The sequence below is a fragment of the Anguilla rostrata genome, chromosome 9, assembly GCF_018555375.3.
Source record: "Anguilla rostrata isolate EN2019 chromosome 9, ASM1855537v3, whole genome shotgun sequence".
NCBI lineage: Eukaryota > Metazoa > Chordata > Actinopteri > Anguilliformes > Anguillidae > Anguilla > Anguilla rostrata.
In genome coordinates this window covers 35,807,223-36,095,580 of record NC_057941.1, presented here as the reverse complement: position 1 = coordinate 36,095,580, position 288,358 = coordinate 35,807,223, and the positions used below count along the sequence as shown (strand labels likewise).

The 288,358-nt window shown below is 40.0% G+C and overlaps 7 protein-coding genes, 2 long non-coding RNA genes and 1 pseudogene across 12 annotated transcripts; 4 read left to right on the top strand and 6 right to left on the bottom strand.

The window, feature by feature from the left end:
* The first annotated feature begins 92,437 nt into the window (after positions 1 to 92,437).
* On the top strand, positions 92,438 to 97,726 carry LOC135262571 (uncharacterized; annotated as a pseudogene).
* A 45,975-nt stretch (positions 97,727 to 143,701) lies between these two features.
* Positions 143,702 to 161,636, top strand: lig3 (ligase III, DNA, ATP-dependent). Its single transcript, XM_064352008.1, has 21 exons — positions 143,702 to 143,897; positions 144,962 to 145,531; positions 145,843 to 145,971; positions 146,552 to 146,761; positions 147,375 to 147,526; positions 147,935 to 148,101; positions 148,762 to 148,839; positions 148,987 to 149,155; positions 149,393 to 149,548; positions 149,883 to 150,014; positions 150,895 to 150,974; positions 151,597 to 151,684; positions 152,007 to 152,084; positions 155,979 to 156,102; positions 156,540 to 156,682; positions 156,782 to 156,856; positions 157,012 to 157,158; positions 158,147 to 158,294; positions 158,694 to 158,794; positions 159,196 to 159,276; positions 159,855 to 161,636. Exons 2-21 carry the CDS (start codon positions 144,982 to 144,984, stop codon positions 160,086 to 160,088), a joined length of 3,042 nt encoding a protein of 1,013 aa, XP_064208078.1. The 5' UTR covers positions 143,702 to 143,897; positions 144,962 to 144,981; the 3' UTR covers positions 160,089 to 161,636.
* Positions 161,637 to 162,134: 498 nt separating this feature from the next.
* rad51d (RAD51 paralog D) lies at positions 162,135 to 180,322 on the bottom strand. 2 transcript variants are annotated; one of them, XM_064352010.1, is made up of 10 exons: positions 179,527 to 180,310; positions 179,057 to 179,118; positions 177,131 to 177,249; positions 168,501 to 168,582; positions 168,093 to 168,227; positions 167,837 to 167,932; positions 165,838 to 165,928; positions 163,088 to 163,158; positions 162,778 to 162,942; positions 162,135 to 162,423 (listed from the first exon to the last, which is right to left on the bottom strand). In XM_064352010.1, exons 1-10 carry the CDS (start codon positions 179,606 to 179,608, stop codon positions 162,310 to 162,312), a joined length of 1,017 nt encoding a protein of 338 aa, XP_064208080.1. In that variant the 5' UTR covers positions 179,609 to 180,310; the 3' UTR covers positions 162,135 to 162,309. The 2 variants fall into 2 exon arrangements, with proteins under 2 accessions (XP_064208080.1, XP_064208081.1); XM_064352011.1 differs by lacking the exon at positions 168,093 to 168,227 and having other exon boundaries at positions 179,527 to 180,322.
* Positions 180,323 to 182,393: 2,071 nt separating this feature from the next.
* On the top strand, positions 182,394 to 190,434 carry LOC135263695 (uncharacterized). Its single transcript, XR_010332510.1, has 2 exons — positions 182,394 to 183,618; positions 190,253 to 190,434. It is a non-coding gene; the product is annotated as an uncharacterized LOC135263695 (long non-coding RNA).
* Positions 190,435 to 192,382: 1,948 nt separating this feature from the next.
* On the bottom strand, positions 192,383 to 214,185 carry LOC135263692 (uncharacterized). 2 transcript variants are annotated; one of them, XR_010332509.1, is made up of 4 exons: positions 213,963 to 214,185; positions 213,552 to 213,614; positions 213,059 to 213,216; positions 192,383 to 192,499 (listed from the first exon to the last, which is right to left on the bottom strand). It is a non-coding gene; the product is annotated as an uncharacterized LOC135263692 (long non-coding RNA). The 2 variants fall into 2 exon arrangements; XR_010332508.1 differs by lacking the exon at positions 192,383 to 192,499 and adding an exon at positions 201,729 to 206,027 and having other exon boundaries at positions 213,963 to 214,178.
* Positions 214,186 to 214,320: 135 nt separating this feature from the next.
* Positions 214,321 to 222,912, top strand: LOC135263690 (stanniocalcin-2-like). 2 transcript variants are annotated; one of them, XM_064352006.1, is made up of 5 exons: positions 214,321 to 214,593; positions 217,085 to 217,227; positions 218,971 to 219,182; positions 219,788 to 220,111; positions 221,908 to 222,912. In XM_064352006.1, exons 1-5 carry the CDS (start codon positions 214,452 to 214,454, stop codon positions 221,927 to 221,929), a joined length of 843 nt encoding a protein of 280 aa, XP_064208076.1. In that variant the 5' UTR covers positions 214,321 to 214,451; the 3' UTR covers positions 221,930 to 222,912. The 2 variants fall into 2 exon arrangements, with proteins under 2 accessions (XP_064208076.1, XP_064208075.1); XM_064352005.1 differs by lacking the exons at positions 214,321 to 214,593; positions 217,085 to 217,227 and having other exon boundaries at positions 218,333 to 219,182.
* A 4,291-nt stretch (positions 222,913 to 227,203) lies between these two features.
* Positions 227,204 to 240,164, bottom strand: bnip1b (BCL2 interacting protein 1b). The gene is made up of 6 exons (XM_064352007.1): positions 240,020 to 240,164; positions 235,373 to 235,465; positions 234,150 to 234,241; positions 233,511 to 233,615; positions 230,724 to 230,842; positions 227,204 to 230,160 (listed from the first exon to the last, which is right to left on the bottom strand). The coding sequence occupies exons 1-6, from the start codon at positions 240,101 to 240,103 to the stop codon at positions 229,964 to 229,966; spliced, it is 690 nt and encodes a 229-aa protein (XP_064208077.1). The 5' UTR covers positions 240,104 to 240,164; the 3' UTR covers positions 227,204 to 229,963.
* Positions 240,165 to 246,464: 6,300 nt separating this feature from the next.
* LOC135262570 (CREB3 regulatory factor-like) lies at positions 246,465 to 273,720 on the bottom strand. The gene is made up of 9 exons (XM_064349580.1): positions 273,572 to 273,720; positions 265,515 to 265,706; positions 262,390 to 262,515; positions 256,253 to 257,450; positions 254,236 to 254,430; positions 253,264 to 253,453; positions 252,556 to 252,655; positions 249,889 to 250,024; positions 246,465 to 249,392 (listed from the first exon to the last, which is right to left on the bottom strand). Exons 2-9 carry the CDS (start codon positions 265,521 to 265,523, stop codon positions 249,274 to 249,276), a joined length of 2,073 nt encoding a protein of 690 aa, XP_064205650.1. The 5' UTR covers positions 265,524 to 265,706; positions 273,572 to 273,720; the 3' UTR covers positions 246,465 to 249,273.
* Positions 273,721 to 275,629: 1,909 nt separating this feature from the next.
* LOC135263689 (V-type proton ATPase subunit e 1-like) lies at positions 275,630 to 280,984 on the bottom strand. Its single transcript, XM_064352004.1, has 4 exons — positions 280,708 to 280,984; positions 279,810 to 279,857; positions 277,441 to 277,558; positions 275,630 to 276,399 (listed from the first exon to the last, which is right to left on the bottom strand). Exons 1-3 carry the CDS (start codon positions 280,809 to 280,811, stop codon positions 277,465 to 277,467), a joined length of 246 nt encoding a protein of 81 aa, XP_064208074.1. The 5' UTR covers positions 280,812 to 280,984; the 3' UTR covers positions 275,630 to 276,399; positions 277,441 to 277,464.
* A 1,345-nt stretch (positions 280,985 to 282,329) lies between these two features.
* On the bottom strand, positions 282,330 to 288,006 carry LOC135263688 (prenylcysteine oxidase-like). The gene is made up of 6 exons (XM_064352003.1): positions 287,557 to 288,006; positions 286,826 to 287,032; positions 286,529 to 286,703; positions 285,861 to 286,072; positions 284,777 to 284,917; positions 282,330 to 284,519 (listed from the first exon to the last, which is right to left on the bottom strand). Exons 1-6 carry the CDS (start codon positions 287,666 to 287,668, stop codon positions 283,858 to 283,860), a joined length of 1,509 nt encoding a protein of 502 aa, XP_064208073.1. The 5' UTR covers positions 287,669 to 288,006; the 3' UTR covers positions 282,330 to 283,857.
* Positions 288,007 to 288,358: the final 352 nt, after the last annotated feature.

Sequence of the window (288,358 nt, the reverse complement as noted above, 5' to 3'; positions counted from 1 at the left end):
GTATTGTCCATTATGTCAAGGGTGGGGGGGTGTTCTGTAGATGAGACTGCAGGGAGGGGGTGTGTGTTAAATGAACGACCAGAGCGACAAAATTGGCATAGTTGTCGTTTATCGTCTACTAATGAAACTAAAACAACGCGTTTCTGCTTTTAACTCATACTTTGGTTGCAGTAGCACCGAATGTCTGAGTTTAGTAATCTCGGCACACCGGCGTGCCCACCACTAGGGGCTTTGCGCTAAGAGGTTAAAGACAACAAAGTGAAAGTATTGGAGTGGCCACCACAAATTCCTGACCTCAATCCTATAGAAAATTTGTGGACTGAACTGAAAAAGCATGTCAGAGCAAGGAGGTCCACAAACCAGAGTTACACCAGTTCTGTCAGGAGGAATGGGCAAAAAAGTATTGTAAGAAGCTTGTGGAAGGCTACCCCAAGCATTTGATTCAAGTTAAGCAATTAAAAGGCAATGCCACCAAATACTAACAAAGTGTATGTAAACTTTTTACCCACTAGAAATCTGATATAGTACATAAAAGCTGAAATAAATTAGCTATTATTTTGAAATTAACTCTTATGGAAATAAAGGTAGCCTAATTGACACAGGAAATAACATGAAATGTGTGGAGTTGTGAAAAATTGAGTTTGAATGTCTTTAGCCTAGGCATATGGAAACGTTTGGCCTCAACTGTACTTGTCTTTTCTTCTCCATTCAAATACTTTTTCATATCTTTGTCTCATGGTTAAGATCCTTCCAACACCCAGTAAATATATTCACAACTTTAATGATTATTCAGAAAAAAATGTTTCATGGGGACCTTCTATGTGCTGAATCAGAGGCAAACCATTAAACCCCAGTGAGATGCTCTATGATCTTTATGTCTAATGCATATAGTGGGGAATATGAGGGAATATTCCCCTCTATGTAACAGGGCCTAAATGGTGGCTGGTTCAACACACTGTTGCTTCCAATAAGTACCGCAACATGCTGAGGTCTGGCACTTACTGTCAGGGTTCTGTGTCTTCCCCCTGTGTTGTTTCTCTGTTGGGCCGCCAGATGGCGGCACCTCGGTTTTGTGTTCAGTTAATTGTTTTATTGTTTGATTATCCAATTATTAGTTGCGTTTTGTCTCATGTTCCCCTCCCTCTCTGTGGCTTGATTGTTCATCGTGCCCTCCTGTGTCTCGTCTGCGTCTCTCTATTTAAATCGCCCTCTCCCCAGACTCAGGCGCTGGAACCTTTGGTTTGGTTTGTTTGCCTTGCTACCTGGTTTGTACCTGTTCCTGCCTGATTCCTGTTTACCTGTTGTTTGCCTGCCTGTGCCCTGATTCCTGTTTACCTGTTTGCCTGCCTGTGCCCTACCTGCCCAGTTTTTCCTCGTTTTTGGGTTTCTGTATTTTTGTCTTGTTTTTTTGAGGATTCTGTTTGTAACTTTCGCCCTGTGAGACTCTTTGTTCCCTGTCTTAGTTATTAAAGTCCTTTGTTTTCCCCATTTTTGGATTTTCAATTTTTACTCTGCGTTTGGGTCCATTCCCGCACCCCCGCCTGACACTTACACTACTAACACATGGATCAATTGATACTCAGTTAAAATGTTCAATTAATCTGGATTTTAAAGGAAAGTAAGAAGAGGTGCTTAAGAAGGAAAAACTGTACCCTGGGAACTGTACCTTGCTTATGTGATACCCCAAATCTGCCTTCAAAGCTCTGTAGAGCAATTGATTTTACAAGCTTATGTTTCATGGATGATTATGTATTTGATGAACTATAAAAACACTTATTCACACTCCAAAAAAGGGAAAACCTCCCTTGTTAGTTTTCATTGAACTCATGGTCTCCTGTGCCAAAACTATGAAGAGTTTTTAATGACCAGCAGTATCTAAGCTTCACAAATGCAAATCTTAAATACCTATATCATGCTTCAATTATCTTTCTAAAAATATAGGTCTGCTAGACTATTTCACATTCCTCCACTTAAATTAAAAATATAACAATGTAATATTGAACTATTCGTTATTGAATCATTTAAATGGCACATGGCATTTTTGAGTCATGAGTCATGCATATATAAATGGTTCATTTTTAAGTTAACATTTTTTTTTCCATAAAAATAAATGTAAGGTGTTTTCAAATAAACCCCCACTGAGTTGACAAAATATTCATTTATGATCCTTTTCTTTTTTCTTCTTGTGAAAGCCTATACTCTCTGAGCAGGAGCTAAATCCCCTGTCTCTTTATTTAGGACACGGCAGATGATAATTGAAGCATAGCCAAGTATCTTTCAGGGCAATTAATCGATGGAGGCTGATGGGAGAAGAAAGCTATTGATTTCCTAAGTCTCTCTTGTGATACACAATGAGTCAGAAGGGGTAAGCGGTAGATGTGCCAATGGTTGACCTGAAGCCATTTCAGCCATTGTCCCTCCATTAGTTTAACCAGAGTTATAAGGGGAGTGACATAGACAGACGGGAATGATTTTATGTAATGAAGTGGTTCCTATGCACCTGAACCAAAAATTCAAGCAATGAAACAGGAAGCATCATCTCAACACTTCCTTTCAAACCCAATGTATGGTCCCTAAAAAATCTTTGCTGAAAGACCAAGGAGACCATAAGAATTATATGTTTGAAAACATCACATTTGATAGCCAGCCCTAAAACCATTTGAAATTGGACAATGTTGTCCATTTATTTCAGTGGAAAGACAATGCTACAACAGCAAAATGACACATTTTATTTGACTTATAGAACATAATAGCACAGTGCCCCCTCAGATAATCCTCCATTTTATTATATCTCATTTCACTACAAATTGCCACTAACTGAGGTATCGTAACCCAGTGCAGCGAAGATTGAACCATTGCCCTCAGCAAGAAGGAAGCAAATCCACTTTGGTCAAAACAAAATAAATAGCTACAGTAACATGCCAATTAATTTGTGAATAAAAAACTATATATTTTTAAACTTTTGTTATCATTCTCATTTTATAGCATAACAATGTTCAGATTAGTTCACTTGCTACTCTGAAATTAACAGACCATTCTCAATTTTTAAATGAACACTTCTGAGTATCAGCAATGTCCCTAATAAAATAATTTTATAAATAATTTGCCTATGTGTATGTTTTGAAAATTGCCTTGTGTATTCTGAAATCAAAAAGTCGTGGATCATGCATGATGGGTCCCATGAGTGAGATATTAGCTGCTGCAAATCTCTAGAATATGGGAAAACTATTTTAGAAGCTTCAAATAGCTTCAGGCAAGGCAAGTCAATCTTGCAATAACAGCTTCCAGTAACTAAAAAAAAAAAAGGCAATTGTCAACATAATGCTGCTTCAGCTGATTCTAGAAAGATGTTTCCTGCAAAAGTGCAATGAAGGGTTTATAGAAACCATGTCAAGCAAACACATTCCTCTTAGCTTTCCTGTAATTTATATGTGCATAATGCAAGTATTTGTTGCGGTAGAAAATGCACAACCTACTGCGCTGCACCAAGAGCATGCATGCTTCAACTCTACAATAAGCTGCTATACCTCTCAGTGCACTTTGGAAGTAACTTCAGTCACATTGTGACACATTTTTTCAGATTGGCCTCATTTCAAAATGGTAATTTTCAGATTCTGAGTCCTGATCATGATCTGCAGGAAAAAATCACGGCCTCATTGTAAAAAAGTAGGGTCATTGAACTGGCTGTCTGGGGACCAAATGCTCCTTTTCATGGACTTACTCTGGGCCACTTGGTAATTATAAAACATTCATGAAAATAGCACATTATCTATGTAACAAAAATTATGTCCAAGCCTAAATTTGTGCAGTGTTACATACCTCCCTCCAGCAACAGAATAAGACAATAGCTGAGCATATTTTAAGAATATTGATTAAATGCATGCTCATACCATTCATTGATGTACTCTTTTATAAACAGCTTGGAAAATGTTTGGCCTGTATTCACCATTTTGAAAAGTGGCTGCAGAACCCTGGTGTAGAGACAGAGTAACAGATGTAATTCAAATCTAATCAAGAAGATTTGAGGTAAGAAGCCAGGATAGGTAATGTGTTAAAAGGTCATGCACAGCCATGGATCAGGACATGATTACAGCATTACCCAGTAGGCACCACAGTCACTCAACAGGAACATGGAATGACAAATAAGGGTAAAGAACCCTCCCATCTCCTTGTGTTTCCCAAAGGTAGCTGTCAGTCCAGGCCTGGGGAAACACAACAGAGGTTTATGAATGAACTCCATACAGCATACTGTCCATCACAGAGGCACAGGGGAATGTGTATGGCAACTCAGACCCAACCTGTGAGCTGAAAAACTTTTCAAACATCATGTAAACCCACTGAATGGCTCAGTTCTTTGCCCGTTACAATCAATAATGGAGGAGCAAGTGGAATTGTTGAACCAAAAAGGAATTAAATAAATAAATTGTGTTTGTTTCTTTTATCAAACCTCGAACCGCAGACTCTGCATATCTCGGTGATAAACTTTGATGGTGTGGTCGGTTCTCTGACGTTAACGTTAGCCATTTTCCCCAAATAGTGGCTAACTGATGTGGGTCTGTGGAAAAGTTTGCCTCCAGTAATGTTTTTCCAGTGCACGTTTCAGACTTCTCCTGGCCAAAATCGTCACCACATTTGGAGCGCCGCCCCTCTGCACTGATTGGTTTGGAAAATACATCTATCCTGGGAAGGTTGCCTCCTTTGTTTATGCCTAGAACGTCAAGGCATCGGCCAGGCTCTGTTGAATGAAGTGAAAAAAGAGACTGGCTCGCGAGGCTAGTCCGGCTAAAACTGGACTTTGTAAACATTGTAAACATTGTGGTCTGACTGAAATCGTACTAATTCGAATTTTTCAAAGTCAGACTAACATACCTAGATAATGTGTTTGGGGTTTGATTTACTACGGCATGTATACGCTTCAATAGGCCAAAAATTGGCCTAGGTGTTCTGCGCATGTTCTGTAATTTACATTGCAACTACTGTGGCCAAATGGAATTGACAACGTTTCAGAAAATACTTCTAATCGAGGGTGTGACAGAAAATTTTAGTGCCACTGACTATAATTGAATGTTTTTCACATTTACCGTTCGATTGAGCAAGTACCATTCAAAGTACATTTTTATGGGTTAGTGCTGTCCAATTGTGCTAGCTACTTCACATTAACCTTGCACGGCAATCAATAAAGGCTAACAGCACAGTACCACTTAATTATTGTCACTTCTATCACCACTGTAATGAACTAAAAAAGGAGATGCTATCGCAACTAAAGGAGTTAAATATCCTAAAATACATGGATGGAAGAAAAACGCAGAATGGCGAACTATTCAAAAATGTTGCAACAAAATTGGAGAAAGCAGGATTTATAAGAAGCCTTCGTCAGACACACCTTGGTCAATAAATCGATTCTTTCCGAGTCATGTATATTGGGACAACAACAATAATCCAATTAAATCTCATCTTTGGCCAAATCAAGCTATTAATATAGATCGATTTCAACTGTGCATGTAAACGCACTGACTGAGACAACTCAGAATAGACCACAAATTACCTGGGACCAGATCTCTGTGGTAACACCCTTTAGAAGATGGTAACTTCAGTATGTGTGACTATGTATGTACAAATAATCCAGTATTTAAAAATGTAGTAAAAGGACCCAAATGTAATATATGTGATAAAAAAAGTTGAGAACACTGTACACCTATGGACCTCAACATTATTCAGTAACTATATCTCCATAAATGCCCTCAAATAAAAAATCTGATTTTATTTTTTAATGGAAGCTGAACCTGGAAAACATTTATTTGTGGAATGCAGAGCCATTCATTTGTAATATACATATTCCTTACCTCTCTGTAAAGATGAAAACTGAAGCTACAGCTCCAGATAGCAAGTAGTCATTGAAAAATAAATTACCCATGATCACCCAAAATGGCTGCATTTTACTGAGGCATCACTTTCAGATGTCTGTATCTCTGGAAAAAATAGGGATAAGAATCTCATTCTTTTTGTAAGATTACACAGGCAACCAAAATAAGTTATTCATATTTTAAAAAGAAGTCATCTATGCAAAATAATGGCTATAAATGTACACTGGTGATACATATTCAACAGAAGGAAATCACATGGTCATATATTTTCAGCCTCATTTTTTCCTAATTTCATAGAGATATGTACACAGCTAATTTGTGGAAATAGGTATCACCCTTACATAAATCCTTCATGTTAAAATGATAACATGAAGGATTTTTTTTTTTTTTTTTTAAATCAAAGTATATAAAAATATAATTGTTTTGGGGATATGCAATATTCAATTTCCTGTGGCTTCTACTTGCCTGTGATGACACAGTGTACTCCATAAAGAATAAATAGATTTTAACCATGAAGAAATTCTGTAAGGATAATGACTTGAGGCACATATCAACATTATATCCGTGTGCATTATTTGTGAATGTGTCATGAGTGTACAATTATGCCCACATATATATCCGTGTGCATTATTTGTGAATGTGTCATGAGTGTGCAATTATGCCCACATATGACTTTTATGGGGGGTAAATAAAATGTGTCCGTTTTAACAATCCTCACATGTAGGTACCAAGGAATTCAGGGGATATAAATATATTATCTCATGTGGTAATCAAATGGTACAAAAGTATAATCAGTCTTATAATTAACCAGTATCATAAAATTGTCAAATCAGGATTAAGAATTTCAAAATGTTAAATATTACAACAAAAGTTCTTTGCAGTGCAAGGCTCAAAAATGTATCCAAATAATAATCAAACCAACGACCACTGAGTGAATGTGCCAGTGTTGGAAAACATGGGAGCCACAGTTTACCCCTCTGAGGTGTCTCACATTGTAGTGGGCCAGTTGCAGATAACATTGATTGTTTACCACCACACCCAGTTAAATTGACCCTTTACCCCCTTGCCCAGTCAAATTGTCTCCCTTTGATATGCAGTACCATTGTGTGATATCCTCTACCCCCTACTTCAGTCCAACTCCCCCACACCTTGTTTCTCCCCCCCCCCCCCCCCCCAATGTCTGATTACCTTCCCCCCCTTCCCTGTGATGTGTAAAGCCGCGTTTCCACCGCAGGAACTTTACCCCGGAACTAGGAACCTTTTGAGGAACTCAGTGCGTTTCCACCGCAGGAACTAGGGTCTAAATTTAGTTCTGGGGGCTTTATTTTACCCCCAAAAAAGTTCCTGCTCGGGGGGGTAATACTTTCCAAAAGTACCGGAACCTTTGGGGTGGGGCGCAAGCGCTGAAAATTTCTGATTGGTCGACTACTTGCAGTGTTTTATTTCAACTGCCATGTTTAAAAATATGCAGCCGCAAACTGATTTATTTTCATAATAACTTCAAATCAAACTTGTATGTTATGTGGCGCAGTAGCCTAGTTTTGGTTATAGCCTGCCAACGTCTTGGAATTATAATGTGTGCTCTTCTGTTCTTTTCTTGCTTTAGTATTTGTTTTATAAAATGCTAAGCATTCGTGCTGGGACAGCATATTACGTACCAAAACATTCAAACGGATTAATTCGGTTGCTGAATATTTTCTTCCGGATTTTCTTTGTTAGCCCGTTGTAATTGACTCAAAACGTTTGATACAGTTATGTGAGGTATGCGGTAGTTCTGCGTAATTCACATTGGTGATACAGTAAAATCAAACTGGAAATCACCTTCCGCACTTTTTGTCAGGGTAAAATAACAGGTTAATTCTACTAATCGTCCCTTTAGCTTTTTCAGATTGTCGTTATTTTACTCTGCCATTCTTCAATTCCACAAAAAGACCAGGAAGACTATGGACTAATTTATGGTGCATGGTTCGCATCTGGAGGGCACACTTCGCTGCTCGGCTAGCAGTAACTTCGAAGGAAAGCAAACGGTGGCTGTACCACTGCTAATTTAAATTTTCACGCAAGTCCGAGTTTTCGTTCTATTCTTGTCATTTTGCGATTAGCCTATATGGAATTGACGATGAGAAAGTAATCAAACAGCAAATTGTTTACAACGTGTGCATGTTTTCTGCTGTTGTTGCCAGTTATATTGGAAATGTGAATGCATTCTGTCGCTTCGGATATCAAGACATGAAAGTGAATGTTCGCATAAAACATAGCCTAATGAATGTGTTTGAGAGGATATATTACAGTAGCAATCTGACTATTGGCCTGTTATATCCTATTTGTTGCATAACAACGGTCCAAGTTCAACTACCAATGACAGTTTTGCTTGACAACGGTAAAATATGCCCAAACGGCTGCAGAAGAATATTTCAATTCCAGGTGATTAAATCGATAAAAATCAATAAATACAAAAGTAACCATATATAGTCATTGTTGGTAACCCGTTGTATATAAGTGGAATAAACCCCTCCGGGCTGTCCCGGTTATTAGAAAATAATGTAGGCTACTTCAGTGGTAGTATGGGGTTACAGAAGAAATCATAGGACAGATGGACCGACGACAACGTCGCTTTTTCATACGTCAGTGGGCTAATTTGCCTAATCTTCGCGGGACTTCCGCGGTGGAAACGCAGACAACAATGGGCTGAAGGAACCTTTTAGTTCCTTGAAAAGTAGTTCCTGGGACTAAAAGGAGTACTTTTGATAACCATTTGGCCCTTTGTTTCCTTGAAGGAACAGGGTATAAGTATTCACTGTCTCTGTCATTTGTTGATTCTTTGTTTATCTGTACTTGGGTAACAGACCCACTAGTTCCTTTGCTACATTAAACTACCTATTTTGAAACGAAGACGTGCCTGCATTTATTTTTCTACTTACAAAAGTACGGCGGAATAAATTGAACTCTTAAAAATTCCACAGCCAGTATCCACAAGACAGCAGGGGTTTACCCAAGTCACCCTCCCACTGGATCCTCCCATTGTGATTTGACAGTTAATTCAACTGGGGGGGGGGGGGGGTCAGGCGGGGACAGAACATTTATAGACAGAGCATTTTCCCACAGAATATTAAATAGCCAAAGAACCAAACACTTTCTTTCCCTATTTTAAATAAAATGTTTTCATTTCGATTTTATTCTAAACAATTTAGTTTGAAAGATTGTGTTTGATATGGCCATTTTATTTTATTTTCCCAAAATGGGTTGTTTTAGCCCTACATGCTGATTTCTTTACCGTGACTTGTTCTGACGGCTGCTTGAAAGAGAAAGTGCTGATATACGTTGGCTAAGTAGATAGATCTTTTTCTCATAAAATGTAGTCGATACAATAGTAGCCTTGGCTAGTCTACTTTGAGGCATGTTTTTAAAAAAGCATTATTTATAAAAGTGTTATTTCATTGCAAATAAACAGCACACTTGACAGTGATGTTCGATTATTATCCATTTATTATCCATTATTCCATACCGTACCCTCTGTCCTCCCCAGAGACGCCTCGCTCCTTGCAGTCGCTACAGCAAGAGGAATGAGCTAGTGTTGTGTCGAACGATTTGGGCGTACGTCAGTTCAGTGTACTGACACATCCCTAGTACGTTCAGTGAACGAATCACTGAACTGATAGTCTGCGAACGATAGTCAGTGAACGATAAGTTCACGTTCGCTATATTGAGTGGCTAACGAGTAATTAGCTTGATGTTCCAATTTGTGTACATATATGGGCTCCGTCAGACATGGCATTTTAAATCTGTCTTCCTTATTTCTTTGTTGCTTTCCTGCCCGCGGTGCGACCTATGCTGAAAGGTATGTGTTCCCTATTTGGCTCAATCACTTAACAGCCATGTTCTAATCTAGGTCTGCGCTGTGTGACGCCAAGCTGAGTAGGCATGTCACCGCTCGCGTTATTTGGAATGCACATAGAGGTAAAACGACACTACGGTTGCCGCCTCCTTTATGTGTGCGTATACATGTATACAAAGCGATTTAGAGCAGTATTTGTGTGTTTCATCACTGTTTGCATTACTGTTAAAGGTGTATGTGTAACCACAAGTAATATTGGGCCTTATTCACCAACCGTTCTTAAGAAGAATTTTCTTCTTAAAACCCACTTACGTAGCTTTCACGAAGATTCTGACATTCACCGATGTTTTCTTATTTGGGATTTGTTCTTAGGTAAGTAAGAACAGATATGTTTGTGCAAAATAATTGGTTATTGCGTTTTCTTCAATTCTACAGTTGTATAATATTATAGGATTTAAATTACAATAATACTTTTATCATTTATAATATTTTTTAAATAATTATTTTCATTATTTTACAAAGCATTAAGGTGCCAGGTTCCGCCTCAGAGGGTGGTTGCCTCAGCGGGAGTAAATGATAAAAATCAAACCATTGTAGTGACCTTTTATTTTTGGGGGTTTCAATTATGCAATGTTTAATCTATACTGCAAAAGCAAATGTTTAAATTTTGAATACAAACTAAGCACTTAAGTAACACTTTTTAAACACATGGACATGTTGAAGAAGAGAACGTCACTAGGGGGTGACACCAAAATGACTGGCAATAAATTTTTTATGCAGTGTTCTGTGCAGCAGGTTTACTCCGATGCAGTTTACTGCCGGTTGATTTAATTAGCGGTATTAATGTGACGAGAAGCGCTTTGTCGTTTGAATGCATAACACGCAACTCCTTGCGCCCACTCCCACCAGTATTTTTTTATTTTATTTTTTTGCCTCAGATTTGACATCAAACCATTTTTTTACTTCATCAGTTGTGCGCCCTTCTCCAGATACAACGCTCACTGAACGAGTAATATCATCCAATGCATCTTTTTTTGTGTTATTTTATGTCCACTACTGACACTACTAAATATGACAGGTTGTTTGCTGTTCACTTCCCGCAGCAAAACTAGAACTACTGAAGTTTTTCTTACGTTTGGAGTCTGGTGCTCCACCGTCTTTACATTTTCTTTTGGGCATTATTGACTTTGTTCGCTCTCAACTTTTCTTTTCGATTTCTGTTTGTGCATGCGGCTCTGCAGTCTCATGCCCTTTTATGGAGATTGGTGGGGCGTTTACCTATGCTAATTAGGAACAACTGGCACGCGCTTTACACTTACGAAGACAATGGGATTCATCATTTTAAGAACACATGTGCAACAATTCTGCAGTTTAAGAACATGTCGTGAATCTGACATATACTTTTCTTAGGAATTTTCTCAAGAACAAATTTAAGAAAAAACTGGTGAATGAGGCCCATTGTGTTTTTACTCCTTAGGAAGATTTGTCATTGCTGCTTTGCCTAGTATAAGCTTTGCGTTATTGATGTACCTACTAGGGGTGTGCAGAGATGTCATTATCTGTATCTGTATTCGGATAGAAGACAGGAAGTGGGCGTGGTTTATACCGGAAGTCAAGTTAAACCCCCCCCCCAACTGGGGGGACATTGAACAATCGGAAGCTGAAAAATATATAAATGCAAAGATTCTGTTTGGCATTGGAAACAGTTGAAGGGAATAATCTTAAATTCCAATGATGCTGGGTTCGCGTTTCTTAATGTGTTAACAGTTCGCTAGGGAAATGTGAATGACCACTTTACAACAGTAATTACATAACAGTAATACATTAACTTTTTTTTGCCTGTTTTATTTAATTTTTTCCCCTACTGAACTAAGTTTGGATAGACTGTAAACCATCTTATGTCCTCATATTTTCCCTTGGTGGCAACTGTTAGCCTACCATGAAAATCTGGACTGGATTTCGTGTTCATTTGATAGCCAAGACCTATGGCTGATACATACAGCATGTTACACCTTAAACAGATGAATATTGACTGAAATACAAGGTAAAACGTTTTGTAGAATATTTCGGCTGTATTTTTTTAACTGGAGGAAATTAACAAATACAGCTGAAACTACAGGTTCTAAGCTTCATTTTGATGTATAGGTTGCAGGGGTTTGAAAGAAATACAGCTGCCACACCAGGCTTTTGTCTCGCTAGTTCCCTCACCTGACGTCTTCTCCTCCTCGATGTGAGAGTTTCCCTGAATGATAGCCGGGAATGGTCAGCTCTCAGCCCGCTGCCTGCTGTGCGCTGCCTCGGTGGGGGCAACTACAGAATACAGTGATCACTTTTCAATAATGTGTAGTAAATGAAACGACTAGTTAGTTAAATCAAAGTCCTATGTTGCAAACAGAATGGGCATTTTTATCTTTATCTATACACAATGATATGAATCGATTTGAAGAAACATAATGGCTGACGCACAGAACTTATTTATTAAACGTTTTGCAGCGCAGTGGCTCAAAGTTTGTTGGTGTGTGTGCCGGAGATCCAGATACAGCTAGCTGTGCGTAACCCCCCCCCCCCCTCTCTGTCCCTGTAACATTAGATAGAGGCTATGAGAACTCGATTGAGTGAAACTCTGTTCTGTTACCAACAGCTCTCATCAGTCCAGGTAGTGAATCAAGGGGGGGCTCCTTCACGGCGCTGTATGGTGAAGTGTTAGGCCTCAGGGTTTATTTGGCCCAGTGGCCTTTTTCTTTTGCTTTTATTATTGGATGGGCAATTGGTGTGGTACTGGCTGCCCCAGTATTTCCCCCCTTCGTTGTTTATTCAGTTACTGTGTTCTAATTATTTCTTCCTCTCCCCCCTCCTCCATAGACTCCACAGTATTGCAGCTGGTCAAAAGGGGTTGGTTGCCGGACTCGGGTCCCCTTCCCTCACTTCATGCGGTGGTACTTTTGTAGTGGTAAAGTGCACTTCATAATTTACTGTGGTCACCTTTTGCAGTAAGTGTGTGTGTGTAAGCAGGCACCTGGATCACGAGCACGCATGGTGAATCTCCCCTCCAGTGAAGGTAACCTCCCCGGCAGTCAGCCTGCTTCTCCCCCCCCCCCCCCCCACTATTGTCTGGTGGCAGTCAGTAGCCCATCTCGTGCTGCGGCCCGTGATGTTGTTAATACTTTCAACTTTTGTATGAGTAAACCATTTTTATACATTTACTCCTTTGTTTGCAATCCTATATATATATACATAAATAATAAAATTTCCCATCCAAACTGAAATACTACGTCTCTGTCCTTATTTACAAGCATGGGAACTTATTTATTGTGTGGGAACCCTCTTGTCTCAGCACAAGATTGGGGTCTATTTAAAATGATTTCTTGGGGTGGAATTCCCCAGGTGGTGTAATCGAGCACCCTAGAGTTCAAGACCTTTACTACTTGGAAACCTGGTCACAACTTTAATTTATCCAAGTGTAAATCAAACTTAAAGGTAAAGTGTGGCTACAACAATGGGGGGTGGGGGGATATTAACAAACCAAAAACAACAAAACGTTGACCTTACATTCTGTAGTTTTTATTTCATAAGAATTTCATGGCATACAGTAGCTAACATGTTTTGATTTATAAAAACATTTGCCTCTGTTTGAAACTTGATTTGACTGTTTGTTTACCTAAGTGTCATAACAGCCTGTGTGGAGGGGTGGTGTGGTTACGGTGCAGGCAGAGAGGGAGTGGTTTAGCTGGCCTACAACCACAGCTGTTTGTGATTACGATTAATTGCTAATTGTTTATGCTCTGCCTGCATTGAGACCGGGGCGCTGAAATGAGAGACGCACGCGGGAGCGACGTGCCATTTAATCCCCTTCCTTACCATGTGTTTGTTTTGTGTGCATATCTGTGTTGTTAACGAGCGCACAATAAAGTCTGTGTGTGTCCAATAAATACGGATTGTGTGATTTGTGGGGAGAAGGACTGCAGAACTAGTTACAGCCTGTTATGGCTATATAAGCACATTTTAAAGCAAAGCAAACGTTAAACTGCATTATAATTGATGTCGTGGTAAAATAATGACTTTAATGCTTTAATATCTCAACAATAGCAGTGCCAGTGATTATAATGGTAAAAATCAGGAATTTTTGGCATTTTATACAGCTTTGGGTTAAAAACCACACACTTCCAGTTTAGTCATGCCCATTTCCGGTTTTATCTGAATACAAATAAAAATACAATTAATTTTTTGGTTGAACAAATGCAGATACAAATACAAATAGTGCCATCTCCCTCCACCCCTAACACCCACAGAGGAAGCAGAGCAGAGGTTCTCCGGGCAAAATGGGTGTGGCATCAGGCAGACCTTGCATGAGAGGAGTCAATATGTCATAACCACCCTTACTCAAAATATGAATAATCTGCAAATCTTTCTACTACAGAACTGCACATTGTTTGAATTGTTATGCACAGCTATAGATTAAACAGCAGGTAAGTCTTTTCCCAACTCTATAGAGATTACAAGATGAAATAATTTCACATCTCCCTATTTGTTCAAACTTTTTATCATTATATTTTCGGTTCTGTATTGAATCAATCCTCACTTAAATGTTAAGCTTTCAAAAATGTATTTTAAAAATAAACACCATGCATTTGGTGTTTTCTCAGCCTTTGTTGAAAGAAAACTTTTGACTGAAACTTTGCTTTAAAATTGCGCAAGAACAATCTGAATCAATGCCTTTATTTTCTTTGTCAGTTAATGTTAATTCAACATGGATAGATCTCATATGTAATCTTCCTTACCCTGGTCTAATGTTGATTATAATTAATTAATATGAATTAATATTATTTATATAAGATACACAGGACTATACCAACTTAATTAGAATATAATTAATGTTATTGTCAAAACTCTCCAAAATAATTAATGAAAGCTCCATGGATTATTATGATATTTATGGATACATTGTGCCTGCTTTTTACTGATATAACAACATGTCAATTTAAGTTTAGCCAAAAGCTACAGTGATATATTTTGATAAAGCACTTGTTTTTAGTACAGTGATGCACCCTATGGTCTGGATTGAACCCTGGAGCCCTGGGAGACCAACATGCCAGTATCTGCACTTAGCCATTGCATTGCCCAGTGATGGAGGGTTTCAGCTGCTTCACAGCAACTCCTCTGGTTCCTCTGGTGTTTCAGCTTTCCAGAGCCAGCAGCACCAGCTCTGATAACTGTGCATTCCAGCTGGTGAATTTGCAGATCAGATATTGGCTGTATGCATTTCAGATGTGTTCTTCTGTGTGCCCAATCACATTCCTAAAATGGGGAAATGGGGAAATGGTCGTCTTCTTCACCATATAGTCGCTGTCACCTCTCTCTCTAGTGGCAGAGTAATGATAATGAAGCTGTGAACACTACAGAAGATTAGGAAGACAAAGCAAACATTAAACCAGATGTAATTAAATGATAAAGTGAAGAGGTGCCTAAAGCCTTAAATTGCAGTTCCCCATGCTCATGTCTTTAATAGATTTTAATCATAGTTCCACACAGAGGCCCATTCCTTCTGAAATGCTTATTAATACTGAAATATTTATCCCACAATGCCATTCCAAATCAGCTGGTGCTTTCTACAGGAGATGATGGGACTAAAGTGTGAGAGTAATGAAAACAAGATATACATAAAAAAGGGGAAATTTTAAAGTTATAGTATGAAAGTAACTCATACTTTACCAATGTTCGGTTGTTAAGATTTGGTAGTGCTGATGTGGGTGAATGGAGCAAGATGTCCGGAAAATTACCTAGCGCTCGACAATCCATTTTCGGTGTCACTAAACTATTTAAATGGTTAGATGATCGCACTTTTAAAAGTTGCTCAAAGATATGATTTCACTGTACAATCACTGTTTGGTGAGTTTAATGATGTTGGTTAACTGATTTCCGGCTACTCTCCCTTTTTAAATAATAATAATAATAATAATAAACTTTATTTATATAGCGCATCACGAACACAATGTGCCAATCAATGTGCTTTACAGAAAGATGAATGATTCGATGAAATTGACAGTAAAACACACAAAAGGACAATAAAATACACAAATATGTAAAATAGCAATAAAATTATAATAACATAAAATATAAATATCAATAAATATCATAACAATAAATATATAAATAAATAACAAGAGAATTTCAAAATTACATTTTTCTCAGTTCCTAAGAGAATGCCCTTTTGTAGAGGTAAGTCTTCAGGTTTTTCTTAAAAATATCCACAGAATCAAATTTCCTAATAGTCAAAGGAAGCTTATTCCACAGTCTGGGGGCATATGAACTAAATGCAGCCTCTCCATAGGTTTTAGTTTTAGACCGTGGAATGGACAATTGGAGTGAATCTGAGGACCTAAGGGTTCTGACAGGGATATATTTTACTAATAGGTCATTTATGTAGTCGGGGGCGAGTCCATGCATAGCTTTAAAAACCAATAAGAGCACATTAAAATCGATTCTAAAATCAACCGGCAGCCAGTGTAATGATTTTAAAAACGGGTAATATGTTCAAATTTTTTAGTGTTCGTAAGTACCCTGGCTGTGGCATTTTGAACCAGTCTCAGTTTATTAATAACTTTTCTGGGAAGGCCAGTGAGTAAGGCATTACAATAATCAAGACGACTAGTTATAAATGCGTGTGTTAACTTTTCTGCATCTTCTTGGGAAAGGAAGGGCTTAACTTTGGCAATGTTCTTCAGGCTGTTCTGGTCACATTTCTAATGGTCCAAATTGCTGTCAAATAGGATACCCAAGTTTGTAGCCTGAGAGGTGACATTGAGACCTCTCCTTTCAAGATGAGTGACAACCAATTCCCTCTTATCCTTATCACCAATGACCATGACTTCTGTTTTATCTTAGTTCAGTTGCAGAAAGTTTTGAGTCATCCACAAGTTTATATCAAAGAGACACTTCAAGAGATTATCAATTGGTTTGAGGTTGTTAGGAATGACTGATATATATATATTTGGGTGTCATCTGCATAACAGTGAAAATTGATGTTGTGTTTGCGGATAATAGTTCCTAATTGGAGCATGTATAAACTAAAAAGGATGGGTCCTAAGATTGAACCCTGGGGCACCCCACAAGTAGTGCTGACTCCCACTGAGGAGAATTCATCAACCGAGACGTAATATTCATGACCGAGCAGGTAGGTTCTAAACCAATTGAGAGCTGTGCCTGAGAGACCAACCCATTTTTCCAGCCTAGAAATAAGTATCTCATGATCCACCATGTCAGCGGTAAGGTCCAGAAGCATCAGGACAGAAAGATTACCCTTATCCATGTTTACTCTGATGTCATTAACAACTTTAACCAGAGCTGTCTCAGTGCTATGCTTCGCACTGAAACCTGATTGGAATTTTTCAAAAATGGAATTTGTATTTAAGTATTCTGATACTTGCCAGAAAACAAGTTTTTCAAGGATTTTGCTCAGAAACATGAGATTTGAAATAGGCCTGAAATTATTTAGCATGGATGAGTCAAGAGTGCTCCTTTTAAGAAGAGGCTTAACTATGGTGATCTTAGAAGTAGATGGAAAAATGCCAGTTTGCAGGGAGTGGTTGATAATGTTTAATAATTCACCGGAAAAGCAAGTATAGACTTTTTTGAAGAGACTTGTGGGGATTGGATCAAGGGCACAGGTAGATGGTTTGAGACTGTTTATTACTTTGTTTAAAAGATTTTCATTAGTGTGGTTAACTCTCTGGGGTCGAGAGCTCCGCCGGCGGAGCTCGACAAGATTTCGTTGCTATTTGGATGAATAACTTCGCGAGCTTTTATCATACGGACACAACAAAGACATTGACATAAACCTTAGAATCGTGGCATTCCAATGTACCCATTGACAAAATATATGAATTGTTTTAAGCTATTTAAAATGAGATCAAACTGACCATTGCCATGTGCTAAGTCTTTCTCATTAATATGTGATGTTCGCTCGGCAGTAAGTACGCCCAGACCACATTCACAAGATAATGACATGCTAATTGCTATCGATGGCAGGGGAGGGGCGATGCGTTTGATGTGCGAGAGCGCCTACTGTAAACAAGGATAAAATGTCAATAAATATTCATTACAGAAAGGCCATTAGCCCTCCCATTTTCAAAAATAATAGTCACAACACTTACTTTTAGCAATTTATTTTATATTTCTCATTGGATTTGCAAAAATATTTTGTCATCTTTTGATACCCAAGACCTTGATGAACACATTTCAGTGACCAAAATTCTTATTCACAATTGTTTAGTGTGTTTTATTACAACATTCCTGTGCATGTTCAAAACTACTGTTTACAATTTGTGTGATTTTAGAGCAGTTTACAATCCACACATGATTATGACCTACTTACTACTGCCATATTCTTGTAGCTGAGTTTGTGCTGAAAATAAAGATATGAAAAACTTTGGAATCACTGTATATGAAGTTGATGAAATTTACACAAATGCCAGAGCATCGCAGAATCACCAGTTTGCCTCATTTTACCCTTAGACCCCTGAGAGTTAAAGGAACCAAGAGAGCTCTTTGGAGGTGAGACAGGGTCAATTTCTGCAAGATCGCTAGTTTGTTTTGTGGATATATCCATCCTTATATTAGCCATCTTGTCTTTTTTGCAAAATTTTTGCAAAAATGACGTGTGCATTTCATTGACAGACTTTTTTTTAAATGTCAGTTGACATTAGGAATGACTACTCATGACTATTGTCACAGAAGGTGTTATTGTTTATCACAGTAAATACTGAAAAAATGAATAGTTCTAAGAAAATAAAAATAAAAGTAACTATAAATAAATAAAAAGCAATACAAATTTTATACCTCAAAAAAAAACTCATGCCTAATTCGCAGACAGCTTGAGTAGTTTAACAAATGTAGCTCAAACCAAGAAACCACAATAGTCCTAAAACATAGTGGCTTTAAAAAACCATACTCATTTATTTACATGTTTTCTAATCTGTTGTCCTTACCATCATCTTTGACTCAAAATCAAGTGTTAATTTGGATGGCACCAAAATACGTATACTTTTTTGTTTTTTTTTCTGTCACAAATGTACACACTGTAGCTCCTGCTTTTGTCATTGTTTTTAGATTTCATGACTGCATGTATGGTATGGATATGTGCAGACCAATACATTTTTAATGGAAGTGGGTTTTACTTTTATGCAATGTGCAATACAATTAAACATTTCCATTATACAGTATATTGTAATGGAATCCTCACATTTCATTTAAATTAAATGAACAGTTATGTCCAATCTGTGGTTTGTTGATAAAAGTCAACATTATTCAGAACACTATATTTTGGATGTCATCCATAAATTATATGTTGTGCTTCACTTGAAATTATCATAGGATTTCTTTCAAAGAAAGAATATGAAGCAACTCAGACCAGATATCTTTGAGAGAGCTCACAGGTCATTTGTTTTCTCTAAATCTAATCTTGCTGAAGTAGATCGCCCCAGCCCAGCACATCTACAGCATCTATTAAAAAGACAAAGACAATTAAATGAAGAGATTGCCAGTCAAATTAAAGGTTTCCTACAGCAGAGAAGTTCTCTTATCTTTTGTGTGATTGAATCCTCCCCCTCCCAGCCCCTCCTTCTCATTTCTCAGAGGTTTGACTAGTGACTCTCCCTTAAATCTTATCTGTTTTTCTTCCCTCTCCGCTTCACATTTTCATTTTTTACACATTATTTTTTAAGTGTCATCCATGGAGTGTACCCAGCACTCATCACCCTACCAGTTGGTACAGCAGTTTTCTTTACCACTCTTAACTTCCTACTCCTTAAAGGTCATTCAATGAAAAATCTGAGAAACGCAAAAACGGACGTATGGCAAGCATACTGTAGTCCTTTCCAAGGGCTCGTGATAATTAGATTCTTTGGTGAGCTGGAGGTTTTTGGGAACAGAGAAAATGGTCGACTCTATGGACCTTAATCACCACATTAAAAATTCAGAAATATTTTATGAATCCTTTTCATAATCAGTAAAACAATGTCAGCTTTAACGTCTGTATGTCTATGTTTATATTTTTCTTATTTAAAAAATAACTGCATTGCTCAAATCAGTGAAAGCCATTTAAAGGGAAGACTCCCACTAATATCTCAGTTTTTAATTTGATATCTTACTGGTCCCTACCGAGGTGTTCATTTTCCAAAACATCATGCAGACCAGTCTACATTGATTGCAGGGACATTGAGATGCATTAGCACCCTTCATGAATATTCAGTGTAATAAAAAACTGTAATTCCTAACCCATTTTCTAAAAATAAGAAAGATTACCTTATAGATTTATATATAGCTGCTGCAGTTGAATACTCACGTTTCACTGGCTAGCTCAATGGCTTCCCAAGGCTCCCGGCATATGCTGTTGCCCAGTTATCTAGGATTTCAGTCTATCTCGCTTTTTATTAAATATGTAATGCCATAACACAATCTGCCATATCTGAAGTTTGTGAAGTTCAGTGGGTTTGCACATGTGTATTTACACATGAGCATGTGTATATTTATATGTGAGGGCTGAATTGATGAAAGGGGCACAGGTTCACATTAAAGGGAGGTAATCTGTGTACATCCACATGCACGTGTGTGTGTTGGAGGAGGGGGTGGAATCTGTTTGATAAGTAAAAGGGCTAGCAATCCAATTGCATGGGTAGGGGTGGTTTTAAGTATATGCTGTTGTGGCACTGGGTATTAGCCCCCCCCCCCCCCCCCTAATTTTTGAATTCAGTGAAAGCTAACATCTCAAAAACATAATATAATTACTTTGTCACTTACCTGTATTATTCTGTTATTAGGTCTTTTACTGGGATGTGTGGTTATTTTATTCCTGCTAAGCACAGCATTGTCAGCAGATGGCGCTCTATGCATTATACTAGGGCATCAGTAGCTAATGCCAGTAGAGTAGAAGTCGTCAGTACATGATGAGTGAGTTCAAGTATGCACGCGACAAAGAGCGCTTCCGACCGAAACTGTATTTTTCATATTTCCAACAGAAATTATATGTGTTGCACCAGAGTGAGCTATGCGTCATTCTTGCGAGGGCGACATAGCTCAGGAGGTAAGATCGGTTGTCTGGCAGTCGGAGGGTTGCCGGTTCAATCCCCCACCCTGGGTGTGTCGAAGTGTACCTGAGCAAGACACCTTACCACGAATTGCTCCCAACGAGCTGATTGCTACCTTGCATGGCAGCCTTTCACCGTTGGTGTGTGAGTGTGTGTGTAAATGGGTGAATGAGAGGCATAAATTGTAAAGCGCTTTGGATAAAAGCGCTATATGAATGCAGTCCATTTACCATTACCATTTGTAACACTGTATTATATACAGTGAGCTCCATAATGTTTGGGACAAAGGCATTTTTTTTTTTTTTGGCTCTACTCCACATTTTTAGTTTTGTAATCAAGCAATTCACATGTGGTTAAAATGCACATTCACAGCTTTTATTCAGCTCTTAAAGTCCCTAGTGGTCGGCATGCCGGCTGAACTCAGACATTCAGTGCTATTGCAACCGAAGTATGAGGAAAAAACAGAAATGCATGACAGGGAGGCGAGAGCAACAGTAATGGCCACAGATCAAGCAAGCCAGAGAAGCAGGTCAGCAAGCGTATTTCAAAGGGCCGACTGGCTACATAAATGGAAAAAGAATTGTGGTCCCCTAATTTCCTGTTCATCTAAGTTCAACTCAAGTCACTTTATTGACCTAATACTTTGAACTTTTTTTAATTTCTAAGAAGTACATTTCAGTTGATTGCCTACAAAGGGACATTGCCTTATATTCATATTCTAAAGCAGTCTTTTTCCTACAAACAAACCTCGAGTTATTATTTTTAAGGTGTAAGTTGTTCTTTAATGTTCTCTATTAAATCATATTTCTGTTTTATTTCACTTAATGCAAGGGGCCTTAGAGACAGTATTAAACGAAAGGCAATTTATATTTTCTACAAAAGCAAGAAACCGCATTGTGTTTTGCTACAAGAGACTCATTCTAATGAAACTTATGAAAAGTTCTGGACCAACCAATGGGGTGATAAGATTTTATTTTGTCATGGAACCAATCGCTCTGCAGGTACTGCAATTCTATTGAACACCTTCCCTGGGAAAGTAATTACTTCCAAAAAAAGTAAGGACGGACACTGGATCCTATGTGTTTTGTCAACTGAGCACTCTTTTGTTATTCTGGGGAATATTTATGGATACAGTAATATAAACCAGAATAAGAGCTTACTTTTCGAAATCAATAATATTATTAAGGATTTGGAATTTAGATACCCAACTGACAATATTGTGTTAGGAGGTGACTTCAATATGGTATATAATGAGTGGTTGCACCGCTCTCCCACCAAGTTTCATAACCATCAATATAATCCTCATCTAGTCGATTTTTGTAGTAGTCACAATCTGATTGACCCATGGCGCATTGTACATCCTAATTTTTAAAAAATTTCTTGGTCTAAGCCAGATGGTTCTAGTAGGTCTAGGATTGATTTTTGGTTAATTTCTGACTGTGTAAAAGAATTTCTTGCTGACTGTTCTATATCTACCGCTCCCTTATGAGACCACTGTTTTATTAGTTTAACTTTGAAACCTACTAATGCTTACAAGTAAAATAAGGGTTATTGGAAGTTTAATGCCAGCCTGTTACATTCTGAGGTCTACTGTCAGGGGGTAAAGATATTATTACTGAAGTTTCTGAAGATGCCAGCCTTTCTTCTTATATCTCCAAATGGGAATTTTTGAAATTTAGAATAAAATTTTTCCATATCCTTCAGTAAAGAACTGAAACAATCCACCCAGCTACAAGAGGCCAAATTGACTAGAGAAACAAGTCTGTGCTGCAATAAACCCATAATTATTGACGCTGACAAAAGGAATTTAATCACACTACAAACCAAATTGGATGATATTTACACAAAGAAAGCAAAGGGAGCTTTCATTAGATCTAAAGCAAAATGGATCAAGGAAGGAGAGAGAAATTCTTCTTATTTTTGTTGATCATCAATGACAATGAATGCTCTGACCCAAAGAGAATAGCCAATGAAACCTATTACTTTTATAGTAATTTATATTCTTCCAATTTCTCACCCGATACAGCAGAAATCTTCTCTGACAAAATCAAAGACTTAATTCCTCAAATAACTGAGGATTTCAGAAATGACTGTGAGGCAGAGATCTCATATGAGGATCTAGAGAAAGCAGCGCATTGCTTGACTCCTGATTGCGCTCCTGGCCCAGATGGTTGTAAACACCTCACAACTAGACCAATGAGGGTTTGTAGCTGGAGGGGAAGGCACCGCGTGTTTTTCCCTTGACTGGTGTGAGTTAAAATCATAGATGTTATTCATTTTCCTCTGTTCGTAAGAACAGGGCACAATTATACTTAAGAATGCACTGGTTCCGTCGCCGCGGGTCAGATATGAACGCGCTGCTTCATACCCCGCTTAAAACTGGCCTGAAACGGACCAGTAACATTCTTGTTAATCTCCGTTCGTAAACGGGGCTATGTTGTCATCAGAGATATATCTGACTTGTCGCCGGACTGTCAATATTCCAATGGGAGCATCAGAATACTCACAAATGCGTGGAATAACACATCAAATATATCCATGACCACAGCAAGTAAGCGTAACAGTTACTATGGTTTACTTTCGTAATAATCTGACTACAAATGAAATTATAATTAAAAATTTGGTTTTAACTATATGTGGATCTTGGAGTGGTTACACTCGACTCTATCTTGTGCCATCATTCCTCAATATATGCTCCCGGGTTTAGCACTATTGTTAAATCTCAGTTCGGTGAAGCCTCCAGAGGGTAAGAGGCTGACCACCATAATACATGCCCTCCTTTGTGAATAGATAGTTATGAGCCCAGGACAGTGTGTATCTATCGGGCTCCTTAAGGCGAATTTGACAAGAACCGGGGTATAACGCCCATGGGTCCTCTTAAGCCAAAACACCAGAACCAATACAACACCAATCCCGTTAGCGGGCAGATCGTGGTTGCCTATCTAACTTTGTACTAACGCTGTACTAGACCCCTGATCAGTAGGTCCTAGTCATAATTGTCCCCCTGAGTATTTAATCGGAATTTCGGCTGAAAAGAAGATAAAATGGATTAGAGTCATGAAGACCACGCAAGTTAAAAATAAGAAGAATTTATTTAACAGGCAGGTAGGTTATTAGCTTCAAATTCACAATCAATTTAAAATATGGAAGGTTTTAAAACATAAATATAGAGTAAAAAGTTCTTACCCAGCCTGTTTAGCTACACACGAAATCACAGAGCCTGCGCAGTGTGGGAAGTCGATTGCGATCTTCCTTGTTCAGCTACGCACAGAACACAGTATGTGCAATGTGGGAAGTCGATTACGATCTTCCCAGATTGCTTTGTCTCCCTTCCTTTTAAGCCAAATCCCGCGTTTGGTCTAGGCGGCATTGCCATAAATTAACCTGGACTAATGATAAAATCTGGAATTTCGGCCCCCACCATTTGGAGGCTGCTGTTAAAACAATTAGTGGGGAAATTGGGAAAATGAGATGATTACCAGAGAGGACATTCCATTGTGATAGTTTTTCCCTGAGTTTCTGAAACTATGTTTTATTAAATGTTATTTGGTATGAAACATATTTCATTCAATTTCTTTAATTTCCCTGAATACGCCCATACCAAACATGTCCAGGGGATGTAATATTATGGTGCAGTTGTCATGAAAATACCCTTTTGTTGAACCATTTTACATGCAATCCATGTTATTACTACATAAGACATAATACAGTAATATAATGAAAACATGTGCATGGTTTGTAAGGTTTTACGGGGTTTTTGAATATGATAAACAGATGGTTTAGAGTCCAGATCCAGAAAAGAAATAAAAAGTGTAATGGCAGTGGGGCCCACATAAGGGCACTGTGGTACTGTCCCGCGCAGTTGCCCCACCATTTGGCCAGAGACCTGATGATCTTTTCACCCTTAATGGTCCCAACACACACACACCCACAACCCTAGACAAAGAGACTAGTTCCCCTTATCTTAGTTGTGTCCAGATGGCAACATTCCAGAGAGCCAACGGCTTGCTCACACAACCATAAACAACCAGTCCAGTTCCCCCCATCTCAGTCTTGTCCAGAGGGTAACAGCCCAGAGAGCCAAATGGCCTGCTCATCCAGAGGAAGTCCGAGTAACTTATTGTTTTACCACATGGCTCTCGGGTTCTTTGAAGTATAGGATGAGTCCCAGCCTGCAGGCTCGTTCAAATGCCAGCCTTTTCTGGGTCCCAGTTTGACTCCCCTCTTACATGGCCTTACAGAAAAATTTTATAAATATTTTTGGGAACATATCAAAGTACTTTTATTTGAAACACTAAAAGAAACTATAGAAAATGTATCACTTCCACAGACTATGAGGCAAGGTTTAATATTCTTATTCCAAAACCAGGTAAAGATCCCAAAATATTGGATTATTGGCGACCAATAACGCTGCTCAACAATGATTACAAACTGCTAACACACATATTTTTAAATCGTCTCGAAGGGCTTTCTCAAATAATAAGTGACAGTCGGGATTTATGAGAGGGAGATCAATACATAACAATGTGTGCCTAGTCCTAGACTTGCTTGAGTATAGTGATTCTATAAATGATGATGGCTTTATTATTTTTCTTGATTTTTATAACGCTTTCGTCATGGTAGAACATACTTTTATTTTCAAGGCATTGGAACTCTGTGGTTTTGGAGAGAATTTCAGGAATGTAATCAAATGCTTTTATCATGACACTAACAGCTTAATATCTTTATCAGGTGGTACTTCCCTTCGTTTTACAATTAACAGAGGTATAAAGCAGGGCTGCCCAATTTCACCATCACTCTTCTTAGTTGCAGCTGAAATGCTCTCAATTCTTATCAAAAATTCAGATATTGAGCAATTTAGTGTCTTTGAGAACCAAACAGTCATAAGCCAACTGGCAGACAACACAACTTTGTTTTTGAAAAATGTTGAGCAGGTTCCAAAGGCTATTCAGATTATAGATTTATTTTCCAAAGCATCTGGTTTACAACTGAACCTGGGAAAGTATGAATTATTAGCTATACACGACAGCCATCTTGTGGCAGCATATGGTATCCCCATTAAAACTACGGGTGTGCATATTACAAAGGAGACTAAATTAAGTGAAACTTTGAATATATGGAACAAAATGGATGAATGCAAATTAAGATTAGACAGATCTTTCTCTTTTTGGTCGCATTTATATAACAAAGATGGAAAGTCTATCAAGGTGCATTTATACAGCTTATTCTCTTTCCATATCTAACAAAGCGGTAAAGACCATCAACAAGTTAAACTTTGACTACATTTGGAAAAGAAAGTTTCATTATTTAAAGAAAGCAACCATGGTAAAAGACTATGAAGATGGTGGTCTACAGGCCATTGACTTTGACTGTATAAATGGAACTTTAAAGATCAAATGGTTAAGATCCTTTCTAGTAAATAACAACAGCTTTTGGTATTGTGTTCCCAGGGAAATTTTTAAAAAGATTGGTGGTATTGATTTTCTTTTATGTTATGACTTTTTTGTTCAAAAATTACCTGTAAAATTAGGGTTAGGGTTAGGGTAATGTTATATTGGAAACTATTGTACAAACACAATTTCACACCGCACGATGTTCCCATCTGGAATTGCAGATTCATTATTTTTAGAAATAGGTCTTAATTTTTCAGTGACTGGATGGAGAAAAAGATTTGGTCTGTCACCCATTTACTAAATTACATATTAACTTCTTAAGCTTACCTTTACCTCAAAAAGCAAAAGAGCTTCACTTCAAAGTATTTAATGATATATATCCTTCAGGAGAACTCCTTAGACAAAAGTTCAACTTTGATCACAATAGCTGTATATTCTGTGATGCAGAAATAGAAACTACGGATCACTTATTTTTCTTCTGTCTTTATGGCAATACTTTCTGGTGTGATATGTATGATTGGCTAGAATCAAAATCTTTTCTTTCTCCCATTTTATCAGAAATTATATTACGTTTGGAATCATAATGGAGGATAATAAAACTGAACTTCTGTTGAATACTTTATTTTAGGTATATTTTTTATTCAGAAATGTAAATGCATTAAGACCCAACCCTTATTGGTGGTTTTTATGAGAGAACTAGCACTGTACTGCAAATCACTGAAGTATATGAAAAAGAAAACTGCAAAAAACTACTGAACATTATTGATGCCTTAGAATTATTAGAAGAGACCCCTTAGCTATTTTATTTTAGTCTTTTATTAGATTATAATTATGTTTACATTGTGTGCTCCATTTTCTAAAGAGCCTACTACTGATGATGTATCACTTGCCATATATTATTGTACAATTTTTACTTCAGTTAATAAAAATAAATAAATTTGGGGGGAAAAAAACAGAAAGATGTAGACGATACAGGACAACTATGCCAAATACGGAGTTTCGCAGCGCCACCATTATCACTCTGGTCGTTCATTTAACAAGCACCCCCTCCCTGCAGTCTCATCTGCAACTACAACCCCCACCCATGACATAATGGACAATATTGTCTATCTGGGCATTCATAAAAATATTCTTTCACCACTCAAAAATCGTATTCCGTCATAGCAATGAGATAAACCTGACAATAGCAATAAGATAAGCCAATACAGCAGTGAAAACGCTGCTCACTGAATAACGAAATAAACAAGACAAAGTTTTCAAAAATTATACCATGTCATTCTACAGTCAAAATCTAGGACTAAATATTGAATAAATATACAACCTTACCATTGGTTTATGCATAGGCTGTATATCCCTTTTGAGACTGAGTGGTCATATATTGCCTTGGACAATCCGTTTGCGAAATATATGCGCATTTGCCTAATACCACACGTGTTGTTTACGGCATTGTCGCCCTTTTTATACGGTCTGGCGTATAAAAAAAAAATAGCGTTTTATATCTCAGCGTAACCGGAAGTTTTCTCATCATCGCATTCACTCTGTGGTAGCAGTAAAAGTCACTGCACCTGACGAAACATTGTTTAGTAGAGTATAAGCTGCACCTAACGAAATGTGGTCAAAATTTCTTGGAAATACTATTATTATTGAGGACTTCTGAGCATAGCTAAGCCAAATGTTTGCTGATAGACCTAGCTGACATCGTTTTCTGGAGTAAAACAGAAGCGGATAAAACAGTATCATTGATTTACTGTCTCTGTATCCATCTACTGAACACAGATAAGATTTCATCATTGCTATGTAAGTAGTACTGCTCAAAATATTTCGGTTATATACGTTATTTTTGAAATTGAGTGTCTTTAAATAGGTTAGTGGTATTATATAATGTGGACATTTCACATTGTAATTAAGTGTTAGTTAGTAGTGTAATAGTTTTTGTGATGCATGCAACAGTGATGACGTGAGAGTTGGAACATTGCCAAAACGTGGTGGACGGTTGAAAATTGAATACAGAGTAGGGAAATACATACAAGAGTTAATTATTACATATTTAGGTAGTGTACTGTATTGTGAGACAATATTTTTGCTTTATTTTTTAATCCGACAGCAATGTTTCATCTTAAACCTTCATAAGGGGCTCATTTATATGCTTTATAATGGACAAAAAGCATTTTATTCATTTTTGGAGAGATTTTGGATATGTTTCTGGACCCCTAGATATTTTAGACCACTATGCTGATGGAAGGCTTGTAATTCCCACTTGAAAATGATGTTAAAGTGAGTTTCTTTATTCAAAACAGTTGATTTGTAGATAAATACATGATTGTGTTGTGTTTAACAGCAATGCATAATTTAGACATTTTGGATAGATTTGGAGACGCCGGATACACTGGTTAGTTTTTGCTTCATAAATCTATAGCAGTTCTACGTATCCACCCTTATATTTTATGAACTTGTGGTCAAGACATTTTTGATCCAGGACATAGTCTAACCTGCTGTATATATGCAATCTCTCAGTATTTCATTGCAAACTAAAAAAGTACAAATTCATTTTTCATTTTTTGTCTACACAATTGCATTTGTGGCACTTTATTTCTTTCAATATGTTGTGAATAATTATGAATATAAACTAATCTAAGTTAGTACTATAAATGGTACAAATGTATTGCTTCATTTAAGCCATTTTTCAAGTCTCTGTGGTGTTCACATCTATAAAGCTTTAAATAGGGTACCCCCTAAATGGGCAAGAATTGGCCAGATTTGGCATGTGCGCTAAGGGGTTAACATTAGTTGCATATCCATATTTGTATAATAGTGTATTTTATTTGACTACAGTTCGTTTAAAGTTAGAAATAAAGAACATTTTGATTTTTGATTTAGATTTTGGATAGAGGTCAGATTCATCTTATTAATTGCTGTATGAGGATATTCTTAAGTAGGTAATTGGGGTGATACATACACCATTTGAGTTGAAAATGATACATACATTACATCACCAAGGAGGTATTACATATAAATGTATAGCAGCTAGGTTCAAGATATCAAATTCAAATTTATGACCTATTTTTTAAAGCCAAAAGTCGAAACCTAAGACAAGTCATCCACTAATGAGTCATGTTTAAATTTTGAACATCAGTATAATTGTTAATGATCTTTTTCCTTGAATTTAGCTGATTTTACAGGGAGCAATCCTATGTATATTATATAGACAAATGATTCTATGAAAATAAATCATTTTTGTGTGATAATCCAAACACTGATGACTGAGTGTACATAAGAAAGTGGCACAGAAAATCATAACAATAACAATACCCATTTACATATATTAATCTGTTCAATATTCAGCTCATATATTATTTATGTATACATTTGTGTGTGTGTGTGTGTGTGTGAGTGTGTGCGTACAGGGGCCAGAATAAGAATTATTACTTAACTGTCATTTAGTTCCTGTACATATTACATTGAAGCTACTGAGGCATAGCCCGAATAAAGCAGCAAGAGACCTCCCTCCTCTTAATGGCCACCGCCTCTGTTCCTTCAACAAGCCGGAGTGAGAAGTACACTCCTGGCATCCACAGCATACGGCAAGGAAACACAGCAAATCAAGGGCACTCAGATGCAGACGCCATCACATTCCACAACTGTCACAAGGCTTCGACTCCTTGCTTCCAGCACAGTAGATATTGCACTGCTTCCATTCCATTTGCATGAATCTTTAATGGGAACAGTCTCCTAGCTCCTAGCTCCTCTCATGCATTCTGCTCTGTTTTTCCTGGAGAAAGAGTGTTCCCATGGAGAGTGCGTGGCAATTTTCACATTCATTTTTAGATGAATGTGAAAATTTGCAGAATATTCAGCCTCTCTTTCTTTAGCTTCGCATATGTTTTGACATTTTCAACTGTGCCTTATTAGTCAAGAAAAATGCAAAAAACCAGTAATTTGGGAGGAGGGAGATGGGGGTTGCTGGGTGGGTTGAGCAGTTGTTTGTAAATGTATGGATCAGAAGTGTTTTAATTAAAATTCACAGGGAATTAATTTCAGGCTGAATTTACTTCAGGCCCAAAGCTTATTGCATTGAAACTTATAGGACAGCAGAATGGCAAACTGTGGTATGGTTGCCTGCATGTCTCTTCCTTCCATCTTTTAGATGGCATTCCTTTAGGGTCGTGGTCAGGAGCCATACTTGGATCTTCATATGGCACTTAGTAAATTACATTACATTACCACAAGAAGTGTTTCACAAAACAAACACAGCCTAATATTCATTAGACAGACAAAAAAGTGAGAAAAGCTAAAATTAATTTGTTGACCTGCATCGTTTCCTGCTTAACCGTAACATTAACTTGGCTAGCTTTCACGCAAGCTAGCAAAGTGGCAAAAAGAAAGAAACAAGCATTGTATGTTTCAATCTGATTGGACTGATCAGTACACATTTATAGAAAATTCAGGGGAACCTGTTGCATCTTATTTGCAGTAAAAGCATTACTTGATTCAAAAAGTCAAATGTGAAGAGTAGGGATGAGCAAAACTAAAAAAAACTGCTAAGCAGTTGAACGTAGCAAAAAATGTATTTACATGCTTAAATGACAAAGTTAGTGGGGGGGGGGGGGTGTTCTTTTTATATTTAAACCTTTGCACTACCAAAACTATAGGTGCAAATGGGTTTGAAGTGGGCTTCAGGAGCAAATACTGTGCCCTGAATTCAAATCACAGGAAAGTGTCATATGATGGGGTAGTAGAGAGCGGACAACTTCAAATGCGCTGAGAGGATAACACACCTGCTACACTGCTCATCAGTCAATCGCCGTTGAGTGTTCATATCACATGATTTTGCATAATTTCAATGCTGCTCAAGCATGTTAGCCCAGTGTCGCCAAGTTCTGAAATCTGCTCAAAGTGAGACCAAATGCCACTTTTTTCTCTTCTGTTCTTTGTGAAGCATCTTGAGGAATGTCAATTAGATTTTTGCACACATGCAAGCAGATGCTCTCATTATCACTTGAGAACATATTTCTAGGGAATCGCGGAATCCAGTCATAAAAATGGAATTAACGGTAAAACGCGAAATCTCATGGAATTTAGGTTTCTGATTAAATTCATCAAGAACCATTATAAATTATTGTAAACCTTATAACAGCACTCCCTCTCGTGTGATATTGCTTAAATAAAATGATGAAGAGAAACATTTCCTCGTTTTGGGGAGTTGTGTGTGTGGCGGGGTTTTGTATGTGTGCGCGACTGCGTTCAACACATCAATGAACCTAGAACAAGACCAGGTCAAAACCTAGTATATGGCTGGACCAGCCAACCAATGGTGTAACTTCATAACTCGGCCAACCGATGGTGTAACTTCATCACTCAGTCACAGACATTCGCATTTATAAGGCTGGCCCCACTGTTGCGGTCCAGACAAAAATAAACAGGAGAAAATGTCGAAGAGACCATCCGAGACAGCCAAAAAGTTGAGAAATCTGATACTAAGTGCTAAATTCAGAGCCGAACAGTACCCCAATGATTTTTATGAGTCGGGAGAAACTGTTCTGTAAGTTCTGTCAACACACTGTTACAATCCAAAACACACCTTCAGAAAAAGCAGTCGCTAATTAATTATGTCTTTCTAAAAATCCATATGCTAAAATGGCATCAGAATGCCTAATTCATGAGTGTCTCAGGGGCCCCCCCTCAGCCCCCACTACATTGGACTATTCCATGAGCTTACTGCGCATCTGCGGAAATGATTCAGGAAGACAGTAGCCAACTCGTGTAAACGGCTCGGAGTGGTGTACAGACAGTTGAAAAATTGAAGCGAAGCTACCCCAGCGGTGCTGAAAAAAAGGAGGATGATGGCACCACAGTGACTGCCTCTCACCTCTGCCAAGAGCTCGGAGGTGGTCCTGGATGACCAACTGGACCTCAAGGAGCACATCAAGGCAACATCACGGTCCTGCAGATTCCTTCTGTACAACATCAGAAGGATTCGACCATACCTGACGACGCACTCCACCCAGCTGCTCGTCCAGGCTACGGTGACCTCTCGCCTCGATTACTGCAACTCTCTCCTTGCAAGCCTGCCAGCTTGTGCCATTCAGCCACTACAGATGATTCAGAATGCCGCTGCCCGACTCATCTACAACCTTCCTAATTCTCCCACGTCACTCCTCTGCTGCGATCGCTCCACTGGCTACCGGTCGCTGCCAGGATCCGGTTCAAAGCCCTGACCCTTGCCTACACTGCTGCCAACAGGACAGCCCCCATCTACTTGCAGGACATGGCTCGATTCTATGTCTATGTCGATTCTATGCCTGCACGACCACTCCGCTCTGCGTCAGCAGGGCGCCTTGTAACCCCTCCCACCCGCCCAAAGGGATCACAGAGCTTCTCCACCCTAGCTCCCCAGTGGTGGAACGAACTCCCCGTCCCTCTCCGAACCTCCCCCTCACTACCCATCTTCCGCCGTGGCCTGAAGACTCATCTCTTCAGACTATACCTAGACTAACCACCACCACGCTGTATATTTCACTCTAAATATCCCCTCCCCCCCTTTTTTCATGACACTTGTTACATGTTGCCCCATCCCAGCACTTTTTGGTAATTTGTATTTGTCCTAATACTGTAGCTTATTCTTCTGCCTAGTTGGCTTTGCAGAGGTTAGGTCTGAATAGTGTTCACTGTGTGAACTAAACTGTGTTCTTGGCTAGAAATAGCTGTACAAAATAAGTATTGTACCTTACTGAACCTGTGTTTAGCAGTTGTCTATGACCATGAAATGCACTTTTGTACGTCGCTTTGGATAAAAGCGTCTGCCAAATAAATGTAATGTAATGTAATGAATACAATTCAATAGTTAGCTAGCTAGCTAGCTGGGATAACAAGCATGCCGTGAGACCATTCTGACCTAAAACCCTGAATTTTAATATTGGCTAGGTGACAAGTGACGGTGAACCTATCATAAAGCTAGCTGACATTCAAATCCGGTTTCAAAGGGTCTTAGAAAGACACTACATCTACACTCCGTGACCACACCATTTTAAAAAGCAAGACAGTGCTATGGAGATTAATTTGACTGAGTTATGGTTTCATGCAGTTTTCTTAATTAACGAAATGACAAAAATTGGTGCTGATTTTATGGTCTAAAACGAGAAGGTACTATTTTTTTCTTGGTATAATCATTGTTTTCATAGAATTAACGGCCAGAGGTTAACAACGGTGCAAATAGAACTGCCAGCCAGAGTTTTTGAATAACAACGGTCGAAATAGAACTAACAACCAGAGTTTTGCTTGACAACGGTAAAATAATATGCCCAAATGGCCGTGGAAGAATAGTAGTATTTATCCTATACTTTCTGTCAAAATTATTGATTTATGACCCCCCAGTCAGTTTGATTGACAGGTCAGTTTTTGACCGCCATATGTTTGATTGACATGTCAGTTTGAGTGACAGGACAGTTTGAGTGACAGGTCAGTTTGATTGAAAAGTCAGTTTGAGTGGCAGGTCTGTTTGTCAGTGAGAGATTTATGACACCTCCCCCCAGTCATTGTTTCAAGGGGAGATAGGAGTATTTCATGAGCCAAGGGCTGGCTAACTGGTAGAGCGTGGCCCCAGATTCGAACTAGGAATGCCCAGGTCTGTGATACTAAAATTGCAACATTAGAGGCAACAAAGAGTGTGAAGAGGGTACCTCTTACACCCATTTCCAATACTATTGTGGATGCGCCAAAAAAGAGAAAATCTGAGAGTTTGATCCGATTTTATGTAAATCCAATGATCTAATGTTAAGGATGCTGAGGAATACGAATGGATGTTGTCTGATGGACGTGTTGCTGGATATGTTTTTGACAAAGTTACACGATCTGTGAAACTATACGCCTTTGAATCTGGCTGGGAAACATTTGAAGATGACGTTTCACATTTCATGCCCTGCTAAAGAGTGGAGTTTGTTTAGAAACAGATTTAGATTACATTTATATGTGCAGCGGTGAATACACATTCATAAGGGGGCATAAAGAAAATGATGTCGAGAAGATCATACACGACCTGAAAGTTATGTTTCTTTGGAAAAACATGCCTGTTCTACATGATGTTTTCAAGAAGATAGACAGGTTGTTCAAATGGTGCAATGTTTTGGATAGATACCAAGACATCAAAGTAAAACTTTTTCAGACGTGTCAGTCTGACCTCAAGTGTGACTGTGAGGTGGCCCATTTGCAATCACCACCCATTCTCTACGAGTATTAAAAAGGCCGACACCTCCAAGACAGTTCATGTCAAAGACTTGTTGACACACTGACTAACCATGGCGTTGGTAAATGAAGCTGCAATGCCTGAAGACTACGGATGGCTTGACGATTGGTGCGAAAATCTGGGGAAAATTAATTTGACATACACACAGAGGTCTGAGTCTACTGAATCGCTAACAACATTGCCGTAGGTTACGATAGTGACGCCTCTACAACCCCTGGAGAAGACGTGGTTGGATGTATAGCACCGCTGGGCTTCAGACTCATAAGGCAGCTGTTGGTGTCACATAAGAACACATCATTGGTGTAAAGTTGCGGGAATGTTGTTTCGGCTGTGAAGTGGATCACCCAAGCCAGTTACAGCATGTCTCTTTGAACCTAACGCATACTTTTTTCAAACGAACGTTGAGGAAATAAAACAGAGACTTTTCAATCCAGAATTACTACAGGCCTTGACACAACTTCTGGGCACATACGGACTACATCCACACCCGCAAAAAATCTGCGGTTCTGTGGAAGCTATTGTCTACGAGCTGGAAGAAGAACAATTTGTGAGAAACTGAAGAAAATAAGGGAAAAACTTGTTGATCCACAGGATGCACAAGCTGTTTTTGACGCACGGGACTGTTGGCGGGGAAAAAGCGATTAAGTTGTGTCAATATGGGGAATGTCTGCGGCTGTACCAGTTTGTCAAAAGATCTTGTTAAACAACGTGCAAAATTTGAATGAACAGCATTGTTATATAGAATTATAGCTGATGAGGTTGACAATTTTAACACTAAGAATGCGGTGGATGTTCAGCGATTGAACAATCTTAATAAACAATTGATGTTAGCCAGGAAAATGTCTAAAGAATGGGGTGATCTTTTGCGCATGTGTGCAAATGCTGTCAAACCATGTCATGTGACTGTGAGTGATCTTTTAGACTCCATGGAGTCGTGTCGAAGGGGTTTTGGCATAGAACACATCACTAGTCTTTGTACATACATAACGGATGTCTGTGCAACGAAGCTGTCTAAAAAAGTCAATGTGTGTAAAGTAGTAGAAATACTTGTCGATTTCCAGCTTGAGAGAAATGTTGACGTGTGTTAAATGTTTAGACTACCTTGACACAATGTGAGTTTATAATCTTTTTGAAAATAAAAGATGTGAATCAAGCAAATAATGTCATCATTTGTTCAGGTATTTGGTGAGCTGGTATCATGACAGATCTTCAGAGAAACAGAGTGATCGTGCACGGTATCGACATTCAATTTCAAGCTGACCTGGTTGATATGACTATGTACACAAAGGAAAATGACAACTTCAAATGTATGTTCACTTGTATATATGTATTTAGCAAATATGCATGGACACGTGTTTTAAAAAACAAAACAGGAGCGGAAGGAAGGAAGGAAGAATACCTCAAAAACTGCAGACTGACTGTGGAAAGGAGTTTTTTAACAAATATTTTCAGAATGTAACTGTCAAATACAATATTCACCATTTTGCCACAGGCAGCAAGCTAAAAGCTAGCGTTGTTGAACGCTTCAATAGGACTATTAAGGGTAGAATGTGGCGGTATCTAACAGCAGTGAATTCCAAACGATATATTGATGTCTTGCAAGATTTAATTACCTCCTACAACAAGAGTTGTCATCGGAGTATCAAAATGAGACCCACGGACGTATCCCGAGAAAACAAAAATAATGTATTTAAAACCTTGTACGGGCTGAAGGATGGAAAAGATAAGAATGTTGTGTTTAAATATAATACAGGCGATGTTGTGCGAATTTCCAAAGTAAGGGGTCCCTTTACAAAGGGATACGAGCAAAATTATACGCACAAGTTTTTCACCATATCAGAACGCATTCCACGGGCACAGCCAGTTTACAAGTTGAAAGATTATGACGGGGAAATAATAGACGGATGTTTTTATGAGGAGGAGTTGCAAAAAATCAAAGTAGGTAGGGATAAAAGTTTCAAAGTTGAGAAGATTTTACACCGATATAATTGAGCCTCAAATTGTGGGCAACCACTTTGTACCGTTGTTGAGATGCGTACATATATCAGGGGAAGACAAAGAGATTGTCACTACTAGATATGACAAGGTTCACTACATACCCATGTCTAAAACACACATCAGTGACATTGCTATAGAGGTAAAAACAGATCAAAACTTCAACATGCCATTCAAGTACGGCAAAGTGATTGCAAAGCTTCATTTTAGGCCTGCGAGACAAAAGCTCCGATTTTAAAAACGATGAAACCATTTAACCCATACGCTCGGGATCTGCAACGTTATGTGACTTATTATCAAACCCAGGCCAGTGGGTTGTTGCCCGGATATGCGGGCAGCACTGTAATGTATGGGTCAGGGCTCGGTGGAATTTTTCACGGACTTTCTCGAATGGCCGTGCCGCTATTGAAAAAAGGGTTCAACATTGCAAAACCCCATCTCAAGACCGCTGCTAAAAACATTGTTAGCGAAGTGGTCAGTAACGTCATGACAACCTCAACCGGTAACAAGAACCAAGGAGGTTCAGGCCTGCTTGTGATGTCACGCAGATCTGTGAAAAGACCCCCGGGGGCGAGGCGCGAACCATGTGAAAAGAAAAGCAAAGCGGTTCGTAAGAATGTGCCAGTGTCAAAAAAGAAACTGAGAGGTAAACAACATAGTCGTGCATCGGGTGGAAAAGGTTTTAAAACCATATTCTAACCATGTCACTGATACATGATATGTCAGAGGAGTGTGTTAAGTCAGAGTTGGACTTGTTCACAGTTCCATTGACACAAACAACGATAGAAAAAAACACATATGTAGAAGTACCACCTATATCAGCAATATCTGACAGCGCCGTTGGAGTTTTTCATCGCAGGGAACGGTGAAGACTATATTGATCTAAACAATACGCTGTTGTACATACGACTCAAAATCACAACACCTGATTGGACAGCCATCGTCGAAGGTGCGCCTGTCGGGTTGATAAACTATCCTGGGGCTACTATTTTTTCCCAGGTTGATGTTTCGTTGGGCGACAGACTGGTCTCACAGAGCTCGAACACTTACCCATACCATAGTATCATTGAATGTTTAATGAACGATGATAGACACACCCTGGAATCACTTTTCTCTGCGGGGCTTTTTTACAGGGATACAGCCAGACATATGGATGCAGCAGACCCCACTGGCGATAATAATGGTCTGACAAAGAGAGCAACTTTTACAAATGCCAGTAGGGTGGTGGAATTGTTGACACCAATCCACAGCGATATTTTTTTTCAAGACAAATTGATGTTAAATGGCGTTGATATAACAATACGAATGATCCGATCAAAGAAGGAATTTTGTCTAATGCGCAGAAACGCCAAGGCATACAAAATAAGCATTCTTACAGTCCTTATTTGTTAAAAAAGTTTCTGTATCCCTGCTGTAAGACTAGGTCACACTCAGTCATTACTCTCAGCTACTGCAAAATATCCAATTGAAAGAGTGTATCTAAAAAAAAATTTCCATCCCTGCTGGGGCGCGTGTCTCCAATCAGGAGAATTTGTTTTTAGGAACACTACCCAAATCTATTGTGATAGGTATGGTCGACAATGATGCATTTACGGGAGCTTACGATAAGGACCCTTTTGCATTCAAACACTATGATCTAGAATTCCTAGCAGTCTACGTGGATGGACAACAATATCCAGCTAAACCTCTGCAGCCCCAATATCTGACGGGGTCAGCTGTACATGAGTTTTACCAGTTAGCACTCGCCTCAGGAAGACATCTTAAAAATAGAGCCCTAGCTATTGACCGAGAAGACTTTTTGAACGGCTACACACTCTATGCATTTAACCTCACACCCGACGAAGAATGTGGTCAACATTTATCTCTAATTAAGGCTGGAAATCTACGGTTGGAAACTCGCTTCAGACAGCCACTGCCACATACTATCAATCTGATAGTTTACGCTGTATTTGATAGCATAATTGAAGTATCAAACCGTAGACAGGTCCTGGTGGATTACTACTGAGACAATGAATACTGTTCAACTAACAGCCATTATGGACAAAATTTCTGCAAATACGCATTTTCTAGGTGTGTTAGCGAGTGACCAGTTGCCTGAAAGACCTGTGCAGAATCTACCTTCATCAGTAATAATTAATACTCACAGCTCGGATCTCCCCGGGGAACACTGTCTAGCCATCTATATAACCAAGGATCGTATCGGGTATTTTTTTGACAGTTTTGGAAACAAGCCAAACCACAAACTGTTTCCACCATCCATCTATACGTATTTAAGAACTTCGTGTTCAAGACTACAATTTTCAAACAAACAGGTTTATGTCGATCACTTGTGGTGAACACTGCGTTTTTTTCCTCCATCACATGTCATGAGGATTAAACTATGAAGATGTAATGTCTAAATATTCTGATAATTTGGTTAAAAATGATAACATAGGCTTGCAATTTGTGAAAACATTACAACCCTGTGTGTGTAATTCTAATATGTTTAACTGTGTTCAACATGTACAGATGGGGAAAATGTTCATAAACTTTAATGTACTGTGAGGATGATGGAGAATAAACAAGACAAACAAAATTATACAAGTCAAAGTTTCATTTATTAACAATGTTGAAATATACAAAACACATTTCATAGTGAGAATAAAGACACATTTCATAGAAAGAATAAAAACACATTTCATAGAAAGAAAATGAAAACACATTTCACAGTAAAAAATAAATAAAATAATAAATAAATAAATAAATAATAAAAACAAAAGACAGAAAATGCTACACATTTCGTAACAGTACATTTCAAAAGGTGAGCCAGGAGGCTGTGTCCAAAATCGGAGACCTAAACATAGGAGTTTCTGGGGTTCTTGCGGGTGTCGCGTAACCAGATTCGCTAGTGTTTTTAAATGAATTGATTGCATATTTAACACAGCGGTTTGGAACTGTAGAAAGTGGTATGTTTAGCGTCGCAACAGCTCTTAGGAATTCGCGCCAACCCAATGGCCCCGTTCTAACATTCGCCATTTGTGGCGCTGTAACACTTTTCACTAAATCAAATATGTGGGAACCGGGAATAACGGTGCCATTTAAAATAAATTTGCCTGATTCATTCCACGAAGCCACGTCTTTCGATTGAAACATCTTATCTAAAATGTATTGAGCTTTCTATCTGTTTCTCAATGGCATGTTTTTCAAAACTTCTTTAAACACATTATCCCCCTCCACATCGACAGTGACGGCTCGTGTTCCTGGTAGTCTGCTCTGCATCATTCTTTAAAGAATGTGTCGGTACAGCCAGAGTTAAAGTATTAGTTTTAAGTTCCCCCTACTTAACCAAGGACAAGTATCTATGCAATAATGATGTGTATTGTTTGGCTTTCTCCAAATCATCTCTACTCAAAACATTCTTTATAGAGGCATCCAAGCCGTTTTCCGCAGTCCGTCTTAGAGGTATGGGGGCATTGTTATCCCTTAATCTATCCAACTGTCGTTGGGGGACTAACTACATATTCTCAGCATACTCCATCAGATTAACTCTGTCGTGATGCAATTAGACTACTGATAAACGGAACCGCCACACTTAAGAGTGGGAGAAGGAAACCCCCACTTTGATTAATAGCTTGTTTTTTCCTACGTACACCAATCTTTTTATCCGCAATAAACTTTATCACTGTTTTCTTCTTTTCCAAATTTTTATATTGTGAATTTGTAAGTTTGTATGGTACCCCTGAGAACATTAACCTCTTAGCGCAAAGCCCCTAGTGGTCGGCACGCCGGAGTGCCGAGATTACTGAACTCAGACATTCGGTGCTACTGCAACCAAAGTATGAGTGAAAAACAGAAACGCGTTGTTTTAGTTTCATTAGTAGACGATATACGACAACTATGCCGAAAACGGAGTTTCGCAGCCCCACCAGTGTCGCTCTGGTCGTTCATTTAACACGAACCCCCTCCCTGCTTTCATAAAAATATTCTTTCACCACTAAAAAATCACATTCCGTCACAGCAACAAGATAAACCCGACAATAGCCCTAAAATATGCCTATACAGCAGTGAAAACGCTGCTCACTGAATAACGAAATAAACAAGAAAAAGTTTTTAAAAATGATAACATGTCATTCTACAGTCAATATCTGGGACTAAATATTGAATAAATATACAACCTTACTGTTGGTTTTACGTGTAGGGATGTCCTTTTTGAGACTGCGTGGTCATATATTGTCTTGGACAATCCGTTCGGGAAATATACGCGCATTTGTGACGCCTGGGTATCTTCAAAAATAGCTGTGCGTAATACCACACCTGTTGTTTACGGCGTCGTCGCCCTTTTTACTACAGTCTGGCTTGATTGACAATTCATTTATTCAGTAGGTGAGAGTATAAGCTTTCTAACGATGTATAACATGTCTAATTCTGCTTTTGGAATAGCGTTATAGGTCAGCGTAACCGAAAATGTTCTTATCATCGCATTCAATTACGCATTCTCTGTGGTAGCAGTAAAACAAAGACGCTGCTAACAAAGCGTTGTCAACGATTTTTCGTAAATTCTTGGAAAATATTATTATTATTGAGAACTTCTGAGCATAGCTAAGCCATATGTTTGCTGATAGACCTAGCTGACATCGTTTTCTGGAGCAAAACAGAAGCGAATAGAACAGGATCATGTATTTACTGTCTCTGTCTCCATCTACTGAACATAGATAAGATTTCATTCATTGCTATGTAAGTATTACTTCTCAAAATACTTCGGTTATATACGTTATTTGTGAAATTGAGAGTCTTTAAATAGGTTTGTGGTATTATATAATGTGGATATTTCACACTGTAATGTAAGCGTCAGTTAGGACTGTAGTGTTTGTGAAGCATGCAACAGTGATGACGTAAGAGTTGGGACAGTTCCAAAATGTGGTGGACGGTTGAAAATGTTCATGTCCCATCCCTATACAAGAAAACATACGAGAGCACAGAGTATAGAAATACATGCTAGAGTTAATTATTGCACATTTAGGTACTGTACCGCATTGTGTGACAATATTTTTGCATTATTTTCTAATCTGATAGCAATGTTTCATCTTAAACCTTCATAATGGGCTCATTTATATGCTTTTATTCCATTTTGGAGAGATTGTGGATATGTTTCTGGACCCCTAGATATTTTAGACCACTGTACTGACAGAAAGCTTGTAATTCCCACTTGAAAATTATGCAACAGTGATTTTCTTGAGTCAAAACAGTTGATTTGTAGTGAAATACGTGAATATGTTGTGATTTACAGCAATGCATAATTTAGACATTTTGGATAGATTTGGAGACGCTGGGTACACTGCTTAGTTTTTGCTTCATACATCTATAGTTCTACATATCCACCCTTAGATTTTATGAACTTGTGGTCAAGAAGTTTTTGATCTAGCACATGTATAGTTAAACCTGCTGTATATATGCAATCTCTCAGTATTTCATTGCAAACTTAAAAAGTGCAAATTCATTTTTGATTTTTTGTCACAACAATTGCATTTGTGGCACTTTATTTCTTCCAAAATTATGAATATAAACTAATCTGTGTTAGTATTGTAAATTGTACAAATGTCTTGCTTCATTTAAGCCATTTTTCAAGTCTCTGTGGTGTCCACATCTGGAGTTATAAAGATTTAAATAGGGTACCCCCTAAATTGGCAAGATTTGGCTTGTGCGCTAAGGGTTTAAAAGCCACTTCGCACAGGGTCAGTATTAACTCATTTGATGCCGACTGCAAAATGAGTCGTCTCTGTGCAGGTTTAGCATTAAGTTTCAAAAGCGGTAAGTTCCTATGAATCCTAGCCGACATATCGGTGTCTCAACTCTTTTTTCTGGACATAAACAGCCGGATACGCTGAAAGCAAATCTGTTCTGAGACGATATGCGTCCGGTGTTTTAGTTTTATAATCAATCAGGAGATATCCGTAAGGCTTTTCTGTGGCGTTTTTAATACATACCATAAAATACTTTGTATTTCCAGGGTACATTTGCCTGGCCAGTACATTTATTTGATTATTGTCTCTGGGGTTCTTAAACAAAATCAGGTAATTAGTATTCAAACTGATTGTTCTGCTAGTTTTACCCTGAAAAAACAAATTCTGTACCAGGTAGATGGCACTGAGGTTGCAGTGATGTACATATTGCATAAACACCTTTTCAACAAGATGGTTATTACTTGCGTCTTTCATCACATCGTCAAAAAATTATAAATTATTCTTAGCCACAGGTAGGAGGTCGTCGTCATCTAGAGTGCCGGGTATCCCTTCAACGAACTTGATGTCTCTTATCTTCATTAACTTGTCGTAAAGCGGTTGCCAACAGTCATAAATGTACACAATGTTTTAAATTTTATCAGAAATTACATTGTTAGCATTGGCAATCAACATCTTTACAAAAAACGTCAAGGGTGTTGAAGTCTAAAGTCAAAATTTGTGACGTCTCTCAACCTCTGAATAGACCTATCCATACCGCTATCAGTACCCATAAGGCAATGTCGAGAAATCAGATAGTAGGACGCGTTTGTTGTACACAACTTTAAAACGCTTAACGACTGATTTGTTTTTCAGTGTGAGTTGCTTTTTGTCCCTCACAATGTTGTCAGTGTTGATTGTATGTGTTGATTGCTGTCTCTATTCACAACATAGTGGTCAACAAGACCAATCAGCGTGTCTAATTTGATCGCCTTTGAATTTTCGGCATTCAGTGTAATCCCCTTTGCTTTCATACACGTTTTCCCACGTGCCGTCCGATACCCGTATGTCTTTGGACTGCCCGAGCAAAATTCTGTGATGGAATCCCCACAGCCTATTTCATCCGTCAGATCTCCTAGATACGGTCCTAGGGGTGGTTCCCAGTCACCATCCTTAGAAACAAAGACAACGCTGTCTGTGTCGCTGTACAACAATCTATCACCCAGTTTATCCATAAGATTGTACAATTCCAATCGTGCAAGCGCCGTTGTGAAAGCACCGAGAAACACGTTTATGTCGCGAGTTTGCCCCCACCATATCCATCAGCATGACGCCACTGAATCAACGCCACATCTTCCGGGACAAACGAAAAGTGAGTGACATCATACTCACTGCCAAAAATGTATTGCACAAACTGTGAGTCTTTCAACATTCTGCAACGGGTAAATTTTCCCTCATTGAGAAGCGACCCCAGAGGCTGTTGAGGAGAAGTTTGTTGATGGATCTATGAGCTTGATTCACGCATATTTTATCAGGATTCAACCTAATATTCTCCTTTTCAAAATAGTCATCAATATAGGCTCTCTTGTCGACCTCTGACACTGCATGCTCTGGGTAACTGTTAGCTTCTTGCTTGTACTGGAGAAAAGTTTTGTGTCTGAGCTTTGGGGGAAATGTCAAACCTTGTCTATAGTGACTACAGCGTAACCCTTCTCAACAGCTTTCATCAGCTCGATGCTAACCCAGCATCCTGAAATCGACCTTTCTTCCCCGTTGTGGTGCCAGGGTGTAATCTTGTTTTCCTGTTCGGCGCATGTTTGACAGAGAGGGAACATTAATTTCCCATTACAACGATAGGGTAGGACGGGGTGGAGTAGCCCTCGCGGCGGTTGCACCGTTGCTTTGACCAAGCCGTAATAGTTTTCCAGGTTCAAAGTCCTTGAAAATTATCTGAGGTTGTCCTATGGGGTAGCTTTTCCTAGCCTAACAGTATGGGAATAAACCTGTGAAATCCAAATACCTGATTTTCTCCCCCTCTTTAGCTTTGTAGTACAGCTTGTAAGCATTTGTCCTACCGCCAAAGAGGCTCTGTCTAGGTTTCAATCGTGCCGGGTGTGTGTATGTAGCCATAAATTCGACAACGCTCAGATTGTTTTGTTTAGCACGCTTCCACGCACATTCCCACATAACTTCAACCTTCAACCCATACCTCTTTGTAAGAGTTTCCAGTTTGACATTAAAACGCTTTCTTAAAACCCCATATGGTATCTTGGACAACGGATGAGTGTGGTTTGGGTTATAACAGCACGCGTGACCATGATGCATACAACCATTAAATTCAAGTGCTATTCTCTCCCCGTCTTTTTTGTAATAGCCGTCAACATAATTTTTATTTTATAATTTAGCCACCATCATCTCACCATGGGTCAGAGCGTGGTGCATATCTACATTTCTGGTTTCCTTGACAAATTCAATGGAACCATTCAATGGAAATGTTAGAATATGCTTTGTGTTGGTTAACGTCTTTGGGGAGAAAACGTGTCTTGTAGACAGCCATACAGCAGGACGCTATGATTCTAAAACTGATGTCCTCGCACAATCGATATTAGCATACTGTAAGTAAATTCGGGAAATAGTAATATAATAACCACTTAGCTAAACAGACCTAGCCTACTTCAGATTGAGGCATTGTTATTGATGAGTTGCGTGTAGTTGAGCTGGAATAGCAATGTTTATTTAGTTTAGCTAATGTTGTTTGGTTGATAGCTTGCATTATTTGTAAATGTGTGCTGTATTGCATTCTCTGTGTGTATGTAGGAATATTCACTAATATGCGCGCTTGTAAATTCCCACACTACGAACGATTCTAACCATTGCTTCTCAAAATTATAGGCTACCTCTCTGCGTCTGGTTGTGTTTGTTTGGTTCTTTGTTTGTATATGATGTAACATTTCCTAAGTTTTGTTTTCATTAGTTAGTGGTTTGCCCCTTTTTTGTAAAGCACATTTAATTTTCACCTGTTGAAGGAAATGTGCTATATAAATAAAGTTTGATTTGATGTCACATTTCCTAACAATTTTGTTTTTATCATATTTACAGAGATGCTGATCAGGAAACACGGCCTAGTTCACCACTAGCTAAGAGGCCACGCAAGCGTTGCAAGAGTACACCAGTCTCATCTCATCTTCCATGCGTATAGTTTGCTTCAATAAATGTTCTGAAAATCAAAAGATGTCTTTGTTTCTGTCTTCTAAATGGCTCACTGAGTCTTTGTCTTAGTGGTGGGGGGGCATGCGGCCAGGTGTGAATAGCCTACTTAGCTGGCAGGTCGTCCTACCCAATGCATATTCATTACAGAAAGGCCATTTGCCCTCCCATTCTCACCTGGTGTTGAAAAATAGTAGTCACAACACTAACTTTTAGCAATCTATTTTATATTTCTCATTGGATTTGCTAAAATATTTTGTCATCTTTTGATACCCAAGACCTTGATGAACACATTTCAGTGACCAAAAGTCTTAGTCACAATTGTTCAGTGTGCTTTATTACAACATTCATGTGCATGTTCAAAACTACTGTTTACAGTTTGTGTGTTTTTAGAGCAGTTTACAATCCACACATAATTATGACCTACTTACTGCTGCCATAGTATTGTAGCTGAGTCTGTGCTGAAAACAAAGATATGAAACACTTTGGAATCACTGTATATAAAGTTGATGAAATTTACACAAATGTAAGAGCATCGCACAATCACCAGTTTGCCTCATTTTACCCTTAGACCCCAGAGGGTTAATAGCAGTAGGTTGTATGTAATAATTATGTTCTGCATCTGGTGACAAATATTCCCAGCAATGAATACAACACCCCATAACACATTTGTGCGCTTTTGGGTTTTTCACACTGACATGGTAGTGTCTGTTACATTTCTTACAATACTTTGTAACATCGCATGGTGCCACTAACACTCCTGACTCACCTGAGGAAACAGACCGTTTGTCTTTATCAATACAAAAGCCTGATTTGCAATACCTTGAACAATCATTGCAATATTTTGGCTTTCTAGGTTTCTTGTAACTTTCGGAGTCATCGCACACATCACAACTGAACTTACAGCTGTGGTCTCGACGATTACTAAATCCTGCATAGCAAAACTGACAAACATATGACTCGCCTAGGAATGCCTTAAGATTCCGTATCATATAATAATGACCGTCGTGAAGATACAAGAACACCGTCCCACTGTGTGGTGTGTCGCTTGTATGATATTTCTGCAATATGTTTGAACCCGATCTGTAGAATACAACCATTTTAATCCCTAGTGCACCCTCAAACCTTGAAACATCTTTAAACCCTATGTTCTGTTGTATTGTATAACCGATGCGTGTGTGCATGTCTGCTGCAACCTTCTCTAGTGTGTTGGCAGGTGCTTGAGGGTCCAGATAATTTGCGAGACAGATTGTGAAACACAGGTTGTTTGAAATGTTAGAAGGACAAAATAAATTCATCCTGTTTTTGCTAATCACTTCATTGTGCGCAAGGTTGCGTAGCTTTCTATACACACCACCGTTCTTAATCCGTGTAATAGAAACTGTTAGCTCCAACTTGTCATCAACCATGATTTGCGTGTTGCTCTGCATAACTCTTTCAATGGCATCCAAGAAATGCTCAACTCCGTAACCATTTTCTGGAGACAACATCGCGTTCACATCTGTAGCTAGGTCAAGGTAATGTTAAAAATGCCGTTTTCCCCAGCCAAGGTTTGAGAAAACTTGACTATATCACTCAGAGTGTTATGCGTATGCAGCCATATCAGTGTCAGAGACCCCCCTGAAATTAAGCGGCCTGTGTAAAACCAGACTATTAAATCGAGGTCTTGCGACAATAGTATAATCGCCGATCACACCACCCTCTCTTGCCAACCGTTCTACATCTACACTGTCTAAACCACGATTAGATTACACGTCGGTGCGACCGCCCACATTTTGCAGAGTGTGTAGTGCGTTGTTGAAACTGCCGATATCATCAGACGTACGGTACATAGAAACATCATTCATGAGACCGTCTGTTAATATGTCATTGTCTTGGGCACTATCCTCAACATCTAACAATGCGTTAATGGTATGCAGAGTGTCATTGAACTCCGCAGTAGACACAGCGTGTTCGCATTCACCATCTGGGGTATCAAGCCTCCTACGTTTGGTTGGCTGTGACATTGTGGTATCTATTTTGACTGTTGTTCTGACTCGCAACAAAATTTTTACCTTTTAGTTTTTAATGAAATTAAATGTGTTTTGACAAAAGTGGTTGCGTAAAAGAAAACAAAAGTGTAAAAACCTATAACATTCACAGCCGCATGCACACAAGTTGGTCTAGTTAAAAGAGACCGGCGTGGAACATCAACTAGGCCTACAGGAAATGTACGAAAGTCAGCTTAAAACCTCTGATGAAGCACCCCAATCCACTTCACACAACGAGAAAACTTCACAGATAATCTTTGTCTGATTATTCAACGTCGTAGTCAACTCCTGCTATCTACGCTCCCATCTCAGATTGTCATCAACCAACCTATGTGCAACGTTCTTTATCTCAACAATATTCTCAGCCAACTTTTCAACAGTCTTGCACTGCCTCTTAAAAACAGACACGTTTCTGTCAAACCGATCTGGATAATGGTGGAGTTTGCCTGTGTCGCAATCATTGACTATATCAAAACATAAACAGTCATACCCTTGACGAGAATCTTCAGTAGGTTCTTGGTTGCTGCATAATCCAACAGCTTCAGAATCGCCCACAAAATCTTCAATAATTCCATGCAGTTGCCATACACCGATTCCTCACCACAGTAGGTACCGGTAGGACTATATCTTTGTTCTTATTCGAGTCCGTTGGCAGATCCTTAAAGTCAGCTTCGTCCCAGAATTTGATTTGCGTGTCCGATCAGGCTTCGACGCAGTCCAAATCGACGGCCGCAGTTTGGGGTGTCTGTTCACACTCTTCAAATAGACCGGGGTCTCCTAGCACGGTATCCTCTGTGTAAAAATCTGCAATTCGGTATATTACTAAATGTTGTGGTTAGTTCAGTACTATCGATCTAGATTTCTCTGATTAACTCAATAAAAATCAATAAATATGAAAGTGACCATTTGTAGTCATTGTTGGTAACCCGTTGTATAAGTGGGATAAACCCCTCCGGGCTGTCTCGTTACTGGAAAATAATGTACTTCGGGGATGGTTAAGCAACCTCGGATTTGCCTCGGCCGCATCACCACCCCCGTCATATATTATTTTCCAATAAAGGGACAGCCCGTCATGATTTATTCCTTACATGTTTATACATTTTATCAGCTACGGATAAATACATTTCTACCTATTCATTCTGAATTATTATTACAGTACCTGGCAAACAGATAGTGAAAACACTACTCAATGGATGACTTGCATTTTAAGAAAGAAATTATAATAATATTTTTAATTATCATGAAACTCTTTAATAGGAAATTATTGAAATTGAAAAATTATTTAGAACTGATTTAGAACAGACACATGCAATAAAATACATTTGCATACAAAAGTCATACAATGTATAAAGTGATAGTTTACTGTGGAAATGCTAAATGACTGTTTAAAATATGTGGTAATAATATAAAAATAGTACAAAGATGTAATTAAAATGAATTATATAATGAAAACACTATTCTAAAGGTTTTGGATAATATAAACAATTTGGTATGTTATGGTAATGAAATGTAATGCATGATGTGTAGCTGCTTGCCATTTAAAAGTTAATAAAGACTCTTGGTTATCCGTTGCTTAGTTTATAAAATGGTTCCATCTTAAGACTGGGCCTAAAAAAATAAGATGTGTCCTCATTCCCCATGTTCACTGACAATAAGGGTGGTCCCATGAGGAAGAAAGCAGGGAATTTCTGTGAATATGTGGAGGCATAGAGTAAAATAAATTCAACAAGAGCCTGGTAATAGTTGTGCATGTACATACTGTGCCTAAGTAGGCTATAGGTACAGACATGGCAGAGGGTAAGTCAGGCTCATCAATCTCTGATGCAGAGTCAGAAACTAAGTTTGAGGGAATTAAGATTCAGCTAGACTCAGCTAGATTTATGGCATTTTAAATTACCACAAGATACAAGGTCAAAGTACAGCAAAATCTTGAAGGATGGTTGGGTTGGATGTTGATGGATGTTAATAAAATGGTTCCATCTCAATTGGATGGGACCTGTAAACAAGAAGCTAACCCAGCATTGCTTCAACTGTCAGTGAACATTCTCCCCACACACCGTAAATGAACCAGACCTTGTAATGTGAAGAGGGGGTTACATATGAAAGAACAAAAATGCTGTAGAGTTGTCTAATAAATGATAGATCTCTGTCTGGACTCCCCACATGGCAGACCACCCCACTGCCCATTAAATAACAATACTGCCCAAAAGCCCTGCCATTACTGTCTGTTTTACAGACACCAGACTGTATAGACTGCTAATATCATTTATGTGGGCACACATGCTCATTATTCACTAGTTTAATGTCTGGCCATGAATGTTACATTGGTTTTCTATATTAAATCCATAAACATATAATATCATCTGCTTGCAGGGCCGGCCCGTAAATATAAGTAAATATACAAGTAAAAGTACACCCACCCCCCCGCCCATATGGCAAAATCAAGCAACATCCACCCCCCCCCCCCCCATTCGACAGAATCCAGCAAACCCCCCCCCCCCCCCCGCCCCCCCCCGCTCGACGGACTTGTAAATCCTAGGGCTAGCCCTGTCTGCTTGTGCTCTTTTTAAATATGTTCAATTAATTTATTTTTTTAATTCTTAGCTGTGGATAGTATATTTCACTTTTTACATAGAAAGTAGATATCATGCCATTGTATTTGTGGAATGAAGAGTTCATCAAAAGGGTTTAGCTTGCTTGCTGAATTTACAATGTACGTTAATGTTGCAATTTATTTATCTACCTATAGTTAATTTGCAGTCTGATAATGATTGTGATATTATTTTGTTCCTTTATTTCACCAAAATAGTAAGTTGCAGTGTCAATCACAAAACATAGAATGTCAGCTTTACAATACAATTTCAACATTCTTTTCAGAATGATCACATTTCCTGAGAAAGGAGAATGTCTGCAAGATCTGATCAATACAGATCACAAAGGCAGCACAGAAAGGCGCAATCCCATCTGGCCTACCTCTGTAATGGTATTGACATTAGTGTCTGTCTGGCTTTCAATGCTACATGCAGATTGGGGTGACAAGCCCAGGGATAAATAATTCATCTAAACCTATTAGTCGCCTTATTAGATGTCACTGGAGAACAGCTGATTTTCCACTTACTCTTTTAGCTGATGCTACAATAAATTTTTATCTGATGTAAGGGCCATTTCTTTAGCGAGGTCCTGGATTTCCAATGCCGTGTGAAATTATAGGCCTAGATAGGCTTCATGGCCAATTTTACTTGTTAACCTACTCCAAGTCATTGACAGTTCTACGGTAAACCACTGACCATTATTAAAACAGCCAAAATCATTCTTTAAAGAAAGCTGGAACTACTTTCCATTTTAAATGAATGAGCATTTAGTTTTCAATAATGAGTACAACACAAATTTAATATGAGCTTTTTAACATGCTATCGCATTTGTGGAAGGAAAGAAATTAATAAACAGCTAAAACCAAGACTCACATCAGTTATAAGTATTGATAGAGGAATCATTATAAGCTAATTGTTTAGCATACTTATTCAATCTGATGCATGTCAAACCATGAAACAAGGACTTCAAAGGCACATCACTTTCAAAGTTTTCATTTATAAGTCATTAAAAAAATTGCTGCCAACTATTTCAGCAGTGAAAATATTATTTACTTGTGTGTTTATGCTCAGCAGTACAAATAATGTCCTGGACAATCAAAAATATTATGTTTTCTTACTTCACTATATCACTATAAACTATATCATTAGATAACTTGTACATATGAAGTACTTATGATACATTATACATAAAGCTACTTGCTCCTGAGTGAAATCTGTACTTAGATGAGCATTAAATTTAAAAATACATATCTTGGAAAGCAAAGCCAAACACCCTGATTTTACATGAAACACAGTATCACCCTTCCTTGAAATTGGATTTCTGCTATTGGTAGTCAGAGAACAATTAGCCTTTGTTGAGATTAATGAGTTTCAATGATAGTGGGATGCAAGGTGTATGCACAAAATTCATCAATCTCTTTATTTGTGACTTTGAACTTGTGAGTGCTTTGATCTTTTAATAATTTGCCCTGACTACTGAATAAGTATTTGCTTTTAAAAAGGTACGATCATTGAGATTTATGACTGAAGCCAAGAATGACTGCATTTAATTTTCTTGAATTGAATCATATTTTCTCCTTCCAAATGTGTCCTGTTCTAAATGTGACTTTGCTTAATTAAAATTCTAAGTCATGACTTCAGTTTGAAATTAAATATTTTTTGGCTGAACAGTGGTGATTGGGAAGAATATCAAGACAAACAAGAGCAAGAACAAACAGAGCAAAGGGACTTTGTCTACTTTGGTAGACCTATTTATCAGTGCATTTCAATGGTAATGAGAAAGCATTACCATTACTTTAACCAAGCTGTTTACCCGGCCAATAAACGGATGAACAATGTTCACACAGTAAAATGTCTAGTGTTCATTTAATGCTGTATTACTTTGGACATTTTGTCTAATATACTGAAATATGCTTGCTTGGGACCGTACATTCAATGTAATATATATAAGGCTCATTGTTTTTGGTTTTTACTGATTTTCACTGAAAAATACCAGGATTTTAAAAAAAGGAACAGATTGGTTTAAACCAATATATCAAAAAGATTTTTCGCTTTCACTTTGGGAAGCAAGTTTCCATCAAAAATCCAGTGAGAGGACCCGTAAGTTATATTAACTTGTATTTATAGCTACGGACTATCAGATTGAACACAGACTGTTCCTTGTTATTCATGTGACTCCTGGGTACATTGTATTGCACTGCATTTAATTTATTTCATAGTAATCTTGAAAAAACTGCTTTATTTTCTGGACAAAGTAGCCTAATGGAGCCTACAATTACCATATTCGGCCAATGCTTACTGTACTGTGTTCGACCAGTTGACTCTGTATGCACGTAAGTAACTAAATGCTTCGTGGTAATTTAATAAAATAAGTTGTCATGTCATCTTTATTTCTGTCTCTTTGTTCCTGTAATTAGCGAATATATGTATGTATGTTGGTGGTGAAAGACCGTTGAAGACCATTTCTTATTTATTTTTGCTGGCTGAAATTGCACAAGCATAAACCATTTTCTTTCCTGTCAACTTGTTTTTGCTTTGATACTTCTCCCATGCAGTAATTTTCTTCTCTCCACATGTACTGTTAATATGGGAATTTGTGTTTCTTCTTTCATTGAGTGAAGTGGTCTCAGCCTACATGCATAAATAGTTCCTACGAAATGATTTTTTTACAACAGTAATTCATAAATACAGGTAAACTTCTGGAGGTATAACATCAGCGTCCTAGCTCCTTTGGAGTGGGTTGAAGCGTATTTTTACATTTATTTTCACATGGACCCGAGAATGCCCCTACCAGTTATTGTATAGTCAACAGGATGTCAGCAACTGTAAACTGAAAATATCTAAAATTCCAGTTTTAACCAGGAAACAATCATTTAAGACCTACAGTCACTATAGCTGACATAAATTGGTGAACAAGAATAAACCATATATTGCTCACCCTAGTTTCCCCTGATCTAAGCACATAGGAGCACTGCGGCCAACTACAGAAAATATACCTGTACATTTAATCTAGGGAACACCTTCATCTGTGTGTTAATGGACAAGCCCCTCCTCCAGATTCCATGGCCATCACTCCAAAGAAAATAATATTCTGTGTATGAAAATTGAAATGGTTTGGACCAACAAAAAAAAGAGGGACTTATAATAATCATTTAGATTTTATTTTTAAATGAGGTGAAAGATTTCAGCAGACATGAGAGCTTGAACTTCAATAGTGGATGGCTGACAAGACCATTTGCCACTTAATGAAGCTCAGAATGTAGAATGAAAATGGAGGGTGCAGGACTATTTCTTAAATCTTGGACATCATTTTTTACCCAGGCTGAATTAGTCAGTTCCAATAGAAGAAATATATGATCACTGTTGATTTTTCTCAACTGAACGTTATTTGGTATAATCATCATGGCTCTTTGAAAAAAGACAATAATTACAATGGTTGAAAAGCAAACATATGATAAATGTTTTTCTGAAGTGTCAAAAGCAATCCTGTGTAAACATTTGCATCTTTCTTATTTTATTTCTTAAAAATGTATCATGTTGTACACTGTATAATACATTTGCAGCAACTATACGACAATGATAGAATATATACATATATATTAATGAGAGATGACCAATATTATCATGGGAATGTCTGACTCAAAGGAAGTGATACCAGCTTAAAGGATGTTTTACATGACTTTAGTACTTGGGGAGATATTGTTAGTATGTGGATTGGGACTATTTCGAAAACATAATTACTTGGGAAATCACATCAAACTTTATTTATATAGCACAATTCATGCATAAAATGCAATGTAAACTGCTTAACAAAAGATTAAGATAAAATGAAGGACATGAAACAAGTATTCATGTGTGTACATTAATCATCTGCATGCTAGCAGTTTATTTCTGTAAGACAAAATAAACACAATACAACAGAAATATATACATAAATAAAATTATTATAATAAGTCCATTAATAAGACTAATTGAGTAAAAGTAATCTAACTAAAAGCCAAAGGTATGTTTTTTTTTTTGTTTGTTTGTTTGTTTTTTTGTTTGTTTTTTTTTTTTTTTGTATTTGGACACTTTTTTTTGTTTTGGATCTGTACTGGATTTAAAATAAAACAATTACGTTAAATAAAGCAATGAGGTCAAAGTGCAGACTGTCAGCTTTGATGGTATTTACATCCACAGCCCCTTTTGCTATTATGTATGTAATTCTGCTGTGTACATACATTAATCTGGTGTTACTCATTTGCTTCCGCAGGAATGCATGCTTTTCACTGGGCTATCGTGCATCCGTCTGCACTGTGGCATGGATGTGGCATGTGTCCCTTTTTTCCAGCTGGGTCCCTGAAGGCCAGTCCCTTTCCTGAGGCTAGTGAAGTGCAACTGAATAATAATTAGATGCCCTAAATTAGCAATACACTCTCAGGACAATTGGGAAAATGCAAGGTTCCTGCTCATCCAAAGTATCGAGTTGAAAGAGGCCTTTGTGCTGTCATATCATCATCATCATTATGTATTTATTTTATAAGTGGTAGTAGTCTGTCAAGTCTGAATTATACTAAAAAGATATTATATTAAGGTATTATGCCTAGATAGTCGTATTAAATGTAGTTTGGCATCCATTAAATGTATCACTGTGTTTAATGTACAGTATATAATATGTGCATTATAACATCAATAATGACTTTTAGTGTGTATGTTCTTTGTAGAGTTTTTCTGTGCGTTTAACCACAAGGAAGATTTTCTTACAAGAAATATGAAACCATTTTGATTTTCATTGTTAAATTGTATTATCCTGAATGCCAATTTGTTTAATTCAATTAGGGCTAAAGACAAAATAAAAATATTTACTGGGAGCAAAAAATAGGGTAAATTAGCACTTGTTTAATGTTCAGGGGATGTTTACTATGAAAAAACTCAGTCTTAGTACTCTTGAACTGTTCTGCCTTAATAACCGAAGAACAAAGACATCAATGGGATAGCTTGCCAAAGGATAAAAAGAAGCATTATTCATTCTATATGTGTAATGCTATTATTCTGTCTACAGTGCAAAACATTTGTGTTTTAAACAGCTTAATGTCTAAACCATTTTCACTGCATAAGTGAATTATCCCATGAGAGATAAAATGGTTGTAACCATCAAGTATTTTTCAAAATGAACCTGTGCAGTTTATGGCTCTAGAGAAATCTTACAAGGACTCCGTTTTGATTTATATAATGTATTATACATAGCCTCTTGAGAATTGTGACACATATAATATCAACTGAAAGTTCCTTTTACATATTAAATTGATTTGTGAATTCAAAATACATGGAATGCATCCCTGTCATATAACAAATGATTTTTTTATTTATCACCATAACTTCTTTAACTCCAGAGGTGAGGCGAAATGATTGATATGGAGAGATGCAATGAGAAATGGCGTACTTCTCAAATTTGTTGTATGAAAAATGACGTGAGTGGCGTGAGAGATTTGGACAAGTGACAGGTGCAAGCATGCTTGAGTGTTGGGTTGTCAGATAGGTGGAAGCCAGAGCCTTACTAAACGAGGATGGCATCACTGAGAAGTGGTGGAGGAGTGGCCCAGACAAAAATGCTTCTTCAAATCAGAGGTAGCCAGGTGCAGACAGTGAAAGCTAACCAAACACACAAATAGGGGTGGAATAAAAGTAGAAAAACACAAGTCACGTCCACCATGTGATCAAATGATTGTGTGCCGAAAACCAATTTAATGGGTGGGTGCTTCACAACTGAAATCTTTTTTTCTTTTTCTTCAGGGAAGAACATGAAAATGGCTTCTCTCTTGGAGGAAACTTTCTCCAGCTGACTCACTGAAAACCAGAGAGAAGGCAGCAATCTGTCAGCTTTGTGTTTATGCTATTAATTTGTTTGGGAACCTGTTTACAGCAAGCCTCTTGCCTTCCGGAAAGAGAGGTGTTGGATGTATCATGAGGGACTCTTAACCACCCATGGCTAGTGAGGGGGAAACCAGCTGTAGATACAGATCATTGGTCCAGCAGTTACTCAATCACTCAAAGGTCTTGTTTCACTTTGAAATAAGTGTAAGAAACAATATTCCTGCACTGTGCCCCCATCTCAGTAAAAAATATTTTTCAACACGATATAGTGTTTATGGTTTTATGGAGTGGATCTACCACAGAGGTAAACGTGGAAATGGAAAAGCTAGTGTAATCACTGGCATGGAGTTTGTGGACATTTGTATGAGATTGTTGACCTCATACCCCCATATCAGCATCAATGGCATCCAAATGTGAACATCTGCTCTTACTGCTGAAAACAAGAGTACATTACCAGCTAAAACAATTGCTTTAATGTAAGTTGTGCTGAAGGACACAGCCAGTGCATGCTAAGTGTGCATCTGTGTCCAGTGAGTGTTTGGTGCACTCTTGTGGTTGAAAGAGACACTGTGAAAGACCTTCTTTGCAGAATGAGCAGAACATTTTATGCATTAAGGTCCATTCTTATTTCATGTGACAGTGTGAAACATGGGAGAACATTTGTAACTCATGAGAGATTTGCATTAGATAATCTTGATGAAGCTGTGATCTGATTGAATAGCAGAACAAATAATGTTCATCTCAATGGCACTGAACACAGAAGCACAACACAGATGCAAAAACATTATTTATCTTTCAGCTTTTTCAACTGTTTGGCTGTGTATTATTTCATCCTGTAACATGAGATCTGCTTCTCTTTTTCCAGTTGACTTTTCTACGCAGTTGGCACTATTATAATCTAAACAATCTAAACAGTTTTTTTCTGCTGCATTGGTCTCCTTTTAGCCTGTTTTTCCCTCTTTTCTCCTTTCCCCCTGTCTCCCCGTGCACACACCAAGCAATCTCTCCTCACATCTGTTCCATTCTCATTACCTGCTTCTGTTTCTTACTGGCTCTTCTGTGGTAATCTCACCCTGCCTATCTGTGTATCACATGTCTTATCTATCACAATTTCTCTTGCCTGGTGTCCATTTGCTCTTTAACATTCAATGCTGCCCTTTCTCAGTTTCACTATCTAAGCTCTCTCTAACCCTCCTTTCACCCTGCATTATCAACAAACCTTGTCTGCTACATTTTTTTGCTCCCTCGCATCCATCTCACTCCTGTTTTTATGTCCCCTCACACACACACATACTGAACTTGCATATGGCTGCAATCTGTGTCTGTAATGTTCTGCACATGGAAACAGTTGAGTGCTGTAAGCTTGAGCCCATGTTACATTTGCCAGTATGAAAATTAAACTCTGCTATTGTCAAGATGAAGATTGCATAATTTTCATTATCTTGTTTTAGGTTTAGGAACTACCCCTGTTACAGTTGACTTAACACTGACCATATTGTAGTGGTAATTGACACTTTCTGATACTCAATACAAATTTCAGAAAAATACTCTGACCACCACAATGCATGAAACACTCAAAACTGGCATCTTTAATACAATATGCAGTGTATATCATCTGACGTTGGGGGGGAAAGCCCATCTAATCTTGCACACCTCATCACTTTGGCTGTGTAAGCTGCCCTATGTAGCAACAATGATCAAAAGATTCAACGCATGACTTCCTAAACCTCTAAAATGTATCAAGCAAAGATATGTACTACATGGCATTCACGCTCTGCACATTAATTTAGAATGCATAAAGTGACTAATTTATTATGTGTATAACTACAAGAAAAATAATTAAATTTGTCATCCTCCCCCATGTAAACTTGTTTATATTTATTCAGAGCTTATAACTCAGCTAGTCTGTTTGATAGAATCCAGGAGTACTTGTTATTTGTTCAGGAAAGTTGACAGATAGGACCAGTTTATGGAAACTTGTGCTAACCTTCATTTGGGATACTTCCATTAGCAATAGCTAGCGTTTAGCCAAGTAGCCTACTACACTAATTGTATGCAGTGCTGTCATTCTGCCAGAACAGGAGTGAATCTGATGGGGGAATACGTGTTCCAGTTACATTTTTTCCTTCAATATCTACAAAAATGCATACAGAGTAGCACCACAAGCCATGCCATGGAGCAGATGAGCCACAAGCCATGGTCATAAGCATAAACTCCTGTGGGTATGAATGCACCAACCCACTCAACCAATTAAATTACAGCCACCCTGCCCCACCACCAAATGGCTGTTCTCAAATATAGAACAAAGCTAGCTGCAGATTTCCTATATATATATATATATATATGGGTTGCCTCCGGCTACTCTGGAGTCCAAACAGGTAGGCTTATTGGAGAGTCTAAATTACTCATAGGTATGAGTGTGTGAGTGGATGCTGTGTGTGCCCTGTGATGTATGGGCAATCTTCCCAGTGTGTATTCCTGCCTCTCACCCAGTGCATGCTGGGATAGGCACCAGCTCCCAGCTGTTGATGGCCAAAGAATTATCTGAATTATCTTTGACCATCAATGGGGCGGAAGAAAAGAGGTGGCAGTGTAACACACACAAATTTTTTTGTTTTGTTTTTATTTTGCATTTTACTTTCAGATACATCAGATAATATAAAAGCAGGGGTATGGGAGAGTGTAGCTTTTGACCACCTTAGTGATTTCTAAGGAGAGTTTAACAATTTACTTCCCCCATTAGTGACCTCTCTGGCGAGGCAAGCATTTCCACTATATACCAATCTGCTTAATTTAGCATTCTCAGGAAACTATATTGCTCAGTTACTTCCTGAATGGCAGTTGAAGAGTTCTTAATTCACTTAGGGCTTTTAATAAGTACTAAGGTGCAATTATTGGTCTCTTTTGGAAAGGTAGAGCAGTTCCTGTTTGGGCAAAGCTGAATTCATGTCTACTGAACTGCTTAACTATAAGCTTAATACAATTGGAGTGCTTAAAAATTCTGAAATACAGGAATGTGTTTTCTGATGTGAGATTATTAGGACAGGTTATTCTCATAACTGGATTCTATGAGATATAGGAAAGCTTATAGAACTGGAGGTCTGGAAATGCAGAGTGCTCAGATATAACAGAAAAAAAGGTTAAACATGGCAACTTCAAAATTCAGACGCAAATCTTTTCTCCACCTTAGTGTTATCAGTTGCCTTTTTAGAGAATTTTGTTATTTTGTCACTTAATATTGAATTAAAATGCACTATAAATTGAAAGCCATTGTAAATGTAATCCTATATTTTGACTTTAGTTCATGATGATCAAAGACTGCATTTGCTTACTCTGTAAGATTTGACAACACAAGGTCATACAGTATGCAGAAGCAGCCAGAAGCTGAGCATGAGTAGCTTACTGAGAGCATAATTAAAGTTGAATTTAAACTAGGACTGATATATTATGCAGCTCAGTGTTACAAATACACTGAATGTGCTTATACACTTTTCCAGTTCAGATGAAATCAATGTCGATTGTGGTGCCGAACTGCAGACAAATCAAGACCCTGGTGAGGACGTTGAGCACGCAGATGAGTTTCCTTGAAGCGATTTCTGACCGTTTGTGCAGAATTTCTACGGTTGTGTAAACCAACTGTTTCAACAGCTGTCCGTGTGGCTGGCCTCAGACAAACCCGCAAGTGAAGAAGTCCAATGTGGCGGTCCTGGGCTGGCGTGGTTACACTTGGTCTGCGGTTGTGAGGCCTGCTGGACAAACTTCCAAAATCTCTGAAACGATGCTGGAGGCGGCTTATGGTGGAGAAATGAACACCCATTACTCTGGCAACAGCTCTACAGGACATTCCTGCAGTCAGCATGCCAATTGCATGATCTCTTAACTCTTGAGGCATCTGTGACATGGTGTTGAACAATAAAAACCTCAACATTTTAGGGTGGCCTTTTATTGACCCCATCATAAGGAACACCTGTGTAGTGATCATGGCTTTTAATCAGCATCTTGATATGCCACACCTGTGCAGGAGATGGATTATCTTGCCAAAGGAGAAATGCTAGCTAACAGTGATATGAACAAATTTGTGTGCAAAATTTGAGAGAAATAAGATCTTTGTGCACATAGAACAAATCATTGAGGTATTATTTAAATGCATTAACAATGGCTGCAAAATAAAAGTGTTGCGTTTAGATTTTTGTTAAAGTTACAATCTCGATTTCCATTTCATTCTCTATGGCAGTACCAATGGCGAGAAGCCGTAATTGCAGGTGTGTTTTTGGACCTCACTTCCCATAGATCCAACTGGATCCAACCAGTGTCGCCTGTGTGACGTCAGTCAGTTGGAAACTGGGCCATGCCAACTATAACACTTACTAATTTACTGAATAAAAAATGATTGTTATAAAAGTAACGTTATGTACATACTCATTCATTTTCTAACATTAGGCTAACTTAAGTTGCCTTTACACTGCCGAGCCAGGTTAAAATGCTGTAGCAGACCTGGGGTAGAATTAGTGATGATCAACTTCCACAAACATTCTTTAACCACCTTTTGCCCGTTATGAACATCTTTACAATGCAGACAAGAATTCGCGTGATTCGCTGTGGCCCGTGCAATTATGTATCTCGTGCACAATAAACAGTCTTTTTCGTTAATGATTGTTGTGTGATATTTTTGAAACAACTGTCTTGCAAAATGTTACCCCTGGTGTTTCTGGTTTTGCTAGCTAAACTGTTCGAGAATAAAGCTGAGCTGGGTGTTAAATTAGCAATCAGAACAAGAAGAACAAAACAAAAACAAAGGAGATTTCATCAAAAAAGGGCATCAAGGCTGAAGGAACATATGAGGAAGTGTAATAAAATAATAACAATGCTAATCCATACTGCTGTATTCTTTTATTTAGTTTTCTCCGGCTTGACATCTTTACACAGAAATCAGACCCGGCTCTGCTCCACCTATACCCCAGCTTTATTCCGATAATTATAATATTGATGAATTTGATGGCAATGTAAATAACAGTAACGTTAAGGCCAGTTCAGGTCAATGATTCGCAACGAGACAAAACGGTTTTAGAATGTTGCAGAGAAAATTGCAGCGGTGTGAACTGGTTAGTTGCAGAGCGTCTGAAGTCGTTGCCTGGTGTCTCAAAAGACCCACCTTGTCAAATGCAAGTCAAGTGCAATTTTAGAACATTTACAATCAGACGTCTTGGAATTTTACAAGTTGCATCCAGTCTCGTTGTGAATCATTGATCTGAACTGGCCTTTAGTTAGCTACATTGGAACGTTGCAACAAGGTAGAATTGCATTCGAGAGACGGTTTGCGAGGTCGGTACCGGTCGGTAGCATTAGCTAGCGTTTTTTCTAAATGTTAGCCGACATTAGATTGTGTTAATTACATTAGCTAGCTAGCTAGCTAACGCAACATTACCTGATATGAGAGATGGATATTGTGCGCAACGTTGTCTAAACTAATGTTGCCTTTCTTGACATGGTCCGGTAGCCAGCGTTAGCTGTGCAAATAGCTATGTAATTTAGTAACGTTACATTGTCATTAAATGTAATACGAAATCTACATCAACAAATAATATGACCTCTCATGTTACACAAAAATGTTTTGGGTTCCATAGCCATAACCACCACCACCCACCCCCCCCACCCCCCCTTCTCTGTTATTGTAACGCTAGCAGACGCCGGAAAAAACAGTACGCCGCTCACACACAAGTGAGTTGAAGAGTGAGCCTGTTGCGTTAGCTCCGCCTACCCTCTCTGGCAGACCAACCACTGATGGGTGATGGAAAACGCGTCACTAACTATGCGCCGCTTGTGATTTTTTATTTTTTCCAGGGAATGTCACCACAGACACCCAGTTCTTTAATCATAAATTATAATAGTAATAATAATAATATAAATTAATATAATAATAGGCTCAAACACCATTGTGTTACCTAATTCGGCAATAGATAGTGACTTAACAGACATTTGTTTTTAATAAAAATCTTTGAGATTATTACTTTAAGTGCACTTTTGGCAGACTATGGAATGCACCACAAAGGTCACATGCATTTTGTTAAACAGAGGCACTTCATCTTTCCTCTGATCCTTCCAAAACACAAAAATAATTACATACTGCAGTGGACTACACTTCAACTTGAAAAGTGAGCTGACTGTGCTATATTTTCAAAGAGCCCTGGGGTAAAATGCTTTTGAAATAAATGCAAGCTTTGGATACTTTTTACATAATATATACCATTTACATCTATTTCCTCAATCCACGGTAGGCTGTAAGCACCAAAGAGCATACTGCATGAGATCTGAAATTCTCCTGAATGATTTTTGTGACTTATCTTCCATTTGTCTGCTTTTCACAGTCCCTGGAGAAGTGCTTGCTCATTGACATGTGGCATGTAAGATTTCATTAAAACTGTTATAGGAAACACTGCAAAATTGTGTATCCAATGGCTAATTTCCCAGTTCTATTAACACAGTCTCCTTAAAATGAAAGGGAGTACAGTGAAGAGTGCTGCATTGAAATAAATCTTCTGTCTTCTGTTAGTTACAATATAATACCTTCCATCCATGTCCTTTCTTTTAGTCACCTTCATTTTAATTTAATGACACTGCAGTCTGCTTAGAGCTTTAGTCATTTGGTGCCAAAGGATTCAGCACATCTTAATGGCCCTCTGATTAAAACACATCAGTTAGGTGAACATGAGACTGGACTTTCATTAGTCATAGTAGGTGTGGTGCCAACCACCCCCTGGAATATATAATTTATGTAGGCATACTTGGCAGACAATTTGATCATGTGCAATGTGGCCAAGAGAACTCAGCTGGGGCCTTGCTGTCAGAAATAGAGTTCCAAGGGGCGACATGGCTGGCAAACTTCAACTTCAATGTTCTTTAATGTGAGAATGGCCAGATTTAAGAGCCATTAGGTCAGACAAGACATTCAGAGGCACTCTAACAGGGTCCAGACCCCTGTGTTTGAAAACTGTTACTGCCATTTTACTTTTTTCCTTCCAAATTGTGAAATGTCCTCCATAAATTTGAGAGGATTCTCACAAGTATGCAAATCCTTTAAAAAAAAGTACAGTCAGCTGTTGATTCTTTTCACTATGTCACTGTCTCAGATTACTCTGCAAATGGTCTTGCTGCCGCTACTTATCAGAGGACTCACAACAAATAAGGAGACTTTCTGAAAACTAGAACCAGAAGCAGTGGGGATGCAATGGGTGTGTCATGCCCATATGAACATCCATGGAGGGCCCCCTGAGTAACCAAACAAAGACACTAACTTAGGTCTAATTCATAAACATTAAAAAAACATTGTAAAATGACTGTTGACAAGTTGACTTTGTGTTTTGTTTGCGTTAAAAAAGGAAATAATATATTTTGAGTCATTCCACTGGAAATGAACCATGCTGTCAGGCTAAAAATGAATTTAAATGGATACATTTTCAATCTCATCAATCTACACACAATACCCCATAATGACAAAGCAAAAACAGGTTTTTAGAAATTTTTGTAAATTTATAAAAAATAAAAAACAGAAATATCACATTTACATAAGTATTCAGACCCTTTGCTATGACACTGAAAATTGAGCTGAGGTGCATCCTGTTTCCAATGATCATACTTGAGATCTTTCTACAACTGGACTGGATGGACATGATTTGGAAAGGCACACACCTCCATATAAGGTCCCACAGTTAACAGTGCATGTCGGAGCAAAAACCAAGCCATGAAGTTCAAGGAATTGCCCGTAGACCTCTGAGACAGGATTGTATCAAGGTACAGATCTGGGGAAGGATACAAAAACATTTCTGCAGCATTTAAGGTCCCGAAGAATACATCATTCTTAAATGGAAGAAGTTTGGAACCACCAGGACTCTTCCTAGAGCTGGCCGCTCGGCCAAACTGAGCAATTGTGACAGGAGCCAGAAAACCAGGCTTATGTTCAGGAAAGCTGATTTTGAGTTTTTTTATAGCATACGCAAGCCGAGAAACAGAGCTTCAAATAGATGTATCATACATGGAGATTGGACAATTATAGGCAGTTGTGTGGTTTTGAAGTTAGAAATTTATGCTGAATGGGCTGCCAGAAAACCAGAGATTTTCACTGCCAAAGATTGACAAGGGATTCCCACACTTTTGTGACATATTTCCTTAGCAACCATGTGTTTAAATAGATATCGGTTACACCAAACTACTCATAATGCATTGTGGTGGTATATTCTACCTATTTGATGTTGAATGCACGGAATACAAATATTTAAACTGCTTAGAAATCAACTTTAATGTAGGCTGAAAGCAGAAGTTTGGATCCTCACTGCCTCTTGTTCACTCCCACTAAGACTTTGAATTAATTTATGCAGCCTTATTCATACCTCTCCCTTGAATAACAATGATGCCTTTGACAAGCTGTCAATAGCTGCTCTCCTACTACTCACCAGTGAAAAGAATAGTACTTTACATCATTCTGAAAGTAATTAAGCTACAACAAGCTACTGGGAAATGTAGCTACTAGAGCTTAAATAGATACCAAATTACACATAATGCATTGTGGTGGCATATTCTACCTATTTGATGTTGAATGCATGGAATAGGGGAGAGCTGGGACGAAAGTAACACTTTTTTTGTTTGATCCCATTTGCTCCGAAATTAATAGAAATAGAGATCCCATATTTTATGACACACAACTTGCACACGTCCTTCACTATTATCAACTGTAATTTTTGTTCTAGAATCTACGAGTTTAACATAAACAAGGCCGCGAACGGACCGAGTGCAATGTTACTTTTGTCCCTGCCGAGCGGGACGAACGTAACACAGGAGTGGGTTGGAAGTAACAGTAAACTAAGGGTGCTCGTATCTCTGTTTTTCGGGTTTGTAATTCTCTTTACTTTCAACACATACTATTACACACAATTTCATGTTTGCATAGATTTAATAAATGCTATAGGTTCGAAATTCATGAAAATTAACCGTGTGTAAACTTCGCAATGTTGCGCAACCAATACAATGTTTTGTGATACAAGATTAATCAGACTGAAATTCATTATTTGGGCTTAATAGCTACACTACCCATCATTTCCTCATCTCATTTCCCCTGAAATGTAGGCCTACTATGCCACAGTAGCTGTAATATGAGTCTTTCTTCACCCGTGACTTCACTTAGCCTACCAAAGTGTGGTCCATTACGCGTGCTCCTGATTGAATGGTCTGGAATCTTTTATTTTCACCAACGGCTTTTTTCACAAACGGCATTTTCTCCTCACAAGCTGCTCCTCCACATAAAACTAGTTAAGGTAAGTGATCCTCAAATAGCCTATAATTTATTTATTAAACCTGTCAATAAATCACAGTTTGTGATGTTTGTAGACTAATTTGTCAGTTGATTTTGGCAACAGAGAATGAACTAGAGGAGACAACAAACTTTTTTTGTTTGTTTATTTTTTACTGTAAGTAGCCTCCCCTCTCTACTGTCACTTCTCCCTGGCTAGCATCCAAGACTTGCTAGCATGAAACTTGAAACCTATGCTATCATTTAGTCACTAGATGTGTAAAGAAAATGCGCGTTTTCGAGAAAATGCGCGTTACTTTCACCCTCCGTTACTTTCATCCCGCCGCTCCCCACGACCACGACGGGCTGTCTCGTTATTGGAAAATAATGTACGACAGGGGTGGACGTTAACCACCACCGAAGTACATTATTTTCTAATAACGGGACAGCCCGGAGTGGTTTATTCCACTTATACAATGGGTTACCAACAATGACTATAAATGGTTACTTTAATATTTATTGATTTTTTATAGACTTAATCACCTGAAATTGAAATATTCTTCCGCAGCCGTTTGGGCATATTGTTTTACCGTTGTCAAGAAAAACTCTCATTGGTAGTTGTATTTGGACCGTGGTTATGCAAAAACTCTGGTTGGTAGTTCTATTTGCACCGTTGTTAAGCAAAAACCTCATTAATTCTATGAAAACAATGATTCTATCTAGAAAAAACAGACTTTTGGTCATTTTTGTAATTACATTATTTAAGAAAACTGCACGAAACCAGAACTCAATCGAATTCATCTCCCTAGCTCTGTCTTGCTTTTTAAAATGGTGCGGTCATGCATTGTAGACAGCATTTTTCCAAGACCCTCTGAAACCAGGTTTGAATGCCAGCTAGCTTTATGATAAGTTTGCCATCACTTGTTACCTAACCAATATGAAAATTCACCTGGGTTTTAGCTCAAAATGGTCTCACGGCATGCTTTTTATCCCGGTTAGCTAGCTAGCTAACAAATGAATTATATTAACAACAGCGGTTACTATAAACGCAGTCATTAACAAAGATACAGAAGAAAATGCGTCCCGTAGCCATGAGTTAAATACAGAATGCATATTCTACTGTACAAATAAGGGACAATTCAGTATTTTGTGGGATGGTTGGCAACCCTAAATGAAGCCAGTAACTAGAACCGTGATTCAACGTTTCCATCAACTGCGAAATTGGACACTGAAAAGGGGAGGGGACGTAACAACAATTGAAAATCCAAAGAATAATGTTGCTGTTCTAACTGCTTTAGAATGCTGGATCTTGTAGCTCATTGATTTTAGAACTGTTAAAAGGCCGAGATATCCTTTTACTTGATTTACTTTTACCATGTCAATCCATTTGTTCTTGTCGCTGGCACTATCTAAATTCAGCTCGGTAATTTGGTGGAGAACTTTAGCCACATTACCAGCGTTGTCACACATGATAGAATCTCCTGAGACACTCGTAATCACTCGTAAAAAAAGTAGACTAGATTGTAAACAACACAAGGTATTTCCTGACTACTTATGCAGGAATGTCATGTGGAATGGTCATTAATATGGATGTCCATTGTCCTGCCCCCCTCACAACCAGCAGACAGAGAGAGAGATAAAGAGAAAGAGAGTTTAATTATATAACTTTTTCTAATGTTTACCGATCAAATACAAGTTTGATATTAAGGTATTAGAAAGTATACATGTTTAAGAAGTAATTTCTGCAAAAAACTGAATTTTGGTGAAAAAAAGTGTTTTCAATTAAAACGTGATTTTCTGGAGAATCACCTCATACAACTTACGCCTGGGTTCAGTGGCTCCTGTCACAATTGGACGAGAAGGGCCTTGGCCAGGGAGATGACCAAGAACCTGATAGTCACTCTGACAAAGCTCCAGAGTTCCTCTGTGGAGATGTGAGAACCTTCCAGAAGGACAACCATCTCTGCAGCACTACACCAATCAGCCCTTTATGGTAGAGATGGAAGGCCAGACAGAAGCCACTCCTCATTAAAAGGCACATGACAGTCTGCTTGGAGTTTATCAAAAAGCACCTAAAGGACTCTCAGACCATGAGAAACAAGATTCTCTGGTCTGATGAAACCAAGATTGAACTCTTTGGCCATATTTCCAAGCGTCACGTCTGGATGAAACCAGGTACCGCTCATCACCTGGCAAATACCATTCTTACACTGAAGCATGGTGGTGGCAGCGTCATGCTGTGGGGATGTTTTTCAGTGGCAGGAACTGGGAGACTAGTCTGGATCGAGGGAAAGATGAACGGAGCAAAGTACAGAGAGATCCTTGATGAAAGGCTGAGCCAGAGCGCTCAGGACCTCAGACTGCGGCGAAGGTTCACCTTCAGGACAACAGGGCAACAACCCTAAGCACACAGCCAAGACAACACAGGAGTGGCTTCAGGACAAGTCTGTGAATGTCCTTGAGTAGCCCAGCCAGAGCCCAGACTTGAACCCGATTGAACATCTCTGGAGAGACCTGAAAATAGCTGTACAGCAACGCTTCCCATCTTACCTGACTGAGCTTGAGAGGATCTGCAGAGAAGAATAGGCAAAATACCCCAAATACAGGTGTGCCAAGCTTGTAGTGCCATACCCAAGAAGACTTGAGGTTGTAATCGCTGCCAAAGGAGCCTCAACAAAGTACTGAATAGAGGGTCTGAATACTTATGTAAATGTGATAGTTCAGTTTTTTATTTTTAATAAATTAGCAAAAGTTTCAAAAAATCTGTTTTCGCTTTGTCGTTATGGAGTATTGTGCGTAGATTTATGAGAACAAAAATTAATTTGATCCATTTTATAATAAGGCTGTAACATAACAAAATGTGGGAAAAGTGTAGGGATCTGAATACTTTCCGAAGGCACTGCACGTATTCCTTACCTATGTATAAAGACTAATACTGAAGTGAGAGCTCCAGATATCAAATACCTATTGAGAAATAAATGCTAAATGATCATCCAAAACAACTGCCTTTTACTGTCTCTATCTCTGGGAAAAATAGGGATAAGGATCTGATTCTTTTTGTAACATTACAAGGGCAAACAAAATACGTTATTCGTACCTTAAAAGCAAGTCATCTATAGAAAATAATGGTTATTAATGTATGCTGGTGATACATCTTCGTCAGAAGCAAATTACATGTGCAATATATATACACAGCTAATTTGTCGAAATTGATATCACCTTAACAAATTAAAATGAAGTTTTATGCTGTTATAAAGTCTACTTGAATGTTATATAGTCCTTAGCCATTAGAGCACACTGTTCAGGTTCAGTGTTCCAACAGAAAAATGACACTGTTGCAAACTACTGTCTTGTTTTTTTCTTTTTAAACAAAGCTTTTGAAAATATTATTCTTTTGGGGATGTGTAAGATTATATTCCCTATGATTTATAGTTGTGAAAAGTCACCCCCCTTTCCTGTGTACATTAGTTTATTAAGGATAAATTGATTTCACTCATGAAGGAATTCCTTAAGGATGTTGCACATACCAACATTATATCACTATGTTTATTTGTGAATAGATTTCATACTACATTCATATTTTGGACAAAATTGTACCCATTTTGTGTTGTTTGCATTCTGTATATTTACTATGAATGAACTCAGATTTTTGATTTCATTCGTATCCTTCATAAAGATATAAAAGAACTGAAGACAGCTTCTATTTACCGGTTCCGTGGCTTCCTATGGGAGCTGCTAAATGGCGCATGAAGCCAATTCATGGACGCAGCCATGTTTGATGGGCTTTTGGCACCAAAGTGTGCACACTGGGATCACGGTAAACGCAGCGTAATGACGTTAACCTGCGGGGGTGCGCTCTGAAAAAAGCTTTCAAATAGTCTGACTGTTGCTTTGCTGGCTAGCTGCAGGATTTTGTGGAAGAAAACAAGTAACTCATTGTGACAATGCCATTTCTTATGTGGTTTCTAACATTTCTGCGATTTACAGTAATAAGTATAGCAGTCAATATTTTTACAGAAGCAATCGGCAAGACTGTACATTACATTAGCTAGCTAGCTAGATACGTAAGGTACTTATGAACAAGCTATGTTCAACTTTTAGATACTAGAAAATTGGCAGGTCCTGATAACCTGGAGCCTTACTTTTTAAAGCTAGCGGCTGATTTTATTGCACCACCTTTGACCCATCTTTTTAATCTTTGCCTGGACTCTAATGAAATTCCTCTTATATGGAAATCTGCCTTTGTTCTTCCCCTGTTAAAAGGGGGTGACCCTACAGTCTTAAACAATTAGAGGCCTATCTCCAAATTGTCTGTTCTGGTTAAGGTTCTGGAATCCCTTGTGAGTGAACAATTGAAGGAGTTTTTATTTTCAAACATTTTATCTGATTTTCAATCAGGTTTTAGGGAAAAACACAGCACAACTACAGTGGCCTTAAAAGTAGTTAATGATATAATTGAATCTTTAGAAAACAAGCATCACTGTGCTGCCCTTTTCATTGACTTATCTAAGGTTTTTTGATACTGTGGATCATGCAATACTGAAGCAAAGACTTATCAGTGTAGGACTGTCAGAGCAAACTGTCTGTTGGTTTGAAAATTATCTATCAGGCAGATCTCAGTGTGTGCAGGATGAAGGTATCACTTCTAGCTCCCTTAGTGTATCCAAGGGTGTGTCCCAGGGATTGGTCCTGGGACCACTCCTATTCACTATATGCATCAACAGGCTTGATCATTTCAAATGCAAATTTCCACTTTTATGCCGATGATACTGTGATATACTGCTCTGCTTCTACACCAATCCAGGCTCTGTGTCAGCTACAACTTGCATTTAATACTGTATAACTCACCCTTTGTGATTCAAAACTTGTTTTGAATGCTGAAAAAACAAAACTCATGATGTTTTCTGATGCAAAGAAAAAGCCACTGAACCTTCCATCTATCACCACTTTTCAGGGCAATGAGATTGAGTCTGTGTCTCTGTACAAATATCTAGGAATCGTAATTGATGATCTCTCTCTTTTAAGCCTCACATTCAGCAACTGGTGAAAAAACTGAAGTTGTTTTTATTTTAGAAACAAGTCTTGCTTTTCCTTCGAGGCTAAAAGGAGCCTTGTTGCTGCCACTTTTGCGTCTGTACTGGAATATGGTGATGTTTTATACATGCATGCATATTCGCAATGCCTACATGCATTGGATACTGTCTACCACGGAGCACTGCGGTTTATTACAAATTGTAAAGCCCTTACTCACCATTGTTCCTTGTATGCTCGGGTTGGATGGTCTGCTTTGTCCACCCGTAGACTCAGCCATTGGCATATTTTTATTTATAAGGCTATTCTTGGTTTGCTTCCATCTTATCTACGGATTTACATCCTTTATAAAAGTGTTGGAAGTTACTGTCTTCGCTCTCAGGACCTATTCCTGCTATCTGTCCTTAAAGCCCATACTGAATCGGGGAAAAGGGGCATTTAAGTATGCTGCTCCCTTTTCTTGGAATCAGTTCCAAAATGACCTGAATCTTCGGGAGCTAGTCTCATTGGATGCTTTTAAGTAATTCTTAATGATTTGGAGGCAGGCACATCAGGCTGCAGATGTTTTGAATGAATTATATTGCCCCTGTGTGATCCCTGATGTTGATGATTTATGATGAATATTGATAATTATTTAAATATTTCTAAATATTTTTTAATATTTCTAAATATTTTTATACTGTATTTTGTGATTCTGTTATTTTTATTTATTGTAAATTGTTATATGTTGTTATGTCTGTGTAAGGAGGTGAACTAATTAGAGATTATATTTTCGCTGTCTCTGTTGTTGTGCAGCCTTTGTGTTTGTACTTTTTGGTTAGTTGCGGCCATTTTAGGTCACAACTCTGTTCTCATTCTGCAAGGTAGGAAGTGAAATCCACCCTCTCTTATTAATCCCTCTAAAAATAACTCATTTCATTTGCCATCAATGTAATTTATTAGACAAATATGAATGCTGAGATGTTTATTAGTGTGTCACTGCAGTTATTTGTAAGAAGATGCTTTTATTTTTGGAGTTTATTGCCAATGTTGTGCCGATGTGGTGACTAGCTGGCTAAAATGGTTGAAATGAGTGAAGCAAGTTAGCTATTCCACTATCTATCCTCTTTATGTTGCAAATACGTTTGAATGTATTCTTATTTTATTTGCAAATTACTATTTACTTACCTGGAGTAGTCCCATAAAATAACCGCTGATTAGGTTAAAGACTGTTGGCCCTGTGAATTCCTCTAACAGTGTAGTACAGTATAATTATTTCAAATTGTAAAACGTCACAACTCTGTTCTCATTCTGCAAGGTAACAAGAGCTGCAATAAAGAGAGACGCTGCACTGCTCTACCGCAATAAAACGTCTCCTATGCCGGTTCTTTACTCCATCTCCAATCCACAAAAAATAACACAACGCAGAGACTGGTTAAGGAGTCTGAGAGAGGGACTTTTAGTAGGAGCAAGGCTAAGGAGACACAATCCAGAGTTATATCTGCAACCCTGTTAATTGTGCTGCTGCCTGTCATGGCCAGGACGTTCTTGTAAAATAGATTTTTAATCTCAATGAAACTTTTCCTGGTTAAATAAAGGTTAATAAATAAAATAAATAAATAAATATACCTTTTAGTACGCTGCTCACTAAATCACCCCTCCTACAATGGCACAGCCCAATAACACCCCCAGAAAATCCTCTACAAAAATACCACTTGGTACAGCAGCGCCTGTTTTGCGGGAGAAACAACACGGAAGAACGCTGAATGAATGTAAATTGAATATAGATTGTGATTTTTTTGTTTTGGCAGAATACTAAAAATAAACCCTAACAAATGTATTTGTACTGCGTGTTTTTCTTCCGATGTTATTTAAGAATACCGGTAGGCCTTTCCCGGCACTCTAAATGTATATGGACATGCTGTTAATAGTGGGTACGGACAAACCGGAACATATGACCACGTAACTGCTACCGTTCAGTGTAAACTAAAAGACGTTAAAATTGCCGGCATTTACTTTGTAAGAAGTAGAACTTTTTGAGCAAAAAGACGCAATGAGAACAACTGAAGAACAAAAAGACACAGTGTTGTGCGTTATCACGGTGCATTGTGTGACGGCCTCCACGGAGAACTTTTCGAAAATGTCCCAGGTCGGGCGGTTGGACGGCCAGCGGGTTTTTCCTTCACCCTCTTTTCTTCACAGGATTTGCGTTGTACATTCACATCCGATTTTTGCACACGCGCCATACACATTCAATATAAATACCCTACATTTCACTCATACATGTATCATTGTTTTCTTCTTAATAAATAATTCCTTTGTTTAAAAGTATACCTTGTTGTGTATAAGTCGTAACAGTATAAACAATAACTATCTTACAACAGATTTTTTTACAAGGTTTTTGTGTTTTTTTTGGGTGTTTTTCTTTTTTGTCTTCTTTTTTTTAGAGTTATGTGATTCAAAATCTTTTCATATTACACACAATATGGCTTAGGCTATCTAAAGCATCAATAACCTATTACAGCATCAGTCTTCTGTTTCTGTGCGCAAAAACCCTAAGGGTTTCAGACAAGGGTCTGAAAATTCGCTAAATCTAAGATGAAAGACGTCAAGTTAGCAACACTGGAGGTGAAATGATAGCGAAGTAACTGCTCTCCCCACTATGTATCCATTTTTTATACGGCCAGACCAACCAATCAGATATAAGTATTTTGATGTTGCATGTTTATGATCGGCCAAATCGACAAGGACAAAATAAAACAGTTTTCAGTTATTTCTGAATTTTGGGATGAAGCGGGGTCGGTTTGGTGTAGGGCAGTCGGAGCATTTGGTGGGGCATTGCCCCCACATGCCCATTCCTAGAACTGGGCCCGCTAGCCAGTGAACCTGATCTCAAGAAAAATGCATCATTGTGAAAAGCGATTGCAGAAAGGAAAAGCTAGCTAATATAATTCACTTTTTTTTCTTGGATGTCTGTGTGGTGCATGAGGAAAGCGAAATATTAAGTTTTATTTGTTATTGAAATGGAAACATGCAATGTGCTGTATATGTTTGACTATTATGTAAACAATTATTATAAAGTAATAACATAAGAGCTTGCCACCTACTGCAATATTGGCTTGTCTTCATGACAAATGGCAAAGACAACCTTTCGATATGATTTGCAGTACTGTAATATTGTTAGTCCTACTATGCTGAACTCTGGTAGTGACATAATCTAAGCAGTACAAGGTGGATATTATTCAATATGTCATTGCCTAGTGCTGATAAATGTACCCCTTCACTTAAAAATGGTCCCTGTCAATTGTGATTTATGTCTGTGTGTCTTTTCATCATGAAATACATGCTGAGAGATGACAAATCCACTGAAAAATGAACATTCGTATCCTTAGAAAAGCAGTGAGTAGTACTCTACAATTAAAAGGGAATCGCTAAGTGACTTTAAAAACAGTGATATTCTACAAACCGTAGAATCATTTGCACCATAGCATCATTTGAAACATAATTTAAGAGCTAATTAAATACATCTGTTTTCATTTTTTAAATTTATGTTTAAATTCAACCCTTTTCTGCATTGATGAGTCATTAACAGCCTCAAACTCATTCATTTGCGGGTGCGTCCGTTTAAGCAGTTGCGCACACTATGACGTAAAACCATGCGGACCAAATTGGAATTAAATGAATCTTAAATCTTCTTATGTGGGACTCAGAGAACAAATAGCTGCCTAGAGAGTTATTAGTTCAGTGTTATGAAATTTTTGAGCAAAAAAATTTAATTTGGCAGGGGTAAATTCGTAGTTTTGAATGTACTTCAATGGGGAAATTTGCTTTTTGGCACCAGAGGCTTACAGAACTGCAATACCTCGAGTTACCACTGGAGTTCATGAGCTTCACCGAGAATGGCAATCCCTGGTCCCCTGATATCCTTATGTATAATCAGATAAATGTGTCAACCTCCCAAACTGGCAGTCATTTTGAAACATTGTTAGACCCTGCCCTGTACCTGTTAAACTATGCATGATACCATGTCTAAAATTCTGTTAGATTGGGATGGCAGGTATGCCATCCAGCTAAGTTACGCCTTGGTGGGGCATGCCCCATACCTATACAGCACAGAGAGTTTGGCACTTTTCAGGGTTCCCCACAGAAATAACCGCAATGTGTACTCTTAGCCCTTAAAACATTCATTTCTGTACCTTCTGACCACATTTCGATAGACAGAATTTACAAACAACTTCACGCCTCCACACAATAAAGCCCCAAACTTAGGGGATTTTGTGGTTTTTCCTTTTTATTTTTCCTGCCTGAAATGCTCCGAACCCACAAAGAATGTCTCTCAATTGGTCTTTTTTTACATACATCAACCAATAAAAACATATATACACACATACAAGTTCACACGTTTTAAAACAGTGAAACTTTGCACTTCTGCTGTCTACTTCCCTCATAGTTCACTGGGTAGTGTCTTTGCCTTTTTGCAAGACAGACAGACTTGGGTTCAAATCCCCCGTCCGAGTGAAGCAGATATCTAACTCATTACACTGGCTTGCTGGCTAACTAAAAATACATTTAAACTATTGCTTTTGTATCTGTAAAATCTTTGCGGGAAACTCCTTTATATTTCTGAAATCCAAATAAAATACAAGCACACCATTATTAACAGAGATTTGGTGTCTATATCAGAAATATTGTCCGGAGTATGGTTTAACAAGTAAAAAGAAGTATGCAGTGTAAACTTTACAAGTAACCTCCTGGATCACAGAAGGAACCTCTTTCCAAAATGCCTGGATGGATCACATGACCAAAACAGATGGATAAACGTACCATTGTATGTTTTACATTTATAGCCAAGGTTTGAACTATTGGGGAACATTTTCTTGAGGTGAATAGGTGTAAAATAAGTCCAATGGAAAATGTAAAATTTTGATAATGTATAGAAATTGAAGTGCGTTTCGGAAAGATCCCATTACAAATCTCGGTCCAATCTGCAGGACTAAATGTTTCCTCCAGATCACGCTCCCACAACGGCTTCAGGGAATCATAAGCTGAAGAATCAGAGTACAGTAATAGAGCATATATCTCTGAAATCATTCCTTTGGAAGATTTAGCCAAGACCATAGTATTTTCCTGTTCTGAATGTTAAAATCAATCCTCATTTGCTCAAACGACTTTAAAGAGTCAGAGACCAACAGGCCTGTAAGATCTGATAGGCCTTTGGAAGTCCACTCCAACAGACCAATACTCCTAATCTGTGCCGGAAGGTCAGGATTCAATGCCAGGGGAGACCAAACAGAAATAACAGATTGAATATTCAAATATTTCTTCACATCCCTCCAGACCAGTAGTGTGTTACAAACAATTATATTATTGTTAAGAGAATTTATCTGATCTATATTGTTGATAAAGGGGAGTGATCTAAGCTTTCTGGGGTAACATGCTACAGATTCAAGACCAACCTATAAAGAATCTTTCCTATTCATAAACCAATTTGTCATCGTTTTAAGTTGCGCTGACCAATAGTAGAGTTGAAGATTGGGCAGGGATAAGCCTCCCAATTCCTTTGGCTTAGTAAGTTTAGAAAACCTAACTCTCTAATGTTTATTATTCCAAATATAATGAGAGATATGAGATTTCAGTGACTTAAAAAATGCTGGGGTCAAATAACATGGAAGATTTTGAAATAAATCATTTAATCGGGGAAGGATGTTCATTTTTATTGCGTTGATTCTCCCAAAGAAGGAAGTCGGTAGGGAGGTCCACTTCTTCAAATTGTTTTAATTTTTTGAATTAGAGGGGAGTAACTAGTCTCAAATAAATTATTTAAGTCAGGAGTGACAAAAATACCTAAATATCTGAAACCCCTTTCTGACTCCTGAAAAGGGGATTGTATGGACATATTCTGGGGGATATTGAAGGGAAAAGCGACAGTTTTCCTAGATTCATTTTATAACCCAACAGAGCACTAAATGAGGCTATAGAGTTCAGAACTGCTGGAATTGATTTTTCAGGATGCAGAAGAACATCATCTGTGAATAAGGAAATAACATGGTTTTCTTCACCCATTGTGATCCCGTTTATGTCGGGATTAGTTCTGATGACCTCGGCCAAAGGCTCAGTGAATAATGTGAACAATAAAGACAGAAGGCACCCTTGCCTGCAACCTCTGTGCACTGGAAAGCCCTCGGACATCAGGCCGTTTGTACTGACAGTGGCTATTGGATCAGAGTAAAGAATTTTAATCATATTAATAAATTTAGAGCCTAAACCAAATTTTTCTAATACGAGGAACAAAAAAGACCATTCCACTCGGTCAAAAGCCTTTTCGGCATCCAAAGAAACTATCAACGCTGGGTTTTTATGAATGTTAAGATAGTGTACAACATTAAGTGCACAACGTACATTATTTGTGCCATACCTTGATTTCACAAATCCTACCTGGTCTGGGTTTATAATTTTAGGAAGCACGTTTTCAAGTCTACGAGCCAGTACTTTTGCAAGTATTTTGTAGTCCACATTAAGCAGGTTGATAGGCCTATATGATGAACAGTTCAAGGAATTTTGATCTTTTTTTAAGAGTAGGCTAATGGAGGCATATCTCCAAGAGAGTGGAATATCACCTTTCAAAATATTGTTAACAGCAGGCATACAAATTGGGTGGATCTCTGGCCAAAACTTCTTTAAAAATTCTAACGGAAACCCATCAGGGCCCGGACATTTCCCATTCTGCATGGCCTGGATCGCAGCCCAGACTTCCTCTGGTGTGAATGCAGCATGCAGCAACTGGAGCAGTCCTCCTCCACGGTAGTAGGTAAGGAGATATTATTTAGGTAAGGGGCAATGTTGGCGTCAGTGTTTTCTGAGCTGTAAAGAGATTTATAAAAATCTCTAAACGTACTATTGATAGTCAATGTATCACATGAGACATTGCCATACGGTGTTCTTATCATGTTAATTGAGCGATCATTGTTCTGATTTTTAAGTTGATGGGCAAGCAAGCGACTGGACCTATTACCAAATTCATAGTACTTCTGTTTAGTGAAAAGTAGTAGCTTCTGAATGTGATGAGTGTGATCCATATTGAGTTTAGTCTGAGCAGTCGCTAATTTTCAATTTGCAACTGTGGGTATTTGTTTATGTATTTGTTCTAACCTAGTAACTTCTTTTTCAAGATTTTTCCTGTTGTCCTCTAGGACTTTTTTCTGATGAGAAGTATAGGAGATATGGCGTTCACGTAAAGTGGCTTTAGCCGCATCCCAGATCACTGGAGAATTTTTGTTATCAAGCCAAAATTGTGATAGATTGTTCTGGACAAAGGTGCAAAAGGGGTCACTATTCAAAAGCGATGTGTTGAATCTCCAGGTTGGAGTTCTAGGAATGTTGAATGCTGGGCTGATGTGAAAATTCACTGAGGCGATAGGATGATAGGATCTATACAGCAGGTCTGAACTGTATTGTTTGGGAATAAAAAAATAGTTGAGTCTAGAGTATGAGTTGTGAGGATGTGAATAGAATGTGTAGTCTCTCACTTTCGGGTTTATCTGTCACCATATATCTATCAATCCAGTGTCTGTACATAGGTTATTAAGGACAGTAGATGACCTTGGATTCGATATGTTTGCAGAGGAGGCTTTATCCAAATAAGCATGCATTATACAATTAAAATCACCAGCTAAGAAGCCCAAGCCTTTGCAGTAATGATTAAACATTAAAATAATTTGTGACATGAAGTGGGGTGAGTCATGGTTTGGGGCATAAACATTAAGAATAGTTATGTGTTGTTTAAGGATCAAGCCTGTAATCAGAATGAATCTCCCCTCTGAATCCTTTTCTTTGTGTTCCAAAATGAAAGGGAGGTTATTATTTATGAGAGTGGCTGTACCTTTTTTATTCTGTGAATTGGAAGAGAAGTAGACCCTGCCTACCCAGTCTGTCCTAAGCTTCAAATGTTCTGTGTCAGATAGTTTAGTTTCTTGAAGCAGTGCTATGTCGGATTTTTGTTTTTTCAAATGCGTTAAAATCTTTTTCCTTTTAATTACGTGGCCAATCCCTTGGACATTCCAAGTAGTAAGTTTAAGTGACCCAGACATAGGAGTTGTAAAGTTGGAAAGCGAGTGAGTAACGAGGGTTGAATGGAGAGAAACTGATTAAAATGTAAAGAATGGTATAAAAGGAAAGCCTAAGTTCCAGTCGTTCAACATAATAAAAAAAGTAAAATACAAAAAATCTAAATTGCAGCGCATACCCTCCCCTACCCTGTCCCCAAACGACAGGGTAAAAGTACCCCAAAATGAAGTCACTAAACATACTAAGCATTAACAGATCCTAACCTAGCAATTAGACCACAGTAACAGCTTAGACACCTGAGACAATATCCAAACTCCAGGCTAAGTAATGGACACCACTGTGAGTCACCCCAAAATGTGAGTTCTTGAGTTGTACTTGAACCTAAACACAAACTTTGTGGTAATCGCTTCTTAAATAGTGTTGGAGCCAAATCTCTTATGAGTTATTGTAAGTATGTAAATGATGCCCCCTAGTGGCTACCTGAATAATGATGTTGGGCTGTGATGCCAATAATTAAAGCAGGTGTGCATTTGAGCTGAGAAGACGCTGCCCGACATACAGTTTTCTACCGCTATACAACGCTTCGCATTTCTCAACACACTGCCTTTGAATTGAATATGTTGAAAGAAATACTAGCCTAAATTATTTGATTGTGTTTTACTTTTGATTTAGGCTATTTTTGATTTGAGGAACAACTTTATTTGCCTTTGATACGTTTCTTTATTTTGATGCATGCATCGTAGCCTTCTGTTTGAGTGTTTATTGAAGGCCATTGCACTACGCACCACATGCACACTCATACATACAAACAAACAACTTGCTTCGTGGAACTTCCGAAATCAACTATCTAATCAACTAATCAACTATCAAGACCATCGCAAACCTGACTACAAGGCAAAAAAGGTGTTTTTGTGAAGTGAACCGTGTAGAACTGTCCCGAAGGGGTCTTACATGGCTTAAATTTAATTTGCAAACAGAAAGCAATTACAAACAGGAAATGCATACAATAAGTTGGGAAAAAAGGGTAAGCTATTAAAACAAAATGAAAGATGCTATAATCGTAACAAAGGATTATAGGAATAGAAAGGCACTGTGGTGAAGTGTGAAATCAAATTAAGTACAATACAATATATACCATTTTTGTAAATTATAATAGGCATAGTAAAGCAAGTAGTGATAAAATAACTAAAAACACCTAGTTTTCAAGGGAAAGAACTACGGGTAAACTCAGCTCAGTTGTTTATTCTTTCAACAATGACCTTATAGTAACTAAAATCAGCAAATAATGTTCGGTGGGGGCTCAGTGTGGATCAAGTCCATCTTCCTCCATTATAACTGGTAAAGAATAGGAGGTTACCTAATTTAAGAGTTTCCAAAAATGCAGCCACAGACTCAGGAGTGTCAAAGAAGCAAATTTGTCCATCATGAAGACACCGGAGACGGGCTGGATAAGCAAATCCGCTTTGCATGTTGCGACGGGCCGTCGCTTGTCCCATGGTGTCGAACTCTCACCATCTTTGCAGGACCTCCGCGGACAAATCAGGGTAGAACCGTAGTTGACAACCTCCATGGAGGATGTCGCGCTTCTTCAGAGCTGCTCTGAGTACAGCCTCTCTTTGGGAGTGTCGTAGAAACCGCACCAGGATGCTTCTCAGGGGTTTATTCGGGGCCGGAGTGGGAGCCAGGGCTCGGTGGGCGCGTTCGATCTCCAGCAGGGGGAAGTCAGCAGGTAGGTCGACTAGAGTTGGTAGTGTCGTCTGGAGAAAGTCTGCGAGAGGAATGCCGCTCTCCTATTTCTCTGGAAGATTAATAATCTTCAAATTTTCACGCCGGCTGCAGTTTTCTAGGTCGTCAACTTTCTGCTGCAACAGCCCCATTGTTTTCTCCATGGCGATTAGTTGGGTGATGTAGACACTGTGGCCGTCCTCTGTAGCGGAGACCCTGCCCTCAGCCTCCTCCATACGTTTCTCCAGGGCGGCCATTCGATTAGAGAGAGTAGAGGGAGAGCTCTCGACCGAGGTGACAGACGTTTTTATTTCAGGGCTCCGTCAATGACATCCAGGCGAGCATCAACTTACTTATCCATGCCACTCACACGGGAGGCTACATACTTTATTTCAGCTAAAATCTGCTCCATAGTTACTAGATCGGTTAGAACTGGGGTCCTCGCTTCGTCGTGCTGGTCCTCGTTACAAGTACATGTGGCCACTTGTTGAGCCGTCTTCTTACCCGTTTGGGGGCCAGTCGATGAGAAAATAGGAAAATCTTTGTCGCGCTGCTGTTTACACATCTCTGCAATAAAATTTAACTGGCAGTTTTGAGTTTGTTTGGAGAAAGTTACAAATTTATTTAGAGCCTGGAGCGGAGCAAAATCTCAAGTGGCCATCTTGTTCCGGGTCACGTGACCACCCCCGAAACACATTATATTTAATACTTACATCAAACCATAGGATAGGGTAAACTTGTAATACCTGATTAGGTAATTTCACTTATTTGTTGTTGTGTTTGTTTTGCTATGGCTATGTTGGCTTGGAATAGCAAATTCCCCAACTTTGTTGTTTTACATCGTTAAAGCTTCATTTTATGAGACTAATTAAACAAACTAACCAGGTAATATAGAGTAGCGTGTCACTAACCCATTACACAGATTAACCTTTGTTAAGTACTGTTAGTACTGTTAACCTCGACATTACAGCCTTATTATAAAATTGACTAAATTCATTTTTATTCTCATCAATCTACACACAATACTCCCTAATGACAAAGCGAAAACAGGTTTGTAGAAATCATAGCGAAGGGTCTGAATACTTATGTAAAGGTGATATTTCAGTTTTTAATTTTTTATAAATTTGATAAGATTTCTACAAACCTGTTTTCGCTTTGTTATTATGGGGTATTGTGTGTACATTGATGAGAATAAAAATGAATTCAATCAATTTTAGAATAAGGCTGTAATGTAACAAAATGTGGAGGGGTCTGAATATATTCCGAAGGCACTGTATTTAATATTTTCCAATAAAGTAATAAATGTCTATGGATTATTGTCTAATGATGATATAGACATGCTATCATGCACTAGCTAGTGTTGAATAAAGGAAAAGGGGGTATTCAGAGTGGTGACATTTGGGGTTATGATACTCAATGTGCTTTCATAGAGGTATTATCATTTATTTGTAATTTAATTATGATGTAGTATGCATACAAAGAAGAGTTTTCAGAGAATTTGTTGTCTGTGTGAGCCTGAAACATATGGTAAGCATCAATGGCATAAAAATTGAGTCTATTTTCTGACAAATAGCAGGCTCCAAAAATTGCATGCCAAAATATTGGATGATGCCTTAAAAGTAGCAAAGAAAAGGTGCTATTTGCTAAAATAATATCAGAGAGAGGGGGAGAGAAAGAGTGGAGTTTGTCCAAAAAACGTTGGAGAGCAGAGTATGCCAGGAAGGCTAAATTGGAAATCAAAACAACACAAGCTCACAGAGCACTGAGTCACGGTGAAGGGGTTCAAGAAAAAAGCTCACAAAATACTGAACTCTCAAGGCCAATATCGATCGACGTTTGGGAGAAAAATGAGAAAGGGAGAGATGGAACGAGGGAGGGAGGGAGTGTACAGAATAATAAATGAAAGATTAAATGCCTTGACATTGGGGTGAGCAGCCGTCAATGAAAATAATAATGTTACCGTGCACATTTTCATCAGTATGGAGAGGAAAAATGGAAGAAAGCAGACTACATTCAGGGCACTCACAAATGAATTGGCAAAGTAAACATGTCTGTTTCTGTGAGAGTAAGATATTCTGGCTTATTCGCTTTAGATATGTTATTTGTTAATGTACCTCTGAGGAGTTTTTTGTCAAATAAACGTTTTGGCTTTGATAAGTACTCATCAAAGCAAAACACATGGGTATGTAATGTGCCAATACACAGAAATACAAAGAACGAAAGAGCAATTAACAGATCAATAGAATAATAGCTATTATGTTTTACAATCATGGTGAATGTCACCTCAAGATGAAAATCATCAATATTCAAGGCAGGGTTGCCTAAGGCAAAGTAGATCACACAAAATATACATGACACACTGCTGTAGCGGGATAACATAATTTTGTATATAGAGCAGGCCTTGACAGGTCTCTATAATTATACATATAAAAATTAACACTTTAAATTTGTTATTGCCTAGGGTAAGGATATTGTCCCACTTGATATTCTGTGGTACTGTGGTACTGTGGTATTATGAATACTGGCATGGCATCTTGTGTGATTAGGAACAAGGCACTGGCAAGTTGATTTTTCATCACTACAATCCACCAATATCTTACCAGTTGTCATTAATAATTTAAGTCCTAACTCCATGCAGCTTTCCTGTCCATAAACACAAACTCATATAAATGCCTTGAAAGCGTGTATTGTATTTATTAAGCACTGTATATTGCAGCAATAGGCAAATATTGAACTTCAACCCCTTCTGATGAGTGTATCAAGAGGAAAATCATCAGGACTGAAAATGAGAGTGTGGTTTCATTTCTGTTTTAGTTTGTAATGAAAATGTGTTTGAGAAAGTTTTTTGAAGCAAACTATGAATATTTGACAGCAGTCTAAATCTATTACTCATACTTTTTAACCACAGTCTTTGGGCAGGAGATTTCATCTACATCAGTTTGACTTAATTGTTTTATATACTTTTATTTAATTTCTGAGGAGTGGCCCCTGAATGCTGAGTCATTTAATTAGTCGAACCTCCCATCCTGAGGGACTCACAGTCTAATTGAGTTTGGACATGTAGTGGAGCAATTTCACTTCTTTCTAGATGTGGATGTGTAAGCAAGATGTGGCAATTTACAGAATGAAAATCAATAGATGTTCCTCATGAAACTTTCCTCCCACTGACATTTTCTCTCTTTTGTGTTTTTTTTTTGTTTGTTTTTTTGTGTTATGTGACATCTCACTGCAATGAACTGTTTGTTTTGATTCATGATGCATACACAAATACAATAATATTTCTGGATAGGAAAATATTAACTCACAGCTTCTCAAAAACGGTGAGTTAATATTGTGCATGGATGGGTTAATCAGAAAAAAAATCTTTTTAGTCCCGTCTTGGGCAATGTGCAATGTTCATTGAGCTACAAGAGTTTCAGTGAAGTTCAAATCTTTTGTAATACATATTAATTCACACTTGGGCACAATGCAATTACAAGATTTCTGCCTACTTTGCAACATTGTTAATGACTTACAGTAAATTAAAGATTTGCCTTCGGTTGCTGACCCTGGTGTTAAATGTATCATTAACACACTCTGTGCTTTCATGATTAATTGGGTCATTCCACATGTAATCAATCACACCATTACTACTGAACACAGAGAAACAGACATAAATGGAGTGCAAATTTGGGCAATGGAAAAATGATTTTGAAATAACACTGCTAACAATAAGGCATTCAATGAATTTATAAAAAATCTGAATTTTAGAATAGTAACTTTTCAACTCACCTCAGCTCACAAAGATTAAGCTTGGATTCTTCCTGTCTACAGACAGTGTGAAGAACTAATGTCTTTAAAACAGTGGTCACAGATTTTGTTTTGGCAGTTTTTTTGGGTTTTGTTGTATGAGAATTTACAAGGCCTTGATCCAATCGAAACTGCAAAGTAATCTCAAGGGCAGGTACACTATGGACTCACTCATCCCATTTTCTCATGAAGCAGTTACGAGGGACAGGTTGGAGGATTAAAAACAAACTTAGCTACTGCCAGACATCCCACAATGCCCTCTGAAGTTCATATGGTTAAAGAAACACACTGCTATGATGGCGAACAGGTATAGATGTTCTCGTGCCTGGTGTATATCCATTCACAATACAACTCAGAACACAGGATCACTCTTCAAATAGGCTCCAGCACCCACCTTGACCCTGCCCAGGATAAGCCAGTATAGATAATGGATGGATGGATATAGCTGCAAGCTGCGCTGTGGAGGCCTAAGCACCAAGGGTGAGCATTGAGCATAATTTGTATCTTTCTGAAAATTTCAGTCCTTTCATTTTCTTCTTCCCAGCCTGGCTCATGCACACATATGGTCTTTGTGTTGGTGGAGCACCAAGTCATTTGCCCTTCTGGAGAAAAAATACCCCATTGAGTTGTTGATTTACCCCATTGTCTGCTGCACATCCTTACCTTTCTGCCTGTCCTGCTCTCACCCACAAGTGCTCATTTAATGTAAAATGTAAGTAATCCACACTACCCCAAAATTAGACATACAGGCTGTGGATTATAACTGATATGTTCCCTGGGTTCAAACAAAGTTGGTTACACAACACGCACCATTTAATTTGTGCACAGTGACAGTCAGTAGTGCATGAGTCCTGCATGCACGTAATTACAGTCTTTGTGCATGAATTTTAGCTCTAGCCTGCATTTACTCCAACTTATGGCAATTGCAATTATTGAAAATACTTCCCCAGGTTGGTTTAAGATGGAGAAGTGAAGCTGCGATAGTGCTGCTACAAATTATGTAATCAATAAAGCTTTAAAACATTTATAATTAGGACCGTAGTATGAAACACTGCCCATCAATGCTTTCCTGATGGGAGAAATGATCATATAAACCTTTTGGATGGTATATCTGTTTGTGCAAATGGAAGATGAAGGCAAATCATTTTTGCAGTAATTTGTGCAGTTACAGCATATGACGCATGCTTTTCATGGAAATTAATTTGTTTCCGAATTAACCAGGTTACAGTTAGCTGCGGGGAAATCACATAATTTCTTTTAAAATGGTGAGCCTCTGTAGTTAGTTAGTTAGTTATGTTTATTGACTTCCAAATGCCCTCTTTGGGACCCCCTCGAAAACGAGATGTTACATCTCAAGGGGTTTATCCTGATAAATAAATTTGAACCAAAAAAAGATTGGGTCCAAACAATAATCTATATACAAATAAATATTACTCATTTACGTGTTTATGTTCCAGGATTTCCAAACATTTACGCAACATACACAAAACGTTCTTGTCCATGGCTATAAATAGTGAACTAAGGTCATTAGAAGTATACTCAAATTTTTCATGAATTTCTTGAGTTTGGGGGCATAGGAGTACATGATGTTCATTTTGTATATGAGTGCCACAGGAGCACAAACGTTGTTCAGGCGACTCCACCTCCCTAGTTCAATACGCAGCCTGTGTGATGATAGGCGAAACATGAAATTGTTTTAGCAAGTGTTGTAGCCTAATGAATATGGAAATTACATTACATTACATTACAGGCATTTGGCAGACGCTCTTATCCAGAGCGACGTACAACAAAGTGTATAACCATAACCAGGAACAAGTATGACGAAAACCGTAGAGAGAAGTACCGGTCCAAGTGCAGGGAACAACCGCATAGTTCAACTTGGACCCTGAAGGTTAAACTGATTAACACTAACACAAACGAGAACAGCAACAACGCAGTCTATGGAAAAATACAAGCAGTAGTTACGACAGGTGCATTAACTAAGTCACCTACGAAACAGCTGCCTAGTTACAACCCTAAGCTTACAGTCATTTAAGAGATTACAGGGAGGTAGGGAGGGATGGGGAGAGGTGCAGCCTGAAGAGGTGAGTCTTCAGCTGTCGCTTGAAATGGGTCAGTGTCTCAGCTGTTCTGACCTCCACGGGGAGGTCATTCCACCATCGTGGGGCCAGAACAGACAGGAGACGTGTTCTGGAAGCGCAGGTGCGAAGAGGGGGAGGTGCCAGGCGTCCTGAGGTAGCAGAACAGAGGGATCTGGCTGGCATGTAGGGTTTGAATATCTTGTGGAGGTATGCTGGGGCTGATCCCTTGACTGCCTGGTATGCTAGGACCAATGTTTTAAATTTGATGCGAACTATAACAGGCAGCCAGTGGAGGGTAGTGAGCAGGGGAGTGACGTGGGAGTGTCTGGGGAGATTGAAGATCAGACGAGCTGCAGCATTCTGAATGAGTTGCAGGGGTCTGATGGCAGATGCCGGTAGTCCAGCCAGCAGAGAGTTGCAGTAGTCCAGGCGGGATAGAACCATTGCTTGGACCAGGAGCTGGGTTGAGTAGGTGGTGTGAGAGGGGCGGATTCTCCGGATGTTATACAGGAAAAATCTGCATGCCCGGCTTACTGCTGCGATGTTCTTGGAGAGGGACAGCCTGTTGTCCATCACCACTCCGAGATTCTTGGCACAGGGTGATAATGTCACTAAGGTGTCCCCTAGGGAAATGGAAAAATCAAGGAGGGGAGAGGATAGAGCAGGAATAAAGATTAGTTCCGTCTTTCCCGGGTTGAGCTTCAGGTGGTGATTGTCCATCCAGCTCTGGATGTCCCTCAGGCAAGCGGAGATGCGGGCAGGGACCTGTGTGTCCGATGGGGAGAAGGAGAGAAAGAGTTGCGTGTCGTCGGCATAGGAGTGATAGGACAAGCCATGGGCAGAGATTACCGGGCCAAGGGATCTGGTGTATAAGGAGAAGAGAAGGGGACCAAGGACTTTCCCCTGGGGAACTCCGGTGGCGAGGGGACGGGGTGGTGATACCTTACCCGCCCAGGCAACCTGGAAGGAGCGGTCAGAGAGGTAAGACTCAATCCAGTCAAGGACTGTGCTGCAGATCCCTGTTGCTGCCAGGGAGGACAGGAGGATAGAGTGCTCCACAGTGTCAAATGCGGTGGAGAGGTAGAGAAGAATCAGGACAGAGGAGAGGGAGGCTGCTCGTGCGGCATGGAGTGACTCACTGACCGAGAGGAGTGCAGTCTCGGTCGAGTGGCCAAGCCTGAAGCCAGACTGGTGGGGGTCAAGCAGGTTGTTCTGAGAGTAGTGTCAGTATTGTTCTTTCGATGTATTCCAGGAGTCAGGGATGTTTTTCTATATATAAAAAAAGTTCAATGTAGTTCTTTAAATGAAAAATGAAACCATTTGCAAGGCCATCACACCTGCAGAAAACAGAACAGAGCTATATGTTAAGGCTCAGGAACTGCATAGTGCAGTTGTGTGTGGGGAGGAGGGGAGTGAAGCTCTGAGTCACAGTGACTGCAATCTCTCTCTGTGAACTCAGTTCTGTCAGAAAAGTCATTGTTGTTCAGCCAAAATGTGTTGTAGCAATGTATACTTTGTCATGGACTACAAACCTTATCCAAAGATCATGCTTACCAAATTTGGTGTTTATTGCATGTAAAGGTATATCTACAATAATTATTTGAGTATAGCTATATATTATAAGTGGTGCTGTAGTGCCACCTTGGCTGGTAGGAAAACAAAATCAGATACACATGATCTACATGGGTCCCTTTTCAATTTGTATATTTCGAAAATGTGAACAGTGGCTGGATTTAAAGGAGGTGTGGTCAAATATCTTTTGTACAAGTTTTGCTAATTCATATTTGAATTTCATATTTGATTTCATATAGAATTTTTAATTGAGGGGAACATCCTTCTCAGGACTGTTGGAGGGAAGCTTTCTGAGAGTTCCTGTCAGCTTTCGTACAATTTGACTTTATGAAACCTATCCAAATGAGTATTTTGCTAAAAGGGCTTCCTACCGACCATGTTGCACTGCGAGGCTGTGTTGTGCTCATCCACAATTGCTGTCTATCATCTTCTGAAGTATCGTTTAAATCGGCAAAAGTTTGTGGCCATACTTGTATTTTGGGCATGGTCAGCCATTTTTGTTTTGTGGACATCTTTTGAGATAACAGAATTTCTTTCACAATTTATGCCAAATGTGGAAGCTTGGAAGATAGCTACATTATGTATAAACTGCATTCATACTTACTGCCCAATTAACTCATATATTACAATAGACACCTGCCATGGAATGTAAAATGCACACTTTCTCACTCAGTTATAATGATGCACCCTGTTGCACTGCTATGCAATGTTTCTGGTATGAGAATTTTAAAAATGCATTCCAAACGAAATGGGAAACATTTCTGATTAGTTTTCTTTTTGCTCATGAGCGTAGCTTTTCTGCATGCTTTATTTGACTAGCATTTACTTTTCAGCACATCTGTCAGATACATGGATGATGCCCACTTTTGAGGGCAGGACCTTAGTCGCTCCCAGAGTGCAGTCTCCATAAAGATAAATTGTGAGATGCACTACATTTCCAAAGGTATGTGGACACCTGAACATCACATCCATATGTACTTGTTGAATATGTCATTCCAAAACCATGGGCATTAATATGGAGTTGGATCCCCCTTTGCTGCTGTAACAGCCCCCACTCTTCTTGAAAGGCTTTCTAGTAGATTTTGGAACATGGCTGCGGTCATTCGATTCCATTCAGCCACAAGAGCATTAGTGAGGTTGGGCACTGATGTTGGGTGTAAGGCCTGGCTTGCACTCGGCATTCCAATTCATCCCAAAGGTGTTTGATGGGATATAGGTCAGGGCAGTGAAGTTCTTCCACACCAAACTCAAGCAAAGCATTTCTTTATGGACCTTGCTTTGTGCACAGGGGCTTTGTCATGCTGAAACTGGAAAGGGCTTACCCCAAACTGTTGCCACAAAGTTAGAAGCACACAATTCTCTAGAATGTCTTTGTATGCTGTAGCATTAAGATTTCCCTTCATTGGAACTAAGGGGCCTAGCCCAAACTATGAAAAACAGCACCATACCATTATTCCTCAACCACCAAACTTTAAAGTTGCCACTATTCGACCCAGTACAGTTGGCACTATGCATTCCGCCAAACCCAGATTCATCCATGTAACGTGTTCTGTAGTCCTTCTCCCCACAGACCACGCAATCCGCAGTTCTGCAGTGCACTCAGGTTTTTATTATGTGCAGGTTACACAAACAAACAAAACAAAACACACATGGTAGGAAAGGGGATTTAACACCACGTCGCTCTCACATGCGTCTCCCATTCCAGGGCCCCAGTCTCACTGCAGGCAGAGCATATAAACAATTACCAATCATCGTAATTGCCAACAGCTGTGGAAGCAGGCCAGCTAAACTGCTCCCTCTCCGCCAGCAGATGGCACCCTAACCATACCACCCCTCCACAGTCCATCAGACTTCCAGATAGTGAAGCATGACTCATCACTGCAGATAACACATTTCCACTGCTCCAGAATCCAATGGTGGTGCACTTTATACCACTCTAGCCGAAGCTTGGCATTACACAGGGTTATCTTAGGCTTGTGTACGGCTGCCCGGCAATGGAAACCCATTTCATGAAGCTCTCGACGAACAGTTTTTGTGCGGATATTGTTTCCAGCAGTAGTTTGGGACTCTGTAGTGAGTGTTGCAACCAATGACAGATGATTTTTATGTGCTATGCACTTCAGCACTCGGCAGTCCCAAGCTTGTGTGGCCTACTGCTTCATAGCTGAGTTGTTGTTGCTCCTGTACATTGCCACTTTACAGTAACTGCACATACAGTTGACTGTGTCAGTTCTAGCAGGAAAGGTGGCATCCTATGACAGTGCCACCTTGAAAGTCATTGAGCTCTTCAGTACAACCCATTCTACTGTCAATGTTTGTCAATGGAGAATACATGGTTGTATGCTTGATTTTATGCACCTGTTAGCAATGGGTGTGGCTGAAATACCTGAAACCACTAATTAGGAGTGGCCACACGCTTTTGGAAATGTAGTGCATTTTGATTGTGTCTGTATGTTCAATAATATTATCAGACATAGGATTGAACCAGGATGTTTACTTTTTTATTTAATCATTGTTTTGTTCTAAACATTGCCAGGGGTTATATACATTTACATTTATTTATTTAGCAGACACATTTATCCAAAGCGACGTACGAAAGTGCATATCATGGTCATTGGAACAACTACAAAACACAGGTTCGATCCAGTACAATACTCATTTCGTACAGCTATTTATAGCCAGGAACACAGTTCAGTTCACACAGTGAACATTATTCTGACCTAACTTATGCCAAGTCAAACTAGGGGGAAGAACAGGCTACAATATTAGGACGAAAATACAAATGACAAAAAGTGCTGGAATGGGGGTACATGTAACATGGGTGCCATGAAAGGGGGGGTTTTAAGTGAAATGATTCCCAGAGTGGTGGCAGTTATTCCAGGTATAGTCTGAAGAGATGCGTCTTCAGACCGCGGCGGAAGATGTGTAGTGAGGGAGAGGTTCGAAGAGGAACAGAGAGTTTGTTCCACCACTGGGGAGCTAGGATGGAGAAGCTCCGTGATCCCTTTACTCGTATGGGAGGGGGTGCAAGGCGCCCTGCTGCTGCAGAGCGGAGTGGTCGAGCAGGCGTATAGACTTGAATCATGTCCTGTAAGTGCACAGAGGCTGTCCTGTTGGCTGCAGTGTAAGCAAGTAGACCTGAAGTTCCTAAACTTTCAGTTCAAGAACCATATAATGTGTGAATGCATTTCCCCAAAAATTATCAAAATGTTTTCTAACATCTGAATGTGTACATGGACTAGTGCAGTGCAACAAGTATAATATTTAACTAGACTGCCATTCATTTTTTTCCACTTCCTTTGATCCACCTCAGTCCCCTTAATGACCCACCAGCCGGTCCTAACACACAGTTTATGAACCACAGATATAGACAGATGTCATTGCATCATATACTATTTTAATCTCATTCTGTACATATGAAAAGGAAATTGACCAATCATAAACTAATCGGTTTGATCAACAATCCAAGCACTCACCATCATGACTCTAGAGACCTTTACACCAGTAGAGGTTGTATGCAGGGAAAATTTGTAATGATGAAATCTCGCCCTCTGGCAGACGAGGCTCTTTGCCATCTGTTGAGCCTGCTAAAATGTTTATCCATTTGGCTGCATGAGACATTATCTCCCTGATGGCCGGCGTTAAATTACTGTAGAGAGGTGCACTGGGGAGGAACGAGGCACTTTGTGGTTTGTGAGTGCTTTAAAGTGCACTACGTCACGCACAAAATGTTGTTTTCGTTCTTTTAACTATGGATGGTGAAATCCGTTATCATCAATGTCAACAATTAATGTCAATGTTTTTTAAAGGTTTTGCTTAAAAAATAATCATTAAAAATGTTTTATTGTTAACAAATTGATTGTTTTCATTCTTCAGTTATTTTGACGTATGAGTATGGCTAATAATTATGTTATCTGCCATAAGTTTCTTGTGCCCACTGTTCATGATGATGACTTGTGACAAATAAATAAATGATTAGTAATAAAGCTGGAATATGTGGCTCATAAATTAAGATTCTATTATGCTAATTACACCATATTATTTTGACCACATTCTCATTCTGATATTGCTACTAATAGCCTAATATCATTAAAAATGTTATTAGTTGTGGTATTTCTGTCTTTGCATGCTGATGGTGCTGATGGCTAATCACATATGAAAAATAAATAGACCAACATAAATTTGAAAAACGAGAACAGATATATTTAATTTGCTTAAATTATGTTTCAAATGATGCTATGGTGCTTGATGATTAAGGTGAAGTGGTGATGAAGATGATAAATGTAATTTACAAAGATAAGGATTGTATGAATATAAAATAATACATATGCCTAATTTATCAAGACTTTATGTCATTTTTGCATTTTGAGATTTATTTATTATTTCTTGGCTAACTCGTAGTTCAGTGCGCTCAGTAAGCATGAAAATTTGTCTTCGTGCTGTGATAGACCGACTATCACATCAGTGGCTACCGCTTCGCAGTTCCCTTTTAATTGTAGGCTACTACTCGCTGCTTTTCTAAGGATACAAACTTTTGTTTTTCAGTGGATTTGTCATTTATTAGTGTGTATTTCATGATTTAAAAAAACACACAGACAAAAGCACAATTTAAGTGATGGGGTACATTTATCAGCACTAGACAATGGTATCTTGAATAATTTCCACCTTGTACTACTTAGATTATGTACCTAGTACCCAAGTTCAGGATAGCAGGACTTACAACAATACAGTACAGCAAATCATATTGAAAGGTTGTCGTTGCCCGTAGTATATGTTTCCCGGTAAATAATGAAAATGAGCCAATATTGCAGTAGGTGACAAGCTCTTATTTTATTACTGCACATTGTTTACATACATAAACAAAAATATAAAGCACATTGCATGTTTCCATTTGAATAAAAAATAAAACGTAATATTGATTAAATAAATCTTTTGCTTTCTCTCATGCACCTAACAGGCAACGGCTTGCAGAACGCCTAAGATCGCTGCTGTCACCGACTTATCTAAACACACAGATAAAGTCGCTGTACGCAGCAACCAGGCTCTGCCGATTTAGCTTGCCTGCGGCGACTAAGCCTGATCCATCCCGCGTGGAAACCAGCGCATGCCCGAGACAAGCCTGCCGACTAACCATGACGAGCTCCAGGAAGAAGATCCTTTCCTTTCCGACGACCGACCAGGGGGATAACAACATTGCCTGCTACGGAACAAGCCATGCACGCCTCACATCTGGAAACCTCCACAATTTCACAACGCCTAGACTGTTCTCTCCAAGACCCCACAGCGACCACCGGAGGCCGCTATCTGAGCAAATGGACGGACAGTAAGACTGAGCAAACTTTCCAGGCGATAGCAGTTTAGCTTAATCTGTACTGGGTTTAATGTTATATTGTGTGTTTCCATTTCGTCTTTTAAAATCATTTGCTCTGGCGATATAACTGATGGAACACAACCACACGTGGTCTTTCGCTCTCTCTTTCTCCATGACCAACTTCCCAACTTTAACAACACCTCACTCATATAGCCAAATAACTAGCTTGGTTGCACATATTGCAACCTTAGGATCTGAAAGTTACGCTTCACTTTCAGGCACTAGCTGGAGCCAGGGACGTGCACAGACATTTTGAGGGGCTGTTGCTCTAACCTGAAAAAAAGGGCAGCGGAGCGGAGAAGCCCCTCAAACAGCTCCTCGGTTTCACCCAGGGAGACACACAATAAACTTAACCAATGACAGTAAAACACAATTCAGACAACACAAACACATTTTTACACAACAATAATTACACTATTTACAACATTTACACATTAACAGTCCCACACGAACTAGATAAAGTGTCCAGTGCACAGTGCATGCTGGGAGCTGCCGGCCAATCCTGCGGGAACAGCCCCCGGACGCTACAATATCATTAAAATATCCAATGTTATTATCTATGAAATAAAACGGGGACAATTCCGGTTTCATGTATTTTGACCATGGTAACTGTGTACTGTAATAAACTATGGTGCAGGCCGACTGATAAAATTGGGTACTAACTGAGTATCTTTGTAAACCGTGTCAGAAAATCATAGTTTACAGTACCATGGTGAGTGAAGCTATGGTAAACCATAGAACACACAATAAAGAAAATGGTCAAACTACAATGGTTCAATACAGTGTATTTAATTATCTATATGTACAAGACAGAGAAGACGTTTGTGGTGATGTTGTGGATTCACTTGACACTTGCTAGCTTCTGGCCAAGTTTTCCACAGCAGTTTTCTCTAAAACTACCGTGAGCAAGTAGTTAGTAGAAGAAGAGTCATATGAAGCTGCTATAGCGAGCAACCGGTAGGCCCGGTCTTTCTTGCCACATAAAATATTATTTCACTTTGCAGTCTGTTTCTAACCCACAGTTAAAAATGGGGACATTTCCGGGGACAGCTACAGCTGGGGACAGGCCACCAAAAACAGGGGCTGTCCCTGGAAAACTGGGACGTCTGGTCACCCTACTATATGTTAGCCAGCCAGCTAGCTAGCTAGCTAAGATTGGTTCATGTGATAGCATAATATAAGGTAATATTGCGCGACGTGATGCAAACGTGACAAGCTGCGCATTGTTCGGAAGAATATGTGGATTTTTATTCACAGGGAATCCCATTGGTTACACCATTCATGGTTAATCATTTCCTATACTTCAAAAGACTCACCCGAAGCCCTCACACAATGTCAACAATACCAAGTTTGGATGCTACAGTGTCACATGAGGGCATAGGGCATCGCTTTGCGTCAGGTTTTTTTTTTTATCAATAAGTAATAAAAGTTTGGATGATATGGCGATTTAATTTGGTCTGACTTTAGCAATTATGGGCTACTGGTATTTATGCAGCCACAACAGCAAAAATAAAACAATTTTTATTTTTTTTTCCTCCAGAGGGGCAGCTCAGCCAAAGAGGGCAAATGGGCTGTTGCTTGTGCAACTTTAGCCCGGCCTTGTGCACGTCCTTGCCCGGAGCAATACTCCTTCGTAGCTGAGCTAAGTTATTTAGTCACGCCGGTTACACTGTACACATATAGACGTACCTCACACAAACGCGACCAACCCGCCGTTTGCCCTTCCCCCTATGGAAAGCCAAGCAGTTCAAAAATACAGGATTTTTCACGCGTTGACAACACGTTAACAATGTACCAACAACGTGTGATCTCAGACATCAACTTCACATAATCCTGAGCCATTTGGCCCGTCCAGTCATAAGTTCCCATTGGCTGCTGAGCACTAGGGTTAAACCATTTCTGTAAGCCTAGGGGTTGCCTACCATTATTTAACATGCTAAGGATCCTCTTATTTCTTTGTCATTTTCTTCCTTTTTTGTGTAGCCTATAAAAATAAAGTATTTGGATTGCAGTTTTATGACTTTAATTATTTTCATCAAGATAAAATAGCCTCCTTTTGCTCCACTACTGCCTTTTTTGGTAAACAAACACAATAGTGGACATTCTAGCTTTAACACCATTCATCAAACTTTAGTTTTCTATCATTAAAAACATTAACAATTGTGTGGGGAAAAAGTTACAGCAGTGGTACTCGCTCAGTACTGGTTTAGGATACAGACCATTGTAATGAATATCTGTCTTTGGAAAACAACATGAACTTTTTTTGTTGAGCATTTTTATTTAATTTAGGGCTATGACCAGCAGGGCGCATACTAGACTATATTCTTAATCCTGATGAAATGGCAAAATAATGACAGACAGGTTGACAAGAATGCCAAGATTTTAACTAGGTGCTTGGGGCGGGAAATCCTGTTAACATAATTTAAGATGAAATCCCATAGTCTAACAAATAATTTCAATATGTTGAATGACACAAAACATTCAACATTCAAACACAATTCTAAATTTGTTTTAATTAAAGCCCCAGCATTTTCTTTACATCGCACATGAGAAAGGTTTTTTTTTATTTCATAACCATTAGTAAATAGTAAAAATGTTAAAAAATGACCCATCACTCAATCTACCCATGACCTAATTTTTTTCCCCAAATGTGATATAAATATCTTACCAGGTTTCAAATATAAATAAATAAATACTGTATTTGAGTTCCATTTGTAAGCCTTTACTAAATAAATTTCACCTCAACTTTAGCACCAAATAAAATCAGTCAATAATGGCATTAAAATAAATCCATTAACATAAAAATATAGTTTTATTTCCAAAGTGCCCATTTTGACGTTTGGGGTAGATTATGTCCATCTTTGCTGTCTGAACAACGCATCAACTTGTATTCTTCTGACTAACTGAATGCAAACCAAAGGCATAGTGCAGGTTAAATGAAAAACAAAGTGCAATCTCTTACACCTATAGGGGTGTTTACAACTCATGTACGAAACTACAGTTCAGTGTCGCCATGGGCCTTGATGCAGCCACTTCGGTCACAGTGATTTGCCTATGTTGATTATTCACTGCAGACAGTTTCTTATGCTTTGCGGTAGAAAAGTGACTGTCCAGTGAAGATTTCCACTTGTGGTCGACCACAATGTTACAAAAGTACAAAACAGGTTCTCTCCACTGTCGTGCAAAACATTTGGGAATTGTTTTGCATTGTCTATGGCACCTACGCACCTGAATGCGCTGCAATGACATAAGTTATCACAACATGAAATGCGACAATTGGTCCAAATTACAATGGAATCAATGGACAGGAAATTACTGTTCCAAAATGTCAATTACACTTTGGAGTGTATCTATGGCCAGACTACCAATAGGTCCTGCCAGAGTGTCCACAACCTGGAGTTGTTGCATCTGTGCATGGCTTGGACTGAATTGGTTAGCAGGAACCGTTACTACTTCTTGCCAATTCAGAGCAGAATTGCAGCAGCTGCACCTTGTTGAGCAGTGTTGGGTCCAAGAATCTCTGCCATGGCAGTGAGTGGTTGTGTTTGCCTCTGAAGACATCATTGAACAAATATCTGACATGGTGTGTGGTGGCCAACAGTGCGCAAGCCATGGTTGTTCGATTGTTCCCTGAAAACATCCAGGTCCCGGTTTATCTGTGGTAGGTAAACATAATGCCCACATGTGTAGCTCATTGGTACAGGCAATGATTCCATCATTTTCAAGGAAGGAGAAAAGCAGTTGGTACACATTAGTCATACCCCGCCAAAGATCTCACCAAAGCCTCTCTATCCGCTGGTTATGGACACTTCTGCCCCGGATGGCACTTTGTCTTTCTGATCCATGGTAAATGTTCATGAACAAGTAAACACTATTGTTTTCTCCTCCATGCTCACACCTTACTTATGTGGTCCCATACCTAGCAGTGGCTTGAACAAACTGGTCAAACACTGTGCTACTTCTATTGTTGTCTGAAGCCTGCAAAAACACAACCACTCTGCTGAAGCCACAGATTCCACCATTGATCACTATTCTCCACCTAAAAATGAAACAAAAAGCTGTTATTTCGCCCTCAACATCCTAATCCTACTTTATCTAAGTGCAGCCTTTGATACAGTGAACCATAACATCTTACTGGAAAGGTTGCTGCACCTGGGTGTTGAGGGTACTGCACTGGACTGGTTCAAATCATATCTCTCTCACCGGAAACACTTCATCACCCTCTCAGGCCATAACTCTGACATAGCCACCACCACACAGGGTTCCTCAAGGTTCCGTCCTTGGCCCTCTCCTCTTCATCATCTACATTCGACCACTTGGAGAAATCATCCGCCTCTTCAACCTGGACTTTCAGTGCTACGCCGACGATACCCAAATCTACAACAGCACCAAATTCCTCTGCAACCCACCATTTTCCCACATTGATGCCTGCCACTCTGCAATCAAAACCTGGATGAAACACAACTTCCTCAAACTAAACAGCGACAATAAAGAAGTCAGTATAGTAAAGACATAATTTTTCCATCTACGTAATATTGCCAAGCTCCGTCCCTGCCTCCCACGCCCAATTGCTGAAACACTCATCCATTCATTCATTCACAGTCGGCTTGATTACTGTAACGCTCTTCAGTCTGGCATCAGCTCCAAATCCCTCCATAAACTGCAAATGGTCCAAAACTCTGCTGCACATCTCCTCACCAATATCAAGTCCTGGAATCACATCACCCCCATTCTCCGTGACCTTCACTGGCTCCCAATAAAACAACGGATCGACTACAAAATCCTCCTGTTAACGTTCAAAGCACTACACAATCTTGCCCCACGCTACCTCTCTGAACTCCTCCATCCCTACCAGCCTCCCCATTCCCTCAGGTCCTCCACTGCAAACGTCCTTCCATCATCCAACCTTCGCAGTTTTGGTGACAGGGCCTTTTCCCATATTGCACCCAGGCTATAGAACTCACTTCCCCCATCCATCAGAGACTCAGACTCACTCCCCCTTTTCACTTCCCATCTCAAAACTCATCTATTCATTATTGCTTATCATTAATCCCCCTCATATCTCCTAGGCTACCCGCCCCCCCCCCCACACACACACTTCCACGCACCCTCACCCAGTTTCTCTTCCCGCCATTTTGCTTCCCTCATTGTATTTTACTGTTGTATTGTCTTATTGTTGTTTATGTATTTTCAGTTTTTTGTGTGTGTTTAAAATGTGTGTATATGTATATATATACACACACACGCATGTATATATATATGATTAAATATATTCAGGATTAAATTCAGGGTTCTATGCTTACACCTGCCAAAAATGTAGGGGCGCAGTCAAAGTGCAATTTTCTATGTACCGTAATGTCAATGCATCACTATTATAATACGAAACAGACACACAGAAACATCCCCCGAACTATGACTTTTTTCAGTCAGTAATGCAGGGTAAAAGAGGGGGTGGAATAGCTGCTATTTTCTTTAATCAGTTTAGCTGCACTGAGATTGATTTGGGTACATTTTCATCTTTTGAATATCTTGCCATTGTGCTTAAAGCTGACCCAGTCGTGCTTATTTTAACATTATACAGGCCGCCTAAACAATCCTCAGTATTTCTTCCTGAGTTTTCTGAGCTTATGTCCATTGTGCTCACTAGTTATGACAGAATCATTTTAAATGGAGACATGAATATTCATATTAATAATAGTGCTGACTCCAAGGCTATGGTATTTATGAATCTATTATACAGCTTAGAATTAATTCAACATGTCAGTGAAGCCACCCATCAGCATGGTAATATACTTGACTTGGTAGTATTGCGAGGGATAAGCAGCGACAGTGTTTCAGTGTCTGACATTACTGTTTCTGATAATTACTGTGTGTACTTTGATATTCTGTTAAACATTTCCAGTAACAAAAAAGAAATCACAATTCAAAAGCGATATTTAGATGGTACATTAGAACGTAAGTTTTCTGAGCTTGCAAAATCCTTGGATGTCTGTACTGATAACTGCTCAATAAATTAGATGGTTGATGCCTTTAATAGCAAGTTAGGTAACACGTTGAATGAAGTCGGTCCAGTTAAGGTTAAAAAGAAGCTTTGTAATAAATCGGCACCTGTCATGGTTCTGTGTTTCTGTCTCTTCTTTCCTTGTTGGCCCGCCAGATGGCGGCACTTCTGTTTTGTGTTTCAGTTTGTTCTCCCTCCCTGTGTTAATTGTATTATTGGTTTTAATTATTCTATCATTGTTCTCACCGGTCTCGTTATTTAATCATCGTCCCCCCCCTGCCTCTCGTTATCCCTTCCCTCTCGCTTGATTATGTATTGAGTTTACCTGTGTCTTGTCTATTTAAGTTCTTTGTCCCCTTGACTCGGGTGCTGGTTTCTTGTGTTTGTTTCTGACATATATGTATCTGCTTGTCTGTGTTTGTGTGTTTCTGAATGCATTTCATGTGTGTTTCTGCCTGCCTGTGTTGTGACCTGCTTGTGTGTTTCTGACTGTTTCTGTCCTGTCCGTGTTCTGCTCTGTGTGTGTTTTGAATTTTGAGTTTTCCGTTTTGTGTTTTTTGGAAGTGCCCTGCGTGGCCTTTTGGTTTCCTGTTTTTTGTCCCCTGTCGTGTAAGTAAAGTCTTTGTTAATTTTCCCTTTGAGTGTTTTTTTTTTTTTTCTTTTTTTCTCCCCTCTGCGTTTGGGTCCTCCCTACCCGTTACATGCCAGCACCATGGATAAATGGCACGATCCGTGAGCTTAAGCGATTATGTAGAAGAGCCGAAAGAAAATGGAGAACAACCAGACTGGAGGTTCATCGGAGCATTCTTAATGAATGCATTACTACCTTTAATGGCATACGCACTGAAAGAAGAGCCCACTTTTCCAGGGTCATTGCAGAGAATGGCAGCTACTCTAGGGTACTGTTTTCAACTATTGATCGATTACTAAAGCCCATGCCAGCCTCTGATCTTCTTAACCAAGCTTCTGCCTCAAAGTGTGAGGAATTGGCACATTTTTAAAATAATAAAATAACCATTAGCGCTGGTATTGTTAGAAACACTAGTAACTTAAATGATCTGCCCTGTAACAAGCCAGCCATGATGAGAAGCTTTTCTGAGCCAGAGCTCTGTAGGATAGTAGCACAGAGTAAACCTTCAACATGTCATCTTGACCCTGTTCCCACTGCATTCTTTAAAAATGTTTTTAAGAGTGTCTCCACACCTGCTCTAAAGATAATTAACACATCTCTGGAGACTGGAATCTTTCCCAAAGCTTTCAAAACTGCCGGCTGTGAAACCCCTATTGAAATCAAATTTAGATCCAAGTGTCTTAAGTAACTACAGACCTATATCCAACCTATCATTCATGAGCAAGCTATTTGAAAAGGTAGTCTTTAATCAACTTAACATCTTTCTAAATGAGAACAGTACTCTAGAGAAGTTCCAGTCAGGTTTTAAATCGAATCACAGTACAGAGACCGTTCTAACTAAAATAGTGAATGATCTTAGACTTAGTGCTGATGCTAACAAGGTTTCAGTTCTTATTTTTATATTTGAGTGCAGCTTTTGACACGATTGACCACAATATCCTAATCAATCGTCTTGAAAACTGGGTTGGTCTCTCCAAATGCGCTCTTAACTGGTTCCGAACATATATTACAGGGAGACAATTTTATATTAATCTTGGAGATCACGTGTCAGAAAAATGTGACATATCTTTTGGTGTTGCACAAGGGAGCTGCCTTGGTCTCCTTCTTTTTTCATTATATATGCTTCCCTTAGGTCATGTCATCAGACAGCACAATGTTATTTTCCACAGCTATGCTGATGACACACAATTACACATTGCAGTTGAGCCAAATGATCCAAATGCAGTATTCTCCCTGACTACCTGTCTGTCTGCAGTGAATCAATGGATGAGCAATAATTTCTTAAAATTAAACGAAGACAAAACAGAAACACTTTTAGTTGGCCCCAAAGCCAAAAGGGATGCACTCTTTAATAGGTCAGGAAATTTGGCTCCCCAGGTTAAAACAGAAGTAACAAGCCTGGGTGTAATTCTAGACTCTGATCTAAGTTTTAAACCTTGCATCAACAAGGTGACAGACTGCTTTCTTCCATCTAAGAAACATTGCCAAGGTACGGCAATTTCTATCAAGACAGGATTCTGAGAAGTTAGTCCATGCATTTATTTCAAGTAGGTTGGACTATTGTAATGCTCTTTTCACTGGTCTTCCAAAAAAGTCAATTGAAAGATTACAACTAATTCAGAACTCTGTCGCTAGACTTTTAACAAAAACAAGGAAGAGAGAGCATATTACTCCTGTTTTAGCTACACTGCACTGGCTCCCTGTATCTTTTAGAATTGATTTTAAAATCCTTTTACTTGTATACAAAGCTCTTAATGGTTTAGCACACTCTTGCATTTCAGATTCCCTACTGTTTTATGTCCCTTCACGAGCCCTAAGGTCATCTGTAGCTGGTTTATTAATGGTTTCCAATAGTTCACTAAAGAAAATTGGGGATGCCACTTTTAACCATTATGCCCATAAACTATGGAACACCCTGCCAATTCATATCAGAAAGGCTAGCTCTGTGGACATTTTTAAGCGGCAACTGAAAACACCTTTTTAATCTAGCTTATATCTAGCAGCACTGTTTTTAGCACTGTTTTTATTATTTTTATTTTTTAAAATTATATGTTTTTATTTTTGTTTTTACTGATTTCTTTGTCTGCATTTTATTTTATTTTTTAAATTTTGTATTTTTATCTTTTCAATTCTTTGTAATTGCTTTGATGCTGAATGCAAAGCACTTTGAGCTACATTTTATGTATGAAAGGTGCTATATAAATAAAGCTTATTGATATTATTATTATTATTATTATCTACTCATAATTACAAGTGACATAACCAAGGACATTAGACACCTCAATTTATAAAACCTGTTTACAGTTCAATAGACTGGGAAACTAAACTAAAAACTGAATATTAATTGTGTCCTAACAACACGCACCTGTGCAGGATCTGTGCTTGTTTATTCTGATGTCATCATAGTTAATCGGATCCCTCGGTCACTCACACCGGTGTGCCAAAAAAAATTTTACATGCAGGATTTTTTACTCGCAAAAGTGAGTGAAATGCTTGCACTGTAGAGCCCTGTAAATTATCCAGTTAGCTGAGTGTTAAGTCTCACTGGAATTAATTTATCATCCTCATATACCTGATCAGCTTGTGGTTCCCATCTATGTGCCACAGCAAGTTGGGACCTGCAACACTGTAGGTTCTCCGATGCAGTCGGTGAAACAATGGTCTGTGTGCGGCTCCAGCTGGATTCACTCGAATCAAACTCTCTCTCACTAACCCTTCTCTGCACTCGAACACCCATAGCAGCTAGTCTGGCCCGAACAGTATTTGCATTCCACTGAACATGACCATGTCACAAAAACACAACTTCTGATACAGATAACAACAACCACAACAGCAATAATAATAATTGCAGCTTCAGTAATAACTACACCTTGAAAAAAAACAGTATGAATATTAAAATACTTGAACACTTTTTTCCTGTGGTGTGCGATTTCAAAGACCACACTGGAAATACATGTTTAATAGTTAAATGTGTTATCCTCAAGAAAGACACCATTTTAGTCTTGTGTTTCTTTCCTCAATAATAAACTAAGCCAAACTATTGATTTTGAATGTAAAGAATATGGCCATTGGTTTTCATGCTCAGAATGACCCAACTGTGTCACCTAAATGGAATATCTGACCTATATGCATTACATTACATTATGTAATTTAGCAAACACAATTGTTCAAAGTGATTTATAATAAGTCAAATTGACCATATATCACATATATAAGTTGTTCTCCATTTTCTCCTCTCTCCTCAGCACTCCTTCCCCACCTCAGTCCTCCCTCGCTGCAGATGACTTTGCAGTTTTCTTCGATGAGAAAATTGCAGACATCCGCAGCTCCTTCACGTCCACTCTGTGAAAAAGCCCACTCTGGATCCCTCTGTCATCCAGAACTATCGTCCTGTCTCCCTTCTCCCTTTCCTATCCAAAACAATTGAACGAGCTGCTTCTAATCAACTCTCCTCTTTTCTCTCCCTGAACAACCTCCTAGACCCCTACCAGTCTGGCTTCAGACCTGGCCACTCGACAGAGACTGCACTCCTCTCGGTCAATGAGTCGCTTCACGCCGCACAAGCAGCCTCCCATTCATCTGTCCTGATCCTCCTAGACCTTTCTGCTGCCGTTGACACCGTCAACCACCCCATCCTCCTGTCCTCCCTGGCAGCTATGGGGATCTGTGGCACAACACTAGACTGGATTGAGTCCTACCTCTCCGGTCGCTCCTTCCAAGTCGCCTGGGCTGGTGCAGTATCAGCACCTCGCCCCCTTGCCACAGGAGTTCCCCAGGGCTCTGTCCTTGGTCCCCTCCTATTCTCCCTGTACACCCAATCTCTTGGTCCTGTAATCTCTGCCCATGGGTTGTCCTATCATTGTTATGCCGATGACACCCAACTCTTTCTCTCCTTCCCGCCCTCTGACACTCAGGTCTCTGCTCGCATCTCTGCTTGCCTGAGGGACATCCAGAGCTGGATGGATAACCACCATCTTAAGCTGAACCCAGGTAAGACGGAGATGATCTTCATCCCTGCTCCATCCTCTAACCTTCTCGACTTTTCTATTTCCCTAGGGGACACTGTGGTGTCATCATCACCCACCGCAAAAAACCTTGGAGTGGTGATGGACAACAGACTGTCCCTCTCCCAGAACATCACGGCGGTGAGTCGAACGTGCAGGTTCTTCCTGTACAACATCCGGAGAATCCGCCCCTTCCTCACCACCTACGCAACCCAGCTCCTGGTTCAAGCGATGGTCCTGTCCCGCCTGGACTACTGCAACTCACTACTGGCTGGTCTGCCAGTATCCGCCATCAGACCCCTGCAGCTCATCCAGAATGCTGCAGCGCGTCTGGTCTACAACCTCCCCAGACATTCCCATGTCACCCCCCTGTTCACTGACCTCCACTGGCTGCCTGTTATGGCTCGCATCAAATTTAAGACCTTGGTGCTTGCATACCAGGCAGCTAAGGGGTCAGCACCAGGGTACATTCAGAGGATCATCAGACCCTACACACCAGCCAGACCTCTCCGTTCTGCCACCTCTGGACGCTTGGCACCTCCCCCTCTTCGCGTCTGTACTTCCCGCTCCCGTCTGCTGTCTGTCCTGGCCCCTCGCTGGTGGAATGACCTCCCCGTGACGGTCAGAACAGCAGAGAATCACACCACCTTCAAACGCAGACTGAAGACTCATCTCTTCAGGCTGCACCTCTCCCCACCCCTCCCTAGCCTATAGTTCAGCTCACTGTACCTAGTTAGGATAATATGATTATGTTAGTGTATCTGGCAGGATTGTTTTTGTCTGATTAGGTGTGATTAGATGTGATTCCAGTGCTAGTTTGTACTTGGTAGGATTCTTGCTTGCTGAACAAGCTTACTCTACTGGGTTGGAGTTCTGATCGCTGTGGTCACTTCTGGCACTACGATCCTTACTTCACTCTAGTGTTTCTTTTGCACCTCTACATCATGAACCTATGCACTTGTTGTACGTCGCTCTGGATAAGAGCGTCTGCTAAATGCCTATAATGTAATGTAATGTAATATATAACATGATAGTTAATTTAGCTTCTACTTTATTCAAAATGAGTTAATTGATTGCTGGCAAACCCACAGAATGTATAGGCTAAAAAAACCTAGCTGACTGCGGACACGTCAGTGAAACGAAGCAAGCACACTCGTTCGATTACACGAATACACATTGTGCATCATCTATAAGACAGACTACGTTGTAGCAAGTGACATGTCCTCTTTCTAGTCTCCTTGAAGAACAGACTTAGCAATAGATGAAAATTTGATGACAAACAGCCAAATAGGCTATGAGAAGTTCCAATGGAGGCACTGAATGAGTGTATAGGAGGGGGGCCTTCTGATAGAACTCTATCATGCTGCCTGCAGCAGTTTGCTCCACTTCATAATCAAATTTCAATTACATTTTGTAGAGAATTAAAGTTTGCATCAGTATAACTTTGTAGCGATTTACGGTTGTTATGGATGTTTTTTGATTAATCAGTGCATATGACAATGTGTGTACCTAGGTATCAGTTGTTTCACTCATTTAAGTGCAATGAATCAAAAGGTGAAGATAACCTTCTTGTAGCTTTCACAGCACTCAGAAATAGGATGGTGAAGTTGTTCCAGACAGGTCAATGTATTGGGTAAAATGGTCTTTGTGTTGTAGTCTGTATTGGTATCTGTTTGCTGTTAGTGTTTGTTTTGTGTTTCTGTGGGTTTATTGTTTTTCACATCCTCCGTCCCAGTGTTCTCGTTCTCCCGGTCACTTGTCTCCCCAGTGCCGTCTCTGTGTCTGTGTTCCCTGAGCTGCTTCACTCCCCTGTATTTGCGTGATTTCACTATTCGGGTGGTTCCGGGTTTTTGTGGTTTCCCCCCTTCTTTCCAGTCTCGTTTTTCTTACTTCCTGCTTATATCTAGTTTTACTAATTTCTACTAATCCTTACTAACTTATAGATTGTAAAGTACTAACCTCATTAATATACTAACATGTTAATATTACTAATGGATTAACAAACACTAGTTTTGGGTTTTTGATAAATCACTATACTAATACATTAACCATTCTCCCCTATTCCATGCTGCGCTGTAGCTCCGCCCCTTTTCTTTCTAGTCTGCCCTAACGCTGAGTTCTGCAATTGCCTGCACCTGTCTCTTGCTCTAACTGCACCTCTCTCTCTCTGCACGTGTTTTACCTGCTAAACCCAGGCCGTCTGTTATTGTTGTCTATGTGATTCCAGTCCGCGTTTTGTCAGTCCCCTGTCATTTAATTAGTTATCCTAATGTTCTTCACCTGGATGTTGTTTGTTACTCCGCCCTCACTCACGTAACCCCTCCTTGATTGTTACCTTCCCCAGTGTATAAATGTCAGTCTTTTCCACCAGCTCCCTGTCAGAACGTTGATCGTATTCACTGTGCCGATGTTTTGTAAACCTTTGTTTATCGAGATTCCTGAGATGCCTTTTCCGTACGACTTCGAGTTTGCCTGCCCCTTTTGTTTGATTGTTTTCTGGTTTGACCTTCGCTTTGTTTTGACTTCTCTTTTTCCTGTTCCTTTGTACCTTCGCCTATCTGATCTCCTGGTTTTTGATTTTTTGCCCATTTACCACTATTCTTTTGGAAACTCGATTTTGTACCGTCCTATCTCTGATAACCTGGCTTTGAACTTTGGACTGAATAAAGACAACGTTTTTTGGATTTCCCTCGTCTGCGTTTGGGTCCTTGCATAGAACATTACACTTTGAACACAAGTTTACTATTATTATTATTATTACTACTCTCTCTCTCTCAGACCCAAAAGACATGGATGAATTAATTAAAGTGCAATTTAAACTTATTTTGTATTTGTGTAGTTAATTATGATTGGTATAGCATATGGATTTGATGGCTATTGTCAAGGCTTTCAAGCTTGGAGACGCTTCACAATGGACTTATTTTCAACACTCTTAATCTACAGTATAGTTTCTGTCTTACGGGTTCTCACTAATATGAATGAGTGGAAGTGCATGCAACTGTACAGGTGCATATAAGCTATCGAAAAAATAAGACTTGATGCATGCATTTAAAGGCTAACATGGATTTCAAAACATTCAATAAAGCAACTTTAGTTCAAACCAAAAGAAATACCAAAGCGAAAAACAATATCTGCTTGGCGTCTCAACCAGTTAGACACACCTGTGTAAATTACTAGACAGCGGATGCAAAGTGGCTTACATGTCATCTCAACGCTCATAACTAGGCTTTATAGTTCTTTTATGAAACATATACAAAAAAGGTTCCTGCAGCTATTCTTGGCTTATTTTTATTTTAATCACAGATGTTCGTAATCTATAATGGCAGCGGCCATTTACAGCAAGTTAACAAACTTAAAGTTAATAAGTTAACTTGAAGTTAACGGATTGATAGCCAGACCCATGATTTTATTGTCAAATAATGATAAGTCTGCTGCTATTAACAAGGAGCCATCAGACCATTTGTATGATCTTGGACCAGGGCGTAATTAAAACTGTTGAACCACATTAATACATTTTAATACAACGTGCTGTAGCCTATATGTGCATAAAATACAAAATAGGCCTAATGAATGAAAATGTCTGTCCTGCATAAACTGCATAGCCTTTTTTAAGTCTATAATTATCCAGCACCAGCACCTCAACTAAGCCTTATACCAGATATATTATTATTATTGTAATATATAATAATATTCATTTATTCATTTATTCGTAATATTCATTCATTTATAATATTCAACTGCCTGTGATTTGTTTCCAGTCATGGAGCCTTGAGCAGTTTGCAGTCATATCAGTCCCATCTTCAGTCCTAGTCTTTTCATACTGTCAGTAAGCCATTTCAAGTCTGTCACATTGCTAAATCAGCATATAAACTGTCACAAAAGCAGTCATAAAGTTAATTCTGGCTGTTATGAAGTGTATAATAGGTTACAATCCAGGTCACTTGTTGGTGTGATCATTGTGGAGCATCTGTAATGCACAGTTGAAAGCGTTCATGTCCCTTATTTTCTGCATGACTATTTCCAGGTATTGCAGATATAAACTGTGTGTGGTTCCTGAAAGAAACACTTATAAGCTACTTTTCTTTGTATCTTAGTGTTTACTTAAAGTGTTTTAACTAATTGGCTAAACACTTACTTCTCAGGTAAATGACTTTAATAAGAATTTTCAAGGTGGCGTAGGGCTTTGGCACAGTAGCATACATCTGCTGTCAGGAAAGCCAAATCAAATTATTATCTGACCTAATTACAAGCTTTTATTCTAATCCTGAAAGTCTTTGGAAGGCTGTAAAATCCATCAAAATGAGTAATATCACCTGTTTACTTAATTATGTCTGATGAGTGCCTAATCTCTGAACAAAAAGAGGTCTGTTTAGGTTTTAACAAGCACCATTATTAGTGATAATATGCCCCCTGCTGGTCATAACCCTAAATTAAATAAAAATGCTCAACCAAAAAAGTTAATGTTGTTTTCCAAAAACAGATATTCATTACAATGGTCTGTATCCTAAACCAGCATTGAGCGAGTACCACTGCTGTAACTTTTTCCCCAAACAATTGTTAATGTTTTTAATGATAGAAAACTTTGATGAATGGTGTTAAAGCTAGAATGTCCACTAATGTGTTTGTTTACCAAAAAAGGCAGTAGTGGAGCAAAAGGAGGCTATTTTATCTTGATGAAAATATACGTATAATCCCAACATAAGTGGTGCCCCGTGTAAGGTCATATTGTCATTTCCCCCAACATTACATTACAGGCATTTAGCAGATGCTCTTATCCAGAGTGACTTACACAACATTTTTTACACAGCATTTTACATTGCATCCATTTATACAGCTGGGCATATACTAAAGCAATGCAGGTTAAGTATTTTGCTCAAGGGTACAACAGCAGCTATTTTAAGCTATCACGTTTTTTTTCCATCTCTGTTAACATACATATTGCTGCAGGCAGAGTGAAGTTTGTTAAACCCAAATTCATTAAATTACCATGTATTGTCCATTATTATAATTCTATTTTAGCAGGGCATTGCATTGAGATTTAAAACCTCTTTTGTAAGTGAGACCAAGTCAAGACTTAGTATGCACTAAGCACTCAGATGTAATTCAATTTTATGGCATTAACTCAATGATTAAAACTAATCTGTTTTTTGCAATGGAGAGCAAAGTACATCCATCCATCTCTATGAATTGTTGCTTGACATTGCAGATTAGCTATATCCATTATGGGGTTCATGAAGCCTCACATTCACTACATCATGACATTTAAAATAAAGACATCAACTTATCTCCTCTCTTATCACGTTGATGTCCATTCAGCAGCCTTATCCTCATCCTCAGTTCAGACATTTCCTCATACTCCAAACTGAAGATGACACTAACTTTTCTTGTACCAGGCAACTCGTTATTTATAAAGCAATTTTAATTGTACACAAGCTCTATCAAAAACAATTTTTTAACAAGACAATGCTTATTGCACTAAAGTGTAACTGTCAAATTAACAAGGGTGTCATTCTAGCATATCTGAATTTGATTAACTTGATTAAATTGTGCCACATATCTAAGAGGTGAATATAATATTTGAGACTTTGGTGATATTTCACAAGGCTAAACAGCATATTTGAACTGTACATCTTAATTTATCTTTTCTCAAAGTTTAAAGAACCTGTCAACTCCTACCCCTTAACTTCCTGTGGAGTAATGACCTTGTAGAAAGAGCATATTAGTATTTAGCAAAGTATTTCACTACATTTTCTAAAAAGTAAGTCTCCAACAGAATTGTCCTGTAGTTAATGGATTTGGTAGTTGATGTTGATTGCTGGCTTTTGTATTGCCCTTAGGATTCAAAACATTAAAATGATTTAAGAAAGCAATGAATGCAAAGCTTACCTGAATAAGCCCTACTAGAACTCACTATTTTTAACCAATTTATGTGCAGTTTTGTTTTTCAATTCAAGCACAGACAGCATGCATCCTCCTCCAAATCACAGTCTGCTTGCTTCTTTTCACTCTGCAATCTGATACTTTTCACTCTGCTTCTTTTGTTCTTAAATTTGTTTCTGAAATTTGTTTTTTTCCATTTTGACCACAGTCCAATTTGCCACTCCTTTCATTCTTTTCACTCTGCAGTATGTTGGCTGAGATGTGCAGTATTTTCATCCAATGAGTACACTTCATGCACAGCTAGTGCAAAGAGTCATTGCATGATGGGATGGATGCATGCCTGCAGACTGAAATCACAGCTGAAAATTCACTGGCAATATAGGCATTTCCACTAGTTATAGTAGAATGTGGGCATTAGTACAAAGAGAATTAAGTTTACATTGGAAGAGCAACCTAACATCCCTGGATCTCAGTATCTCAATAAAAATGTAATTCTGTGGAACATAAATCCAATCAAAGGACGGAGAAAGTTCTCATGGTTCTTGTTAACAAAAATAAAATAATTATAAGTAAATGACTTAGTAGTGGGAATAATAATAGTTTTCTATCCATCTGCAATTGTGGACGGTACAAATGTTTCATTTAAATCTTGTTTTTATTCTTGTACTTACTGTCATTATACAGAATTATTTCCAATTAGCACATATTTATTAGGAATAATACATTAGATTTTCCTGCTGATGGGTGACTATCCTGACAAATGCAACATCAGCTTATACTTTTGTATCTCTGCCAGTCTTTCTTTGTTCAAACAAACCTGCTAAAAATGACAACCCCCTCAGTAAAGCAGCAGTAAAGTCATTGAACCGGCAATGTTGTGTAAACTGGAGTTCGACATCCATACCAAACATTTTTATGAAAGGTTTACTAATGTTGTCCAACAATGTGACTTACGGGGAGGAAATGGGTTTTTGTCTCATGCCTTCCCTTGCTCAAGATGAAATATTTGTGAATATTGGTGAGAACTTATGATAGTTTCCAAGTAAGTAGATTTTAACTAAGAATAAAAGTAAGGGAAGAAAAAGAAAAATGAAAAAGAAGAGGAAAATAGCGCTGCTGCCAACTTTTGTTCAGATAGGATAGTGAAAATCGTAGCTTCAGTAATTTCACACCATCAATTTCGAAAACATTTTTGTTTATTAAATGCACCCTTATCATTCAGGTACAACACAGGAATTTACTGGAATTGCATTTTAAAGACCAACTCCACTCAAAAACATGTTTTTCTTATGGTTAACGCCTCTTAAAAGCATGACTTTCACTATACAGATAGATTTTTGTCCCCAGAGCACCTTGTTCACATTCTTCCACTATAGACAGACTCCATACTTCATACTTCCTTGAAATCTGAGTTGGAAACGTCCAAGTACAAGCAAAAATTGTGATGTGTGTCACAAGTATGCCAAACCTATCATGGTCCAGTATACAAAGATATACAAATGACAGGAGAGCAATGTGGTAAACTGAGACCTTAGTGCACAGAAAGCTTACTAGTTAGTGACACTGGCCCAGTTCCAAACAGATCCTCATGGATTATGGACTCAGACTTTAATGGCGTATTTCCAGGGACAGGTCAAACGTGGACAAGGGCTTGAGGGGTTTACAAAGAGCGGATAAGGACTCTGGCATCACCCAATAAGTGACACATTACTGAGAGCTGACAAGCATTTCTTTTGCTATTTTTAAAAAATAAGTTAATTCTAATGCCCTTTTCAATGAAAAAGACATGAGGGGGCCAGTGAGAAGAAAGGAAATATGTTGGGTTCATGCAGGGCATATTTGCCAGGGAAAATATTGGGTAAAAAGGCAAAAATCATAGATTTTTTAAATGAAAAAACATTTATTTATTAAATTAATCAATATCTCGTGTAGCAGTGGGAAATAATTGAAATAACATGATAAACTCAGAAATAACAACAGCATGAATATAATGAAGCAGCTCAGCTGAAAACATTTGCGCCAGGAAAGTACTTGTAGCCTATTACGCCCTTCCTCTACATCCAAATTGCTTTATGAGTTGACGAGGACCAGCTAAATGCACCATTAAGCATAATGTTAGCGAGGCCTATAGATCATATACTGACATACAAACATCATCGACTGACTTTCAGTTAGTACGTCTGTCGTGTACACAATAAACCATTAAAAACAATTACTGTAATCCATTTAAAATATGACACTTTAATTTATTAGCAGTTCACAGTAATGGAAAAATAACTGAATCCATGCCTATTTTTATGCATGTTCCTTTTTAGATTTACTAGAGTGTAGTACAATGGGTAAGGAAGTGGTCTTTGATTCCTGGGCTGTTGTACCCTTGCGTAAGGTAGTTAACCTGCATTGCTTCAGTATACTGTATATCTAGCTGTATAAAGGTATGCAATGTAAATGCTATGTAAAAGTTGTGTAAGTTGCTCTGAGTAAGAGCATCTGCTTAATGTTTTTTCATCTTACCTTCAGAACAAAATATGGTCATTAAAACTTATTGGCAGTTTGATATGGTAGGCCTAGATTTAGCATCTTTCCATTTTTCTACATGAATGTTCTACAAAAATGTTTTTTGTTGAAATATCATTTCATTTTGTACTGTGTTATGAGGAACTGGTAATAATGCATATATATTTATGAAGCATAACATTTGTAAATTACATTACATTACAGGCATTTTCTTTTAACCTATTTTTTACTTTTAATTATTGTTACACCTCTGTCTCATTTCACATTTGATGTTCGTACATTTTGTTAGGTGTAAGTCTTGTTGGGTAACTTTGTGTTTCATGTCAGGTCCCCCTTGCAAAAGAGATTTCAATCTCAACAGGGTTTTCCTGGTCAAATAATGGTTAAATTAAAAAAATTAAATAAAAATAACACCCAACCACCAGAGACAACTGCGATGGATTTCTGTCAGCGTACAGAAAATCGCATTTTCTGCATGTGCACAAAACAGGAAGCTCCATCAAAGATACCAAGAGAGAAGATGTGCCACCAAAGATACTTCTTCTTAATATCTTTGGTAAATGGTAAATGGACTGCATTTCTATAGCGCCTCTCATTCACCCATTCACACACACTCCAACGGTGAAAGGCTGCCATGCAAGGTACCAATCAGCTCATTGGGAGCAATTAGGGGTTAGGTGTCTTGCTCAGGGACACGTTGACACACCCAGGGCGGGCGATCGAACCGGCAACACTCCTACTGCCAGACAACCGCTCTTATCTGAGCTATGTCACCCCTATTTTTGGTGGAACGCTGTATGTTTGGCCATCTGAGTGGCATATCTTCTTGTATCTTTGACTTCAACAAAAGGAAGTGTGGCAAGGATATGAAGTACCACACATGGGAGAAGGGACTGGCTGCAGCAGAATGGGGAACCTCCACCAGGAGGACCTCCAAGCAGGGGACTGGAAGCACGTGACCTCCATGTGAAGGACCCAATGAACAAATGGAAGGATCGGAAATCACGTAACCTCTACACTACAAACAGAAGTCACGTGACCTAAACAAACTTGAGTTTGATGACGGGAAAAGAACGGAACAAACGAGAGAACCATTTAAAGCGAAAGGTGAAAGAAGGCAGGTTTCTTGAACATAGGAAGCTAAAGTCGAGATATATCAATGTTTTATTGCTTTCAATAATTCTAATATAAGATATTCGCATGGAAGCTATTGTGTAATTGTGTATTGAGTGTATATTGTCTGGAGATGCTGGCTGAACTTACGCAAATGTTCGCTATGTTTGTTAGCCTTGGTCATTGCTACTCGGTGTTGCTTGAGCAAATGAGTGCTGGTGAATATACAACATGTTGAAGACGATCATAAGGTTAACTAGATGTTCTGTATATTTGAATTATACAGCCTTTCCCTCAAACCTTTAATGGTCTCCTAATAAGTGGTCATCCATTTATGATCCCGAAATCATGATTACTTAAACTGTTTTCTTTGTTTACATTGGCTATTTGTTTGTTGTGCCACAGTGACATTGTTTGGCAGTACATTAGTTTGACGCATTGGAAGGAATATCCTGACATTTATTCAGCAATAGTTTCCCAATATCTTTGATTATCATATGTAGTCGTTGGGGGTGCATACACCCCTGGTTGAAATCATTGGTTTTAATCCAAACTTAAAAGCTAGCAAGTATATTTTTACTATCTAAACAAATTATTAGCCCCTTGCTATGAAGTGATATAATGGCCACTGTCCTTGTAATTACAATTTGGAACACATGTTACTGTAAATAATATTTAAATCTGTTTTAGATGCATATATCCATATGGAATGCTGGCTCTCCATCAACAATTAAAGAATGCAACATGTGCTGCAGTCACTTATTCCACTGCCTACTATGCCCAACCTTCAAATCAAAAAAGAAGGCAAATATTCAGTTTTGTCAGGCTGCTGTATGCTGACGTGCAGACCATTGAATGGGTGCAATGCTACAACTGTGAAGGCTGGCTCCACACAGACTGTGCTGGTCCATCCCATCCACATTTGAGGGATGGGACATTCTGTTGTGAATCAAGCAACACCCTGCAATAGGTGAACATGTATACATTCATATATGCCATTCAGAGCTTGCACAGGGATTGTGTGTGTTTGTGCGTGTGAGAGAATTGGGAAGGCCTGTGGCTTGTCTAGGTGGTTTTATATTGTGTAAGGATGTCTTATATTGGAAAAACAAAGGTCAATGTTTTCTTGTTTTAGAACAATTGAATTGCTTACTGATTTGGTTACATGATAAACAATAGCAGTGATGTGTAAAGGGGACTAGTGACTTGTGTTTTCTGTTTTAAAGGTCGTCATCAGGATCTTGGAAAACAATGAGGGCTTCAACTGCTATCGGGCAGAATTTGATTTCACAATTAATGGCTGAAAAACTTTTTGATTGTCTTGATTGTATTTATTTTGAATGTTTGATTAAAGGAAAATCTATTGGAATAAGTGGTTTTTGTCTCATTTTATTAAGCCTATTCAAATTTCGACATGTCTCATTGCTGCATAATTTCCTGAGGAATTATTCTTTGGATCTTTCTTTCTTTGGTGTACAACTACATCTGGGATTTAATTGTCCACAGTTATGACTCAACGTTTGAATGTGGTCAATCGTTATCTGCTTTTTGATGACACGAACACGTATTAATTAGCATTGGTGCATCTAATCCAGGAGTGAGATTTATACTCGGTAAGATTAAAATAAGTTTAATTAAAAATATTCTTATTAGACATGAAGACTTAAATTGTCATAAACTGTTGAATCATTAGAAGTTATCAGTTGTATTCCATGAGAAACACCAGACTGATATATCGTAAATTCAGACAAGCAGGTGTATCTCCAGAGATGACAACTCCCTTTTAAGGTAAACAAATGGTATCATAGATGGGAGGGCAGGCAGGGATGTCTCAGGGTCGCAGCATACCGAGACACTTCTAAAACGAATTATAGACTAGGCCTACTGTAAGGCTACAGTGAATAATGTATATTTAACTAAACAGTTATTAAAATATGCATTTATATAATTTATATTAAAATTTTATTAAAACCCATGAAGCCAGCATTATGCCCGGCTTATTGTTAGCCTAGTATGGAACACTAAGGGTGTTATCTTAACGTAGATAAGTGCTACGTTGTAACCAGAGAATTATCAACCTTTAATTCAAACTGGTATGCAATCATAAACGACTCGGTGACAACATCTTACAAATCAGTGGTAATTGCATCAGTCCTTCGTTTACACACACCAGCTAGCCAGTGGCTAACCGCTAACATCTTCACTTCCAAACAAATTCTTTTCCTAAACAAACAAGGTCAGGTGACTTCCACTCATGGTGTGGAGGTTCTGTGATTTCCAGTCCTTCCACTACTTCATTGGGTCCTTCACATGAAGGTCACATGCTTCCGGTCCCATGCGTGGAGGTCCTCCTGGTGGAGGTTGCCCAGCTTGCTGTAGGCAGGTTCTCTTGACACATGGGGTGCATTCCAACCACTTATTTTTTCTCCTTTCTTAGTATGGAAGGCCAAACAGGTCAAAAATATGTGAAATTGGTGTATAAAATCACACGTTGTCAGCATCAGCTCATTCAATGGGCTTATTTTATTTCCTTTCTTCCTTTTCTTGCTCCACCCAGCAGAAGATGTAAGGAAAAGAAGCAAGGAAAGAACATGGGGACTGAGGAAGAGGAAACGCATATAAGGCTACTGGAACGACCTTGCTCTTTCAAGTGTCAGTTTGAAGCCACAGTAATTACAGACGTACCAGATGGGGAGAGATGGATCACAGGTCAATCATTATACGTCATGCATTCCAAAAAAATATTTCCACAAAGGATGCACTCGTGTTAAAGAATTCTTCGGGAGCCTCCTATAAATCCTATTTTAGAGATCAAAAGTCCTGTTCAAAATAATAAAATTTGGCCAGAATATATTCATAGTTTTCAATGGACTCCAATGGGGAGATTTGCTTTTTGCCACCAGAGGCTTACTAAACTTCAATACCTCGAGTAACCACTGGCTTCACAGAGAATGGCAATCCTTGGGCGCCTAAGGTCTATGGCCAAATGGATGGAATTCGGTGAGTAGAGCATTCCCTTGAACAAGAGAAAAATAATTTCTTCTCTCTATATTAATGATTCTCTCAATAAGGATGAAAAGATTAAATAAGTGTCCTGGGCCTCATGAACTACCTTTTGAATTTGTATCAACATTTTGGGACGATATAAAAGATTCAATTTTGGATGTTTTTGGTGAATGTATACGAAATGAGGAAATAAATAAATGGTAAATGGACTGCATTTATATAGCGCTTTTATCCAAAGCGCTTTACAATTGATGCCTCTCATTCGCCAGAGCAGTTAGGGGTTAAGGGTTAAGTGTCTTGCTCAAGGACACTTCGACACGCCCAGGGTGGGGTTTGAACCGGCAACCCTCCGACTGCCAGACAATCAGTCTTACCTCCTGAGCTATGTCGCCCCATAAGTCAATCTGAAGCAAGGTCTTATTACTTTCATTCCAAAACCAAACAAAGATGTGTTATATCTAGAAAATTAGCATCCAACAACTTAATTCAGATTATAAATTACTTGCCTCTCTTTATGCTAAAAGACTAAAAACCAGCTTAAATGAAATCATTTCTACAGTCGGGATTCATGAGAGGTAGACATATTGCTGGTAACATAAGATATCTTGTGCTAGATATCTTATTATTCTGATCTCATTGATGAAGGAGCATTATTATTATTTTTAGACTTTTACAAAGCCTTTGACAGGGTTGAACATGTCTTCTTGCTTGAGGCACACATTATTTTGGCTTCGGTCCTAATTTTTTCAATGTGGTTCAGACTTTCTACAGAAACATTCATAGCTGCTTTCCTTGGCAAATGGCACCTCTCCTCATTTTGAAATCAATCATTTGCATACATACATAGAATACTTAATTATCCCCATGGGGACATTTCCTTACCAGCATTTAACATTCACATTTACAAATGGCAAATATAACTCAGTTTAAACCCTACGGATCCTGACCCAAGACATGTCATTCTATCAGTCATTTTTAGACATGCATGCTTTTTATATTTCCATGGCTGCAGGCTATTCAATTTGAATGAGACCTCATAATTCTAATTTGTCTTAACATGGGGAGACACATTGTCATGACCCGGTCTAGGGACAAATTGTAACAGGGTGAATGATAAAGGAAATGGGTAAGGGGAAATGTACTGCAAACGACTAGTAACTCCGGTCTCTAACTATAAACTGGCTAGTCTTCAAAGGGTACTGGGCATGGGGTGGCTTTGAACACTGATAAATAACTAAGCAAAACAACACATTTGTGTCCCGTTGGAAGGACTCGTAGTCCAGCCGGGAACACACTAACTAACCGGAGCACATACGGCAAGCAGAGAGAAAAATGAGAGTCGAGAACGAGCGAATGGTCAAACATAAAATCCAATCAGCAAACAAAGCAGAGGGGCTAGGTGAAAATCGGCATTGCTTTGGGCAACTAGCTGCCACACAAATGCATATAGTTGAACAAGTTATGGTTTAACTGCAGATAGTTAAACTAGCTACATTTATTTGTCTCACTAGTCAAGCTAGCTATGTTGTATTTGGCTCACTATTTAAGCTAGCTACAATTTTACCATGTAGCTAACTAAACATTTTTGTCCTTTTGACCAGTTAACTAAAATATTTGGTCCTCCCAACCAACTTGCTGAACTAATTGGCACATTTATGGCCAACTGTTTGGGACAGCAAAATAGCTTATGTGCCGCAGAAGTCTGGGTGAAATTATACATAAATTTCAAGCTGATCTATGAATTGGAAAAATACCTCATTACAAAAGTATGAAAAGAAAAAAAACTATTTAATTTCTATCCCATATACCGTGCATCACTTATAACTATTAAAAAAACATAAGCAATGTTTTTATTTAGAAATGACAAGAGTTTCACATCCCTTTTGTTCATAAAATCCGATAGACTGTATCCGCCCCCTAATACTATTGCATATTATCTGCAGCTAGTTCAACTAGTTTAACTAGCTGGTCATAAGGACCAGCTAGCTCAACTAGTTGGCAGTAAGGATGAGCTAGTTCAGCTAGTTGGCTGTAAGGAGAAACTAGTTCAGTTAGCTGCATTTTAGACCTAGTTATCTTAACTAGGTGCCATAGTGTCATGCAGCCAGGTTAACTAGGTGACCTTTGCCAGGCAGTTAGTTAAACTAGCTATATGTAATTTCATACTGTAGCTAGCTCAAATAGCTGGCCTTTTTGCACAACTAGTTAGCTATCTGGCCAACTAGCTTGTCACAAGACCCAACTAGTTGGCCTTTTTGCACAGCTACTTGGCTTTTTAGCTAACTTGATAGTTAACTAGCCAGCTATCTTGGAAGCTAACTTGCTTGTAATCAGATTACTTCCCAAAAGAGCAACGTAGCTAGCGTTAACTTGGGTTACATACAGCGAACAACTGAAATTATGATAATCTGGTTAAAACCAAAAAAAGTAGCTGGCTAGTTATTTAGTTAGCAGAACGTGAAACAAATATAGTTGTCCCTTAAATAGATAAACTGAACAGTTCTGGCTACTACATCAGAATCCGCGTTTATTTGCCTTGAGTCTGTCAGTTGGAGAGTTAACGCCGTCAGCTGTAACAGTAAACACTGATCTCATGTCTGTGACATCATTCTGCCTTCAAAGTGCGTCCCAAATTTGTTGCCTTTTGCGATTATTTTGCTTTTAGATTATGGTTTCTCAACGGGGGCGTTCTGAGATTGCAAGGGGGCGCTGGAAGCACTATGGATGAGGGGGGGCGTTGTGGCCATTACGGGGGGCGTTTGCCCAATATTATTGTTCAAAGAGCATATTGCAGGTTGGAGACCCCAGTGAGTCAATGTGTAGGAAAATGATGTAGGAACTAGATTTTCATTAAAAAATATACTTATAGACGCTTTCATCGGACGCACGTGCATTGCCAAGGTTATGCGCTTGGCCCTAAATTAACTTCCAGCTGTGTGTGTTTATTATTGGGTTTGTATTTACTGGCTAATATGACACCAATTACAAACGGAGTGAAAGTTAAACTGTTGAGCAGACTGGTGTTGGGCTCAGGTTGTTGTGCTGTGGGGTGCAACCTGACCTCAGGAACAAACTACATTTTGAAAATTTGTAAAAATACACAATTTAACTTTGCAACCCCACTAGGGAATTGTGAAACTAATTGCTTGAATCCCTGCGATTACTATAGCTGGTGCTTGCCCGTTGTTACTTCGTATTTTTGAGAAATAACTGGACATCGTTACCTATTAAAATGTAAGTCCTGTAACTGTATTTAAAAAAACAACTTCATACATACACATTTAGTAATACTAATTCAGCCTTATTTACTATATCAACTTAAGAAAAGCAACACACTCGTAATTATCTCATCGCGATCCATTAAAGCCAATGGCACAGACGATAGCTTCATAATTTCAAACTGCTTTCCTAACGGCTATTTTGCGTCCTGCGACTTGGGTTACAACAGTGAATATGTACAGATTCCTAGACGTGCTGATAGAGACCACCCTTGCTCATATTAACCTCAGATACGCACGACAGGATACTAGCAAATTTATGTCAAGTTCCATGCATTTATATGGGATGGTCGATACACGTCCCCTTAGCAACCAAAAAGCTAGCGCTGGACCACCTCTGAATTATTTGCCGGCACAGAAAAAAAAAAGTGAAAGTACTGAAAAAATAACCACAGGAGGATAACAAGGACATTTTTCCTACATAAATAGGTACAGGTTGTTACCGATATTTCGCCTATTTCATATATAGTTGCAAATCAGTTTACGCTTTCCTGTCTGTCGAACGAAAGTGGTCGAATAGGTGTTCTCACTCTAGCACTGACTTCGTTTCAGGTAACAAACTCATGATAAGCGACAGCTAATAGCTAGCTGACCAGTAACAAGCCTGCAATAGTTATGAATTAGCTAACTAAATCGCTTGTAGCTAGCTAGCTAGCTAAACGTAGCTAACATTGTATAAATTATGCACAGTAGCGTTAAACCCCCGCTAAGGCATACCTGCCATCCCAATCAATGCTAGTATTCGATACGCTTTAGCTACGTTTTGAACTAACGTTATGATACCTGTTTCCAGTGACTTGACAGCGTTACATTGCCTGATCATTTTTTGCTGTGGCAAGATACAGTAATTGCATTGGCTACACATGCTGCCCACTAGCCCCAGTTTGTGTCTCTAATCATCGTTTTTAAGCAATATCATAGAAAGAGTGCACTTTTTACACAGGAATGTGCATGTAACCCAGAACAGTTATGGATTATGTAAGGAATGTATGATGCTCAGCAAGGTGCAATACTGTCAACAGTTATCTCCCTTACAAAAAAATCCTGCAGGAATTTATGATTTTCTGAAGATTTCCTGTAGGAATCCTGTAGAAATCCATCAAATCCTGCAGGATTTTAATATTCCTGCAGGAAATCCTACAGAAATTAAATCCTGCATATTAGAATATTCCTGCAGGAAGTCCTGCAGAGAATCCTGCAGGATTGAATGTTCTCAGAATTAACCGGACCTGAAATCTCAAATCCTGCATACTTTAGAATATTCCTGCAGGATGAACCAATGCCTGCAGGATTAGGTGACCATTGTGCATTATGTGTGCTGTAGTGCATCATGGTCTTACAGTTTTTTGTGTTTGTTTTTAAGTCATTTTAGTACACACTGCTTGATAGCAGAACATACAGTAGCTGTCAGGGTGCAGTGGAGGGTTAGGACCCAAACGCAGAGGGGAAAAACTTGAAACTCCCAAATGGTAACTGAAACAAAGACTTTACTTAAAACCAGGACAAAAGGGAACAAAAGGCCTCGCAGGGCAACTCTCAACAAACAAAGGAAAACTGCAAAACACAGAACACAAAGAAACTCCAAGAATCAAAATACCTGTAACAATGGAACATGGGCAGAAACATGGCCAGAAGCACACACTAACAACAACCAACACAAACCAACAAGGATCCAGCCCCTGAGTCCAGGAGACGGGAACTGACAGACACTGACGAGACACAGGAGGGCACCATGAACAATCAGGCCACGGAAAGGGAAGGGAAAACGAGACAGCCAGAAAACAATGATTGGACAATTGAAAACAATCATACAATTAAACAGGGGGAGCAGGACACAAAACAGAAGTGCCGCCATCTGGCGGCCCAACAAGGAAAACACAGACAGGAACACAGAACCATGACAGTAGCATGGGTTTTGACATTCACTGATAGAATAAAAAATATTTTTTCAGCACACAAATCTTTTTATTGAAAAGCTATACAAATAAATAAAATAAGACAAAATACATATTGACAATTGACTGATCAATATAGAACTACACATTCAGTTTAAAGTATAAACATTTGTTTTGAATTTGTCTGATTACAGTGATATTAACTGCTAAAACACAAAAAATAGCACATTAGAATAAATAAAATAACAGGATGAAGTGCATTTCAGATAATGTATCCTGAATATACATTTTATGTACAGAATATAGAGACCGTATTCATGAAAATAGGACCCTAGGTGATTGCTTGGTGAAAATAGTGGTTGCAACCATGACATTTATACATGGGGTCTTTAGTCTACTTCCCATTTGTTTGGCTGTAAACAGACATAGTCCCCTTGTAAACCAGGGATGTCTTTGAGATAGACACAGGAAGAATGGATGTTTGTACAGTTTATTAGTTGAACTTCATTTGAAATCCCTAACACTTTGAGAATCCCGGAGGCACTGCAATCCATTTCTCTGTCTCTTACCGCCCATCTGGCTGTCAGTACTGGGTCTACAAAAGCATAGCCCACTTCACTACCAATATCAACAAAAGACCTGACTATCCCAACAGACCCATCAAGGGTAATCACAACATGGTTTACTCACTTAGATAAGGTGGTTCTGCTTTTTGAGTGAATGCGATTCCCATTAACGATTGCTCTGTGGTGAAAGTTACATGTTTCTTGATAAATAATGCCAGACTCCACAAGGAGGAAAGCCTCTCTTGGTGTTGGCTTCCATACAACTGGACGACCTTGAAGAACTACACATTGTTTTTTTTTACATTTGTTGGTGAGTCTGTAGCCCCTTAGTATGTCCTCTACAAATGTTTTACTTGCTTGGTTTGAGTCTGTGCTGTATGAAAGAGCTAGTAATCTTGGAATGTGTTGGTAGATTGTAAACATTTCCACTATTTGTCCTGGTACACCCTGGGTGCCATGGAAGAGTTTTTGAAGTCTCCCATTACTACTCTCAAACAGGAATGCAGTTTGAGCCCACAAAGGTCCCCAATTTTGAACTGATAAAGGAGCATGCAATATTATGTGGACATTATAGCTGACGTGACATTTCCCATAGAGCTGTTCAAACCTCAACACGAATTCATGATAAAATAGCTCAGACAAGGCAATATCATCAGAGGTAACAGAATCTTTCAGCAGACAGTAGGTACCCTGTGCAAGCAGTAAGAAATGTTCCAGGTATTGTCTAGGTAGAATACCATTCAGACAAGGAATACTGTAGAATAACAGGAAGTGTCGAAACTCTGAGGCTTTCCAATATTTGAGTGAACTGATTGACCGTGGAGGTCTTGTCACGTTCACTGGGGGTTTCATTGCAAGCAATCTTTTGTTTATGCAATCTATATCTCTTCCAATGTACCAGGGCTCAAGGTGGTATTTGGACTCAAACCACAATGTTGTCATTTGCCGACATACACCAAGTAAAACGCCATGCATGTAATCATAGGCAAATCCGGCAATCATATTAAAAAATGTGAGTAACATTAAGGGAGATGGGCCCTTCACACCATATATAATGTTTCTGGATTGTACTGCCTCTTCAACCTCTATGCAGTGGGTCTGCGTAGCTCTGGCTCATTCTGAAGGGGATACACTCTTGTGAACCCGTTGCCTTTTTCCACAACTTCACCCTTATGGTAGCACCAGTTGCACCCATGTTCTCCATTGAATTGCTTAGTATTCTGGACTTTGCAGCGAGCAACAGAGTAAATTGTAAACATGTATCTTTGTTGCTGTTCCATTCAGCTGGCATGTCAAGCCTTCATTTTCAAGCAGTAAACATTCATCCACAAAGGGTTGCAGGAAGGAATTCATTTCTGGGCATGTAGGCCCAAACCACAGTCCTCCAAGAATGATGTGCTTTGATCTTAATTTTGGAGGAAGCTTGTTTATGGTTACTTGTAAAGGCCAGATGTGAAAAGGGGATGACTTAAATATGGGAACACCATCCACTTTCAATGAAAGTGAGAGGTTAACTAAATCAGGATCATTAAGGGCATCTACTGACTTGTAGAATGCACCATCGTAAAAGTCATCTATACTGTTTGGGTCGATCTTGGACCTGGTATATTTACAGCCTAATGCTTCACAGAATTTGGGGTCTGTTAACTTTTCCTGTAGTTGTTTTGTCAGTGACAATTTCATGAACACTGATCCACTCTTTAGTAAGGATGATGCATCCCCTGGGCTATTTCCACATGACATGCAGCAATCTGGAACTTCACCACCAAATAAGTACTTGCATGTTGGACATGTATACTGCACTTGAAAAGTGTCATTCATATGAAAACATTTCATGAATCTGTACAGACTACTGGGGACGCCATTTGTTCCCTCTGGGCAATGAAGGTTGATAAGTTGTAAGTCATTGAGAGCCAACTTAGTGGTTGTCTTAGACCAAAGCATAATATGGAAAGTAGAGACTCATCCTCATTTATCTTGGCATCTGGATATATTTTTACAAGAGACGGAGGCTGGTGTCCAAAGGATCCGCCTTGCTCAACGTCACTATCGGAATCAGCTTCCTAGTGTGAGAGGAAAACAAGCATTTAAAAAGACTAAAATAGTTTAAAATGACTTTGGTGTACATCAACAGCTTACCTGCTGTGTTGGCTTACCTGAGGAGACGGAGGCTGGCGTCCAAAGGACCTGCTCTGCTCGACGTCACTGTCGGAAGCAGCTTCCTAGTGTGAGAGGAAAACTAGCATTGGAAAAGACTAAAATAGTTTAAAATGACTTTGGTGTACATCATCAGCTTACCTGAAAACATTGTAGCTTACAATGTGTTGTGTGGGCTTCAACAATACCTGCTGTGTTGGTTTACATGAGAAAGCATCTATTGTAAATGGCACAAATTTTGCTTCGGTTGGATACATATTTTCAGGATGTCATGGTTGTGTGGTTCCGCTGAGCCGCTGTGAAATACTTACTCTTAACCATAATTTATATTTCCTCTTCCTTTTCAAACCTAAAGAAAAACAGACATCGATGACAATTACTTAGATACATTTACACCAATGTGAATGAGTAGGCAGGGGCTGAAAATAAGTCAGGGATTATTTTCTTATGTTTAACTCCTTTATAGATTTCTTTTTGCACTAATTTATGATTAGGTTTCTTACTTGAACTGCTGCTGCTCACTCCCCTAACCCTCTTTCTTACTCTGTGTGTGTGTGTGTGTCTTTTTTATATTCATTTATTTTTATTCTTTGTTTCTATTCTTTTTCTCTTTCATTGTATAGCACATTGTGATGTTCATGTACATAAAAAGCTTGACTTGACTTAAATATACATTAGATATTTATCAACAGAAACATGGCATTGTAATATCAGCTACATGTGCGCTCAGTCTATTTTTCAATATCTGAGAAAATTCATATATTATAAGTGTATCAGAAAATCCTGAAATTGTGCCTTACCTTTATAAGTATTGCCAACCCAACTCGTTTTAGTTCTTCTGGGAATTAGTTTACATCCCTGTAGGTATACTTTTCTCTCTGCCACATCTGGTTGGGTTGTCGCTGTAGCTGGGTCAGGATCAGCATGAGTAGAAGGACCTTCAAGCAGACATATGAGATAATATATAATAACCATAAAACTGTTACCTTATGCTGACATACTGTATATCTGCAATGTCACTCATGACATAAAATAACACAGTTAGTATTAACTATGAAACATTAATTTTCCCTCACCAGCAGTAGGAGAAACTTGGGAAGGTGGTTGGGTTGTCGCAGCAGCTGGCCCACTCAGAAATTTCAACATAGCTCCTACAGGAATACAGCCGAAGCATACCATTACTTACCAAATAACCAAAATAACTGTACATACATGTAGGCTATATTGTGTCAATTTCACAGTGAGGACATGTCACACATAGACAACACAACTGTCTAAGCAGCAACGTTGTTGGCTAGCTAGCCCAGTCAGTCATTTCCGTTCATGTTTACTAAAATCCAATTAAGTCTTCCTCATCACTATCAGAAAGAAGAAATTAAATCCTTACATTATCTGACGTCTGTGCCACCTGCTTGCCCTAGAGCTGTGGTAGATTCTACTGCGAGTAACGTAATTCAAGAGACCTTGGCTCGTGCACGTCACACACAGACAGCACAACTGGCATGACAAAAGTAAATACGAACTAGCTAATGTTGCTTAAATTGCAGCATCGCCATCAATTCAACACATCATATTAAATAATGTAATTCAAGAACATACATACCTCTACTTTTGGCTTGTTTTTCTTCATCTTCTCCTCTTCTTTTTCTTTTTTCGGCTAATGATTTGATGCCATATATTGCTGCATCGTCGCCAGTCACATAAATGAATGAGTGAGTACAGTTGACGATCTAGTCCACCAGTCAGGTGACTGGTGAAATGAGGTGATTCGCCAGACACCACTCAATCATCCTGCCTGACAGCAGTCAAAAATTTTGGTTATGCTAACCTATAAAACACTATTCCAAAAGCAAAATTAGACATGTTATACATAATTCACCTACTGAATAAATTAATTGTCAATCAAGCCAGACCGTACTAAAAAGGGCGTCAACGTCGTAATCAACACGTGTGGTATTAGCAATGTTGGAAGGTACCCAGGCGTCAGAAATGCGTGTATATTTCACAAACGGATTGTCCAAGACAATCTCAAAAGGGACATCTCTACGCGTAAAACCAACGGTAAGGGTGTATATTTATTCAATATTTAGTCACAGATATTGACTGTCGAATGACATGGCATCATTCTGTAAAATGTTTTTAAATTGTTTATTTCATTATTCAGCGAGCAGCGTTTTCACTGCTGTATTGGCATATCTTAGGGCTATTGTCAGGTTTATCTTGTTGCTATGACGGAATACGATTTTTGAGTGGTGAAAGAATATTTTTATGAATGCACAGTTAGACAATATTGTCCATTATGTCATGGGTGGGGGTCTAAAATGAGTGCCACACATGACCGCGTTTTTGGTAACAGATACAGCAGTATGGAAAGCCGTTTTAGCTTTAATTCATTTCTAGAGGATATTGCAAATACAATTCTAACTAGTTAGAATGCAAATTCTTGATATCAGAAATTCAATTTTAACTAGTTAAAATTCATATCAGAAATACACATTATAACTAGTTACAATTGAATTTCTGATATCAACAATTTGCATTCTAACTAGTTAGAATTTGAATTTGCGTTATCCTCTAGAAATGAATTAAAGCTAAAACGGCTCGCCATAAGACTCCCTACCACCTACTACCTGGGCGATGTTGAGAAAAAAGGCGTTTTTAGGAGCTTTGCTCAAAACGGCCACTAGTGCCCTTATGTCTTGTAAAAATGATTATATCCTGCATTAACTTTTCAAATGGTAATTTTCAGACAAGGTTAAGTATACATTTCGTAAAATATTTTACCTGCAAGATGCGCTTCAAATATTTCAGCCGCCCTCTTACTGTTGCTCTTTCTGTTGTGAAACACATTTGACTGGTCTGTATCATTTTTTTGTGTCGTTGCCTGTAGCGGTAGGCGAATTCATAAGCCTGTTTATGATTAAATAATTGCTGGGCTATAGGGTGCCACTGTTGTGGCCAAAACATTTTTCCTGTACAATCACCTAGGCTTGTTTGATCCACAGCATATGCCCCAAAATAAAAAAAGCATGCCAAATTGTTATGAGATGTAGGCTACTGAGGTGAACAGAGAAACAAAAGGTAGGAACCAGGATAAACAAGGAAGAGTTATTTAATAAGCTATAATGAAATAAGCACGATTACAACGATCACAGTCAGCAAATGTAAGGCACTGAATACGAAAGATTATACAAGACTTAAGTCATTTGCCCTCTGGTGGCAGCCAAGGGTTATGACACATAGCTAAAATGAAGTTCTTGTCTGAAAATGAAACAGCATAGGTAGGCTTGTTTGATTAAAAGAAAAAATAACATAATATCACGAACATCAACAAATAATAACCTACATTTGGGGCTGATAATTCTATTTTTGTTTTGGGGGGGGGGGGGGGCGGTATGGGACTTTCAATAGGGTGACGTTGGTCTACAAGGTTGAGAACCCCTGGTTTAAATGCTACCTTCAGAGGGAGTTGCCTTTCGTTCGTATTGGGACACAGCCATTGTTACTTGTAACTTGTCCTAATTTTTATATCAATACTTTTTAAAGACAGACCTGTATATATTTTACAAGATTGAATTAATGACTTCTAGGCAGCTTTGTATATGTGAGTAACTTGGTATTTTTGTATGCTGAAAACATGTTTTTCTTCAAATATTTATTTTTGTACTGTGTTTGTTATAATTAAGTGATAATAGTAATGCATATAAATGTAGGCTATAGGAGACATGCATACACATAAATGCACGCAAACATAAATTCTAGGTGAAAGAAACACATAGGCCTGGATTCAGTCTTTTTTTCCTTTACTTTTAATGACAAATACATGAAAGTGTTTGTCATATTTTTAAATGGAAGTGTTTTTAATGGGGTATTGTATAGCATATACGACAGACCTACAAATTGTTTGTAGGCTATGTATAACATGAATTTATAAATGTGGCCTTGCAGGGTAGTTACAGTAGCCTAGTAGGTAACATGTAGAAACGGCACCGCGGAAAATTTGACCGTTCTCACTTGAAGAAAATCCACATAAGTAATTATCTATTGCCGGTTTCCATACGATCAGTAAAGTTACCTACTGGACTGAATTGCAATGCAGATTTCGTCGATTAATTTTGGAGCCGTCTGCATTAAAGTTATACACTCTGTCTGTCGACTTGTTAGCAAGGTAGCTTCAGAAATATTCAGGGGTTTACCACAAAGATTGTGCAGTTGAAAAAGGAATAGCAGGGGGATTTGAACCCATGCCTTTCAGTCATCCAAAGGTCCCATAAGCATTTCTATATATGTCCATTTTGCATGTGTATCCGAAGTTATTATTGGCTGATGTAGCTAAATGTCCAATGGGAAGATTATTCTTTGTGGTCCTGGAGCATTTGTGATGCTCTAATTGGCAGGAAAAAATGTAAAATCCCCTAAATTTGGTGCTTTATTGTGTGGATGTGTAAAGTTGTTTGTGAATTCGGTCTATTGACATGAGGTCAGAAGGTAGAAATTAATGTTTTTAAGGGCTGGGTGGTCATTGTGGTTATTTCTGTGAGAAACCTTGAAAAGTGCCAAACTCATCCCAATCTGTAGACCAGAGTATGGGGCATGTCGAAAGCAACGGCCGTGTTGAAAGCATGTTTTATTGGTTAATAATTTGGTCAGTTACACACATGCTATCCAGTCCAATGCACCCTCCAGAGAAGTGTATAAAAATCATTTTTTCTGTGCATATACGTCTCAGAACCCATGCAATCACATAGAACCACAACATTAATATCAAACAAATACTGCTTAGACATGCAAACCTTCAGCTACCAATAACTTAAGTTTGTTGAAGGGAGTGCTCAAAGTGAGAAAAATAAGTGTGGTACTCATTTGAGCAAAATGTAGAAGTCCTGGTATAGCGTACAGGTTCATTCCAGTTCGCTTCAAGCTTTGGTTGTTAAATTTATACAGTGGGCTCCAGAATTATTGGCACCCTTAATAAAAATGAAGAAAAAAGGCTGCATATAATAAATAACACCGATAATAATCTACATGTTATGTTCAAACATATGGGAAAACTACATACTTTTATTTCAATACATTTACTCTCATGCATCAATGTTTTTTCATTAAGTAATCTAATTTTTTCTAAAAACCATAGATGCCATAATTATTGGCACCCCTAACAATTATTGTAAGTACAATCAAACAAAATGAAATTGGCAATACAATTTTAATTTAATTTAGTTAATCTCAGTCTAAAATAACTATATTGTGTCATTCCATCACTTCCAGTTTCATTAGAGAATAAAAATGAGGTAACTAGCATATAAAATCCCTTTGTCATCCATCAGCATGGGAAAAGCCAAATAACTGTCAATTCAGAAGAGACCAATTGTAATTTACCATCACAAGTCTGGTAATGGGTACAAAAAAAGACATAAATGGTTAAACATACCACTTAGCACTGTAAGGGCAATAATAAAAAGGTGTAAAACATATGGAATTGTTGCAAATTTGCCAGGAAGAGGAAGCAAGTGCATGGTGTCCCCATGGACGGTGAAGAAGATGGTGATGGAGGCCATTAATAACCCAAGGATCACTGTTTAAGAATTGCAGAGATTGGTTTGTTTCTTGCGGTCAACAAGTCTAAAAAAAACATAAAATGGCACCTCCATACCAACTAACTCTTTTTAACGGTGGCACGAAGACAGCCCTTACTGAGCACAATAAACAAAACCAAGAATCTGGCCTCGTTGGAATTATGACTGGAAGAGAGTGCTATTGTCAGATGAGACCAAAATTGAACGTTTTGGCCATACACACCATCGACATGATTGGCGGCAAAAGAGGAATGCATACAGGAGATGCACCTCATACCTACTGTCAAATATGGAGGTGGGTCATTGATATTTTGGAGATGTTTTGCTGGCAGTGGTCCCGGGGCACTATTTTAGACCAATGGCACAATGAAGTCAACATCAACAAAGTACCAGGAAATTCTGGCAGAAACTTTGGTTGTCTCTGCTAAGAAGCTAGAACTTGGTCATAGGTAGATTGTCCAGCAGGACAATGAGTCCAAGCATACATCAAAATCTAAACAACGCTTGTTGATGCACAATACAATGGTAAGAGAAAATGTCATTTGCTGCCCATTTGATTTCAGTGCTTCTTTTAATAAAGCCACCGCCCCGTTTCTCTTACAAAGCATAGCTGGTGCACCGTCTTGTGATCGCTGTGATATTAGCAGGTTGAATAGGAAACTTTCTCAAAGTTTCCAATACAGTTATTTTGATCTCCTGGCCAGTTGTTCCATTTTGCAGGGGAACCATGTCAAGTAGTTCTTCTGTCACATCAAGTTCGCTATTGACCGCTCTGACAAAAATGATTAACTGCGGAATGTCGTTAATATCCAGGCTTTCATCCATCGCAAGGCTGACAAACTCAGCGGATGACAGTTTATCCTTAAAGGAGTAACATGGTGGTTTTCACACTTTCTCGGTTTTATGTGCTATTTGCACAAGAGGCACTGAAGAAACATGATGAGTAAAGTATTAAATATGTCCGTTCTTTATTTTTGGAGAAATATGCGTTTTAAATGTATCGCCCTATTTTCAGCGGTTGAGAATGTTATCAACTTAGTGCGTCACAAGTACAGTAACCACTCCCCTTTCCATGCCCCATAAAGAAATCTGACTGGACACACCATCCTGCTACAAGTGTGTTGTGAAGTTTAGGTAGCAAACAACAAGGCTGAATCATTCTGATGTAATTTACATAGAAACTATTCTCTCAGATCGCCTAGTTTCACTCACTGTGGCCAAGCAGAATCGATAATGTTTCAGAAAATATATAACTTTAAAAGGTTTAATCCAATCTTCTGCTGGTGCCGTTTATTGAGGGTGTGAAAGAAAATTTCGGTGCCGCTGACTATAATCAAATGTTTTTCAGATTTACTGTTCGATTGAGCAAGTATCATTCAAAGTAGGCTACATTTTTAGTGCTGTACGATTGTGCTAGCTACTTCACATTAACCTTGTACGGCGATCAGTAAAGGCTAACAGCACAGCACCACTTAATTATTGTCACTTCTATCACCACTGTAATGAACTAAAAAAAAAAGGCGACCTTTTCTGTGAGAAATGTATTGTCGAGCTCACGCGCATACACTACTGGCGACATTCTAAAACTACGTTTTGCCATCCCTACAGTCAGTCAGATTGCTGTGATAGCTCATTCTAAATGGATAACTCGTGACCCATAGTTTGTACCGCTGGCTTACAGGCAAGGCAATGCAAATATTTGACTAACGTTAGGTTCACTTATTAGAGTGCCTTTTAAGGACTCTGAGACTATCTCTGGTTGGTTATATTCATTTATAACTAGCTAGCTAATGTTAGCTAGCTATGTTGTTTGCTTTCATAATGTAATGTTATAGTTGTGGTTTTATCTTCACTTGGCTGGCTAGCTAGCTAGCTAGCAAAAATGATTATTGGATGTAAGTCAATGTCCTTAGCTGTTGACACTTGATATACTAAGTTAGCTAGCTTGTGAAAATTCAGTCTCCCAAGATGAGCACGTATCATGGAGGTAACTATGGTAACGGGGCACGGTCTGTCAATCATAGCTAACTGACAGTTCTCATTACCACGCCCATACAGTTCGGGTGAACTTTTATAGTGGGAAATGTAGGTTTAGAAAAATACGTTTTAAAATACATTTAAATGACTGAATAATAAAAAAAATGATGCACATTTGTTTTGTTGTTGCCTAAATACAACTGGCAAGTGCCACATTCAACCACCATGTTACTCCTATATATTTCCGATGTTTTCTGAAATTTCTGATGCCCTTCTAGACACAGTTGAATCAGACAGCTGGAGTTTTCTAACCTCTTTCTCAATTTCGTTTTTCTCAGGAAACAGCGTGGAGCAGGCTAAACTTTCACCATTTCTCCATCTGTGTTTGGTTTCATCCTTTTCATCAGTTCATGGGTGATTTTGAATGACGTTTTCTGTACAGATCGCTGTTGTTTGAGTCTATCCGGAGCCTCTCTCTGCATTTCTCTCCGAAACCTAAAAGCATGGATCTGATCAACTGGTCTCTCAACGCAATTGATAGTATTTTCTCGACGAGAAGAACGGGTCAGGGAGAGCCCTCTTGCCCTGACGGAACGTTTGCAGCCGGATACACGATGGACTCCTGGAACGAGTGGAGGGTCGTGTGCCTGTCGATCCTTTCCGTTGAGGATGTTGAAGACGTTTACTTGATTGGAATTATGATAACAGGCTTTCTGCTGTTTGGAGCTGGCAGCATCCTGATTTATCGCAAAATGCCGAAGGCGTTGGCAGCACTAATTGGGAAGCTGCCCGCCATTGAGGGAACAGGCAGGGCTGTCAACACTCAGACTCAAGCGATTTGTGAGCTCAATCGCAAACTGGATGCGATTGGATCGCAAATTCGCATGACGGATACCAACTTGGAGAAGTTGTCGGTTCGGCTCACTGAAATGGGCCACTAATTCGGATGATTGGAACAACGCTGAGAGAACCACAGGACTAAAGGTAGACGAAAAATGCAGAAGTCTGCCTGAACCCAAAACAATCCTTATCCTCATTGGCTCCCCCACATCGGCCTTGGAAGGCTGATATCTCTCCACTCTCCTGGATTGTTATGCAGCCAGATGCTCGGCCCTACCCCCACCTCCCTGCTCCTATGGAACTTTGTCTCTGGATCAGGACTCTTCGAGGTCATCTCCACGGCAACGGCCGTGTCCTCGTCATCAGTATCAGACGGCAGAGACAATGTTGAGACTGTGGTGGAGATGAAGTCCATGGACTTACACACACACGCACATGAAGATAACACACACACCACCTCCTACTCAACGCCTTCTTGGCTCCCACCCCCCCTCCCTCCCCCGTTACAGTGCAGTCTGCTGAGGGTTGATGCGCTGCGCCTGAGCGGCTGCGCGCTCCCCCCAGTGTCTGTGCTGCGACACTTCCCCTCCCCGACACCCTACCCCCTACCACATGTGCAAGTCTTCGAGTTTTTGTTGTAATGTTTGTAATGTTTTTATGATGTTGCTATGTGCTGAGGTTTTTCTTCGTTTCAATGAAACGAGTGCCCTCTCGTTTCATTGAAAGGACTGTTTTTCTTCCTCCTCCTTCCTCCTGTTCTCTCATTTCTCATCTAATAAGTTGGCGCCGCAGATGGCTGCCTCGGTGTGTTGACCAAAGCAAATTCCTCGTATGTGTAAATGTACTTGGCAATAAATTCAATTCTGATTCTGATTCTGATTCTGATTCTGATTCTTTTAAGTTTTTCGGTCATTAGCCTACTCCCCCTCCCATAGGAAAATCAGTACTGAACTTTGGGTGTTTAGTCTCGTGATGCCGCTGTAAATTGGACCTTTTGAACTGCGAAATTGTTTTATCACAAAGGAGACAAATGCACTTGCCCACACCACTGGACACAAAGAAAAAATCCGGTTCCCATTCCTCTTTGAATGTCCTGTAGCCTACTCCTCTTCGTATTTGCGTTTTTTTTTTTTGGTTACTTTCATTTTATATCGATGTTTCGCGCGTTTTAGCAAGTGCTATGATGTAAGCCCCGAGCTAAATTCTGATTGGAAATTCAGAAGGAGGGGGGGAGTGGGGGTCATAGTTTGTTCTTATTGGGAAATTGGATTATTACTGCTGCCAAGTGTCTGAGACAATATCTGGTCAAATATTTGGTTAAAAAAGCATTAGCAAACGCAAAATTGGAGACTTAAAAGTAGGGCTGCCCCGACCAAAGATTTTCCTAGTCGACTAGTCGTCGTTAGTTCAAGCCATTAGTCGACTGTCGTCGCATGTTTATGATATTAATTTAATTATTTAAATATATATTTTTTCGGACATCAGAATTCCAGGGCTGAGAAAGAATGTTATAAGTAACATTGTTAACACTGCTACATTACAGAGAAATACAAAGCCGTAATAATGAGCCTTTAAAATATTAATTTTACAAGCGACGCAGGAAGCGAGCCGCCTGTTAACAACAATGCTAACGGCAAAAGCGGTAATGATTCTGAATGTGTCGGAACAACCAGCAAGGAGACTGAACATTTTGTTAATTTATTTCACACAACTTATGAACTTGAAACACCAACACAATAACTTATGAAACAAATGATAAATAAATTTTAAAAAAAACAGCCTTTTGTTAAAAAACTAAATTGAAAAAATATTTTCGTTTCTTTTAAAAATGTAAATAAATATAAATTATATAAACAAACGAATAAATAAATATACAGCAAATTGAAACACTTAAAAGAGAAATATCCGAGGTCAGAATGCAAACAAAAATGTAACATTAACACATTTAACGGCAGCAATGAGTTGGCGGTGTATGATTCGTTTGATGTTTATGGCCCTGATTTTCAAATGGCTATCGAGTCAGATAAATAGAGTACATGGTCGTAGCCCTAACTTCCCTGTCATTTGTGGAATAGACAGCCGTGCAGAAGATTATAGCGTTTTCAATTCATTCTACTACCACGTTAAGCGCACGTATGCTTTGTAGGCTACATGGCGAGTGGACGTCCGCCAGCAAACCCTCCAGGGACCGAACTAAAGCTACGAGACAGAAAGTAAACAAATACCTACGTTGCAAACACATCTTAGCATGCAGAGTTTGCATGTCACCTTCTTGGGGTCGTCCTTTACACGCTCGAAATGATCCCACACCTTAGATGATTTCCTGCCCGACATAGTCTAATAACTTTTTAACGACAAGGCGCAGCTCCCGAATGGAGTTTGAGGTTTTTTTTTTTTTTCCTGCAACTAACCGACCAATGAAAACTTGGTCGACTAAGACTCTTCTCATCGACTAATGGTCTGGTCGACTATTAGGGGGCATCCCTACTTAAAAGAGCCGCAACATAGTCATCAAAGAGCCGTATGCGGCTCGCGAGCCACGGTTTGAGTACCATTGATCTAAACAGAAAAGCTTAAGTGAAATCAACATCCATGTTTTCCAATGGCCATCTCGGTCTCCAGACTTAAATTCCATCAAAAACCTGCGGTCTGAACGGAAGAGGGGGCTCCATAAGCACAAACCCAAAGATATCAATGATTCTGAAAAGTTCTACATGGAGCAATGGTCAAAAATCCCTCCAAATGTGTTCTCTAACCTTATCACAAATTATAGGAAAAGACTCATGGCTGTCATCTTTGCCAGGGGTGTTTTCACAAAGTATTAAACCAGGGGTGCCAATAATTGTGGAACCTGTTTGGGGAAATATTTTTTTGATTAAAAAAATGTAAGACTTTGGTTGATTCCGATGAATCATTAATCAAGCACACTAGTTTACACATGTTGGAAAATAAAGCTTATGTCAATAACTATTGTTTTTTTTTGTTTAGCTTTTTTTTTTTTTTAGAATTTTTTGTGCATATTTATCAAGGATGCCAATAATTCTGGAGCCCACCTTGTCAGGCAAGTGTTGTATGACACAATGTCTAATAAAATGCATTATTGTTGTATCCTAACTGAATCCTCCTATTTATGTTTTAATAAACAATAGTATTAATAACCATTCACTGAAACAATGTCAATTTGCAATTTAGGCTAAATTATTTACTTTACTGTGGTTGCAAAGCCACAAATTATGATGGTTCCAGTCACCCTAATTATCTTTTGCTGAGCAACTTTACACAGGATTTACATTTAATATTGCTTTTGATTTTTGACCCATTCATATCAAGACAGAGTTAAAGTCCATTAGGCCATATGACCAATGATATAATTTGACTTTTTGATAATCTCATTCATATTACCAGTATAGCACATTACTCCAGCAGAATATAAAAGTTAACACATTGCAAACATTTTGGTAGGTTCAGCATTATATTGCTAATGTGAAATTAATAGAGCCATGACTATACTTTCTGTATAATGTTGATGGACTTTCCTGTCAGGTTCAATATTTATGTTATTTGATGAGACTGATAAAAATTTATGTTTGAAACTTAAGGATTAATTATACAATGTGTACATAATTATTATGCAAATGTGTTTTTGGCAGATTTTTAAAAATATTTTAATAGACACATTTTACATAACATTATAAGTGATCCCAATTCATTCCTTGCAGGAAAAGTAAATGTTATATAAAGAAAAACACAGATTTTTATGTTACAAGGGGAAAATATAATGATTTTTCCAAAAAGTATGTGTGCACAATTATTATGCAACTGGGAAATACATTGTTTTTTCAATTTATTTCATAAACAAACAACAAAAAATCATTTTTACATGATTAAAAATAATAATTATGAAATAAAGCAACACATTCAGTAGTTTAACAGCTAACAAAAGCATTTTTACTCTTGGAAATACGTTTATTTGCCAGTATAGCCACCTTTCTTTTCTAACACGTGTGATAGTCATATCCACAGATTCTGTCAGTTTTTTAATGGGATCGCACCAAATTTTAGCTGAAGCAGCCAAGAAAGATGCCCACAGGCTGTTCAGAGATGTGTACTGCTTTCCTTGGCTGTAAATCTCTTTTTTCAGGAGGGCCCAATTGGGTCAATTGGGTTCGAATCAGGTGAGCAAGGGGGCCAAGTCATCATTTTACCACCTTTGAACCCTTTGCTGGCTAGCCAATCTCTGGTGTACTGGGATGCATGGGATGGAGCATTGTCTTGCATCAGTATCATGGACCTTTTGAATGATGCTGGCTTCTTCTGGTACCACTGCTTGAGGAAGGTGGCCTCCAGAAACTGGCAGTAGTTTTTGGAGTTCATTTTCAATCCATTCTTCCACTCAAAATGGTCCAACCAATTCACTGTCGATAATACCAGCCCGTATCATTATCCCTCCCCCACCTTGCTGGCATTTCAGTCGAACTGGTGTGCGGTCAGAAATCCAGCCACGGGCCCACCCATCAGGTCCATCCAGTGTTACTCTCATCTCATCCCTCCACAACACCTTTCAGAAATCTTTCTTCATGTATTTTGCCCATTCTCGATGCTTTTCCTTGTGTTTATTTATTTAAGGGAGGCTGGTTTTCTGCCTTTCTAACCTTGCCAATCATGCGAAGCACTTTGCACCTTGTGCTTCTGCAGAGTCCAGGAAGGTTGCAGTTCTGGAAGAGGATGGCACTTGAGGCCAAAGGTTTCCTGGATGCTTCCTGTTTAATTCTTCTCAAGTCTTCCGTGGTTATTTTGCGTATTTTCTTCTCTTCATTGTGCTGTGATCACTACTCAACATCTTTGCAATTATGATTGTTTTGTATCCCTCTGAAAACCAGTTAACTATTTTTTGCTTTTTTATCATCTGTTAGGTCTCTTTTTCACCCCATTTTCCCAGCGGCAAAAAGCTGCCTAATAATTATGCACACCCAAATTTAAGGCATTCCTCACTTTAAGCCACACCCTCTCTCAATAAAGCAATTAAGTCACCTGGAAATGTTTACAGAGTGAATAATGAGGTTAATATGGTTTTCAGTTTTAAAAAAATTCTTGGAGATGCTATTTCATTAGAATATGGACTTGCATAATAATTATGTACACAGTGTATAATGATTCATTGCTCAAAATAAAGTGTGCATTGTAGCTTGCTTCTATTGCCCATACCTGTATCTACTATGTGTAATCTACAAGTTGTATGAATTACTACAGGAGAACTAAAAAAAAAACTAGAAAAAAAAAAAAAAAATATATATATATATATATATATATATATATATATACAGTATACAACAGAAGTGAGTACACCCCTGTGCAATATCACTTAAATGTCAAATGATTCAAAATTGTATCACCTTACAGTAATTGCATTACTTCTAAGTTGAACAGTAGGGTATTTGCTCTTATGTAAAATTAAAAACTAACAGTTCAGATTTACTATATTAAAAATACAGGCCCCACAGTAGGAACACAATGCAACAAAAGTCAGTACACCTTTCATTACTGAGATTCAAATCTTATTTTTTCAATACTTCGTATGTATACCTTTATTTTTGATGACAGACTCAATCCTCCTCAGCATAGATGATACCAGTGTTGCACAAATTTCTGGAGAGATGTTCTGCCATTCTTCTGAGACAATATTTTTCAGCTGCTCTTTGCTGGATGGGGTTGTGTTGCTCTACCTTTCTCTTTAAAATACCCCAAAGGTGTTCTATTGGATTCAAGTCAGGCGACATACTTGGCCAGGTCATAGTTTTCACTTTTTTCTTCTTTAGAAACTCTTTCGTGATTTTGGCAGTGTGCTTTGGATCATTATCATGCTGGAATATTCCTCTTCTGCCAAGCTTCTGGAGACTGGGAGTCATCTTGTCAGCCAGTATTTTGGTATATCCACAGGCATTCATGGTACCATCTATAAATGTCATCTCCCCAACACTTTTTGCACTCATGCAGCCTCATATCATCACACTCCCACCTCCGTGCTTCACTGTCGGGACTATGCATTCACTGTGGTAGTCCTGGCCAGGTTCACACCAAACATGCTGGACCCCATCTGATCCAAACAAATTTATCTTGACCAAAGAATGTGCTCCCAATATTTATCAGGCTTCTTTTCATGTTCTTTAGCAAAGTTTAATCTTGCAGTTTTGTGCCGAAGAGCAAGCTATGGTTTTTTTCTTGGACGCCGTCCATAGAGGTTGACGTTATGCAATGTCCTTCGCACTGTCTGAGCTGTCACAGAAACTCCTATTTCCATTGATAACCCCTGTGCCAAGTCTGAAGCACTTGCCCGTCTGTTTTTCAGAGCTAGATTGTGCAAGCAGCGCACTGTCCGTGGCGTCATTTTAGGAGGACAGCCACTGCGGCTCTGATTAGTGGTACTATGGCTCATTCTATACCTCCTGATTACTGCTGCAACTGTGTTTCGACTAATTTTTAGTTGGTCACCGATCCTGTATCCTTTTCCTTCTTTGTGAAGTCTCACAATCAGATTTTTCAATTCCTCTGGCAATTCTTTTCCATGTGGAGCCATGATGCAGACATGCAGATAGACACAGCCCATAGGTCAAGATTGAGAAAGTTCTGCTGTTCACAGGTCATTTTATAACCATGTTCATGCAATTAGGCTAATTGGAAATCACAGGTGTACTCAATTTTCTTTCAATGATCACAGGTTTTCTAACTTGTGTGATAGTGATCACAGGTGTATTCACTTTTGTTGCATTGAGTTTCTACTTTGAGGCCTGTATTTTCAATGTAGTCTTTCTAAAGTATTTGTTTTTGGTTGTTCATAAGAGGAAATACTCTACTTGTCAACTTAGAAATAAAGCAATTATTGAGAGGTGATACAATTTTGAATTATTTGACATTTAAGTGATATTGCACAGGGGTGTACTCACTTCTGTTGTATACTGTATATATATAGGATGGGCCATTTATTCATGGCAGGACATAAGAAATTTGTTCAACATTATGAATACCCAGGTCCTAATGGCATAATTCTTTTAAATCAGTACTTCATTCATTTCAAAAGATTTAACAACCTTGATGTTTCATTCTCTATCTATGCATATTAATTATTTAATAACTTAATAGTTATTGGTGTGTACCATGCACTACTCCACAAACCTGATTATATTCATTTGTATTTAAATACATCAGCATCCTAGTGTAGCTACACAGTACTACATGTGTTGTCTGAGCCCACTAGTCATCATGTGATGACGCTGTTGAGGAACTAACAGGGCACTTTGTTCCAGGCTGTCTCGTGAAGAGAGGTGTACCTTACAGATCTTATCATTTTCACATGATCTGACCATGCTTAACCCCTGCTGTCTCTCTATCCACACCTTCTACCCTTTCCTAGCACTTCAGAATCACCCATTGTTGCAGTTGCCATGTTGAACAGATGGTTGAGTATGAATGTATGTTGTGTCAGAAAACAGCTTAACTGGTACAAATTAAACAGAGTAATCAGCTAATTGTGTCATGGTTCTGTGTTCCTGTCTGTGTTTTCCTTGTTGGGCCGCCAGATGGCGGCACTTCTGTTTTGTGTCCTGCTCCCCCTGTTTAATTGTATTATTGTTTTCAATTGTCCAATCATTGTTTTCTGGCTGTCTTGTTTTCCCTTCCCTTTCTGTGGCCTGATTGTTCATGGTGCCCTCCTGTGTCTCGTCAGTGTCTGTCTAAGTTCCCTTCTCCTGGACTCAGGTGCTGGATCTTTGTTGGTAGTGTTGGGTGTGTTTCTCTGATTGTGTTCCTGCCCTGTGTGTTCCTGCCATGTTCTGTTTCCCACGTGCTTTTGGACTTTTGGTTTTCCTGTGTGCCCTGTGTTTCTGAAGTTTTCCTTTGTTTTGAAGAGTTGCCCTGCGAGGCCCTTTGTTCCCTTTTTGTTTAGTAAAGTCTTTTGTTCTTACGTTTTTGGAGTTTGAGTTTTTCCCCCTCCGCATTTGGGTCCTAACCCTCCACTGCACCGTGACAAATTGCTGTTCTTTGCAATTGCTGAAAGATTCACTTTTGCATTTTAATGAAAATGAACATATGGATCCAGATGTTTTACACCTCTTCCCACACAGGGAGAGTAATACTACTTCTATGAGATTTGTATGAATAGAAACCCATAAATTACAGCCACTTTTATTAAAGCAGTCCATTGAACAGAAGCCTGGATAATCTATTGTTGAATAAAAGCAATAGAAACTTCTTTCCATTACCACAGAACCCTTTGGGAATGTCTATAGTTTGTGCCACATTCTAAACATTCTGAGACCTATTACTCGATGCGGTATTCATTTCTGAATTCTTCAGAATAAAAGTGCCATTTGACATGGTCTGTATCAGGCATCACATTTAAATTACAGGGAAATTACAGGAATTTAACTGTCAGACAATGTTTGAATTAATGGAATATATAAATAGTGCACATCATACAAGAATTTTAAGTGATTTACAAGGTAAATAAGTATATTTCCACATAAAGGATAGAAGCTACTGTCTAGCCAGGCAAGGTGAGCCTTTCTTCTAAACTGGTGTGCTGGCAATGTCCCAAAACTGTTTTCACACCAGAAACAGTGTCAGGAAAGTGCTGTCTCTGGCTACTTCCGACAGAATTTTCTGTGGCAGTTCTTTGGACCTCAGTTACAGTACCTACATAACCCATAGTTCCATTTCATATTGGTCAACGCCCCACCTTATGGGTCAGCAGTGAACCTGATAAGTCAGGAGGGGAATGTATTGGGGCAGTGGAACATCACATGACACAGGATGTCCAAAATTGGAGAGAGGGGGCTGATGATCCATGCAGTGTCCCTAGCACTGCCAGATCTAGGACCTGTAGTGTTCTCCTTTCAGGGGCCAAATATGGAGGCTATACAAATCTCTGGTTCAGATGCCAAAGTAGGCCTTGGCCCTGGGACAGCATATCTGCTTTAGTTGAGAGGCACCATGGGGTACCCACCACAGATTTTCTCAAGTTCACAATCCAGGTGTGATGGGACCACTCAGGGGCAACCAGCAGAACTTGTGCCCTCGAGACCCTGATCCTTGCCAGAACAATCAGCAGGAGAGAAAAAAGCCAATATGATTGTAACTCAATCATGAAGTCAAGCAGAAGTGGCCACCCCTCCGGCTTAGGCCACTGGGAGCCATGAACATAGAACTGAAGGAGCAGAAACCGAGGCTGGAGAGGGAAGGTGAACCCACTCAGCCGCCCTGAAAAGTCACAGCCCAGTCAAAGGAATCCTAGGCAGGGGCCCCAGATGAATGGGAGTACTCCTCCTAGTCGAACGCTGACCCCACCCCCGGGTTTACCTGTTGGGGGTCAGGAAGACATGTCTAGGCTGTCCAATGTTGTTTGGACAGCTTATTGGGTTGACGGTGGAGGTGTTTAACCGCTGGCTCCCAAAAATCACATAGCCTAGGGGGCCGCTGTTGCAATTCTGCTAACCCTTGCATCGTTTGCTGCATTGTCATCTGCTGCTGAAAGAGCTCAGGCTTTTGATGTGGACGCTTTCTAGCAGTGAAACTCTACGCCATTCGCCCGGATAATACTGCCAAGGGGTAGCACATTAGCATACCCCTGGGAGGGAGATGCGGCAGGTGCCGGGGAACACCATTCCCACACAAACATGAAAGAAAATAAACAAACACCTTCACCATTCCCCCTCACGGGTTCCGGGCCAATACAATGAACTAAAACAACAAAGTAAAATAACGCAGACAAAAGAAAGTAAAACAGCGTGACCACTTGCGTCGCCCATAGCTGACCCGCCTTCCTGGCCAGGTCCAGCTCCTCTGACATCCCAGTTGAGGATTACTTTCTTTTTCCTTAAACACAATTCCAAAATAAAACGAAACGAAAATCATAACCGCGCTCTCGATGTGAACTCCCGGTCTCGGATCTGAACTGTGGAGAACAGCACACCTTTAAGCACCTGAGCTGATTAGCTAACGTGACCCAGGTGCATGTCCTCTCTCCACCAGCCGGCGCAGCCGAGACCAATCCGTTCCTCCGGCGGACCGAATGTTACACATATATAATGAGAAAAGTACAGGTCCGAGCACTGATCCTTGTGGAATACCATATTTCATTGTTGAGTAGCTGGACTCTTTTAATCAAACTGTTTCCTGTAATGTATGTACGATCTGAACCATTCGAGTGCCTGTCCATGAAGTGCAACACAGGCCTGGAGTCTGTCAAAGAGAATTTCAAGATCTATTGTATCAAAAGCTGCACTCAAGTTAAGAAGTACAAAAACAGACACAGTTACGATCGGTTAACAATAGTAGATCATTAGTAACCTTCACAAGTGCCGTTTCAGTGCTGTGGCAGGGTCTAAACCCTGATTTGAATAGTTCATGGATACCATCTGAGCTAAGGTATGCACTAAGTTGCTTAGCTACAGGTTTCTCCAACAATTTTGATAAAAACGAACGGTTGGAAATAGATCTATAGTTTAGAACAAAATATCCCAGTTTCTTAGACCATGTACTGTATTTTAGCAACATGCTTGGAATGAAACATTTTAAATGGTTACACAGAGAGTATTTAGTGCACACACAACAGAGGCTCTTCAAGCAGATCCCTTTAGTCTCACATAACATCTGGATTTTCCACCACTTGAAGTAACTAAATTACCTACAATATTTTTTATCGGGATACCAAATGTGTGTAATATATGTAAAACAATATAATGCAACTCGTACTTTGAGTTCATTTTTACCATGTTGCAAAAATGCAACAGTGGGACTTAGTGGTAGCACAGCCATGTGTGCATTGGAAGACAGTAGGCACACAATAACAGTGTGCAATAACTGATGTTTGGTAATGTAAATTTGATGGTTATGCTTACGTCATTATTGTGTTAGGTAGTTGGAGGGTGACCAACACCCTCTCCCCCCTTGTTTCCCCCACCACCACCACCAGCAACACTCACCTTCAAAATACAGGAATGATAGTATCGGCTCTCTCCATTTTACATGAGTTGTAGTGTATTTTATGCTTGCGTCTATTGTGTTCAGTTGCTGGGTAACCAGGGCCATTTAAATGCCCCCCCAATCAAGAGTCATAACCCTATAGACCTACATTCCCTGTGTAATCAAAGGAATATCTTATGATTGTGTCACAATTCTGTTGAGAACAATAGCACCACACATGTAGACTCGTGCATGCACGCATGGCAGTGTATAAAATCCAGCAACCGGTCTACCCAGTGAAGTCAACATGAGGATATTGCAAACACTGCAGTGCTGGATATAGAAACAATAGCTACAAATATGACGTCTGCCTCTGCTATACAGATCTCAAGAACTGCTTCCTTCTTTATCACGCCAAACAAGGAGATATGGACACATATGAAGACAAACAATATGATTATTTGAAGAGTTATAGAATAAAATAAAAGTTCAACATGTGTTTGTTATTTTATAATCTCAACTGAACTATCAAGTATGGGTCTCAGAGTTCAAAGAATTTAGACAATCTACTAACACCAACAGTAGGTGGCAGTAATACACCGTTATTGATGTGAACCGCCATTAAAACCAAAGAAGAAGAACTCTCTCTTTCAACGGCTCTGGTTGCAGGCGGCTGCCTTCGTATTGGGACACAGCCGTGGACAACAAATAGCCACAGTAGTTGTAGCGTTTGTAATGAATACATAACTCACTGAAATAACTTCCCAGTTCGTGTAATGGTACCGGACAACGGAGTAATTCGTCGGCTTAAACTCATGAACGAGGTAAGGACAAACAAAGGAGTGCCTTCCACGAAACAAACTATTTAAATTAAGCTAGCAAGCAACATATTGTTACCTAGCTACATTAGCTTGCTAACATTCGCTGGGAAAGAAACCGACACTCTTAGGATACATTCTAATGGTATTTATTTTTGTTAGTGAATGTACAGTTGATACTAACTATATTTTTTTCGCTACGGTTTTTGTCACTGGCAATGCTCTCAATAAGGAAACGCAGAGCTTTAGTGTAGTTAGACCTACGTGCATTCACAGGTTTGTTTTTTTGTTTTAAACGAGGACGAAACGCCACATTAGCTAAATTAACGTTGCAGATTAAAATGTAGAGCGCAAGACAAAGCGTTTCAGTGACCGATGTCATTACCAGGACGGCGGCGCTTGCTAGCTGTGAAGGTAGCTAACTAGGCTCTGCAGCTAAGTAACTGCTAACTTGGCAGATGGTCTGAAGCCATCTACAAAGCCTTGTTAGCTACCTTCATAGCATGGAAGGCTACGTACGAGGCTACCAAGTTAAATATTCTAGTAAATTGTATGTACGCACGCGCAAAACAATCTGACGATGTCAGCAATCATGTGATAGCCTTGTATCCAATAAGGGGTCGACACCAGAGACTACACATTTACGCTCTTTGTCTTTTTGCGCTGGCTTGCCTGTCTAGTTAAATATGCATGCCTATGAACCACACAGGCAAGCCTGCCGTCAGCTAACTTAAACTTGTGAAGTCCCAGACATAAGCCTATACTGTGCATGCTGAGGGCAAAAAAAGTAAATGTTTCTTCCATACAGTTTTACGTTTTTGAAGATACACTATACTGTGGAGATACTGTGAAGATATACTATACCTATAATGTGCATGCTGAGAGCAAGAAACTATACTGTGAAGATATACTTCCCCTCCCCTTTCATTAGATGACAAACAAATGAAGATATACTATACTGTGAAGATATACAATACCTATACTGTGCATGCTGGGCAAAAAAAGTAAATGTTTCTTCCATACAGTTTTATGTTTTTGTTGGTTTTTCTCTTCCTCTCCTTTTTCATTAGATGACAAATGAAGATATTGGATGCTTAGGCTTAGCATTTGCAGGGCATTACGAACATTGTACATTGCCCCACTGAGAAAGCAATGCAGGAATAAACCTTACTGGCAAACTCCTGAACCTTTTCACTTCTACCTGTGCACACGGTTTTTGCGTCATCACTTTGTGGGCGTACTTTTCAAACCTGGGCACAGTTATCAGTACACGCAGGCATCTGGACCCATCAGCCTCTCCATTGGACAGCATTTCCGTGCCTCCTTGACCCAGTTCAGCAGTGGTTGGACAGGTATGGCGGAGCAGAGGTACTGTGTGGAGTATGCCAAGCGCGGCACGGCTGGCTGCAAGAAGTGCAAAGACAAGATCATGAAAGGGCTGGTGCGCATAGGTAAGATCGTGCCCAACCCCTTTAGTGAGTCTGCGGGTGAGATGAAAGAGTGGTACCATGTGAAATGCATCTTCGAGAAACTTGAGCGGGCACGGGCCACAACGAAGAAGATTGAAGACATCACTGACCTGGAAGGCTGGGAGGAACTGCAAGATGAGGACAAAGAGCTAATCAACAAACATGTGGGAGGTATGATGACCTAAGAGGTTGCTTTTTTGTCCTCTATCTAAATGTAGTTTTTATTTAAAAAATCTGTTTGATTGCCAATAATCCACAGCCATTCACAGTTTTGTAAGAGAAGTAGCATCGGATATAGCCTTCAGTGATTCCCTGATATTAAACCCCTATGACTAGTGCTTGTCAGAAGGCCCCTCTGGTGTCACACTTTGCCTTTATGACTGCTTGATCAACTGACAGATTGTGTTTGCGTTGTGTTTTGCGTAGTCTTGCTGCAGGTTTTGGTGAATATCATTTGTGTCTGAAATAATTTATTGTGATAGATCTGGCTGCGAAGACAAATGCCAGCCCAAAGAAGAAGGTTCAAGCGAAGCTGAACAACAGCGGCGGAATAACGGCGCCCCTTGCTGATCCATCTGTTAATGCCCCCAGGAAGTTCTCTGGCTTCATGGGTAACTATGCAGCCCAAACTGAATATGTTTTGGTTAGGCCATTCATGTGACCCAGGTTGGTTTGTAAACAACACTTAAACAGCCATGTTGTGGAGCAGCACTATTGTCAGTGAGGCATAATGTGCGAATTAACAGGGGTTTGTGTTCCTTAGACTTGTTTCAATGTGACATTTTCAAGAAGCAATGTGCCCATCAATTTACAAAAATGATGGCTTTGTCTGTGAGTCAGAGACCAGAAGAAACAATTATGAAATTGGCATGTGTTCTAAAGTATTCACAATCAATTAAAATGATTTTCTTGTTTCAAAAAGAAAAGTCAGGGAATGTGTTTGGTTGGCATACCAAGCGTTAAGCTGCTGGGTTTTTTTTGTGCTTCACTCATCAAACTGACCTCTTACCCTGGGGGATTGTTTTCAGTTGTCTTTAAAACAGTTTTGAATCTTTTTATTCCTGTATATGATGCAAGTCATTTTAATGGCAACAGCCACGTATGCCCTTTAAAATATCACCACTGTCCTTAATATGGAAAGATCCCTTTGGCGATGCTTGTATGTGTAAATGTATTTGAACTTGCAATCAGCTACCAAAGCAGGGACTGCCACCAGCCCAGGCCCTTCTCCTGCCAAAGCCAGTCAAGGGAGCATGTTGTCAGCTCAGATGTGTGACCCCACGCACAAGGACTGCTTGCTCAGGGAGTTCCGTAAGCTATGTGCCATGGTGGCAGAAAAGCCCAGCTACAACGTAAAGACACAGATCATCCAGGACTTCCTGAGGAAAGGCTCTGGTGGGGGTAAGTACATTCTCAAAAAGCATGTGTGAACAAGGACCAAGCACAAACACCATCTCCTTGGAAACTCCAATGCCATTAGGCATTAGGGAAGCATGCTTGATGGCTGCTTTTTCATCTTGTTTTAAGACAACAGACTTCATAGTGCTAGAATATTGTATATTGTTACTACCTTATATCACAGTTTTTTGTCCATTGTAATTGTGTTTTGTATGTAATTACTATGTACCTTATTGTGTTACATTTTAAGATAGTTTGCATGCATTTGGTCCCCAGTTTTTAATGGGAAGAATTTCTTTAACCCTCTGCAACCATCTTCCTCTACATCCCACCTTATTTATTTTATATGAATTGCAGAGCCCCTCAAGTTAGCCCCTTAACACAAATTGGAACCGATCATGGCATAATGGGTGCATTTAACTTCAAGACTAGACTTGGGTTTGGGTTTAAGCTACTTATTTATAGTTAGAAGTTAAGTAAACACTCTGTAATTGCTTAGGTATAAGTTTCTGTGTAATGCACAGTGTGATCTCACATTGCACTGAAGCAGGAAATAGTAGCCTAACTTAAAATTCAGTACACTTATGACAGACCTGAACACCTTTGGATCCCACAGATAAGTTCAGGGGAGACCTGTACCTTACCGTGAAGCTGCTTCTCCCAGGAGTGGTCAAGAGCGTGTACAACCTGAATGACAAGCAAATAATCAAGCTGTTCAGTCGTATCTTCAACTGCAGCCAGGAAGAGATGGTGCGAGACTTGGAGCAGGTTGGTATTCCTGTATTTGCATGAAAGCTTGAGAGTTGCTTCATTGCGGCAAGTGCAGGGGGGTCCATAATATTTATCCTGTGATGCCTCTGATTTACAGAATACAGTCACCCTAGCTTCCCTTTCCATGATTCACCGATGACATTTTAGCCTGGCCAGTCAGCTGGGCCTGCTGTCTTGTTTCATAACAACTGAAGTGTTTGTGGAATGCTGTTAATTGCAGGGAGCATTTGTCCAATAGACCTATGAGGAAATGCCTAATATGTTCTTGCTAAATGGGTGATGCATCTTGTGCTTTGAAGTCTTGGCCTTTGAAAATGCATTGTCCCAGTTTAGAAGGTTGTCACTAGGTGCTTGGTCAACCATTTAAGCATCGTCTCCCTTTTGCTGTTCCCCCGTGGGGCTTAGGGAGACGTCTCTGAAACAGTGCGGATATTTTTTGAGGGGAGCAGGTCGTTTCCGCCAGCAGCAAAAAGTCTCCTGACCCTCCAGGAAGTTGATGCTTCCTTGACTCGTCTGGCCCAGCTCACCAAAGAAGATGATCAGCAGAAAGAGCTGGAGACCATATCTAAACGGTCAGCTATATTCCTTTTCTCATTGTACTAACAGATTTCGTAAAATTTTCACTTTCACTATAAATAAACCCTTGTTACACGATCAAAACTAATTGTTGGAAAAAGTTCTATGGCACATTTTCAACAAGACAATAAATAATAAATAAAAGCTGATTAGGCTCAATTTTATTTTACTCTCGGTTGGGAAATGGCACTCATGTTATTTGATTATCATTTTGTTTATGTAATTCACACAGAGCCATGTCAGTCTTCATTACTGCTGCCAGAGCAGCTGTCTGGGAAACAGCTGTCATCTCTCTGTAGCCTTTTTAAAGACTGACAGGCAGGATGGACCTTTCTCGAACAACAGTGAACGGGTTACCCAAAAGCATGTTGCGTAGTGAGAACTGTTTCCTCTCACGCCTGCAGGAATGCAGTTTTATTTACACATACTCAATGTGAATGTTTCCATCACTTCTTACAATGCTTTCCAAATGGAAGTTTTGTCAGGAGTTTATCTTTAAGAAAAGAGTAGGTTGAGAAAATATAATTCAAAGTTTTCTTTTTTCTAAAGCAATCATATCATAATCTGTTGTGTATTTGATATTATTTTCATGGTTGATCTTTTTGACAATTTACTACTTTCTCTCACTGCTCTCATGGTATAATTTTCTGTTCCAGATGCACAGGAAATGACCTCAAATGTATCATAAGACTTGTGAAACACGACCTGAAGATGAACTCCGGAGCTAAGCATGTGTGCGTTCTCGCAAGATTGTTACTTCCTGTGCATTGAAAGGCCGCTACACTTAAGTATAAATGGAGCTTTTTGATGTTGGTAGGCATTGTTTGCTATGTTGTTGCTTGGATCTGCCCTAAAAATGCTGCCTTTTATGTCCTTCACAGCCTGGATGCTGTGGACCCAAATGCCTACGATGCATTCAAGGCCTCTCGTAACCTGGGAGATGTTATTGATAGGGTGCTGCGAAACCAACTGGAGGCATCCAGTGGCTCAGGGCCCAGGAAGATCCTGAGCGTGGAGGCCACCCTCATGACACCTGTGCAGCCCATGCTGGTTGGTACATCTCTCTTTAATGCACCACAAAACCCATGTACAACATGGTGACTGGTGCTGTTAGTATGTTGATCTACTTTTCACCAGCCTTTTTTCATCCTAACCAAAGCTAATTTTGTCCTAAGAATTCAAGAAACTGTCTTAAAAAAAAAAAAAAAAAAAAAACATGAGCAATTGCACGTTTATATCAAGGGAAAGGGAAAATGTCAGTTTATTAAATAGTTGCTTTCCACGCAGGCGGAGGCGTGTAAATCCATCGAATATGCCATGAAAAAGTGTCCCAACGGAATGTACTCTGAGATCAAGTACGATGGGGAGCGTGTGCAGGTCCACAAGAATGGAGATCACTTCAGCTACTTCAGTCGCAGTCTCAAGCCTGTGCTTCCACACAAGGTGACCTCACAGGAGTTATATACCTTATCTGGCAAGTTTGGTTCTTTAATTGACACCAGAATGTGGTCTGATAAGTCAGATCATGTTCTATTCAAGTGTTGCCAGATCTTTGAGTGATTGCAGGCTCAGCACCTTTATAAGCCCTGATTGAGGTAAGGCCATTCCTTTCATATATTTTCTGAATTTCAGTACCAAAGCTGAAGTTTTCATTATCTATTTAGTGCAGCATTCACTAGATCAAGGTTTAAGTGAGGTTTCAAGACTTATTGTACACCGAATGCAGAACTTTCAGGCAGTGAAAACCATGTCCTCTCAAAAAGACCTTTATTTTCAGGTGGCCCATTTCAAAGAGTTCATCCCACAGGCGTTCGCAGGGGGTCAAAGCATGATCTTAGATGCAGAGGTGCTTCTTATTGACACCAACACCAGCAAGCCCCTCCCGTTCGGGACCCTGGGTGTCCACAAGGTGAGGAAGTGACTGGTTAAAGCTGGCAGTATACTCAGTAAGAAGAAAGAACTTCAGGATTGAGAACCACTGGCGAACATGTCCACGAACACTGTTGTCAGTATACTCAGAACACCGCACCATTTAAAGTCACTCTACACCACTAATTACGAGGCAGCTATTAACCGGGGCTGGAATCTCGCCCAGACCTCCGTCTCGCGGCTACGCCATGGATGTATAAAGAGAAGGGCTACTCGAGATCACAACACAAAACAAAAAGTTTAAAGTGTTTAAAGTGGCTTTAGTTTATCTAGCTATGCAAAAGAAAAAAAGGCGAAGGAGGGGGTACGTTCGTCCTCTAAATCAGAGTAGGACGGAGAATGGAGAGTTTTGTCTGTACATTCGGAAAATGCGGAGTTTAGACAAGGGGGTCCACTTACTCTTATTTCCGAATGTGTGGTAGGCGTTTTGATGACTTGCTGAAACGAGTAGCACCATTCATCAAACATGCGGGAACTCACAGAATTCCGATCTCTACAGAAGAGAGATTGGCGTTGACCCTCCGTACATTAGCATGTGAAGCCTGCCCTCTGAACTCTCAACCGTGACGTAACCAACCATGTTACCAACCATTAGGACCTATAGCTGAGAGGGGGAGGTCGGAGAACAGGAAAGAAGTTTTCCAAAAGTTCTCCCTGGAGGCTGTTGCACACTGCGCCATACGAACACACAACACCGCGTCTTTTTGTTCTTCAGTTGTTCTCATTGCTTCGTTTTGCTCAAAAAGTTCTACTTCTTACGAAGTATACTGCCTACTTAAGGCAGTTAATAGATTTCTCTGCATACAAGCCTTGTACAAAAGGAAATTGAATACATAATGACTTCTCTCTCTAAATTCCAGAAAGCAGCTTTCCAAGACGCCAAAGTGTGCCTGTTTGTGTTTGACTGTATATATTTCAACGGTGTGAGCCTGATGGACAAGTAGGTTTCTATAAATGTTCCCTCTTTTGTCAGAATATGTGTTTCATGGAAACCTAGAGCGTACCCAACCAAGGCACTTGCTCTTAGTGCAGTGGTGCGTGCTGCAGGGGCGATACACAGCTGACAATAGCATTGCCCAGGGATGGAGGGAGGGAGCCAATTTGCCAGGCATTCCCTGCCTCATTTCTCAGTAGTGACTCCACTGGTCAAATTGGTGCTCACAATTTGTAGCTATGCCAGTTGAGTTGCACCAGCTCAGCAGCTGCTCAAGTTGTGGATTGCAGTATAACTAGAATCAGGAGCTGGCTGAGGATGTGTGGCTTTCTAACTTAACCGAGAACGTAGAACTAATGTTACAGTTTATCGGTCTAAAATTTTGATAACAGATGTTCAGCTGTTAATATTTAAAATATAAATGTAGATACTGAATTGACATGTCCTATTGGGCCACCTTTTGTGTTAATCATACTCCCTTTTCATGTTTTAGTACGTCAAGTAACTCGAGTTATGTGGCTTTCATACAGAATTAAAATGCATTTTTAGCTTTTGGATGCATAATTTTGTTGAAATTTTCACAAGGGTTTGAGAGCTGTTCAGTGGCTATAATACTTCTATACTCCAGGCCCCTGTATGAGCGAAGGAAGTTTCTCCAAGATAACATGGTGGAGGTTCCAAACAGAATCCTGTTCTCCGAGATGAAGCATGTCACTGTAAGTGAAGTCAGTTCTCATATCTGATAATGGAATGGTGTTACATATAGTAACTTCACCAGCTATGTAAATTCAGAGAATGTATGTGAAGGGGTATATTTCAATGTATATTTCTTCTAAAATATAAAGAGGAAATGGCTATAATCAGGTATACCATTAAAGTAATTTTGAAGTAAACAACAACAATCTTGATGCAATGAACACCATCAATATTAATGAAGTTTATGTGTTTGAGATCCTTGATAAACTGTTGTAAGACCAGGCCTGGGTATAAACTAAGTGGGTGGTGTGTTTGTGCTTACCACTGTATTTCTGGTTCTAGAGAGCTGCAGACCTGGCTGAGATGATCACTCGAGTTATTCGAGAGGGGCTAGAGGGACTGGTTTTGAAGGATATCAAGGTGAGCTTCCTCAGATGTCATGACTCTGAGGTGCTGGTAGAACAGGATTCAAAAATCATCTTCAGAATAAATGGTGCAAAGGCCAAGACTAGTCCGGTAATCTCCAAAAACTGGTAATCTAAAATTTGGTATTCAAGGTGACTAATGTTTCAGTTTGAATTTAGCTTTAGTTTAATTTCATGTTGTAACGTGGGGGGGGGGTGTGTGTGTGTATGTGTATATATATATATATATATATATATATATATGTGTGTGTGTGTGTGTGTGTGTTTATATATATATATATATATATATATATATATATACACACGCACAGACACAGATGAGGCCAAAACTTTACACACACCTAGGCTAAAGACATTCAAACTCAATTTTTCACAACTTCATGTTGCTGTACATTTCCTGTGTCATGTATACAGTATATGTGTGTGTATATACGTATATATATATATATATATATATATATATATATATATATATATATATATATATATATATATATATATATATATATATATATTATATATATTATATATATATAGTGCCTTCAGAAAGTATTCAACCAACAAAATTATCTGTCTCTGTATCTGTATTCGGATAGAAGACCGGAAGTGGGGGGTTGTTTATAATGGAAGTCACGTTAAATCGGGCAAATTTTGTATTTTCTAACCTAATATTTATTGGCAATGCAATTGTTGTGCCTTCAAAGCATCAAATTGATTTAATATTGGCATATAATTAATTATTAAATATATTTCCACATCATACTGTACTTTTCATCTCGCTCTCTCTTTTTTTATTTTTAACTAAACTTTCTTGAACTGTCTGAAAAGTTTGTGTGTGTGCGTGCGCACGCGCAAATTAGTGAGAGAGGCTGCTATGTGCCGGAGTTCCAGATACAGCTAGCAGCCGTGCGTAACTGGTGCCGCCGCCCCAGTTATGCACTATGAGAACTTGACATGGAGCTCACTTTTAGTTTTTTTCCCGAATCCGAATAAAAATGAGCAACTTCGGGTAGAAGGCTGTTTCCCCATCACATCGTGCTTTCCCGAATACAGTATTCGGATTCGGATACATCCCTAGTAAATCTGCCCCATAATAACAAAGTAAAAACTGGTTGTTGCAAATTTATTTAAAATAAAAAATTGAAATACATTTTAGAATAAGGCTGTAATGGAACAAAATGTGGAAAAAGTGAAGGGGTCTGAATACTTTCTGAAGGCAATGTATATATACATGATATATCTCATGAAAAACACATTTTAAACTTACAATAATGCCAAGTTACTCACACATACAAAGCACAGCCTATAAGTCATTCATTCAGACTGGCAAAATATAGGCCTGCCATTAAAAGTATTGATATCAAAATGATGCCAAGTTACTATACTACAAACAAAGTTTGAATGACATTGTAAGATGGTAAGATTGAAAAACACAGGGCTAAGTGACTTGAAACAATTTAAGAAACATTAGGTAGCATTGCTTTGGAATACAGCTTGTTTCATTTGTGTGAGGCAAGATAGCCAACATTGTAGTACAGTAACGTGGCATCATTTTGATATCAATACTTTTAATGGCAGGCCTATATTTTGCCAGTTTGAATTAATGACTTGTAGACAGTGCTTTGTATGTGTGAGTAACATGGCGTTTTCGTACGTTGAAAACATGTTTTTCATGAGAGAGAATTTCTTTTTACACTGTGTTTGTAATGAGTAAGTAATAATAATTCATATATAAATGTAGGCTATGACAGCCATGCATATGTTGGACTCGGTGAATAACGACAAGTCTTCCGGTGCCACATATTTTAATGAAAACAAGCAGTTCTTTTTCACTGCAAAGAAAACTAAAAGCTGTTAGTTGAACACATACACAAACACTCGCTCTCAGCTCGCTTAGCTTCTTGCTAGTATTCCAGCAAAGATTGCTACCAACAAGATGTCCTGTGCCTGTGAATCTCACACTGACTGGTGGCCACTGCCATCTACTGGCGTCAGCTGGTATCGCACTAGCTAACAGAGACAAAAAGATTCTTGCAGTAATATGTATCTCATGAAAAATATGTTTTCAACATACAAGAATGGCAAGTTACTCAAACACAAGGTAGCTAACGTTAAACACAGTGAAAATGCCGAAAGGGGAACTGTCCCTGAAAGATTTTACAGATGCAAAAGCAATAGTTTAAATGTTGTATTTTTAGTTAGCCAGCAAGCCAGTGTAATGAGTTGTAGAGATTTTCTTCAGTTGAGTTTCTTCAACTGAGAGGTATTGAACCCCACTACCCAGTAAGCTACACAGGACGCAGACATCAGAGCTGCAAAGTTGTACTGTTTTGTACTTGTATATATGTTCATTGTGTGTTTGTATCCTATGTTTTTATTGGTTGGTGTACGTAAAATGACCAATGGGGAGACATATTCTTTTTGGGCTAGGAACATTTGTGGCAGGAAAAATAAGGAGAAAACGCAAAATCCCCTTTGGGGCTTTACTGTGTGGACGTGTGAAGTTGTTTATGAATTCTGTCTGTTGAAATTGGGTCAGAATGTACAGAAATTAGTGTTTTTAAAGGCCGAGAGTCTGTGGCTGTTATTTCTGTGGGGAACCCTGAAAAGTACCAAACTCTCAGTGCTGTATGGGGAGATGCCCTGCCAAGGCGTAATTTGGCTGGATGGCATACATGCCATCCCAATATACATACACATACATATACAGTGAGCACCAAGATGCTTGGGACAAAACTATATTTTTCATTGGTTTAGCTCTGTACTCCATAAGTTTACATTTGGAGTAGTGTGGTACTGTAGTGTTCATTCAGTAGTATATTTATTTGTAATAAAACAATTCAGATATGGTTGAAGTACAGATTCCCAGTGTTTGTTGAATTTTGGTTTCACCATGTTGTGAGCACTTTCTAATCCCCTATTCAAGGCATCATAATGTGTGGGGTAAATGGCTTACTTCGTATTTCTGATTAGTCAGGTGTGTTCAGTTGCTTCAGTACTGTAAGTCTAAGTGAGGTTTCAGAATCTAGTTCTAGGCTCCTGATTGCCATTGGTGTCTGTTATTGACGTTTATTAGCATAAGGACCAGAGTTGTGCCAATGAAAGTCAAGGAAGCCATTAAGGCTGGGAAATATGGAAAAACAGTCAGTGACTTAGGCTCAGGCTTACCAAAATCAGTCGTTTGGAACTTGTGAGCTCTCACCATAATAAAGAAACACCTGTCTGACAGATCAGAAACACTCTTCAGGAGGCAAGCGTGGATGTGTCAGTGACTACTGTCCACAGAAGACTTCATGAACAGAACAGAGCCTAAACTGCAAGATGCAAGCCACCTGTTAGATGTAAAAACAGGATGGCCAGGTTACAGTTTGCTTAAGTACCTAAAAGGTCTTGTGCACAGATGAGACCAAGATTCACTTGTGTAAGAGTGATGGCAAGAGCAAAGCCTGGAGGCCAAAAAGAACTGCTGAAGATTCCCTAACCCTAACCCTAACTTCCCCCACCATCTGTGAAACATGGTGGCAAGGTGTTACTGTTTGGACATGTATTTGTGCTACTGGGGGTATACATGTATACTGTTGCCCATATTATGTATGTTTGGTGTGTCTCCCTCAGCATAGGAAGGTTGTAGATTCAGAGCACACCAAAATGATTAAATGGTTCCCATTGCTTCTTAGTATGTGTATCTCCTTTGTGGCAGATTGGTGTAGCCGCCTTTTGCCCAGATTGACAAATCTTGTTTTACCACATATCTTGTTTTTAATGTTTCCACAATTTTAATGGTGTTCTAACTCAATATTGGTGGGACAGTAGCATCATATCTGTCTGTGTGCATTAGTGAATCCTAAGCAGAACCTCCTTATACGGCCTGTTGTGTTTGTTTCACTAGGGCACATATGAGCCTGGGAAGCGCCACTGGTTGAAGGTGAAGAAAGACTATCTGAACGAAGGGGCCATGGCAGACACCGCTGACCTGGTGGTTCTGGGGGCTTTCTACGGCAAAGGCTCAAACGGTCAGCATGCAAGCAGCCAGTTTCTTTTTATCTATTCTTTTTTATCCAGAAAAAACCACCCTATTAAGAGTGTCAGTTTTCAATGGGCATCTGATCAAGAGAGCAGCATGTACCTGAATGCACACATACAGGAACAATAAAAAGATGATTAAAATTGACAGGCCAGTAAAACAGTGAATTTTAAACAAATCGTATAAACATTGTGTCGATGTCCTCATGCTTGAATGGAAAAGATGTATATGAACATGAATATACTAAATTACACATTTAGATTATTTTCTTCTGCTATTGTTAGCATTCCAGTTGTAGCACCGAGCAGTATATTGCAGAAACTGTCTTTTTCCACTATTCCAAAAGGCTGAAACAGCAGTAACATATCCAAGGTTATTTCATGTCAATAGCAATTGGACTCTCACAAAATGCATGTCTTTCTACAGGGGGCATAATGTCCAGTTTTTTGATGGGCTGCTATGACCCTGACTCTAAGAAATGGTGCACAGTGACCAAATGCTCTGGGGGCTATGACGACGCCACTCTGGCCAGACTGCAGGATGAGCTGGATGTGATCAAGATAAGCAAGGTCACGCATGTTACATTCTATAGTTCTTGGGTGGAGTGTGCATGCTTTCTCATCATGACTAATGGTGCACCTGTGACATAAATATTTGTCTGTCAATAGGATCCACGCAAAATCCCAAGCTGGTTGAACATAATCAAGAACTACTATCCAGATTTCATTATCCGAGATCCAGAAGTAAGTATTAAAACTCTTTGTCAAAGTGCTTGCATAACATGTATAACATGTTTTATACTAGCAATAGTCCAGTAATATAAATGATGTCAAGGCAGAATCCACCTTTAGCAAGTGCTGCTCTGACCAATGCACATGCGTATTTCTCTCCTGCTTAGAAAGCCCCAGTGTGGGAGATCACAGGGGCGGAGTTCTCTAAATCCGAAATGCACACAGCCGATGGCATCTCCATCCGCTTCCCTCGCTGCACCAGAATCCGTGACGACAAGGACTGGAAAAGTGCCACTAACCTGCCCCAGCTCAAAGTACAGTGTGCCCTGCCACAGCCTGCTTCTCTCGGCTGCTGAGCCTGTCACTGCACATTCCTGCCACACTGAATAGTTCACTATTAAATGGCTGTCAAGTGTAGGAATTTCTTAAAAGTGATGGTGTTGAAGATAAAGATAACAAACGAAGCTCCTTTATATAATTTAATAATACGACCAGTCTGGAAGAGGTACAAGTACAGTCTTCAGAAATATAAAGATCAATGTATGAGTTTATATAGTTTTCAGAGACAAAGAATTGTCGTTCCAGATTGAGATTCATTTAATCACCATATGCAAAGATTCCATTTAGCCAATCATCAGTTAGGATCAGGGAGTCCATACCAAGGCTGACCATGCAGGCCTAGAGGTCCTCTAATCCCCCAAAGTTTACATTCCTACAGGAACATGGCATGGGGTGAAACAGCATACAATTAGATATATAGACTTTTAAAAGTACACACTCAGAAGTACGTTTATCAAGTTTCCATAAGATCTATACGTTATTTAATATAATTGCTTATATAATTGCTTATATAACATTTTCTGTAAGTAAACTTTTTAATCATAACCCATCACAAGCAAAATGACCCCTCTTTCTGGTATTAGAGTAAGACCAAGACCCTTAAACTTCTAAATGATATCAGCAGCATTTGTCATGTTGAAAGACAGGAAAACTAATGAGGAGAATATTACTCCCACCTAATGGTCGCAGATGTATTAACATTTCTTCAAGCCATAAATGTGAACTCAAAATCAATCATAGGGGCATACCTCTGCCATCTGTAACAATTGTTATTGCAACTCTAAAATAAAGGTTTATTTTCCTTGTCCCAAAAGCAATGCTGTTGTCAAGCTTCACGTGAATACTAGTAATCCTTAGTTAATTTCAACGGACATGTTGACAGAAAGATTAACACACACGATGTAGTTACTCAACCTACCAATGGAATAAGAACGTTAGAATCTTTGGCTTCTCTTCCCACAGGAACTGTACAGAGTTTCAAAGGAAAGGTGTGATTTCGAGATCACAGCAGGATCTTCAAAGAGCAACAATGACAACAGTTCCTCTGGCGGAGATAGTGGCGGGAACTCTCCCTCTACTTCCCAAACAGCAGCCATGCCCAGTAAGGCTGGTAAGTGTCTCATGGTCTCCAGATTTTTACCTAACGAGGTTGCTGGTGTCTTGTGTCTTTGTATAGGATTAGCATGGTTCTCATTCTTCAGTTATTGCTTATGCATTTTTGAGGTTCCTTTTTTTGCATTTTTCTGGTTTTTGTTCAGGTCTTTGAGTTCAGGTCGCTTACATCTAGATGTTAATTGAGCACTCATTGATTTTCTGTCATTTAATGAAGACCGTAATCGGAAATGGCATTTTGGAATTGTATCTTTCAAAGGAAATAACTTGTGTAACAGAGTAATTCAGAGGTCCAGTGTTCTTTTTACTTGCCTGTTTCCAGTGTTTAACAGTCCCAAATGCTGTGGGGTGCAGGCCGTGTCTTCATTATGATGGTTCTTCTTGTTTCTGTATGCAGGAAGCAGTGGTGCTCCCAAAGCAAAGGCAGTGAAAAAGGTCCCCTCCCCCGGCCCTGCAGCCAAGAGGAAAAATCCTCCAGAGGAACACAGTGCAAAGAAGGCAGGCTCCTTCTGCTAGTTATTTAAATAACTGTCTAAATAAATACCCCCTCTGTGCTGACAAATTGTAGGTGCTTTGAATAAGCCTCCTGTCATCATATTCATCAAATCACAAATATTAATGCATACAGAGAATGTGTCCTGCATTACATGATGTGCCATTGCGAATTAGGTATGAACATTGCAAAATCTTAATTTTCATGAATTTGAAATTGGGTCATTATGGAAGTCATAGCATTTCTAATTCACTTCCATGGCAACAAGTTGTGAAATAGAAAGGAACAGGGCCTGTCTCCCAAGCTGCATATAAGTGTCTTTTAGCATTTGTACGCTCTTATGTCCTCTGTTTACTGCAGTATGAGGAAGCATTTATTTTTTGTGCCCTTTTGTATTTTATTTCAGGTGAAAAGGACAGAAACTGTACACAGCAATGGGCAAAGCAAACCGAAGACTTCCCAATCAACAGAAAGCAAAAATGAAAAGGTTTGTATTTTTATATAGTGTTCAACCAGTGATGGGGTGGATGGTTTTTGTTTCCACCAGCAACTGAGTTTAGTTAACTGTGTAACTCACCCTGTGGTTCTCAAAGGACAACTGAATTGCAGTGCATTAGATAGAAAATATTACCACCAGTTCAGCTTGAGTCTATGTTAATTTACCAGATCATAGAACATTATGCTGTCACTGGAAAACATTTAATGGAAAATTACAGACTAGAACACTCATCACTAGTGAATGTGTAGCAGCAATCTTGCAGTTTGTTCCATTGTTTATTATCTGATGTGTAATATATTTCACTTGCCATCCTGTGAGGCTTCTTTTGGATCTGCTCCAGTGTGTTACTTTCCTATGTTTGCTATGTTCCTATTCGCCAAAGTCAACACCAGCGAGCAAGTAAAAGTGTCCTTTTATGTCTCTTGTAAAAGAACACAGCCATAAACATCTCAGCCTTGTATAACATTGCACCGTTGTCAGGATACGGGACAGTAATCCTCCACTCTCAAATCTTTTATACCACCCATTAATTCTGAGTCTTTATCTCTCCCTCCCCTCTACATCAGACCTTACTGGACATCTTCAGTGGGGTGAAGCTTTTCCTGCCGGAGTCAGTACAGGACTATCAAAAACTGCGCCGGTACTTTGTGGCCTATGACGGCGACCTGGTACCAGAGTACGATGCTGCCTCAGCAACCCACACGCTGTCGGAGCCTGAGGAAGACAGCCAAGCACAGAGAGTCACCGCCAACTGGATCTGGGAGTGCATCCGGAAACGAAGAGTGGTCCCATCCTGTTGACAGCTCTTGCCCCAGCAACGAGAACCGTAGAGGACAGGAACACAACCACGTGTACAACTCGCGCACAGCTGGTTGGTTTCACACACTAAAATTGATAAAAACCTGCAGTGGTCTATTCCATGAGGCAGTTCAAGATTGATGTAGATGACCAACAGTGTATTTAAAAGGCTGGAGGGGGTAAATAATATTAGATAATGATATGCGTGTGGCCCATGTGTGTAAAATGGGCCTGTTTCGTAAAATGAAAAGGCATGTTGCTTGCAAGCTAACATCAGCATATTTCCCAAGTCACGTTTAGAGTATAATGAACTCTGATGCTTCGGTTGGAGATGCTTCCTAATATATGAGGAATTATGTTTAGATTTAGGTGTCTTTTTAAAATTTGTTAGATTTAGTTTATTGTATTCAGTCGAATAAGGGGAAGCATAAATGATAGTTGATCCAGGGCAGGCATGGAAGGCAGTTTTGACAATATAAAACACTCCCTGGTTTGCATTCACATCCGGTAGACCATTACAATTATTTTTACTGTAGTGCTGCTTTTCAGGGTGATATGATACATTTGGTCATGTAGTGTATCTGGACACCCCTTGGTCTGGGGCTGTTTTCATGGTTCGGGCTAGGCCCTTTAGTTCCAGTGAAGGCTAATCTTAATACTACAGCATACAATGACATTCTGGATGATTCTGTTCTTCCCCAACATTTTGGGGGAAGGCCTTTTTAGCATGACAATGACTCCAGGAACACAGCAAGCTCCATATAGAAATGTTTAATCGAGAACAGTGGAAGAACTTCAGTGGCCTGCCTAGAGCCCTGACCTCAACCCCATCCAATACCTTTGGGATCAATTGGAAAGCCAACTGGAAACCAGGCTTAATTGTCCAATCAGTGCCTCAGTAATGCTCTTCTGGCACATGACCTGTGAATATCCTCTGTTCTTCAACACCCAGGGAAACAAGTGGTTTGATGATTGCATAATTTTAGTACACTGGAACTGGCTGCATGCATTTCTCATATTTGTATGGGTTGCTGATCAGCACGAAGACCAAAAATCTGAGGACTATTAATGGAAAGAGTGTACACCTGGTGTATTTAACCTGTCTATTGGTTTTTTTCTTACACATAAATGAGAACCCAAACTTTAAACAGAATTTTATATTTGATTTTTTTTTTTTAATGTTTTTTTTAAACCAGATCCAGTGTTTCTCCTAGCTTTGTGGCATCCAAAGGAGGACCAAGCATATTTAAAGTTTAATGTGCACTGGCAAACCTGACAAGACAAGCTAGTTTTGTCAGCTATTTGCTGTTTTGGGAATAAAATAACATTACTGCATTTTGTGTATAAATGCGGGAACATCTGCTGACATGCAATAATACAATAATGTAACACTTTTTTAGACTGTCTGTTTAGCAATTTAGAACTGTTCAAAGAAAAGTAGGTTGTAAGTTCAAAGAATGTCAGAACTGTGAAGTGTGTAGGTGCTGGGAATGTGGAGTTTTCCTTGGGGCATACAGCTAAATCCAGAAAATTAAATGTTTGTCACAAGACTTTTTCTCTCTACTAAGGGTACCTTTTCACTGATTTTTTTTTAAAAAGAAGGCAAAAACTGGCCAAAAGCAGGAAAATTAGACTGCATTCAAACAGAGTGAACAATGGCATTTCATTACATCCATCTTCCCCCCCCCCCACAAAAATGCCACACCAAAACAAACTTCAATTTTTCTCTTTGATAAATAGTTATCAGAAACAGTTAATGATTCATAAATCATTTCAAAAGAGATTTCTGCTCATAATGTATTCCTGATTCCTGATCTGCATTTAAACTCATATGATAAGGCAAGAATTATAATTTGTCTATCCACTCGGATGTGTTGCCATGGAAATTACCAGATCCAAGATACTTTCACTATCTGTAGAAATGAGTTCCTGATATTTAGGTTTAATGTTTCCCCCCCAAGGGCATTGTAATTTGCTCAATTCATGCAACAATTAATAGCTACAATACACACTGATAGTCTAATTATAATGAAAACATAACCCAAGTCTTATATTTTACCAATATAGACATGCAATCAGAATTTATTGTTTGTGTGTAAGAAATGAAAAGTAAAAAATGAATTAAAATACAATTATAAGGCCTAGGGGTAAGCTAAGGAAACAATCCACATTTGTTACACAATGAAAAAAGGTTTGTGATGCTGTCTTTATGAATACACATATTCAAGCTTGGCTGGGATCTTCGTCTACCAGCTTCCTCTTTCCTGAGGGTCCAGGAAGCTCAATCTCTGTCTCGCCCCAAGAGTTCAAATCAAATTCCTGGGTAAGGTTACATGGCTGAAACAAAAGATGAGTGTAAGGAAAGCAATGTGCTGGCTTCCTCTATAAAAAGCATGTATTTACCTGAGCCACTCAAATTGTATTTGTCTTGTCTCTCTAGGATTTTAGTTGCACGGCCTTAAATCTACCTAAATTTTCTGTTCTTTTCTGGGTGGAACATGACATGCATCTGGTGGGGCCATTTGAATACATTTGCAAAGTTGGATATTATTAAATGCATCTTACTATGCTGTTAATCAGAAAATGTATGCATTGTGCACTAGAGAGTAAAGTGTAATCATTGATCAGAAGTGCAAGCATACTGAAGGGAAGAAGGGGAATAAAGAGTGGAAAAGTATACCACAGACACACCTGTCTGGAAGACTTGATTAATGTTGCAGTGCGCAGACTACAGTATGCAGAACCTGGATTCTCCATGCATTCCAGGAGGACCCGGGTTCGAGGGACATGACTCCAGGATAGCCCCAATCCAGCCTTCAGAATCCCACTGCCATCTCTGGTCACATGATTAGTCACCTGCTCAAAAGACATACATTTTTTGTTGTGATTTTTTTTGTTTTGTTTTTAAGTTAATTGATCATTCCTGTGTAACCAAATTCCAGTACTGTCAATGAACCTAGAGAACTACCATGTAAACATAGGACATAGACGTAATGCTCACCAGAACAGCAACATTAAGGTCTTTCGCAATTGTTTTCAGCTCTCCTGCAACTTGCATCATCAAGGACATACCTACGAAAAGGAATAGGTTTATGAACTGCCAAGAGGTAAGGCAGTTAAAATGTGTTGATAAGAGAGGCAGACAGAGCTACATAATGCTACTGCTACAATGTTATATCCAGTGCTGTGAAAAACTATTTGCACCCTTCCTTATTTCCTCTATTGCATATTTCAAATCTTTAGGCAAAAAGTAAGAAAAGGGAACCTGAGTAAACACAAAATAAATTTTTTAAATTTAATTTATTTAATGAAAAATGTTACCAAACACCCATATGAAAACGTAAACTTAAGTGGTTGCACCGCCTTTATCAGCAATAACTGCAACCAAACGCTTCCTATAATTTGATAATCAGTCCTTCACATTGCTGTGAATGAATTTTTCCCCACTCTTATTAGCAAAACTGCCTTAACTGAAATTGGAACATAAACTTGTTTTCAGGTCCTGGCACGACATCTCTATTGGGTTCAAGTCAGGACTTTCACTACGCTGCTCCAAAACTTTAATTTTGTTTCTTTTCTGCAATTCAGATGTGGACTTGCTTTTGAGTTTTGGTCATCGTCTTCCTGCATAACCCAATTACGCTTCAGCTCACAGACAGATGACCGGACATTCTCCTTAAGAATGTTCTGGTTCAGAACAGAATTCATAGTTCCTTCCATAAAGGCAAGTCGTCCAGGTCCCAAGGCAGCAAAGCATCCCCAAACCATCACACTACCACTGTTGACTGTTGACATGATGTTCTTTATGCGACATGCTATATTTGCGTTACCCCAGACAAAACCGGACCCATGGTGTCCTAAAAGTTCTACTTATGACTCATCTGTCCATAGAACATTATAGCAAAAAGCTTGGGGATCATTCAGGTGCTCTTCTGCAAATGTGAGACGGGCATTGATGTCTGTCTTGATTAGAAGTGGTTTTTTGCCTTGCTACTCTCCAATGAGTCCCATTTTTGCCAAGTCTCTTATTGTGGAGTCATGAACACTAATCTTAGCTGAGGCTAAAGAGGCCTGCAGTTCATTGGATGTTCTTCTGGGATCTTTTGTGACTGGATGAGTTGCTGGCCACTCCTGAGAAAAATCACCACTGTTCAAAATGTTCTCCATTTGGAGATAATGGTTCTCACTGTGGTTCGTTCAACAACTTTTTTTCCTCATCTGTTCTGGAATTTCATTTGATTGTAGCATACTACTTCACTCTGATGATAAGGTTCAATATGAGTGAGTTTCAGATTTAGCAGGGCTGGCAGCAGTCAAGCCTGGCCGTGTTCAATCAGCTGAATGTAATTATCAATTAAATTTGGCTAATTTTAACTAAGGGTACAATAACTTTTTCAGATGGGTGATATGGGTGTTTGAAAACTTTATTCATGAAATAAATGAAATGATTTTAAAAATGTGTTTGTGTTATGCAGGTTCTATGGATGTTAACAGTTAATCGATTAACTGTTAATGGTTAAAAACATTGATCGCTTAATTTTATTGATTAATCAGTTGAATTTCAATAAACAACCTAATGCTGGTGACAAAATTTTAGATCAGGGTTAGGGTTCTTTGTTTTTAGACACAAATTCCCTTGACTGGTGGAAAGTCATGGTTCCCTCAACTGGCAACATTAGTGAAACATTATTTGCCCATTCCAAGAACATCAGTTCAATCTGAGTGCGTCTTCTCAGCTGCCGGTCTCACCTGCAACAGCCTACGCACCAGACTGACCACACAGCATATAGCTAGATAGTTCATATTCCTTAAAAATGCTTACGTATTAAGTTAGGTAATGGCATATAGGCTGTGTTGTACATGTTTACAGCTTTATGTTACAGCCTATTGTTGGGGGTTTCACAGCGCTTCATTCTATTTTATGCCTTTACTTACTTTTTTTGTTTGCTGCACATCAAGATGCCTACGTTACATGGTGGGGAACTTGCAACTGTTTCGTTTAATGATTCTATTTTGCAATTAAGAATATGATTTTTTTATATTTTATTATAAGACCTCGTTAGTGGCTACAAGTGTTATCAGAAAGAAAAAAAAAAGGTATTAATTAAAAAAAAATTTTAATTCATTTTTTTAAATTTTTTTTTTACAAAGTTAAGCAATTATCTTTAATCATCATCACAGAAGCAGTTCAGCCATCCAGAAAATATTAGCGGTTCATCCTCCCTTGTGCAGATTTCTCAGCCTGTGAATCTGTACTTGTATCATTTGTTTCAGGCCATTATGGCTTTAATACACAATGCAAATCCTATTTTAATTATTGTTTGAGAATGTCTTAATAAAACCTCACTGATATATACAACTAATTAATCGGTAGGCCTATTGAGTCATTAATTTCATGGACCATATAGCAGATTTTAAGTATCAGTTAATCATTATTAATTGATTAAAGGGTGCAGATGATCGATTAAAATAGCACGAAATTGCATCACTAGCAGGTTTCCTTTGTGCAATATTACACTTTGTCTGAAGATCTCAAACCATTTAACGTGACAAATATGCAGTAATAGAGGAAATCATGAAGGGGGCAAATACTTTCGTACGGCACTGTATGCTTTTATACTTACTAATGGAAGTAATACTATGAATACATTATTTAGAGACAAATTAGACATAAGATTTTTAATGTAGCCACTCAAAATGTACTACTTTAACACACCATAGAGCATAGAATGAGATAGTTCACTGGCCTACCATCAGTCTGTTTTCCTCCCAGTATGTGAGACAGAACTGCTGTAACAGAGTCTACTATGACAGCTTTAAGTGTGCCACCTCCCGCAGACATCTGAGAAAGGAGATTTATTTCAATAACATGACACTGTCTATACAAAAACACTTAAATCCTTTGCTCCAATTCCACCTAACAATCCAAAATCAAACAACTAACAATTTTACCCATTCCGCTGTTCATTTTAAACAGCTACCACTACTTGTGAATATACACTGAGATGGCAGTACACCATCCATCAAGTTATGGCTTGGCGTGGTATGCCCCATTACTTGTATAGCACCAAGAGTTTGGCACTTTTCAGGACTTCCAACAGAAAAAAAAACAATGACCAGACTCTCCACCTTAAAGAACATTTGTACCTTCTGACCTCAGGCAAACAGAATTCACAAACAACTTCACAAGCCCACACAATAAAGCCTCATACTGGAGTTATTTTGCATTTTCTCCTTTTATCTGCCAGGGACATTATCACTCCAGTGCCACAATCAGTCAATCTCGCACACGCCATATTTCTAAATTAATGTTAGTCAGGCCTATAGATCCTCTACCTACACAGAAACAATTAGTAGCTATACAATACCCCATTAAAAACTATAATCCGTTTAAAAATATGACACTTTCATTTATTTGTAATTCATAGTAAAGGAAAAATGACTGGATCCACGCTTATGTGTTTCTTTGAGTAAGAATGAATATATGTTTGCATGTATGTATGTGTGTATGTCTCTCTCAAACATTTATAAGCATAAATTTTATCAGTTACTCATAACAAAAAAAGTCCAAAAAGAAATGTCTGAACAAAAACATCTTCAACGTACAAAAATGCCAAGTTACTCATGCATACAAAGCACTGTCTATAAATCATTAATTACAACATGCAAAATCTAGGCCTGCCATTAAAATGATTGATATCAAAATGAGGCCAAATTACACCAAGCAATATTGGCGCTCTTAGCTCATGCAAATTAATCAAGCTCAATTCCAAAGCAATGCTACCCAATGTTTCCTAAATTATTTAATCTAACTTGTGGTCATTCAAACTTATGTCACATCAAAGTGTCAAATAACAAACATTTCCTCATGGAAGAACACATCATGTTTTAAACAGCTGATGAGAACTCACCTTCCAGAAAGGATGTGTTTATGCTTGGTTGTCAAGTTGATTTTACAAATTGTACAAGTTCTTGTATATTTGCAACTTATATATACAAAATATATACTGATTGTAAAATAGATACTGTACATACATACATAGACTACATTCATAGAAGAGATTGATAATATACTTATTATCCCCATGAAGAAATATTTCTAGCAGCATATAACATTCACATTTACAAACAGACATTTATACAAAACAATCATGTACACTCGAGAAATGGGGATGAATAAATAAATACAGATATATATTTAGGCCTATTAAATATTTAATCTGACAAACCTATCCAGACATATGCTTGCTCCATTAATGTACTGTATATCTCTGGGTCAGATAAACTTTAGCCACATAAGTACAATAGAATAATTTATTTTACAATATAAAAATCATAACTAAAAATCTTATTTTTAAACACAATTTTCAAAAATAAAATTATATATATATATATACTAAATTATAAATGAATTAATACTAATAAAAATAAATGTGTATATGTGTATATATATATATATATATATATACATATATAATACTAATGCATTTTATTCATCATGTGCTTTTCATACACCCAATGTATGGATGGATGCAGACAATTGTTCAAATAGCGGAGTAATTTTTACTGTTTTTAAGTGTAACAGCTGAATTGTTTCTTACGACTGGCATTACATACTTTCATGTGACACAAACTTTGAATGGCTGGAATCTTTTCATATGGTAAGATGGAAAAACACAGGTCCAAATTAAATTAAATAATTTAGGAAACGTTGGGTGGTATGTTGTGTTTTTTTTGAGATCACATTTACCTGCTGAAACCCTCCACTTCTGAGATTGTGCAGACACTCAAGTAAAGAGAAGACATCAAATACTTGAGCCACCTGGATCCTCTGAAAAGCCTCCATCTACACACACAGTTCAGGGTTATAAGAATTCTCTCACCAAAATCAAAGAAACGTTCTTCCTGCTAAAATATTAGTCACAGAAGTATTCCCATTACACTTACCCATTGCAAATACAGATCAAAGTAAAAATGGCATTCAAAACATGCTACCATCACTGCACCTGCTCCTCCACGCTACTAGTCTTGGTCTTGATCATTTGAAGCAAGCGAGTTGCTGACAGCCCCCCTGATGAGTCAATATACAAAACGTTCTGCTTCAGTTCACAAGATAAATTTGCAGCAACACCAAAACACACCTGAGAATGAAAGGAATAGGAAAAGAGATGATAAAAATTTAAAATGCAGATGAGGTTATCTATTTAACAAACACTGTAAAGAGTTAAGATAATCACGCATTTGTGCACGCACAAAAAATGTTCTGGTGACATTCCAAATCATTTTCTTATAACTGAATGTTTGAAAAGGTATACACCCGGCCATTGACGGCACAGTATCAGAATAAAAACAGAAGATTATCATCTCTATTACTGTACCACGTGTGACTGTTGGTAACATTGATGCTGGTTTACCTGTGTTTTTCCACTCCCTGGGGTACCAGCCAGCTCCGTCAGCTCACCAGTATATAGACCAGTGTCCAGAAGCTTATCCAGACTACAGCAGCATGTGTGAATGCACGCACGCACACACGCAGAAAGAGAGAGAGAGAAGGAGAGAGAGAGAGAGAGAGAGAGAGAAAAATCGGTCTACGTTTACAATATACAGAAGAAGAACACCGGATTTTTATCACTCATTCTCTATCACAAGTTCAGGTATAATAGATACATTTCTGAATAAAAAAGGACCAGTGTAGGCAAGTGTATTATTGTGGTAGTAAAGCCACTTGTATAAAGTATCCATGGCTGATGTGCTGTAAATATTTGCTCACAGGAGCCTTAAAGGCATACAATGCAGGTTTTTTACCTTGAAAACATAAAATAACCCTGTTCACATCTATGATGCACTGGCAGTCTCTTGTCTTAGTATTAATTTGCTCAATCCGTGCTCCTCTGCCTGTATTTCTTCTAAGATGTGTTCAGGGCGTTTCTGGGCATGATGCACTTTTCTGTGTGAGGAGGGGAGGGTGTGGCTGCAGAGCCTGTGGGGTGGGATCAGGTTTCAGCAGAGCTACTGCAATGGCTGAGGTGAAAAAGCACAAGCACAGCAACCCGAAACAGCACGCCGACCAGGCTCGTTCAAAAACCTGAGTAAATCCTGGAATTGCCTTTCCTTAATGGAGACAGCCGAAGTTCACAAAGTGCATGAAAAGCAATAAGGAGTTGATGTGTTTTCTGTAGGACCTGTGAGTAACGTTACTTCTAGCTATCCAGCAAGCTACATTATTGGTAGTCGAGTACTCAGGGTAAATGGGCAGGGTTGAAGACGGAGAAGACTTCTTTGATGGCAAACACAGACCACAGCAAGGCTTTAAAAACTCATGCCTTTGATGCTTAATACCATAGTTAATTATTCATGTATTGATTACATGTACCTGGTCTTATATGAGGCACTCCCAAACAAAAACATGACATGGACAGAGACTAGATTCATTGATTGGGACGGCAGGTATGCCATCCAGCCAAGTTACGCCTTGGCGGGGCGGCATGCCCCATACCTATACAGCACTGAGAGTTTGGCACTTTTCAGGGTTCCCCACAGAAATAACCGCAACAGCCACAGACTCTCAGCCCTTAAAAACATGCACTTCTGTACATTCCGATCTCATTTCAACAGACAGAATTCATAAACAACTTCACATGTCCACACAATAAAGCCCCAAGCTAACAGGATTTTGCATTTTCTCCTCCTTCTTTTTCCTATTTTTTGATGTCATATTAAATATGACATCATTTATTATACACATTGTATTATCCGATAATACAGAAAAGTGCATCATGCCCAGAAACGCCCTGAACACATCTTAGAAAAGCAATTGGTCATTTTACATACATCAACCACCCATATCACACCCTGCTGGCAACTTCGCTGCCTTTATATCGATGGAAGCGGCAATAGCCCGCAATCCGATAACTTCCTTCTATGCTCTCCGTTCTTCAGAACCAACCACTGAGAAACGAAATTTCAGGGACACAAAAAGGAACAGAGCCAGTGTTCTCAATACGCAAGCAACTACAGACAGTGAGAATCGAAGGCTAGCCAAAGGGAGTACAAGGCCTCTGTGTATGTTTTGCCAGGACACCAAGCATCAGCTCCATGGCTGGTTCATGTCCAATTTTCGGGATGAGCAAAAGAAATATGTGAAGGAGAAGAAGCTCTGTTATGGATGCATGAAACCTGGCTACAGCGTAAAGGACTGGCGTCACCGTTGTTCCTGTGACACTTGCAAAGGAAAGCAACCCACGTGTCTCCATGATGACAATTTTGTGAACAGGGAAAACCCTGCACCTCTGGCAATGGCAACTCAAGGTAATATGAATGAGACAATGCAATTGTCTCAATGTAGCCAGAGAAGGACCATCTGCTAACACCTCTATGATTGTGCCAGTGTGGGTGTCTTCAAAGAAAAACCCAAGCATTTAAAGGTTTGTCTACACCCTGCTTGACACTCAGAGTGACACAAAGGACTGCATACCAGTAAACCGCGACCACATTCCTACCTGTGAAACGGCCAAGAAATGAAATCATCTCTCCATGACAGCAGATCAGATTCACAGATTCCACTGCAGGTCTGTGAGGTTGGTCTACTGACAGGCTACAACTGCTCAAAGGCACTAGCACCAAGACAAGTCATAACAGGAGGAGATGAGGAACCTTATGCTGTTAGGATTGACTTTGGATGGAGCATTGTGGGTTCCTCACCACCGTGCCTTGAGTCGCCAAGCCTCGCTAGTCTGTGTCACCGAGTCACCGTCAAGGAGCTTCCCCCCATAACCCCAGCAGATGCTATTTGCGCTCTGGAATCTGACTTCAAGGATGTCAGTGAAGATAGCAAGACAGTGTCTCAGTATGATATCCTTTTCCTGAACAAGCTGAATGAGGGTATAAAGAAAAACAGTCACGGCCATTATGAAATGCCCTTGCCCTTTAAGGAGAAACCCTGTCTACCTGACAACAAACAGCTCGCAGTAATTAGGCTCAACCACTTAAAAAGGAAATTGTCAAAGGACGAGAGGTACAAGGAGCATTATGTTAAGTTCATGGAAGAGGTCATTGAGAAAGGAGACGCAGAGGAAGTTGAGGATGATGCAAAGGAAGGAGAGAAATGGTACATTCCTCATCATGGTGTTCATCACTCTAAGAAGCCAGATAAACTGTATGTGGTGTTTGATTGCTCTGCCAAATATAAGGGTACCAGTTTGAATGATCACCTCCTTCCAGGTTAATGAACAATCTGACAGGTGTCCTCATACGATTTCAGCAGCACCCTATCGCATTGATGAGCGATATTGAGAAGATGTTTCATCAGGTCCATATGCACGAAGTTGACCGAAACTATCTGCACTTTCTTTGATGGAAGAAAGGAGACTTCAGTGCACCACCTCAAGAGTTCCGGATGAAGGTGCACCTATTTGGTGCTGTATCATCTCCTGGATGTGCCAACTATGGTTTGAAGCATCTCACCAAGGAGAACAGTCAGCAATATCATCTGGGTTTGCAATTCATCATGAGAGATTTCTATGTAGATGATGGAGTCACAAGCATAGAAAGTAAGGAAGAAGCCATTCAGCTTGCACAAGAGGCCCGAAAACTATGTGCTATGGGTGGTCTCCGACTGCACAAGTTCATATCCAACGACAGAGCTGTCCTAGAAAGCATACCACCATCTGAACATGCCACTGATATCAAGAACCTTGACCTCGCCTTTGATTACCTGCCAGTAGAAAGAGCGCTAGGGATTCAATGGCATATAGAGTCCGACTGCTTCAGGTTCAGTACCAACCTTAAGGACCAGCCTGCAAAGCGCCATGGTATACTGTCTGTTGCCTCCTTGTATGATCCTCTAGGCTTTGTAGCTCCATTCCTACTGAAAGGGAAAAGAGTGCTTCAGGAAATATTGGAAAGTCTTGTGTCGCCCCCACAAAGGTCACAACCATTCCCAGGTTGTAATTCACAGCTGTAGTTGTCTCAGTCAAGGTCAGCAACATACCCAAGGAAGAACTTGGATATTCTGATGTTGAAAAATTCTTCTGGATGGACTCCAAGGTAGTTTTGGGATACGTCAACAATGAAACGCAACGTTTTCACACGTTCGTAGCTAACAGGGTGCAGAAAATTAATCTCAGCACAAACCCTCAACAATGGAGATATGTGTCGACTGATGAAAATCCTGCAGACCACACCTCCAGGTCTGACTGTCAGGGAACTGCTGTCTTCCAGTTGGTTCACAGGATCCAAGTTCCTATGGGAGAAGGAAATATTTCCCTCCACAGAAGTGATCCCAGAGCTACCCACTGGAGACTCAGACGTCAGAAAGGTTCAAGCTCAAAACTCAAGAACTACAGAGCAAGAAAGCCTGTCAGACCGCCTGTCTAATCTCTCATCATGGTCTCAAGCTACCAGAGCTGTTGCACAAATTCTCAGACAAATCAGCAAGGACAAATCCAACTGCCACACCATGGTACTGGAACGAGAGAATGCAGAACGCGTCGTCCTCAAAGATCTGCAGGAACAGGTTTATCAAGAGGATCTTAAGTTACTATGCAAGGGAGCTCAACTACCATCCCATAGTAAACTGTACCATCTCGATGCCTTCCTAGACAAAGATGGTGTGCTCAAGGTGGGAGGGAGACTTTGTGACTCGTCTCTTCCTAACTCAGTTAAACACCCTGCAATCATTCCGAAGGATCATCATATCACAAAAATGATAATTTCTCATTATCATGATAAGGTCAAACACCAAGGAAAGGGCCTCACTATTAATGAAATCAGGGCAAACGGCTACTGGATCCCAGGGATCAACCGAGCAGAAGCATATCATATTCACCAATGTGTGAACTGTAGGAAGCTCAGAAGACCCACAGAAGAGCAAAGGATGGCTGACCTTCCTTCAGAGTGTGTGAATCCACATACTGCGTGTTTTGGCCCGTTTCTGATTAAGCAAGGACGGAAGGTGCACAAAAGGTATGCTCTTCTCTTTACTTGCTTTTGCTCTCGTGCCATACATGTCGAAATGCTCAACGATATGTCAACAGATGCCTTCATCAATGGTCTGCGCCATACGCTGCGCAGTTTGTCAGATCAAATTTGACCAAGGAAGCAACTTTGTTGGAGCCAAAACAAAATGACTGAAGCTCTCAAGGAAGTGATACGGACCGACTGACTGCCTTTCTCGCCGAAAAGCAGTGTGTGTTCAGTATGAATGCTCCCCATTCAAGTCATGTAGGTGGTGTGTGGGAGCGTCAGATCCAGACAGTTAGAAGTATCCTTTGCTCCACATTGTCACGCTCTTCTGGAAGACTAGATGATTCTTCTCTATGGACCTCTTTCTATGAAGCAATTGCAATTGTAAACAGTCGTCCACTTACTGTTGATAACCTCAACGATCAGAATAGCCTTGAACCACTCACCCCTAATCATTTACTCACTATGAAATCTGTCACAGCTTTACCTCCACCCGGGAGGTTTGTTAGGAAGGACAAGTATGCTCAGAAAAGGTGGCGCCATATTCAGTACCTCGCAGAGCAGTTCTGGAGCCGCTGGCGGAAGGAATATCTCGCCAACATCGCTACCAGACAACGTTGGCACACCTCAAGGACAAACCTGCAAATTGGGGACATACTGATGGAGAGGGACATTGGACTGCCCAGGAACGAGTGGCGCTTGGGTAAAGTAACAGAGACCACTATTGACCAAGATGGACTGGTCAGAAGAGTCAAAATATGCCTTGGCGATCAAAAGCTAGGCAAGAAAGGTGAGCGTCTCAGCAAGCAGTCAGTGGTCGAACGTCCTGTTCAGAAGCTAGTTCTGTTGCTAGAGACTGCCTGAGTGTACATTTTTGTGAGATGGAATATGCTTGCAACTATCTTTAACCATACCCTCTAATGTTGTCAAGGTCTGTAATATGATGTTATGTTTACTGTTCTAATTGCAGAGGTCATTTCTGGTATAGAAATCATTTGTGCTTTATGTACCTTGCTCATAAATCACTCATAATTTGGTGGGAGTGTAAATTACCCTTTAAAATGACTGTCGAATTGCAATGTTTACGCTTCATTTAGAATTAGCATTATATAAGGCTTAACCACTTTTATTTTCCTATTCATTTTTGACATCGCATTTGGGATTTTATTTTGAAAGCAGGTTTTGTTTGTTTTGTCTTCCCACACTCCTTTGCAAAAAGGGAACTTATGAGAACTTGCCAGAAAGAGCAAATGGTGAAACTGCAATGATGTAAAATTTTCTTCACTTGATGTTAAACTCTAGCACCTAGCTGGAAAGTGAACAAGGTATGAGTTTCGTTTGTTGTGAGAAATGTAGCCATGGTTTGCACATGTAAACTAGAAGAGTGCACTCAGTAGAGTGCAGATCTCCGCCAGGCGTGTTAGCTTTGCTGATGCAACAATAGAGGCTACACAATCAATGCAACCAAACAAATACAATATTACAAGTTGGCACTTGTCAATACAAAAAGCGATACAAAAACTTTTTGCATTTGAATGGAAAAAATATTCAGGAGAAACAATGCTTGTAGTATCTACTGCATATCTGGCAGCAGCATGGTGGTTTGAGGCTCATTTGATACCTTGGACCCTTGATGACAAAGCCATTTAGCCAATACATGTGTTCCATACTGTATCAGCATAATTTACAGCTGAATCTAGTCCCACCCCCCAATTCCCATAGAGATCCATTCAAATGCAAAGAGTTTTTGTATCACTTGTAGGACAACCTGAAAATAAGATATCCAGACTCTGATGATGTTGATAGGTCACAGACATCAGGAAGTCATGGCATGCAAATGATATGCAACCAAATACAAAACATGACTCTTTTATTTAACATTATGTTAATTTGTCTACTGTATAAGTGAATTTCCCTGTTTCTAGCTTTTCCCCAAACAGTTCACTGCAGCAAAAGCAAACGAGCAAATGGTGGCACAGGAGGTCTCAGGAGTGCATTTGTTTAATTCTTGCTAATTTTCTGATCAATGATTTGTTGTTAAAAGCTACATTTTTTGCCATTTTGGGCTTGGCCCAGGAGTGTACAAACAATATAGGCTATCTTGCCTCACCAAAATTAAAGAAGCTGTTTCCAAAGCAATGCTACCCAATGTTTCCTAAATTGTTTCAAGTCACTTAGCCCTGTTTTTTAATCTTACCATCACACACTATTGTCATTCAAACTTTGTGTCAACACAGGGCCATTTAACTAAAATTGCCTCATGCAACACATTTAAATGAATGTACAAAACTGCTGGTGACTACCTACAGAAAGCATATTCCTCCAGACAAGATATGTTTATACTTGGTTGTCAAGTTTACTTCACTAAATGTACAAGTTCTTGTATATTTTCTCCTATACACAGAAATACTTCATTATCCCCATGGGGACATTTCCCTCGCAGCATGTGTCTCTTCACATTTAAAAACAGGCATTTATACCAAGCAACACACAATCATTCACGCAACAGAAAGGCTGGGCAGCGAAATACATACATACACATAAAAATTGGACATATTGAGGCCAATTCAATCAATCTTGACTCTTACAAACCAATCCACACGTTTGGCCTGTTAATGTACTGTATGCTTGTACACACAGGGCCATGTGATTTGAAACAATTTAGAAAACATTGGGTAGCATTGTTTTGGAATACAGCTTTGTCGAACAAGCAAGGATTCATTAAAAATGTTTATTTTCTGAATCCAGCGGTTCCAACAGTCAATGTCCTTGGTAAAATGTTCAGCACCCTGAATACTGAACCAAGTGATATTGCATGCTAGAACCCCTCACTTAACCTACATGTAAAATATATTTTATTAGATTTAATTTAATAATTATGTTTAAAATTAGAATTATCAATTAAAAATTCCAACAGTCTACAGAAAACTGTTGGAATCAACCAACAAGTCAAAACAAGCTGTATATCAGGTTTTCAGATTAAACAATTGAATTCAATAAGAAGCAGTCAATTGTATTAATGAATTGAAAACACACATTCTTTATTGAATGCAGGCACACTACTTATAAATTACACAACAGAAGACATACAGCAAAACATTAAACAACTAATCTAGAAATACCAGAAAATAGAGAGAGAGAGACGGATAAGAGAGAGAGAGAGAGAGAAACGGATCGGCCAGATCTTGCCAAAGTATCATCCACTTCCAGTATAACCGGCACAAGGAAACCAGCTAAAAACACACAACCAAGGAACCACCACCAAAATAAAAAGAGGAAAACTCTTCTTCTTCCAGGCTCCGAAACCAAACGCAACACCAAAACTTTTTCCTGTGGCCATCTTAAATACCTTACCCAGCATGGCTTTAGGATATTTGCCCTGATTGGGTTAAGGTTTAGGAGAGAAGGGAAGGGGGGTCAGACTAATTTATGGCAAGGACTGGCCTACCTTAAGATTGCATTCAAACTAAAAGTAATGGGAAATGTTAGGCATGCAGGGTCTCCAACCCCCGATATGGTGTCATGTGTCATGTGGTTTGTCTCTTCTGAGGAGGTGAGACCCGCAGATTGTCAGCCTAGATTAGGGTATCAGTGTAATTCAAAATTGCCCTAATCACATTTGCTTTGATGCTTGTGATGGGGAGGCCAGACCACATTCTTATTCACTGTTTCCCTCTCTAAGGCCAAAATCTAAACACTACATATCCTACAGCTTCTTTAATTTTGGCGAGGTAAGATATATATTGCTTGTAGTAGACTAACTTGGTGTTGTTTTGATATCAATATTTTTAATGACAGGCCTATATTTTTCCAGTTTGAATGAATTACTTATATACAGAGCTTTGTATGCGTGAATAACTTGCCATTTTTGTACGTTGAAAACGTGTTTTTTATGAGATATAATTTTGACAGAAAAATATATGTCAGCATGTCATATAAGGCACACTAACACCTTTTTATTTTGATGACACATACAGAAGTCATTCAACACATTTTCATTAATAACCACCACCGTTCCCCCACATTCAAAATACAACCCAGGCTGGGTGTCAAGCAAATAGGATACAGAATGGCATTTTACCTGGCATTGCCTGTAGACAGGATTGCTGTGGAACTCAGTAGCTCCTCATAAAGATCTGCTCCTGACACAGGGAAGGCTGTGTGCTGGGCCAGTAGCACACGGCGCACTGCTACCAGGGCCTGAAAAACCATCTCTTCACTTAAATGTTCCCTACAACATATACAGTGCCCTCTGTAATGTTTTGTTATTTTTTTCTTGATTTCGATCCGTACTCCAAAATTTTAGCAAATTAATGTTGCATTTCAAATTCGAAATCATGAAGTAAACCTAGCTAATGTTGACTAACGTTTCATTTCATATCACAAATCTTGTATCTTGTACGACCTCTCTGCTTTACTCACTGTATAAGATGCTTCTGTTCTTCCAACATTGCATGCAAATAATGAGACCCGTTTCCAAGAAAGGCAGGCAAGTACAACCACCTCCACAGAAGAAGAAAGGCAGCTATCTGTGCGTGGAGGGGTAGTTATTTGTGTGGATCAAAAGCCTCTGCGATTACTGAGCTCACCAATTATCTCTTTCTTCTTAATAATGTTCCAAACACTTGATTTTTATAAGTCTAAGGTTTGGCCTGTCTCCGTCAGTTTTTTCTTATTTCTCAGCATCATAATGGTTTCATTGACTTTCACTGGCACAACTCTGGGCCTCATGTGGACAAAAGCCAATAACATACTCCAAAGGTAATCAAAAGCTGAGAATAAAGACTAGATACTGAATGCTCTCTTACACCAGTACTAAGGAAGCAATTGAATTGAACACACCTAACTAATCAGAAACACCTGTGAAATCATGTGTCCCAAACATTATGGTGCTCTGAAACAAGGGGTGGGTTATGTATAATAAGTGCACTTTAAACCACACTTTGAATTTGCACTTTAACCACATGTGAATTGTTTGATTAAAAATCTAAAATTGTGGAGTACAGAGCCAAATCAAGAAAAAATATGTCTTTGTTCCAAACATGGCACTGTTGCCTCACAGCATGAAGGTCCTTGGTTCCTATCCTGGCCAGGGTCTTTGTGTGTGGAGTTTGCAAGTTCTCACCCGTGTCTATGCGGGTTTCCTCCAGTTACTTCAGTTTCCTCCCACAGTCCAAAGACTGCAGGTTAGGTTAACTGGTGAGTCTAAATTGCCCCTAAGTATAAGTGTGTGAGTGAATGGAGTGTGTGCCCTGCGATGAACTGGCAAACTGTCCAGGGTGTATTCCTGCCTCTCGCTTCAGCACCTCCCATAACCCTGACCAGGAATAAGCAGGTATAGATAATGGATAGATGGATGGATTATGGAGGGTACTGTATGTCTGTATGACTCCTTGGAGCTGTGGCCATTACAACCTGGGCTGTCTTTCGTTTCCTCTACTTTAGGAATCAGGCAAAATCATTTATTTAATCAATTCATGTATGTGCTACTCACAGTTTACTCTGTATGCTATCCAACATATCAACATGGAAATGGTTTCTGAGCATGCCCCTCATCTACTGGAAATCCCACAAATTGTTTATTGTTAAAGTAACACTAAGCACCAGCCAGGTTATTAAAACAAACGTCTAAGGAAAGACACACATGGCCATTGCAGCTCAGGAATAAGTGCATTTCATTATTACAAACTGTGTTAATTAATTAACAGTTGCTTTTATTATGTTAACTACAAAAAAGAAACAAACAGAAATGCCATTTAGCATTATTTTTCATTACCACAAGCCAGTTAAGAAATCAATAATAATTCAGTTTGGCGAAATATACAAAGCTGATAACACCTATAGCCATGTCATTACATTCCATGTCACTGCAAAACAAATAGGCCAATATTATTGCTTTGTGTCCAGTGTTTAGTTTAGTCAACATAATTTGAGTCCAGAAAGAAGGTTTGGCTTGCTTATTAAAAAAGAGAACACAAATAAAACCTCAATTTCTTGTTATACTGACCTTATAGGACACAGAGCATTTTTGGGCAAGTTCTTCGGTGTCTGAAGAAACCAGATCCTCTACTAAAATAAATCAATAAAATAAGCAGAATTAAGTGTATCCTTTTAAGGATTTTTAGAAGCCGGCTATTATAATAACTAAATTTAAAGAAAGCTAATAAAAGTATCACTTTTTAAGCATTTCAACAAAAAACAGGCTGCATGCTTTTTAAAGTAGCTATACTTGCAAGCACATCAAAACGGTTTGCTTCTAGCCGCAGCTTTCCTGGTTTCGTTTCCACGTAAGGTAGAAAAGTATTCCATCATCAGTATACGAAATTCAAGGTTGTTGGTGCGCATAGCGGATTAGCTACCTCATTTTAAAATAACATTACACTTTAAACTTGCATTACAGTTACACATATTCTGGGTGAACTACATTGTTTTCATAGAACCTATAGCTGATACATGTAATTTACGGTCGTAACTTACCAGTCCTAACGTCCTTGGTCCGCAGAATCTGAATAAATTCTTCAGACAGTCCTGGACAGAGACCCTCTCTCAGGAAAACCATGGCAGCTCGTCGGTCAGCACATAATCACAGTAACGTCAGCTAATGTATGGCAGTTTATGCAGTATTTCCACGACCCAACTCACATCAGATGGAATAAAGATAGTTGTTGATTCTGTGTCCAGCAGCAGCGATCGTGCGCCTAACTAACGATAACGTAAACTAGCTATTAATCTAGCTAGACTATGTTAATAATTAAACTCAGCAAACGTTAATTTAGCTAGTGCAAAGAGATGGAAGTAGCATCACATATCTCGCAAATTAGCGATGACATACAGTTTCTTGCTTGGAACATCCTGCTTTACAATTTTTTTAGCCATCCTATGCTAGCTATCAGTTGTTTCTTCCCGAATAAACTAGTAATTTATCCGAAAATAGATCAGTAACGGGAACATCATTTGTTTTCTAGCTCTCTGATCACGAGGTGGGTTTTAGTGCTGGGAAGTCGTGAAGGGCTTCATGGCCGATTAGACCTAAGTTACACTGAAGTTTTCTGCCTCCATTCGAACATTTCCCCAACGTCAACAGCGAAAGGAAAGATTTCGTAAACGAGGTGTTTGGATTCTAGCATCACGTACGCAAATTACGCCCAACACTGGAACTTGTATATATATCTATGGTACATATGTCTATGGTGGGAACCACTGAACTGTATTCACTTGGGCGAACTTCTAAGGTACGTTCAATGCGTGCATTTTCAGCGTGTGCGTCACGGTGCGTCACAAATAGATTTGCGAATGTTACGTAGAATTGAACGGCTGCGCAGTGCGGATGAAAATAGTAAACACGGACATTGATGGTTAGCCAGAGTAAAGAATATCTCATAAAAAACACGTTTTCAACGTACGAAAATGTCAAGTTACTCACACATACAAGACATACACCGTCTATAACTCATTCATTCAGACTGCCAAAACCCACGCCTGCCATTAAAAGTATTGATATCAAAATGACGCCAAGTTACGGTACTACAAACAATAGGCTATCTTGCCTCACCGAAATGAAATAAGATGTATTCCAAAGCAATGCTACCCAATATTTCCTCAATTCTTTCAAGTCACTTGGCCCTGTGTGTATAAGCATGCAGTACATGGACAGGCCAAACATATGTGCGGATGGCTTTCTCACAGTCAAGATTGACTGAATAGGCGTCCAATTTGTATTGGTATGTATGTATTTCGCTGCCCAGCCTTTCTGTTGCGTGAATGATTGTATGTTTCTTGGTATAAATGTCTGTTCGTAAATGTGAATGTAACATGCTGCGAGGGAAATGTCCCTATGGGGATAAAGAAGTTCTCTATGTATGTATGTACAATATGTACTTTACATTGCAGTATTTATTGTACGTAGCAAATATACAATCACTTGTACATTTACTCAAATTGAGTTCAGAAGCAAGTATAAACATATGTTTTCTGGAGAAATATGCTTCCTGTAGTTACTCACCAGCAGTTTTCTACATTAATTTCAATGTGTTCCATGAGGCAATTCGAAATATTTGACACTTTGATCTGACACAAAGTTTGCATGACATTGTAAAATGGTAAGATTACACAACACAGGGCCAAGTGACTTGAAAGAATTGAGGAAATATTGGGTAGCATTTCTTTGGAATACATCTTATTTAATTTCGGTGAGGCAAGATAGCCTATATTGTTTGTAGTACCGTAACTTGGCGTCATTTTGGTATCAATACTTTTAATGGCAGGCCTGGATTTTGGCAGTCTGAATGAATGAGTTATAGACGGTGTATGTCTTGTATGTGTGAGTAACTTGGCATTTTTGTACGTTGAAAACGTGTTTTTTATGATATCATTTCTTTTTGCAAAGCGTTTTATTATGAGAGTGAGAAATGCGAAGTTACCCTGTAAGAAACGGTTGTGAATTATGGCTATCCTTGTGTGAATTTGTACAGTCTGATGAGCGTGTACCGTTTAGCAGTTTCAGTTTGCTATATATGTAAAACAGTGGCTGTGACAAAGGGTGCGGTGGCGTAAGTGTAAACGCATCAGAAACGCAGGTGAAATATGGCCAGTGTATGTACTCACGGATTTGACGGCCATCCAACGAGCCTTGATTGACAAAAGAATCAGCAAGCCCGTAGAATTAGAGCTCCCTAGGTCGCAACTTGTGTACCCTTCTGTCCTGCTTTGTTGTCTGTTATTTTGTGGAGATGCACTTTTAGTGTTTGTAAGGTTCATAAGGCATTTTCATAGGCTTATCTGCAGGTAGAAATCCTCTTCGCTGTTTTGCTAAGCTAGAACCGGAAAACTTGATAGTGGAGAATAGGAGCAGACGCATATGTCCCAGCAAGCTTTGCATATGAGAAAATAACAACAGTGTGAGAGAAATTAGGAGAAATGATGAAATTGCGTAGTTGAAACAATATGTTTTTAGCAGAATGGGCATGTAGGTGAAGGTTGATATGATCACAGACTATACTGCAAAGTAAATGAAGTGGCCATGAGCGAGTTTAGTTTCCTTATCGAACGGTATATATAACAGTCTGTATAAAGTATTAGTTATTAAAGTGGAGGGTTAAGTAATGTGTGAAATCTACTGCACTGATGTGCTTTTCTCATGTTCAGTACTAGTAGTTATAATTCTGAGTGAGTCATGATTTTAAATGTAATGTTTTAATGGGGAGTTGCAGAACGTACATACCTAGTAATTGTTTGTATGTGGCTAGATAGAGAACAGGGCGAGGTAATGAATGTAGAAACGTGGCGTTTGCTGATAAGAAGGTTTTGTACGGTAGCCAAGTGAAGAAATATAGTTAGTAGAAATGGCACAGTGGTGAAATGGTGTAATTTTTTAATAAAAGGAATACAAATGTCATGAAATGCATATGGGTAGCCGTGAGTGAGTTTTGGTAAAGCAAATATAAGCTTAAGAAAACGTTAGTGTAAAAGAGGAAATTATCTGCCTGAGGGTGAGGCGGGATTCAATCCTTCAACCGGAGGTTTACCAGTCTGTGACTTTGTTAGTGCAGCACCATGACATAGCTATGCAATGCGTGAAATATCATCAGTGAACCTGTCCGTGGTTTTAAAGAAGAACACAGGCCAGTAAGCACAGAAGAGCTCCCGTTGAATCCATATGGCTTTGCAATATTGTAGCCGGTTAATAACTGAACGTGCAGACGGTACGTCATAATGCAGTGTAAACGTTAGGTGAACGGCGGGTAGATATGGTGCAAAAGCAATAATTGAGAAGTAGTAGACAATTATTAGTGAGGGTAAAAGCAGGTTAAAGAAATGTGTTCCTAGCTGGGCTTGAACCTAGTATCCCACGTGCCCAAGACTGTAACCTTGCCCACTAGGCCACAGGTAGACTAGCAGTTTAAACTGGAAATGTTTCTGAGTAAAAAGGTATGGGTATTTTGCGTGTGTATGCGAGTATTTGATTGGGTCGTGTAGGTGAAGATTTGGCTGGTGTCGGTAAAATGTCCAATGGGGAGACATGTTGTTAGTGGGATAGGCGGCAGGAAAAATAAGAATGAAGAAGAAAAAGAAGAAGGAGAAAACGCAAAATCACCTTAGTTTGGGGCTTTATTGTGTGGACATGTGAAGTTGTTTATGAATTCTGTCTGTTGAAATGGGGTGAGAATGTACAGAAATTAATGTTTTTAAGGGCGGAGTGTCTGTGGCTGTTGTGGTTATTTCTGTGGGGAACCCTGAAAAGTGCCAAACTCTCGGTGCTGTATAGGTATGAGACATACCCCCGCCAAGGCGTAACTTGGCGGGATGGCATACCTGCCATCCCAATTTGCTTCTAAGATAGTAAAACTAGTAACGCTAGTTAAATAGTTCAAGTAAACAAACGAAGTAAAGAAACAAACGCGGGCGGCGGGGACGGGCAGATAATAGGAAAGAAGAGGAAAGAATGCCGTGAGTCCGGACTATCCCCAGACGTTGGAGGTTTCCCCTAGGACCAGACCGGTAAATGGACCAGACTGATATAGCTAGCTGGTCAGCTAGCTAACGACGACCCACGGGGACAGAAAGAAAATGGTGAGCTAGCTTTTGCCAGCCGTCATATGTTGTTGCACAACTCTTTATCACACATATATAACGTCAGCGAGCAAGCAGAGGGTGTAGCTGTAGCTGCATTCAGTCTGCCGTAATGAGGACAATGATGGTAAATATTATAACTAGTGCTAACGTTAAGCAAGACGCCTAAACGCCACGATGTCGTAAAATATTTCCCGACCGTGAAAACTGCCTGACTTGTTTACATTTTGGACAGAAGTGGGTAAATCTATCGCTGTTTCCGTCGCAGCACTTTCGACACAAGCAATATCGGAAGCGCTATCCTAAAATGTCTTCTTACCGTGAAGAGTGCCAGACCCGGCCGCAGCCGTAGTAATGTGTTAACACGGCTGCACAATCATATCGAGAAATACCACCGTTGGAAAAAAAGGCTATAGTGCATTTAGTTCAAACCTACTACGTTAAGGTGACCAGATTTCAAATCACGGTCCTCGAAGGCGGTGCTGGTTTTTCAGCCTCCCTTTACCACTGCGATCAAGCCAGCCGCCATTTCGGAAATCACAGTCAAGCCAGCTGCCACGTTATTTCCTCATCCGCGTACCCTTGCGTTATTACGGTAATTAATTGACTACAAAACGCGGTTTGCCGTCGCTTTCATTTACTTTACAGTCGTATAATAATATTAGGGTTTGATTCAGTAAGTGAAATTAAAAATAAACACAATTTATCATTATAAACGCCAAATAAATTCCACTGGCTCACCAAGGAGGTTACGACTCGGGAGAATTCACTGTGGAATTTGAATATACAGAGCCTTCGCGTCTCGTATACAGATTAACAAGGTACCATATTCAGCACATTATGAAAAGGAAATCGTCTGTTTCCAATCACTAATTACACTTCAGAAAGATTCTAGAAGACCCCACGTAGCTGCTTAAAAACTTCCAGAACGTTTCACTGTGGAATTACAGACTAAAGGCCCTTTGAAAATATTATACACCAAAACAACATGTTCTATTCAGAAAATTATTAAAAGAAAACTGTCTGTTTCCAATCACTAATTCCACTTCTGATACATTCCAGGGGACCCCAGGTAGCTGCACAAAAAGTTCCAGAACTTCTCACTGTGGAATTTCAGAATAAAGACCCTTTGAAAATATTAAGTACTAAAACAAGATGTTCTATTCAAAAAATTACTGAAAGACTGTGTTTCCAATCACTAATTCCACTTCAGACACATTCTATAAGACCCCAGGTAGCTGCACAAAACGTTCCAGAATGATTCACTGTGGAATTTCAGAATAAAGACCCTTTGAAAATATTAAGTACTAAAACAAGATGTTCTATTCAAAATATTACTAAAAGAAAACTGTCTGTTTCCAACCGCTAATTCCACTTCAGACACATTATAGAGGACCTCAGGTAGCTGCACAAACATTTGCAGAACGCTTCACTGTGGAATTTCAGAATAAAGGCCCTTTGAAAATATTATACACCAAAACATCATGTTCTATTCAGAAAATTATTAAAAGAAAACTGTCTGTTTCCAATCACTAATTCCACTTCTGATACATTCTAGGGGACCCCAGGTAGCTGCACAAAAAGTTCCAGAACTTCTCACTGTGGAATTTCAGAATAAAGACCCTTTGAAAATATTAAGTACTAAAACAAGATGTTCTATTCAAAAAATTACTGAAAGACTGTGTTTCCAATCACTAATTCCACTTCAGACACATTCTATAAGACCCCAGGTAGCTGCACAAAACGTTCCAGAATGATTCACTGTGGAATTTCAGAATAAAGGCCCTTTGAAAATATTAAACACTAAAACAAGATGTTCTATTCAAAATATTACTAAAAGAAAACTGTCTGTTTCCAACCGCTAATTCCACTTCAGACACATTATAGAGGACCTCAGGTAGCTGCACAAACATTTGCAGAACGCTTCACTGTGGAATTTCAGAATAAAGGCCCTTCAAACTACAGCCCGACCGATATATCGGCCATTATTTGACTCTTTTGACGACATCGGGATTGGCAGTTATGCAGCCCGATTTTTAAATAAGTATAATAAACAAATAAAAAACATTGATTATTTATCTGTACTTGTCTGTTCGAACGTTGTAATTGCTATTTACTAGAACTATGCAGTAGAGGGAGCTCTAATACAAGTGTGAACTGCAGCAGCTGACGCGCTACTTCTGTAATAAGACGTTTGTCATTCGTGCCTCATCCAGTATTCTCCACTGCAAGACTTGTCTGCACAGATTCGATTGCGGCAATGAAGGTATGTATATTTAGTGAAAGTTTTTAATTAAATGCTTTCAGTTCTTCCAAGTGGAAAAACCTCATTACCGTAATAACGCACGTGTACGCACAGTAGGAAATAACGTGGCGGCTGGCTTGACTGTGATTTCCGAAGTGGCGGCTGGCTTGACCGCAGTCCTTTACCTGGGAGTCAGGTGTGAAGACAGTCTGGCCAATCAGTAGCACTAATTGTGCAGTTAATTCCCCAGGAAAAAAGAAAATACGGTACCAAAAACGGGAGCTGTCCCCGGAAAACAGTGACGTCTGGTCACCCTATACTATGCATCACACAAAAAAAGAACTTTCGTCAATCTCGCTCAATTTGTTTATCCGCTTGTTAAGTCTGACGTCACGCGTGACGTATTGCCATTTCCGGGTCCAAACGCTCCTTCAGATCCCGAACCTTTTCACAATCACTTCCTTCTTTAGTGAGGCACAATTGAGGGTTAAAAAGGATCTAAATTTTTTCAACTCCAATAAAATCAATGCGCTACAAAATTCAGCATTCTAAAGCAGTTAAAACAGCAACATTATTCTTTCAATTTTTAATTGTTGTTATGTCCCCTCCCCTTTTCAGTGTCCAATTTTGCAGTAGATGGCAACGTTGAATCACGGTTCTAGTTACTTAATTTAGGGATGCCAACTATCCCGCAAAATATGGAATCGTCCCTTATGTGGAGAGGGGGGTTGAATCATTTTGTGGCAGATGGCGGCCGCCAGTGGCCGCTGTCGGGTGGTAGCTAATCCTTGGCGGGTGCTCTGGCTGTAGCGGCTGATCCTTGGCGGGTGCTCTGGCTCTGGCGGCTGATCCTTGGTGGGTGCTCTGGCTCTGGCGGCTCCTGCCAGATATTTTGTGGCGGCTCTGGTCGCTGTCTGGTTTTCCTGCCAGATATTTTAGTCGGCGCTGACGGGAGCTACAGACAGCTCCATGAAAAATCCGAACAAGATGTTTCCGTGTGATGACATATGTTAAATTCATTTGACAATTCGTATAATTTCCTATTATTCTAATCATGTAAACCGGTTCATAATTTAGAAGAAATGTAGGCTACGCAGGAAAAGTTGTCTAATAATTTACATTATAGCTAGGACTAGCATACTGTAACGTTACCGTGTTTGTGCGATCAGGACATGAAATGCATTTATTCAATAGAACCAGAATGACAACTGTGGATAATTGGCTATGTGTTTTCAGTGGTCAGGTCGTGTTAGTTAGCCTATTCAACTAGGCTACATCAGACTGTCAGGGTTCTGTGTCTTCCCCCTGTGTTGTTTCTCTGTTGGGCCGCCAGATGGCGGCACCTCGGTTTTGTGTTCTGTTAATTGTTTTATTGGTTCTCGTTATACAATTATTAGTTGCGTTTTGTCTCGTGTTCCCCTCCCTCTCTGTGGCTTGATTGCTCATTGTGCCCTCCTGTGTCTCGTCTGCGTCGCTCCTATTTAAGTCTCCCTCTCCCTCACTCAGGCGCTGGATCCTTTTGTTTCTGTACCAGTTTGTGGTTTGTTTCCGGTTTGCTACCTGCCTGCCTTGCCTGTTTGTTTCTGTACGTGTTTTGCCTACCTGTTGCCTGTTGCTTGTTGCCCGCTCTGTTCTCTCTGTTTTTGGATTTTTGGATTTTTTGTTTTCCCGCAATTTTTTGGTTTTTCCCTTTGTTTGTTATTAGCGCCCTGCGAGGCTTTCTGTTCCCTTTGTTCCCCGTGCTTTGTATTAAAGTCTTTTGGTTTTCCCCATTTTTTGACTTTTGGCTTTTTACTCTGTGCTTGGGTCCATCTCCGCCCCCCCGCCTGACACAGACAACATTATCTTGTGATTGTCCAGTGGTTAAACTGAAACATTATATTTGGTGGGTCGCTATTTGGATACAATGGGTTAATTTTTAACTTCAATTGTTTTCATATAGCTAGTTTTCATAAAGAGGTGGGTGCGTGTTTTCAAGAGGATGTCAAAGTCCAGTTCATTCGGCCAGGAGAAGCATTTTATTTTTTACCTTATTAAAATAAAATTTTGTGCAAATCCACCAATTTTTTAATAATCCTTTGAATTATTTGTGTACTCAAGATGCATGTAGATACGTAGCTAAGTTATATTGCAAGCGAGGCTTTAGGTTGTTAAATACAAAGGATTAAACAGAGAACATAAGCCTATATCAAAGTGTTTTTACTTATTGTGGCCGCTATCTTGGCATGGTTTCTGTCGAAAAATTGATTTTATCTCAAGGGACTTCTTGAATAAATACAGTTTGAAGGATTTAACTTACCCATGATGAAGCGAAACTCGCCAACAAATGTCAAGATCTGCTTGGCGCAAGGCGGAAAAAATAGAGCCACGGCGGAAAAGATAGCTTCATGTCCGCAGCCAGGCACGCAATCCGCAGGCTGTGTGAATAGACTCGTTCATTAACATGGGTGCGGATGTGAAGCAGATCCGCTCCGCCTCAGATCCGCGTCCGGTGTGAAACCGTCGTAAGGGTATGCAGCGACAACTTTGAAGGCACCGACTACCAAGGTGACTGTCTGAAGCCTGGAGCTGTACCCATAGGCGCCAGCTCTGTGGGTGCTCTAGAGCTAGAGCACCCCCAATATTTCAGAGTTCAACATTTAAAAGTGAGCTACCATTAACCTTATTGTTGGTTTTACGCGTAGAGATGTCCCTTTTGAGACTGAGTGGTCATATATTGTCTTGGACAATCAGTTTGTGATATACGCATTCGTGATGGCTGGGTACCTTCCAAAATAGCTGTGCATAATACCACACGTGTTGTTTACGGTGTTGTCGCCCTTTTTAGTACAGTCTGGCTTGATTGACAATTCATTTATTCAGTAGGTGATAGTATACGCTTTCTAACAATGTATAACATGTCTAATTATGCTTTTGGAATAGCGTTTTTTTTTAGGTCAGCGTAACCGAAATTTTCCTTATCATCGCATTCACTCTGTGGTAGCAGTAAAAGACGCTGGTCTAACGAAACGTGGTCAACAATGTTTCTTGGAAAATACTATTATTATTCAGGACTTCTGGACATAGCTAAGCCATATGTTTGTTGATAGACCTAGCTTACATCATTTTCTGGAGCAAAACAGAAGAGAACACTTGTATCATTGATACAGTATCATTGATTTACTGTCTCTGTCTCCATCTGCTGAACATAGATAAGATTTCATCATTGCTATGGAAGTATTACTGCTCAAAATAGTTTGGTTGTATACAATATTTTTGAAATGGAGTGTCTTTAAATAAGTTAGTGGTATTATATAATGTGGATATTTCACACTGTAATGTAAGCGTTAATTAGTAGTGAAATCGTTTTTGTGAAGCATGCAACAGTGATGACGTGAGAGTTGGAACATTGCCAAAACGTGTTGGACGGTTGAAAATTGTTTTCATGTCGTCCCATCCCCATACAAGAAAACATACGAGAGTACAGAGTATAGAAATACATACAAGAGTTAATTATTACACATTTAGGTACTGTAGCGCATTGTGTGACAATAGTTTTGCATTATTTTTTAATCTGATAGCAATGTTTCATCTTAAACCTTCATAAGGGGCTCATTTATATGCTTTATAATGGACAAAAAGCATTTTATTCATTTTTGGAGAGATTTTGGATATGTTTCTCGACCCCTAAATATTTTAGACCACTGTACTGACGAAAAGCTTGTAATTCCCACTTGAAAATTATGCAGCAGTGAGTTTCTTGTGTCAAAACAGTTGATTTGTAATGAAATACGCAAAATATGTTGTGATTTACAGCAATGCATAATTTAGACATTTTGGATAGATTTGGAGACGCTGGGTACACTGCTAGGTTTTTGCTTCATAAATCTATAGTAGTTCTATATATCCACCCTTAGATATTATGAACTTGTGGTCAAGAAGTTTTTAATCCAGCACATGTATAGCCTGCTGTATATATGCAATCTCTCAATGAAGTAGAGAGTACAATGTTGTACGTCGCTCTGGATAAGAGCGACGTACAAGAGCGCTCTGGATAAGAGCGTCTGCCAAATGCCTGTAATGTAATGTAATGTAAAAGTATTTTATTGCAAACTAAAAAAAAGTGCAGATTCATTTTTGATTTTTTGTCTAGACAATTGCATTTGTGGCACTTTATTTCTTCCAAAATTATGAATATAAACTAATCTGCATTAGTATTGTAAATTGTACAAATGTCTTGCTTCATTTAAGCCATTTCTCAAGTCTCTGTGGTGTTCACATCTGGAGTTATAAGGCTTTAAATAGAGTACCCCCTAAATGGGCAATGATTGGCAAGATTTGGCATGTAAGCTAAGGGGTTAAGATTGTTGTAATGACTTATTCTGTGCTTGTGTCTGCTATCTCATGAAGGTGAAGGACAGAACAGTGAACGTGCTGCTCCGCTGTGAACGTCTCTCATGCTGCGTGTCCGGCTGAATCCGCATGTTCCAAACGTTGTCAAAAATGCAACGGTGGAAAGAGAGAGAGTGATGCAAAATGGCTACTGTGTTGCAAATAAAGTACAGCAGAGCGTATGCGCCAATCTCACATAGTCCTGTGTGGTCTCTGCGAACTATTTTAACGGTTTACTGTGGAGTCGAGTGCTGATTTTCTGCAGCACTGTGGTGTCTATAAACCTAGTTCACACAGTACTGCGGGGTCTCTGTTGGCATCATGAAGTTCTAATGGAGTCCCTATCGCTTGTTTGTCCATGTCAGTGCCCATCACCCGAACGACTTCAGCAATCTAACATTGAGCGAGTGAACTTAAAGGGAACATACATGTAAATGCATGAATACCCATAATGCTTAAAAAAAATATTTTTTAAATTAATACTTTGTGAGAGAAGACAGCTGTTCTGAAGTGAAATGTTGCCCCATGGCAGACAGAGAAAAAAGAGGGAAAAGAGGTCTGGACCCGGGTTGGGGGGGACGAAGGGGTGGGGGGTTGTGTGGGGGGGTGGTTCTCAGGTTTCCGAAGATGGACGCAGATCGCGAGGCTCTAGCTCACCCTGACGTCAGCGTCTGCTCATGCTAATTAATACCTTTTCTCCCCGAGGTCTGTGGGAACCTGATCCCACTGTCCCCCACGCCAGCATGTTCAGCTGTCTGGAGCGGCAGGAATCCGGAGTTGGGGTGAAGGCCTCTTTGTCCCCCCTGTGCCCCCACATGAGCTACCATCACCCCCACCCCCCGTATCCCACCATGAGCTACCAGTTCCTCCTCCCCTGCCCCTGTACCCCCCACATGAGCTACCGCCATCCTCCACTCCCCTGCCCCTGTACCCCCACGACTACCACTGCCCCCCCCTATACCCCCACATGAGCTACTGCCCCCCTGTACCCCTATGACTATCCCACCCCACATGAACTACCACCCCCCTCCTGTACCCCCACATGAGCTACCAGCCCCTCCTCCCCTGCCCCTATACCCCACATGAGCTACCATCACCCCCCATCGTACCCCCACATGAGCTACCATCACCCCCATCGTACCCCCACATGAGCTACCTACCCCCTCGTACCCCCACGAGCTACCGTCACCCCCCTCGTGCCACCATCCCCCACTCCCTGCCCCTGTACCCCCACAGGAGCTACCATCACCCCCTCGTACCCCACATGAGCTGCCACTGCCCCCATACCCCTACATGAGTACCACCATCAGCCACGTCCCCCATCTCTCCTCCCTCCTTCCCCTCCTTCTCTCTAATACTGTAAATTGGAGAAATGTACCTATTTGGCAAATAAAAATCATTGTAAGATCATAAATAAATTAAGTTAATATTATTTTTATATTAATATTTACACTATGAAACTCTTGCCTGGGGTAATAGGGTAATATAAAGCAATGTTTTTTCCTCAACTTTGAATAACAATTGTAAATATTCACATCGTTATATTGTTGTCTTGGTTGAATTGTACTCGTTTTTCCAAAATTTTTAATGCAAGAAAATGCACTTGCTTATTTATTTATTTTGAGGTTGGGGACAAAAGTGTATCTGTGGGCCCTGAGTCACAATCTGGGAAAACACTGCATTGAGCCACCAGGGGGCGCAGCGTTTCAACGTCACTTTTGCTTGTTATTCTCACATTTCCATGCACATCAACACTATAGATTAGGAAAACTCGGAATTGTATTCACTGCAATGCTCAATTACCATATAATGTGCAATTTCAAAAAACAAAAGAGACATGGGCAGTTGGAGCTAGAAGTATTAAAATGCCGACACAATGTTGACAATGCATGGTCAAGTGCCCGCATGAAAGTGACATTAGCTAGCCCCCACTGCTGCGTTTAAACTTGTTATGATGTGGCCTCACGCCGGCCTCATCACGTCACTTTCATTTTTATACTCTACTTATAGTCACCTATTGTTTCCATTTCAACTGTTCACTTTGTCAGTAAAAACAAACACACGTCATTAATTTACTTACACATCGTTTATTAAGTCCACCATCCATTGTTCAGCTGATTTATGTAATGTAATGTAATGTAATGATTTGTTCTTTCTGTTTGTCATTTTCTCTTTTTACCGTTTTCAGTTTGAAATCATGTTTGTTCTGCCGGAGTCAGTCGCCGCCGTCAGATGCGCTTGTTATGTCCTGGATGCGACAACTGCCTATATCCGGGGAATACCAATCTTTAAACTTTAAATTTCACGGGTTAATATTAAAGTGCACCTCAGAAAGGTGAAATTATTAACTTTATCGTAAGTTTAATACATTAATTATTAAACTTATACTCTGCAATTAGGCGGTGATGTTTGGACTCATTCCATTCAAACAGATAATATCCAAATCTTAAGGCAGCTCCCTTGTCAGTTGTGTGGTACAGTCCCTTGGAGGGAAATTCAAATTGAACTCCCTATTTAAGCAGTGGGTTTTGGGACTGCAGGGGACTGTCTGATGAAAGTAGAGGTACTGTAGGTGATACTGTAGGAGCTGCTGAAACGAACATTCTTTATTGTACTGTCTAATTAAGACATTGTGGCTGTTAGCCTGTAAATTTCTTAGGGTTTTTGTTTATTTATTTATTTATTGTCTATTAGCTTTTGTTGTTTATACTTACACTCCTGAGCACTGTAAATAAACCTGGCACTTTTTGCACAGGATTTTGTTGTCCTGCGTGCTTCCCTACCACCCCCCTTGGCGACTCGACCAACTACATCTTTACACTTGTCCAGACAAAAAGTCTGTTTAATACATGCAGCGTATACACCGATCAGCCACAACATTAAAACCATCTGCATTTTTCTGCTTGGTATCAAATGAGCCTCAAGCCACCATGCTGCTGCCAGATATGCAGTAGATATTACAAGCATTGTTTCTCCTGATTAATTTTCCTGTTGAACTCAATGGAAAAAATATTCAGGAGAAACAATGCTTTCTGGCAGCAGATATGCAGTAGGTTTATACTTTGGACCCTTGATGACTTAAAGCCATTTAGCCAACAAATGTGTTCCATACTGTATCAGCATAATTTACAACTGAATCTAGTCCCACCCTCCCAATTCCCATAGAGATCCATTCAAATGCAAAGGGTTTTTGTATCGCTTGTAGGACACCCTGACAATAAGATATCCAGACTCTGATGATTTTGATAGGTCACAGACATCAGGAAGTCATGGCATGCAAATGATATGCAACCACATATATACATTAAGTTGCACCTAAAATGAGAGGATGGTAATTTCGGAATGTTTCAGAAAACAGACTTTAATATTCCAATTAAATATAATTTGTGGGAATGTTGGGCGATGTGCCCCCCTTGAATCCAAGCACGCTGAATCACAAACGGGGCCAGCTTTACTGAAGCAGACTTGTGCGCAAAGAGTGCAGTGACACAGCACCTTTGGCGTGGGATACGCAGAAATTACATCCGCGCGTCCTCTGAGAGGCCCGGTAATGTGGCGTGAAAAGGAATGTTAACCACATCTGGAGGGGGGAGGACCCAAGCTGACATTACATTTGTCCTCAGGACATTATAAAATACCAGAGCCACAATTAAAGGGGGGGGGGGGGGGGTGGTAAGAGAATTAAACATTCTTCTGCTTCTGTGCACAGATGTGCGCAGGTCCTCCGAGACTACCCCAACAGACTCCTATCAACAAGAGTCCAATTCAGCTCCTTGGCAAAGCCGAGTCCATTTGCGTTATCGCGGCCAGACATTACGCATCTGTCATTGGTGGGATTTTACAGGATTAAGTAATGCTGCGAGCCGAGCACCGGACGCGGCATCAACGTGAAACTGAATTTTTTTGTTCATTAGAGTTTGTCAAGCGCTGATCCTCAAAATGCGTTATGTTGGTCGCCACTTTTCACTTTGCTTAGTCACTGCACTGGTGGCCAACGCCCGCTACCTGGCTGCCGCACGTGGACCGCCGGTTCTCCGGTCAAGCAGAAAAGCCGGTCTCGCGCAAAGAGATGGGGGACCACCCTAGTTACGCTAACCATCCCTCAACTGGCAAAGCTACGGTGGATTCGGCCATATTCCGCCTGCCTCCAGCCATGTACCAGAGTTTTACGCCGACATGAACATGATTACACGCCAGTGACCATTTCACGTCAGCCTTTGGAGGACAAGCCGCCAAATATTTTTTTGAAAATTATAAAAACAAAAGGGACTTCCTTCCATCTTGCTGCAGTTGCCATGGCAAGACTGCTAGGCAATGTTCCGACTCACTGCGTTTTGAGTCCAGGGACTGGAGCTCTCCCTCTCTCTCTCTCTTTTACCACCGTGACTCAGCAGATTTATATATTGTCAATTCGAGCCAGGAAACTGGCTTACAATGTGGTCTGAAAATTACACCGTGCTCATCTGTCAAGTAGAGTTACATATCGCCATTATCAGGGTCCGCTTATACAAGCGAGTAATAATGTAGAAGCATCACTAACAATGCACTTTACTGTGACTGTAATAAACCGCTAACTCCAAGCAAGATTTTATTTGGGCTGTATACAGAGGACTAAGGTCAGGATATACATTATATAAACTGCCGATCTGTGTGTTTACTGCAGGAAATTGTAAGTTGTGTAGTCTCTGGATAAGTCTGCAATGCTGTAATGTAATGTAATGTAATGTATAATTCAAAGCTGGGTATGGGCAGGTGTGGAAGCAGATTTGAAAGTATAATGCCATACCAAATGTTTCAACACAGCCTAAATTTAATATAGGCCTATCACTTGAATAGTTAGCCAGTATTTCTTATTGTGGCATACAAAATACATATAAATTGTATTTCAAAGTTGTCCCACAGTACTTTGCATAAAAGTAAAAGCTGGAAAATTATGCTGTGACCCCCAGAAAAAGAAATCGGGCAAAATGCCTGGAAAATTATGATACACAGAGAAGAATAGTTATTTAATATTTAAACACAGATACATTGGGGGAAAAAGGCCAGTATTATATCACAGTCAACTAAGTATAATACTGTGTCATGCCACAATGTGGTATGATATACCTACTCACTAAATTAATGAAATACTTTTTCTTTTTTTGAAGACAAAAAGTGTAAAATGAAATGTATGAAGGTCTGGCTATTTATTTAAAGATATTTATTGAATAAAGTTTAAAAGCAATAACTATTAAGAGATATAGTCTCATACAAATATGTTTCATGATATCAGTTTGTCATAATTAAAGCCATGGATTGTAAAAATCAAAATGAAATACAGCTGAAGAGGCCTTAACTGCAATATTTTCTCGCTCGCACAAAAAAAAGATAAAGCCTGAATGCTTTAGTGTTTTCACCATCACAACTTCCAGAAGCATCATTTTAAGTATTAGCCGGTACAGGCTCTTGTTCTTCATGAGAAATAGACCCATGAGACTAATACACAAGCAAACCCTCAGCAGAAATGTGTTTTTCTTGGTGCATTACGGTCTGTAGCGTACTTTCAGGATTAGCCTCTGATCTCAGACAGAAACTCTGGCTTGCATTGGGATTCCGCACCAAAATGCAAAAATTTTAAGAGCTGTAATTCATGGTTTTTTGTATTTATTTTCAATTCATAAAGTAGAAAGGCGTCTAGGAAAGGTGTGTGCTAAATTAAGTGCTATGTTTCTTTTAAGAAACACCAAGTAACACCATTTTTTGTTGATTTCCACAACTGCGTCTGAACGCATATCAACAAAACACTTCAAGCAGATTTAGAGAACGTCACACTTGCCACATTGTTTTATGCATGTGTACACGTTTGTGTTCATGCGAGTGTTTACTGCATGTGCACAGGGGTCATGTGACATTCAGAGGTCACCTGAGGTAAAAAAAATTAAATAAAATTTTTTAATTTTTTTAAGTCTGGGGTTTGTGTAACAGAATTCTCCCTGGGTGATCAAAAACCAATTAATCACATCCAGGTAAATCCAAATGTGTGCCATGTATGAACTATGACCTTTTATCCCTGACACCTAATCCACCCCCACCTCCCCCCACCCCCAGGCCCAAGCCAGTAGAGAGTGTTCTGCAGTACCCCGATTTACTGCCATTCAAACTTGCGGTAGTTTTGTGCCTCATAACATTTAGTTCTTTAATATTGCCCTGGCTTCTGGTCTTGTGAAATCACATTTATTCTTTCATTTCCTACAATCGTCGAGGGCAATCACCTGTGACTATTTACACTGTATAGGGGGTGGGGGGGGGCACAGGGGGGTGGGGGGTACATTTCCCAGAAGGGGGGGGGGGGAGGAGTAGTGGAAAATACCTCTTAATGTTTTGATATTTGAGTTATATAGTAACTGAAGTCTTAGAGCAACTGTCCGATTGTAAATCACATACAGGTGGCAAGTTACATGCCCCAACAAAACCAAGAATGTTTCGTTTGGCAGTGAGTGTCTTCCCCCTTAAAATTTGTCAGAAGCCTCCACCTGCCCTCTCTGTAAGCGGTAGGAGAGGGGGGTCTGTACCTCGGTACCCTGGATTCTGGACCTGTGAACCACAAAGTCGCAGGTTTGAATGCCAGGTGGGGGACCACTGCTGTACCGTCGACCAAGGCACCTGTACTGCTTGCAACTATGTCACCTGCACCCATGCAAGAGCAGCACTGCAGCTAAAGCGCATGTATTTTTGCAGCCAACAGTCCACACAGTTCTACAGGAGAGAGCTAGAACTTGCATATCTAGGACTACAAAGCTAAAGGACAGTGTAAGGCAGAAAGACGAGGTGCAGGGCATCGTGTCCACTCTTAAGACCGATAGAATGATAGACCACGAGCACTCGATGCGTCACCTGCTGAATCCGCAGCGGTAAGTGAGCCGCATGGCACTTCCGGTAAACTCTGTGTACGTGACGAGCACTTGGCTGCCAAACGGAGCGCTAATTAAAAAAAACTCCACACCTCCACCAATCGGGCCAATTTAGCCAGCGCGAACAAGGACTCCGTTATCGCCCCCTCATTAGGCGGACGCTCAGCCAATGGCGGCAGGGGCCAGAGAGCGCGGCCCACTTAATGACCGCCAATTAGTTGTGCGCGGTCGGCTCGTACACCCGTCTAGATTTTCGCATCTGGAACGCGTGCCCCAGGGACGTCTGATTTGAATTACAGCTGTCTGACCCCCGAACTCGGTGGTTAGCAGCAATGGGAAAATGCATTATTATATCAGCTCGAGGGGGAGATGCCGTCATACGATCTGCCGTGGCACTTTGCAAATTCCCCCCTCTTTGTCCTCATTAGATTTTCACGCTTGATGGCAGTTTACGGTGGATGGGGAGCATTTAGTAAGCTTGTATCCACAGCATGCAACAAATAATGAGGAACTTTCTGCGTCTATAATTCATCTTGTACGCAGTGGTTTCAGGAGAATATTTTAATATTCCAATATCATCTGGATGATACATGATGCACTTACATTGCCCTCTTGAAGACGACATTACCCAAACCTGAGTCATTTTTCACAGAGCAGTTACCTTTGTGGATATTTTAGGGTTAACTGTGATTGACCCGAGAAGTCACACCAAAGGGCAGTGAAGCAAAGAACAGCCTACTGTCCCAGGATGTCAGTACCTAGCGTTCACTGTGGCTAATTACACTTAGCCTCCATAGGGCTTCTCTGGATTCTAGAAGATATACGTCTTCACAAAGTGCAAGTGCTCAAACCAAATACCAATTACTCTGAAAAGACGGTGGCAATGTAGTATAATGGTATGGGAACTGGTAACCTGGTAAAGGCTCGATTCCCAGGTAGTATAAGGCCATTGTACCCTAAGAACTTAACCTGCATTGCTTCAGTAAATATCCAGCTGTATAAATGGATACTATGTAAAAATGTAAGAAGCTGTGTAAGTCACTCTGGATAAGAGCGTCTGTTCAATGCCTGTAACGTAATGTAATGTATAAATAAGCTCAACAGAGCAGTGGAAGGTGCTCTCCAGAATGTTCCCTCTAGAATGGCCTGTTGAGCTGTAACAGGCATTTTCTAGAATAACCTATTGAGCTAACAGAAAAGACCTTTAAAAAAACTAGACACAATACAAGCGTGTTGGACGATAAAAACATGCTGCAGTGAAAACTTTTTTATATTATCTTTAATATTTTTATCGAATGTCCCGTGCAGTGTAGAGTTTCAGCGTGCTAGAATACAGTACTTGAGATGCAGCTGAGAGACTCACTGAGACAGATCTGGGAATCATTGCACTTTCGGCACATTCTGTCCATCGCTAGTGAGAGAACCAAAGAAGGTAGACTCACACACTGCAGGAAAAAAAAAATTTAAGCAAAACTATTAGAGAAAAGGCTGCAAAAATATAAATGTTTTACTGGACCGTTCTTGCAAAAGTGCAAAATGGTGACAAACGTTTCAATAGCGAGATCATGGTCAGCATCCCCTCCAGTGAGCCACAGGTAGGGCGGCCACTGGTGAGGGTGAGGGAAGGGTGGTCTGAGGTGACCCTTCCCGAATCTGAGGGCCCAGGTGCCCTGGCACAGCTAGGAGCCTGGCGCCACGTGGGGGGACGCTGGCACCAGGCCGCTGTTGTGCTTGGCGTGACGCACGCTCCGGGTCCTCCTGGCATCCCTGCCATCCTGGCAGGAAATACTCTGCTCTTTTTTTTCTTTTTTTTAAATGGCTGGCCAATACCAGCAGAGGTGCCGTCGCATGGAAGGGGAACGTTCCAGAAAATCTCAAGACTGGGGGTTTGTACGCCGGCTGCGTTTGTACTGTCGTGCTCATATTCAAGCTAGTGTCATGTTAGTGGGGTGACAAGGCACCAAACCCCTGCCTTTTACCATCAGTGTGTGTGTGTGCGAATGAATTTAATTGTGTAAAAATTGTGCTGGAAAAAGTACTCCATAAATGCAGTCCATTTAAAGGTGCAGTGTGTAGAATTTAGTGGCATCTAGCGGAACAGACTCGACAGAAATGGAATGTTTTAATTAGTGTATAATCCCATAAAAATAAGAATCGTTGTGTTTTCGTTACCTTAGAATAAGCCCTTTATATCTACATAGGGAACGGTCCTCTTCCATGGAGGCCGCCATGTTGCACCGCTATGTTTCTACAGTAGCCCAGAACGGACAAACAGCTCTAGAGAGGGCCTTTCGCGTTTTTTTTCTCTCACGTTTTTAATTTTGGTGGGTGGCACGAATGCACCGATTGGAAGACGAAGAAGAAGAAAGAAGAGACTGAGTGGTCATATATTGTCTTGGACAATCCGTTTGTGAAATATACGCGCATTTGTGATGCCTGGGTACCTTCCAAAATAGCTGTGCGTAATACCACACATGTTGTTTACGGCGTTGTAGCCCTTTTTAGTACAGTCTGGCTTGATTGACAATCCATTCATTCAGTAGGTGAGAGTATAAGCTTTCTAACGATGTATAACGTCTAATTTTGCTTTTGGAATAGCGTTTTATTGGTCAGCTTAATGGAAAGTTTTGTTATCATCACATTCACTTACACATTCACTCTGTGGTAGCAGTAAAAGACGCTGCACCTAACGAAACGTTGTCAACAATTTTACGTAATTTCTTGGAAAATACTATTATTATTGAGGACTTCTGGGCATAGCTAAGCCATATGTTTGCTGATAGACCTAGCTGACATGGTTTTCTGGTGTAAGACAGAAGCAGATAGAAATATATCTGTCTTAAATATTGATTTACTGTCTCTGTCTCTATCTATTGAACGCAGATAAGATTTCACCATTGCTATGTAAGTATTACTGCTCAAAATATTTCGGTTTTATACGTTATTTTTGAAATTGAGTGTCTTTAAATAGGTTAGTGGTATTTCATAATGAGGATATTTCACACTGTAATGTAAGCGTTAGTTAGTAGTGTAATAGTTTTTGTGACGCATCATGTCTTTCTATGATTTACCATGCAAAGCAGCTAATGTTAGCAACAAAACGCTACCACAATGCAGAACAATTAACAATCATAATCGCTATCTTACTTGCAAGCTATGACCTATAGTTTTACAGACTAAATAACTAAATACAATTTATAAATCTATCAAGGAACCTCATCACTTGACACTTGGCTACTCGATGCTGTCGTAGAAGATCATTTTTGGAACTTACAGGCCACCGTAGCTTCTCCTATGTCATTGGAAAGGGAGGGTTGGGGGGGGTATTCAGTTGGTTGCAATTTGCAACCTCACCGCTAGATGCCACTAAATCGTACCTTTAACAATCAATTAATTTAGTAAAAAAAAAAATTTCTATAACTTCACCTAGAGGAAGAATTTTCACAGGCGCATGATTTAGTCTGGAGATGAGGGGTTGGGGTGGTGGGGGTGAAGGTGGGGGGTATAACATGGACAGAAATATCAGGCATATTACTACTCTGCTTATTGTCATCGTTTCTCAATTTCTCTGTGGGCGTTTCCACAGCCAGGCATGCACCACCCAGCAGGCCTGCTGGCCACAACCTCTAATGTTCAGTCTCTGCTGTTCAGACTCTGCTGTTCAGACTCTGCTGTTCAGTCTCTGCTGTTACTGTTTACAAAGCCTGGATGGTAACGCCTAATAATGGGCCACAGCAGTGTCTTTAACAGGATGAGCCACGCGTTAGCTCTAACCTGCATGCCTTAAAGCCCAGTTCAGACCTCTAAAGTGAGGCTGTTCTAAAGATTTGGCAAAATCTGTGGCAAAATCCCAATCTCCCTTTGTTTTTAATCTATAACTGGGGATGGCCAGCAGCCCATGGACCTAAGATTGAAGGGACCTACTGCGGTCATAAGGGCAAAGTAGCTCACTAACGTCAGCAGGCACCTGACCGTGTGATGTACACGTGACGACAGGAATTCTAAAATCCATCCCGAATTTGATGGGAAGCCAGTGAAGCAAAGCTAGAATGGCTGCAATGTGGGACCTTCTAATTGGATTTTGTCAGTAGCTGGGCGGACCCTGTCTGAACCACTAGCAGACGGTCCAGAGACGATTCGCTGAGGCGTGTAAAAAGGGCATTGCAGTAGTCGAGACATGAGGAGACAAATGTGTGGATAATCATCTGCAACACAGGTTTAGACACAAAAGACAGTATGTCTAGAAATGTTTCTCAGCTGGAAAAAAAAACGAAACAAGAATGAGTCAGCATCCTAATACGCTGGTCAAAATCAATGGACTAGTCAAACATGACACCTACGTTTCTAAGGCTGGACCCAACAGCTGTAGACGAGGAACCAAGGCTCAGCATGGCTGTAGAAGCCATGCTCTCAGTTTATTAAATAATAATAATGCATAAGGCAAAACTAATGCATAAGGCATGCAAAGCACCTTCCTTGATTTGCAGCTATACCTGAACATCCACCATTGCAAGCATGGATTTCAGATCATGCTACAATATGGATGGACAGCCCATAGAATGCACACACCTTTTAGATCCCAATGTTGTTGCTTCTTAGCATCAAACTGTGATTTACAATATGTGTTTTCTCTACAAGAACTGGTTTGAGACTCAGGGAAGCATAAGCCCAAATTCAATGCTTTAAGAGTAAACGTGACATACAGTTTACAGAGTTACAAACCAGCTTACCACAACCAACTGTGATTGGAACCAGTTTTTCAGAGACTGATATGTGCTACATGGATTCTCTACATGGATTTTATTGAACTGATAAGCCCATTGGAGTGACCTTGTACAAATAAATAAATAGCCTGAATAGGGACCATTTGTTTACAAATTCTTAGCATGTGCTTTTAAGTACATAAGTAGATTAAAGCTATTCAAATTGTGGAAAGCTCACATTAGCTTTTGTCCTGAGTTCCAATACTGTATTGCTTCGAGGGAAATAGTTGTTTTTGAGATATGAGTGTTACACAGAAACACAGACAGCACAAGGTAATCTAATATCTGCATGTGTCACAGTGGGGGGATAAAAAACAAATGGGCCAGTTAGCAAAGTGTAGGGTTCCAGAGAAATTACATATTTCACTCCTTGTCTGGGGAAACAATCTGTTTGTATGGAATTTTTTGCTTACATAAAGCCTTGTTGTGTCGGTCATGAGCAAGGTCGCCACGACATGAAATAAATAAATAAAATAAAAATAAATAAATAAATCCTGCACATTTGCAACATTTTGAGCCAAAGCAAAAATACTTTGGCTCATGTAAAATGTACTTTTCAGAAAGTTCTGCACAAAGTGTTCTGCCAACAAGAAAAATATAAGAGCATTTAAGAGTATTTAAGAACAGTTTTGGTAAACATCAATCCACTAAACCTTTGAACTTTGCGCATAAATCTTATTTTTAGCTTCAGGGTAGTGCATCAAAAAGGTCCATCTCTGAAAAGTTATGTAAAAACTGGCAATGTGATGGTTCAAACACGTTACAGAATGAATTTAGTTTATACATACGCACAGGCGTAGCATGGAGAAATCTCACCTTGTTCAGTCAAACTACAAAATGGCTTATTTGTATTTATTGTTTACCTATGCCTACTCTTGTGGTCATAATGTGGTAGCCTAACACCATCCACATATGGAATCAAATAGGCCTGCATTTGATTTTAGGGTATCTTTTATGTGTCCAAACCATCAAAATAAGGTAAATACACAAATAATCTGACAAAATATCCATAAAAGTTTTCTTTATGCAGCTGTCTACTCCCTTAACCTCAAACGATTGATTGGTATTTTATTTATTTTAACTTCATTTATTCATTACTGTTTTGTATCAGTACTCATAATTTGATGGTTTTGGTCATTTCTTCTTCACTGTTTGGTTCTACAGAAAATACAAAAGTATTATTTGGTAAATTGTCTTTTTTTTCATAGATAGGTAGTAGTAAGCCTTGATTTATGAAATCTGAGTTCAGCACTGACTCAATTTCAGACACTCAGAGCTTATTGGTTTGCTCTACAACCATTATAGTAGCTTATGAGGATCTGGTGCACTGTTAGATTTATATCACTAAGTCAATGCATGATTTCACCGCACACATGCCAAGACAACTATCAATTTAGCGTAACAGTTGTTTATTGGAGTGTTATTTCATTTTTTGTCATAGCACAAATACCTGAATGGGTTTCATTTAGCTTGTTAGTTTGATCAGTTATTTCTTGGGAATCACAGCCAATTAATCCTGAAAGCATGTACTCCATAAGTACAACACGTATTGTATGTCAAATAAAGTTGTTCTGGTTTTTTTCCTGAGAGCGCAGTGCAGACATTTGGGGCCGATCAGCGGGTCGGTATTCTGGCAAGTGTCAAACTGAAAAACTGTTTATTTTATCCGCGACCTCTCCTAAATCTAAACCTGCTGCTCTCTGGAGGAGCTCTGTCCTCCTTCTTGGTGGTGAGCTCGGGGCCTGCGGAATCGGTTCAGAGGTACGATGCGGCAGTTGCCCCTTCACTTCCCGCCAAAATGTGTCGCCGGATTCAAACAGAGCAGTCGGCGGCCGTGGCAGAGACCCAGAAACCCGGAAAGTATCTTCATTTACATTTACCATCCAGGCATTCAGCTGATGCTCTTATCCAGTGCACCTTCCAATGAGCGCAAACAAAGAAGGCCAAGATTCATAAATGACTAACATACCAAGAATTTCATTGGTCGGGCCATTACACCCCAGTGATAGGTAGGCTAATCCTTTGTCACCTGAATTAAAGGGGCAGTTCATATTTGAAAGTGGAAAATTGGAAAAAAAAAACGTATTTCCATGCGCAGTGAAAAACAGGTAGTACAATGACTGTACAGCTTCCCAAAACAACTGCAGCTCCACAGTGAGTAGGTCTACCTTTTACATTTCCTCTGCAAGCAAGTAAAAATTGTCTTTTGAAAGTAGGACTGAGAAACACTTTCTTCCTCACAAACACAGTTTTGACAAGTTCATTTTTGGCGATCATGAAACTAGCCAAACTGTTTGTGAAGGGTAAAAAAACGCAAGGATGCATGTTGACTAAATCCATGCCTAATGCTCAGCCTCTTTAGAGATTAAGACATGGCAAAGTGTTTATTGTAGGTTTATCACATGCAGTTCCTTTCTTTATTTAGCAAAAGAAACAGACGTTTAAAATAAGGTTGAGATCCGTCTAACAGAAATTCCTAATCCATCTAATCGGCACTTAGCTGCTTTAAAAAGACATTCCAGTGCACATTGGATAGTGTGGCGCGATGAGTTATTCTTCTTTCATGTAAACAATTTATGAAATGAAATGTAATTCATATTTTAAAACATGAGTCAATGGGGGAGACTCAACCTACAGACAGGATTTATTGAACTGTGACTGAACATGTGACACAGAGAAGCTGTTCTGATGACCTAGAGTCACAGGGTGACCCCCCCTCCTGCCAAAAAAAGGCTTATAATAACTCATCCCTGAGTGTGAATTGCAAACAGGCACTTGGGACACAAACTGTACAAGCTGTCTTGCCAAATAAGTATGCTGCTGTACACATTCACGAGGAATTAAATAAAGTTCAGCATGTTCCGATAAATAATACTGAATAAAGTTCAGCACGTTTCCAATATACAATACAATATATAGCCTGTTACTACTACAAACATTCGATAGATCACACAATCAGGTTTTCTCTCCTGAATTGAACTGAATCAAAGTTTCCATTATTTGTATAGTTAGAAATACAGGAAAGCAGGACACAGACAAGATTTTTGTCAATGGCACATTTCATTGACACACCAGAAAGAAAAATTAAACTAAGGTATGGCCTTCATTTACATAAACTGCAGATATATTTTTAAAATAGGGAGTATGCCGTTTCAGTGGTTTTCCATTCTGCAAACGCCAATATTTTCAGTTCCATAATTCTAGAATGCATAATTCTAGAGTTCCATTGACATGCAGCTTTGCATGTTCAGTGTAATTGAGTTTTGACAAACGAACACGACGAAAGTTCCTCAAAGCACACAATGTGTGTTGTGAACAGCTAGGAGCTCGTAGAAAAATGAATCATCAAAGCAGTTGGTGACAAAGTGCATTACATCCATTCTATTCAGAGCAACATTATATCCATTGCATTAAGTTAAGTGGACATTATATCCATTACTGTCAGAGCGCAACCGGAGAAATATCCGCGAAATGATCTTCCGAAAAGACGCATCAGGTATCTAAAAAGAGCTCTTTTTCCTGAAAGATTTGTGCTTTTGTATGAAAAAGCAGGAAGGAGATTTTTATTAAAAACAAGGAGAAGTAGCCAGGAGATCCCAGGTCTGGCTATTTGCTCTGTACAGCAGTCAGCATGCATTGTGTCCGTAGAGAACGTCTGTTCTTTGTTTGGAAAAATTCAAACTCTAAAATGAGGTTATGTAAGTGCAGAGGCTGACCAATCAAAAGCAAAAGCGGTTTTTAATACCTCCCCCCCTTTACTCCCCAAGTTGGAATACCTAATTGGATTTATAAATGTTCATTGCATACATCTTGCTATCAGTTTGGGAGAGCACAGAAAGCACTTTCTCTCTTCCAATGCACACAATGTCAGCCACAGTACCACAGTTCGCTAGTCGGGCTTGTCGGACTCTTGGTTAGTCAACCAGTGCTGCTGGTGCTCGATGAGACACCATAATGCTGACTGACAGAAACTTTTCCATCCCTGGAGAGAGAACTGTGTGCCATCTTGCAGGGCTGCTAGCCATAGTCAACACTGGCACAGTTTTGTTTCAGTACGAGGCCATGGGGCCCATCCAGCCACTAGAAGAGTGCCTTACCAGATCCCAGACCATAGAGCATATCCAGGGATTAGAACAGTCCCTTAAGAGAAAACAGAAGAGAAATACCAGGTCAGCCCATTAGCAGATATCAGACTATAGGGCAAATTCATACACTACAACCATGCCTTTACAGAAACCATATCCGTACACTAGATTAGTGCCTTATGAGACACCAGACCATAGAGCTTATTGATGCGCTAGCACAGTGCCTTAACAGGATGAGCCACCCCGCAGGTCCTCAAAAGCAATGATCGAGTCACCAATTCAGTCCGGAGCTGATTCGTTCAGGTATTTCTCATATCATGAGAGGGGACAGGTGCGCAACAAGCAGTGCATTTCTCCGCAGCTACAGCGAAGCTTGTGTGAGCCTCATCTCAGCTAGATGCACGGACTGTGCGCAAGACTGGCGGCTTGATGAGGCAGGTGGGCAGGGTTTGATGACGGTGGCTCCCCAAACACCATTTCAGAGAACGCAGCGTGATCGCCGGGGGTGCCACGCGCTTACCGTGAGACCCCAGGCTGTGCGAACACTGCGTTAACCGGATTACGGTAATCCCTTCAAACCTGCGGAGCCTCTGGCAAAAGCCAATAATGAAATTCTTCCCAGGGCCTTTGGCTCCACGGTGAGTAACTTGGGAAAACAGAAAAACAAGCCTTACGTGAACACCGTGCTTAAATGACAAAAGTGCGCTTTATTGACGAAAGCACGCTTAAATGATGAAAGCTATTAAACTGGACATGCTTTCAAGAGCACGTCTCTAAAGACTCATACAAAAAAATTGTTATCACACAGTGCATGAAAAACCAACCTTTTGTGTGGTAAATATTTACTTAGGGAAAGAAGAAAGGTTAAACCCAGTATGCCCCTATATGGTAAGAGTATGTGTTTTTGCAATATTATCAGGGAGCAGCGACTGCATGCTGGTGCTGCATCCAAACATCATATGTTTCATAATCATAACAATCCATTTACCTGGCAGTGACCAAGAACAGTGTTGTCAATAAATTGTCCATTTGATTGCACAACAAAATTGGCACATTTGATTGCAACAGTACACAAGTCCAGGTTCTATTGCTCCAGATAATATACTGCTTTTCTACATGTATAGAGGTAATACAGGTGAAATTGAATACTATATTAATTTATCACTTTAAACAATCTTTCCATTGATATCAAATATATATTGTCGCAAGGGTCATGTCTCAATTAAGCACTGTCAAAATTTGATTTTTTTTTTGCTATTTTTTACTTACTGGCAAGTTTGTATGTAGTCTGTGACAATTCATTTCAGTTGAGCAAATATTTGAAAAATACCTTTCCCAGCATGTATGCATTATTTTAAAAGCAGCTAATAATGGGAAAGTTTTTTTAAATAACATTGACTTGCATATAATAACTATTTTAAGTCGTATTAGTATTGTTTGTAGTGACAAGTGGCATGTTTGTGGAAGCTGGTTGAAGCATATTGAATGTATAAGGCTTTCATGCTTTATAAATAAGTAGAATTTCTTTAAAAGTCACTGAATAAAATTTCAATTCCTCTGATCTCAGTTAAAACTAAAATTCACTATCCCGGATATTTTATAACTCAAATTTAATTACCTGTTCAGGTGAATTTAATCAGAATCAATTCCAGAGTTCTGAATTGACCCAAATCCTGGGATTCAAAAGACAATAATTTTCTTGAAGTGAGGTTTTTTTTCTTCAGGTTTTATGGAGAGTGCATGAAGTTTGAAACCCTTTCAAATCATCATCAGCAAGCCTATTTGCTGTGAGACATCAGATGATCTATTCAAGATGACATCATCCGACATTTTGAGACACACAGTATGTGTTGCTGGATAAGGAACAAGACAGCATACTCCCTGCAGCTTCCTCCACATAGTTTCTACTATAGGCTCCACAGTAGACAGTACACATCATTAGGACACCAGTTAGGAATGTTGCATATACACAGCCAATGGGTAACATGAGTTATACCTGGGAATATTGTAAATACCCACATATATCACATATAATAGAAACAGAAACCAAAAACAGGAACGTAAGGAGTCGTAAAGAATATTTCGGGGGTGGGGGTCGTGTCGCATAGAGGCAGGGGTCATAAGAGGAGAAATTAAGAGAATGGATTATAGCTTTCCAGGAAGTTAGCCCTGGTCCTTCGTTCTGTGACCCACGATGAGGTCAACACTTTTACAGGAGACAGGGCAATTCAGGGCTAATGGTCACTTTTGCTTTACACACTTCTGCAAGACTGATGCTAATGAAGGTTATGAAAATGCATACCACATGTTCACTGCATTAAAAAATGTCCTCACAAGTTGTAAAGACCCCACAGGCTGTAAAGTCCCCAAAAGTTGTAATGTCCCCACAAGCTAGAATGTCCCTACAAGTTGTAATGTCCCCACAAGCAATGTCTTCACAAACTATAATGTCTCCACAAGGAAAGAAAAACAGGGCTTACGACCACCTCACGACTTAAAAAGGCTTAGTCCATCAGTACCAATCTAAGGTAGACAAATTTTCTGTTTTGCTTCCTGTGGATATTTCAAACATAGATTTTATGAACAGATCTTTTGTAATACACACAGTTTGCATGTTTGTAGATAGGGGTGTGGCTTAGTTGTTAGTAATGTCATTACAATATTGGTACCATATTATGTGATTTATTTATTTGTTTGTTTATTTATTTATTTTCTCAACTGGGTAACCACCAGCAGATTTGAATGGTGAGCATCATTTATACATTTTTATGTTCACTATGCATTTAGAATGTATTATTCTTTATTTCCTAAAAACACTTGAAAACAAAAGAAGCAAGCCAATGATATCCATGAAGAGTGACTAGGCAATGAAATTATTTTTTTTTTTTTTGCAGTTATGCAAGCTAGCTCGTGTATTAAATGTTTACAAACACATTTATTTGGGTTGCAATAAAGAAGCAGCACTATAATTCAAAAGTTATATCACATAGTGGCCTCACTAAAGTTATCAATCTATTTTTATATTCCTGTGGCTCAAAATATACTGGGGATATTCTTTGGATAACCAACCCAATTTTTACAAGCCTTACACAACTATTTTTCTATTAGACAATTATTTCAATATTTTTACGTAATTTTTTCGTGCTTCAAGACCTTTTTCTTTTCTCAAGGGCAGTGGAGGGTAGGGGGTGGGATTTGGGAAGCTGGGCGGGGGGGAGGGGGGGGGATGGGTGGGTTGTTTGCCACTGCTCCAAAGATGTCGTAATCGTGGAAACGGCATTCCCTACATTCCTCTGGGGGTTCAACACACTTGGCCATCATTTAATCTGTCATAACAGTTCGCCTTGTCCTCCCGAAAACAGCTTGGCCCCCAGAAAACATGGCGTGTTTAAAAAACAGGCCACTTGTGTGGGAGGTCACACTTTGCTTTAAATTCATTTCTTGTATACATTTGACTTTTTATGCATTCAGCAGACGATCACGTCCACAGTGACTTCCACAGCTTATGTTCATTTCTTTCTTTTTTTTACATCCAATGGGCCTCATTCACAAAGCTTTTCTTAATTATTCTTACTTTTATTCTTAAAAAAGACCATTGTTTTTGTGCATATCCCAGGTGTATGAGATGATGAATGCTGGCTGTTTGTAAAAATTTATGTGCAATCCTGTTCATGTGATTTGCATTGAGGCCCAATCTATTTATATCAGGTTAAGTGCCTTACACAAGGGTACAAATGCCACACTGGAAAATCAAACCTACAACCGCGAAGTTACATGGCTAGTTCCCTAACCATTATGCTACACTGCCGAATACATCCTTCAGGGATGTTAATCCTCCGCAAATGCCATTGTGCCATTCATCTCTCACACATATGATGGCCTTTAGGGGGTTGTCCCATCTAACCTGCAGTGCAACCACAGCTGGGAACAGCATTTCACTAACGAAACACTTATACTTTTATGACACTTTAATGACGCAATTTTATACTGAATTGCTGCATTCTTTGATATGTTCTGCATGCAGATTTTATGTTTTATTTTTGGATTTGCTATTTCAGGTTTTCCTGCGTACTGACAGGCAATACTAGGTAGGTTATTTGATATACAAAACAGGTGTTTAAATACAATGATGCTTAGCATTTAGGATTGTTCACTTAAATGTTTAGTAAACCTGTTTTCTTGATTCTAAACATGTACATTTCAGCTCTAATGACGTCTGAAATTGATGGAGTCTGTAAGCAGAAGTCTTTGCTGTGGACCCAGAGCTACGGGGGCCCCAGATTTCACTGGGGTCTGACAAGGTGAAGCTTTGATCCGTTATTAAAAACAAGCCTATAACAAAGCAATACTGCCTGTGGCAGGGCCAGCTGCCCTCTGACAGGAAAACAAAGTGCTTGTAAACATTTTACAACTCAAACATATTGTTTCTGCAAAGCACCAGCAACTTGACAAAGACCATAGGCTCAGCTGACACAATGTCTAAAAGCTTTTTATTATTATTTATTTATTTTTTGGGTGTTTGAAATCAGTGCACACATGTTCCTCTTTTATAGGTTTCTTTTTTAAACTGGTCACTTGAGAAAATATTGCATATATGTTTTCAGTGTTTATAATCGCCAGTGTTTATGACTAATGTACGCAATTCAGAGTTTCATATGACACTAGGCTTCAATAAACGTTTGTCCTTACATGGGTTCAATGCAATGTGTTTCATTGTTTTCAAATTATTTCTTTCTTTATTAATATTTATTTATTGCGCTGCGATGAAAGTGGGTTTTCTTTTAAACTTGCACATACTGCTTTAATCAGGCAAGCCTCTGGAATTTTTCACCACCGGACAGAGAAGAATAGTCAGTACATCACATGACAGTTATATTTTGGCACAGATGTGCATTGTGTACAAAAGAGAATGCAAGAGACAATGAGAAAATAAATATATTGATGAACAGATTGCCTTGGGAAATAAAATAAGCAAGGAAATGACTTAGCATTGAGAATGGATGTCGTGTTTTGGATTATGAAGTTATTGTGTATGTGTTCTTGATCAACAGCTAGCCGTAAGATTGTTAGCCTACACTAGGCTACGTTGTTAGCCTATGAGCCTACCACTGGTTAGCCTACACTAAAAAACTATGAAGTTGTTCTGCAAACTAAAGTATAGCTTGAAACGTCTGTCATTCCTCTGCACAAATATAGTAAGGCCAACTTTATGACTGTCATTAATGACCTAGCTTTGGTTAGCCGGCAGCGGAACAGTGTAGTATTGACTAGCCTTGCTGAAGCTACCACAAAGATTTGTAATACAAGGCTATATCTACATGGTCTGCTGAAGCAACCAACTATTGCGGTTTCTGAAAGGTGGTTTTGTGTAATTTTGCAGTTTGCGCCACAAATGTCACATTTAAAAATTAATTAACAAGTACTTCTGAAAAATATATAGAACATCACATCATCATAGATGATTCACGCAGAGAGTAGTCAATGTGTGGAATAGCCTGCCAGGTCACGTAGCAGAGGCAGAAACACTGGGGATTTTCAAGACTAGGCTTGATACAGTGTTAGATACTATCTAGTCTGTAGGTAATCATAGCACTAATTTAGTTAGGAAAATGGCGAGCATCATTGGGCTGAATGGCCTGTTTTCGTCATTATGTTATGTTATGTTATGTTAGATAAATGCAAGTGTATTTTTTTAAACACACAATCTCCTCAGACCATCGATTGCTTGCCTGACCTTCATTTTAACTAAACTACTTTGTTAGCGAGGTCTGTTCGCCGCTGTTGTGTGCAAACCTGATTCAGCTTCCAGGACGTTCAGCTCGGTAAACCTCAGGCAGTCACGTGAGCTGAGTCCTGCGTATTTTATCTTAAACGGACAAAACATGCGGCAGCTCCCATGTTCCAGCAGACATACGTTCAAACAACGGCTTTAACCAAACATTACTGTCACATTCCTGGAACATGTCAAAGTCAAGGGGGTGGGGGGTGGGTAACGAGCATTAAAACATGGGTTTGCAATCCAAAATAAGTACTTGACAAATGTAAATGATTTGACAGCCCAAACTGTTTACATATCAGCTAAAATATACACATGCATGCATAGAGATAAACTGAAAATGACATCATCAAGGATTGGCCAGTGGTGCTGCAGGAGTGCTTTGACTCTCTGTGGGTCGATAACACATGTCTATATATATATATATATATATATATATATATATATATATATATATATATGTTTCTCTATAACAAGCCGCTCTAATTATGTGGATTTAAATGGCAGCTTGGTTTACCCCATGTTCCTAGTTACTATGACAGATCACTCAATACAATTCTGATTCTAAATGGAATATAATAAAACATGAATTAATCATATTATGATTTCCATTCTTCACAGGTCAAGCAATGAATAATATCATTAAATTAATCATTGTTGTCACTGATGGATAAATCATGTCAAAGGGTATTTTTAGGTCACTAGCATGCAAGAAACCATTTTGTTCCATAGGAAAATCCCACCCCCATTATTTATGAATTACTTTGAAGACCATCTCCACACCCTTTAGTTACTGCTAGCTTGCTAACAGCATTACAAGCAATAGGCTACAGCCTGTGCAATAGGCTACAGTGTCAGGTATTATAAATGAATGAATGAATGAATGAATTAATTAATAATGAGCATCCCCCATCAACTCAATCTGCCAAAGCTGGACTAATGTCATTTATGAGAAATAACACTATTCACTAAAATTAAACCAATAGCAACAAAATGTGAATGAATTTTCTTCCTGGGATGCCAAGCCGGATAGAATTAACATAGATGGATAAATGATATGTTGTGCAATGCACCAGCAAGTGAGCCATTCTAATACAAATATTATTAAAACAGAACCTCAAAGTGACCCATGAGTGTGTGGCTTTCATTTTGTGGCACTGCATACATCTCAGTCTTAGCACTGCTACAGTGAAGCAGCTACCCCCAGAATTTGGGGGGTTGGGGGGGAGGGAGGGGGTGCACACATTCCAACTACCGCCCTCCCATTTCTACTATGTTAACTTGCTTAACTTAACTTAACAGTGACTTACCCTTGTCTGCAAACGAGAGCGAGCCACATTGGTCATGCCACAGTTTTGCATGCAGAGGAAGCAGAAATGTGCAAGGCCTGTACAGCTGCCACCAGGACACCATCACATACATGGCAGGAGGGCAGCCGTGATGTCTTTATGCAAGTAGCCTTCCTGAACTAAAAACGGCAGAAAAAAGCAGGTTGTTCTTTGAACAAAATTTGTTAGAAGAAAAAAAACTCATAACGCGGTAAAATAAAATAAAAATGCCTTATCTGCTCTTTGGAAGGAGAAGAACTGACATTAAATAGCAGTCACAGTGCTCAAGGATTTCCAGAGGAAAATTAACTGGTAATCAGCACCTGTGACACACAGTGTTCAACTAAAAACGGCAAATGACACAATACTCTCCAGGGGACAGGGCCACTGCCTACCTTATTTTCCATGACAACAACAGCAATAATAATAATAATAATAATAATAAATGCATACAATTGAATACAGTAATTCCTGCCTTTCGCCAAATGCATTCTGGGATAGGCTCCAGTACCCCCGCAACCCTGAACAGTTCAAGCGGCTTTAGATAAGGGAAAAGATGGATAAATAAATACAGTAAGACAGTGCCACAATAAACTTTTCAAAAAGAAAAAAACTATTAAACTCTCTACAGATCTCTCAGTAGACCCCACTAAAACACAAGAATCCAGCCGTGCATAAATAAAGCTCCAATCTCGCTCAAACAGTGGAGACAGGTCAGAGCGCCCGAAATTGTTATGTTTATATGGTGCTAGTTTCAAATTTCACAAGCAGCACTGTGATGCTTGAGGTGCTTGGCTAAGTAAAGCACACAGTTATCCTTAATATAGAGGAAAGGCACATAAATTATTCATCATAATGACTCCATCTGTTTCCTGAAGAAAGCTACCTTGCAGCTGGCAACGTGCGCTGCATGCTACATGTGCCGTTTTGTCCATTCGTCCATCATAACACGGTTCTCTCTTTAGGTAAGGAGAACATGAGCAAATAATTGTAATAATAAATTCCGTATAATTTACTTGCCTCATTAATTTATGGTTTCTCGCTCAACTATTCACCGAAAAAACGCTAGCTCAATCAGATAAGTGAAACGAAATGAAGTGTAACAAACTTCACTACAAACACGCCCCTCAAAACTTGTACTTGGGTGTATGCAACTGTGATTGGTCAAGAGCCATGAATGACAACACCTGCTTAACTCCTTCATCAAAAATGACACCAGTGTAATATAGGCGGCATTAATCTCGTTTTCACGTTCAGTCTCGGCGCTACCTTCAACAGCAGAACCACAAGATCCTGCTGTTTCAAATAAGCTATTTAAAAAAAAAAAAAAGAATTACCATATCATTATTTTAACTTCCATGTGCATATCGTTGAGATGCTACTCAAATGTGCAATAGCGGTTATTATTTTTGCTGCGTTCAAGCAAGTAGTGGGGACTGATCCAATCGATGTTCCCGAAAGCCAGCAAGAAAAACCTGCAAGCCAGCAGAAAGGGCGTCTTTCTCTGCAGAACACAGGTAGGTTAGAAAAAAGACATTGCCATCGCTTCGCTAATGAAAATGAGAAACTGCACCACTGAGTGCACGTGTTGTCCTAAGTTTGACTGTGTGCGCGTGCGTTCTTGCACGTGCGGTTAATGTCCGAATGAAACTTGATTTATAAACCCCAGTATTGTTTCGTGCGTGAAACATGCCACGGACATCATCTGTCAGTTGCATAGGCTATTCTTATGCTTTCTAACGAAAATACATTATCCTTTGGTTGCTTTGTAAAAAAAAATGTAAACGCTGAAACTTTTATTATTTATTACTTGTTTGCTGAATAATGCAACACATCTGATTATAAAAGTGAATTTTCACCATTTGCTTTGTGAAAGACGCCTGGAGCGTTGCCTAGGCAACCAGACTGACAGTTGGATTCGGAGGACCCTTTCTCGGTTAATTACATTTTTCACTCACTATAAGGCTGCAGAGCATACATACATGCATGCGTGCGTGCTAATTTCTGTGTCAAGTGCTCCGACCTGAAATTCGTGGTTATCCTGCTAACAATAAACAGAAATGTAGCACGCTGTTAGCTACCCGAAATATTTGGCCACCGCCAATCCAACAGCGGTTAAACACCATTAGTTGTAGTCTGTCCCACTATTAGAATGACATTCCCCAAACAGACGTTACTGAACCAAGCAAGAGTCATTATGTAGTTTTTTTTCTCTCTCTCCAAAAAATCCCCCCCCCCCCCCCAAAAAAAAAACAAAACAAGTTTTTGCTTTGGCTAAGTTTCAGATTTGTATCTGTGGGAATCGAGGGTCCCCTTGGAGAATTAAATTTCGCACTGCAGGTGCATGTAGCTTAGCATAACGGCATCGTGCAGCAGCAAGTAATGCCGGCGTCGTCCCCAATTGTTTGTTTGTTTTTTCAAAAGCATCCGGGGAACCTCGTCATAAGTTAAAAAGGGTCATATTGGGTTATACTGGGGAGGGGGGGGGGGATATATAACCTATGATTATATTTATTATATTTCACTGTTTTGACATATTTTTCCAAATCTATATTGTATTCAGTGCCTTCAAGGACCCCCCACCCCCCTGTTTAAAATAGAGGACTCACTAGTGCATGATGATACTCATCCATGCCTTGCAGAACTGCAGGCATCCAGACTGTGGAGCATATCAGTGTACCAAGGACACGTCTCTAAGCTGAATATGTTAACCAGGGAGGCCAAAACTGGTTAATTGTGTTCTATGATTTATTCAGTAAATAATTGTTTTAATTGGCTAAGTTAAAGCTATGCAAGTCACTTTGGATAAAGACATTTGCACATATGTAATATCAATTCATAATTTTGTAGTTGCTTTACATCTCAGTTATGAAGTCAATTACACATTAGTATAGATAGCCAATGCCTCTGAAGTGTTACATGTAAGTTAATTGGGGGGGGGGGGGGGGGGGGGATTTTCACATCCGTCTTAGTATCTTTTTGAATGTGTTTGCTCAATTAGAAGGAATCAGTCATTCCTACTTATTTTCAGCCATACAAGAGATTTAACCCAGTGCTCTGTATTGCCCTCTGGTGGCACGTGTTTGCAATGAGCGTTTTCAGCATTCACATTTCCGTGACAATAGCTGTCATGTGATTGCTTACAGACGAGTGCAAACTGAACGCTTGACTTACTGCGACCAAATTCAATAAGAGATGTCACAAGAAATGCAAAACACTGGAACAACTGCTGAGATCATTTATTAGCACCCTTCAACATATAAATCTCTAGGCCACAAACACATCAGTGTTGTGACATTTGTTTTAAATCACATTGCATTTCTATCCCGTGGTGCACAGTGGTTGATGGTGATATTTGATTGAGACATGCCAAGAAAATCCTGCTTTATAACCATAAAAATTATTTCTGCACTAATGTGAAATATTATGTAACCGAAGTGTACTGAACTGTGTGAAAGTAGGCCATGTAATTGTTCACTGAACAGCACTACTTTAGAAACTGCGCAGTGATATTTCTGTCGCTATTTTAGAGAGATGATCTACTATAATTCTTCACTTTGTGCAAATGTTGCCCTTATTATTCCAGTGATAGATATCTTACAAGGCTAATATGGTGCCATGTGGCATTAGCCTTGCAAGATGCTTGGATCTGCAAAATAAATAAATCATGACTACTTGTATAGTAATACTTATCCCTACATTAGTAGTTATTATTATTGTTTATAACAATGCAGCCCCAAATACAGGAATATTAACCCTTTGAAGAGTAGTTTTTTTGGAATGTTTTTTTCCAGAATTATAAATCAGTGTTCTAGAACTCCACTGCTTTTAATTACTAGCAGTTATTGTTACATCAGCATTGGAATGTTCAGTCAAGAGCATTCTAATCACATACTGTGATCTTACAGCTCGAAGGGTAAAATTGACTTACGTTTCTTTCAGGAAAGCCGCAGCTGTTGTGCAATAAGTAAACCTCTCTCTTCATCCTTTGTGATGTCATAATGGCAGTGGACATTCAGCACTGCCTGGTGAACAGCGGGGATGTGGGCTGTGGCGTGTTCGAGTGCTTCGAGAACAACTCGTGTGAGATCCGTGGCCTCCAGGAAATCTGCATGTCCTTCCTCCACAACGCCGGCAAGTTCGACTCTCAGGTACACTCCCGTCCGTCCATCTTGTGTACGGGACCTGCGCCGCCCCCAGACCCAGCACGCAGGGTTTTCCAATGAGGTTTAGTCTCAAAAGTAGCCTCAAATACCCTGCTTTTTCCCTTTTTCTTTTTTTTCTTTTTGCTTTGCTTAGCAGAATATGGTACTGTAAAACTAACTGAGAGGAGGTCCCAGCCGTAGATGCTCTGTCACCTGTTCAGTCTTCTGCAGGTGTGGGCCTTTACTCAAAAGTACTGGTAGGCCAGCTGTGAGCAAAGCCTAGTTGAAGTGGAAGATCTTTTAAGCCAAATTGCTCTTCCTCCATCACTTAAAGGAGTACCATGGTGATTTTCACACTTTCTCTGTTTTATGTGCTATTTGCACAAGAGGCATTGAAGAAACACAATGAGCAAAGTATTAAATATGTCCGTTCTGTATTTTTGGAGAAATATGCGTTTTAAATTCATCGTCCCATTTTCAACCGGTTGAGAAAGTTGTCATTTTTCTACGTCACGAATACAGTAACCACTCCTATTTCCACGCCCCGTAAAGAAATCTGACAGGACACACCGTCCTGCTGTTCAGACAATGCAAATATTTGACTAACGTTAGGTTCACTTAAATTAGAGTTCCTTTAGATTATTTCTGGTTATATTCATTTAGCTAGCTAGCTAACGTTAGCTAGCTAGGAGGTTTGCTTTCATAAGGCAATGTTATCGATAACGTTAGCTTGCTAGTTCGCTTTTATGAGGACGTTATAGTTGTGCTTTTATCTTAACTTGGCTAGCTAGATAGCAAAAATTGTAACTGGATACAAGTCAACGTCCTTACCTTAGCTATCTATCGATACTTGATGTACTACTAAGCTAGCTAGCTTGTGAAAATTCAGTCTCCCAAAGAGAGCGCGTATCATGGGGGTAGCTATGGTAACGGGGAACGGTCTGTCAATCATAGCTAACTGACAGTTCTCATTACCACGCCCAGACGGTTCGGGTGAATTTTTATAGTGGGAAATTTAGGCTTAGAAAAATACGTTTTAAAGTACATTGAAATGACTGAAGAATAAAAAAAAAGAAGTGTCACGTTCAACCACCATAGTACTCCTTTAATAGGCAATCATACAACAGAAAATTGCACAATTGCAAGGTTAACCAGAACCAAGCAGCGGAACAGAGTAGATAAACGCTACAGATATACTGAACAATGATGAATAGACTTGTCAGTGAATGAACACAGAGATATTAAGTGCGCGAATACTTGATGTGATTCTCTTACAACTAATCGATAGCACAATAGAAACAGAAGAAGCGTATGTTTAAATGATCAATAATGATATTATCAAATATTACTGACTCAAGTCCTTTCTAATTGTGAGTCATTACTTTTTTATTTAGTCTGTGCCACAGTATCTCCAACATGCTTCTGTGTGTGTGTGTGTGTGTTGTGCGTGTGTGGGCATGTGCATGCTTATGTGCATGTGTATCTGTGTGTGTGTTTGTGCGTGCGTGCATGTGTATGCGTGCGTGTGTATACATGTGTGTGCTTGTGCATGTGTGTGTGTGTATGTATGCACGTGCGTGCGTGCGTGTGTATGCACGTGCATGCGTTTGTGCATGTTCATTTGTTTTTGTGTGCTTGTGCATGTGTGTGCATGCGTCTGTGTGCGTGTGCGTGTGTATGTGCATATGTGTGCTTGTCTGTGTGTGTGTGTGTGTTGTACGTGCGTGTGTGTGTGTGCGTACCACGCAGGGCAAGTCCTTCATCAAAGACGCGCTGAAGTGCATGGCCCACGGCCTGCGGCACAAGTTCAGCTGCAGCAGCCGCAAGTGCCTGGCCATAAGCGAGATGGTGCTGCAGCTGCAGCGGGAGTGCTACACCCGCTACGACCTCTGCGCTGCCGCCAAGGGCAACGTCAACGTCATGGTCGACATGATCCACTTCCAGGACCTGTTTCCCAAGGGGTGAGCGCCGCCTGTGCACCCGCTGCACACTTTTCCACCCTCGCTTAGTCCACACATCGTTTTGCACCGTTCTGAAGGTGAGAAGTGGAAGCTAAATTAAATAACACATCTGTTATCACTTATTATCTAAAAGACAGCATTAGACTGTAATGAGGGGGTTGAGACTCACATAAAGCATGTAAAGGTTACTGTGTCTGAAAAGTTGCAGTTGTATAACTCTCCATTCTTCAGAACTTCTGGAATTCTCTCAGCCTTCACCGTTATGTCAAAATGTGATAAGCCTAGACAGCTCAGAATAGGGGTAAGACCTGTAAAATTTGTATTTATTTTTTGTGATTAACTTAAATTCAAAACCATCCCCAAGGGACGGATTCACACCCCACCTCTAGCGGCCCCCTGGCCCCCTGATATACCCCCATAGCTTCACCCCTGACCCCACTCTTGCCCTTAGCTCCATCCCTGATCCCACTCCCTAAAGCAGTCCCAGTTACAGAGGGAGAGCCTGTAAAGTCCCATAGCCCCCTCACTCAGAACCTGTGTGACTGTCCCATGCCCCTGGTCAGTTTCCGGAAGGTTCTCTCTCTCTGTGCCCTCCCCCCTTCCAGGCCTCACCTGGAGCTGGTGAACATCCTGCTGAGCTGTGGAGAGCAGGTGAAGGAGGCGCTCACCTGGAGCGTGCGGCAGCAGTGCGAGCAGAACTGGGGCGCCCTGTGCGAGAGCCTGAGACTGTGCACCCCAGGGGACCCCCCCGCCGGCCCCGCCGCTCCGCCCCACCCCCAGAGCGCCCACGCCCAGGCTCCCCATGAGGGGGGGGGCGGGGGGGCAGAGGGCAACGGGGAGACCGAGGGCAACGGGCCGCCAGAGAGCTCTCAGAGTCCCGGCCAGGCGTCTCAGGAGGCCGAGGACCCAGAAAGATCCGGAACCAGGAGGTGAAAGTTCAAATCCAGGTCCCCCAGATGACAGCCTCTCAGTCAGACTGCCCCCGACTACCAATCTGCAGGGGCTCAGTGACACCGCCCCCCCCCCCCCCCCCGATTATACTCTTTGACCCTCCCTTTTCCAACAAACCTGTTCTTTTCCTTGTTGTCCCCCAAAACTGTGCCCTCCATCCTTGTACCCCAAAAATTACACACTCCATCCATAGCTCCCCGAAACTGCAGGCTGTTTTACCCCTCAAAACTATAGACTGTGTCTACAACCTATATGTCTGTCCTATGAAAGCTACACACTCTCTCACTGACACCCCCCCCCCCCCCCAAAAAAAAAAAATCTCAAAACCGCCCTCTTCTCTCTCTCTGTTCCCTCAAAACTGCAGATTTTCTCTCTCTGATTCCCCAGGAACCATTCTCCTTCCCTGTTCTCCCAACCCCCCCCCCCCCCCCCCCCCCAATCTCCACGGAACTATTGGCAGCTTCACTTCCTGTCTCTTAAAACTGCATCCTGTCTCTCAACCCCCATCTGACCTACACTCTTATGACAGCTAGCAAGAGGAAGACTCATTCACAAAAGCAACATTTCAGGTCTTAAGATATAATGTTTAGTTTTTTTTTTTTGTTGGTATCATCATTAGAAATAGTAGCATTAGTCCTAAAATCAAATATAGTTATTTATTTTCTTTTAAGAAAATGTCTCTATCAATCCATGTTTATATATTCATTATATATCAATACCGCGCCAGTATATGCTATGTATTAAAGATGAGTATAAACCTTTAATTGAATTTTCAAAGGAAAGCAAACATTTACTGTTGATATGTAACGTAGGCGGATTTGTTTGTTTTTAAGTCGGAGGTGTGTTTGCATAACGACTTTTGATACTTGATTACTATATACAAACTGCAGAACTGAAGCCAGTCTCTGGCTCATGGTACTTACCCATGCATAAGAGTTAGCATTAATAAATGGCTAATGATTGCATTTAACGCCATCACAGCTGAACAGCACCCATGGCAGTGTAGCATTAGCAAACCGGCAATGCATGTGCTAGCTCTTCTTACACTAACATATGCGTTCAAACAGTCATGCAACGGTGTATCATAGGTTGCTGAGAAGATCTCCATCTGCAGCAGTTTATACGATAAGCCTGAAGTTTGCTGAAGTAGCCATGCTGGCAACCTGTAATATGCAAGGACTGCATGGTGTAATTAGCATGGTAAGCTATTTAGAGCATGGCAACATTTCACGGCACATTAATTTAATAACTCACTCAACTAATCTATGAAGCCCACCTGACTTCAGGCAGCTGAAATGAGATGATCTTTGGTGGGTCGGTGAATACCCACCTGTATTAAGAATGCAGAATAGGAGCAGAGGTGGAAAATCCAGGTTCAGAGAGTAAAAGTCCACCCCTAGTATTTTCTTCAAATTACCTTGTTTGCCAATTAGCACAATTCTTCAGCCAGAAGGTAATTAATAAAATAATGAGGTAATTAGTGAAATCTGCTGGCTGAGCTCCATGGTTGGAAGAAATACATGACAAGCTTTTTGACCCCTGGCCTTTCCACCTCTGAATAGGAGGCAGAACTGAAACAGGTACCGTACATAAACTCACAGTCAGTTTGAATCGTTCCAATTCAAGCAAATCTCAGATGAAGTTATCGGACAGGTTCCAGCAAATCCGTGCAGCAGTGCACCTTCTGCGCGGCACGTGATTTTGCTTCAGAAGGAACAACGACCTCCTCAGAATTTATGGCATTGAAACGAATTTGTTTCTGCTTTTTTTACAGGCTGCAATTCCACATACAGTGACTGCTGCTTCGTAGCCAATGTAGCCTATAGCATGACAAAGCTCAGCCTACCTCACCTACACAGAAAGGCCTGATTGGCTCATATTCAGGAACGGAATCAATTCCACCGGGAGCTACTTAGACGAGTAGCATTCCCAAAGCTGTTATACATACTTAGACCAGTCCCAGGATTATCTGGTGCCTATCCAAGCGCCGTCTTCAGAAAGACAGACTGAGATAAAGTGGAAGCCGTGCGTGACACACCCCGGGAAACTCTCTCTCTCTTCCAACCTCTTTCCTCCACCGTTCGACTGCTAATGACATGCTCCGGCTTCAAAATTGTCCGTTTGCTCGGAGGGGCAGGCATAGCTCTGATTTCTCCTGCCCACGCTCCAGTGAGCGCCAGCTGAAGTTCCCTTTGAAATTACAAATGGAACCGTTACCACCATAAAGACGCCGCTTTTGTTTTAAATGTTTTAATGTCGTTTCTTTCGTTTCGCTTTTTGTTGGCCAAACTACTTCGCTGAAACCAAACAGCCGTTCAAACCTCCGTCCTTATTTTCACACATCTCTCCTCGTTGTGTGCTCGCACCATCTTTGCCTTCTCTTGCACAAATCAAATTAACCGACGAGTCTAGATGGAGGCAAGTGAATCACTTCATGTCAGTTGATCATTTGTATAAATAATGTAGACATATATGAACACAGTGGACCTATAGCCACATATTTGTGTGTTTTTTAAAGCGTGTGTTTTTTTTTAAATGTTAGTGTTTCTATACCTTATTTCCTCAATGTAAATATTTGATGGTTTTTATTTATTTGTGTGTCTCTTAAATCACACTTTCATTTTGACCTGTCTGTCTCCACATGGCCTCTCCCTGTCTGTTGTACGTTACCCTGGTTCTAGCAGTGAAGTCAAATATAATTTTATAATATTTCAATATTTTATCGGTCATGTTATGCTTTCTGTATTAAACATTCTTCTCTTAAGAGATGCTTTCTTTATTAATATGTCCATATGCTATTTGCTTGTCTCACTCAAAACAGAAAATGATGGTACATTAATCCATCTAATACACAGATAACGTAATGGATTGTGCTACCATTACATTATTGACACTGTTGTTCTACAGACCTTACTTTCACCTAAATCAGACTTATTTCTCTGGATGAAGGATATTATATAATACATCTATATTTTAAGAAAGCATTTCTTTACAATTCGATATTGTTTTATTTGGAAAATCATCATTTTAGATGAGCTTTTGAAATTAAATGAGCCTATTCGAGCATCAGGCGTGATACTTGCACATCGATGACCAATCTCGCGCACATACTTGATTAGAAAATCTAGAGAATTTCATTGCAGTTGGCTATAAGCATTAAAGGGAAATGTTGTTGTCTCGTCACAACTTCAAAGACTAAGGAGCCGTTTCAGCCTCAAATAGACTAGATTGAATGGGCTCCGGTTTCCTTATAAAAAACTTACTTGAAAATAAGAGCCGCAAGAGGGCGCGCAAGTGAGAATAAGTCAGGGTAGCCTATGCTGTATGCTACATAGGACCCACGTTATGGATATAGCAAATAATAAAAAACAAAGTATAGTTAAAACCACAGAAAAAATGTTTACAATAAATAAAATCTAGGCACCTACATTGAGTCTTAGTCTTTTTAGAAGGCTTTGAAGCTGTCGGGTTTAATTTGAATGTGAATTTTTGTAAGGGTCACCTGTCACGGAATCACCTTAAGCAAGATCACATTCACAATTGTAAACAACGAATATATCAATAGCCTGCTTGCTGTCATTAACCCGCAAATGGTGTTTACAACTTCTTACAAAAGGTAAAGAAATAGGATAGCCTATGTTATGCCCTTAATGAAATTATAAAGTAAATAATTTAGGACAATTAAACTAGACATAATAAAGTACGGACAATTTTCACTGCATTTAAAATTCAATCGCCATTTTGAATAGGATTCTAGTCGCCTATACGCCAATTTTATTAAGGCTAATTTAATCAATCTATAGCAACATCAAGTCACTGAAGTCGTTTAGAAGTTCGTGCATGGTTGTAACGGATTCCTAAAATATGAACGGCCTAAACCAAAAATCTATCATTCCAAACATATAAACAGGGAGTGACAGAATCACTATAATGATTATAACATTATTATTATTATTATTATTATTGTTATAATAATAATAATAGGCTTATTAAATGATTTATAACAGATATAGCCTAGGCCTTTATAGATCATCTAGCCCAAGTTACTTTATGACTATAAATTAGGGTAGTGTCAACAGACAACCTATATGATTATAATTTACATTAACATATTAACGATGTTTATTTAAAACACAATTAGACAGGCCTACATGGTAAAAAAATAATAATAATACAGAATCAATTTAATTGTAACAAACTTTAAAATTTCCAAAAAAAGAAAAATATAAACAAGAATCACAACTCAGCCAAAACTAAACAATAGGCTTAAATGAAATCTCTGAGGCCAAAACCAAAAGTCAATAACTGTCTGTAAAAAACAACTATGCTAACGAAACAATGAAACATATTTATTAACTGAATTACTACGATTACTAAATTAAAAACTGACGGGAGATTTCCATATTAACACCTGAACTTCAACTTAATGGAAGGTTAATTGTAACAAAAATAAGTATAGGCCTAATCGAAAATAAATAATAGGCTAGGCTACTTCTCTATCCTTCCTATTGGTTCGTGTTTATTTCTTTGAAAGCTGTCGTCTCCAGATCCATGTTTTTTTAATTTTTTTATTTAAATTCATACTAATGATATCATTCTACCATGCACACACCATAAGGGAAACATTCATTCTACAAGCCACAATTTTCCAGATGTGACAGATCGAAAACTCAACGTTAAATTTACTCCGGTGGCCTTTCATTAACTTTATGATTTATGATTAAAAAAAAGTAGAGCTTTAATAAATATCATAATTTATTTTACAACTAGACCAAAGATTCTTTTTTCCATATCGTCGTGGAAAAAATGGCGTTGTTATTTTGAGTAGCAAAAAATTTGATGTTTGTCGTTTATTGTCTTATTGTAACCTATGCACAAACTACTGAGAATGTTCCTTATTATGCAAAACATCCTATATATTTGAATATATGAACATTCAATGGCAGTGTTGCAATTTTCCATTTCTTGGCAACTGAAGGCAATTTTGACAACATTTTCAACTATTAATTATAGGCTACTGTAGCCTACATCGTAACAGTCAGAACACTGAGTTTTTAGAAGCATGAAATTACTTTGAAGAGCACAATATGTTTTGATTAACTGAACAACATATATTGCAAACATGAATTATCGTCGTTTTAGTCTCGTTGGATATGTATTAACACATGCAACAAAATGCAGTATTAATCAAAGAATGGCAATATATTGACATGAGTTCCTCCATATATTCAAATTCAGTATTCATTCATTGTATTAAAGAATTCAATTTACGGTATTATATTTTTGGGGGACAGGTAGGCTAGTAGGCCTAAGCTACAGAGTAAAACTGACAAGATAACAAATTATTTCAAATTCGTTTTCAGTTTATACTTTTCAAAACAACAAGATTTCGGTAGTGCACAAATCCGACTATGGTGTTAACATTTATGCTACGTAGCTACAGTAAGTAGGCTATTTTAAATAAAATAATAAATTAAATTAATTCGTTAATTAGCAGACATATATGCATAATAAATAAATACCTGAACAAGCAAATTGTTTCGTTAATTTTCACAAATAAACATACTAAAGTCAACGCACACGCTACGTTACTTCTACAATATACTCAAGCTATGTTTCTGTGACAATATGATGTTTTAATTCTAGGCTATATTCTAGTAGCCTAGATATAAATTGCCTGTGCGGTGACTACTCAGTTATATTTTTCCACAATTTCTCGCCCTGAATATTTTTATTCGTAAAATCGGAAAGGCGTAGACCCATCTTCAAACCAGTTTACTGACCATATTCAAAAGCACAATCGTTCATACATGTTTCTGTTTTTTATAACCTATATCCACAGTAACTCATTAATTAAATATGAAAAGTACGTTTACTAGGCCTATTTTTTTATGACGAGGAAATGTTTAAAGATAATTGCGGGCCTACAACAGGCCCAAACGCCAAAATTCGTGAAGGCAAATTTAATTGATAGAATAAGGATTTTTTTAAATCAAATAACTTGAGGCCTACATGAAAATCTGGACAATGATAACCTTTTTAATATAAACTACGAGATCCATTACCTTTATAGAGTTTGTAAACAGTGGCAGTAATTTGTTATATAATTATAAGAGAATTTGTTTAATACGCCTACATGTATAGGCTACTCCTTGAATCTTGAAAACTGGCACAGAAGAACGTGTTTGTCCAATATTTCAAGGGGAACGCTTTCGTATTATTTTGGCTGGAACGCAACAGCGGGGCCAGCCCTACAAACGCGAATGTCTGTGACTGACAAAGTGAGTGACTGAGTGAGTGATGAAGTTACACCATTGGTCGACCGGATCACATGTGTTAGGTCCAGCCATATAGGCTACTAGGTTTTAACCTGGTCTTGTTCCACTGAAACTTTAGCCCATAACAAAATCTCTTAGTAATGGTTTACTAAATCACTCAAATAAGTGAGTAGGCAGTTTTGTATATCGTAAGCTATATATATTATTTGAGTAAATTCGAGGCACTGTTTATAAACCTTCAGAGTGCGACGCATATAGCGTATAGACGCAAGTGATCATAATTCCACATCACTGACACTTTCCAGAACATTTTGATGCACGAAAAACACGTGCAAAACTGAAAAACAATGCCCTTATAGCCTACTATCAAAATGAGTATGTTTTCAGTTTCCTAATCAAAATTCTGCTCATTTCAAAACTTGCCAGACAAAATATTTCACGGGAGATAAAAATGTGCTCAATGGTTAGCTTGAAAGGAAGATATTTTAGAACGTTGTGTTCGCGCTGTCTAAAAAACCACGCGGCAGAGAAAGTCGCAACAGAAAAGCCATATTGTCAAGGTTTTCAGGGTATTATACGAAAAAAAATATAGGGTACATTTTTCTACACATCTCCGACAATTTTGCTAATACCACGTTGCCCAGTTTCACCGGCCGGCTACCAGAAAGCCATATGGTGCCACCTGCTGCACCTGCCTAAATTCGTTCATGACAGAGGAAAACCATCGCAGACAGACAGACAGACACACACACACTACAATCTTAATGGAATTTGAAACACACATAAACAATACTAGTTGAATCAATATTTTTTTACTCGGTTTATGTACATTATATAACATTTACACAATCCTGCAATAGGAAAGAAGACTAAAACAGCTCCTGAGAAATTACACTACTTAAGACAGTGAAGAGAACTGATCTTATAGGAAACTCTGCATATAGCCCACAAGTGGCTAATCAGGGGCTAAGCCTGTGCAATTTCCAAAATGTATCCACATGAGGCACTGAAAGGTCTAAATACTTCAAATACATTCTATTAGTAAAGACAACATACATGTTCTGAATGTAAATTACAAATTACCAAGTATACATTAAGTTCGACAACTTGCTGTAAAGATTAGGCATCTACTGTTCCGAAATTTAGATGTCACAGTTATTTATAGCCAGCGTCAGTCTTGTTAATTCTGGATATACAGGCACCTGTTTACATCACACTGCATTTTCTGGCAGACAAGCTCTGAAGCACGTCCCGAAACTAGGAGGCGTAATTTTTAGGTAAGGCCGTTTGGCATTAATTCAAGAGTGCCTTAAAATGGCATCCCCAAATAACCGGAACAAAGAGAAAAGGCCGAGGAAAGAACATTTGTTTTTAACCGAAGGAAAATGGACGCGGTCTAATGGCCTTTCACGGTCATCCGAGAGCTGGATTAAGTCTGTCGTGTCTCGTGGCCGCATCTAACGGTCCAATGCCAGAACAATTTAAAAGACTATTGGTTGCTAGAAGGGCATACAGACCACTAATGGTCTTCCCGCAAAATAGTTTCAGTTTACAGCCGGGCCGTGTAATGAACACACTGCCAACTGTATACCACTCGGCCCGAGTATTTTCAATGAAGCATTCGGTACGGCAAGCACATGTACACGACAAAGCGCTATACATGTTACATACCGAACGAGGTAGAGAATTTTCTGTCAATTACAAATATTACCGGACAGCCAAACATCAATAGCGATTAAAAGGGGAAAAAACGCACATATGAATAAAGCGCAATTGAACCCCACTGTGCTTCTCCACTCTGGTTTATCAGAAGAAAGCCATTTAGCAGAATTAGTATTGGCGTAGAATGTGGCGGCAGACTCACCCCCCCAAAAAAATGTAATTACGTTTTGAGCACAGAATGGCTGCAAGTACCTCAGACAGCGAGGTCAGACGCTGGGCTACAGCTATCTGATGCGCACGAGATCCCGTTATAATCTTCCTGTCACGCAAGCTGGATCAGTGCCAAACACAGAGGCCCAGATTAGATTGGGCAAAGGTTACATATTTCTATATTTTATGTGTTACCGTTCAAATATTTGCAGTCATTACAGACTTATCAAAACGCCAAAATAATATACCGGGGGTGGGATGGGATGGGAATCGGGATCCAATACTTGCTTGATTTTGGAACTCAGATGTTAAGAAAATGCACCATAACGGTTGCAACAGAGCCACTGGCAGGCAGGTGTGGCTTAGGTTAGTCCTACTCCTAAAAAAAAAAGAAATTGAGTTGTTCTTGCAGAATTTTGGCTTCTAGAAAAACCAATTTAACATGTACTCCATCGAGAAAATATACAGAAAGCCAATGTCTCTTTTCCTGTGAGTAGAAGTAGACAGAAGATAGTGGAAAAAAATGTAAAGCACCATATAACTAACCGGAACAGAGACAGAACAGGCTGTCATGCTCTGAAGTTCATTCTGAGGTTGCCATCTTCAAGTATGGCACCAACTCCCATTTGGTACTGGCTCACAGACAGTCAGGATATGGTTGAAGTCTCATATGAAATGAGAGATTTTCTTTTTGTTCTTTCCAGAACCAGAAGTGACTGGCCAATTACTAGAAGTCACCTTCCAATCTAATCCTTTATTATCTTATACAGTCCATACATGTTCTGCTCTGGAAGTTCCCTTTAAACCCAGTTTACCTGGGTGGTGTGGGGCTAGAGTACCCTCCTGCAGACCAAGGCATGTCAGACTAATGACAGATAAAGATCAGCGTCACAGATGAATAACCTATAGGCCTCAGCCTGCAACGGTAGTCTCCCCCTTTCTCCAAATGTTTAATTTCCCAGCCGTATTAATCAGCAAGTTCAGCTGTCGACTGAGGAAAGTGCAGTCACTGGGCATTGACCACCGACTTGGGCTCGAGTACGAGAGTCTGAGGAAGACGCTTCACGTGCAGCTCCACTGGCGGACCTGCTGGCCCCCGGTCGACCAGCAGGGGTCGCTGGTGTGCGAGGAGGCGCTGTTAGGGCCTCCGTTTCCAGGGTGTGGTTAAGCAGCAGTTGGGCATCGCCCTACAGGGCTACAGGCGACTGTCGGCACTGGCGCAGCCCGGATTTAATACCTGACGCACTAGGACAGTTCCTTAAAAGGATCAGCCACCCAGCATCCTCTTAAATTCATATTCTTAAAAGCACACATTTTGTTTCAAACTGCAAAGCTTTCTGTGAAAAACAGCCTTCACATACAATATGCCTAAAAAGACATGTACTTTTTAAAATGTTTTTTTGTTGTTGTTACGTTTCTTTGGTTGGCTTCTGCAAACCGTTTGTTCTTTAAGCTGTTTGAAATCACTGGTAAAAACGCCCCAACGTAAAATCCTCATCCTGTTTCAGAGGCTGAGATAAAAAAGGAATGGCCTGACAGGTGAGCTCTTGATCTTTCCTTTTAACAGATTTTGAGCTTCGATCATAAACAATCCCCCCCCCCCCCCACCCCTTCCAACGTTCCCACAGCTCGGAACTTCAAACAAAGTGTAGGGGACGGGACGGGATGGGACGGGGAATTCTACAGGAAGGGGAAGAGCCGTTTCTTCAGAATGTACAGGACAGTGGAGAGGAAGAGCGCCAGGGCCAGGAAGATCAGCAGCTTGTCTGTGAGCTCCCGCCGGTTGTACTTGGTGATCAGCCTCCTCCCAAGGTGAATAGTGCCCGTCATGGCCTTGAACTCTTCGTTGGTCTCCAGCACGGTCCTGGAGGACGTGGCTACAGGGCAGAAAATTCATGACTGACGCTTCAATGCTCTGACGCTTTCTTGCGCGTCTTGCATTGAGTGGGGACAGGAAGTTCAAGACAGGAAGAGCAAGATGCTGAGAGTCTGTCTGGACAGGGAAGCTTCTTAATTTCAATGTACTTCATACCCTGTACAAGGGTATTATCTCAAGTGAAACTGACAGTGAGGAAAAAGAGAGGCATCTTAAGCAACACTATTTATGTCCCAATACGCGTTTATAAAGGCAAAAGAACCAAATGTGAGTAGTTCAGGTTCCAGTGTTGCCTGGTCTGTAAAGTTTTTGCAGACACCAGAGGACATGCATTCTAAAACGCATAATCAATTTTCTTAGATACAACCACTTGGCACCCTTGAAGAAGCACCAAAAAAGCAGACAGACATGAAGCTCCTTGGAATGACATACAGGAAAACCACCAATCAAACTCCAACCTGCCCCTAACAGACTTCACCATCCACCAATCAACATCTAGCCTGACCCAGGAGGCTTCATAAACCAGCAACCACAACCCACCAGACCCCAGGAGACTCCACCTACCCAGAGTGCTGATGGCCTCCTCGCTCTGCTCAACCTGCTGTGACATCATCCTGCTGATGCTCATCAGACTCTCAGTGATGTCACTGGATGTTTGCGCCAGGCTTTCCTTGGTTGTCTTTCTGTGATTGGGGCAAACAGTGGCTGCATTAGTGTTCATCATAAGGGAGGCTATGCATGCTCATGGTTGATCTCAAGCTTATAACAGCGTGGTTATGACAAACAAACTGTTAGAGAACAGGAAGCAAATTTTTTTTTAATTTTAATTTTAATTTAATTTTTTTTTTTTTTTTTTTTTTTACATGAAGCTATTTTCTTCTGTTTTGGCACTAAAGTGGCTACATCAGACTGCCCTAAACCTCTTTTAACAATTGAAGTGTTTTTTTGTTTTTTTTCAACATACTAAGTCAGTATTCTAGAACTTTTTTTCAGTTACCAGTAGTGATTGTTACATCAGCATTACATTACATTACATTACAGGCATTTAGCAGACGCTCTTATCCAGAGCGACTTACACAACTTTTACATAGCATTTTACATTGTATCCATTTATACAGCTGGATATATATACTGAAGCAATTTCGGCTAAGTACCTTGCTCAAGGGTACAACGGCAGTGTCCTTACCCGGGAATCGAACCTGCGACCTTTCGGTTACAAGCCCAGTTCCTTACCCACTGTGCCACACTCCGTCCGGCATTAGAACGCTCATTTAAGAAACTTCTAATCACATATATCTTACACCTTAAAGGGTTAATAAACTCACATTTTCTAATGGTTCCCCTCACTACCCATGTTGCTCCAGAATTAATGAGTCATGGTGTTAATAAATTCTGAGGACGAAATGCTTCATGGCCAGTGGAAGAATGTTAAACACACATTGCAAAAAAAACAGTGTGACTGTTAAAAATATGCACAGTCATGCCACATGTTGACAGTAGCTTTTAAAGCCAAAACACAAATTGCACAGGAAGCACAAAATAGCAGGACTGAGATGAAACTGAGTACATTTACTGCATGTGCTGCATTACTGTGCTATTATGGCATCAGAAGTGAGGTCAAAGGAACAGTATGTGGAAATGGTATGTTAGAGGGACAGTTAATCCAAAAATTGAAAAAAAACAAGTAATTATCAGTGTCGACGTCATTTTAAAACACAGTTTCAACGCTGTTTTAACAATGTTGACACTGCGCCCCAAAATACTGCTGTGCTTCTATTGAGACTTTGTGCAGTCACACACGGTTGGCGTACTTCAGTAGAAAGTAGCATTCACTGAAACTGCACAGCAATGTCTGTGGGTTTTTGTGAGTAACCGTGTAATTATATATTTAGAAAGAGACGTTGCTGTTGAGTTTTTCATATGTAAATTTCTGCCACTTTGAGCACCACAAAAACATATCTGTATCAGGGTGAGCTGATACAGCTACCATTTCTATCAAAAGTGGTAGAAAAAATAGTGGTAAACCAACTTCAAGAATATCTCAATGGAAATGTTGGAGAAGTTTCAATCTGACTTCCGTTCTGGGCATAGCACTGAGACTGCTTTGATAAGGGTCAGCAATGACCTTCTGTGATGAGCTGATACTGGGCAGCTATCTATTTTAGTTCTTTTGGATCTCTCAGCTGCTTTTGATACCGTTGATCACAGTATCTTACTGGAGAGAATGCACACCCATACAGGGATTGGAGGCACTTCCCTTGAGTGGTTTTACTCCTATTTGTCAAACCGCCAACAATTTGTTTGTTAGGGTGATTCATGCTCTGAAAGGGGTGATGTGAGGTGTGGTGACCCACAGAGATCTGTGCTCGGGCCTCTGTTGTTCAGCCTGTATATGCTCCCCCTTTCTGCCATTACTGAGAAGTTCAACCTTGGATTTCATTGTTACACTGATGACACACAAATATACTGCTCACTTCCCATGAAACCAGAGATGGAAGTTGCTGCTTCGTCTCAGTGTCTCAATGAAATCCAGGCATGGCAACAAACTGCCTTAAATGGTAAATGGTAAATGGACTGCATTTATATAGCGCTTTTATCCAAAGCGCTTTACAATTAATGCCTCTCATTCGCCAGAGCAGTTAGGGGTTAGGTGTCTTGCTCAAGGACACTTCGACACGCCCAGGCTGGGGTTTGAACCGGCAACCCTCCAACTGCCAGACAATCGCTCTTACCTCCTGAGCCATGTCGCCCCATAAACTTAAACCTTAAACTTAACTCCAAAAAGACAGAAGTCCCCATGTTCAGATGTGCCATTTGATGGCCATTCTTTTAAACCATCAAAAACCATAAAAAATCTGGGAGTCATAATGGATCCTGAGCTTTGCCTGGATGCCCACATTAACTTGGTAAACTCGGTAGTCAAGACATCCTACTTCCACCTGCGTAATATTGTGAAATTGAGACCAATCCTGTCTAAGGAAGATTCCGAAATGCTGGTTCATACCTTTATAATATCTAGGCTTGATTATTGCAATGCTTTGTTTACTGGCCTACCAGACTCTGTTATAGTGACTTCAATTAGTACAAAATGCAGCAGCCAGAGTACTTTCCCACACACGCTGCTCAGAGAATATCACTCCTGTTCTTAAATCATTGCATTGGCTCCCTGTTAAATCCAAGGTTGAATTTAAAGTGTTGCTAACTACTTACAAAGCATTGCATGGCTTTGGACCTTCATATTTGCAGGATTTGCAAATCTATCTGGATGAATAGATGCTGCTCTGGGTAAGTGGAAACAAATCTTAAGTTCACTTTCTGAGGATGTCAACTAAACAGTTCAGCCCTCCTTACCGCTGTCTCACTGAAGCATCTCCACCCAGGAGGAGTTCATCTTTCTCCACTCTGTCAATGGACATCTTACAGGCCAGGTTAGCCTTCCTCCATGCCATCTGGTTACTGTAACCATCAGGGACAACACCGTCAACAGGAAAGAAAGCAGAACTACACAAACACACAGTTTGGACATTCACCAGAAATGACACGTGGTGCTGAGGTGTAAAAGCAGTGTAAATACGTTAGCTCATGTCAACAACTAGCTACTTCCTTAAAAGCCAAGACAGTTCACAATCTACAGGAATGAATGCCAGCTGTAGATCTAGATTTGATGGGACAGCCAGCTAACAACAGTGCCAGAACTCTCCTGTGCTGCTGTGTGGACAGTGTGATGTAATGTTTACTTGACAATGAACAGAACAGTTGCATACATGCATTTCCGACACATATGGACATATGGATTTTTGTTGCAGGCATTCAATTGAATGCTGCATCTTGAAAAAGAAGATGACAAAGACTAAGACTAAGACGAAGAAGAAGATGCTTTTCACAATAAGAGAAGACTTTCTGATTCCCATTAGGTATTCCCTGATGATGTCAGGAGTATTTAAATCATTTGCCTGGTCACATGCCCACACCGACCCCTCAAACTCTTACCTCAGCATCTGCTTACGGTGGCTCTCTGTCTCGCTCAGGATGGCGAGCTTGTCTGTCTCCTTGTCCTGCTCCTTACCAATCTGCTCTAGGTTCTGTCAGGCAGAACACTGTTAGTAGGAATCATTCCGCACAGGTTTATCACAGCCTTCCCGAAAGAACTATCTAATACTATAATTAATATAAAAATACACAATGCAGCTAAAACATAACACGGTCAGTTTTAAAGGAAGTCATTATATGTCAAACAGCTAAAGATCTGATGAGTCCCACTGACCTAATAACAGAAAAATTCTTTCACATGCTAGGACAAACCATACTTTTAGCTTTGCAAAATTCAATGCAATCTTTTGCACATATGCAAGATTACATCCTGGGAGTTTTCCCATGGAATTATGGGAAATTCTTTTGTTTTGCTCCCGTCTTAGCTTGGAATGCCTAATTGCAACTGCATGCTTCCCATGACTGCTACAACATTATGTCAACCCGAGAAGGCAGCACAAGACCATGGGCTTCCTTCTTCAATGAGTACATATCTGCGGTCTTTACAACTCTTCTTCTATGCTGGAAGGCAGTCAGGTGATGCTGTGGAATTAATTCATTTCTTCCCCCGGATGCACTAATACCAAACCCTCACAGACATAAGCATGAAGCACTCCTACACACAAGGGTGCAGCTAAGACAGTATAACTGGGAAAGCTTTGCTGTGCACTAGCAGGTCCAGGGGGGCCCCTAGAGGTGGGGTGTGTATGTAGATATATCTGTGTGTGTGTGTGTGTGCGTGTGTGCATGTGTGTACAAGGGGCCTCGCTCATATTTTCTTCCCTGCACAAATGACTTTTAGATCTGTCCCAGAGCAAACGTGAAATTCTCAGAACGTGCACATATATATAAACAAATGCTAACACACACACAAAACATTTCCTGTATGTAAGCAAGCGTGCACTCTGCATTTGATAGTGTGTGAGGCAAAGTATGAATAAATTGCTACTTTACACTGAACCTTAAACTGGCAGTACAGTTCACAAGTGTATGCATACAATAGGTAATAGATTGATCACAGCAGTTGCTAAACAGCAATGAATACACTAACAGAAAAAACACTGATAGTGGCACTGTGGTCAAGTCAACACTGAAATAAAATAATAAAAAATAAATATGAAAATACATTTTTAAAAACTACCTAACTGATTGTTACAGGAACCAAACTATTCCTGGTGACTCACCTGAATCCGCAGTCGGAGCTGACCAAATTTCTCTTTAACTTTTGAGTTTAAATCCATCAGCTCGCTTTGAGGACCTGGACATTCTCTGATATCCTGGTTTGAAACAAAATGTATTCTGTTGTCAGCTGCAAGAAAGGTAATCAAACTCTACTATATAGCTAACTGAGTGGTCTACATTAGTTATCAATCGTTTTTCCACTTTTAATATTCCATCAAATTAACAACACTCGAACCGTTGTTCGTAGTGCTCTATTCCACATACAGTGTCTTCGGAAAGTATTCAGACCCATTCACTTTTTCCACATGTTGTTACGTTATAAGCTTATTCTAAAATTGATTAAATTCATTTTTCTTCTCATCAATCTACATACAATACCCCCACAATGACAAAGCACAAACAGGTTTTTAGAAATTTTGGAAAATTCAAAAAAAAATTTTAAACTGTAATATCACATTTACATAAGTATTCAGACCCTTTGCTATGACACTCAAAATTGAGCTCAGGTGCATCCTGTTTCCATTGATCATACTTGACATGTTTCTACAACTTGATTGGAGTCCACCTGTGGTAAATTCAATTGATTGGACATGATTTGGAAAGGCACACGCCTGTCTATATAAGGTCCCACAGTTGACAGTGCATGTCAGAGAAAAAACCAAGCCATGAGGTCGAAGGAATTGTCCATAGACCTCCGAGACAGGATTGTGTTGAGGTACAGATCTAGGGAAGGGTACAAAAAAAAATTCTGCAGCATTGAAGGTCCCAAAGAACACAGAGGCCTCCCATCATTCTTAAATGTAAGAAGTTTGGAACCACCAGGAATCTCCCTGGAGCTGGCCACCTGGCCAAACTGAGCAATCGGGGGAGATGGAACTTGGTCAGGGAGGTAATCAAGAACCCGATAGCCACTCTGACAGAGCTCCAGAGTTCCTCTGTGGAGATGGGAGAACCTTCCAGAAGGACAACCATCTCTGCAGCACTCCACCAATCAGGCCTTTATGGTAGAGTGGCCAGATGGAAGTCACTCTTCAGTAAAAGGCACATGACAGCCTGCTTGGATGGAGTTTGCGAAAAGGGACCTAAAGGACTCTCAGACCATGAGAAACAAGATTCTCTGCTCTGATGAAACCAAGATTGAACTTACTGGCCACAATGCCAAGCGTCATGTCTGGAGAAAACCAGGCACCGCTCATCACCTGGCCAATACCATCCCTACGGTGAAGCATGGTAATGGCAGCATTATGCTGTGGGGATATTTTTCAGCGGCAGGAACTGGAAGACTTGTCAGGATCGAGGGAAAGATGCTAGATGTAGTTACATAATGAATTAATGTAACTGGTTATGTTACAGTAGAGAAACAGACTAACAGAGTAAATAGCCACGTGATTCTGGCTATACAAACACAGTTATCAGAATATGTATAAGATATACTGTAACTAAATTAATAAACAAAATACTAGCCACAAATCGCTAGCTAACTACCTAGCTGCTTTATAATATGCAGCTGTGAGTGATGATATGTAATGGCTTAAAAAAAAAAAAAAATTCATACTAGCATGTAAACAGGTAAGGCACTGGGCAGGCAAGCTATAAAGAATACACAGCTAACAACGTTAGGTGACTTAGCCAGCCAGTTACGTTAGCTAGCTAACTAACGTTGTTAGCTAACGTTAGCCGTACTAACGTTACTGAGCTGCCTGGCATCAAGAATAATTATTTTGCTGACGTTACACTTCTAAATCTGATTTTAGTTCAGCACAATTAGCTGCATAGCCAGTATCATCAACCCTGTGTTGCCCTGCACAAACCTGAAGCTAGCTGCTCTGCAATCTCATCATTATTCTCCTGAATCTCCTCCTCAACAACCAGCCTCGATATTCTCTTTAAAAATCAGCAGATATCCATCGTGTCAGACAGTTCACTGACACTAACGTTACTGAACGAGAAATATTCTGACTCGTCTACAGAACTGTGCATAGTGCGTAGTCTATGAGCGGCGCTGTCAGTCTGTCACTCAGAACTCTGTGACTGAACTTTACTGTACCAGTGCTAGCCATCGAATCGTCTGATTGCAACCTACTGCGCCTACTAGTCGGTTAGGTTACTTACTGCTCGATTTGAAGAGGGTGATTTGTTTATGTTAGGGCTCCATTAAAGGGAATGATATTTGGTGCAGTATCTCTTTTTTTTCGGGTGTCAAATTATTATTTATTTATTTATTTATTTGTGTCAAAGTGTCCGGGGCTGGACGAAAAACATCCGGGGCTTCAGCCCCAGAAGCCCACCCCTAGCGACGCCACTGGTACTGACCTGACCAAAAGATCTTCATAATGTAGGCTACCCGCTGGATAACCCTTCTAAGCTGACATTAACAGTTAAATGGCCGCAAAGCAAAAACGCACCGCAGTTGACCCGCGAGCGTAGAAGTGTGTTAACACAGCGACACAATTACATCCAGAAATACTATTTTTGGAAAAAAGCGCTATATTCTGTAACTGAATTTAGATCAAACCAACCATGCACAAAAATATAAAAATGCTCTTATAAACGATATGTTTATAATGCCGTCGGAGTGTTTAAAACCATAAAACCACCCCCTTAATAAAATTTAATAAAAACTGTAGGCTACTCGTTAACTTTAAATATAGGCCAACTAGTCTGATTGTGACAACTTTGTGATTTAACTGGCTCACGTTCTAGTTTATAAAACTCAGCAGTAACTTAAACATCCACTGAGCACTAGTGCCTTACTACTAGTTAAGTATTTTAGTATAAATTCTGCAGCCTACTTGAGAATACTTGGTGTACTAAATGTTGCAAAGTGTAATCTTAAGTATATTTTCCTGATGTGTAGGCTATACTTGTTCAAAAGTGAACTAAGTAGACTATCTTATTTTAAGAAAGAATGCTACATTAGTGTGCTTATAAAACTTTATGGGCCTCCTTTTGGCTGGCATGACAGCTACCCAGAGGATGATCGCATGCCATTGGAAACCACCACATTCGCTGGAGATGGGGGAATGGCTTCCTGCATTTTTAGAAATACGTCACTCAGAATTAGCTGCTGCAAGAATGCAGAGTAAAAGCAGTTAACCTGCTGTATCGGGACCTTGCAACAGGGGAAATTAAGAGATTAATACAATAGTTAGCTTATGCTGGAATGTGTGTGTGTGTGCATGTGTATGTGTGTGTGTGTGCGTGCACGTCCGTCCGGGTGTACATGCACAGTTGTATATTCATATGTATGTACGTATGTGTGTGTCTAACATGATTTGTCTGTTTTCTTTTTGTTGTTGTATCTGCTATTCTATTTCCAACTCTTAATTCCTGGTGATGTTTTTGAAAATAGAAAATAAATTTAAAAAACTGATCAAAAAAAAAAAACTTTATGTGGTCCATCTCGTCAAAGTTCCTTTATTCAAGTAGTAGGATGATAGAACAGCACCTTATTCCCAAATTCCCCTCCTCTGTCGGTGAGAATTCTTTTAAGAGCTCCAATCATATTGAAAAATTCCACAATGCATTACGCTACATCCTCTGCTTGGTTAGACTTTAGTGGATATGCCTCGACCCACTTCGTTTTGTGGTCAACCATGAGGCATGTGTACATATTGCCTTTTGGAGTTGCCATCAGTTTCCCAGCAAGATCCATCCCAACCAGTACAAATAGTTCAGACACCTGAGCAGTTACAAAAGATTTAGGAGTGGACAATGACATAATTTTATGTACAGAGAGAGATGATACATGAAGCTTTGAACTGGGATGTATTTTGTGTTGTCTCTGGCACTGAGGGGAGTTCAGGAATAAGGAGCTCTCCTATTTCCATTAATTTAAAATAATTTCTCAATAATAACATGTTAGCCTGTGCAGTCATGAACCCAAAGTGAACCCCTCACTTTTCTTATGTACTAACTATGGATACACCCCTGAATTATGCTTGAACAATTTCCAACTTTTAGTACATGAAGTATACTCATGTAGGCTCCAGAAAAATTATACAAAATTACAGAACTAGTAGGCTATTAAGCCATGTTCTGATTGGAAGTTACTTTTGAGTTTTATTAACTAAACGTGAGCCAGTTTAGTCCCACAGTTGTTAAAGTCAGGCTAGTGGGTCTATATTTAAAGTTCCCATGTAGCCTACACTTTTTCTTTTCCCTTTTTTTCTAAGGGGGTGCAGCGCTATATGGTTTGAAACACTCCTCACTATGATGGTACCATAAACAGATTGAGCGTGACTGACGAATGTTTTTTATTTTATTTTAATTTTTTAAAAATGCATAGTAGGTTTGATCTCGCCTAAATGCATTTACAACACATATCCTTTCCCCCAACGCTAGTATTTCTCGATGCAATTGTGTTGGCCGTGTTAACACATTTCTACGCTTGCGGGTCAGGCACTTTTCACGGTAAGAAGAAAACGACGGAAACAACGATGTTTACCCCGTAGCCACATCTGTTCAAAATGTAAACAAGTAAGGCATTCTTCACGGTCGGGGAAAAATTTATGACAACGTCAGCAATCTAGCTATACCGGCGCGCTTGAAAACCAAACCAACAAAATACGTGCGCTCAAGTATTGTTATCGTTTGGGCAAGAAACACTATTGACATAGAATTCCTATACACAATTTACCGATGCTCACCTGAATTAGAGCTTTTATTTCCAAGTCGTATTTAATTATTTCTTGCCCGCAAATTCGGACGTGTACATCCGAGGAGGCCGCCATTATTGTTTGGACTGTACGGCAAGCGACACGTCCAATTGATCCGCAAAAGCGTTAGTAAAGTAAGAAGCCCTAACATGACTTGATTCTGAAGGTAAAATTGCAGGAGCGGAATATTTTGGAGCTCACATGTAAACCTCGCTGCTGAACACACGTACAAATGTTGAAAGACACGTACCCTACAAAATACTGTATGTTCGCAGTTTTATAATCTGTGTTTTCGCCTTATTGTTTGAATTTAACGGGCTGGTCTGCATTACACTTGCATAGCAAATAAATGCAACCTTCCAGGCATAGATTCATATTATCGACGGCAGGTCTCGCGAGTCAGCTAAGCGGAGGTTTCGGTTCAGTTATTTTCTGCTTATTCAGGCTGCTGCAGAATCAGCTTCACGAACCATATAGGGAGAGACGGATAGTGGCCGAGGAACCGTTCAAACGGTCATCTTGTAACGGGAATGTGTCATAGAATTAAAATACCACTCAGTAGGCTATAGAACTAGTCAATCATGTTGTAGGCCTACACATTTTTTCTGCTTAATTACGTAGCCTGCCATGTTCGAGGTGATGACCTAATGGTGTGCAAAACACAAGTAGGCTAAATCTTGATTTTTGTTAATATTGGTGAACTGCATAGACAAGAAGAGCATAGTAAAATACCGGCTGATTTATCTGAACCCACAGGCTTACGTAGGCTACCTGTTAACGGTAGTGTCCCCTAAAAGAGCTTTATCTTAAAACGGAATGAAAGGACAATGTTTCTACAACATCATCATCACCCCCCCCCCCCTCTCATATGGACATTCAGAAAAGGTCAAAAGTAGTTCAAGCACTCATTTATGATTCAAAAGAATGGCATTCTGAATAGTTTTAAGGAAACATAATGCAATTCCTTTTCCTCTAATATTTCACAGTGTACTTGCTTTGCTAACTGACTGTGACAAAATGCTTCCTCTCAATTTCAATGGAACAATGAAACCAGATAAGCATGTTAAAGAATAAACACAGAAATGGTTTCTAAAGTTTATTTTTAATAATGAAATCAATTATAGAATTAGACATTTACAAGCAAATGTGGTACCAACTCCTGGTTGACACAATGCTGTGAAATAATTACAATGGTATTTGAAAAAAGTGATAAAATAAAAATACGAGGCACAATTACAAAATAAACACATTTTTCAAAATCGATTAAGATTTAGCCAGCTTGCTTTACCTCTGTACACACACAAGGCATAATCCTCACATTTCTACTCCGACAAATTGTGCCTCAGGAAAAAATAAAATAAAATAAACGTCAAAACATAAAAGCATAAACCCAGCACAACAGTTAAACAACATAAACATAAATAGCTGTTTAGATATTGTTTTGAACAGGCATATGTGAATTACAAAGATACTGTAGACCTGACTAATAGGATCAAGCTACTGTTAGTTTCAGAAGGATGCACATCTGCAGATTTTCTTAAAAATGTCACCAAAATGTCTTCAACAGAGCACTTAGCAATGAAATACAGTCTTCCTACTAAGAAACAAGATTACACTTTGGGAGTATACACACACTAATAGTTACCTTAAAAAACCCATGCTAGTTCTCAAGTAGTTTACCATACAACATCAGAAGCATGACAACAAGGGTACTGTGTGTTTTTAGAAGAGGGTGAGGTTTCTTGATTTTTTTTTCCAAAAAAAAAATCAAATGTTGCACAGATGCATAACAATTTAACAGTTTTGTGGTTTGAAGTAGTACAGGTGTATCTTCATTTTTTGTTGTTGTTATTGATGAATGTACAGAACATTCGTTGTTTTTGTTTGACGTTGATATTGCTGTCAGGTATTTTTGACTGTTTCAAGTTTGGAAGGAAATGTAACTCCTGAATAAGAAATCAGTCTGTGTGCTTGGTCAAGATTTTTTTTTTTTCCTTCTACTTCTTTTTAATCAGTATTGTTCAGTGACGGGTGGGTCTCCCACTCTGTTGATGGTGAGAAAGCATATGCCCACCCATCCCATGGGACCCTGTTCAGCCTCACATTTCTTAAGTAAAGCACCAATGTGGTAGCTTTCAGCCCTCCAGTAAACTGATCAACTGGAAAACACGTTGATCGTACACACACGTCGGCTATTTCACAAAAGCCCCGGCTATTGAAGAGAGTCATGACGCTTTACGCCGGTATCTTAGCAGCGTGAACAGATTTCGGAGCAGCCGCGGTCATGACGCATGAAAAGAAACCGTTCTAGTACTTTACAGATTCATTACTGTCGCACCGTCGGAGGTAACAGTATGTAGTTCCAACCGTAAATTTTCCTATTTTTTTATATAGTCCGTTACAATAAAAAGAAGCACATTTGTTTGACTGTTAAAGGGAATCGAGTGCCCACCCTGTTCAGAGAAGTCAGCATACTTCAATGAACTCTGAAGGTGGACTGGATTTTATAAATATTCCTGGGTCCTGTCTGAATGTAACGCTTGGAAAAGACGGTTCAAGCTGTGTGAACACGCACGTGATGTTCAAAACAGCCCAACACCACAGTGGTCTGGAAGAAGACAAAAAGGCTTACGCGCCTCTCCATCTTAGGTTAGAGATGCCAATCTCTCACACGCCATTTTCTGTTTAAAAACCAAGGTTTGTTCATTGACGAACAACTGCTGAAGGCCACCTCCGTGTTACTATGCAACACTGCTATGAGAAAGATTCATCCGAAATGTTTACAGTACAGCAAAATTAAGAGGCACATTGATCTCGATTAATTCTGAAGGGACACATCAGTGAAGTGCTTAAGACTGCCCTTACGGAATATATCTACATTTACCTTTAAAAAAAACCCCACACAAAACCCTATTTGATACAGCCCTGGGTTGACCTGCTGAATTTCCATATAAACAAATCTTCATGGTGCTGTGAATGGTGATTTTCATACTTAAATAAATAAATAAACCCATAAAACTACTAATTGGACAGGATAAAGGAAACAATAAAGAGGTGAGGACACAAACATAAAAAAGCCAAATACATCTTAAATGAAAAACAAAACACCTGCATTAATTTAAAAAATGCAATACAGCTTTACAACACAGAGAAAATAAGCTGACCATAGAGCATACAGTGAACTTCTGTGAGAGACAAATTAAAATTCATATAAAATGTAACTGTAGTTCTCTGTGGACAGTCTCTGTGTTATACGTCTTTGCATTTTAATATTTTTACCATGCTATTTTTTAATCCTTTGAAGGAAAACTACATTCATCTGTAAGGTCAATACTCAATGCAATCCATCTAGTGCAGGTCAACTACAGCTTTTTGCTGAAAATGTAATTGCCAAATTGCTGAAACATGCAAAAATAAAACTAGGAATTGAAATGTTTGGTATGTTGGGCTAAAATCAGATTAAACTTGTTGGTATTAAAAAATGTTGAACACTTGAGGGAAAAAAAGAAATCAAGTTTTAATTCTCATTTTTAATTAAGGCACCTGATTGAGCAGGCATTGTATTAAAAATAAGTTGGATATTTTGCAAAACCAAGTGCAAATACCTTTGGGGTATTTATAATTTATTCCTCTCTGATGTCTCTAGAAAGTACCCATTTGTACTTTCATGGCTTCAAAAACAGATACAGAACAGAACACAAATGGGCCAGGTTATGAGCAATATCTAGAAAATAACCTTTAATTTCTCCCAGTTTCTCCGTTGCTCATTTTCTATTATTTCAGATACTGCAGCCATAATCGAAAGGGCCTCAGCTGTCTTCACCAATGTACTGTAGATGTCTGTCAAATGCAAGGCCAGGTTGATTCCAACAATGGTTCTTAGAAGCGTACTAATTAGGTCACCTGAGCTGAAACTGCATGCACTAGGGGCCATGACAAGCACATACCCAGTACTGAGTCCTTTATCTAATGAAATACATCTATTCTACTTTATTCATTCCCACAAAAACCAAAAAAAACTTGACATACTATACAATTTTGGAGTGTAAGCACATCCGTCAGGAATGAATTGGGAGGAGGTTCTATACAATATGTATAAACTGCGTTAACATTAGTTTCAAAGCAATGCCTTTATGTATGATGAAATACAAGAGCATCAAACCTGTAGGACAACCAACAACATCCCGCAGGCAATACGAGTTTAAAAGCACAAATTTATTTTGCTGCGTTAAGACAGGACTTCTTCAGAGGTAATGCGAGACCCATCGGGTCCCCTCCAGTTCACGAAATACCATGTTTGGTTGAGTGAACTTTGCCAATGACCGCTTTTAGAAGTCGCCTGACCAGGCCAGTACAATGCAAGATCGTCCACTTTCATAAACATAGGACTATGCTGAGTGATTACTGATTATAAAGCAAACCTTTCAAAAGCCTGAGCCCCACTCTAAAAAAAATAAAACTGAAGACTAGTAATCTAAAAAAAACTGAAGAATTATAATATTTTGCTTTAAAACCTGCATAGTGAACCATCAACAGCATTGTTACATGCACACACCCTCCCATACACACACACACACACACACGTGCGCGAGACACACTGTAAGCATGTCAAAATCATAAGAAATTGAAATTGCTGACTTGCTCTCTTATCATCAGCAAAGTAAGGAGAAATAATAGTCAACAGCATTGAATTTACAACCCTTTTCTAGACTTTTAAAATGCCACAGAGTCACTCCAGGTTAAACGGTGAAGCCGATTTCATCACGTAATGAATATTTTCTTCAACAATACACAAAGAACACCTTGCTTTTTAATTTTGTGAAACTACAGCAATAAAAAACTCTCTGCTATTTGAGAACGCAGCAGATGCAGCTGAAAACATCCAATCCCCTTCTCATTAACGTTCGCTCATCACCAGTTTGGGCCCATGGCCAGCCTGAAGTGCTTTTAGTTGTTTACAGTACAATGAGAGCCAGGATATATTTCCACAGCAACAATGGTTTACACCTAAGCTTGGCTAACTTTTGTGAATGGATGAATGGCCTGCGGCGCCTGTCATCTAATTAACTCTCCACTGCCAAGGGCGTATTGCATACAGTACACGGATATAGGCTTTTCCTCTGAACCTATCCAGAGAGGAGAGCTTTCAGCAAAAAAAATAAAGTCTCCAGACACAGCAGACGCCCCCCAAATCAGAGCAAAACTAAGAACATTTAAACCAGTAATTTAAAAAATAATAATTGATGTGGAAACATTCGGAAGATATCCAGACACTTCTTTATATATATACATACTATATCAACCTGAAGAGAAGAAGCCGAAGCAGATTCTGCTTTCCATAGGAAATCTCCACTGAAGGCAAATGATTCATGACATCATCATGAGTCATCAGAACAAAAGAACTCTGCAATGATTGGATGTCCTCTCTAGACTTTACACTCTCTTCCTGTCTCTGTCAGGTCACTGAAGTTCAGTGCTCACACTGCAGCATTCTGATGAGCTGGATATAGCAGCAATTGTAAGGAAAAAAAGAAAACATACTTTAAAAAAAGAAGACAAAGTGCTTTCTCTTTCATCTTACATGTAATAATAAACACACTATTTTAGCATATGCTACTGTTTATTTACAAAAGGAGACACTGTGGTCAAGACAAAACCATGGACGGAATAGATGATGTCATCTACACTGCCTGTAATAACTCTCTCTCTCTCTCTTTCTCTCTCTCTCTCCTTTAACATTCTTAAACATCATTCTGGTTTCTGAGAAAGTATGCCATCTTAAATGATCCCAAACAATATCATGAGGTAAGTCAGGCCTATGCTGTTTCTATGCAGGGGCTTCTGAAGACAAGTGGAAATCAGAAGTCTTTTTTTTTCTTCTTGCTACTACTGCACAATTACAACAATCTTAAGATGGAAAACAAATTGAAATTCAAATAAAACAACCCCTCTGAGATACCGGCCAGTCCCTCTCAAAACTTCAGCTGAGCTTGCGTTGAGATACTTTTGGCACATGGCCATATAAGTCAGGGTATATTAACGCATTACTGCGTGCATTTTAGAAAATAAGGTGAAATCCAGCTCGTTCTCAGTTCGAGCAGCTTGCTCGCGCTAATTGCGCGAATGTTGGCAACTTGAGTCTGCGATTTGGACTGGGTTAACACCGAACTGATCGGACCAATCCTAAATGACGGAACGAGTCGGAACGCAATGCAGGTTTTTCCCGCCAGATTAAATTTGGTTCAGCTGGTATGCGAGAACACGGTATGTGCACTTTGGAATGTATTTACGATCCGAGGCTAATTACCTCAGCTGTGGCATTGTTCTGCGAGCAGACTTAACTTCCTCTTTGCCAGTCACATGACCGAAGGACACATGACATCACAACGTACTGTAAGTGCAGTGAGGTCGTGTATGGACTAAGTCAACCATGTAATCAAATTGTTTTAACAAATTTTATTGTTTAATCTCTTAATGGAAGTTACACGAGGAGTGAGCGCTCTCGTATGGGCAGCATACTCAGTTTAAAAAGACCAAGCTCAGCCGACTTCAGCATTAAACCAGTGAGCCATTCTAATGATCTCAAAATGTTCAACGTTAAGAGGAAGTTAAGAGGACTGAATTTGTATGCATCAAAGGGAAATATCTTGAAAATAGCCACTGGAGCCAAACACAAATAAAAATGACATCTACTTTTTTAAAATGTCACTTTATTTTATGTTGGCTCAAAAATAGCTTTTTAGTCCTCAACTGTCAAATACAAAGAACTGTCAGTGTCCATCTGTACACCGATGGCCAAAAGAAACCAGAATAACATTAATAAAATATCATGTCTTCTATATGAAAGCCACAGTATTGAAATTAGTCAGAGGCTATAGTTACTAAAACCAAAACTAAAAGCTCTAGCTTTGAATGTCAGAAAGTAGTTATTAATGCCATCTCGGATTCCACTACAGTGCAAACAGTCAGGGAAAGCTCTCAGGGTCATTAAATACACCACAAAAGGAATCAACATGGACAATATAAAATGAAAGCAAAGGCTAGCTATACAAAAATATATAAAATTTATTATTTTCTCTTTTTAAACATCTTTTTTATCCTCAAAGACAGATCGTTCAAAGTGTATCATTCTTAACAAGACATTAACTGAGAAAGTGGCAACCTAATTCTGAGTGTGAATGTCTATGAATATACTTATACACATATTATAAATACTACACATACAGTACTTAATATTTCTCATATATAAAATGTATGTATACCCTTTTCTGTTACATATATAAACTATACAAATACTATATCTTTTGGTTATTTGTGGTAATGTCTGACCAACATGCTAAATAAAATCATATAATTAAATGCTTTATATTTAGCTTTTCCCTACTAGACTCGGAAAACAAAAGCGAAACATTTCAGGTGAAGAATCCCAAACTCTTTTCTCGATTAATCAGCCTGCTTGAAGAGCCGACAAGCAGCACTGCAGAATACCCGAAGAAGACGTGAATGAATGCTTCTTTCTGCGTTTAACTGGATCTAAGCAAAATTTCACAGTTCAATGAACATCCCTGACCCTACCACTTTTTATTTTATTTTTTAAATTAGATTTTTTTGTATTTTATTTCTTTTTTTTTTCTTTTTCTTTTTTATTTTACATTCAATACGGTGTCCGGTAAGCTGTGCAAAACCTTTACTTAAAACTGGCTAGTAGCCATTTTTCATTGCATTCATCTTTGGTACAAAAAAAAAAAAAAAACAATCAAAATATAGTGTGCAAATATTTCTCTTTTTATATAGTTCATATATTTTCTTTTTAGTCCCCTTCCCCACCAGCAAAGTACCAAAAGCCAAAGTAACATCTGTTAGAGCCATCTTATGATACAATGAACAGACTCTGTGGCCCAAGCCAACATTTCCTGCATCCCTATGTACATTCATAATATCTTAAAGAGCTAAAACAACGAGAAAATATACAAAGCGTTCCTCTCTAGCTCTCAGTTTCTGAGAAAAAAAGTACACTTTCTAAAACCTCTGGGAACTCTGCAATCTTCTCCTCTCTTAAATACAAGGCACGGATGAATATTACTTTTTGTACGGTTACAAAACTGAGCACAAATGGGGGAACTTCAAACTGTCCTTCCACTTTGTTAGCATAGTCTACTGTATATTTCCCGTCAGTGATATTTCAATAAAACTGTCGGCAGAATTATCCAGTTTCATAATTTTGAACGCATCCACCAATAACAGCACTGGGGCCGCCATTTTATTCTCAGCCTCAGTATCCTCCCTTTAAATTCCTCTCTGTTCTCCAACAGTAAGAGGGCAATGGAACTTCACCAAGTAGTCTTCTCGAACCAAATTCAGCAAGAATACCCACCCGCTTGCCAGCTGAATTTTCATCCCCAATACACATCCCCAACGTTAGCAAAGCAGTCATTTTTAGTTTTTTCTTTTCCCCCCAGCTACTGTGAATTAAAAACCGATACACACCTCTGACCATTTCACATACTTGTACTTGCTGCTGCAGTTGGTCAGCTACTGGGTTAACAATAAAACGTCCGTTTACTTTGGCGGGAAAATGGACAGTGGTAACCTACATATTTTTTTACTCTTTTAATCCTAACATGGCTGTAGATTTGACAGGTGTGACCTGACATACAATATTCACAAAAGAAAAAAATAAAAATAAAAATGGCCCTGCCTCTCTGTTGTGTCAAGTTTATCACTCCACATGCAGGGCAATGGCAGCAAATCATAATTTGCGTTGGGGGGGCAACTATTACGCAGCATGGCTGTTCTGCTACTGCCATGTTTTTAAGTGCGCGTGTGTGTGCATGTTTGTTTTTTTTCGTTTTTTGTTTTTTTTAAAAGATTTTTTGTTTAAATGAAGAAAAATACCGGGAACACAAGGGTTCTTTTAGCTGGTTTCACGTTTGCAACCGGTGGCTCATAGACAAAGTTTACAAACCACATGCAAAAACAGGGTATCACTCTCCTCACACCTGTACGCCAGACATCTCTACTCTTTCCATTTCCTCATTGTTGCATAATATAAATATACGAACACATGAAAAGGCATGTATATATATATAAATACACATATATATATATATATTCACACTAGGCATGTGGGGTATATCTTATAGATGGAATGAGCATGCACAAACGGGACGCCTTTACAGTTTTTGGGAACACGAATGGCGCTGACGGCTCGATCCTCTCCAGGGGGCCCTCCGGGTCGCCCCCCTCTACACTTTGGACGTGGGGACGCGGAGCCCCACCAGCCCTCCCGTGGGGTCCCCCCTGCTGGTGGACTCCAGGATCTGGTTCACGAAGTCTGAGGTCTGCCCCGCGACCGGCGACTTCACTGCAAGCACAAAAAGTCAGGAGGTGTGAGAGGAGCGGGCCGTAGACTGCTCCTACTGCACTGAACCTTTCCGCTAAACGAGCGCCATCCCAGGCTTAACACGGGACAGAACACAGCAGGCTCCTCCAGCTAAAGGACTGCGTGCACAGCAGAATGTTCAGTGCTAGATCAACTCTTACAGAGTACATACGGTGCCAACTGTATTAACTCAGAACAGTTTACTGTGTAGCTGGAATGTCACATTTGATTAAATGCCGATGCTTAGACAGTGCAGTTCTAAATGCTTTAATTATTAATTGCCAAATTACAAATAATGAAAATTTTTGATGGTGGTAATGTAATTTTCTGTTTTGTATCCCAATCTTAAAACCTAACCTTCTTCAAAATATTACATACACACACGCTAATAGAGCAGTTATTAATGCTTTATTTACATGTAGTAGTTCAACACATTAGATTCAGTGACGTTGCTGTGGAACGTCGTGGACAAGCTTACCAAGATTTTCACTGATAAGCTGGTCCAGTCTGTCAGCCATGTTTGTTCCTTTATCCCTGGAGTCATCCTCCACCCTGCTGACGATCTCCTCTTTGATGGCACTGATCACAAACAGCAGTCGATCTGCCAGGCCCAATCAGACAAACGATGAACTGCGTCAGACATTCACGTTTTGTTTTGGTTTTTTTTCTCACCCCTGTAACTGTAATAGTCAAGTCCATTTATACATACAAGAAATTTGACTTGACACAATATGTTCATTCTCAATGAATGAATGAAAAGGTTTAATTGAACAAAAAACAAACAGTAGCATAGGACCATCATCATCATGTCATAAAAGAACTATAAGAAAAAAATAGTCATCATATCATACAAAAACTAAATAAAAAATAAATGACGGTTTGATTGTGTCTGCATGAAAACTATTTAATGATGGGTTTGGGAAAAGGGAGCCTTCAACACGCTTATAATTAATGGCTATATTTCTGTTTGTAATTTTTATTTATTTTACTGGTACACTCGAGGTGCCGCATAATACCAGGATATACCCACATATACTCATTCGAGCTAAATCCAGTTCCAATTTACATTCTTGAATGGTCACTTTTTAGATGTGAAGCACCTTTATGACCGGCAAAGTCACTAACTCACTCAGTCAGTAATTCAGTCAGTTAATTAATGGTGCTTGAGGCAAATTAGTAGAGCAAGGATAGATGGATGTCTGTATCAAGTTTCGTGTAAATCGGACTCACGGCGTAGGAGTTATGACCTTCAACCTTTCCCATAGACTGGTGGCGCCCCCTATTGGGCAATTTCAAAATAGTTTTACACACATGGTTCAACAGTGTTATGAAACACATCCTGCCAGTTTTGTAATGATTGGACAAACAATTTTTGATTTATAATCTGATTTGTGTTATGCCACGCCCATTTTTTGCATTTGTAGCGCCCCCTAGTGGTCGATTTGAATGAAACTTTCAGGGTATGTTTCAGGTACTTATGTGGACATATCCTGCAAGTTTTGCGATTGTTGACTTTGGTCTATTTATGTGCTGAGCCATACCCTTTTGAAGTTCATTGGTCAATATCTTCAAAATGCAATAAGATATCATAACTTTTGATAAGCTTGATCTAGTAATGATCCACAGAAAATCTGGTAGCAATCGGACCTACGGTTTAGGAGATGTCAAAAATGTGTTTTTCAAAAAATTAAAAATGGGCGAAAAATTAGTCACACAGACTTTAGTGGTTCTTGAGGCAAATTTGAAGAGTGAGGATAGATGGATGTCTGTATCAGGTTTCGTGCAAATGGGACTCACGGCGTAGGAGTTATGACTTTTCAAAGTTCAAAATTTTGACCTTTAATTATAGCGTCCCCATCAGGCCGATTGGGGTCATATTTCTTGGGCAGCACTTGCACACAACTTCCAATCAATGGGTAGAATTTCTCTACCATTTACCATCTCACAGGATTTTGCGCAAACATTTCTGAAGAAGATTAATAATAAACCAGCATAAAAGCAAAAACAATAAGGTTTCAGCCCTTCGGGTTGGAACCCCTAATTACAAATAAATACAAACTGTGAGAAAAAATAGGGTAGAAGTAATTAGTAGGTAATGCTATATGTTAGCTAACGTTTAATATAATGTAACGTTGATACTGATATAACATTAAATGTTAGAACTGAGATTGTGACAATGGCTGAAGTGTTGTCTTGCTGTTTGAAAATAAAACGGGCAACGACAGAAACAAATATGCCACACAGGCAGGGATGACACAGCTGGCCTGAAAAGCCCGTCTGCCCCGACTCTGACTGTCAAACGACCGAGACCCTGAATGACCGAGAGTAAACAAAATGGCCGACAGTAACCCCGAACGGTTGAGAGTAACCCCAAACGATTGATAGTAACCCTAAATGATTGACATTAACCCTGAATGATTGAAAACAACCCTGAATGATTGAGAGTAACCCCTGAATGATTGACAGTAACCCTGAATGATTGAGAGAAACCCTGAATGACCGAGAGTATCCCTGAATGATTGACAGTAATCCTGAATGACTGAGAGTAACCCTGAATGATTGAGAGTAATCCTGAATGACCGAGAGTATCCCTGAATGATTGACAGTAATCCTGAATGACTGAGAGTAACCCTGAATGACTGACAGTAACCTGAATGACTGAAAGTAACCCTGAATGACTGAGAGTAACCCTGAATGATTGCCAGTAACCCTGAATGACCGAGAGTAACCCTGAATGACTGAGAGCAACCCTGAATGATTGAGAGTAACCCCGACTGGTTGAGAGTTACCCTGAATGATTGACAGTAACCCTGAATGATTGACAGTAACCTGAATGACTGAGAGTAACCCTGAATGATTGCCAGTAACCCTGAATGACCGAGAGTAACCCTGAATGATTGAGAGTAACCCCGACTGGTTGAGAGTTACCCTGAATGATTGAGAGTTACCCTGAATGATTGACAGTAACCCCGAATGATTGAGAGTAACCCTGAATGACCGAGAGCAACCCTGTATGACTGAGAGTAACGCTGAATAACTGAGAGTAACCCTGAATGATTGACAGCAACCCTGAATGACTGAGAGTAACCCTGACTGAATGTAACCCGAAGATGAAGAAACCCTGAATGACTGGAGTAACCCTGACTGAATGTGACCCAGCCAAAGACATGAGGTTGTTGCCGGACCTCCTTTTCGTATCGTTGAGCCAACATTTGGCCCGACTGAGTTTCTTCAGCCGGCATGCCCTGGGGAAAAAACAGGAGTGGTTCTGGGAAAAACAGCATGAACTCGCCACGGCAAAAAAAAAAAAACACAAAAAAATAAAAACACAAAAAAACAAAAACACATCCGGATGACAGCCTGGGAACGAAGCTGTAATTAACAGGAGTGATTCGCTGGCACCGTCCCAATATTGAGACAAGCCGTTAAAGAAAACCGATGACAAAAAACGTGAAAGTCATGAATTGAACGATGTACGAATGGGAGAAGGAGAGTGAGTCTCAGAGGGAAGAATCCATGGATTCATGGATTAGAACTGACAGCCAAAAATTATTAGTCACAAATCAGTCATATGACAGAAACCTGAATAAATAAATCGGTATAATTTAAAAAAAGAGTACAAGAGAGATAGACAGAGAGAGAGAAAGAGACAGAGAGGGAAACAGATTGTAAGAGAGAGAGAGAGCAAGAGAGAGACTCAGAAAGACAGAGGAAAGATAGAGAAAGAGATAGAGAAATAGAGAGGCAGAGAGATAAAAATAGAGGGAGAAACACAGAGAGACAGGGGGAGAGGGAAATAGAACAGTAAGCACATATAAGTGCCAGAGTAGGACAGGTGAGACAGGGGGCCTACCTGGAGGCCAGCTTGTTCTTCTCTTTGCGGGAGCGGGGCCTGGCGGTCAGCGGCAGCTCGCTGACAGGTGTCAGGTCGCTGATCACCTTGTTGAGTTTGCGCAGCTCGCTGCCGATCTGCAGAAGCTTCCGGGGGTTCGGCGTCAGGTCCTCCACATCCGTGCGCCGTGATTTCTTCACCGCGTACTTTCCTGCTCCAGCGCCGAGCCATAGAGATGAACAAAAGAGCGTCAGTTTCTCATCTCCACGGAGACGGTCTGATTACAGTTTAAGCACTGGACAGAAAACATCCGCAACCCTTTCCAGTGGCGACCCGAACCAATGGTCATTACATCCATTACATTGCATTTAAATCACATAGCAGATGCTCTTAACCAGTGCTACTGACAGCAGTGGAGAACACCAGTGTTACTCTCACGAACACAAAAATACGGCATCTCCAAGAGACACAGAGGCCCATTCATAATCAATAAGTGTAATATTAACCTAACAGGCAACTATGTTTATTGTAACAAAAGTAAACTAGACAGATAATCTTATAGCAGCAATACTTAATTGTAACACGGCTATACCTGACATTATCCCAGACTAAATACAAAGACAGAAAGGACAGCTAAGGAGGGGGTCTGCACAATCAGCTCTGAGATGGGTACAGTATCGTCTATTAGCACAACTCAAGCGATATGAGCATGTGTGTGTGTGTGCGCAAGCGTGTGCATGTGTGTGAATGTGTGTGTGCATGCGTGTGCGAGTGTGTGTGTGTGTGTAGGTGCACAAGCATGTGTCTGCAAGCGTGTGTGTGTGAGCGTGGGTGTGAGCACGTACGTGAGCGTGTGAGACCACGTGTGTGAGAGCATGTGTGTGAGTGTAAGTGTGTGTGTGTGCAAATGTGTGAGAGCATGTGTGTATTTGTGTGAGTGCGTGTTTGTGTGTGTGCGCTCCACAGCGCCCCCTACAGGGCGTGCTGGCTCACCGTGGTGCAGGCCTCCCTTCTGGTACATGTTGCTAGGCAGCGTGTCTCTGTCCCACTCGGAGGGCATCAGCATGCGCTCCTGCTTGCAGGAGGGGAGCTGCTCGCTGTACTCCCAGAAGTACCGCCTCTTCCCCCGCTTCCGCGAGATCACCGCCGTCAGGTTCTTCACACCCTCCGCCATGTCATTCTCACACCCTGAGGGGGAGAGAGAGGGGGAGAGAGGGAGAGAGAGAGAGGGGAGAGGGAGAGAAAGAAGGGGGGAGGGGAGAGAGGGGGAGAGAGAGAGTGGGGAGGAGAGAAGGGGGAGGGAGAGGGAAGAGAGAGAGCAAGTGGGGGAGATTGGGGGGGGCGACAGAAAGAGAGAGGAGCGAGAAGGGGGAACAGACATAGGAGGGTGGTAGAGAGGGAGAGGAAGAGAGGGGGTGAGAGAGGGTAGGGAATGAGAGAGAGAGAGAAATGTATGGGCCCCACAGTTTTGGAATGGCATGAAATTTGGACTGTGCCAGTGCTGACTGTGGCCAGAAGTCCTGCAGGGTCATACACAATCATTTCTAGAGTCATGGGGGGGGGAGCAGAGTCATTCAGCAGAGACGTCAGTGTCTCATCCCCTGCTGGTCAACTGGGTGCCCGCTAGAATGCCTGTTCAGCTGCACTGTCTCCCTCTGACTCATATCTGTCAGAGCCCAACTTTCGAACTGTGGTCTGACGAGAAGAGATGCGATGCAGGTGTGATATGAAATGCATTCTAAATTTGAGAGAAAAGATTAAAATAAAAATAGATACATAAATGATGTCATTATTCCAGAAATAGTCAAGCCCAGCTATGTTCCACTGCCATTTTGAAGAGTAGGGTTTTAAAAAATTTTCACCATTCTAAGTCAGTGTTCTAGAACTCCATTGCTTTCAATTATCAGTTTATGGCTATTACATCAGCATTAGAATGTTGAGTTAACAACATTCTAATTGTATATTTGTGACCTCTCTCCTAAAAGGGTTAATTGCAAATGTTGTTATTCGTGTTCCATTTGTTAATTGTTTTTCTAGAACAGGGACTGCATACTGAACATTCCTACTGACTGACACCAAGTGGTCAGAACATTATCTCTATGACATCACAGCAGTGATGTCACCTTGCCCCCACCCACAGTGTTCCGTGAACTTCCCTTCAGTGTTGCAGTGTGCAGGCGGCAGACAGAGCCCAGCCAATGGCAATGACAGCACGTAACCCCCCAAAGAAACCTTGCGCTGGTTCCGCCTCCGCGCGTTACTGCAGGACAGCACGGTCGCGCAGACCGACGGCATTCTTGTGCAGCGCATGCCCTTGGCGTCCACAAAAAGCCTTTTGTGTCGCCCTTCCAAAGTCTCACTGTCTGAATATGCAGCCACTTAATCAGCGCATGATAAGCCAGATTTCATAACTGAAGGAAAATGCGGTTCGGTGTTTTATTCAGTACAAAGCCGCGCAAACTGTAATAAAGTTAGCGCATAAGCCCAACAAATTGTTTGCCAGTGCATATTTCTGGGCAGCGGTCAGCAACATTGTTAATCACATGCAGACAGAAAGCATTGGATCCTCACCCCCAAATCCCCACCACCACTCTCGTCAGACTCTCACTCACTGTACATATTTTCTCCAAATTTAGCTTCGAGTTTCTTCATAAGCAGCTTCATCCCTGGAGGGTGTCCAGACGCCCCCCCCCCACCCCTTCTTTGCAAACCGTTTTTAATGAATCAGCGCTTCAGCCAAAAATGCAAAAACTAAATAACTGCACGAAGCTCGGAAAAGGCCAAGTCAGTTCTCTATCTGCTATTTGATGACTACTACCACAAGTACCCCTGCAAACATCTGGGTTCGGTTAAATGCTTTGTCTGGAATATTTTTTGGGAAAGAAATTAAGTCAGCGTGTATTTGTGCTTAATTCGGTGAAGCAAACATGCAGTGTGCAATTCTAGAACCTATAATAAAAGAAAAAGACTGGCTCTGTGCCTCACAAAGGCCCTTTCTACAGTCTCCTACCTGCTTCTGAAAATGTGTCGCTCATGTCATCGTCCTTGTCACCCTCATAATCCTCGTCTTCCTCCTCCTCGTCCTCCTCCTCCTCCTCATTCTCAGAGAGCTCGTGCTCGCTACCGAATCCCTCATCGTCCAGCTCGGCCTCCTCTTCGTCTTCCTCCTCGTCCTCCTCTTCATCCTCCTCGTCCTCCTCCCTCTCGTCCGGCTCCTGGGCGTCCGCCTCCTGTTTTCCCACCAGTTTGCCCCGCGCGAGGAGCAGGTAGTAGTTGTGCTCCTCCTCCTTCTTGTCCTGCCCGGCCTCGGGTCCCAGGGTCACAGCGGGGACTAGGCCGGGACACCCCCCCGTCCCTGGGAACAGTTTGGGGGACCCGGACTGTGGTACGGTGGTCTCCATGTCAACAGGGGCCTCCGAGAGGAGGGGCCTCTCCAATTTCTTCTCCCCAACCACAGCACCGGAGGCTTTAACCACGGCAACGGCAGTAACGACGGCATCGATTTCCGTCTCCGCGACGCCCTCGGCGAAAACCGGACCGACGGGGAGGTGGGCGGGCCTGGTTGGCACGGCGACGGGCGCAGGGCGGCGGGCCATGCTAACGCGGACACTGGCCTTGCGGACGTAGTCCTTGCTGTCAGACGGGAGGGGCGCCATCTTGGGGCCCTGGGCCTTGGACATGGTCTCCGTGCTGGACGCCACGGGCCAGGTGGCCTTCTGGGAGCCCTCGGCGAAATCCGGGAGGGGGTTCCTGGCCGAGGACGAGCAGGCGCCAGCCCCAAGAAGCCTGGCGGGTGCCTTGTTGGCGTGCGAGGAGGCAGGGCCGGGGGCGGAGCCGGGGCCGGGGTGGGGGTGGGGCTTCTGCCCCAACAGCAGGTCGGGGTGGTAGAGCGCGTCGCTGACGGGCTGTGAGTCCTCGCTGTTGAGCTGCGCCAGTGTGGGTGTCTGACCTATGACCTCCTCGTCCTGGTAGGGGCTGGAGAAGTCGTCCAGCCCCAGGAAGTCCACCTCCTTGGTGCCCCAGATGTCGCAGCTGGCCAGCCGCGTGTAGCGCGTCAGGTCCTCCCAGTACGAGTCCCACTGCTCGAAGGTGGAGCTGTAGGCGGGGTCTCCGTCCAGAGCCTCCTGCTCCACCCCCTCCAGCTCTCTGCAGTCTCCTGCCGTGGGCACGTCCACCCTGGGGCTTTGTCTGCAGCTCATATCCCTGTCCTGCACACAGAGAACAGAGAACAACAGGCATTTATGTAGTGGCACCGTCTTCTGTTCCCACTTGCATTTAGTCAAAAAAACAGTGTGGCCCGATGGACTTCCTTCAGCAAAACTGGTAAGATGACAGTGACGTCACAGTAGTCCAATTTAACAGAGCATCAAATAGGGAAACTTCAATGATAATCCAGTGTAACTTACAATTTTCTATCATACCTAAATTAAGGTTAGTCTATTACTACTTATAAAATCACACAAGGAACTAGACATAAATCTATTACAGAAAAATGCCTTCTCTTTGCTTATTCATGGCTCTTACATTTTAGCACCCAACTGTGACAAAAAAAAGAGAAGAAACTGAATGTAAATGCTGAGGGCCTGCAAAATCATTAATTCCTCTACGATGATTTTCAGTCGTGACTGAATCTCTTACACAAGGTCGTAATTTGATTCTCCACAGGGGAAAAATGATTTAGTAGCTTTTATAACTGTCTATCTAGATCCCAGAAAGGCAATGGAGTATGATCAGAAGATTGTTATCCCATCTACAGAGCCTGAAGACTGAGTATATCCTTACCTGCATTGACAATAACAGTAAGAACTGATGATTATGATTAGTAACTTTTATATTTTTACATATTGTTAATACATTGTTATTTCCTGTTTATTTTCTATTGAAATTTCATCTGGTGCGTTAAACATAATTATAGGGGTAAATTATGCTTCATACTTAATTGAACATATTTGTCCCCCTCGAGAGGCCACAAGTCTTAATACCTTATGGCCAGGGGTTAAATTGGGATTTGGGAGGTGAGTGGACCCTGAGATCCGGTGGGAGGTGGGTGAAAAAAGGTACAAACCAATGAATGTCTCAGCTCAAAATAGTTGTATCTTTAATGTATTGTGCACAAACAAGCATGCAAACGATCTGACTAATCGGTTGGAAAGGGACACACAGCTTCTTCGCATTGTGTTAGGGAGATTAAATGATAGCCTAAATGCGATTTAGAAAAATCAGTTTTAAACACTAAACAGTGGCGGAATGTTTCACTGATTTTCCTTGAGTATCAATACAATTAATCCACAAAATAGGCTACTCAATACTATCATATATAGCCAGATCTCCCCATATAGGCAGTTTTAGCGAGTAGCCTAGGCCTTATAGCCTACATTTATTTTCATTTGCAATACATAATTGTGCACATTTTTAATCAACATTATTTGCGGATACATGCACTTCTTTTTCCGCACTCGCATTCATGGCAAACATCTGCAATGTGTAGATTGTAAACAAAATTGATGTGCAGGTTTTGTTTTTGCTGGTTATTCTGAAAGCTAACACGGTAGATAACAGACTGGTGTATCTTGTTTGTTAGGTGTAGACTACTTGGTGATTAAAACAGATTTTTTACGGATAAATTGAATTTATGATTTAATCCCCCCAACATGGTATGAAGACGCTGTGTTAGGCTACTTAACATTTGATTAGTCCGATCGTGGCACGCTTGATAATAAAGGAAAATTACTAATGAAAACAGGTTGAGATCAATGATTAGTTTAAAGGAAGGTTTTGCGCCCCACCAATTTTCAGCTCACCAGTCGCCTCTGAATAAAACGTTAAATATTCAATCCTAGCTTAGCTGCTGACCAGCAACCAGGTGATTTTGCTCAAGCAATCAAAGTTGCTGTTAATAATAGCCAGCGTTCGTGGGGGGTGTTTATTCATCTCTCTTTAAAATGTTGCATAGATGAAATTACATGTTAATTAAATTACCTACCGCGTCCGCTTCCGAACAATCAAGACAATAAACAATATTTTTCTTTCTGTGCCTGTCTATATAAACGACTGTTTATATAGAGTTTTTTCTCTTGGGATTGTAATAAATAAAGAAGAGCATTCTGTAAATTATGCGGATGATGTATTATTATATTTGACAGAACCTACATCAACAATACCACATTTAAAGGAGCTTATTTCTCAGTATGGGTATTACTCAGGATACAAGGTAAATGTGGATAAAACAGAGGCAATGGATGTCAATGGCAGGATCCCACAAAGTGTAAAACTTCAGAGTGGATTTAAATGGCCTAAAGAAGGTATTAAATACCTTGGCATGTATATCCCCCCGTCTCTACAGAATTTGTATGATGCTAATTATAGTAAACTAATTCGGTGCATTAGTAGTGATTTGGAACGATGGTCTGTGCTCCCTCTCTCTCTACTGGGTCGCATTGAAAGTATTTGTATGAACGTTTTGCCCAGACTACTTTATCGATTTCAGATGCTACCTATAGAAATTCCGAAATCAACTTTAGATAATCTGGATAAAATAATTTCGAAATTCATATGGCAAAAAAAAGCGCCGTAGAATTAGACTTAAAACTTCACAACTATCTAAGCCAGACAGAGGCCTTAAACTTCCAAACTTAAAATATTATTACTGGGCTGCACAAATGAAGCCTTTGATAGTGTGGATTCAGAATGGCACATACACACGATGGCTTAATATATTTTTAAAAATGTGCCCACAGCCTCTGCAAATCCTACCTTTTCTAGCTGCCCATATAAAAGAATTGGCAGACTGAACTAAGATCACTCTTAAAATCTGGAATAAAATAAAGTCAGCTTTTGGGAAACCAAAGCGAATCTCATCTGTAATAAGCATTGGATTTATGAAGACCTTTACACCTAACAATTTAGATATCGGCTTTAGACAATGGTCAGATCATAGACCGGTTTATCTGCACCAGTTATTCAATGGTGACAATCTTAAGACATTTGAACAGTTGAAAAATGATCTTCCCAGGACATATCTTTAGATATATACAGCTAAGAACTTTCTTGACAACACACAAAGAGTGGGGAAAACTCATAAAACCTACCCCCATAGAAAAGTTTCTAACAGAAATACAAATGGGAAATGGAGGTAAGGAAATAATGAGTAAATTATATCCTATATTTTTATCTATGAATCTACATAATACCATACAGATAAAGCAGAGATGGGAAGCGGAAGCGAATAAGGTCATATCGCAGGACACTTGGGAGGAGGCACACTTAGTTACAAATTCAAACACATGGAGGGAATTCAAATGGGAAATAATCACTAGATTCTTCAGAACACCAGAAATAATAGTAAGATGGGCCCAACACATCCCAGCTCATGTTGGAGGAACTGTGGAACACACATTGCCAATCACACCCATACATTCTGGCTATGCCCTAAGCGAAGTGTATTCTGGAGAGAAGTATCTGATGCCCTCAAAGAGGTTTTCCAGCAGGATATTCCACAAGACCCCACAGTGGCACTACTGGGAGTAATACCTGAGGGCCTGGATGGGAGGGCCAAGAAATACCTCTTAAATATATTACTTACAGTAGCCTTGAGGTGTATAACCATTAGATGGCTGAAACCAGACCCTCCCACATACTACTTACTACTTTGGATCCATGTATTGTAAGTAGTAAGGTCCCAAGTATGGGATCTTCATCAGATGGAGCAAATTACATACTCATTAAGGCCCCAAAAATCTATCTTTACTAAACTATGGAGCCCTTTCATGGCTTTAGGGTGCTTGGCCCATCTGCTTAACTCTATACTCTATACACACATCACATGCACACATTGCATGCCATCTTTCCCAGAGTAAATATTGCACCTGTATTTTTACCTATGCTATCATACCTTGGAGTGGACAATTGCTATTATCATTTTTCTCTTTTTATATATATATATATATATATATATATATATATATATATATATATATATATATATATTTTGGAGTGGATATTTATGGTTTTTTTTCTTTCTTTTTGTGTGTGCTATTTTTCTTAATATTTGAATATAATGTGTACAAATGCTATATACAGCTGAAAAAGGAAAAAGAAAGTCATTGTATGAAAATGTATATATTATAATGTTGTTGATGAAAACTGAATAAAAATTAAGTTAAAAAAATAACTGTCTATCTGCGCCCTTGCGTTTCTTACAAATGTTCAGTCTTTTTTATCATATACTCCACGTTGTGTTGCGGCTGAACAGATTCTAGACGTGATCCTTGGATTGCCAGTGACTCGCAAATTATGACCAAGATGAACTGACAGTCTGTAATTCTCTGACTATTTTTTAAATTGATGTATAATTATGGTAAATAATTTGTATATTATAATTCTTCAAGTTTTTAACATGGGAAGAAAAGCAAGCACACTGGGGCCTGTATCCTGAAGCAGGATTACTGAGTTAGCTGGATTACTGCGCTGAGTAAAACCCAAAACAGCGCTTTTTACTTCAGTCCATGTTCCAGATCAGGGAGGGTTCCAGGTTTAATTCAGTGCTGTTATCCTGCTAACTCAGTAATCCTGCTTCGTGATGCAGGTCCCTGGCCTTAGCTTCAGTGACAATAAACAACATATAAATAAACAGTTATGAAATCTCCTATACAAGTGAGAAAGGGAGAGTCTGTTTTCTACGCCAGAGAGGCACACACGCACAAACCTACACTCAAACACACACACACTCACACACACACACACTCACACACTTTCAAACACTCACACACACAAACACACACACACTCAAACACACATAAACACACAACTTCACACAAAGACTCACACACATACACACACACACACACACACAGAGCTGGAGATTTCCAGTTGCTGTCCACAATGCCATCAGCTGCTACAGAGGCGGTGGGGGGAGGGGGGAGAAAGGGGGTGGAGGTGGGTGCTAGGGGGGGCCGGGGGGGCCGGCAGAGAGGGGGGGGCAGTCGGGATGCAGAAAGCCGCTTTGTCAGCAGCAGCTAATAATGCGGTCCTGTCTGGAAACCCTCCCCCCCTCCCCCCCCCCAATATGAGGCAGGCAGTCTGTGCAGTTAAGAAGGGGGGGGGTGTATAGAAGAGGGGGGGATATGGTGGGGAGGGGAGGTGACTCACCAGCTCGTACATGAAGTCTGGGTCCGAGCTGTTGGCCAACAGGTCTGTGCTGGTCAGCACCTGGTCAGCAAAAGTGTGGGTCTGAAAAGCATCCCCGAACGGAGGGTGCATTCCACTGATGCTGGGCTGTGCGGAGAAGGGGGGGGGGGGGAGAGAGAGAGAGAAAATCAATTCTGTACATTACTGCCAAAAAAGCCCGCCGCCCCCCCCCCCCCCATCAGAGCCCCGGGTCAACGTGTTCATTTCACTTTCACTTTCATGGGACCTGGAATTGAGGCGTTTGGTTAGAATGCCGTTAAAAGCACGAGGCTGACTTCTAGAGTGCTTCTTTATGAAGACACATTTTTTAGATTGATCAAATACGGATTAAAGGGATAGTCCAGGTGAAACTCCAGGTGTTTTTTTTTTTTTATTGGTCCACGTGGTGTGTGGTGTGTGATGAAGGAAATTTTCGATATTTACATAAGTTTCAAATAACCTGCCAACTGCCAACAAAGGTTGGCATTGGCACAATCATGGGTTCCTGGTTTAAAGCACAAAAAGAAAAAACGTACAGTGACGTTATGACTGCAGAGGCCACAGGTGCGAGCATATTAATTCAGCCTATTCACAGTTATAACCATAACAATCTGTTTTTAGTACTGTGCTGTTCCGGTGCTTCTTTCCGTCTCAGTTTAAAAGTGGTGAAAGCTCCTCACTTGTAGGGCCCGAGAGGCCTGGTTTAGATACAGCTGGCCTGTCCAAGCGGGGAAGCCTAGCGTAAAAAATTAGCCAGGCCACTCGTGAACTGAAAGTGAAACTTGTCTGACTATGAAACCGACAGTTTCAGCCGTTGCTGCCGAGCCACACTTATTCAAAGCTGAATTCATGGCAATGAGCTGCATGGGAAGGGGATTTGGCGTGGGGACGGACATCACGTCTGAGGACAACTAACCGCTTCAATAGGCCTGGGCTGTCCAAAGGCAGTGGGTCAAAGTGAGAAGACCTTTTCATCTTTACCTACCTGCCCCCGACCCCCAAGCCCCACCTCACCCACACCCCAAAACATTTTCAGCCCTGCCGATGCGTTGCTTCGCTTCTCAACGCACACAGCACACTTGATATAGGAAAGCCACAGCACTTCTTGTGCTGAATGCAGCCGTTCAGGATGCATGCGTTACAGGAAATAGTCATTTTGTTAATCCAACACGTATTCATTTATTTATTTATTTGTTTGTTTGTTTGTTGATCAAAGCATTTATTGATGGTCAAACAGGTTGTAAGAGCCCATAGACCAAATCATATGATGGCACAATTAAACAGGCCACAACACAGGGTCACGTTTACGAGGTATCCCCTATGTTTTTCCCAACAATTCACACGCTACAAAAGGGTACAACAGAACGCAAACTAAAGTTAAATTTTATCTCACGATAACTAATCATTTAACTTAAGATACCAAATGAATCTCAGCGTTGAGGTTGCTTGAAGAAAGACATTTTAACGAGTCCCTTGGGAACGCAGCAAGGCCATAGATACACGCTGTTATTTATATCTTCCAAACCATTACTGGCTGCAATTTATTATTATTATTCTTAAAAAAGCTTCGCAAAAGAGGACAACTCATTATTTGCGTCGGGATTATGACCAAGAACATCATGTGCCCATTGTCATTTGCACATTTTAAGGTTAAACGTGCAGGCAGGCTTGGGTTTTACACAGGCTCAATCAGCGACATTTACCAGTCTATTTATTTTCGGTCATTACAGTCATACTGAATACTGCACAGCACGGCCTCTTAGGACGGTGATGTACATTGATACGTTATGGTCATTGCACAAATTAAAATGTTTTGTGTTTTTGGATGTGTGTGTCATGTGATTCGCCATTAGAGATTCATAAAGGCATCATCATTTCTCCTGGAGCAGATACAAATTCCACTCAACACTGCAGACGACTATATGTTGAATAGTTTGGCCTAATAATATCAACGGAAATAAACACATTTGATTATTTTGGGACCTAATCCCCCCCCCCCCCCTCCATTTTTTTAAAATCACAAAATATGCTACAGTCTAATGCAGGCGTCTCAAACTAAAGACCTGGAAAGTAGGTTTGTACGATTTGTACGATCAGCAGCCAATTACGGCCTTGGAAACAAGGCGTGCAGACTCTTCAGCCAATCAATGACTGAAATGAAGCTCTTAAATTAAGTGCAGGAACACATCGAAAGCCAGGCAGCCCTCCAGGGTTTGTGTTTGAGATCCCCCCTGGTCTAATATGACCGATTTCCATCCTCTACCTCTAGCTGGCCAACGGCAGGTAAAGCACTTGCACCTGCACCTGACCGCTTCGCACACATCCAGCCACAGCCGTGCACTACAGGAGAGCTAGCACCCCCTCGGTGACCAAGGGAAAGCTAGCCGACTTTAGCACGTCCTACTCCAGGTCACCAAAAAGCAAGGTGTGGTTGCTGCATGTTCTTGGACAAAGTCGGTTAGTGTCATAATCAGATTCTGACAGGCAATATCGAGGCTATACAACTTGTATCATCATCTCTTCTGGATTTTCTTTGATCGTGGCATAGTGGGGTTGTAGAAACTGTAGAAACGTTGTGGTGACTTCACTCTGATGGCAAGGTTCAATATTAGTGATATCAGCTGCAGTCAAGCCTGGTTGTGTTCAATCAGCTGAAGCTAGTTATCAACTAAATTAGGTTAACTTGCTGATTGAGTAACTAAGGGGCAATTACACACATGGGTGATATTGGTGATTGTTTGATCTGAAAAATGTGTTTTGCATTTACTCAGGTTCCCTTTGTCTAATATTAGGCTACATGTTGTCTAAAGATCGGAAACCATTCAGTGTGACAAATATGCAATAGTAATGAAAGTCAGGAAGGGAGGAAATACTTTTTCACAGCACTGTACAGTGAGATGTACACTGTTTAACTATACATTGAGTTGTACATTATCCTAGTATACTGTGAGATGTATTGTTCCAGCAAACAGTGAGATGTACACTGTTCCAGTGCACAGTGAGATGTGCTGTTCCAGTACAGCGAGATGTACACTGTACAGTATGGAGTGACATGTAAAACTATATGTCAGGCATACAGGCAGCCACCCTGGACACCTGACTCTTACCTGAGGCATCGTTGAGCACAGGTCCTCGAGCTCCACGCGGAAACTTGTTCGCCGCCTCCCTGGTCCGGGCGTTTCCACTTTTGTCCCAGACCAGAAGAAGAAATCAATGGTTTTTCGGTGGCAGGAAGGAGGTTTCTATCCCACAAGCCCCAGCGGCTTTTCCTTCGGTCCTCGTGAGCCAGCTACTCTCTGCTGAGAGAGGAGAGAGAGACAGATGGACAGACCCGAAAGACGAGGAGGCCGAGATTAGAAGAAAAAAAACCACACAAACACAATGCATCTGCACACCTCACGTCATCGACCTCACAGACCGTCTGAAACAGGACCGCGGCACATGCCCTTTAGAGCGACTCAGTACCGAAGTCCCCCTCACCCAGGGAAAGGAACGATGATAAAGCACAAGGCCTGCGGATAGAGATTCTTCGCTACGTGTCCGAGTGTGCGAGGGGAGCGTGTGCAAGAGGCTGTCAGGAACGGCTGTTCCTTTTAATCGCACTGAGGCTTTGGGCACCGCCGGGGACAAACCGCCATTCAGCGGTGCAGAGGCAAGATTTTTGGGAAAGGAAAAAAAATAGAAACAGAGAGAGGGAGAAAACATCAATGAAACGGAACCTTTTCACCAAAGTTTTTTTGCTGTTTCTGAGCGTGTTTCAGGCATGGCAGAGCCTCCGCGGGCACATGCGTTAATTTGACGGGAAGCAGACGTACAGCGGGAACAGCGGGCTATTTTTAAAACAGCCTGTGCCTCTTCTTTCTCCTGCCGCTCTGTCCGAGGCACAGACGGAGCGGGGGGGCAAAGCGGGGGGGCGGGGGGGGGGATGGACTGCAGCCGCTCTTTGCATAACAAAATATGAAAATGCTCTGCTAGTCCTGGCGCAACGAACTTGTTCACCTGCAGCAGCAGCGGCAGTGCATCCAGCTGCGCTCCACTGGGGGGGAAATGACATCACATCCTGTCGGCAGGCACGCACCGCCTGTCGCTGTTCCCCCTGCACTTGCAGCAGTGGGGCACTCCTGCCGAATAATTGAGAACCCCCACTCTCACCGGCGCGATATTCTCTACGTCTGCCCCTCTCCCAGAACAGAACCCGACCCGCTCACATGAAGCGGCATCTGATGGCGCTATAACAGGGCGCTACGCTAACATTTTACCCAGGGTGCGCATGTACTCATAAGCTGAAAGATTTAGGAGCGCACAAATGCATCCCAATTAGCAGAAGGACTCTTAAATGATTTCTCCAGTTAGCACAGTTTGCAGGATCAAATGCTCCTAAAACGGGAGCACTGTAGAGCCCTCGTTATAAAAGCACAGATGGTCAAAGAGCAGTTTCCTGTGAGTTATTTCCTGAAAAAGGCTTTCAGTAACCGCTCAATTAACAAAATGGTAGTCTTGTAAAAAGATCTCTTAAAATACAGGAGCTACCTTAAACTGACGACACTGAGAAACTAACATATGATCTATATGTGTAACACAGCCCACCTGTGCTACATACCTATAACTATATACTCCAATGGAGGGGACTGATCTGTGAAAATACAGAAGTGCAACAGCAACTTCCTGTTTACATCAGCTGGGGAGAGACAAAGCCACTGTGACAAAGGTGTGAATGAAAATTACCACCCCACCATCTTCTCAAAAATTGCAACCCCACAAACGGCATGTTGTGCGTGTGCGTTGAATTTCGACGCCTGTCGAGTATCTTTACATTCCAATATCGGACAACTCAGCTGCCTGAGGCCTAACAGGCAAAAGTCAAAACTAGACTTTAATCTAGATTTAATCAAGACAGGAATCTAGAAAGAAAAAACAAATACCAAAACTTGAGTGAATCAGCTTCCTCTAGTCAAAACTGCATGTTAGCAATCAACAAGTTTCGTTGCACACCGATTTCCTTCCTGAAATTCATGGACTCCCAAATGTAAAAGAAAAATCTGATAAAATAAAACAAAACAAAAAAAAACCTCTTCATACATAATGTTCACTCTCTTGCAATGACTATTCTAAGAAATCAGCATAACCCAAATCTGTACAGCCACTCTGAATCATCAAAATATTATGCCCCATAATCAAAGGGAAATCAAACTATGCAGGTCCAAATCAAAAGCACAAAATTATTTACTCAGGATTTACAATGATATGAAACACAGTTAAGTGTTTGATCTCTCTCTCTCGCTTTCTCTCTCTGAGCAGTGCACAGAAAATAAAACTGCTGAATAATGATGAGACCACAGGGGACGGCACAGACGATAAGGAGCAGCTACGCGCTGATGATGAGTCACGCCGGCCAGAGGGGTTAAGGAACAGTCAGGAGGCATTTATACAATGAACAGCTGTGCGGCCGTGATTTAGCCCAAATGAAACTGCAGGATGAGGAATGAGACTGCCATGCTGGGGGGGGCACAAACTGCCCTCACGGCCAGAGTGCGGAAGGAAAAAGGGAGGGAGGGAGGGAGGGGGGGGGGGGGAGGCAGACTTTGGTACTCCTTTATTTTAGTCATTCAGGGCATCAATAGGCCCAGTAAAATATATTCACACAATCAGAACATGAGAGAGAGAGAAAAGGGAAGAGAGAGAGGAGGCAGGGGAGAGAGGGAGAGTGGGGGGGGGGAGAGAGACAGAGGGAGCAAGAGAGGGAGAGAGGGAGAGAGAAATGCCTGGGGATGCACAGTGTACGTTAGCAAAAAGGGGGTGAAATGTATGTACCAAAATTATCTGGCTGTTCAAAAAAGAGAAGGCTATTTTTTTCTCCTTTGGAGTGCCAGCAAATCCCTCTCAGTTCCCTTCGTGTCAGCCTGTTGCCTGTGGAAGACAGTAGGTCCGAATGTAGCGTGGCTTTCAGAGAGTATGCATGAACCATTTTCTCTGCAGTTCTGCCACCACTGCACCCAAGCGCCTGACTATCTGCTGTAACCTCACGCTACACTTTGACCCATTTCTGTATCGCCGCATGGCAGAGGTTGCTCTCTTTGTTTATATTTTCATGTTCAGGGTTTTTTAAATTAATTTTTTAATATCATTTCAGGTTCAGTGTAGGTTTTTGATTGGCCAAGACAGTTTTTGTATTTGCAATGACAAATATTTTATATGTTTCATTACCAAGGTTTCTGATGACATATGACTATACAATTTCTGGTTTGGGGACAATCGGCGTTTGTGGTCTAAAGCAAAAATACTAGGCTATGTTTTGAGTAAATCCGAAAAATAGGTTGTATAGTCATGTTATGTTTCCAGAGGTTTGTAAACAAATTCATTTTAGAGCATTTGTTCATAATTAGTTCATAAAGCAAAAATTGGTTTTAGATTGTTTCCACATGTCTACCATAAGTAATTTCCTTCTTAGTTTGTGGGTGCCAAAGGAAATAGATTCAAAAGGGGGAAAAAAGATTAGATTTTATTTTTGAAGAATAATTGGGTAATATACACATGCCCAACCTCCACACACTCACATTTTCTAAACATCAACCAGAAGAGACAGTCGCAAACGAGGCAGTACTGTAGCTACACTAACGACAGGGACTCAGTCACCCATATAGCACAATAAAAATTGTGCTTAAAAATTGAACTGCAACTGTCATCACCAGAACACACACGTGATTTAGGCAGACCTCTCCGCCAAGGCAACCAAGTGCTCTTCCAATAAAAGGCCAGTCCCAGGGTGTAGCCTATCGACTGGCTTGCTTTAGTGTGTCTGCGTCTAGACACACTTCTCTTTTTCTGATTGCAGACTGCATTTAAGAAGGTAAAAGCCATTACACGCTCGGTCAGAATGCGGGGAGGGAATAGTTTAGTGCGGCGGCTCAATGGAAAGTCACAGAACACCGGCTAACAGTAATATAAAATAGATCACTTCAAAAGAAACTCAAACGAGTGGCAAAACAAGAAGCCAAGAGGCATTTGTTACATTGCATTACGTTACAGGCATTTAGCCGACACTCTTATCCACAGTGACTTACACAACGTTTACATAGCATTTACATTGCATCCATTTATACAGCTGGATATATACTGAAGCAATGCAGGTTAAGTACAAGGGTACAACGGCAGTGTCCTACCCAGGAATCAAACCAGTTTTGTTTTTTTTGGGTTACAAGACCAGCTCCTTACCCATTATACTACACTGCCGTCCATTTTGTGCTTTGGGTCGATACAGACAACATTAACTCAAAAGATCAAGACTCGGAATGACAGAAACAGAAACCATGCCAGATAACAGCTGGGACAGCTCAAGTCATATACTTATTAACAATGCAATTCATCAATGTGGCCTATCCAGGGAAACTTACTTTAATACATTTAGCGTGTAAACCACCACACGGACGGACATTCGCTGAGCCACGTGCATCAGGTCGAACACTTCACCCAAGGGAAGAAACAGGTGCAGAACCCAGCCAAGAACACAAACCCGAAACCTGGCAGAAAGGCAGGCTACCTGACCACTTCCATGCCACCGTCATCCCGACAAAAGGGCTATGCGAGACCCCGCTAAATAGCTGTGCACTTCCTCAAATAATATGCAACAATGCTCTATGAAGAGGAGCCAAAATGTTTATTTATTTTTTAATTTACTTTATTGCAAAAGTTTTTTTTAGTTTATTATTATTTATCAGACCTGGGTCAAATACATATTTGTTTTAGATTCAAACACTTTTCTACGCTTTACTAATCTTGCCTGGTGTATTGGAACCTATGAAATACTCTCAAAAAGTGAAAACCACACCTTTTGATCCTATTGGCAGGCTCAATTACACCAGGCAAGATCAATTGAGCACAGAAAAGTATTTGAATACAAAACACAAGCCTGTTCCAAATGTATATTAATGTGGTAATTCCACTGTCAGAATTATGGAGACACATTAATGATCAAAATCAGATGTGTTGTTATTTTCCCTACAAATCCCAAGAATAAGTAGACTAGGCTACTGATTTTAGGTATCTGTCTTTATTTCTGGCTAATTTCAGCCTCACTGGTCTGTAAGCAGGCACAGGTCTGTAAGCAGCAGTGCAAGATCTGTAAACCAATATGTTCAAAAGAAGCCCATGAATTGCCTGCCTATCAGAACATCAGACTTTTTTGTTGAAACAATCACTGATAATATTCTGCAATAAAATCATGAGAATAACTTTAGCACACCGTTCACTTAAATATGCAATTAACATAGCATGTAGTAATTTTTCCCATAAAGACGATCGCATTTCTGTTAGGTAGCCTAAGTGATAAACAGTGACTTATAGTGCTTAAAAATGAAGTCTCTGCTTCACTTGAGGTTCTGCATTAAATCTTCCCTAGTAAACAGGAGGAAGCTACACTACATGAGCAAAAGTATGTGGACACCTGACATCCAACATCTCATCCAAAATTATGGGTATTAATATGGAGTTGGTCCAATCTTTGCTGCTATAACAACCTCCATTCTTCTGTGAAGGCTTTGTACTAGATGTTGGATAATTCCTGCAGGGATTTGCTTCCATTCAGCCAGAAGAGCAATTGTGAGGTTGGGCACTGATTGGGAAATTAGGCCTGGCTTGCAACCCCATCCAATTGCAGTTGGCTTTCCAATTGATCTCAAAGTTGTTGAATTGGGTTGAGGTCAGGGCTATGTGCAGACCAGTCAAGTTATTCCACACCAATCTAGAGAAAACCATTTCTTGTGCCCAGGTGCATAGTCATGCGGAAACAGGAAAGGGACTTCCCCAAACTGTTGCCACAAAGTTGAAAGCACAGAATCGTCTAGAATGTCATTGTATGCCGAAGCATTAAGACTGGCCTTCACTGAAACTAAGGGGCCTGGCCCAAACCTTGAAAAACAGCCCCCAAACAAGGGGTGTCCAGATACTTTTGGTCATGTAGTGCATTTCCAGGAAAGCGTGTTCTATTGATCTCAATTGGATGTTTATGGTGTAGGCTGAGTTGCCAGGTGCACACACCCATACAACACATAACGTTCATTGGAATGCAATTCGTGTTATTCTCGCATAAGATTCAAGGACCTGGCAATTTATCTTTATTTTCTCATAGCCACGTGGGAGAGAGCACAGCGATGGGAGAGCACGGCGCTTGCCTGAAAACAAGATGCTTAACTTTTCCTTACGAGTTTTGAAAGCCCCCCCGCACGCCGACCAGACCAAACCATTACACGGGATTGTAAATCAAAGGCGTCGCAACACAGTTGCTGTGTCTCACTTTAAATGTTAATAAATTACAGCCTATGGTAAATTTAAAAACAGAAGGAATCCTGTTCAGACTTCTTCGCAGAGATTAGTATTAGAAGCCCGTTTATCGTACGGTAGGCTGCTGGCGACAGCTAGCACCGGCTAGCTCTGGTAAACAACAACAAAAAAATAGTTATTTAACCGCTTGCAAATTTCATGTTTTATATTATATTAATTGTCTTCAACGCATATCCAGCTCATTTGTAGTCACAAACTTAAAATGCTAATTTCCTTGCCAACCCATTACATCAACTGGCTAGTTTCAGGGCAATGGGAAAGCATTTCTGAATGATTAGCTGCTGGGAGTTGGCCATCTCCTACCTTCGCTGTCTATGGCAATGACCTAGAAAATGTTTAGTAATTAGTTTATAACGCCCACCACATCAAGTAAGCATCATGGTGCGAGCGGGCATTTTAAAATCTACCAGTTAGGTGGCTGTGTGTCAAAATGAGTGAAATATCCGCGTGAAATAAAGAAAAAATTGATTTATTTCAGTTTGGGAAAATCCACGAATCTTGAGCCTGACCCACAAACGCTTCCAGTCAGGGGGCCCTGAACTAAATAAATAGAAATGTCAACCTAACTCGGTAATTTACCATAATCCCCGCCTCCGCACTGCCCTATCCCATTGGTCAAAATGAGAGTACAGCCTGCCTTCGCCAAACCCTGAATGGGCAGACATGCTGTCTATCTAGGGAGAAATCTGACAACTAGTACCAACCCATTTCAGAATGAGCAAAGCAAGAGGAGCTAGTTTTATGTACCGACTAACAAATACTAATTAAGTGTATTTGGTGGTTGCATACATAGTTTTTAAAATAGCACGTAACGTTAATCCGTCTTTGAAAACGATTCTAGCCATCAAGAGGTAGTCGTGACTTCAAAGGACAATTTGTTCTGTTGTTTTTTTTTCTTGCTGGATAAAAAGCACCCTCCCACTAAGCTCATGGCCAGTTGAGCTGCGTGACATAGTTGTTAAACCAAACAACGTTCCTTTTAAATGCCAAAACTCGCAATTATCATGCAAAGACATTGATTACAACGAACATTACACAAAGCGCTTGAATCACGCTAGCTAGCTACCTATAAAAATAGCACTAGTGTTGGCTCGAAAGCCATATTGCTGGTGGGGGCGTGTACCGTTCTGTAGATGTTGGTTGTCTAACAGCTGGCGTTTCAGACATATTGACGTTACTTAAGCACATTTTACCGTGCATTTTGACGGTTTAACAAGTGTAACAACTGTCATTATAACAAGATAAACTCCGAGAAAATATAGTTAACGTCACAAAAGCAATGAATACACAGATTGCTAACACGAAGACACAGAGTGAAGGGTGAAGTTGCGGAAATACAACATTATAGCTAACACAGCTGGCTATTTAAGTAGCAAACCAGGTAGTTAACTAGATTAGTATAGTAGCTAGCTATCGCAGGTGGCTTGAAAACTCTAGATAGTCTGATCAATTATGAACAAGCAATGCAAACACATAAACATTGGCAGTACGCTAACTATAACATAATAGCTAGCAATATAGCTGCCCGCAAAGTGGTTATCATAACAACCAACAATTGGAATTAGTTGGTAAGGTAGCAGGCTAAAAAAGCCATCCGAAATCGCAACCGCAAAGGAGTTAACCAACAACTTAAAAATCTGATCACGATTTCATTCGAAACTCAATGCTGTTTCTGAATAGTGGATAACTATGGCCTCCGTCCCTCCCATCTACCGTGCAACCAGCTAGCTAGTGGCTAGGCTCTAATTTGTTTATTAAAAAGGAGGAAAACCTGCATATGATCTTCAGTAAACTTTCCAAGGGCTATTTAAATTCCAATACTGCTTACCTTGATACTTCCAGCGGAGTTTTTGATAGATATTTAGTTCCGTAATCCAACCTCTATTACGATGTTTTTGCCATTACTGCTGAAACCACGCTGCTTTCCTCTCTGGTTTGTTTTGTTTATCTTCTTCCTGACGGGCTCTAGAAAGCGCGTGACTCCCCCTTCACGTGCTCCTATAGGGACCAATCATAGTCCAGCTGAAGTGTCTCTCTCTCTCTCTCTCTCTCTCTCCCCCCCCCCAACCTATAGTCGAGCTGAAGTATCCCCTTACCCACCCACACACCCACACACCCACACACATTTACACACACACCTACCTGCGTCAAGGCTATAGCGCATTGGTCTCTGTTTGACTACCAAGAATAAATTGTCAATTGCTGTAAAACTCGCGCATTCAATGCAGAATTCAGGATTGATACACAGATTTCAAATATTCAGTGTGTTCATATATACTACCGCTTTTTACATTAATTTTTTTTAAAGGTTGGCAATAATTGCCCTGAGGGGAATGTAGGCATACCAGTATATACATCATTATGAAATGTTATGCAGTTTGTGTTACACAAAGAACAACACAGTAGAGCACAATAACACACTGACACACTGAAAACTTTCCCTAAGGAAGTCATGTAAGTCGCTCTGGATAAGAGCGTATACTAGATGCCTGTAATGTAATGTAATGTAATGTAATGCAAACAATCTGAAAACAGACAGGTCCAATTTATATTCCTATCCATTTATTGAGGATAAAACACTCCTATTTTTTATTGGCTGGGCTCATCAAAAGGCTGTTCATAAGGATTCATCTGAACTAAAGGGTGAATGTTGCATATGTGAATGTACCCTTGTGCCATTCAATGTACTTGCACGTGTTGGTGTAATACAGTACACATGTGTGCTTGCGCCCTTAAGGATGTCTTCATATTCGGGGTAATAGTGTGTTTACACAAAACACTGAGGACACATACACCGAATCCAGGCACAGCTGTTGCTATATCCTACAGCGGCTGTGGGGTATAGGTGAATCATTTACCTCATTGACGGTGGGCTGTCCTTCAGGGCTGGCGAGACGAAACGAAAGCCCTGGAACTCTCTAGGAGAAGATCATTGAGGTTGCACGGGCGCAGAACACAGCGCCCTATCATATCAGCACGAGCACGTATACGGCTCGAGCTCTGCTTTTCGACAAGAAAAATACGAGGTTTAACCGTCGTTCTGACTCGCTTTTTATCGAGAGTTCACGTCTTCAGCCAGTTGGCCACTTCGAAACTTGCTGTCTATCCCGTTTGCCATGCCAGCCTTCTTCATATTAAAGTCTGAAAGCCTTGGAGGGATAGGTCGCTTTCTGTAGTTCGTCACATGTCAGATCCAGGGTAGGCTATGTGTTTGATTGGCAGTTATGACCATAAAACACTTTCTATATTGTTTCTTTGAGCAGAAAGGTCTCGGACTGCAATGGTTCCAACTGAAAATAAGTTTAAATTACTGAAAGAATAATCAGGAAATATACATACTGTACAGTATGCCCAACCTCTAGGTTGGACATACTAGGTTGGAGCTAGGCTGTAGCTGTACAAAATCTGCTTTTGAGTTTGAAGTGCCCTTTTGACTATTTGACAGAATGTCTGCTCAGTCTTAACCGTACAGTACATCTCCTTAGGAAGACCCAAGGTTAACTGTGTTCATCCACTTACTTTTGCCAGTCTGTAAGAAAATGGTTCCATGTAAATGAATGGGGCATTTCAGTTACAGTTTGGCTCTCATGAATGATAATATATCCCAGCTTGATTTATCTCTACTTTATTAACACTATTAAAGGTCCAAAGCATGTGCAGATCCAATGAGTAAAATGGTGCATTAACACTTTTATCTCTGAAGCATATTGCTATGCTTTTTTAAAACCATGCACCAAAAATGCAAGTAAGTCCCCACTGGACAACACAATGTCTGGATCAGAGACAAATGATACTAATCAGAGTAATTTTAATACTGTCATTAATAGCTTATGTTAAAAATGTCAACCAGCATCCACAGAAATAATGGGGTCTTACGCAACATTGAGAATAATAAAACTTTGAGGCCAAATTTTTTTTTCTTTTCTTAACAAACTTTATTTTACATTTCCTTAATCATATCCTATACCAAGCAAGGTGAACAGGATCTTTGCCACTGAAAGATGGGGGTGCTTGTAGGTGAATGGATGTAAAATTACAGAATTACTACAGCTACTCTGGATGAATTTCAGTTTTTAGTGAGATTGCAACTGATTTATTAGAAAACTTTTGTAAGTAGTTTGAATTGGGTAGAAGTCAACTGGATAAAATCCAAGTTTTATTTCTTCAAAACACTGATAAAAGATATACGTCAAATACTCATGTTTTATGAAGTACACCACAATTCGCATTCCACTCTATTACTGTATCCTTCAGCAGGCATTGCATTTTTCAACAAGTAATTTTACACATTATTATTGTTGTAGCTGCACTAATATTTGCACATATTGTGTGATGGCACAGAGTAGTTTGTAAATGAGAAAATTATTTGAACATTATGAGGCACCAGGAGGCTTTTCTGTATAATACATCCATCCATGGTAAAAGTTCTTCATGTTAGACTTCTTTCCAAATTCCATGATCAAGTTTGAATAAGCTCTATTGTGACTATTTACAGTAATATTCCCCCTGCCCTGAATTTGTCATGCTCCCCTGACTGAGGTGACCCAGGTTGTTTCGATAAGGCATTAACAAGGTAGACGGATGGAAATGTTCCTTCCATACAGAGACAGCAGGCTGTGAGCAGGCTGGTTCTGAACATGGGCCTGGTGGTGCATGCTGTAAAAAAAAAAAAAAAAAAACAGAACAAGAACAGTTCAAGAGGACGCAAAGAAAACTTCTGTTGCAGCACTCCCTACTGGCAGAAATTTTCAACAGGTTGCAATCAGGTAGAAAATTTAACCCACAGAGAGCGCTGCAACAGCAGTTCTCTGCCCTGTGCCGACTAACTTACTCTTTAATTTCAGTTGCAATATGACAACCAATACTTCTCAAGCAACAGCTAACATTTCCTTGGACTTTCGTTAATCAAACCATATCACAGCTTAGGGCATACTTAGTGGAACACTGATAAGGTGAAGAACATTTCAGACTTTAGCAACCACAACTGCATTCAGAGCACAACAGAGGATGAATTAGGGGTGAGAACGAGTGCCACAGATTCCATTGGTGGGAGGGGCCACGTGCACAGCCTTCTGGGATAGCCACTGCACCAACTGCATAGACCTGTCTGGGCCACTCGCCAGCCCTTTCACCCGAATATAACACCAATTACTCAGCAAAACAGAATAACACAGCCACGCACTCCACCTGAATGAAGCTCTGTGAATCTAAATGGCTTACAATTTACATTATTATTATTTTTTTCTCCTGGACTTCTTTCTTCTTTTCTTGGACTACGGAAACCCTGTAATTTCTGTAATTTTAGGACTCCTCAGTTTATGAGGTGGAACCCCAAAAAAGAGGACCCCCCTCCCCCTCCCCCAGGGAAAGAGACCAGAGTATCCAGCCTTCATCCCTAACCTTTCTGAAACAGGTTTACTGCGCCGTCTCCACCCCAGTCACATCAGACAATAAAAGGGGGCTTGTAATATTACAGTAGTGAGACAGGTGTGCTAAATCAAATTACACCAATAACTAAATGCTTTAGAAGAGATTACAGACATTCACACCTGACATTAAATTGTATCTGCCCTTCTATATGAACACAGATTAACAATGAAAACATGTAAAATTCAAAGTAACAGCATGCGGTGTAGGTGTGTGTTCTCGCCATATTAAGTGCGTTTCAGAGCTGCGGGGACTCTCGGACAGGAGTACCTTTCAGACTGGGATGTGCAGACTCTAGGGCCAGTGGTACTGCAGGTACCAGATAGTGTCGTTGCTCAGCACGGGTCCAAACAGAGGGTTCAGCTGGGCTAGAATGGCAATTAGCCAGCTGTAGGCCAGAAAAGAAATAAATCCACATTTAACATCGAGGCCGAAACCAGCTGGGGCGTGAATTCCCCTTTCTCCACTGTTGTGATTGGTGATGAGCGCTTGAATTCGACTGAAAACTGCAGCACAATAGACATGGAAGAAAAAAAACAAAAACACATCCTCAGAAAAAAAACAGATTGGCAACGCACAAACATTTCCATATTCCCATATTCTGTCCTCAATTACGATTGCCTTGACCCCGTGCGACAATGCACGGCCAGCGACAATGCAATATTACATTTGTTCTGCATGTTTACTCTTATGCACCGCGGTTTGCCACAATGCCCCCCCCCCCAACCCAACCCCTTACGCATGCTCTTGTAAACACAAGGACCCAGCTGCACACAGAAGCCGGCTCCTGAACGGAATCAATATTTATTCATGTGTCACCGTGTAAATAAACGATGCGGCCCCTGCGTAAGATGGCAGGGCTCTTGTTTGTTTACGCCATTTCCTGGATCCAGAACCACGGTTGTGCTGCGATCTGTCCAGCTGTCACACTTGGCAGGAGAGCGGCCCTGATAAACATCTCTGTCACCAGCATCTGTTCTTCAGCGCCAAAATTCTCACAACTCATTAAGCATCCCATCGGTAATACTGAAACAAACCCTGCCAGCTGACATATGCATTCTGTTTCAAAAACGTACATCATCCTGTATTTATTTTTAGGAACAGTAAACATGTAATAAACACAATCATTACATAAACCACACTTACTGTCATGTGACTAATTTATATGTATGAGCATATACAAGGGCTTTATTTTTACACGACAACAAGCTGTCTGATTGATAAACACATCATATGGTATTTACTGCCCACTTCTGGTGCAACTTGGTAATAGCTTGTGACAATTTTTCTCCCAGATTGTTATAAAATGTACATCACACTAAATTTATCCAAATTAGCAGATTCCCTCATCCAGAGTAAATAGCAGTAATTAATTAATTATTATTATTATTATTATTATTATTATTATTATCATCTCACCTAAGACCAAGGCAAAGTGTAACTCCACTGTATATTGATCAAGGTTTCATTGAATGGGGAACCTCTGTTTCATAACTTCCTCATCCATGCTGGGAATCATATTAAATTCACTCTTTCCATTTTTAGATTTAGTCAGAAACCTCAGCTACCCCTTGGCATTGGTTAACATTCAGTTCCACTGCATCGTTTGCGAGTAGCAAAATTTTTTACAGAAAGAAAGAATATTGTACAGTTGTTATACAAGGGAGGCTGTAGAAACACAACTAATAAGGCATTCATAATCACAACAAAACTAAAGATAGTCTTAAAAACCTAACTGCTTGGACAGGTTTTTTTTTTTTTCTTCAGTTGAGTCTTTGAAGGGAAAGATAAGAGAAGATTTATTAGATAATTACATACACCCGACAACAGGATTACAAGGGGAAAAAAGAATACCAGCCAAACGTCCAAAATCACTCACCATTATGTCTGTCATGCAGTTTGTCTAAACCATGGCTGTCCTGCCATTTCAACATACAAAAAAATACTACATTACAATAGCTGGTATGAAATTTCTAAGTATCTATATACTGTACTATATAATTGTTACATATAAAATATTTCAGTGTCTTCCTACAGCTCTACTGCAAGCACTAATCAGCCAAAAACACATCAGTGCAGTTTTGCCATTGTATGGTTGTCATTTCTTGTGATGAGAAGTTTCTTAAAACTTTTACATCAATTCATGTCTGTAGTCAAAGCATTTAAAATGCATCTTCCTTTCCTTGTGATAAGCCAATATATAAAAATACCCTTTCAGTTCCTGCTCCTGACCTGTTGTTTTTCTTTTTAAGACTGAAATGTAAAATATGTTCTCATATCATAAAAAATAACAGACGTTTACAGTTTTAATCGGAACATTAAGTCACATGGCATGATGTCACATTGTACAGAGACCAAACACTCATCACCAGATTGTGATTGAGGAACAAAGACAAAAGTTTCCACGGTAACCACCCACCTTGGCAGGACTGACTAATAAATGGAAGTCACTCTAGCCATGCTCATTATGGTTAGCAACTGACTGCTGTTTGAGATGCCTTCTGCTGCAAGGGGGTATGCAGTGGCAGCTGCTATACAGAACTAAAGGAAATTATATGCGTATGGAAAATTAAATACACCTGGACGAAGGTCACAGTCGGCCTTGTAGGATTCTCAAACCTGGGGGTTTGTATACTTACAAAAGGTAGCAACAGACAGCAGTCAACACCAGCATGGTAACAATAACCCTGTGGAGAAAAAGGACAAGGTTGTGGGTGAACAGTTATCATGGAAAATATACCAATAGTGAAATGATCCAGTCTTCTGGGGGATAAATGCAAAAGTGCTTCACCCTTATCGTCCAGTAAGGAATATCAACACATTTGAGCCTTCAACACCTTTCAAGCGTAAAAGTTGTGAATTTGGCCAAACAAAGGGCCTCTTCAAGACCAATGTCATAACAGATCATACATATATATATATATATGTATATATATTTGCTGAGCACAGGTGCAAATAAATAATGACTGCAATGACACCAATTCATCGCGTGCTTGTGATTTTGATCATGATTAATTAAGGGCCCAGGAGAAGAAAACAGAAAGGCGTGTAAATGCAGGTAAATGAGCTAATTTTTGGTGCCCTACACGTTTCTTCTCGTCTTTAGTATGATACGTAATTAAAAAACTCTTCTCAAATGCGCGTAAGCATTTACACCACTCCAGTCTTCTCGTGACTTGGACATGTGATTTTTCTTACTTAGAATTATAAAAACAAAGAAACCGTAAAGTCGTTTCCTGAGCTTTACAATTAGATTTAAATTGGAAACTGGTACAATTAATATCTCTGGACCTGTTAGTAAAATGTTAGTTTCGTGGTATTGCCTCTTTGCATTTTCAATCGCGTAATATGCTCTGTAATTAAATAAGGGCAGCTACTATGACATCTTAGGCGTAAAGAACCATGCAATTCAGGTACTGTTCCACTAGGTTTTAAACGTTGAGTTAAAAAAAACAAAATCTTGTCCTCGGTGCTGTTTGTTTATAGACTAAATGACACACGGCTTGGTAATGTTAATAATGCGAGCTCGTAACTTACCCCCGGTTTGGTCCTTTAGGAATAAACCACGGCACAACTCCTCCAACAATTAACCAAAATATCGTACATACAGCCATAGATATGGCAAAAGTCGATTCTGCCATTTTTCCCCGTATATTTTACGTACAGATCGTAGTTTTTAAGACGCTGAGACAGTTGAGAACATAGTTTCCAAACTAATTAAGAAGTTAAAAGTCCATTACGGCCGAAACGTTGACACCAGGAAGAGGATATCACGTCACGTGGCACACAAAACCAGGGAGAAGCGACCTACGTCACATCGTAACGTGGTTGTGGAGGGGGAGGGAGGGAGATGGGGGACTTGTACGTCCGTCCGTCAGACAACGACATGAAACAAACGCCTTTTTTCTATCGGGTTCAGAATGTTATCTGACAGTCACAAATGTAAAAATGTGCGCACAGAGAACACGTGTTTTCTCCCACTGAGCGTAAAATGTATATATATATATATATCCGTCTGCTGACAAGTGACTATGCTTATCCTGACCTAAACCCGTCTGCTCTTTTGTTGCCAGTTACAGCCACACAAGCCAGTTCTGTGCTCCGCAGTATTCCATCCTTACTATGGTCATTTTGATTCAGGGATGAGACTCATTAGTAGAGTCCATATTCCTGCTACCCAGACAGCAGTCCACACCTGGTAAAAATACCAAAATCGCACTGATGTCTTCATGATGAGTCTCCTGGCATTTGAAACTGCAGTGTGCCATTCAAACCACCAAAACCAGTGCATGTCCTCATATGCAACTGCTCACTAATGTTCTCAGTGAAAATGCACACCAGCAATATGTTTAAATAGAGTGTCGACAGAGGGGAGTAAACTGCTGTTGTAGCACTCACTGTGGGTTGAAATTTTCAACTGGGTTGTGCTGCTGGCCACATCTAAATCAGTGATGTAAAAGCAGGTATTTTTGGATACCTTTTACATCAATACCACCACATTAGTCACAAGACAAGGCAGATCAGTGGATTTTATCTTGAATGTTATCTTCGATGCATCAGTCGAGCCCTTCAAACTATAAGAATAGTCTAATTCAGCAATTACAAAACTTTTTATGAACCAGAATGACATATTATATTAATTATATTATGATTACAGCCACTTAGCTGACGCTCTTATCCAGAGTGACTTACACAACTATTACACAGCATTTACATTGCATCCATTTATACAGCTGGATATATACTGAAGCAATGCAGGTTAAGTACCCTGCACAAGGGCACAATGGCAGTGTCCTCCACGGGAATAGAACCTGCAACCTTTATGTTTACAAGGTCAGTTCCCACCCCATTATACTACACTGCCGCCACCAGAATGTGTGCACAACAGGAGCAAAGTTAGTATAAAATCTTGCCAACTGTACTACACTGTATCCATTTGAAAGAAAACATTTTCAAATGGTACATACAGTACATGTACAGCTGACTATTATCAGGCAAAAAATTATGCATGCCATGACGCAGTTAAGAAAGAAAAAAACAACAACAAGAAAATGGCTCACCCACACTGGCACTGAAGTGTGTGTGTGTTAACTGTGCTAACTTCCTCCAGAAGTGCAGAAAATGTATACACAGGGTAGAGATGGGTAGGAAGAAGAGGAAACATTCACAAATGTTCTTTAATTTCTAAAGTTGAACATTTACATTTTTTGATTCTTAGCAACTGTGGCCTCATTTCTGGTTGGTATCTTTGCTTTTCTTAATCTAAAGTGCAATTCTAACATAAACAAATATATAAATAAATAAATAATGCCATTTGATTACTCCAATAATTTATTTCTTGGTTCTTCACTTTATGTTCCCAGAATCACATTTTTATATATGCACTACATTTGATTTCCTCTATTAATGGACATAATTTAATGTCACGCTGTAAAACAAGTCAATTCAATACTTTGTCGCAAATTGCGGTTTATTTTAAACTGCAGTCCATACCTCAATTTTCTTTTTCGTCTAAGAGCACAATAACTTACACATTTTTTCAAGGAATAATAAAGTTACAACATTTTGTTGCCACCTGGTACAAAGCAATCAAGAACAAATATAATACATTTCTCTTTCTCATGGAGAATTAAAAAGAAGCTTTGTGCCGGCACCAGTTCCCCATAGCATTAATCAAAAACAGTGCCTAAATCATCATATCTTAAAAGTTCTTTCAAAATAAATAAATGTCCAAACGTGCAGGTGTATGCTTTCTGTTACTTTTCTGTATCTTTTATTGTCTTAGTCATAATGGCATGGCTGTATTGTGACTAAAACATTAAGTGATGAATTTAAGAAAAAAAAAGTATATATTTTATTTGTTTTATCATTTCCTGTTTTGTTTATTTGCCTGTCTATCAATGCCCTGGTATACCTATATGTTATGCTATTGACAGAGGTTACTTGTTGATGTACACCTGCAAACCTTGTTGATAATAAAATAAAATTTAAAAATAGTATCGGAAAAAAATAAATACATGTCCTGAGTCCCAGAACACAGTTGTAAAATAAATGCTTATGGGTAAGTTTGCATCTCTTTGTCTGCTCGGCATACTGGGAAATTTAAATCTGACACCGTGAAGAGATGCAGGGACACAGAGCACTTCCTCATTGCACTCTGCTGCATGATGACAAGTTAAAAATATTTGACGTGGTTCACTGTTAACCTCGCACTGGAGTGAAATTTTTTTAGAAAGTAACACTTCAAATTTCTTTCAACTTTAAAATTACAAAAAAATTACATTAAGCAGATGTCAACGTAACATTAAGAACTGAAGGCGAGGGACGAAGTTGTAAAAAAAAAAAAAAAACTCAAGAGAATAAGCCTCCACAAAAATGGCATTTGTTGTATTTTGCAGGCACCCTCGGGCCAGGCACCACAAAGACACCCCATTAGTGGGCCTCTTACCCAGGCCTGCCCAACCTTGTTCCTGGGTCCTGTAGGTTTTCACTCCAACCCTAACAAGGCACACCTCATTTAACAGCTAGAGATCTCCTTGAGCTGCTAATTATTACAATCAGGCATGCCAAATTAGGATTGAAATGAAAACCCTGCAGGATGGTAAAACCTCCAGGAACAAGGGGTTTGGTCAGCCCTGATCTTGACCCTTATTTTCCCAGAGTTCCTCAGTGCTGGGGGGGACAACATCACAGCTCAGTCTTGATCTTGTGCATCAGGTCTTTCTGGTCGATCATCTCCAGCTGGCGGCTCCAGCGGTGGTAGGCCAGCAGCGCGATGTTCTTGGCCGCCACCGAGCTCATCTCCATGGCGCTGCCCGCCCACTCAATGCCATTGAGGTAGTAGAGGCCGTCGTGCAGGACGATGGGCGGCAGCTCCCGGGCACTGCCGTAGCGCGGGTACGCCTGCCAGTCCGTCACCTGCACAGAGTAGTACGAGCGGAAGATGGTCTTCAGCTCGGCCCTGCCCAGGGGCTGCTGGGAGAACACCTTGTAGACGCCCGCCTCCTGGGCCTGCTTGCGGCGGAAGCCCGCGCTGACGTTGACGGGGCACACGCAGCCCACGCTGTTGAAGAACAGCTCCGGGTTGTCAGTGGTCAGCACGCTGGCGAAGGGGAAGAGCTTGGGGTCCGGGAAGCCGAAGTAGGAGCAGTTCAGGTAGCCATGGACGATGGACGCCACCGTTTGGTGGTACGTGCCCCCGACGGCGGGCAGCTCCGGCGCGAAGCCCCGGAAGGAAATGCCCGCGCCCACACCGTCCTGCAGGGGCGTGGCCACCACCACGATGTCATAGAGTCCCGAGCCCTTGTCCGTCGGGCCTTCGTAGGTGAGCTGATACTGGCTGGATTCCCCTGCAGTAAATTAGCACAACAGTGTGTCATTGAACAACAATAACAAAAAAAAAAAACAGATCATCACCACAGATAACAAGACACACAAACCCCAAATTATTAAAATCCCAAATCACAGTGGATAATTTTGAACGATAAAAAAGTGAAAGTCTATAGAACAGTCAAAATGTGAAACCAATTATTATTATTATTATTATATTATTTTATTTTAAAGTCATTTAAAATCAATAATAATCTAATGCAATGAACGCATTTACCTGTGGTGTGGGGTGATATGGTGGTGACTGCTGCCTGCATCAGGTTGGCCTTCGCCAGCTTAAGCAGCCCAAGGCACACCAGCTTGTTTCCCCCTTCCACAGCCCACAGGTTGGCCTGAGCACCTGCCAGTGACACGGCACCTGTAGGAGAGCAAAACAGGTGCATCAAAAAAAAAAAAAAAAAAGGACACGCCAAGGGGAAGGTTCTGAAAATCTTTAAACCATTTCTGAAACCGTGATGCAACCATTCCTTTATTCAGAAAAAAACACGGAACAATACAGCGCTGTGTGCACATTTCCTTGTAACGTATCATTCCGAGTCAATGCCAATATTTGAACACTTCTTATGGGTTTTTGAGAAAGCTTGCCAACTTTTTTCCAGTCTGGCTGTAGCGGCGAGTACACAGCAAAAAAACCTCTAAAAGGAAATTGTGATATTTTGTTTTTGTTGCAACAAGATTACCAGCTTCCTGCAATATTTTTTATGAAAGGTCATTTAGTCCAGCGAGTAAGCATAAAAAAAATATGACTGCTGTCACAAGTAGTTGTACTTTGGAGCACGGGAGTCAGCCACAGCGGTTTGGGATTTACACTTTTAAACAGGAAACTGCAAATTCAGTTCCTGGGTGAGGCCCTGCTGTTATAATCTTGATTAAGGTGCTTAAGGTACTTAAACTAACAGCAGCACTGCAGACTGTCAAAATAAGAATATGTAAATACAAAAAATCATCACTATGGATCATTACATTACAGACATTTAGCAGACGCTGTTATCCAGAACGACTTGCACAACTTTTTTTTTTTACATAGCATTTACATTGTATTATACACAGAAGCAATGCAGGTTAAGTACCTTGCTCAAGGGTACAACAGCATCGTCCTAGCCGGGAATCGAACCCATAGGTCACACACCGACCTTTAGGTCACAAGCCAGTTCCTTAGCCATTATACTACACTGTCACCCAACAGATCATGCATGCATTTCAAAAATACATATGGCTACAGAGCAAATGCAATAGATCAGAAAGTTCCAGTAATGGCATCACACAGCAATGCCATAGATCCCTATCTTCCCGGTCCGTACCCACGAAGGCGGGAATGCTGATGTTCTGCCCGTAGTTGACCCTCATGATGGGGGCGATGACCTCGTCGATGAACCGCTGGGACACCCCCAGCTCCAGCAGCGACTCTGACAGGGAGCGACGGGTCATGTTCAGGAACCCGGTGCCGCCCAGGGAGCTCAGCAGCTCCTCCACCGAGCTGAAGGCGTAGCCATGGGCCTGGTACTTATAAATCCTTAAAAAACAAGAGGCCACAACAAGACGTCCTGCTCACACACAATCCTTTAACATTGTGCATTGCTTTAATTGTCCATTTCATTGCGTTGCTTAACTTAAAGCTGTACTACAGAACAGGCTCCAGTATTCACACCATAGACTGTACAAAAATAGATTCACACATATAAAACTGCCTTAGGTTCGCTCACAGCCTAGCACTTACAAGCACCCATGGTTGGCAGCTGACAGGTATTTTTCCCCCTTAGTAGTCTAAAGGGTTGCTTTACAGTGATATTCTTTTTTCCTGATCATTTTACTTGCACACAGAAAAATATTAGTGGTAAACGGGGGTCTGGCAACGGCTCCTGTTGTCCACCATGACTACCTTCTGACCCATATATCAACACCGCATTCTGTTCCATTGTTCATCAATGCCCGGAACAGTTTACTCCTGTTTTTTGCAGTAGCGACCCACCTCATGAACTTCTCCATGATCTCCTCAACCCACATCTGCAGGCGGATGAAACTGATGCCATAGCGCCACCAAAGACGGAAGAGGTCCAGGAGATACCAGTCAGTCTCCTCCAGGATGAACTCCTCCCCGTTAAACACGGCCGTCTTTCCCGCCACGCTCCTGCGGTGCTTCAGTCCTGCAGAGGGGGCGCAGCAGGGGTGTAGATTATTAGGATGAGATCCTTTTCAGTATGTGCATTCGCTAAAAGTAGACAACGCTACACTCATCCCCACGGCACAACCATAAACGTGGACGCACCCAACTGCTTCACGAAGTCTTGCATGTGCAGGTTTAGGGAGTGGATGATAGAGCCCCCGGACTCGTATTCCTGGTGGTTGACAGTGACCGTTGCGAGTCGCCCCCCGACCGTGCCCTTCTCGAACACGTCGATGCGCACCTCCGGTCCAAAGTTCTGGCGCAGAAAATGGGCTGTTGCAGTTCCGCCGATTCCTGCTCCGATTATGGCTGTGGGCAAAAATAATCAATGGGGAGACCGACCAATGGCTCCCTGCTAAGATTAATTAGCTAGCCACCGTCCCGTTTAGTTTTACACCTACTCTGCACTGCCTAAATATTCCATATTAATTGCTAGGCTCATTGGCAAACTAGCTCGCCAACATGCACCTTCTCACGTACTCTTGCCTTCCCTTGGAACCCAGCAATCTCGTCATGTTGTTTATTAAAATTCAGCAAACAAATAAGCTTACGAAACATAGCGCAGTTGGAGACATTTCACATTTGAAATAAGCAGCCAGCAAGATAGTCAGCGAGCTAACGTTCCTGCAACGTTACCCCAGCCAACAGCAATTCGCAAGCTCTACTATGTAGCAAACAGCAGTGGATACCCATGTGCACAAAAATGTACATTAACGGCGAGACACACACTTCACAAGCTAACATAAACGATGCGGAACAGTCGTAATGCAATACAAGTCGCTTGCTTTCGGCCAGAAAAATGATCTCATTTATGAAGGACAGGAGTTAGCTACCTATTTTAGAAGGGGGTGCCCCGTCCCGTTGTGCAGAATCGGAATCTCCGAGCACAGACAGTGATGATGCCAAGATCAGAACACATCGCAACGACAGACATTGGAGCATCATGAAGAGTTGAGCATCAAAACATCACCAGTGCAAACGGTCTTTTTGATTATTATCCGGCAACGGAACCGCGTGATCCATCAGGCATTTGTCTGCACCAATTAAATTAAAAAGAAAAGATCCCGTTCCGGAGGGCTATTTTGTGACATCAGAGGCCAAGATGGTCGAAAATTTAAAGATGCCTTACTCAATTATTTTGCGGTGGCTCGATCTTTTTGAGGTAGAAATACTGCGAGCTCGTGGGATTTGTCTTCTCTAGGAGAAGCCCGAAATATGTGTTCTGTATTTTCATTTCGCTACTTGTTTCACATCTTTCTTGTCATTTGGAAGCTTGCTTTCCGTCTGTGGTCTGTCTGCATCGACTTTGTTGGATGACTGACGTATCGCGAATAAAATTAGTTTCAAAACGACGTGCTGACTGCCAATCAGTGACCGCGATGCAAAAACGCTTGACAGTTTTAGATAGGTGGTCATATAGACTGATAACCTGCAAGTCTACAGTAATGGAAACATAAAATAAAAATGTCTATTCTTCTTTACGCTTTACATAGACGTTACATAAGGAGATTTAATTGAATTTATTAGGCTACATGAATGCAATTCTAGTCAAATAACTGAATGCCCTGTATGATCTTGCTGTGTATGCCATATTGGTTGATATTGTATTGCAGGGCTGTTTCATCATAAGGCTGG

Coding starts and splice junctions, on each gene's coding strand:
- lig3 (XM_064352008.1), top strand. CDS start 144,982: ATGCTTAGGCTTAGCATTTGCAGGGCATTACGAACATTGTACATTGCC. Junction 149,549..149,882: donor AGCCTGTGCTTCCACACAAG/GTGACCTCACAG, acceptor CTTTATTTTCAG/GTGGCCCATTTCAAAGAGTT. Junction 152,085..155,978: donor TGGTTTTGAAGGATATCAAG/GTGAGCTTCCTC, acceptor TTGTTTCACTAG/GGCACATATGAGCCTGGGAA.
- rad51d (XM_064352010.1), bottom strand. CDS start 179,608: ATGGTTTTCCTGAGAGAGGGTCTCTGTCCAGGACTGTCTGAAGAATTT. Junction 179,119..179,526: donor GACCAAGGACGTTAGGACTG/GTAAGTTACGAC, acceptor GATTTATTTTAG/TAGAGGATCTGGTTTCTTCA. Junction 162,424..162,777: donor TAATCAAGTCTTCCAGACAG/GTGTGTCTGTGG, acceptor CTTTTGTTTCAG/CCATGTAACCTTACCCAGGA.
- LOC135263690 (XM_064352005.1), top strand. CDS start 218,638: ATGCTTCTGTGTGTGTGTGTGTGTGTTGTGCGTGTGTGGGCATGTGCA. Junction 219,183..219,787: donor CAGGACCTGTTTCCCAAGGG/GTGAGCGCCGCC, acceptor CCCCCCTTCCAG/GCCTCACCTGGAGCTGGTGA. Junction 220,112..221,907: donor GAAAGATCCGGAACCAGGAG/GTGAAAGTTCAA, acceptor CTTTTTTTACAG/GCTGCAATTCCACATACAGT.
- bnip1b (XM_064352007.1), bottom strand. CDS start 240,103: ATGGCGGCCTCCTCGGATGTACACGTCCGAATTTGCGGGCAAGAAATA. Junction 233,616..234,149: donor CACCGTAAGCAGATGCTGAG/GTAAGAGTTTGA, acceptor TGATGGTTACAG/TAACCAGATGGCATGGAGGA. Junction 230,843..233,510: donor GATGCTTCAGTGAGACAGCG/GTAAGGAGGGCT, acceptor CCCCAATCACAG/AAAGACAACCAAGGAAAGCC.
- LOC135262570 (XM_064349580.1), bottom strand. Junction 253,454..254,235: donor GAAGGGAGGCCTGCACCACG/GTGAGCCAGCAC, acceptor GCGCTGGAGCAG/GAAAGTACGCGGTGAAGAAA. Junction 252,656..253,263: donor AAGAACAAGCTGGCCTCCAG/GTAGGCCCCCTG, acceptor TTTTTTCCCCAG/GGCATGCCGGCTGAAGAAAC.
- LOC135263689 (XM_064352004.1), bottom strand. CDS start 280,811: ATGGCAGAATCGACTTTTGCCATATCTATGGCTGTATGTACGATATTT. Junction 279,858..280,707: donor CCTAAAGGACCAAACCGGGG/GTAAGTTACGAG, acceptor TTTTCTCCACAG/GGTTATTGTTACCATGCTGG. Junction 277,559..279,809: donor GCTGTCTGTTGCTACCTTTT/GTAAGTATACAA, acceptor TCTGGCCTACAG/CTGGCTAATTGCCATTCTAG.
- LOC135263688 (XM_064352003.1), bottom strand. CDS start 287,668: ATGATGCTCCAATGTCTGTCGTTGCGATGTGTTCTGATCTTGGCATCA. Junction 286,704..286,825: donor AGACTTCGTGAAGCAGTTGG/GTGCGTCCACGT, acceptor CCCCCTCTGCAG/GACTGAAGCACCGCAGGAGC. Junction 286,073..286,528: donor ATCATGGAGAAGTTCATGAG/GTGGGTCGCTAC, acceptor TTGTTTTTTAAG/GATTTATAAGTACCAGGCCC.